Below are 288,358 nucleotides of genomic sequence, written 5' to 3'. Positions count from 1 at the left end.
CAGTGGCTCAGGAGGCTGAGGCAAGAGGATCATGAGTTCAGGGCCAGCCTCAACAATTCAGCAAGGCCCTAAGCAACTCACTGGGAACCTATCCCTAAATAAATATAAAAAAAGGGCTGGGGATGTGGCTTAGTGGTTCAGTGCCCATGAGTTCAATCCCTGGTACCAAAAATAAAATAAAGAACAAATTCATTAAAAAAAAAAAAAAGAAGAAGGTCTTGTGGACGGTTCACAACCTTTACACTACCATATGGGATAGGCCAGTTATGTCAGACAGCTGTAAGTCAAAGACATTGATGAGTAAACTGTATTTTCTATCAGATCTAGTGAAACATTTCTGTTCCAGTTGGATCTCACCAGGCTTATGGAGAAGTAAGGGACCAGTTATAATCATGATTGGACCACAGCCTTAGAGATAGATTAAGAAGGTCCCTGTCCTCAAGACAATCTGAGATAGAGCTGGGCATCTCTTAGGAAAAGGCAAGTTATGAAGTAGGTAAGTAAAATAGGGTCTCTGAAGTTTTGGTAATTTTTCTGCCTGTGGAAATTGTCCCTTATTAATTGAACTTGCTTTCCAAGCTCAATTAATCATAAGCTAACAGTTTTCCTTATGAAACTCATTTAGGTCAATGGCCCTGTCTTTTGCTTCTGCATCCATTATAGTACCCACTACAACATAAAATATAGAGCAAATGGATAGTAATTCCTGACTTTCAAATTGATTCTTTTGTATATAATTGTTTACCCCATTGAGTAAAAACGAAGACTTTTCAAGAACTTTAGCTAAAAAGATATTTTGACAGGTTCTTATAAATGCACTTTCTTTAGTTTCTAATTTTAGCTTTTATTTTTCCTGATTTGAAAAGAAAAGAACATTCTGAAAAAAAAAAACCTCACAATTTTATCCCCTTTCATACACATTTTTCACTATTATTGTATAGCTTTCATATTATCTAAAATCCCTGCTCTGTATTTTGCAGAATATAGTTAGTGAGCAAGAGCCATGATCCAAGTCTGATCTCGGGGGATAAATGGCACTATGCAAAAGACGGCTTAGAGAGTTGAGCTGTTGACCAGGACCCTCTGGTGGAGCCAGGAGATATAGAAGAACCCAAGTCACCATGGCAGAGAGCACCACCATCATGCAATACCCACCAGGATCATCCAGGCCTCAGAAGCTTATTATTATTATTTTTTTAATTTGAGCTGTTACATCTTGGTTCTGTTTATTATAGGAGTTGAAATTAAATAATGCAAGGATTGATATCATGAAGAAGTGTACTCTTGTAAGGAAGACCTTACAATATGTGGCATGGCTAAGAGCTGAGCAGAGGAGGGAAGCTAGACTCTAAAATTTGTACTCATCAACCACACTAATTGCCAAGAGAGGGCTTCTCAGCTCACCTGCTGTGAGTGGCTTCCAGTGTTCTGGCAACTTCCTGCCCTCTGCTGTCCCAAGGGGTTAGGAGCCACAGTGGCCAGGTTCCCCAGCCTGATTGATCTCAGCCTGTGTTTCCCACCAGTGGGCCATTTAAATACCACCTCAATGGAAAGAAAGCATTCTCTCTTTTTTTAATATCTATTTTTTAGTTGTAGTTGGACATCATTTATTTATTTGTATGTGGTGCTGAGGATCAAACACGGGGCCTCGCATGTGCTAGGCGAGCACTCTACCACTGAGCCACAACACCAGCTCCCAGAAAGCATTAAGACTGAAATAGAAAGTAACCTCTTTACATTTTTTTTTATAAAACCACTCAGACTTTTTCTGTCTTAAATTATACAGATGATTAAAAATGGGCCAATTTCAAACTAGTCCCTCCCTCCTTCCCCCAACTTCCTAGAGCAAAGGCTGTAGAAGCCAGTGTGTAGCACAAGTCACCTATAGTAAATGAATCACTTTGGTTTTTTTACTCCTGCATGCCTATAGTCACAGCATGGGAATTACAAGGAATTTTGCTACTGATTTTCCTTTTCTAAAATGTGTTTAAATCGAGACTTTTTGGTTTCTGGCAATGACAGTAGGCAGAGGGGTAACCGTGTTCTGTAACCAAGTGAAGCATATCATTAAAATGCTTGGTTCATTTATGCCCCAACTTATTTCAGAAAACTTAAGTCAACTTAAAAGCTTGGTAAACATATTAAAGGCAATGTAAAACCAAAGGAGGAAGAAATTTTTTAAAACCCAAAACAATGTTAATTTTCAAAATAATTTTTTTCTGCCATTTCAAAAATGACCACTTTGAAAGGTAATTTTCAAAATAGGATAGAATCATGACATATATACAGATGTGAAAATGAAAATGTATTAATAGTGTTATTAAGAAGGAAACTGCTAAGGGTCCTACAATCCATTTAAGGGAGAAGTTGAAAAGCCAACATAATTGTAGATCAGGAATATTGCAATAAAAGTGTAAATAGAAGCAAAGCAGCCCCCTCTTTGTGGAAGAAGGAAGTCAATTAGCCTGGACAAGATGGGACAGAATCTGTAGACAAATGTATTTGCTCTTAGTTACCTATAGTTTTCGAGTTACAAAATGGCTTTCTAGTAGTGGAATCAGATACCCAGAGGAGGATTCTATACAGTCTAGACCGTGCAGTTTCCAATGAAACACACATTTCCTCCTATACATTAAACCAAGCAACAAAGAAGCTAATGTGAAAATGTATACCAGATTGGATTAGAAGGGGAAGAATTCTACTTTCACAAAGAAGTTGAAAATCCAATCTCTGGCAGTTTGCTTCTTGTTTTTATTTGTCTCAAAATCCAGCTGAGAAGTTGATTTGCAAGTCCAGTCCATGAATTTTATTTATCTCCTAATCCTGGCAATATTCCCATATGCATGATGACCTTTTATGATATTTTGTTTAATACTTCAGGGCAGACACGTTTTTTTTCAGCTGTGTGAACTTTCCCCTTTATGATTTTGGTTATTTTCATCTGTTTGCATAGTTTATTCTTTTTTTTATTTTTAAAATAAAGACTGAGAATATTGTGTCCTGACACTAATGGGATCCTATGAGTTATTGTAACTGTGGAAATTGTAGATTCTTAAGGACCTGTAGCATCAAGTTATTGGCACAAAAGATGAAATTTAAAGGTATCTTTCATAGTGATGTGGGTACACTCCTTTGTGGATCTTGGGAGAAGTTGAAAATGAAGAGGCAACCAAAATTAATTGGAACTGAATATCTGCCGCTGCCCTTTTCCTACTGTTCAAAGCTATAAGGTGAGACTCTATTGGCCAGAGTTTATTCTGACCCTTGTCTGAGTTTACATAGCAAGGGCTGCATGTAACAGCACAAGTTTCTCCTCATAAAATTCAGATTAGGGGAGAACCTAACCCTACAAATTATCAGAAGAACAATTAATCTCTGAAAGTTAATAATTTATCCTTATGATTCAAATTAAATTGTGACTCTGCCCCCTGCACCCTACCCCCACCCCCTCCTTCCATTCTTTCCACCAGGGAAATGGCTTTTGGGGGTTTTTCTTTCTGGGGATCTCCATACTCAGATGACTCCGAGAGACTTTAGGGAAGTTCATTCATTGTAAGGGGCTCAGTACTGAACAATATCACTGCAGGAGAGGGAAAAAATATATATATATGGAAAATTGGGTCAGTCAGAAACATAATTTTTTCAGCTAGTGCTATTCTCTGTCACTAGATGTCGCTATTGAAAGCTGAATTATCCTCCCTGCCCTGGTCCCATTCAGCCCGTTTCTGCTTTAGATTTTCTTAAAAGGACAGATCAAAGAACATACATAAATCTAAAATCCTCTTCCTAAATGTCATGATATTATAAGGTAATAATTTATAAGAGACATCCGGACATTCAGGTACATATTTTACCTAGTGTTGCTGCAATTTAGAGCGGCTTCTTCTAACTCTTGTACCTTTACCAACAGTTAATTCAGGTGTTAGTGGAGCACATGGGGAAGAACAGGGAGCATTCATTCTGGATTCCAAGAGCTTTGGCTCACTGGAATGTTTGTTCTGGGATTTTCTCTGACTCCCATCGCACCGCCACCTCTTTCTGTTCTACTTCATCATTCCCAACAGCAAACATGGCTGCAATCTCCCATTGACCAATTTCTGCCTGGTTTCTTTGTTTTCATTCACAGAAAAGTTTGAGTTGACTAAACTCTCTGTCTCCACTTCCTCTTCTCCCCAGTTAGACTTCTATGCCCATCTATCCCCAGGAAAACACACGTTGCCAGATCCAATATCTAGTTGATCACAGTTCTCATCCATCTTGAGTGGAGTTGCTATGGCTGATTGCACCTTCTTACCTGCTGAAACCCTCTCATTTCCTGATTCACACAATCTCCCTGGCCTCTCCTTTTTGTCTTAGCAGAATGTTACTCTTCATCATGGCATCTCACTGTGAGGTACTCCAGGGCTGAGCCTTGGATATCATCCCAAGTCATGCCCACTCCCAGATGACCTCATGTGCTTGTGTAATTTTCATACCATCTACACACTCTGACTTCCAAATTAGTAGATCAACCCTAACCTCTTCCTCCACTCCAGCCTCCATATCCAGTTAGCTGTTTGGCATTTCCATTTGCTCTTCTAATAGGTCTCAAATTTTACATATCAGCAGTCTCATTTTAAGTCCCCCCCCAACCCTGTTTCTAATCAAATCTCATCCATTTCAAACTGGTGCTTCTATTCACCCAGTTGCTAAGGCCAGATAGTGTCATTTCCAGACTCCTCTCAGACTCCATCACCAAATTCAATGGCAACTTCTATGGGTCCCAGCTTCAAAGTGCATCTTGAACAGAACATTTTTTACCATCTCCACAATGACACCTTGAATTAGTCTGGTTTCATTGCTACAGTGACATATCTGAGGCCAGCTACTTATGAAGAGATTGATTTAGCTCAGCATTTCGGAGGCTGCAAGGCCAAACAGCATGGTGCAAGCCCTGAAGGGGACCCCCTTGGCTGCATCACCTCCTGGCAGATTACAATAGCCGTTCACATGTAGAAGTGAGAGATCCCCCTGACAAAATAGGAAGCCAGAGAAAGCTGGCTGGTGTGAGGCTTGGGTTGGGCTTTTATAACAACCCTCTCTGGAGAACTAACAAGGTCAAGGACACACTGTTAATTGACCTACCTCTAGCCCCACCCTTTAAAGGTCCCGTATCCTCTTCCAATACTTCCATCCTGGAGACTAAACTGCCGGGTTTCTGTTCTCGCGACTAAAAGGCTCAGGGGTCACTCTAGTTAAACTGGGATAACTGGGCTGCAAGAAATAACCACACAAGAGACACAAATACCTTTTTCTTTGGGGTCGCTGTGACGGCTCCTCTGACCTTAAGGTCAGGAAGGAAGAAAGCGAGAGCACTCGCTGACCCCTTTTATTGAGAAGAAGCTATTCAAATCAGGCAAGGGGTCAGGTTTCAGGGGGCTGAGTCTATCTTCAAGATGGCCACTGTCAGCAGGTTGACTGACACCTGGATAGGCCACACCCAAGGGGACAGTAAGAGAAGGGGACACACACAAGGCACTTCCATGGAAGATTCTATCCTAAACAGGACAAGGGGTTATATTACAAAGGAACAGGTGAGCATAGCTTCACCCATGGGGCTGTAGCAAGACACACCCATTTCTGTGACTGAGTGCCTCAGCACCCAGCTGGGGAGTGTAACTCAGTCACCCATAAGGTTGGCCTCCCACACCAAACTTCCAACGCATGAACCCTGTGGGATGCACATCCAAGCCACAGCAAGCCAGCACAGTCTCATCACTGGGGCTGGGCACTCTGCTCTGACCCTTGTGTGCCCCTTACCCTCTGCTCTTCACATGGCAAATAGAGTGGACTTTTAACAAAGTAAAGCAGATTAATCATTCCCTGCTCAAAACACCCCAATGATTTCCATTTCCCTGTCATGAAAATGTCATACAAACGGCCTGCCCAGACCTATCTGAGCTACCTGAGAGAGCCCCAGGTGATCTCTCCTATTTTACCTTCTATGACCCCCTAACCCATTCACCCCACTCCAGCCACAGTGGCATCCTAACTGGCCACTGTGGGGCCTTTCACTAGTGATTCCTTCTGTTCAGAATCCTCTCTTCTTCAGGACCTGGCTCATGGGCAGCCTCACCAGGGAGGTTTTCCTTAGTCATGGTATCTAAGCTGCATCCCTCTCCCCTCCCCTGCCTTATTTACCTTTATGGCATCCATTGCCACCTGACATTACCTTATTGTTTTTCTTTTGTTACAAATATGTTTCCTGAGGACAGGACTTTCGTGAGTATTATATCCCCAGCACCTAGGCCAACAGTGGGGATATAGATAACTACGGGTAGATATTTACTGAGTGACTGTGTGGAAGGGTAGTGTTTAAAGAGTTTAAAGATCATTGGCTATTGTGGGAGACAGCAAGGGGACTGGAATGTTAGGTGTCACAGCATTCTCATCTGCTCTCAGTATTCTGGGGTACTAAACTGAGCATTACCTGGTCATGGTATAGTGTTCCCAGGCCTCTACAGCCAGCCAATCACCTTTACATTTTTCCCATTAGCATCACCAACTGCTTCTGTTATGGTTTGGAACTTCAGTGTCCCTCAAAGGCCCATATGCTAAAGACTTAGTTGCCAGCCTGTGGTGTTACTGGGAAGTGATAGAAGCTATAGGAAGTGGGGCCTGATGGAGAGAAGTTAGGTCATTTGGGGAATGCCCTTGAAAGGGATATTGGGAGCCCAGTTCCTTTCTCTCTTTCACTTCCTGGTAACTATGAAGCTAATAGTTTCTCTGTCACATGCTCCCACAATGATATACTACCTTATCACAGGCTCAAAAACAAAAGGGCCAAACAACCATGGACTGAAACCTCTGGAACCATGAGCTCAAATAAATCTTTTAAGTTGATTTTTCTCAGGCATTTTGTCATAGCAATGGAATACTGACTAACACAGTTTTCAACACCTCAGTCTTCTCACAGACTTGACATTCCAACAACAAACTAACACCAATTGTTAGGACACCATCTTAAAAAGTATTCGCAAAAAATCAATTAAATTTATCATACTTAAGTATTTAGTTCTTGTTGATAATCCATCAAAAACAATTCAAAGTTGCTTTCTTAGAAATTCACAACAGGACACAGCCCTGGGTTCAATCCCCAGTACCACAAAAAAAAAAAAAAAAGAAAAGAAATTCACAACAATGTTCTAATGATTTCCAAGTTCATTAGTAATTGCTCTGAACCATCACTCCAGTCATTTTCAAAGCTTCCTTCCAGGGGAAAATTGATCCTTGCAAGAGACTATTCATCATCCCTGTAGGACCATCATGGAGCCATAGTGAAAAATGGTCTGTCAGATATCCTCTTTCCATCCACTGTCACATCACCTGTGGTAACCTGAGAAGGTATCAGTCCATCAAAGGAGGTGCCATTCTTTGGAGGAGAGAGGACTTGCCCCTTTTTATATAATCATCAGTTGTTTTTAGGAAATATTAAATAAGCTAAAAAAAACCAGAGAGACTAAAAGTGCACACTGCCTTTATTTAATTAAAAAGCAAAAGTCAATCACAAACTTACAAATATATAACTGCAAGGTAAGGTAAGATTGACTCATAGCCAGAAGGCAAACAACAAAAATCAACTACTGAACCTGGCTTATTCTTTTGGAAAATGAACAAATCAAAATGTAAGTGGTTTTCAACCTTTTAGATTATGTACTAATTAATACAGACATTAATAGGATAAGAGGAAAAATCTCTTGGGTACAGTTTCCTACCAGGAGGGGAGACGATATGAGCTTTATGGTGGTGGCTGGTGGTGCTGGGGTCTTCCCAGGAGAAGCCTGAAGCTGCTAAAAGGTCAAGGAAAAAAAATAGCACAAAATGACTTTGTGAAGGAGTTGGTGCAATTAAATGTTAATATTGCACTTTGTCCTTGCCTTTGGAACCTGTTATAAGCCCTTTCTATCCACTTGCTTTAAAATCTTTACTCTGCTCCTTTCAGTTTAGCACGGTAACTTTTTAAGAGACAGAACAACCCCATCTCGCAGAATTGCGAGACCCGTCCCCTTCACCTTGCCGTTTCAAGAGTCTTTGGTTCTAGTAAGGTCTTGGAGCAACTTACTCCAATTCATCCCAGCTGCAGACTTCACGTTTCTAACTGCTGCTCCCCAGAAGGGGACCCACCTGTGCTCTCCATCCTGCGGCACCTTCCACCTCTGCCAACACACTGGCAGACTCTGAGAAGCCTGGGTCATCAGGGCAAAGCCCTGAGCCACACTCTCACTCCTATACACACCTTTCTCCAATCACCAACTCTGGTACCTACACTGGATCCAGTTGGCACTTTGACCACCACTACTCACATGCCAGCTCTGCAAGATTATGTGGCCCCTCCAGTCACAATCTTTACTGAAGTCACCAAAGTCATGCCTCATGGTTGGTCCCTTCTCCAACCACACTGCACAGTCCTTGAGGGCACCATTCACATCTAGTGCCATACAAGTGCATATATATTACAGTGAGGACTAGCAGCAGCTTGCCAGTCAAGGAGAGGACCTTGGAAGCTTATCATCCCTCTCTGCACACAATAGGCAGATTCCACCCTGCAGATCCTGTGCTCCATTCTCTTGACATCATCCCAAGCTCAAACGATTCAGAAGGTCCTCACTAATAAGCACATAGAGGCCCAATCTGTACTCTCAACCAGGATACAAGACAGAAGTGCACCTAATGTGCCTCCCTCAAGTCACTATCCCTCCTCTTCTTCCCTTGTACCTTTCCTGGAAAAGATCTCTCTTTTGCTGGGATGCATGAGGCATGAAGCCCTCTAGTCTCCCTTTCTGCATGGTTCTTGGTCACTGGAAGCCCTACAGATGTATCTGGGTCAGGGGTCAGTTTCATTTCCAGGGTAGCAGAAGTTTCTCCTTTTCTGGCTCCATAAAGCACTGCAAACAAGCGGGTGCCTGCAAGAGTGTCAGGCAAAATTCTTACAGAATGGGTCACAAGGAACAGATATATTGTGCAGGGCAGCCCAGAGCCTTCTGGCAGTTTAACTGCCAGCCACTGCCTGAGGAGGCAGGGGCTGCATTGTGTGTGCAGCAGGAAGCCACAGACCTCAAGGCTCAGCTTACCAGGTGTATGGCAAGAGTGTCACCTAGGGAAAAACCACGTTGACAGTCATCCATCACATCAATCAGTGGCTGTGTGATCAGTGGAACAGGTGACAGCAGAGGGATAATTTCTGAAAGAACTGTCTGTGGGGAATGAGCTGGCTAGTGACTGTCAAGAAAATTAACGATGAAGCCACTGATATTCTGATACTCTGCTTCTCAAGCAGAGTAACAAGAATGGTCCTTCAAAGTGTCCACATCCGAATCCTCAGAATCTATGAATACATTACCTTACATGGCAGAAGGGACTTGATATTAAGTTAAGAAACATGAGGTGAGGAGGTTTCCTGGATTATCCCAGGGCCCATTGTAATTACAAGGACCCTTATAAATCAGAGTAGGAGGTGGGACAGTCAGAGAAGGAACTGCGACAGTAGACACAGAGTCAATATGATATGATGTGAGAAGAAAATGGCCTGCTATTGCTGCCTTAAAGAGGGAAGGAGGCCACTAGCCAAGGAATGTGTGCAACCTCCACAAATTGGGGAAGACAAAGAAACCCAGAAAGCACATGCCCTCCCACCCTCTTGAATATAGCCCAGTATGACCCAGAACTCTAAAATAATAAATTTGTTTGTTTTAAGGCACCATGTTTGGGTAATTTGTTAGAGCATCAATAAGGAATTAAGACAGTGGGTATCCCTGTCTCCACTTGACAGATAAGAAACTGAAACTTTAAAGTTTTTCATAAGCCAGGATTCAGATCTAATTCTCTGTGACTTCAAAGCCCATACTTTCCCCTGTACTCCATTTCTCTCTCTTTTAAATGTTTTATAACTAATGTCCTTATTGAAATCATCAAGTATCTAATTGCCACAACAAGTTTAGAAAGAATCACTAAAGGCATACTTCTGGGTATCTCTCCTTATCACAAGTAATTTGTCAAAAGAAAAGAAAGTATCAGTTGAACATTGCCTGGAGAGTCATGAAAAGAGAACCAGAAAATCTACATTTCCCTGCAGTATTACTTTCATCTATGGGGCTAACAAAATTATTATATTGGGGCTTGTTTATTCATTTGGTTGAATTTATGAATTCTCTTGCATGAACATAATAAAACATAGGTCATGAAAAGATACACAATTTTGTTAATCACCAGGGGTATATAAATTAAAACCACAATAAAATAGCATTCTATATCCACTAGAAAGGTTAAATTAAAAAGACAGCATGCAGGTGTTGGTGAGGATGTGGAGAAACTGGAACTTTCATAGATAGTTGGTGGGATATAAAATTACTACTGCTTTGAAAAACTGTGGAGCAGTTTCTTGTAAAATTAAATGCACACTTACCACCTGCCCAGATATTCCACTAAATATTTAATCAAAAGAAATAAAACATATTTCTACAAAAATATCTATACAAAAACATTCCTACCAGCTTTATTTATAACAACCAAGACTAGAAATAATCCAAACGTCTATCAAAGAGTAAATGTGATATATTCCCTTCAACAGCAACAAAAAGAAAAGAATTTACAAAAGAGAAAAACTACTGAAAGATGCAATAACATGGACGAATCTCACAATTATTATGTTGAGTGAAAGAAAGCCAAACTCAGCAGCTTCCATATTGCATGATTCCATTTCAATGAAGTTCTGCAATGGAAAACAAATCCTTAGTGATAGAAAGCAGGTCAGTCGTTGCCTCTGGTTAGGTGGAAGAAGGAAATAACTAGAAAGGAGTCATAGGGGTACTTTCTGGGGTAACAGAAATGTTCTGTATCTTGATTAAGGTGGTGGTTATATAGGTATAGTATACATTTGTGAAAACTCATCAATTTTTTCACTTAAATCTCTGTACTTCTCAAGTTTTGAAAAACTAGGAGTTGAAACTAAAGGAAGAAATGTCTTTTTAGGTCATTCAAATAATCAGTGTGCACTGAATTATAAATGTATATATATTATATATTAGACCTGTCTAATAGACTAGTCCTCTCCCATATAGCTGCTCCTCCCCTTTCCTCAATCTCAATAAGAGCAAAGTACTTTATATTTGTGCAACATTTTATGAATTAAAATGTGCTTTTGCCTATTGGACAAGATCTCATTTCATCTTTAAACAATGCTAGAAAAGTAGACAGGAAGGAAACAGATATGTTAGCTGATCATATGAGTGGAAAAATATATATATAGGGATCAAAGCCAGGGTCTCATGCATGCAAAGCAAATGCTCTATCACTGAACTACATTCCCAGCCCTAAAGTAGGATTTTTATAAGTAGGCAAAGTGGAATGGTAGAGAACCAGCAGAGAACCAGAGGCTTTCTTCTGGTCTCAGTTCCTTTGCTGACTTAGAGATAAATATGACCTTGCAGGATTCACTTAATCTCTATGGGTCTCAGGGACCTGAAATGCAAAGGAAATGAGCTGTACTACATGACCTCAAGGTTTCCTTCTTGCTCTAAAATTCCATTATCTATCATCGTAAGCAGTAAATCAAATAACTTTATGAGTTTCTAGTTGATACACATTGCTTTTCCAACACACATTGATTCTAATCTATGATTCAATTGACACTGGTCGTGGTGAGCAACATAATTCTCAGAAATTACATTTTCCTATAGCAAACTTGGATCCTCTTAATCAGATAGTTTCCAGGAATACATTTTAACAAATCCAAGTGAGAGCTGCCTATATTCAGATTATAGGCATTTTCTGTATCAGAGCAGATATGCATATATTCACAGAGATACAGGGGGTTGCTGAGAACAAGTGCTATAAAAAGCTTTGGGCAGAAGGATAATGTGACACAGTACAAACACTGGACATATAGACTGTGACCTCAGACAAGTCACCCACATGATCAGATAGTATATCAGTCTCTACATTGTTTGCTTTCCCAGGGTTGTTTAAAGTTGAAATGAGCTCTTGTCAAATAGAAAAAAGCACATTTTAACTCATAAAATGTTGTACAGATATAAAGTATTTTGTTCTTACTGAGATTGAGGAAAGGGGAGGAGCAGCTGTCTGGGAGGGGACCAGTGTACAAACAAGAGCTAAAGTCTGGTTAGTACCAATATTGGAGAGAAAATAATCCTGTCTGTGGGTGACACTGGTGGATGAGATAACTGAGATAATGAATGAGATGGAGCTTGACTTTTTGGATGCAGAAGTAATAATGTTTTACAAGGATTTCCTGGGTTGCACTGAACTCATCTGGATTTCCACTGCTTTTTCTAATCTCTCAGCATGTCCTCTACATGCAAGGTGACTGGCTTTTGTTTTCTCCAACTATCCTGGAAACAACTCAGAAGAGCTACGGTTTGAGGAGGAACTACAGCAAAGTTCAGAGTTTCAGGACTTGTTTAATTGCTTTGGGCCTGAAGCAAGGAGAAACATTGTGGTGGCAGAGCATGGTGGAGGGAAGCTACTCAGCTCATGGCAGCCAAAAAGCAGAGATAGAGGCCAGGGCAAGATATAGTCACCAAGGTCATGTAGTACAGCTCATTTCCTTTGCATTTCAGGTCCCTGAGACCCATAGAGATTAAGTGAATCCTGCAAGGTCATATTTATCTCTAAGTCAGCAAAGGAACTGAACCCACTCCCTTCAGTGAGGTCCCATCTTCTATAGTTTCCATCACCTCCTATTAATCAGCTATGCATCCATTGGTGGATTAATTCATTGATGAAGTCAGAGTTCTCATAATCCAATCACTTCTTAAAATCTCCGCCTGTGAACATTGCTGCATTGGAGACCAGGCCTTCAAAACACGTGAACCTTTGGGGGACATTCCAGATACAAATTGCAACACTACACTTGGCATCTGGAGCAAAGAGAAATTCCACAAGTCATCATCCAGACACCTAAACCATTCAAATCATGTGGCATTCAAATCATCATCCAGATACCTAAACCATTCAAATCATGGTTCAGATTACCCAAATCCAGGAAGCAAACCTGATCCTTACTTTTCTCTATATCTGAATAGAGAGGCCCATCCAGTCCCATCAGCCGTACCCTCAAAATATTTCTTTAACTATTCTGTCTTCACTGTGACTCTTACGCCAAGCCCCATCATCTTCCGTCTGGACCACAGTGATGGCCTACTAACTAGTTCCCTGCTTCCACACCGTCTTCCCAATCCCTTTTGCTGCCTCTCTGTCTCTGTGACAGAGAGAGGGTGTGTGTGTGTGTGTGTGTAAATGATATAAATTATATATATAATCAATCATATAAAATAATGTATATATATATATATATATATATATATATATATGCATTTGTAAATAGTCATCCTCTATCTGAAATCAAAAGTGCTTTTAATTACATATAGAACCGTCTTTTTTTTTTTTGTAAAGAGAGAGAGAGAGAGAGAGAATTTTAATATTTATTTTTTAGTTTTTGGCGGACACAACATCTTTGTTTGTATGTGGTCTGAGGATCAAACCCTGGCCACACGCATGCCAGGTGAGTGTGCTACCACTTGAGCCACATCCCCAGCTCTGTTTTTTGCTTTTAATTACATATAGAACCATGTCCTACCTTCCTAACAGCTCTATTTCTTATGTTATGAAACACAGATGCTTGTGTTTGTATACTTCAGTGTCTGAGCTTGATTCATGTAAGTCTGTCCCTAAAAGATGAATTCTCTCTTGGGAAATAACAAATTAGGTGTCTGAGCCTGTAAGTTGTGTTTCACAGTTGTGTTTCACATAAGTTAAATCTTATCTGGGTGAGCTCATGACCTTCATGACCGTCATAAGTGTCTTCTGACTTCTTTTTGGAACTTTTCTAGGAAAAAGCAGAGAAGAGCTCGTGATAAAACAACCTCCAAAAGGGAAGGCCCTATAAATATTCAACAGCTCTTTCTTTTGAGTTTTTATGTTTTATGGAATCTTTTAATTCTATTTCAAATGTTATCGCCACGTGGTGGCCTCTTTTATCCTGTCCTCTCTTCCACATACCAGACAAGTGTACACTTCTGTAGAGTAAGAAGAAGGATAAGCTAATAACTACTGAGTGCTTTGCTATATATCAGACTTTAAGGACTTCATAAATGTTACCTATCTTAAAGCAATATTTTCAAGAACTAAGAGAAATAAAGAAAATATAAATGATCTAGAAGAGTTCAATATTCAAGATAAACTAACACCTATGAGCCAAATCAGACTCACAGGAATCAGAGACCTTACTCAGTGTCTCACTCCATTTTGTGTTGCTGTAACAGCAACACAGGTTTCTATAATGAATAGAAATTTATTGACTCACAGTTCTGAAAACTGGAACTGAGACACCTGGAGAAGACCATCTTGCTGTGGAAGGGCAGAGAGAGGACAAGAGAGAACAAAGAGAGCCAAACTTTCTCCTATAGCAAATCCAGTCTCATGGTAATTAACTCACTGGCACGATAACAACATTAATCCCTTCACGAGGGCTCATCACCTCCTTCTTATTAGGTGCCACCTCCCCACACTGTTGCACTGGGGATTGGGTTTTTAACACATGAACTCTGGGAACGCATTCAAACCACAGTACCCAATAACAAACATTGCTGGCAATTTTAAGGATACACATAATTGGGCAGTACAGGTGAATCTCAGGTCACCCTGGTCCATCAAAGCTTCTTCTGTTTTTATTTTGGGGGGGGGGGTACTGGGGATTGAATTTAGGGACACTCCACCACTGATCTAGATCCCCACCCCTATTTTGTATTTTATTTAGAGACAGGGTCTCACTAAGTTGTTCAGTGCCTCACCATTACTGAGGCTGGGATTACAGGTGTGCACCACCACACCTGGCTTCTTCCTAGGTTCTTACTGGCTGCATTAGGTTGCACTCCAGCAAGGACATTGCCGCAGTCTGGCTGGGCACAATTCAGGAGCCACTTGTCAAAAGAAATGAACTTTATTTTTAGAACCACACACACCAAACAAAACAGCTCCTCAGGAAAAACCTTCAGAGCCCAACTGCCACCACCGGCTTCCCACAAGCCTCTTCACCTCCCCCACTCCTCCTGCTCTTGAGGCCTATTGGCTGGGTCGCGTGGGTGGAGCCAAAAAAGTCCCCCAATGAGCAGCTTCGTAGTCTGAAAGGGCGGGGAAACAGCCCAATGAGCATCACCGCAGAGGAGCCAATCAGCTAGAAGTTGCTGGGGCCACTGTGAGCCAATCATCAGCTGGCAGTCTGAAAGTTTGCTGGGGCCCCTTTGGCTGTGGCTCTCAACAGGACATGACATAGAAGGCCACTAATAAATGCATATCATCACCACTAAGGCAAAGAGAACAACTTGGGTCTTAAAATGTCTTAGCTTTACCCCATATAGTTACATAGTTTGTTTGACATTTTCCAGGGACCAATGCTCCATTAATCATAGATTCCAGGTGTATTTATCATAAACATCCTAGACTGACCAGCAGGTATATCCTGTCCTGCTTTATAAAAAGAAGAACTCTGTTAATAAATATCATTAGTACCTTTCTAGAAGGTTTGTATTAATATGTGGACAAGGAGATTTGAGCCCAATTATCTTCCTCTGTCTTTTCCTCTCTCTTTTCAGAGGCTTCTCAGGGAAGGAAGAGAATGGCCGGCTGCTAATCTTTTCCTTTCCCCAAGGTATAGGTCTTTGATCCTAAGACTTCCATTGAAAGCAGCTTCGGGGTTTATTTTCCAAAACCTCATAATCATTTCACCTCAAATTAACTCTGCTTCTGCCCAGGGAAGGCAAGCAACACTGACAAAAGTGCTTCCAAACCAGGCTGTTGGCTTTCAGACCTGCTTTCTTTCTTGAATTTTTATTAGTGGACTATAATTATATAAAAGTGGGACTCACTATAATATATTTATACGTGCACATAACATAATTTGCTCAATGTTATCCCCACTACCTCCTTTTCCCCTCCTTTCTTCCCTCCCCTTGTTTCCCTTTTTCTATGCTATTTTTTCATGAGATCTTTTTGTTGTTGTTGTTTGTTTTTTGCTTTTTTTCTCTCTAGCTTCCACATATGACAGAAAACATATGGGCCTTGACTTTGTTAGTCTGGCTTATTTCATTTAACTCCATGTTTTCCAGTTCCATCAATTTTCCTGCAAATGACATAATGCCACTCTTCTTTATGGCTGAGTAAAACTCCATTGTGTATATATACCACAGTTTTTATCCGTTCATCCATTGTTAGACACCTATGCTGGTTCCATAACTTGGCTATTGTGAATTGTGCTGCTATAGACATGGGTATGCATGTGTCACTATAGTATGCTGATTTCAGTTCCTTGGTATAAATACTGAGGAATTCTGTAGTTTTTTTGGGAGGGTTCATTCCTAGTCAGACTCGTTTTTCTACTGCAGAGTTAATATATCCCACACTCAAATTAGGTTTTCACTATTAGGTTAACATTGGGTTATCTTGCCATGTAGGGATTCATTTTTTAAATGAACCTTTCTTTTAAACTGTTCTTAATAATAATGCTTTTGTTTTGTTTTGTTTTTTGCCACTGACTTACTTCTACTACCACCAACCAGTGGGATTAGGGTTACATAACAGTGTTAGCACGATGAGTACAAATTCTATTCACATGATATTGAAAGCCCACCACATGCCCATCAGGTACTGAAAAAGGAAAAGACAGTCCCTGCTCTCAGGGAACTCACATTCCTCTGGGAAATAAAAATGTGCCTATCCCTAAATCCTCCAATATTATGAAGTCACCCTGCCATTAGTATCTGAATAAAAATGGCTCCTAAAAGGGGACATAAAAACAGCTCTCTCCCTAACGGTGTTCTGGAAGTAATTTAAAAAGAAACATTTTGTTCTTTTTAGTGCACCAATAAATAAGTAATAGAATGGATTATGTTTGGTGTTGCAGTATAAGAACGAATATAAAGAGAAAAGAGGATCTCAACAGGATGTTCTAGCTGGAGATGGGAGAAGGCTCATGGCAGAATGCTGGCTACGCTGGGTGTGGTGGATGACTAGGCATTTATCAGAGGGGGAAGGAATTCCAAACAGTGAACTTGCACATGCGCAAGATAGAGGTGTAAAAGATCAAAGAATACTGCAGGGCCTCCAACGTAAGCATGTGATGGTAAAGGTTATGTGTGAATCATAATGAGCAGGTAACTTTGGCAGAGGGAAAGTGTGTGTGAAGGACACAGAGTGTCACCCTAGAATAAAGGCACAGATAAGAAAGGACAGATTTCTCAGCAGATGGTACTGATGGTATCTGGAGAATAAAGAGAGGAGTCAAGAATTTCATCTTAGAAAACAGTGTAGCAGTTCCTCAAAGAACCAAAGATAGAACAACCATCTCATTCAGCAATCCCACTTCTGGGTAAGTATCCAAAATAATTGAAACTATAATTATAATGCACCAATAAAAAAAAGAAGAAGAAAAAAACCAAAATAATTGAAACTAGAGTCTCAAGAGGCTCACATATGTTCCCAGATTCACTGTAGCACTCTTCACCATAGCCAAGAAGAAGCAACCTAAATGTTTACTGATAAGTGCATGGATAAAGAAATATGGTATATCCATTCAGTCTTCAAAATGGAAAGAAAGTCTGGCATATACTACAACATGGATGAACCTGGAGCACATTAGGTTAAGTGTGTCTATTCACAGAAAAAAAAATACAAATATTTGAGGTGTTTAAAGTAATCTAATCATAGAGACAGAAGTAGAACTGTGGTTACCAGGGGTTTCAGGGATGAAGAAATGGAGAGCTGTTGTTTAAAGGGTATGGAGCTTCAGATTTGGAAGATGAAAACCATCTAGAGGTCTGATTCACAATGTTGTGAATGCCCTTAACACTACTGAACTAGACACTTAACTTTTGTTAAGGTGGTGAATTTTATGTTAAGTGTTTTTTACCACTTTTTTTTAAAATTCATTTTGAGTGTCTGAGTGACTAGATAGTATACACTGGAGGGAATTGTGGGTTTAATTTTGAAAAGACTGAGTTTGAGGGGTTTGGGGGTATCCAGGTAGAGATAGGAGATGCACAGATGCCGCAAATAACTCAACTCGCAGGTCAGCATGAGCAAGAAAGAAGAAGCAGAAGAAGCCGAAGCAGCAGAAGAAAAAAAGCCCCTTTATTGTATACAGCAGTCTTTTTACAGTACTGTGAACATAGAAGGCAGCCTTCCAACAGCAATAAATCAGGTCTTTAGGCTAGTTAAACATAGTATACAGAAGTCTTACTTTCTAATCAGAAGTGACCCACTTCTTATGGCTTAATCTACTCTTGGCCCGGAGCATACTGAGCTCTGCTCTTTGTTAAGAACAGATAAAAATTTTCTCAGCGCCCTCCTAGCCCACTTGGCAGAACATCCAGTTTGCGAACAAATCCTACCAAGGACAGCAAACACCTCGTTTTCAAGCATGTCTGCTGTTACCTATCTAAACCTGACAGAACCTGGAACCTCCCGTTTGCAGGCAGGCCCCATCAAAGAAAACAAACATCTTGTGTGCAAGTATGCTAACTATCACCTTATTATCTATCACCTTACTATCACCTTATTATCACCTTATCTAGACCTTGACAGGACATCCTGTTTGCAGACAGGACATCCCGTTTGCAGGCAGGCCCCATCAAGGACAGTAAGCATTGCGTTTTCAAGGTCACAGTCACATCTGATTCTCTACACACTGATATACTAAGAGCACAGGCTCTGAAGCCAGCCCACCATGGTCCAGCTGGCTCAGTCACTCACCACGAAAATTGTGCCTCAGTTTCCTCCTCTGTAAATCTGGGGAAATAAAAGCACCTACTTCAGAGGATTGTTATGAGAATTCACAAGATGATCCATATAAATCACACTGTGTCGTGCCTGGCTACCAGTAAGTACCTAAAAACTTTGGCTCTTTTTATAGTTAATGTCTACATGTCTGATTATTATGCATCTGCAAACATGTCTACATTGTCTAGTATGGAGTCTGGGGCTCAGGGACTAAGCAGAAGTTAGAAAATTAATAAAAGATCTGGTGGATATGAAATCCATCTGGATATGCCAGTCAAAATCAATTTTGAAATCTGATAATTTCATTAGCTCAGCCATCCTTCTCATAGACATAGTTTGCATTTGAATTTTTAGAAATACCAAGAAACAACTGGAGTAGATACCCAAAAAAGTCCAGAACAATTGATTTTCTTAGCCATTATTTCCATTTGAAGAGAAATAGTAGCTTCTCTAGAATTGCTTCCTCTCATATCTTCCTTCTGAATCCTGGTTTCCAGAGAGAGGGACACTGGGCTTATACTAGAGTTTGGGTCATGGATGTGATTCTCTTTGTTCCACTGAGGAATCAGGACCACCCTGGTTAAGGTTATCAATTTCTGTATTTCTGAAGTGGTCTATGACCTTTCACCTAGAACTTAGACTTCAAAACACATGGATACAATCTTGAAATAGTCTCTTAATTATGAATTAATAATATACCAATACATCATCCATAAAATAACCTAATATCCCAAAGAATTAAAGAGAGAGTAAAATTAAGAATACAGTTTAATTAAAGACTACTATCCTCTCCTCAGACTATACTCAAAAGTCTTAAAAACAGCATACTACAGGGACACAGCCACATCAATGCTTATAGCAGCACAATTCACAATAGCTAAACTGTGGAGCCAACCTAGAAGTCCTTCAGTGGATGAAAGGATTTTAAAAATGTGGCATATATACACAATGGAATTTTACTCAGCATTAAAAAAGAACAAAATCATAGCATTTGCAGGTAAATGGATGGCGTTGGAGAAGATAATGCTAAGTGAACTTAGCCAAACCCAAAAAAACAAATGTTGAATGTTTTCTCTGATATAAGGAGGCTGACTCATAGTGGGGTAGGGAGGGGGAGCATGGGAGGAATAGATAAATTCTAGATAGGGAAGAGGGGTGGGAGGAAAAGGGAGGGGGCAGGGGATTAGCAAGGATGGTGGAATGCGATGGACATCATTATCCAAGTGCATGTATGAAGACATGAATTGGGTGTCAACATACTTTATATACAAACAGAGATATGAAAAATTGTGGTATATATGTGTATTAAGAATTGTAATGCAAAAAAACCAAAGTACATGTATAAAGGCATGAATTGGCATGAACGTACTTTATATACAGAGATATGAAAAATTGTGCTCTATATGAGTAATAAGAATTGTAATGCATTCCACTACTGTGGTGTATTTAAAAAAATAAAATCAATAAAAGATAAAAAAAAAAAAGACTACCTTATGACCCAGCTAAACTACTCCTAGGTATTTATCCTAAAGGATTAAAGTCATCTTACTACAGTGATATATGCATGCCCATGTTTATAGCAGCACAATTCAAAAAAGCCAAGCTATGGAATTAGTCTAGGAGTTCATCCATAGATGAATGGATAAAAAAAATGTGGTATAAATACACGATGTCATTTTATTCAGCCATAAACAAAAGTGAAATTATGGCATTTGCAGGAAAATGGATGGAATTAGAGATTGTGATATTAAGTGAAATAAGTCAAATTCAGAAGGTCAAGGGTCCTATGTTTTCTCTTATATGTGGAAGCTAGAGGAAGAGAAAGGAGAGGGTAGATCACCTAAAAATCAAAGGGAAATCAATAGTGGGAAAGGACCAAGGAATAGAAAGAGGGGAGGGAGGGGAAAATGCTAGGGAGTGATATTGGTCAAATTATATTTTATACTGTGTGCATGTATATGTAATCACAAATCCCATCATTAAGTGCAACTATAATGCATCAATAAAAATGTGGAAAAAAGAGAAAAAGTAACCTAATATATTCATTATAAAAATCATAATTAAATCAGGAGGTACTCTTTTTAAAAATTCTTAATGATATAATTAGAGCTAACTTTTCACTATCAAGAAGGAAGCTGCAAATAAAGGAGGAAGATCCAAATGATCCCTATGATGTTGCACTGAAACCAGAGATATCAGTTTAAAATGCAGACACACATGGACATGGATGTTGAGTTGAATACACGTCTGTATGGGTTAGAGTACACACACATAATTCCTACCTGCTGAGAAAGTTTGTGACATTGATACCTCAGAAGCAAAAATCATGAAAAGTGGTTACTATGGAAGCTAATAGCCTTAGAGATCACAGTAATTCCTTTGTTGTTGTTGTTATTTATTTATTTATTTATTTATCTATTTAATGTGGTGCTGAGAATCAAACCCAGTGTCTCACACCTGCTAGGCAAGCCCTCTACCACTGAGCCACAACCCCAGCCCAGAGATCACAGTAATTCTTGAGGTCATCAAGGTATCACTTCCATACTTGATATAAGAAATAGTGACCCTGAATCATCAGGAAATGGTTAAAATTTAATCAATGGTGATAGTTTTATGGTTAAGAAGGCATGCAGAAGACTTCCTTTGATACTTAGCATCCAGCTCTTGATTTCTTAAGAACTGTTTTCCAATATAAGGCACAAGGGCTTCTTACAGAATTGATTGATTCAGGACTTGACAGGAAAGCATCAAACTGAGGTTGGAACATTTTATGATGCCACAACATAAGGATGTGCTTTTAAAAGAAGAGGGGCTTGTCAAAATATATAAAAGTTAAACAGGAGTGGTTCCCTGAGGGTAGAGAAGGAACCATTGGAAGAATAAAGTAAATAAAAATAGAATTGATTGATTATACTCCAAAAAATAAAATGAGTAGCCATGAATTGTTGCTGATATTAATTAATAATTAACTATTTCTTAAATTAAATTTTAAAAGGAAAATAAGGAACAATTCTTTCTTACAGAAAAATTCTAATTTTAAAAAGTGGAAGAAATAAGGGGAAATCATCATTTGGTAAGCACTACAGTTTTAACTATTGTAGGCAGGATACACTAATGGGGACTAAAATGAGTGGGTATATACTTGAGAAATGACATTATATAAGCATAGCCTCAAAGTATCCCACCCAAGATATTGGACTAACAATGGAGAAATACATCAGATACCACCTTAACCAAATATTCAAAAAACACAGACATTGGTGCAACCACTCTGGAAAGCAGTGTGGAGATTCCTCAAAAAACTTGGAATGGAACACAATTTGACCTGGTTATACCACTCACAGGTATATATCCAAAGGAATTAATTAACATACTACAGTGATGCAGCCACATCAATACTTACAGCATTTTAACTCACAATAGCTACAGTATGGAAACAACCTAAGTGTCCTTAAACAAATGAATGGATAAAGGAAATGTGGTATGTATACACAATAGAATATTACTCAGCCGTAAAAAAGAATGACTATATGAATTTTTCCAGTAAATGGATGGATCTGGAGATTGTCATGCTAAGTGAAATAATACTAAAAAACAAAGGTTGAATGTTCTTTCTGATATGTGGATGCTAACACACAACAAGGAGGGATTGGGGAAGAATAGAAGATCAGCGGATTACACAAAGGGGAATGAAGGGAAGGAAGAGGGGATGGGAAAAGGAAAAACGGTAAAATGAATTGGACATAACTTTCCTATATTCATATATGAATACAGCACAGTGAAACTCCATATCATGTACAACCACAAGAATGAGATCCTAATTAGAATAAGATATAATCCATGTGTACATATAATATGTCAAAATCCACTCTACTGTCATGTATATCTAAAAAGAACAAATTAAAAAATAAAGAAAACAACAGAACAGACATCTTACAGCCCCTGATTACTGTGCATTGAGAACGGTACAACATCTCTTACATGATATTTACCCTGAAAATGTATAATCTCAACATAATCACATTAAACATTAGACAAACCCAAAACAGGGACATTCTACAAAATCACTGACCAACACTCTTCAAACATGTCAAGGTCATGAAAGACAAGGAGCTCTCACAGATTCAAAAAGACTTAGGGGATATGACAACTAAATACAATGTGGGATCATGGACTATATCCTGAGTCAGACAAAGGACATGAGGGTGTAAACAAGGGGAATTCAAAACTGTGCATAACTTAGTTAATTATGCCTTGGTATTATGCCTATGAAAATTTCCTGTGGGGTGGTTATGCAACATGTTACCATTTGGGGAACACAGGTTGGATGCTATATGTGAACTCTACTGTTTTTGCAACTTTTCTATATGCCTAAAATTGTTTCAGGATAAAGAGTTGAAATAGGGCATGGTGGCACATACCTGTAATTCCAGCACCTCGGGGAGACTGAGGAGTATCTCAAGTTCAAGGCCAGCCTCAGCAATACAGCCAGACCCTCAGCAACTTAGCAACAGCCTGTCTCAAAACAAAAAATTTTAAAAAGGACTGGGGATGTATGCAGCGATAAAGCACCCCTGGGTTCAATTATTTATTTTGTTTTGTACCGAAAAACAAAACAAACAAACAAAAAAGATATAAAGTAAAAAAAAATCTTTTTTAAAAAAAAATATTTTTGGTTATAAATGGACACAATACTTCTATTTTATTTTTTTATTGGAGCTGAGAATTGAACCCAGTGCCTCACAAGTGCTAGGCAAGTACTTCAGCACTGGGGCACAACCCAGCCCCTGAAAAAAATTCTTAATGAATTTTGTTGGTTAAATTTTTTTTTTCATTTTTTTGGATTAATTCCAAATGATTTTCTGACGTTTTGCTAAAATACCCATGTTGCTCAACATATAATTATGAGCAATGTGTATAGACTAGCATTCTCCTCTTTCCCTTCTTAAATGTAACTTCATTTATTCACTGAATAATTTGACTAAACAGTGGTAGCACCCACTGTGTATGAAAAGCCTCGTGCTAGGCACAGAGGACAAGAAGTTGAAGAGTACTTGGTCACTGCTCTTGAAACAATGTTCAGAACTGTAGGGATCATTACCATAAACAAGGAAATCAGTATGAATGTGTTGCTTTCTAACATGCAGGTGAACAAAGGGCTTTGGGATATAGAGAAGCTACTTGTCTTCCCCTATTTAAAAATAATTCAGTGTCTAACATATTGACAGAGCCTGCACAATTATGTGTAAAAAGCATACATTTTTCCATAATGTACTATATCACAGTTGGCAGAGCAGTTAGCAGGGTTGGGATTTTGAGCTCTTCCCACTCTTGAGGGAAGAGAACATTTCCACAAGTTGTCCTTGGGGTCTCTGAGCAAGAGTGAGACAAAGAGTAAGACTTTCCTTTGCAAAAGAAGCTGTCTTCCCACTTCCTGCCTCTGAAAATACAGACTGCATTTTCCTATTGAAAGCCATCAATTGCAATTGAAATCAATTCTCCTAGAAGAAGGAGACTTAAGGGATCACCAGAGCTCAACTTAATGACAGGAGAGGTCAATCAAATTCTCAGCAAAGAGCTCAAGTAATTTACTTCATTTCTGAGATATGGCTCTAGAGTACCAACTACCCATGCCACTTTTCATAACTACAGGTAAATTGAATAATTGGCACAATTCATTTCCCCAGCAAGATGGCCCTGTCGATTCTATTCTGAGGTGTCTGTGGGGACTGTTATGGTTTAGATCTGGAATGTCCCCCAAAGGCTGATGTGTTAAAGGCTTGGTCCCCAATGCAGCAGTGATCACAGGTATGGCCCTTGGGAAGTGATTGGATCAAGAGGGCTCTAACCTCATCAGTGGATTAATCCATTGAGGTATTCATAGTTTGAATGGAAAATTGAAAGATGGTAGGAATTATGGGAGATAGGACCTAGTAGAAGGGAGAGGTCTTTGGGTATGTGCCCTTGGGAACAGTATCTTGTCCCTGGCTCTTTCCTCTTTCTTCTTCTCTCTCCTTCCTGCTGCCACAAACTGAGTCATTCTCCTCCACCTTTCACCATGATGTTCTGCCTTGTCTTAGGCCCAAAGCAATGGAGCCAACCAAACAAGGAGTGAAATCTCTTAAGCATCAAAATAAACCTTTCCTCCACCAAATTGTTTTTTTTTTCCAGATATTTGTCACAGTGACAAAAAACTAACACAAGTACCAACAAACCTGCTCCAAATATCTCACCTCACACATCCCTGATCGATGTTCTTCTTCCTGTATTTCAACCTCTTCCTTTCTCTGCTCCTTCCCTTCATGCTATAAACCTGCCCAGGTCTCTCTTTCCTGCTTCCTGAACCCTCCTGAGGTGGACTCTGCCCTCCTTGAACAGAAGGCAGATGGCTGGGAGTAGTACAAAAAATACTTTTTTCTGCCCAAATAAAGACAATAAATAAATGAATAAATAAAAACAATTCCTCCTTTTGAACTTTACCCATCTCCTTCCCTCCTCATAGTCTTTGGTGCCTCAAAGTCTTTGAGTCCAACACTGAACTCATTGTTTACCTCCACATTCATGAACAAACAGCATGCTTCCTGCCTCTATATCATGATCTTGCCTCTATATCATGTTACCTCTATATCATGATCTTGGTTGGTGACTCCTCTAGTATCAAAGCACAGAGCCAGAGTCTGGACATGGTCCCATACTCTTGCCTATCTCTTCTCACCTAAGTGGTCAAGAATTTCCATCAGTCTTACCCCCTTCATGTCTTTCAAATCCATTCCTGCCCCCTGACCCTCTATCCCCATCACCACTGCCTGAACTCAGGGTCCCTCTGTCTTCCCTGGACTATTAAAATAGCCAATCCCCTCTTCCCCCGCCTCCTCTCTCACCCCATCTTTCACCTGTTCAGGTGCAGATCTGCCTCCCCACCTCCTGGATGGAAACATTTGGGAGGTTTCCTTGCTGTGGCTTGCATGGTTTCTCTTTACTAGTTCTTACTAATCTCAAATCCTCCTTTCTGCCTCCATAATAAGAATTGTTATGGAAAGCTTCCCTCATCCTAGAAAGTATAATACCAAATATTTGATTGGAGTTATATCATTTAATATTTGAAAAGTCTTTTGGTGGGGATATTATTTTTTTACCCTTCCCGACAGGTAATGAAACTAAAGTCAAGAATTTTGTTCAAAATTACAGGGATTGTAAGTGCTGAAGCTGGAATTTAGAACCCAAGTGTCCTGGCACCAGTCCTCTAAGTCCATAACCTAGACATGCACACACTGGAAATCTGAATGATCACTATTTGCGCACAAAAAAATACTGTTTAATGACATTATTATTTTCCTCTCAGAATATACTTCTTCTACTTATTTGACTGATGCTTTCAAAAGGCCACTCTAATATCACTTGTATGAAGATTTCTTGTCCTCCTTCTCCACGGGCCTCGATCCAGTCTTTTATGATCTGGTTCCTTACATACATCCACCCTCGCCCACACACAAACCATGCAATTCTGGAATTGTTTACTTTTGTGACTCATTATTTGGTTTGGACTTGTTAACTTCTTTGCCTTATTCCCCAGCAACTGGCAAAGGATCTGGTACATATTTTTTAAAGTTTCTTTTTAACCAAATGGATCATTTTAAAATTTTATTTATTTATTTTTGCAGTATTGTGGATTGAATCCAGAGTCTCTCACATGTTAAGCAAGTATTCCACCTCTGTGTTACATCTCCAACCCCAAAGAACCAGTTTTTATGCAGGTTTTACTGTCTTTGGCATTTTTCGAGAAAGTAATGTGACAATAGTACTTTTTTGACAGTTTAAAAATAAACACAATAGCAGGAAGATATAAGCAGTTCAAATGTCCATCAAAACATGAATAAATAAACAAAATTCGGTGTATACAAACAACAGAATATTGTTCAAATTTAACAAGGAGTGAAATTTTGATACATGCTATAATATGGATGTACCTTGAGGACTTACTGTTAAGTGAAATAAGACACAATAGGAAAAATAATGTATGTTTCTATATATGTGAAATCTCCAGAGGAGTTGACTCTATAGAGACAGGAAGTAGAATGGTAGTTCCCAGGGGTGGGTGGGAGGAGGTAATGGGGAGTTTTGTTTGATGGGTATAGCACCTGGTGACGGATGGTGGTAATCATTACCCAATTATGTGAATGTACCTAAAGCCACTGAACCATGCAATTAAATGGTTAAAATGTTATGTTATGCATATTTTAACACATTAAAAAAGAACAGCAAGAACAAAATAGGCAAAAACTATCAAAGCCATTAAAAACAAGAAAAATTGCCACAGCCGGGAGAAACCTGAATAAGGAGCACCAAACATGTGATATCCTAATGGGATCTTGGAACAGAAAAAGGATGTTAGGTTAAAACTAATGAAATATGATTAAATCATGAATTTTAGTTAGCACCATTTCATGTGTGTGTGTGTGTGAGTGTGTGTGTATGTGTGTGTGTGTGTGTGTGTGGTGTTGGGGATTGAAGTCAGGGCCTTGTGCATGCGAGGCAAGCACTCTACCAACTGAACTATATCCCCAGCCCACTAGTTAGCACCATTGTATCAATAATGATTTATTAATTAGAACAAATGTAGTAAACTAACTTAAGTGTAATGTTATCAATTTAAGCAAATAGTAGGGAAAACTGTATGTCAGGTATATGAAGAACTCTACACTAGCTTCATAATTTTTTGTAAATTTAAAACTATCCTAAAATTAAAAATATATTAACATATTTAAAAGTCCATTAGATTTCCCCTTTATTAAGAACACCCAGATCCAATTAATCATGGTAATGTATTTTAGAATCAAATCTCAAATTAGCTTTATTCATTATGATCAAGAAGAAATTAAAAAACATATCTATTCTTCAACCTTTAGCCAATGACAGCAAATATTTCATGCAAAGGATATGATTTAAGTGGAAAATGTAGAACTTATTTCAAACAGTGCAGGTGCTGAAGTCTTAACCTGGTTTTGATTAAGACAAACCCACCAAGGTCAGCAGGCCTGAAATATTGAATATTCCTTCATACCATAAATAAGTCAGATTTTGGGGCTTTCTTGTTGCAAAGGACACTAATAAATTAGAAAAAAGAAGGGACTGGCTACTCAAACATGGTTTACAATGATCTCAAGAACCCATGAGGTTGCATGTTCCAACATCCATTTCCTCCTATCTCACTACCTTCTTACTCAGCCTGGTGACTCTGTTCTAAGAGCATAAGGGTGGGTAATAGGATTTGGATAAAAAGCAAGCATAAGTGGGAAGAAAAGACAACAGAAAGGCAGTGTCATTTCCTTCTGAAATCATGGTTCAGTGATCACGAATGAGCTCCCTCTGGACTAGGATCCACTCCCTGGTAACCTGGGACACTGTGCCAGATCACATGTCTGCTCTTGCAGGCAGGGAGCAGGAGCCAGAGGTGACCCAAGCAGAGCTGGGTGAGGCCTGCCAGCCAGTCTTCCAAGAAGCGGGTTGTCTGGTCTTTCTGAGGTTTAATCCAGAACACGGGGCTGGGTCAGAAATGAGTGGGTTTCTAGCTGACTGGGAGCACACCAAGCCAGCTTCCCAGAATTGTGTCCCTGGGTCTTCTCTGTATGCTATCATTACAGCCAGCTGCAGGCCAAAATATTATGCTGCTCTCATCAGCAGAACAGTCCTATCACAGAGAAGTAGGGCTAAGAATGTTAACTTGAACCACCATGCTTGTTTACAATCTGGTTGGCCATGAGAATAAATTTCTCTCTCTTTCTCTCTCTCTCTCTCTCTCTCTCTCTCTCTCTCTCTCTCTCTCTCTGTGTGTGTGTGTGTGTGTGTGTGTGTGTGTGTGATATTGAGAACTGAACCCATGACTTTGAAGATACAAGGCAAGCACTCTACCATTGAGCTATAGCTCCAGTCCTCTACCCATTTTCTTATGATTACCACCAAGGTTTATTTTCAAGACTTCACAGCAACCTCTGGCATAAGAGAGAGATCAATTGAGATAAAGATGGGGATGGAGATAGAGATAGAGACAAAGACACAGAGATGGAGTGGGAGACAGAGAGAGGCAGATAGAGATCATTAAATAGAGTACTGATCCATTTAACAGCTATTTATTGAGTACCTATTAATGCAGGGAATATGATAAAGACAGGGCCCCTACCTTAAGGAACTTCCAGTCTATGGGGAATTGAGATACACAAATAATATTACAGATTTTACTGAGATTGCAGAGATGGTAAAAAAGGGAAATGATTGAATCTACCAGGTAAAGCTGGGACACATTCCCCAGAAGAGGTGACTTTTATGCTGGGTTGTCAGGAAGAACTAGATTTATCCTGATAGAGATTCAGAGATTTTCAAAGGAAGGTAGCAGCTCACAGTAGAGCTATACGTATGGAGGACTTTGATTGGGACTGGGACTGGGGAGCAGTTCTGAGCAGGGAGCATCATACATGTGGACTTCAGGTAGGGAGGATGGCTTTGGGCTCATCAGGACAGGGCCTTGGAGCTGGGCTGAGTAGCTAGATTCTGTCCTATGTCCCCAGTGTGTTATGTCTTTCCATCTCTGCTGACCTCATCACCCTGAAGCTTGAGTCTGGGTGACTGCAGGCTCCTGCTAATGGACCTCTCCCAGGCATTCTCCCTTCCAACCTCTTCTCCACACTGAAGCCTGAGGGAGCACTGGTACCCTTCGCTGGAATTCAGAACAGGCAAATCTAGTTTGTAGTGAAAGAGAAAGCAGAGCTGCAGTTGCCAGGGGCCTGGGACTGACTACAAAGGAGCCAGAGGGAACTTTTTTTTTTTTTTTTTTAAATACACTCTACTCTCATGTATATGTTTTTATTATTATTTTTAAATTTTATTTATTTATTAGGTGTAGATGGACACAACGCCTTTATTTATTTTAGAGAGAGAGAGAGAGAATTTTAATATTTATTTTTTAGTTTTTTGGCGGACACAACATCTTCGTTTGTATGTGGTGCTGAGGTTCAAACCCAGGCCGCACGCATGCCAGGCGAGCGCGCTACCGCTTGAGCCACATCCCCAGCCCAAGGAGGGAACTTTTTGAATGATGGCAGTGCATTCTATTTTGACTATGCTGGTGGTTGCTCACTGAGCTGCTCACTCAACAAAGGGGCATTTTACTGCTTTAAAATTACACCTGGGTGCAACTGAGTTTTAAATTTAAAGCAACCACGTTTGTTTGCCCTGGGATGAAGACCAGTACCCTGGACATGGCCCCTGGATTCTGCATAGACTATGGCTTTCTTCTGCCTCTTCCTGGACCTCCCCCTCTCCACCGCTCTCCTCCAGCCTCACCAGATTTCTTGTGTCTACAGGACTCAATGTGGCCTCCTTCTCATGGGGAACCGTGCCTATGATGCTCTTTCTGATCAGAATGCTCGTCCTCTCCCTGCTGCTGGCCTTGCCCAGCCAACTGTGGCTCATCTGCTAGAAGGCAGTTCAAGTCTTACTCTTCAGGAGGCATTTCCTGTTGCTCTTGCCTGAACTGCTCCTGTGCAACCCGTGAAGGGTTGTTCAGCCTCTCTGTTGTGCTGTACTCACCACTATTTCCACTGCTTAGCCCAGTGTCTGATGTGGTCAGGGATCAATGTGTCTCAATGAATAAACCTATCTAAGGATTTCAAAGAGGTTTAAGTGTTATAACATACATGTGTACATGTTTCTAATAGAGATTTTCAACTAAGATGTTTGAAAATGTCTCTCGGGCATTTCTGTTTCTCATAATGCCTGCAGGGTGCTATTACCATGTAGCAGCCCCAAGCCAGGCATGCTAGATGTACCTCAGTGCTCAGGACAGCTTTCTTAAGGACACTGTTCTTGGAAGATCACCCTACTTGTGCTGGGGGTAAGTTGTGGAATGTGGAAGAAGAGAAAGAAAAAAGGAATGTGGGGAAGTTGAAATTTGAGTGACTAACTGGAAAACAGAATCATCCCAAACCAGGAGTGGCTTAGCTGGGGAGGAAGCACTTACTAAATACAATAGAATTTGAATGAAAAGAGTGAAGGTGGAAAATTGAGAGGTATTTGGAAAATGGAATCAACAAACTGGGTGATCAATGGAATGAGAGAGTCCCCCTTTGAGGAACAGTATAAAGACAAAGGTAAATGTAAGGCGTGACCTTGGGCAAGTTACTTAACCTCTCTGAGACAAATTTTCTCATCTGTAAAATGGGGATAAAAATAACACCCACATCCAGGGTGGTTGTGAGGATCAATGAACTGAATTGATATATGTAAAACATCTGGAGCACTGCCTGACATACACTAAGCAATAAACATTTGATATTGTAGCTACAGATACAGGAATAAATAGATACAGAGAAATATCAACAGCGAAGAGTGGATGGAAAGGATGAATGAATGGATGGATGAATGGAGGATAAATAGATAAATTACAAAGAGATTAATGAATGGATACTGAATGTGGGAGATAAAGGAGAGAGCTGAGTCCTGATTTTTTTTTTAAAGCAGTCACAGACTTGGGCAAATCTATCCACACCTTCCCTTCTTCTTTCTTTATGTTCAGAGATCAGAGTACTCGCTTTATAGGACAGGGCCATAGTGATTAACCTACCCTGGATCGGGGCTATCATTGGAAGGATGAAGCAGGCAAAGTATCACCATCTACCTGAGCTGGTGCCCTAATGCTGGGTTCACAAAATCTGACTATTCCAATAACTTAAGAAAATGGTGCAGAAAGCATGCAAACACACAGAAGTACCTTTTCAAAATCAGAGGATGGCTCTGTGGCCTTAGGGGTCTGTGGAAAGAGAATGAGCCACTGGAATTCTTTATTCTTATATAGGGGACACACAAGGGGAGATTCCATGGAACATTCTATCCCAAAAAGGGTAAAGGGGTAGGATTACAAAGGAACAGGTGGGTATAATTCAACCCCATCCGGTGACTCCCACTCTTGGAGCCACACCTCTCTTATCAGAGCAGAGGTTAAGCCCAATGTATTGTCAGGTGCAATAACTGTTCAGTACCCCTTTACTCAGGACTTAAAGGAGTGCACATAGCTTCTGTCCAGAGCAGCTCCTGACAGCAAAGGGCTGATGTGACAAGAATGTGACAGGCTTACCGTATTAGTCTGTTTTCTGTTGCTATAACCAAATACCAGATGCAAAGTACTTACAAAGAAAAGACATTTATTTAGCTCATGGTTTTGGAAGCTGAAAGTTCAAAGTCAGGTGGTCCATCTGTATGGCTTCTGGTGAGGGCCCCCTGAGATAGGGCAGAGGAGCAGAAATGTAAATGACAGAGAAGCAGGAAGGAAAATGCATCCCAAGAATGTGACTTTAGAACAGCCCACTTTTATGAGAACTAACTGGGGTACCACAAAGCCATATTAATCTCTTCCAAAGGCACTGCCCAGTGACCTAATCACCTTCCACTAGGCCACATCTCTTGAAGATTCCACCACCTCTCACCACACTTGGGACCAAATGTCCGACACATGAAATTGTTGGGGGACACACTCAAACCATCTCCAGAAGATAGCACCACACCCAGAAGGACTCTGTGAAGCATGAGGCTCAGGACAGTCAGAGCTCTTGCAACCTCAGTTCAGGCACTCAAAGGGGCTTCCAAACTGCTCCACCTTCCCCTACTCGGTTTTCTTGCTCTCTAAACATGTGGTTGCCTGCCACTTTCTGCATTACCTTGCCAACCCCACTGCTCATGTTCTATGCCCTTGCCACATCTTTGGCCTTGGACAACTTCACTCTTTGTGTTCTGCTAATCTCCCATATAGTTTTCAAGGTCAGCGTGAACCCTTCTTGGCTCCTTCCGGTTTAGGGGCTCACTCTTGTACCTGCCCAATGCAGTCGTCTGTATACCAGAATGACAACACTGTCCTCATGGATTTGTTTACTTGCCTGGCTCCCCCAGGGGCCAGGAGGCCTTTTTTGTTTTGTTTTGTGGTGGGGAGTGGGGGGGTGGAGTGGGGGGGTGGGGAGGATGCCTTTAATGCAGGAGTTACATTTGCATCAGTCAAAGGTTGGTTTATAGAGCCATTGAGAGGGGAAAGAAAGGCTCAAGATGAAGTTTTCAGGAATCACTCCACACAGCCACATGGCAGAGCGTGGCCTCTGGGGGAGCCACTGAGTCTCCAGACTGATGATGGTACCACATTAGCATAATGAGAAGCTACCTTCTCTCTACATATCTCTCATAGTCAAATCTCAAAAAGATTCATTCTCTGGTTTGCTGTCATCATCCAGGTTTGGATGATGTTTCCTGCACCAGGACACTCCCAACTCTATAAATTTCGGATTAGTTAGGAGAGATTGATTGCTTTAGGAGTCAAGTGCTCAGTGTGGTCCAAAGAGATTTAGCCAATAGAAGTCAAGTTCATTTGCTTCCAAAGGGAAGGCTGCTGGGGGTGAGGATGAGACCAATACACTTCCTCCTCCTTTTTTGCTGAGAGAGTGGATTTCCTCCTACCAGTAAAGTTCATTGGTGGTGAATGATGGAAAATCAATTGCCTCTCTGGGTATCAATTAAATTTAACTATGCTCTTCACTTAACATTCTTTTTAGTTCACGCCTGACATAGAATAAATCTGCTCTAACAAAACAGGCCAGGGTCATAGAATTTTGATAATAGGAAGAAATTCAGGGGTTGTAAAATGCAGTAGTCACCAAGTATTACTTTGTAGCAAAAGGAGAAAGATGGGAAGATATAGCAAGTTAATTTTATCTAAATGAATTCAATTTAAAGAGCTGGCCTTATTCTGAGACTTTTTTGTCCTTCTCCTTCTTTGATATATGCTATTTGTAATTCACAGCTTCTGTGTGTTTAGGCTTTTCTTGGCAACATGAAAATTAGATTGTTCTTTGACGATCTAATGATCTCTTCTAGTTGCCTGCTGATTTTTAATCTTATTCTCATCACTGTGAAGGCCTAGGCCATAGCTTCATGATGATGAGTTCTTGTGTTACTGTCTTCTCGTCAATTTTATCCTTTGTTTCCAATCATCTATTGGGATATTGAGCTGGTGCTTAAACATGTGGTCAGACCTCATGGTGAAGGTCATATTTTTTTATTTTTTTGGTACCAGGGATTGAGTTCAGGGGCACTCAACCACTAAGCCACATCCCCAGCCCTATTTTGTATTTTATTTAGAGACAGGGTCTCCCTGAGTTGCTTAGTCCCTCACTGATACTGAGGCTGGTTTTGAACTCACAATCCTCCTATCTCAGCCTCCTAAGCAGCTGGGATTACAGGCATGCACCATTGTGCCTGGCAAAGGGCATATTTTCTATGATTCTTTGTCACCAGTTCCATCTCATGTCATATCACAGGGAACATTTAGACATTCTTCTCTTATAAATGGGGCCAGATCATTTGTGAGAACATGAGCTGCAATTTGTGTTTTGTCTCAGCATATTTTATCCAACTTCAACTAGAATTATTTCTCCCCTTCTCTTAGCATTTACAAGTACACAATCTATTTTTACTTATCCTAACTCTGACTTTTATCCCATCTATCCTTCTTCCATTATTATATTTTCCAGGATTTCTTTTTCTAGAATGGATTCTGATGATTTCAGCACTTCTTAAATCCAAACTTAATTCATATAATTAGGTACAAGAATCTATGATTTACCCATTTGCAAGCATTTAATTTTTGAAATGCATGTTATTGTATTTCAGGTTGCTCCCCCAGGCCAGTGAGCACGCAGGTCCACTTCTTACCCTTCTCTTGTTCTGCTCTGTCTCCTAGGGCTGGATGAGCCCCCGCAGGCTGAGCCCTGGTTTCCAGCTGGGTTTGTTCAGTGGGAGGTATAAATGGGAGACAGAAAATAGAGGGGGCAGAAGATCAGGTACCAGCAACTGTGTCTCTCCTCTATGGTCTGACTGCTGCCAGGCAGGCCTAGTAGAATCCCCACTTCTGTCAAGTGACCTTGTTCCTCATCTGATATATGCCTCTCTCCTATACCCCTTCAGCCCAGTGGGTGGAGAGCTTTCTGATGGTGCTCAGCTCTGGAATGTGCCCCTTAATGTGGAAGACAACTTCCTGTATTAATCTCTGCTACAAATACCCAGGGTTGTTTTTTTTTTTTTCTTTTTTCTAGGTTGGACCCTAACTGGCATAAAGATAAATTCTCAGAAGTGGACTTGCTGTGCCACACACTTCAGGACTTTCAAACTGAAGGTGGAAGAGATGGCTTCCTGCTGGCTTCTCTCCCTCAAGGCCTTCCTTCCACCTGTAGCTCTGTGTACGGTCAGGACCCCTTCCTTCTGCCACTCCATCTGTTGACACATCTCAGTCTCTGGGCATCGGATCATCCCTCCTGTCGCATTACATTTTTTAAATGATAAACAAAGCAAAGAGGTGAGACAGAAGGCTGCCACTTCCTATGGTAATGGAGGTGTAGGCCTTCAGAATATGCCCAGGCAAGGGAAAGAGTAAGCAGCCATCTGGGTAGCTCCTGATGGGAGGGAGGGAGGATTGGAATAAATTGTTAATGTCTTCAAATTGTGGGAGCTAGGTGGGGAGTTACTGAATGAGATCTCCTCTTCATTTTCTGTCAGGGAGCGGGAGACATCTGGTCAGCCATGGCAGCCATTTCACCAGGTTTTGAATTTTGGCAGGACTAAATCAAGGAACAAAGTGCCTTTAACCTATCATGGAACTGATAGTCTTAGTGACTCCGACTCCATGTGCTTGGGCGGGAAGGCTCCAGGCACTGTCTCCCCAGGCCTGGAGATGGCTATAAATACTTCTGCTTCTTTCCCTTGTATCAGACAGGACTCTGGCTAGAAACCAGGCTATCATCCACCTTGGGTAAATGTCTGGCTTCATGTTGTGATTCATCAAATAAAAAATTATCAACTGTCTTTTTCAAGCTACTCTGAATTTGTGACCTTAAAGATTCTGTTTACATGGAGTATAATTCCCCATTCTTGTGGTTGTATGTGATGTGGAGTTACACTGGTCATGTATTCATATATGAACATAGGAAAGTTATGTCCGATTCATTCTACTGCCCTTCCCATTCCCCCTTCTGGAGTTTCGTATCTATCTTTGCATTTTTCCAGTACTGGTTGTGGATATACCCTTGAATCTTCTCCTTAGTCCATGGTTCAAAGCAATAAAATCAATGGGAGTCACCATCCTCATGGTATCATGGGGGCAGATGTGAAAGCCATAGCTAAACCTTTGGATTAATAGGCTTGTTTCAAAATGATACACTGAAAGAGCCTAGATTGGCCCGGATAGACTGGCCCCCATTTTCTCTGGACCCTTCTTTAATGTGTCCCTCCTGACCTCCCATAAGTGCCACTTTTGGATCCTGTCAAGTCCTCAACAGCTTTTCTATTGTGGAGACAGAGTAGCCTTAGCAAGCCAGAATCTTTCTCAGGCTGATTGGGGACAGTGGGCATGATAAAAGTCAATAGTCTTTTGCCACATAGATGTCAGTACACATAGATGTCATTTGTGAGTTACCACACAGTACCATAGGGTGAAAAGCACTCTGTCACTGAGGAAACTAACCGTGGGAAAGCAGCTAGAAATGAGATTATGCACTTTTGATTCTGTTGTTATAAACACTGGATGAGAGCATTCTGCAACCACCTCCACCTCTTTGGTCCAGAAGAATAGCCAGCAGTTACCCATTGTACCTGCACACCAAGGAGTCGAGTTCCACAGCATGCCCTTCAGACAAGGTTTCCATCCTTAATCTGAGAGGGTGTTATTTGTGAATGTTCCTAGGATTGTATCATGTACTGTGAGGCCAAGAAAATAACATGAAAGTTGGAAACAGATATCTACTTAATTAATTGATTAAACATTTATTAGGTGCCTCCTACATGCCAAATAGAGTTCTACTCAGGGCACCAAAAATACATCAATAAATGAGAGAGGTGATCCCCAGCCCTCAAGAAGCTTATATTCTCATTAAAAGAATTACATAAGTAAAATAAATATGTACTATGAAATTAGGAATTGATACATACTAGTAAAAATTAAATAGATAAATAAAGCCTAGAAAGTAATTATTTTAGATGAAGTCGTCAGGGCAGGTAACTCTGAGTGGCATTTGAATTGAGACCTGAATGAGGTGAGGGAGTGACCTTAAAGATTGTTTGAGGCAATATAAACAGAACCCAATAGGACAGGCATGAGTTTGGCATTTGAAAAACAGGGAGGTGACAAGAGTGACTGGGCAGAATGTGAGGGGGAGAATGCTAGGAGACAGGTTTGAATCCCAGCAAGTACCACTCAGTAGCCAGAGGACTTTGATCAATTCTTAAATCTGTAGGAGCCATAGATTCAATGCATTATAGCTGTCCCTCTGTACCCAGAGGAAATTGGTTCCAGGATCCCCAAGGATACCAGAATCCTCCAATGCTCAAGTCCCTTACTTAAAATAGTGTGGTATTTACATACAAGCTGAGCACCTCCCCCTCTATATTTAAATCATCTTTAGGTTACTTATAATTACTTATAATACATGATAAATTGTAAATGCCGTGTAAATAGTTGTTACAGGGTATTGTTTTGGGAATCATAACAAGAAAAACATATATATGTTCAGTTCAGGCACATTTTTCTTCCCAAGCAATTTCAATCTGAAGTTGCTTGAATCCACAAATGTGAAACCTGTGGATACGGACAGCCAATGGTATTAAGGTTTTTTATAGCTAGTACTGAAACCCATACTGAGCTACGCTGAAGTAAAAAAGAGAATTTATAATAAGTATGTGAGAATGCCTCCCAGGAAGCAAGGGCCCTGATTCAATCAACTTTTTCACTGTTATGACTAAAAGATCCAACAAGAAAAATTTTAGAAGAGGAAAAGTTTACTCGGGGACTCAAGCTTTCAGAAGTCTCCATCCATAGGAGGCTGGCTCCATTCCTTAGGGCTCGAGGTGAGGCAGAATATCATTGCAGAAGAATTTCCTGGAGCAAAGCAGTTCATATGATGATCAGAAAGCAGAGAGAGACTCCACTCACCAGATACAAAATATGTACCCCAAAGCCAAACCCCCAATTCTCACCTCCACCAACCACACCCTACCCACCTTCACTTACCATTCAGTTAATCCCGTTCAGGGGATTAATTCACTGGTTGTGTTCTTCTCTGAATTTTCTTGCACTGTGATGCACTTTTTGGGGACACTTCACATCTAGACTATAACAGGCCCAAAAGGAGCAAGACCTCAGAAAAGAGCAAGAACAAGGAATTGTGTCTAACCAAACATCACCACCACCCGCAAACAATAAGACTGTTACTCTATCCCTCACATTTATTTCTCTCTGAAGACAAGATTTCTTATCTGTCTACAGATCAGAAGCCAGGCTTTGGAGGAAATCCTTTGTCTGCTCCTCTGTCCATAGAGATCTCTCATAGCCCCACAGTTTACCTGTTTAGTGCATATGCCAGCTAGCCTCACTTCCAGTCCCTGCTCCTGCCCCACCCTAGCTTTGACACAGGACAATGCATTGCTTCAGGAACAGCCTGCACTCCTCAAAACAGAAGGGCCTCAACTGATCTTGCTACGACTCTCACAGGATGGACAGTGCAGAAGTGTCTCCACACGCCCAGCAAATCCTTCAAATCTCTCTTCTCTTCTTAAATCTTCCCCAAGGGCTCTTCTCTTTTCCCTCATCTGGTTTGCTCTTAGATCTCCCCTTCCACAGCAGTTTTCTTAGTATCTCTATTCTTCCATCAGCAGGTTAGCAGAGGTACTGACCTTCTCCAGCTTCTACCCACCTCACCATGCAAGTCAGCTAGCTGAGATTATCCAGAGACCCACTCTCTGAAAGGGTTAATTGACTTACAAGTTCCAGTTCCAGCCACTGCCAAAATGGAACCTTAATTTCAAATTCCTGAGACAGAACACCTGATTGACTCACCTCATGTCACATGTATACCTCAGCTCCCACCAATGAGGAAGATTAACTTTGTGGATGGGGGAATCTGGCAGGACAATTTCTTAGAGAATGCAATGAGCTGTACAGATACACCGAAGGAACCCATTATATTCCTCAAGTGTAAGACCAAAGCAATAATATGTTCCTCTTAGCAATGTTGAACTAGCTGAACAAAATACTATGAAAGGGGCATTCCACAGTATCCTGCATTCAGTAAATATCACTTTCTTTCTCTAGAAAAAAACTAGCAAACAAACTGCAAAAAACCTCTCCCTTGATTTCCAAAACAATCTCAGCTTTAATACGCTGAGTTCTAGACCTTGTCTATAATAGATCTAGTCTTTGTATATATATTTAATAGGTACAAAAATGACTAAGCAAAAGTAGTTAGATTTTGTTCCATCTCTCATGCCCATTTCCTTCATTTGAGGTGGAAAATTCTGGTGTTGTCTAATAGGACTGTCCCCTTCTATCCCCAACTCCATCTCCACCTCTGCCTGAGTCTTAAACTATGGATTGGAGGTAATCCATTGGGGATGAACAGAGAAGCAAGGATGGGCAATGGCTTTGAAAAAGGAGAGACTAAAGTGAGCTCTAAGGGAAGACACTTTGGGACAGATTGTTCAGGGAAGGAGCATTTGGAGAATTGTTGCCTTGGGCTATGCATTAGATCCTCTTCTAATGATATCAGAGAAACACCAGTTAGGACTGGAATTACTTCTAATTACCCTTGACTGCTGGAATAAGTCTGCAGTACTCCACTGAGACAAAGCCAGGTGGGTGCTGGGTTTTTATTTCATCTGCATAGAGGTTATACATATATATAAATCATTTCTCCAAGAAAATTACTGCATTTGGGAGATATAAGGTTTAAATACTTAAACTAACAAGGCATGAAATATATAAACTAACAGATTGGAACATAAGGCAAGACAGTATACAGTAATGTACAGGACTGAGTATAATCAAAAATTTAAGGGGATCCAAGATGGCCAGAGGGAGGCAGCAATCTGTGTCGCTCCGTGAGCTGGGACTCAAGTAGTGGGAAGACTGCTTCTCTGCGAGTGATAGAGGACCCCCCCACCCCCAACAGTTGATCATGTGCAGGAATCACAGCTGCCCTGCCCGTGCAGAGCTCCAGGCCTCAGCATCAGAGAAGGACTCCTGACTACTCACCCAAAAAGAATTCACGGATGACCAAGCGGGACCACTGGCATCAGCACCCACACAGGGTTCCTGGCCACCCACCCATGCAGAAATCCCAGATTCTGCTCCCATACAGGACACCTGGCTGCTGCCCATGTGCTACCACTCCCATGTGGACTCCCACCTATAAACATGGGGCTCCTCCTGTTGCCTCCATCTTGGGACTCTGCAGCCACTGCCATAGTCTCTCTCCTATGTGTGATAGCCTACCTGCACCTGGCGATGTCGCACAGGCTCTGAACACAGCCAACAGCCACAACACTGCGGCCACAGAGCTCATCTCTGAACACAACACCCAACACCATCGCCCAGCTCCCCCCACCCGACCCGACACCCCATTGCTGAAAGTAGCTGCCTCCATCTTGGGTCACCTGTGTCGCCATCTTTAGTTGGGATAACTCCCAGTTTGGAACATCGGCTGAGCAGGTAGTTTCCAACTCCCCTCTCCCCTCAGCAGCCACTAACCCAGCACAGTGACTGGCCAGTACAAAACAGCTCTCTAAGACATGTGTGCAATTCCCAAAGCTCAACCCAAAAGACCTCCAGAGAGAAAAGTCCCGATTAAGAAGTAGAAAGGGAGAGGGTGAGTGAGATACAGTTTAGAGACTAATTTAGAGACCAGAAACTGTGAGGTCTACAGGGGAGATAAGGAGATAAGACCAGGTTACCCACATCACACAAGCTGGCCCCAAAAGAGATCCTTGGGATGAAGTCTCCCACTGGGGACCATCAGGTGCCATAGCCCACTTCTAGGTGCCCTGCACCAAAGACCAACCCTCCCACCCTGGTAACCTTCACCATTCTGAGGGTGGAGATACCAGCTAACAACAGATAACCTCACCTATTGGATGAGAAGGGAAGCAGGAAAGATACTGATCTCCAACCAAAACAATCCTTATTTCTTCCTTCGAGATTTTCTTTTTTTTTTTCTTCTCCCACTCTATTTTCCCACCCTCACATCCCCAACATATGTGAAACCAAGTACTTTGCATGAATTAGAATACTGAGGACTAGGATGTCTGAGTAGAATATTACAGTTGTGTTGTATAGTCTTTTTTTTCTCCTATTTTTACACTTTTTATTTTTCTTAATATTTATGTGTGTTTGTTTTATGTACTTTACTATCATCCCACTTACTTGTCTACCCAAAATTACTTCCTCTCTCTTCTCCTGTTACTAAACTTCTTTTTTAGATTCTTCTTTAACACATCCTAAGATATAATAACTCTATATCCTCACCTCCTACCCTCTCAACATCCCATCCTACACCTCACCCCCAGTTCTCTGTCCACCATCAGAAACTGTAAAACCCTTTTGTAAACCTACTGTTGATATTGTCGATATTAATTGAAATCATCATTTCTGTATATTATGACCAAACTCTAAATGTCTTGATAGTCTACTTGGTTTAAGGTAGTATATTGTTTATACTGGGATCTGTTAACACCATCCTTCCCCTCCAAGGAGAGTATCAGAACCCTTCAGGAGCACTATAAGCTTATAGGGTAAAACGATAATGTCTCAGATGTGCATTGCTGGAAGGGAAGACACACAAACATGAAAAGGCAAGGGAAGAAAGTGCCCCCAAATAAATCAAGATACTACATTATCAGAATCCATGGCCAGAGATAAGGAGTTCAGTATATACACATTAAAATGTTCTGTGAATTAAATGATGATATAAGAGAGAAAATACAGGCAGCAAAAGATCATTTTGATAAAGAACTACATAAGCAAATACAGGAAGCAAAAGATTACTTCAATAGGGAGATAGAGATTCTAAAAAAAAAAAAAAAAAACAGAAATCCTTGAAATGAAAGAAACAATAAACCAAATTAAAAGTTAAATTGAAAGCATACCAACAGATTAGACCACTTGGAAGACAGGACTTCAGACAATGAAGACAAAATATGTAACCTTGAAACGAATGTAGACCACACAGTGAAGATAATAGGAAACCATGAGCAGAACGTTCAAGAAATATGGGACAGCATAAATAGACCAAATTAAGAGTTATTGGGATAGAGGAAGGTATAGAATTCCAAACCAAAGGAATGAACAATCTATTCAATGAAATAATAGCACAAAATTTTACAAACATGAAGAATGAATTGGAAAACCAAATACAAGAGGCTTACAGGATGCCAAATGTATAAAATCACAACAGATCCACACCAAGGCACATTATAATGAAAATGCCTAGCATACAGAATAAGGAGAGAATCTTAAAATCCACTACAGAAAGGAATCCGATTCCACATAGGGGGAAACCAATTAGGATATCTGCAGATTTTTCAACCCAGAACATAAAAGCCAGAAAATCCGGGAATAACATATATCCATCTCTGAAAGAAAATAGATGCCAACCAAGAATCTTGTATTCAGCAAAATTAAGTTTTAGATTTGATGATGAAATAAAAAACCTTCCATGATAAATAAAAGTTAAAAGAATTTACAACTAGAAAGCCTACATTATAGAACATCCTCAGCAAAATATTCCATGAAGAGGAAATGAAAAACAACAATGAAAATCAGTAGAGGGAGGTATTACACTAAAGTAAATACCAATCAAAGAAAAAACCAAGTCAAGTTGAATACCAAAAATAAACAAAAATGATTGTAAATACAAATCATGTCTCAATAATAACCCATAATGTTAATGGCCTAAACTCACTAATCAAAAGACACAGTCTAGTAGATTGGATTTTTTTTTAAAAAAAAGGCCCAACAATATGCTGCCTCAAAGAGACTCATCTCAGGAAAAGACATCCACTGACTGAAGGTGAAAGGTTGAGAAAAATTATACCACTCACATGGACTATGGAAGCAAGTAGGGGTTTCCATCCTCATATCAAATAAAGTAGACTTCAAGCTAAAGTTAATCAAAGGGATAAAGAAGGACATTTCATACTTCTCAAGGGAACCATACACCAACAAGACATAATGATTATAAATATATATATGCCCCAAACAATGGAGTATCTACATTCATCAAACAAACTCTTCTCAAGTTCAAATAGACCACAGCACAATAATTCTGGGTAACCTTAACAGACCTCTTTCACCACTGGATAGATCTTCCCAACGAAAGCTGAACAAAGAAACTATAGAACTCAATAATACAATCAATAACTTAGACTTAACTGACATATATCCATCAACAAGTGAATACATGTTCCTCTCAGCAGCACATGGATCCTTCTCTAAAATAGGCCATATATTATGCAACAAAGCAACTCTTGGCAAATACAGAGAAGTAGAGATACTATCCCACATTCTATCAGATCATAATGGAATGAAATTAGAAATTAATGATAAAATAAAAATAAAAGCTACTCCAATACCTGGAGACTAAATAATATGCTACTAAATGAACAATAGGTTGCAAAATACATCAAGGAGGAGATTGAAAAATTTTTAGAGATAAATGAGAACATTGATAAAGCATATCAAAATCTCTGGGACACTATGAAGGCAGTATTTAGAGGAAAGCTCATTGCATGGAGTTCATTCCTTAAAAGAAGAAAAAGTCAACAATAAATGACCTAGCATTACATCTCAAAGCCCTAGAAAAAGAAGAACAAATTAACACCCAAAGCAGCAGAATATAGGAAATAATTAAAATCAGAGCTGAAAACAACAAAATTGAAACAAAAGAAACAATTGAAAAAACTGACAAAACAAAAAGTTTGTTCTTTGAAAAAATAAATAAAATTGATAAACCTTTAGCCATGCTAACAAAGAGAAGGAGAGAGAAAACTCAAAGTACTAACATATATGATGAAAAAGGAACTATCATAACAGACACTACAGAAATACAGAAGATAATTAGAAATTATGTTGAAAATTTGTACTCTAATAAAATAGAAAATATTGAAGGCATCAATAAATTTCTGAGTCACATGATTTGCCCAAATTGAATCAGGATGATATACACAATTTAAACAGATTAATTTCAAGCAATGAAATAGAAGACACCATCAGAAGCCTACCAACCAAGAAAAGCCCAGGATTGGATGGATACACAGCTGAGTTCTACAAGACCTTTAAAGAAGAACTAATGTCAATACTCTTCAGATTATTTCATGAAATAGAAAAAGAGGGAGCACTTCCAACTCATTCTATAAGGCCAATATCACCTTGATTCCAAAACCAGGCAAAGACACATCAAAGAAATAAAACTTCAGACTAATATCTCTAATGAACATAGATGCAAAAATTCTCAATAAAATTCTGGCAAATCAAATACAAAAACATATTAAAAAGATCATGCACAATGATCAAGTGGGGTTCATCCCAGGATGCCAGGTTGGTTCAACATATGAAAATCAATAAATGTAATTCATCATATCAATAGACTTAAAGATAAGAATCATATGATCACCTCAATAGATTCAGAAAAAGCACTTGACAAAATTTATCACCCTTTCATGTTCAAAATACTAGAGAAAGTAGGGATAATAGGAACATATCTCAACATTATAAAAGCTATTATGCTAAGCCTTAGGACAACATCATTCTAAATGGAGAAGAATTAAAAGCATTCCCTCTAAAAACTGGAAAAAAAAACACAGTTGCCCTCTTTTACCACTTCTATTAACATAGTTCTTGAAACACAAGCCAGAGCAATTAGACAGATGAAACAAATTAAAAGGATATGGATAGAAAAAGAACTGAAATTAGCACTATTTGTTGATGATATGACTCTATACCTAGAAGACCCCAAAAAATCCACTGGAAAACTTCTAGAATTAATAAATGAATTCAGCAAAATAGCAGGATATAAAATCAACATCGTTAAATCAAAGGCATTTCTGTATATCAGTGACAAACCATCTGAAAGGGAAACAAGGAAAACTACCCCATTTTACAATAGCCTCAAAATAAATAAAATACTTGGGAATCAACTTAACAAAAGAGGTGAAAGACCTCTAAAATGAAAACTACAAAATGCTAAAGAAAGAAATTAAAGTAGACCTTAGAAGATGGAAACATCTCCCTTGTTCTTGGATAGGCAGAATTAATATTGTCAAAATGACCATACTACCAAAAGCACTATACAGATTTAATGCAATTCCAATTAAAATCCCAATAACATTCCTCATAGAATTCAAAAAAGCATTCATGAAATTCATCTGGAAAAATAAGAGACCCAGAATAGCTACAGCAATCCTTAGCAAGAAGAGTGAAGCAGGTGGCATCACTGTACCAGACCTGAAACTATATTACAGAGCCAAGTAACAAAACCAGCATGGTATTGGCACTAAAATAGACTTGTAGACCAATGGACACAGAGACAAACCCAAATAATTACAGTTAACTTATATTAGACAAAGGCACCAAAAACGTACATTGGAGAAATGATAGCTTCTTCAACAAATGGTGCTGGGACAACTGGAAATCCATATGCAACAAAATGAAATTAAACCCCTATTTCTCACCATGCACAAAACTCAACTCAAAGTGGATCAAGAACCTAGGAATTAAATCAGACACTCTGCACCTAATTGAAGAAAAAGTAGGCCCAAATCGCCATCATGTAGGATTAGGCCTCTACTTCTTTAATAAGACTCCTATAGCACAAGAATTAAAATCAAGAATCAATAAATGCGATGGATTCAAAGTTAAAAGCTTCTTCTCAACAAAAGAAACAATCACTTTTCGATCGGGCTCCAGAATCCTACGAGGATGGTTGTGAGGATTATCCCACTCTATCAGAATATGTTCAGGATTTTTTGAATCATCTTACAGAACAGCCTGGCAGTTTTGAAACAGAAATTGAACAGTTTGCAGAGACCCTGAATGGCTGGGTTACAACAGATGATGCTTTGCAAGAACTTGTGGAACTCATCTACCAACAGATGTCGGACTGAATATGAAGTTAAAGATCAAGCTGCAAAAGGAGATGAAGTGACTCGAAAACGATTTCATGCATTTGTACTCTTTCTGGGAGAACTTTATCTTAACTTGGAGATCAAGGGAACAAATGGACAGGTTACAAGAGCAGATATCCTTCAGGTTGGTCTACGAGAATTGCTGAATGCCCTCTTCTCTAATCCAATGGATGACAACTTAATTTGTGCAGTAAAATTACTGAAGTTGACAGGATCAGTTTTGGAAGATGCCTGGAAGGAAAAAGGAAAAACTGATATGGAAGAAATTATTCAGAGAATTGAAAATGTTGTCCTAGATGCAAACTGTAGCAGAGATGTAAAACAGATGCTCTTGAAGCTTGTTGAACTCCGGTCAAGTAACTGGGGTAGAGTCCATGCAACTTCAACATACAGAGAAGCAACACCTGAAAATGATCCTAACTACTTTATGAATGAACCGACATTTTATACATCTGATGGTGTTCCTTTCACTGCAGCTGATCCAGATTACCAAGAGAAATATCAAGAATTACTTGAAAGAGAGGACTTTTTTCCAGATTATGAAGAAAATGGAACAGATTTATCAGGGGGTGGTGATCCATATTTGGATGATATTGATGGTGAGATGGACCCAGAGATTGAAGAAGCTTATGAAAAGTTTTGTTTGGAATCAGAGCGTAAGCGAAAACAGTAAAGTTAAATTTCAGCATATCAGTTTTATAAAACAGTTTAGGTATGGTGATTTAGCAGAACACAGGAAAGCAAGAAAATGTGTCACACTTATACCAAATTAAGGATGTTGAGTTATGTTACTAATGTATGCAACTTTAATTTTGTTTAACACTATCTGCCAAAATAAACTTTATTCCCTATAACTTAAAATGTGTATATATATAAAATAGTTTATTATGTACAGTTAATTCCACTGTTTTGGCTGCAATAAAATTGATTTTGAAATAAAAAAAAAAAAAAGAAACAATCAGTGAAGTGAATAGAGAGCCTACAGAATGGGAGCAAATTTTTACCACACACACATCAGATAGAGCACTAATCTCTAGGATATATAAAGAACTCAAAAATCTCAACACCAAGAAAACAAATAACCCAATTAATAAATGGGCCAAGGAGCTGAACAGATACTTCTCAGAAGATGAGATACAATCAATCAACAAATATATGAAAAAAATGTTCAACATCTCTAGTAATTAGAGAAATGCAAATCAAAACCACTGTAATATTTCATCTTACTCTAGTCAGAATGACAACTATTAAGAATATAAACAATAAGTGTTGGTGAGGATGTAGGGGAAAAGGTACACTCATACACTGCTGGTGAGACTGTAAACTGGTACAGCCAATATGGAAAGCAGGATAGAGATTCCTTGGGAAACTGGAAGTGGAACCACTATTTGACCCAGCTATCCCATTCCTCGGTTTATACCCAAAGGACTTAAAAACAGCATACTATACAATTCACAATAGCTAAACTCTGGAACCAACCTAGATGCCATTCAGTAGATGAATGGATAAAGAAAATGTGGTATATATACACAATGGAATATTATTAAGCATTAAAAAAGAATAAAATCATGGCATTTGCAGGTAAATGGATAAAGTTGGAGAATATAATGCAAAGTAAACCAATTCCAAAAAACCAAACGCCAAATATTTTCTCAGATATAAGAGTGCTAATTTATAATGGGTTTGGGGATGGGAGCATGGACGAACTCTAGATAGGGCAAAGGGGTTGAAGAAGGTATGAGGGTAAAAAAAAACAGTGGAATGAGATGGACATCATTACCGTAAATAAATGTGTGAAGACATGAATGGTGTGACTCTATTTTGTGTACAACCAGAGATATGAAAAATTGTGCTCTATATGTGTGATATAAATTGTAATGCATTCTGCTGTCATATATAAAAAATTAGAATTAAAAGAAAGATTTCAGATGTCTGAGGTGACAGAGGTACACATGGTTTATAAGATCTTCAACTACCGGCTGTTTCCTGAGCATGAAGAAAATGTACAAAAATTATGAAGTTTCCTTTGACATTTGGACATAACCAATTCCATGTGAAAAGAAAGTTTCCTCAAGGTAGTTTCTAAATAATAACTTTGTTTTTCTACTATGCAAACAGGAGTCTTTGTGTAGCATTCAGTATAAGAATGCCTTCCAAATCACCAACACATCCTTTCACAAACCATCTTTGATGAAAAATCAAACAGATACTAAAAGAACTCATAGTTAATGGACAGATAGAAATGCATTCAGGAACCTGAATCAAGTTGAAAATTTGCATTGAAACCCTTTAAAATAAAAAAGTGCACCTTTCAAAATTCTGATTATGAAGTAATATGAATTATTGAATACTACATAGAAATGAATGAGGTAGATCTAGACATGAACATGGAAACATAATTATTATTCAGAATGTTTGTGTATGTATGTGTGTGTGTGTGTGTGTGTGTGTGCGCACGCGCGTGCACACGTGCATGTATGGGTTTAAAGCATCTTATGATATGTTAAAGGGATTCAGAAAGACAAACACAAAGATCTATAGAAACCCAGCCTGTATTGAAAATGTGGAGGGCCAGGTGTGGAGAACAGGTGATAAGCAGTTTATGTTGTGGTTACCAGTGTAGCTATGAAACCTTTTAAATCATTGAGTGGGTCAAACAATAAAACCAATAGACTGGCAATATCCAGCACCCCAGTGGTTTTATTTTTGGTGGATAAGTATCTTTTTAAACCAAACTCTTTATCTATTTCTTTACATATATATGCTTGTTCGTATATGAGAAGATATAAATTGTTTATAAATGCGGAATGTTACTGGTGCTTACCTTTGAGAAACAAAATCCACCAAGGAGGAGTGGTGACAGAGTGTTAAAGGGAAACTTGCACGTGTTTCTCTATTGTTCTATTTTCCACTTCTCTATTGTTTGACCTTTGCGGTGGGGACGAAGTCACGTATTAAAGAGAATTGTGCTTTATAAAAATCAAAATATGGTGCTGCGTGTCATGGCGGCCTGCAGTCGCTGCTGCTCTTGCCTCCGGCTCCGGCCGCTGGGCGATAGTCCCCTCCGCATGCCCAGGCGGAATCCGGCGCTCACGTATTTGCAGATACGAGCACTATCGGGTAGCGTGGGGTCCCGAGCTGTGGCTGTGGACCTAGGCAACAGAAAAATAGAAATATCCTCTGGGAAACTGGCCAGATTTGCAGATGGCTCTGCTGTAGTACAGTCAGGTGACACTGCAGTGATGGTCACAGCTGTCAGTAAAACAAAACCTTCACCTTCCCAGTTCATGCCTTTGGTGGTTGACTACAGACAGAAGGCTGCTGCAGCAGGTAGAATTCCCACAAACTATCTTAGAAGAGAGATTGTTTCTTCTGATAAAGAAATTCTTACAAGTCAAATAATAGATCGTTCAATTAGACCTCTCTTTCCTGCTGGCTACTTTTATGATACACAAGTCCTTTGTAATCTGTTAGCAGTAGATGGTATTAATGAACCTGATGTCCTAGCAATTAATGGTGTTTCTGTAGCCCTCTCATTATCAGATATTCCTTGGAATGGACCTGTTGGGGCAGTACGAATAGGAATGATTGATGGGGAATGTATTGTTAATCCAACAAGAAAAGAAATGTCTTCAAGTACTTTAAATTTAATGGTTGCTGGAGCACCTAAAAGTCAGATTGTCATGTTGGAAGCCTCTGCAGAGAACATTTTACAGCAAGACTTTTGCCATGCTATCAAAGTGGGAGTGAAACACACCCAACAAATAATTCAGGGCATCCAGCAGTTGGTGAAAGAAATTGGTGTTACCAAGAGGACACCTCAGAAGATATTTACCCCTTCACAAGAGATTGTGAAATATGTTCATAAACTTGCCATGGAGAAACTCTATGCAGTTTTTACAAATTATGAACATGATAAAATTTCCAGAGATGAAGCTGTTAACAAGATAAGATTAGATACAGAGGAACAACTAAAGGAAACATTTCCAGATGTCGATCCATATGAAATAATAGAATCCTTCAATGTTGTTGCAAAGGAGGTTTTCAGAAGTATTATTTTGAATGAATACAAAAGGTGTGATGGACGCGATTTGACTTCACTTAGGAATATAAGTTGTGAGGTAGATATGTTTAAAACTCTTCATGGATCAGCATTATTTCAAAGGGGACAAACACAGGTGCTTTGTACTGTTACGTTTGATTCATTAGAATCTAGTATTAAATCAGACCGAACAGCAATAAATGGGATAAAAGACAAAAATTTCATGCTACACTATGAGTTTCCTCCTTATGCAACTAATGAAATTGGAAAAGTCACTGGCATAAATAGAAGAGAGCTTGGGCATGGTGCTCTTGCTGAGAAAGCTTTGTATCCTGTTATTCCCAAAGATTTTCCTTTTACCATAAGAGTGACATCTGAAGTCTTAGAGTCAAACGGGTCATCTTCTATGGCATCTGCATGTGGTGGAAGTTTGGCATTAATGGATGCAGGGGTTCCAATTTCATCTGCTGTTGCAGGTGTAGCAATAGGATTGGTCACCAAAAGCAATCCTGAGAAGGGTGAAATAGAAGATTATCGTTTGCTGACAGATATTCTGGGAATTGAAGATTACAATGGAGACATGGATTTCAAAATAGCTGGTACTAATAAGGGAATAACTGCATTACAGGCTGATATTAAATTACCTGGAATACCAATGAAAATTGTAATGGAAGCCATTCAGCAAGCATCAGTGGCAAAGAAAGAGATACTACAGATTATGAACAAAACTATTTCAAAACCTCGAGCATCTAGAAAAGAAAATGGACCTGTTGTAGAAACTGTTCAGGTTCCATTATCAAAATGAGCAAGATTTGTTGGACCAGGTGGATATCATTTAAAAAACTTCAAGCTGAAACAGGTGTAACTATTAATAAGTTGGATGAAGAAACATTTTCTGTATTTGCACCAACACCCAGTGCAATGCATGAAGCAAAAGAATTCATTAGTGAAATCTGCAAAGATGATCAAGAGCAACAATTAGAGTTTGGAGCAGTTTATACTGCCACAATAACTGAAATCAGAGACACTGGAGTAATGGTAAAACTATATCCAAATATGACTGCTGTGCTTCTTCATAACACACAACTTGATCAACGAAAGATTAAACATCCCACTGCCCTAGGATTAGAAGTTGGCCAAGAAATTCAGGTGAAATACTTCGGTCGTGATCCAGCTGATGGAAGAATGAGGCTTTCTCGTAAAGTGCTTCAGTCTCCAGCTACAAATGTTGTCAAAACTCTAAATGACAGAAGCAGTATTGTAATGGGAGAACCTATTTCACAAACATCATCTAATTCTTCCCAGTGATTTTTTTTAAAGAATTCTAGGGTGATATTATATATAGCAAAATTTTAGTATTCTAATGTGTAGACTTATATATAGTATAAATATATTCTAATCATTTGTATTAAAATGCTCACATGTGCCATTTTTTATTACAAGAATAACATGTTTTTATTTATAATATAAACCAATAAATATTTATTACTAAAAAAAATCAAAATATAATTCATAAAGTTTGAGGAAAATAATGATAAGAATAGATAAAAATCACCCTCAATCACAGGTATAACAGTTGATCGCTGTCTTAGTGTGTTTGGGCTGCCATAAGAGAATATCATAGACTTCGACTTAAACAACACACATTTATTTTTCACAGTTCCAGAAGCCAGAAAGCTCAAGGTCAGAGTGCCAGTAGGACGGGATTCTGGCAAGGGCCCTCTTCTAGGGGGGTGGATGGCCACCTTATTGCTGTGGCCTCACATGGTGGAGAGAGAGGGAGCTTTCATGTCTCTTCTTCTTCATATGTAGATACTAACACATCATGAGGCCCCCACACTAGTGACCTCCTCCAAACCTAACTACCATTCAAAGGCTTCACCCCTTAGTGACATTCACATTGTTGGGGGGGAAGCAAATTTTCTGTGTGTTTGTTGAGAGGGAGGCCAAGGACTGAGCCCAGGACTTTGCATGCACTAGGCAAGTACTTTACCACTGAGCTACCCGCCCCCACCCCCAGCCCTCAACATAAAAATTGGGGGGCTGGGCACAAAAACATTCAACCTCTAATAATAATTTTTGGTATATTTTCTTCTTAATTTTTCTAAAGTATATTTAAAACAGTTTAGATAGTACCATATGTACATAGTTTTAAATTTATTATGCATTATTTTGTCTTCATTTTAGTGGATTATTAGTATAGATTCATGTCAAAGAACATATCATTTGAAATAGTTTTTATCCATATTGCTAAAAAGCTTTCCAACAGGGTTGATTAGATTTCCAGATCTACCAATAAGTATGTAAGGGAACTTGTTGTACTGTACCTTTGCCAACAATGAGAATTATCAATTTAGAAACTCTAAAAGATGCCATCTGATTATTTTAAAACTTTAAAATTGAAATATGTAAAGATACAAACAGAGAAGTGTCTGGTTGTCCCAAAGAAAGTCCACCTGAACAACCAACGTCCAGAACACCATACTCAGAAATTCCCTCAAGCCCCATTGTCACTACTCCCCCAGTAAAATCACTACTCTCATTGTTTTCTTTCCTGTTTTAGTATATTATTCTACTTTAGAAATCCAGTATATCATGTGTTTATCTAGTCTATTGTGAATGGACATTTGGATGGCTTTCAATTTTGGACCATGAACATTTCTGTGACTATATGAAGACATAGAGGTGGAATTCCTGGACCACAGGGTATGCCTATGTTCAGCCTCAATAGATACTGCCCAACAGTAATTTCCAATATAGTTCTTTAATTTAGATTTTTTCCCAGGAGCGAATAAAAATTTTAGCTTCAAAAAATTCTGGTAAATACTCTTTTGCATCTTAGCTAGTTTGCTATGCTGGTTCATCATTGTGGCTTTAATTTGCATTTCTTGGTGTTTAATTCTCATTGAACTCTTTTTTTGTAAAGTTACTAGCCATTTGTAGATAATCTTCTTTTGTAAATTACTTGAATATTTTGTCCACATTTCTATTAAGTTGTCCATCTGTTTTTGAATTATGTAAGCAATTTTTATATTCTAGATTTGACTCCTTCTATCAAATATCTTCTTCTACTTTTTGATTGTCTTCTTACTCTTTAGGGATGTTTTTTGATAAACAAATGGTATACATTTTAATAGACTCTAGTTTATCATCTTTTTCCATTCTGATTTATGCTTATTGTGTCCTTTTGAAAAGAATCTCTCTCTACTCCAAGATCCTAAACATATTCTGCTTTTATTAAATATGCATTTTTTGATATTCACTGAAATTAAGTTTTCCTTTTTTAAAATTTTATTTTGGTCTTTCATAATTTCATTGTCAACTCTTGTTTTTTTTTTTTTTTTTTTTTAACCAGAGAGTGAACCTAGGGGCGCTTAACCACTGAGTCACATCCCCATCCCTTTTTGTATTTTATTTAGACAGGGTCTCACTGAATTGCTTAGGACCTCACTAAGTTGCTGAGGCTGTCTTTGAACTTGCAATCCTCCTGCCTCAGTCTCCCAAGCCACTGGGATTACAGATGTGTGCCACTGTGCCCAGGCAACCCTTGTTTTTTATAGGCATTGTTACAAAAATACATTTGTATTTTTTATAAAATATGTATATAAGAAAAATTTTGCACATTTGGTCCTAGTTTTTTGTAACTTGTTTGCTTTGTAATTATTTATAATAAATAGTAAAGTCATCAAATCAAATTATCTTTTGTGACTTTTTCCATTTACTTTAGGTTTAAATAGTTTTTATTATCTAGTTTTTAGAAAAAATATTTTTGCTTTGTTTCATTTTTATTTTGTTTTTCTTTTTAAAATTTAGTTCTTTGATTCATGTAGGACTTTTTCTGGCTGATATATAAGGTGAAAATTCTAAATTGATTTATTTCCTCCTAGACTTAGACTAATTTTCCTTTTATTAATAGGGTAATTCTTCTTTTTTGAACTGATTTATAATGCCTCCTTTATAATAAGTTGAGTTAGTTTATACACCATAATTAGCTTCTTATATATCTGCTCGGATCCAGGATTTATATATCAATTCTAATGCTATCATATAGGTTTTCAAAATTTTGTGTGGCTTTATTTGTTTTTCAGAGTTTGTTTTGGCAAGGCATGCTTTCCTATTATTTTTCAAACATTTTTACTGTAGTAATCTGTTTACTCTTCTGGATCAGCTTTAGAATTATTTTATTTTTTAGCTCCCCAAAAAGTTCCTTGGGATTTAAGATTAGAATACTTTAAATTTATGAGTTAACTCGTGGAGTCTATTTCCTTTTCCTCTCAATATTTAGTCTTCTGTACCAGGATGGTTTTTATACCTCTACATTTTACTGAAAGCCTCTCTATGTGTATAGACAGTTGTATGTATATAGGTATATATTCCACGATAATTCAATTTGGATATTTTTTTGATTCATTTTTGACTCTTGATCCACTCCCCTGTTAAATGCTAGCAAACTGAAGTTCCAGAAGGCAACTCCTTCCCAGGCAGGTGGAGACAGCAAAACCTTCCTAATGGGATACTTGCTCACCAGTGTGGTAGTTCCTGGAAATGATCCTCTGTCCTTGAGTTCCCAGCCAGACATAGGACCAAGAATGGTCACCATCAATATTTAAGGTAGAGTGAACAACTGCAACCAGTTGGCATTGACCCCAAACCAAGCAGTGGGATCAAATTTGAATGGAGTAGCAAGAAAATCCAAGCCAATTTGTATGGACTCACTCCAGTCACTTTACTAACTTTACTGTAATTCAACCCATATTTCATACAGTTGAAATCTTTGAACCCCATTTATTGTGTTATGGTGACATATCACATATATCTAGCAAGTAGAACTGACTTCAATGGGCTACATTGCAAGTATAAATATTAAATACACAGATAAAAAGTAATTTCTATATCTGGGTGAAGGAGAGAAAACAACATTCACACCTGATTGTTTGCACCACAATTAATCCTCAAATTCTAAATTATGTAGAAGTGTGTGGTTTATGAGAGGACATGCCGCAGTCTGGCTGGGCACAAAGTAACTGAGCCACCACAAAGCCTTGTAGATTCAAACAGCAACTCTTTATTCCCGAACTCTCACAAGCAGTCTCTGCACACTTCCCGTGAACACCCTGCCTCCACTCAGCTCCGCGCACCAATTCTCTCAGAACCCCCGCGAGAACTCAAAGGGAACTCCAAAGGAGCGGGCGCCTGAGGCAGCAGGATACGCCCTAATCCCAGCAGGATCCACCCTAAACCCGGAGCCACCCTAATCCCTGAGCAGGGTCACCTTTCAACCCAAAATGCCATGTGTCATTCCTACTTGGCTATGGCTCTCAGCATCTCCCCCCTTCTGTTTAATTAAACAACAAGCAATGTGGCTTAGGGAACGTGCCTGTTAGGTTGTCCAATTCAACATATGGTTCTTACCCATCATCGGATGAGCTGACCTCTAGGCGTCAGCCTCCTGTCTTAGGTTGGTACCACTGCAATTGGATCATACCCGTCACTGACTACCGGTCCAGCATATAGCCATACTTGTGGATAGGCCTATGCACCAGTGTGTGTGGGGGGGGTTCTTTGCCTCAACTCTGTTGGCCCCCAAATTTTAGACCATCACTAGCAAAAGGGAGGATGATACAGAAATGCCACGAAATGAAGCCAATTGACGGCTCCTTTGGAAAAATTGTATCACTGGTGACACCATCAGCAAAGATATGCCAGCACTAACACAATTCGCTGCACCAACAGATAGTTCACAATGCATACAAGTGATACATAGTCCAGGCAAGTTCTGTAAGCAGTTCAAAGCGGGGGAATCTATCAATATGTCCATTTCCTCCCAAAGAAAATCGACTCCTTGATTGAGCATTACTTGTTGAGTTATTATTCATTGATGCATCAGTTTATACAGTTTACTGTGATAGCTATCATAGAAGCTATAGTTTGGTTTTATCTTTGTCTTCACCGGCACTGGGATGAAGATAGGAATTCTGGCAATGATGCTAAAAAGAAATTATGTAACATTCCAACAGGTACTAAGAAAACAATTTTCTGAACAATTGACATTATCCTGAACAGAATTATTAAACATAGTGAAAAGGAAAGGTGAAAGTAAACAAACAGATCTGTTAGCCTCCTTATTTGTTCACATATTAAAACAATCCTCAACAGCTGTTTACCCAATTTAAATTAAACCATTAAAATCACGTGAATAAAAAAAAATTAGGATCCATTTTTTCATGAGCGCTCCTCATATATGATATATGGACATACGCACATACAGACATACAACACAAAACACAAGAGTGCACACAAACGTACAAAACATAAGACAGTAGTAAAGGCCTTGTAGCTTTACACAGGTGAAATCTCCATTGCAATGTTTAAAAACTCCACAGTCAAAAAATAAAACTGATCAGAAAAACATTAACCTAGGTTTGTATGAGCTCAAAAAATAAAATAGAACTTTATGATGTGGGAAAAGGCAATAATAAAATAGATATTGAAAAAAGCATCCTGGTTAATCACTGTCACAGATGTAAGAATAGCCAAGCTGGAGCTCTGGATATCAGCTGTTATGGATTTGAGTCAAATCATCTTCTTTTTGGTCTGTAGAAATCGCTTTGGTTAGTCTCTCTGGAATCCAAATCAGCTGCTGTTCTCCCTGTGGAAACACACAAACAGAACCCTGACTCCAGACAATCACTGGGTCAGGACCTTTCCATTGTCCTGTTAAAATATCCTTCCAAAGTACCTTAGGTTTATGTACATTTTTTGGATACATATGTCTTTCCGCAGCACTAAGTCCTGATGAATCCAAATTTAAAAAGTTTAGAGTTTAAAAAGAGTTATTTTAAAGAATTTAAAAAGAGTTATTTTAAGTTTATCTTTGGGGGATATATACCCCTTTCCAATTCCCTCTTTTTGCTTTAATAAGTACATTTTAATAGTTTTATGAGCTCTTTCAACTATGCCTTGTCCCTGTGGATTGTATGGGATTCCTGTTATATGAGTAATACCAAATGATGAGCAAAATTGTTTAAAAGAGGTAGAAGTATAACCAGGACCATTATCTGTTTTTAACTGTTTTGAAACGCCCACAGTGGCAAAATTTTGTAAGCAATGAGCTATAACATCTTTATTTTTTTCTCTGGCATGAAGGGAGCCCATCAAAAATCCGGAAGAAGTATCAACTGTAACATGCAAATATTTTAATTTTCCAAATTCTGGCAAGTGTGTGACATCCATCTGCCAAATATGGTTAGGTATCAATCCTCTAGGATTGACTCCAAGATTAACTTGTGGTAAAAAGGTCACACAATTTTGACATTGTTTTATTATATGTCTGGCTTGTTCCTTAGTTATTTTAAAATGCTTTTGTAAAGTATTAGCATTGACATGGACCCTTTTATGAAAATTTGTAGCTTCTTCTAGTGTAGAGAAAATATGTATGTCATGTGTAGTTTTATCTGCTAAATCATTGCCCAAACTAAGGGCTCCAGGCAATCCTGTATGTGCCCTGATATGTCCTATAAAGAATGGATCTTTTCTGTCCCAGATTGCCACAGTCTGTCTGGCTGCAGCAAAATAACCGGGGGGTGACGAATAACTTGTGTATGTTGATACAGCAGGAGTAGGAGCCGTTTATTGCAGGACAGGAGCAGTATTTATACATTCCACACAGCTTATCTAATTAGCATAAACTAGATACATCAGTCAACCAATAAGGAATCTCTACACTTAATGGCTCGCTTTTGTTACTTCTCAAACCACTCCCTCTGGCATTTTGCTAGGCACCATCCAGACTTGTTTACGAACTCTAACATTCCCCTGGCAAAATGCCAGGTGTTATTTTGACTTGTTTACAGACTCTAACATTTCCCCCTTTTGTTTAATTTAAATAACGACCATAGTGGTTTTTACAAAAACACCATAAATAACCTGTTACAAACAGAAAGGAAGGATACAAAATGTCACAATACCAAGCCATTCCATGGCTCCATGTAAGAAGCCCTTGGAAAAATTTTACCAGCAATGACACCATTTGCAAAGATAGATTAACTTACAGTCCAGGTAAGTTCTGCAGGCAGCTAGCTTAAATCACAGTCCAGGTAAGTTCTGCAGGCAGCTAGCTTAAATCACAGTCCAGGTAAGTTCTGCAGGCAGCTAGCTTGATCCGAAGTCTCGTCCGGTTCTCAGCTGAAATCTCAGTCCGGTTCTCAGCAACACTGGGAATTCTTCCACCTTGGTCTTTACCGGCACTGGGACGAAGGCAGGAACTCCGGATGGCTAAAGAAAATCCTGTAGCATTCTACTAAGAAAACAACCTTCTGAACAATTTAGTACATTATATCAAGGTTTTTTTGCATTTGAAATAAGCATTAATAGTGCTCATTACTCATTAGCTTCCAGGTGTGGGAGAACCATTGTAGTTACTGGTCTTGGAAATGACCAAACATCAGGGACACCAGTAGTGTCTTCTGCGGCTGTAGCGTCCCGGGTAGCCCCAGATGGCCCTGGGGAGAGTCCCGGACTCAAACTGCTACTGGGCACAGGGAGCAAGAGCCTGCGAGACTGTGCCTCCAAGTCAGGTCTAGATTTGGGCTCTCAGCAGTGGAAGAGCCGGCTGCCGCCGTTTGGAAAGCCCTTGCTGCTCCATGACCAGCTCGCGCATGTGGCAGCCGCAGCGCCGATTCATGCAGCGCCGATTCATGCACCCTCCGGTAACGAAAAGTATTCAGTAATAGCCTTTTGCTGCAACTTTTTTCCTGATAATCCTTTTTCCTCTGATAATCTTTCTTCTTCTGAACTTTCTGTTTCTTTCTGACTAGAGTTCCTGGGCTTCTATCAACACATGCCCTAACTATTCTTGGTTCCACTGGGGTGCCTTCTTCCCTTAGTAATTTACTTCTCGCCCCTTCCATATTTTCATCACAAAGACAATACAATACACTGAGACAAAACAAGACACAAACATACTGTATCAATCTTCTCCATTTTCTCGAAATGGCCATTTTTCCTCTCGCCCTATCTGCCTAGGGACGAGCAGATTGCTCCCGTCCTATCTATGGACGGGCAGCTTTTTTCGTCACTTACCCCCGAGTGTCCCGGGGCTCCCCGTAACAGGCCACCATCTGCCGGAGTCCGGCTGGCTGCAGCAAAATAACCGGGGGGTGACGAATAACTTGTGTATGTTGATACAGCAGGAGTAGGAGCCGTTTATTGCAGGACAGGAGCAGTATTTATACATTCCACACAGCTTATCTAATTAGCATAAACTAGATACATCAGTCAACCAATAAGGAATCTCTACACTTAATGGCTCGCTTTTGTTACTTCTCAAACCACTCCCTCTGGCATTTTGCTAGGCACCATCCAGACTTGTTTACGAACTCTAACATTCCCCTGGCAAAATGCCAGGTGTTATTTTGACTTGTTTACAGACTCTAACACCAGATTAGACTTTGTATAGTGGAAAACAAAGAGAAAACAGTAGAGGAAGGAGAAATCCTACCAGCATCTTCAAGGGATACTATAGCATTAACTATATACTGACTATCAGAAAACAAATTAAATACAGAATCTTTAAACATCACAAAAGCTTGTAATACTGCATTATTCTCTACCTTTGGAGCTGATTGTTTGGGTACTAAAAATGTAAAAGTTTGATCAGGGGTAACTACTGCTGCTGTACCATTATTTGACCCTTCAGTGAATATATTTGGAGCATTCATGATAGGTGATTTTCTTGTCATTTTTGGAAAAACTACAGGATGCGAGGACCAAAAAGACAACAAAGGATTAGATGGTAAGTGATTATCAAATGAAACATTAGATTTACACATGATTATTGCCCAAGTATTTAACTCATTAGCTAACTCATCAATTTGATCCATAGTATATGGAGTAATAATTTTATTGGGAGAAATTCCAAACACTCCCTTTGCTGCTTTTATTCCTTTGAGTATTAATTGTCCTACAGCCTCAGGATACCTAGTAAGAATAGTGTTAGGAGAATAAGATAAATGTATCCACAATAATGGACCTTCTTGCCAAAATACTCCTGTAGGAATATTTTTTGTTGGTAGTACAATAAATAATAAAGGCAAACTTATATCAATTCTATCCAAATGCATATTTTCCAAATATGTTTCAATAATTTTTAATGCCTTTCTTGCTTCAGGCGTTAACATGCGGGGTGAATTTGGATCTGATGGACCTTTTAGGATATCAAATAAAGGTCCCAAATCTCCTGTTGGTATGCTTAGATAAGGCCTTATCCAATTTATGTCTCCCAATAACTTTTGAAAGTCGTTAAGTGATTTGAGTTGATCTACTCGTATTTGAATTTTTGGACGGACCGTGGTTGAAGATAATAGAACTCCTAAATAATTAATTGGAAAATTTAATTGTACTTTATCTATTGCTATCTCTAGATTATACTTTTTTAATAAATTTGTAAGTGTGGCATAACATTCTGACAATGTGTTTTTATCTTTATGTGCTAGTAATACATCACCCATATAGTGAAATATTTGTAGTTCAGGATTTTGATTTCTAAGTGGCTGGATTGCTTTGTTAACATCAATTTGACACATAGTTGGGCTGTTAGCCATCCCTTGAGGGAGTACTTTCCATTCATATCTCTGATCAGGACCTTCATGATTCAGTGCAGGGATAGTAAATGCAAAACGTGGACTATCCTCAGGATGAATTGGAATTGAAAAAAAACAATTTTTAATATCTATAGCTAAAACATACCAGGTTTTTGGCAAAGCAGACAATTGAGGAATCCCTGATTGAGCAGGTCCCATAATAACCATCTCATTATTAATGGCTCTTTAATCTTGCAATAATCTCCATTTACCTGATTTCTTTTTGATGACAAAAATGGGAGTATTATGGGGAGATACGGAAGGTTGTATATGTCCCTCCACTAATTGTTGTTTAACCAGGTTATGGGCTACTTGTATCTTTTCTTTAGTCAGGGGCCACTGAGGAACCCATACTGGTCTTTCTGATTTCCAAGTAATTTTGATTGTCTCAGTGGCCCCTTCTGAAAACCCAATCCATGTATATTTATTCCTTGATCTATTTGAACTGGTGCTGCTATACCTTGTTCTTGTTCTCCTAATCTTTTTTCTTTCCTAAAACCTTGTCTAGCCCTAGTAGTGGGCACATTAGGATTGATGTTATTTGTTAATGTCAAACCTAATTGATCTAGGACATCTCGTCCCCATAAATTTATAGGAAGATGATCCAATACATAGGTCTGTATAGTTCCTTCACATCCTTCAGGATCCTTCCAATCTAATACCACTGCACTTCTATGGGGATTAGTCGCCACTCCTAGGCCTCGAAGCGTTTGATTGGCTTGTTGTAATGGCCAATGTTTTGGCCATTCTTGACGAGATATGATGCTAAGTTCAGCACCTGTGTCCAGTAGCCCATTAAATTCATGTCCTGGGCGAGAATCTAAATTTAAAGACAGCATAGCCCAATCTACACCTGTGGAGCCTAATCCCCTGGAACCTCTTTCTACAGTACGACTGGAAAATTTATCATGCAGGCTGGGTATTATTAATAACTGTGCTATTCTATCTCCTGGTGAAATTACTGATATACCTCTTGGATAACTAGCTATAATTTTTATTTCACCTACATAATCGGGATCAATTACCCCAGGACTTATCATAAGTCCTTTTAGTGTAGAAGAACTGTGTCCCAATAATAAGCCTACTGTTCCTTGGGGAAGAGGTCCTTTTACTCCTGTGGGAATGATTTGAACTCCCATCTCTGGAGTTAGTACTGCTCTGGCAGAGGCGCAGTTGTCCAACCCTGTGCTCCCTCTGGTTTGTCTGATGAGGGATTTAATGGATAATGTGTCCTGGGCACTACCCTGATGGTGTTGCTGGGTTCCTCCATTGCTCCATATATTTGTGGTTGTGGGCCCCGGAGCATTGGGCCCCCCAGTCCGTTTTTTGGCAATGGAGCCTGATGCCTTTCTCCACGATATCATGGGTAAACACCTGGTCCTTGTCCATTCTTTGATAACGGAATACCCTCTATGGTGGTTTGAGAAAGGCATTCATTAGCCCAATGTCTCCTTCCATGGCATCGTGGGCAAATACCCGGTATTCTATTCCTTTGATACCTAGTTTTGTTAAACCCTTTTCCTATGGGGCAATTCCTTTTAAAATGTCCTGTTTGTTCACAATTGTAGCATGTTTTTGGCCTGGCATCTAAAGCCTGTTGTACTGCAGCTGCCAAGACTTGCCCTTGTTCATTAATGTCTCTACATAATTTAATATATGTGTTTAAATCTTCATGTTTCCAAGGTCTAATAACCTCTCTGCAGCAACGATTTGCTTGGTCATAAGCCAGTTGTTTTATTAATGGCATTGCTTGTTCTGTATCCCCAAAAACTCTGGCAGCTGTTTGAATAAGCCTATGTACAAATTCAGCGTAAGGTTCATTAGCTCTCTGTATTACCTTAGATAACTGACCTTGTAAATCTCCATGTCCTTGTAAAGTCTTCCATGCCCTAACTGCGTCTGCAGCAATTTGTGCATATATAGCAGGATCATATTCAATTTGTTGCCCTTGACCCTCATAAGGTCCTTTTCCTAACAACATATCTAGATTTATTTGAGTGTAACCGGCTGCTTCACTTCACCTAGTTGTCTCTGTGCAAAATTCCTCATTGGCAACCTTCCATAACAAATATTGTCCTCCATTTAGCACAGATTTACACATGTTAGCCCAATCTGCTGGCGTCATGTCCAAGTTGGTATTGGATTCAACCATGCTTACAGTGAAGGGTGCTTGTGGACCATAGGTTGTTACAGCCTCCTTTAATTGCTTCACTGTTTTGAAATCTAAAGCATGGTGAATTCGTTGCCCTCCTGCCTGCTCAAGTACAGGGCATGCTAATCTTTGAGGTCCTGCCTCAGGATTCAATCTATCAACTACGGGGGTTGAGGGCCACTCAGCTGTCTCCATAGGTGGAGCTGTTCGTTGAATTATGCCCTCTGGTGATAGAACGGAGTTAGTAGCAGCCTCCTGTTGTAGTTTCCCCCCTGATAGCTGTTTCTCCTCTAAGCTTTTTTCCTTTAAATTTTCTTCCTCTATCTGACTAGCTGGAGAGACCTTCTCTTTTGCTTGATCTAACATGTTTTCTACCATAGTCTGGACCTCTAACAATTTACTTAACACTCTTTCAGTTTGTTTTTCACTAATTTCTAATCTACTATAAAGATAACACAACCCAACAAGATAACACAAAACAAAACCGAAACAGAATGAAACAAAAACGGAATAAAAAATCGTTGTATCAATTTTCTCTTCCTTAGGGCCCAACAACTTGAAACCTTGAGCCAACCATTTTTCCCAGTTTGCCTGAGAAAGTTTTAGGGATAGGCAGCTTGAAACAAAAACAAAATAAATGAAAACAAGAACACATTGTTTTTTGAAATGGTCACCCATTCTCTCGCCTTCCCTCAGGGGCGAGCAATTTCACTTACCTCCAAGCTTCAGGCGTTCCCCGTACAGGCCACCAAATGCCGCAGTCTGGCTGGGCACAAAATAACTGAGCCACCACAAAGCCTTGTAGATTCAAACAGCAACTCTTTATTCCCGAACTCTCACAAGCAGTCTCTGCACACTTCCCGTGAACACCCTGCCTCCACTCGGCTCCGCGCACCAATTCTCTCAGAACCCCCGCAAGAACTCAATGGGAACTCCAAAGGAGCAGGCGCCTGAGGCAGCAGAATACGCCCTAATCCAAGCAGGATCCACCCTTAATCTGGAGCCGCCCTTTTCCCAGCAGGATCCACCCTAAACCCGGAGCCACCCTAATCCCTGAGCAGGGTCACCTTTCAACCCAAAATGCCATGCGTCATTCCTACTTGGCTATGGCTCTCAGCAAGGACATACATGATGCTCTGTCCCATGAGCTGATGTCGGATGACAGCCACTACCCATTCTTCAGTATCTTACATCACCACTTTCCATGCACATTATCTGCTTTACTGTGCTAGGTACAAAGTTAGGATTGCTATACCTGTGCCACCTCGAGAGTACTTTGTAAAGATGTGTCAAATACAGGGGGGGTGAACTCCTTTGCCCAATCTGAGAGCCCTCAGAAAGACCCTTACCTCACATGCCTCATTGTACTCAGGTACTACAGATTTCACACTGACTGTTAGAAATCAATTACGTCCATGGGCTGAACACTCCTCTTTCTTTTCAAATGCCATTTAACATATAACTTGTTTTAGGAGGTATAAAGTCATTAACACCTTACTTGGAAATAGTTTCAAAAAATTAAAGAAACTGAGAAAATGTGAATGCTTAAGTCCTGAGGGATGGGGAAGTCCCCTGAAAAGGGCTGAGGAGGAGCAAGGAGAAGTATGTCAAGGTCAACTATTTTGTGATTTGCCAGGCATAGGCCTTAGGTTTAAAACCATGACTTTATATAAGTAATATATATGTTTATTGGTGCTATTTCAACATAGTTTATATATTTACTTAACATGATGAATAAAACTTTAAACATTTTTATGTCCCTTAATTTTTAATTCCTTCCCCACCAAGAATTTATTGACTGTTATTGTAAATCCTTTATATTTGAGAAGACTAATGTATTAGTTAGGTTTATCCAGAGAAACAGCTGTGTGTGTATATATGTTTGGCAAGAAAGATTTATGTTAGGGATTGCCTCACAGTTATAGAGGCTGGCAAATCCAAAACATACAGGGCAAGCCATCAGGCTGAGATCCAGGAGGAGCTGATATTGCAGTTCATGTCTAAAGGCCATCTGCTGCAGAATTCCTTCCTGTTTAGGGGTGTGTGTGTGTGTGTGTGTGTGTGAGAGAGAGAGAGAGAGAGAGAGAGAGAGAGAGAGAATCTTTATACTACTAAGGTTTGCAACTGAATGGATGAGACTCACCTACATTATTGAGGGTAATAAGCTTTATTCAAACTGAGTGCAGTGGTACACACCTATAATCCTAACCACTAGGGAAGCTGAGGCAAGGGGATTGTGAGTTCAAAGCTAGCCCCAGAAAAAGCAAGGTGCTAAACAACACAGGAGACCCTGTCTGTAAGTAAAATACAAAATGGGGCAGGGGATGTGGCTCAGTGGTCAAGTGCTCCTGAGTTGAATCCTTGGTACAGAAAAAAAAAAAGCTTTATTCAAAGTTTGCTGATTAATATGTTAATGTCATCTACAAAAAGCACTCTCAGATGTATCCAGAATGTTTGATCTAACATCAGGGCACCCTAGCCCCACCAAGTTTATACATGAAATTAACCATTACAACAAATTTCCTAAGTTCTCCCTAAATTCTCAAATTTAACATAATGCAAACATAGAAAAGCTGAAGGCTTGCCTGAGTTCACAATGCTGGTAATGGCCAAGCTTATTTATTACCTAAGTGAAACGATGCTACTCACTATAAATTCAGAACGACTTGTATCTCGCTTTGTTAAATTAGTGATTTTCAATTTCTTTGGTCACAAGTCTTCCTTACACTAAAATCATTGAGGACTGTGAAGAACTTTTGGTTATATAGGTTAAATTGTATTATTTATCACACTTGACAATAATACTGATAAACTTTTAAATATTACCCATACATATAAAAATAATAAACTCAGAAAATATCAGCATAAACATTTTTATTTCCCCAAATCAAAAGAAAAAATTCTGAGAAGAGTGGCACTATTTTACATTTTTAGAAATCTGACTCAATGGAAGGCAACTGAATTCTCATTTCTGTTTCTGAATCGAATTTGTTACTATTCATTGTTTTGTTTGAAAACAATCGGGCTTTGCACAGGTATGTTGTTAAACAAGGAAAAATATTTTATTAGCCTCTTGGGATACCAGAATATTCTCTTGCTAGACTGTGCACTGCCAAATAACCATTGTTCTTCTGCCAATATTTCTTTTAAGTCAAAATAATGTTCCAAGAAAAGGTGGCTAGTTTCGCTCACAAGGCAACAAACAATCGCATCGAGTCTGCAGAGCATGCTTGAAGAACCTCTGTGCAGTCCTGGCACAAAGGAAGAAACAGTGGAGAATGCGGCCAGAGCATGGTACCCAGCACACCCTCATATAGCATTAAATGGAGTGGAAGTTTAAAAGGCTAGTCATGCTGTGGGTGATCAGTACATGCCCCCTCCTCCTTGACTTCATATCCCTCAGTGCTCTTTGACTCCTCCTGACCTGTTAAGTTTCCACAAACTGCTTTGCCAAGATTCCAAGACCTTCTCACCAGGAACCGGATTTTGAACTTGGCCACCTGGTGTTAAGGGCTTCTTCAAAAAGAAGGTAGATTGGAGCTTATCCAGCTTCTGACCCCTGAGGTGTCCTTCCTTATGACAGTGTCACTTGGATTCTCATGGGCTCTGTGATATTTGAGCCTAGTGTGCAACAATTTTTTGGTTTTAGAGATTTTGTTTTAATTTTTTGGTTGTGGATGGACACAATACCTTTATTTTATTTATTTATTTTTATGTGGTGCTGAGGATCAAACCCAGTGCCTCAAACATGCTAGGCAAGCGCTCTACAACTGAGCCACAACTGCAGCCTGTAGAGGTATTTTTAAAAAGAATTTGTGACCCAGAAATGGAAAGACATAATAGTTCTAAATGTGGCCAGTTCTCATCTTTAAATCTTCAAATAGCTAAACAAAGCAAAACAAAACAAGCAAACATATAAAACAACAACAACAAAGAATCCTGCACAGTAAATAGCATCTTTGGTGATATGGGAAAAAAAATTTTGCCTTTCAGTAGAAAACACATATTTTCTGTGATGTATCCTTCCAAGGTATTGGATTATAGTCCTGTTCATTGTCTTTGTAAGTTATAGGTAAATGATAGATACACAAATTTTATCCTGTCAGCTAGTATTTTAATTGGCTTCCTCCTCCTCTGGAAAATCAATTTTATTTCTATTTGTAATAATTCTGTGATATAATAAATGTTCCTTATTGTTTAGACTGCTTCTTCTGTTACTTGCAGCCAAAAGCTGCCTAACATATCCCCTGTGAATGGGGTCATTAATACTTTTCTGACTATTTCATGGGACTGTTCAAAAGCTCTTTGAAAGGTATTTGATGTATAATAAGTGTCAGGTATGATACATTAGTTTACTGAATGCTTAAATATCCACCTCTTTGTGTCCAAAAATTAGAAAAGAAATTAGTCCATACTTATTCGTTCAAGGCTTTAACATGGCTGCAGTTTCTGTTTATGATGCTAATCTACAAAACCTGGGCTCACTCACCTACTTGTATTTAACTGACTATTGGAATTCAAAGAAAAAGTGTCAAGTAGAAAGGCCTTTATTGAATGGAATATTAAAAACACAGTGATCAATACTGCAAGATTTATTTATTTATTTTTTTAAAAGAGAGAGTTAAAGAGTGAGAGAGAGAGAGAGAGAGAATTTTTCGATATTTATTTTCTAGTTTTTGGCAGACACAACATCTTTATTTGTTTGTGGTGCTGAGGATCGAACCTGGGCCGCACGCATGCCAGGCGAGTGCGCCACCGCTTGAGCCACATCCCAGCCCCATTACTGCAAGATTTAATTTACCATGGTATTACATTACTGGCATGTCTCATGTTTGATTATTTGTCTCAGTACTGCAAGTGGTTGAGTTTGTAGCTCACTGGAGAATTGAGTACTTTTTTTGTAGCCAAGTATCAGAGACACTTCTGTCATCTCTGAGTCCACAGACAAGTGACCATTTATTAAATCCCTTTTGAAGATGACAGTTACTGTAGAACCCTTCTCAAGTCCCCATCCCCAAATTTGGAGGCATTTGGAAATTAGAGCTTAAACCTTCTTATTTGTCTAAGTATATTACAAAACTTGGGTTTCCCTTTAGGGTGACAAAAATGTGTCCTTATTGTTTAGACTGCATTTTCTGTTACTTGCAGCCAAAAGCTGTCTAACACATCCCCTCTGAATGGGGTCATTAATACTTTAATTGTTGTTGTTGTACAAAATTTCAAATGTGGTAAACATCACTGAATTATACTTTTAAAATGGTTAAAATTATAAGTTTTATGTAATGTGCATTTTATCATAATAAAAATAACAACTAAAACAAACAAAACAAAATATTTTAACTTGCAGCTAGTTTGAGAACTTCTACATGAGAAATACAGAGTACATCTAGGAAATAATGAATTTCAAGACAAGAGTTGAGATATCCAAGCTTGATCTAAGGATGATCTTCCAGTTCATAGAGAAGGGTAGGTGGGTGACACACTATGTTCTCTGTCAGCAGATTGTCCTCTAGTCAAGCACTATGGGTAAGAACTCTAAATCTTCAATAAAACAGCATCTTCAGCCAGTTAAACTAACAGACTCCTTTGCTACTGGGATCCTAGTGTGCAAAGCTGCAAATCGTAACCTCCTCAGAAGAGTAGGCAGCCTGTAGCTTGTGTAGGTCACCCTGAAGGACCATGAAGATAGCCCTTTCCAAAACCCATTCCTGTCTCTGTCTGATCCTGTGCTGTGTCCTATCTCAGGTCTAGACAGGTATGCAGGGTGCATTTGGGGGAAGTTCCAGAGCATGATGGCCAGAGTTCACATTGGCCAAGTCATCAGTTCTGCATGCACCAAGCTGCAGAACAAGGGACATGTGTTTGAGGCCCTTCTCAAGGCCAAGTCTAAGTTCCTTGGCCACCAGAACATCTACATCCCAAATTGGTGGGCTTTACCAAGTTTAATACAGGTTAATTAGCAGACATGGTGGCTAAGATGGTTATTTTATCAAATATTCCCAGTCATGGTCCCCTGGGCCAGTGGTAGAGCCTGCACTCAAGAAGACTTTCTCTGTGTTGCCCCTTTCTCACTCAGTCCAACAATAAATCCTACTTCATGTCCAAAAAACTAAGAAATAATAATAAATAAAAGAATAAACACAAACTGGAAGAATACAATTCACAGTGACCCTGAAAGGCTTTGACGGATTCTTCCTCTTCAATTCCTATTGAAGTACAAAATGAAGAGGAAAGGCAGATACAACAACAACAACAAACAGAAAAACAACCAACAAAACTATCAGTATCAGAACAGAAGAATGGACTCCAATGAAGATCTAATCAAAGGAAGACTGGGCAGAGGGGTTCTGCTGGAATGATGGCAGATGGGAGAGAAAGAAATGAGTCTGGAGGACAGCTCTAAAGTCCTAACAACCTTATGATAGGTCATCCAGAGATTTAGAAAAGATGAAAATAAACAGTGGGATGCTTTTTAGACCTCTCAAGCAGCTTTTTAGAGACATCACTGAAGAAATGAGAGTCTTCTGTTCTAGAAGGGTCCTCCCAGAACCAAGCAGAAGAAGTGAAAAAATAAAAGCAGCGCTTGACACATTCTACTGAAAAGTCTGAGCTGTATGAATAAAGAGAAAGCCCTGAGACCTTACAATCAGAAAAAAGGGAGCAGATTACCTATATTGATCAGAACTACCAACAATATATTGTAAGGGAAAACAGAGCAGTTCTCTATCCAGCCAAGCAAAATCAAGAATGAGAGAAAAATATTTTCAGATAGATAAGGACTTTAAAAGTTGATCTCCACAGACTCTATATGAAAGAATAACTTAAGGTTGAAGTTACCAAAATAAACAATAAATCCAAGAAAGAGACAGTCATGAGACACAAGGAAAAATGAAAAGAAAACACCAATAAAACTTAAATTTAAGTCCAAACAGTTTTTGAAAATATGGATTAAAAGCTTAAGGCAATTTCTAAGAAATTATTCCTGAGAATATAAAGCCATTACATTAAAAATAAAAACTACTACTACAACCCATAGCAGCACTGTTCAGTAGAAATATAATGTAAGCTGTAAATATGAGTTATGTAAATAATTGTAAAAAGTTTTGAGGAGCTATATTAAAGAGAGCAAAATAAACAATTTGAATTAATTTTAATACTGTATTTTATTTAAACTAGTATGCCCCAAATCTTATCATTTCGAAATTCAATCAGTGTAAGAATTATTAACAATATATTTTATTTTGTGTTTGAAATCCAGCATATATTTCATATTTACAGCACATCTCAATGCAGACCAACCACATCTTCAGTGCTTCTGAAGAGCTTTATGTGTGTCTAGTACCATAATATTATATATCCTGGATCTAGTGTTAAGAATTCAGGTGATTTTAAGAAAACGAAGATGTAGGTAAGGAGTTAAAGTATGCCGAGAGTCTTATCTTATTCTCAGGACAGGTAGCAAAATAAAAATCCTGACAATGTTAAAAATTAATATTAACCAATATAAATATAATATGTAAGTTCTAAAGCATTAGAAAAAAAGCACAACCAATTTAATAAAAGAAAGTGAAAATAAAAAAAAATAAATCATGTCTGATAGTTGAAAAAGTCTAGTTCATATAAACTTTGAAATACTGTGCCATAGTTAAAAAGAGTGAGGTGTACCACATGCTAGGCATCTCTGTTGGTGCTCAGTGAGCTTTGCTCACTAGCATTCACGTCCTTGTGTAACACTTCCTCCTCAAGAGTAGGTTGGACCTGCCAATTGTCTTCTGATAAACAGAATATGAGAGAAGTGATAAGGTGTCACTTCCAAGATTAGGTAACAAAAAGACTCTGGTTTCCATCTTGGGTGCAATCTCTCTGGGATCATCACTTTTGGCAAAGCCAGCTGCCATATCCTGAGTCAAACCACCAACCTGTGTGTGGACCCATGTGGCAAAGTACAGAAGCCCTCCAACAAGCATATCCATGAGTTTGGAAGAAGACTCCCATCTCACTGTCATGGAGCCTTCAGAAGAGATCACAGCCTCAGACAAAAGTTTGGCTGCTACAGCATTAAGAGACATGGAGTCAGGGTGGCCCAAAGAAGTTGCATCTGAAACTCATCCACCCAATCATGCAGTAGTAATGCTTGTTGCTTTAAGCCCCTAAGGTTTGGAGTAATTTTTGACAGGAATAGATACTAATACAGTATATATGAACATTAAATAAAAAGCCAATCGCTGTTTAGTACATGTAGTAGGATCCTATATATACTGAAAATGTAGAAATAAAATTGGATGCAAGGTAGACAAGAAGGATTTATTACAATGTGATTATTTCTACCTTTCCTCAAACTTATTCTCCTTCCACACACTAAGGGTTTAGCTGCTCAGGCAGAGGATGGAAGCTGCAAGCATTAGCGAAAGGATGTGCTTGTCTACACAGTGAAGAGAGAAAAGAAGAAAGGAGAGAGGGCAGAGAAATACACACAAACTGGGGCAGAAAAAGAGTCTTGTGATCTCTCACATGAGACCTCTCGAGCAGTTTGAGAAGTGTAGCGTGTGGTGTGCATTGGGGGCCATTAAGGGTTTTCAAGAGATGGGTACAAGGACCAGAAATGCTTTCTAATTAATATTTCTTTGACTTTAACTTTATTCACAGACTGGCTCTGTGGAGAATTGAATTTTATTAGGATGATGTATGTGCACAGGTAAATATTTGCACAAGAAAACCTTGTAAGGAAGCAGTGAAGGACTGTCTAGTCTATGTTCTCCTGTATTTGCAAGTTCACTAGCAACCCTGTATTGATAAAAACCTGAAGGAACCATCACTCTAAAATCTCTGTGATGGGTCAATGGCACAGAACAGCATCAACAAATACTATATAATTCTTACTGATTGCTGTGACACAGGCAGGGGTGCATGCTTGTGGTGCCAGGGTTGACATGGACAATGTGAGAGAGAAGAAAATGGGGGGACCATGGGTAACAGAAAGGCCTTTGCTAGGGACTCATGAAACACATCCAATTCATGGAGGATATTGAGGGGTGCTGGAATGTCAGCTATTGTGTATTGTGGAAGAATCAAAGAGACTTGTTTCTTCAATGACTTGTGACCAGTTTAATCCAGGATTGCAAAGCCTGCAGAAATAAGAATGGCACTTTCATAGGGTTACTGACAACCCTAATGATCTCCTGACAATGATCCAAAGGCTAATAATAGACTATGTCAGTTCTAGGGGCAGAGAAACGGGAACTCTCAGGCACTGCTGATGAGAGTATAAATTGGCAAAAACAGAAGTACTTTGTAGTATTGGGCAGGTTGGCTTTTTAGTTCTCTGGAGGAAAGTAATTCTTCTTCCACACTTCCACTCCTACATTCCCTAAACATCTTAGCCACCCTTTGCCCATGAAGGTCTGAAAAACCCCAGACGCATTTAGTTTTCTCTGGTATAATAACAATTTGCTGAGTATCTCCCTTCTGCCTGGCACATGCTAGAAGCCATGGCATTCAATCATCCTACAGTAAATGTCCCTGCCCATCAGTTATTATGCTCTGGCAAAGGAAAGAAAACCCATCTAGTGATCAATCAGTGACAGTGTTGGGCATATTGCTGATGCTAGCTACTACTATCAAAATACAAAACTGCATAGTCCAGGAAAATTTTTTTTCATATGTGTGTGTGTGTGTGTGTGTGTGTGTATATATATATATATATATATATATATATATATATATATATATATAGAGAGAGAGAGAGAGAGAGAGAGAGAGAGAGAGTGTGTCAGGGTCTGACTATGTTGCCCAGATGGCTCTTAAACTCCTGAGCTCCAGTGATCCTTGCCGCAGTCTGGCTGGGCACAATCAGGAGCCACTTGTCAAAAGAAACTAACTTTATTTTTAGAACCACACACGCCAAACAAAACAGCCTCTCAGGAAAAACCCTCAGAGCCTCAACTGCCACCACCGGCTTTCCACAAGCCTCTCTCCCCCACAAGCTTCTCTCCACCTCCCACAATCCTCCTGCTCTTGAGGCCGATTGGCTGGGTCACGTGGGCGGAGCCAAAAAAGTCCCCCAATGAGCAGCTCCGTGGTCTGAAAGGGCAGGGAAACAGCCCAATGAGCATCACCGCAGAGGAGCCAATCAGCTAGATGTTGCTGGGCCGCTGTGAGCCAATCATCAGCCGGCAGCTGGAAGTTTGCTGGGGCCCCTTCGGCTGTGGCTCTCAACAATCCTTCTGCCTCAGGCTCCTCAATAGCTGGACTACAGGTTACACCACTGCACCCATCTTATCCATTTGTCCTTTAAAAAATATGTTCATCGTGCACTTACTATATGCCTAGCTCTGCCTAGGTTCTAGGGATAAAAAGGTCAGCGAAAATCCCGTCACTCAAATATCTTCAAATAGGTACATGATATAGATTAAGCAGCCATACAAATTAATATAAAAATTAAAATACTGATATAGTGAGAAAGGAAAACAGTGCTTATGAGGCTTTAGAACTTACTAGTACATGGGATTCAAATCTAATTTGATTCCACTTGCAGCTCCTCTTACCAACCACACTTTGCCTCCTGCAAAGTAGCCAGAATCATAACCTAAAGATGCTATTGACAATCTTCCCTCTAAAATTCCCTTTTCTTCTTTGAAGTTGTAGCAGAGGTCTCTCTTCGCGCATCACTTTTCTCATTGCTGTGCTATAGCAGCATGACGTGAGCCTCAGATTCAGAGATCCCTGTTCAAATCTGCTTTATTACTTTCTATCTCTGACAAAGCCATTAGACCTCTTTTGGTTCTCGGCATCCTCACCTGTAAGACAGGAATTACATATAGCACACGTCAAGAATGTGGAACATAATATACATGCAATAAACAGCTATACTAGTTGCAGCTGAGACTGTTGTTGCCTGTAAATATGGAATCCTTATCCCAGGAAAATAAGGTAGTCTGTCCAGAATTAGATCCATATTTGATGTTTAAGTTAGAATTTCATATCTGATGTCCATGAATTTTTTTCTTGAGATAAGAAAAAAGCAATGAAAAACATATATGTATGAAAGGGAAGGACAAGACCTTTGGTGCTTGTTTATAGAGCCATTGTTTTCTGCTAAAGAAATCCATTTGAGACGCTTCCAGCTCAAGCACTTTAGCTGTATGTTTTGGCAGCAGTCGAGGGAGTGGTGTCGGGGCTCTTAAACGTCCTGTGTTTCTGGAAAGCTGGAGTCAGGGTTTTTGTTCCTGGAAGAGTGACGTTAGATTGTCCATTTCCATCCAGTAAGTCTATTATCCACTGATTGCAATGCATCTCAACCCTCTGGAGATATTTGAGCATCACTTCTACTACATTCTTGGCTCCTGGCTACTGCTTTTTCGACACCTCAGCTTTATCCAGATAGCAAGTTGCTGCAAATAAATCTACATAATTCTGATCAGTTCTTTGTAAGGAGGTTATGGTATTGCAAGTGGCTCATCTAACAAAATGGTCAGGGGAATCCTAGACCCCTCAAGCTAGATAAAAATGATAGTGTTTATACAAGGTCCAAATTCTGCTAGTTGCTCCCTGGCTGTGCAAGTTACACTGCTGACCAACCTCTCTAAATTTCAGCCTTTTTAATCTTGGTTTGCTGTGCCTGACATTGTTTTAGGTGTTAATACTGTAGCATAGGTATTATTTCCCCCATTTTCATATGGAAAGAGTGAATGCAATTCAGAGTTTAAGCTCAAGGCCAATATATTTGTTTAAACTAGTGTTTAAACTAGGGTTTCTCAACTTCAGGATTGTTGACATTTTGCACCAGATAATTGTCTGCAGAGAGGGGTTACCCTGTTTATTGTTTAGCAATAGTCCAAGTAGATGCCAGTAGCATCTCTTTTTTTTTTTTTTTTTTTTTTTTTTTTTTTTAGAAGGGAATGAGTAATTTTATTTTATTTTATTTTTTTAATTTTTTTTTATTGGTTGTTCAAAACATTATAAAGCTCTTCACATATCATATTTCATACATTAGATTCAAGTTGGTTATGAACTCCCAATTTTACCCCAAATACAGATTGCAGAATCACATCGGTTACACATCCACATTTTTACATAATGCCCTATTAGTAACTGTTGTATTCTGCTACCTTTCCTATCCTCTACTATCCCCCCTCCCCTCCCCTCCCATCTTCTCTCTCTACTCCATCCACTGTAATTCATATCTCTCCTTGTTTATTTTCCCATTCCCCTCACAACCTCTTATATGTAATTTTGTATAACAATGAGGGTCTCCCTCCATTACCATGCAATTTCCCTTTTCTCTCCCTTTCCATCCCACCTCATGTATCTGTTTAATGTTAATCTTTTCTTCCTGCTCTTCCTCCCTGCTCTGTTCTTAGTTGCTCTCATTATATCAAAGAAGACATTTGGTATTTGTTTTTTAGGGATTGGCTAGCTTCACTAAGCATAATCTGCTCTAGTGCCATCCATTTCCCTGCAAATTCTATGATTTTGTCATTTTTTAGTGCTGCGTAATACTCCATGGTGTATAAATGCCACATTTTTTTTATCCATTCATCTATTGAAGGGCATCTGGGTTGGTTCCACAGTCTAGCAATTGTGAATTGTGCTGCTATGAACATCGATGTAGCAGTATCCCTGTAGTATGCTCTTTTAAGGTCTTCAGGGAAAAGTCCAAGAAGGGCAATAGCTGGGTCAAATGGTGGTTCCATTCCCAGCTTTCCCAGGAGTCTCCATACTGTTTTCCAGATTGGCCGCACCAGTTTGCAGTCCCACCAGCAATGTACAAGAGTACCCTTTTCCCCACATCCTCTCCAGCACTTGTTGTTGTTTGTCTTCATAATGGCTGCCAATCTTACTGGAGTGAGATGGTATCTTAGGGTGGTTTTGATTTGCATTTCTCTGACTGCTAGAGATGGTGAGCATTTTTTCATGTACTTGTTGATTGATTGTATGTCCTCCTCTGAGAAGTGTCTGTTCAGGTCTTTGGCCCATTTGTTGATTGGGTTATTTGTTTTCTTATTGTTTAATTTTTTGAGTTCTTTGTATACTCTGGATATTAGGGCTCTATCTGAAGTGTGAGGAGTAAAAATTTGTTCCCATGATGTAGGCTCCCTATTTACCTCTTTTATTGTTTCTCTTGCTGAGAGAAAACTTTTCAGTTTAAGTAAGTCCCATTTGTTGATTTTTGTTATCAACTTTTGTGCTATGGGTGTCCTATTAAGGAATTTGGAGCCCGACCCTACAATATGTAGATCGGAGCCAACTTTTTCTTCTATCAGACGCAGAGTCTCTGATTTGATATCTAGCTCCTTGATCCACTTTGAGTTAACTTTTGTGCATGGCGAGAGGAGGGGATTCAGTTTCATTTTGTTGCATATGGATTTCCAGTTTTCCCAGCACCATTTGTTGAAGATGCTATCCTCCCTCCATTGCATGCTTTTAGCTCCTTTATCAAATATAAGATAGTTGTAGCTTTGTGGATTAGTCTCTGTGTCCTCTATTCTGTACCATTGGTCCACCCTCCTGTTTTGGTACCAGTACCATGCTGTTTTTGTTACTATTGCTCTGTAATATAGTTTTAAGTCTGGTATCGCTATACCGCCTGATTCACACTTCCTGCTTAGAATTGCTTTTGCTATTCTGGGTCTTTTATTTTTCCATATGAATTTCATGATTGCTTTATCCATTTCTACAAGAAATGCCGTTGGGATTTTGATTGGCATTGCATTAAACCTATAGAGAACTTTTGGTAATATCGCCATTTTGATGATGTTAGTTCTGCCTATCCATGAACAGGGTATATTTTTCCATCTTCTAAGATCTTCTTCTACTTCTCTTTTTAGGGTTTTGTAGTTTTCATTATATAAATCTTTCACCTCTCTTGTTAGGTTGATTCCCAAGTATTTTATTTTTTTTGAGGATATTGTGAATGGAGTGTTTTTCCTCATTTCCGTTTCAGAAGTTGTGTCGCTGATATACAGAAATGCCTTTGATTTATGCGTGTTGATTTTATATCCTGCCACTTTGCTGAATTCATTTATTAGTTCTAGTAGTTTTTTTGTAGACCCTTTTGGGTCTTCTAGGTATAGAATCATGTCATCTGCAAATAGTGATAATTTAAGTTCTTCCTTTCCTATTTTTATGCCTTTAATTTCTTTCGTCTGTCTAATTGCTCTGGCCAGTGTTTCGAGAACTATATTGAATAGAAGTGGTGATAGAGGGCATCCCTGTCTTGTTCCAGATTTTAGGGGGAATGCCTTCAATTTTTCTCCATTGAGAATGATGCTAGCCTGAGGCTTAGCATAGATAGCTTTTACAATGTCGAGGTAAGTTCCTGTTATCCCTAGTTTTTCTAATGTTTTGAACATAAAGGGATGCTGTACTTTGTCGAATGCTTTTTCTGCGTCTATTGAGATGATCATATGGTTCTTATTTTTAAGTCTATTGATGTGGTGAATAACATTTATTGATTTCCGTATATTGAACCATCCTTGCATCCCAGGGATGAATCCTACTTGATCATGGTGCACAATTTTTTTGATGTGCCTTTGTATCCGGTTCGCCAGAATTTTATTGAGGATTTTTGCATCTATGTTCATCAGAGATATTGGTCTGTAGTTTTCTTTCTTTGAGGTGTCTTTGTCTGGTTTCGGAATCAGGGTGATGTTGGCCTCATAGAATGAATTTGGCAGAGCTCCTTCTTTTTCTATTTCCTGAAATAACTTGAAAAGTATTGGTATTAATTCTTCCTTAAAGGTTTTGTAAAACTCCGCTGTATACCCATCTGGTCCTGGGCTTTTCTTGGTTGGAAGTCTTTTGATTGCTTCTTCTATTTCATCTATTGTTATTGGTCTGTTTAAGTTGTGAGTATCCTCCTGACTCAGTCTGGGCAAATCATATGACTTAAGGAATTTATCAATGTCTTCACTATCTTCTATTTTATTGGAATATAGGTTTTCAAAATAATTTCTAATTGTCTTCTGTATTTCTGTAGTGTCTGTTGTGATATTGCCTTTTTCATCCCGTATGTTAGTGATTTGAGTTCTCTCTCTTCTTCTCTTCGTTAGCATGGCTAAGGGTCTGTCGATCTTATTTATTTTTTCAAAGAACCAACTTTTAGTTTTGTTAATTTTTTCAATAGTTTCTTTTGTTTCAATTTCATTGATTTCCGCTCTGATTTTAATTATTTCTTGCCTTCTGCTACATTTGCTGTTGTTTTGCTCTTCCTTTTCTAGGGCTTTGAGATGAAGTGTGAGCTCATTTATTTGTTGGTTTTTCCTTTTTTTGAGGAATGACCTCCAAGCGATGAATTTCCCTCTTAAAACTGCTTTCATTGTGTCCCATAGATTCCGATATGTTGTGTCTGTATTTTCATTTATCTCTAAGAATTTTTTGATTTCTTCCTTTATGTCTTCTGTAACCCATTGATCATTCAGTAACATATTGTTCATTTTCCATGTGATGTAGGATTTTTCCTTCCTTCTTTTATCATTGATTTCCAGTTTCATTCCATTATGATCAGATAAAATGCATGGTATTATCTCCACCCCTGTATATTTACTGAGGGTTGCCCTATGGCATAATATATGGTCTATTTTTGAGGAGGATCCATGTGCTGCTGAGAAAAAAGTATATCCACTTGATGATGGTTGATATATTCTATATATGTCAGTTAAGTCTAGGTTGTTGATTGTGATATTGAGTTCTATAGTTTCTTTATTCAGCTTTTGTTTGGAGGATCTGTCCAATTGTGAGAGAGGTGTGTTGAAGTCACCCATAATTATTGTGTTGTGGTCTATTTGATTCTTGAACTTGAGGAGAATTTGTTTTATGAACGTCGCAGCACCATTATTTGGTGCATAAATATTGATAATTGTTATGTCTTGTTGGTAAATGGTTCCTTTTAACAGTATATAATGTCCTTCCTTATCCCTTTTGATTAATTTAGTCTTGAAGTCAATTTTATTCGATATGAGGATGGCCACCCCTGCTTGCTTACGAGGACCGTGTGCATGGTATATTTTTTCCCAACCTTTCACCTTCAGCCTGTGTATGTCTTTTCCAATCAGATGTGTCTCCTGGAGGCAGCATATTGTTGGATTTGTTTTTTTAATCCATGTTACCAGCCTATGTCGCTTTATTGGAGAGTTTAAGCCATTAATGTTTAGAGTTACTATTGATATATGGTTTGTACTTCCAGCCATGTTTGATTATTTATCTTCTTTTTTTTTTTTTTTAATTTAGTTTGTTTCTCCATGGTTAGCTTTCCCCCCACCCTCTGTCTTTATAGAGGCACTTCCCACTGATGGTTTTGGTTTTTGTTTTTCATTTCTTCCTCGTGTAGTGTTTTGCTCAAGATGCTTTGCAATGCTGGTTTTCTGGCTGCAAATTCTTTTAGCTTTTGTTTATCATGAAAGATTTTTATTTCGTTATCGTACCTGAAGCTTAATTTTGCTGGATACAGAATTCTTGGTTGGCATCCATTGTCTTTCAGTGTTTGAAATACGTTGTTCCAGGATCTTCTCGCTTTCAGCGTCTGTGATGAAAAATCCGTTGTTAACCTTATTGGTTTACCCCTGAATGTAATCTGCCTCCTTTCTCTTGTAGCTTTTAGTATTTTCTCTTTGTTCTGTATATTGGATATCTTCATAACAATGTGTCTTGGCGTTGGTCTACTGTGATTTTGTGTGCTCGGTGTCCTGTATGCATCTACAATTTGTATATCCGTTTCCTTTTTTATTTCTGGAAAGTTTTCTGTAATTATTTCTTTCAGCAGGTTACTCATTCCCTTGGTTTGAATCTCTGTACCTTCTTCTATCCCAATGACTCGTAGGTTTGGTTTCTTTATGTTATCCCATATCTCTTGGATGTTTTTCTCGTGGTTTTTAACCAGCCTTTCTGAGTTGGCTAGGCTCTTTTCAAGATGATATATTTTGTCTTCATTATCTGATGTTCTGGCTTCTACTTGCTCCACTATGTTAGTGATACTCTCAATTGAGTTTTTAATTTGGTTTATCGTTTCCTTCATTTCTAGAATTATTGTTTGGTTTTTTTTAATAATCTCAATCTCCTGATAAAGATGCTTAACTTCTTCTTTTATCTGTCTATGTAATTCATTTTCAAAGTGTTCTTTCACTGTTTGGATTTGCTGTCTCGTATCTTCTTTAAGGTTCCATTCCATCTGTCTAAGGTATTCCTTGAGTTCTTTATATGACCATTTTTCTGCTGACTCTAGGTCCTCCTGAATATTTAGGCTGTCCTTCATTGTTTGTACTCCTTTTCTTCCTTGCTTTTTTATGCTGCTCATGTTACTTCTTGTTCTGTTTGACTGCTGAGTTACTGTTTACTCTTATAGATTTATTTGATGCTTGAGAGGAAAGATATTAGAAGGGAAGGGAAGAAGTCACTAAAGAGAATGAGAGTAGGCAGGTAGAATTCAAGGAAGGGGGAATAAGAAGATTGAAAAGAAATGAAAAGACAAAAGAAACAAGAATAATAAAGATTAGATAATAAAGAAAGAAAGAAAAGACGGAAAAAAAAATTTTAACAAAAATAATAGTGATAATAAAAAATGAAAATTAAAATTAAAAAAAAATAATAATAAAATAAAAAAAATTAAAAAAAAATAGAAACATTGAAAAAAAATTAAAGAACAACAAATAAAAATTGAAAATGAAAGAAAAAGAAGAAAGAAAAAAAAAAGAAAAAGAAAAGAAAAAAAAATGATAATAATAATAATAATAAATGCAGTCCTAGAGTTCTATTAACTTCTCTTCCAGTAGGTGGAGCTGTGCCCACTGGGCCAAGCTTCTCCTCTCAATAGGTGGGAACCATTCACTGTGCAGCAGCTCTTTCTCCTAGACTGGGCGGGTCTCCAATCCTGAGTGTCTAGGGCCTTGTCTTGTGTTTCCTCAAGCCAGGCCGTGCTCACCTGTGGCGCTCACCACAATACTGCCTACATGCCAGGTCTGCTGCTCCTGGGAGCCCTATTTTCATGAACACCTGGGCTCACTCTCCCTGTTTGCCTCCCTCAGACCCTAAGTTTGTAGAGCTTGGGGCTGAGATCCCCCAGCGAATTTGCTTGCCCTCCTGTAGCCACGCCCCCAGTAGCTGGTGCAAGAGACCTCAGTTGTCAGCACTGGTGGGAGCGGTAGCCGGGAGTTCCGCGCCGCGAGTCCTGCACCACTCCTGGTTCCCTCGGTCTGGTTATTGCGTTCACAGGAGAGCTGGGAGTGGCCCTTAAGGTTTCCCCGCTGTGTGGAGAGAGATGGCTAGGGGATTACACACCTGTCGCGCTGGTTTCACTGCAGTTATCTCCTCCGCCCATGACGCCATTTCTCTGCCATGGTGATATCCCATGCAAATGGTGACCGTTTGTTCCCTTTGCCGTATGACCAATGCAACGGGTGGGTCCTGACTGTCTCTCCCAATCCCCGTTTCAGTCCTGTGGCCACTGCCTATGAAGGCTCGGTTGGCTTTTACCTCTGTAAGTTCCTAGGGGCCGGCCAATTATTTCAGCGGGATCGTTAGTGCTGAGTCACACGAAGCAGGCGAACCGGAGCTTAATTGCCTCCGATTCGGGCTCTGTGTGTGTGTTCTGAGGGGCCCAGCCTGTACACCCCAGATCCACGTCAGCTCAGCATTGCCTAGTGATCCTGAGCAAACAGCATTTAGACAGTTTACGGCTCCCTATGCCCTCACAGTTGAAGATGTCAGAGACTTGATCTCTCTGCGCCTGCCACCATGTTACATCTCCTCAGTAATATTCATGTTGCCCTTACAGCTTCCTGGTATAAGCAAGTTCTTGGGATTATACAAACTGCTGCTTCTGTTTCCAGTCCAGATTTCTAGAAATGAAACTCTGGGCCGCTCTGACGAGCGTCCGCGCTTGTCTGCGACCGTAGCAGAGCCGCCCTGGCAAGCGTCCGCGCTTGTCTGCGCCCGTAGCAGAGCCGCCCTGGCCTCCACAGCTCTTCAGCCTGGTGCCAGGCCCCAGGGGCCCAAGCGGCTGCCGCCGCGGCTCTCCGTCCCCCTCCTCCGGAGCACGGGTCCCCTGGCAGGGGGGTGCAGAACGACCCCAGAGCAGGCTCTGCCCGAAGGTGCAGCGGCGAACAGGCCACAGAGACGCTCGAGGCTGCAGTCCAGCCTTCGGAGGACAGGGCTCGGCACGCAGCCCAGCTGCAACCTCTAGGTGCGGCTGCCGGACAGTGTATACGGAGCCATCAAGACAGCAAGCAGAAAGCAAAAAAAAAAAAAAAAAAAAAAAAAAAAAAATCCCAGTAGCATCTCCACTGACAATCCCCCACTCCAGTTTTTTTATGCTTTTAAAAAATCTGTTCTAATTAATTATAAGTGACAGTAGAATGCATCTTAACACATCATACATAAATGGAGTATAACTTCTCATTCTTCTGGTTGTCCATGATGTAGAGTTACACAGGTCATGTAATCATATATGCGCATAGGGCAATAATGTCTGATTCATTCCACTATCATTCCTACCCTCATACTCCCTCCCCTTTCTTTACTCCCTTCTGTCTAATCAAAGTGCTTCTATTCTTCCCTAGCCCCCCTTATGTGAATTAGCATCTGCGTATCAGAGAAAACATTCAGACTTTAGTTCTTTGGGATTGGCTTATTTTGCTTAGCATGATGTTCTCCAGTTCCATCTATTTACCAGCAAATGCCATAATTTCATTCTTTATGGCTGAGTAGTATTCCATTGTGTATATATACCACAGTTTCTTTATCCATTCATCTGTTGAAGGCCACCTAGGTTTGGTTCTATAGTTTAGCTATTTGTGAATTGAGCTGCTATAAACATTGATGTGGCTGCATCATTGTAATATGCTGATTTTAAGTCTTTTGGGTATAAACCTAAGAGTGGGATAACTGAGTTAAATGATGGTTCTATTCCAAGTTTTCTGTGGAATCTCCATACTGCCTACCATAGTGGCTGAAACAATTTGCAGTCCCCCCGCCACCAGTTTTTAAACCAAAAATATCTTCAGACATTGGACCAGTGTTCCTGGGGATCAAAAATGGTCCTTTTCCTCAGGTGGAGAAACACTTTTTTTTTTCTTTTAATCTAGGTCTTTTGGGTTCCAAAGTTCATGGTCATTCCACTATATTGTGTTATCATTCATCTATACTATATGATCTCTCAATTTTCTAAAAGAAATTTAAGATCTGGGTTGTAGCTCAGTGGTAGAGTTCATGATTAGCATGCATAAGTCTCTGGGTTCAATTCCCAGTATCAAAAGATATTTTTTTTTCAAAAATAATGTATCATAGTTTATCTATGAGGTGTTCCCCCAAAAGCTCCTGTGTTATGCAGGAATGTTTGGAGGTGAAATGATTGGGTTGTGAGAACTGTAACCTAACCAGTCCACCTTAGTTGAGGGCATGATGTCCTGCCTCATCTTGGGCCCAGAGCAATGGAGTGGGCCAGCTATGGGCTGAACCTCTGAATCCTTGAGCCCCAACTAAACTTTTTTCCCTTAAGTTGTTCTTGCCAGGTATTTTGGTCACAGAGAGGCAAAGCTGACTAACACAAAATGTAAACAAGTTTTTTTTTCATGTTTTAAAATAGCAGTCATCTATTATTACCAGAAATCAATTAAACCTGTGAAGTCAATAAATATTGTCTTTGGTTATGTAGTTACCCTCTTTTGATCTTTCGGTCTTTCCGTGATCCTCACTTTGCTTTCTTTCTACTTACTCCCCTACAAGGTGTCCATTTTCCAAATCAGGGACAATACCTTCTGTGCCAATATGGCCAACATCCCTGCCATGTCACTGTGTTGTATGTTTGCCGACAATATGGAATCTCCATTTCTCCAATATGAACATTAAATACAAACGTGGTCTCTCCCCCAGCAGCAAAAGCAACAATGAACTTATTTTCTTGCTAATTATTAAAATATGAGAAAGTGCTTAAAAACATGACCCCTTTGATTTATATTTCATGATGATAGTGACAGTTACGGGGAGACAGGTAAATGAAAAGAGATGAGTATCAAAATAATATACACTGTTGAAGAGTAGGGCTCCTTTAAAAAACAGTGGATATTCTGTATTGACCTATATGGTAGCAAACAGACTAGTGAGCACTAGTGAGTTAGTCCTAGTGACATTGCACTGTAAATGAAAAATACACACTGCATTTCAAAGTTTTAGTATCAAAAATAAATAGTGGCTAATCAGGATATTTTATTTGACTACATGTTAGAGAGACAACTTTTTGATATATTATATAAAATGTTTAAATTTTTTTTAAACAAAAAACAGTGAATATATGGAGTCATTATTGTTTGGTTTGACCAAGCCAAGCTCTCACTGACATGTTGCATTTAATTTATTTTCCATTACTGCAGTGAAATACCTGAGGCTGGGTACTTCATAAAGTAAAGAAGTTTGGCTCACAGTTTTGAAGCCTGAGAGTCCAAATAGGTCTGTGGCAAAGACCTCCCTGGCTGCATCACATCATGACAAATGTGGAAGGACACGTGAGAGGGAGTGATAACATGTCAAGACTGGAAGCCAGAGAGTGAGACACAGGATTAACTGGGGTCCCATGAGAAGTGCAATAATCTCTTCCTTGGACAAATTCCCAGTGGCCTAAGGACCTCTTACAAGACTCCCAGTCTTAAAGCTCCCACTCCTCTTTACATTGCAACACTAGCAACTTAACTTCCAATACATGAACTCTTGCAGAACCACATCCAAATCATTTCTCGTGTCTTGGGCATACTTTGAGCAGCCCTAGGAAGTTTTCTACACCTGCTCCCTCAGGCTAAGTAAATATTTCCTATCAAAACATTTTCCTGAAAGAAGCCCTGTGAGTTCTGCCATGAATACACAGCCAAGACCATAAAGACATCCTTGAAAATACATGTGCTCAGCTGCTGTTGGCAAGGGAAGAATGAGTTTATTGATCAAGAGGGTTAATGTGTAGACAAGCGTTTTTCAAGTATAGAGAAGATATGCAGAAAAGAGTGGCCCACCTAAGACTCCCATCGTTAGAAAGTCTGGCTTGACTGGCATCTGGGAATGGAGATGTAGGGAGGGATTCCACAATTCCTTCAGTGCTCAGAGTGGTGTGAAGCATTTGTACAAAGGAGGTTTAGGCTGAGCGTTCGCTAGTCCCCCCACTGTCTACATTTGCAAACCAAATTTTAGGTTTTTCATTTTTGTTTTGTTTTCCAGACATGAACCCTCCAATCTGAATCAGTCATGGCAGCAATTTCATCTTGGCCCAAGATGGCCGTTAAGTATGAATGTTCATGTGACCAATTCTGACCAATAAAACACGATGATGACCAGGGTGGGGGCTTCTGGGAGAGCTGCCAAACTTATAGAAAGGATTCAAGAAAGGGGGTTGCTTTGTGCCTCTCGTATGATAGTTTTCTGGACATGTATCTTTGTAACTGTTTCATCTGTATCCAATTCAGACTGAGGAGGAGCTCTCACAGTGAACTGAGCAGAGCAGGAAGTCAGAATCTCAGTCTCTTGCTGACATGTTTGAGCCACCGAATAAACCAATGCTGAAGTCACTGGATCTCCAGACTTGGTGTGTGACATAGCATTGTCTCTTGTTTAAGTGGTTTTTTATTAAATTTCTCTTACTTACTGTCAAAGTATCCTAGCAGACAAGGAAAATGTGATTCTACTACCTGTCAAGTGAATTTAGATAGTAGTTTTGAGGAAAGTATACTTGTGCATATGTTCAACAAATAATTTATGGAATGTCTTTTATGTCAAGGAAAGACATCCAAGAAAAATAATAAAATAGAAAAAGAACTTATAATCCAGATGGGATATAAAATGAGTTTGCAAATAAATGAGTCATCTTAAATCATATGAGATACCACAATATAATGTTGCTGTAATATAAAAACATTTTTTATTACAAACATTACTCTGAGTTTAGGTTATTAAAGATATAAGTTATTCAAAAGCCCCCAGCAGAGAAATCATCATGTTTCACTGTCCAGAATTGGGGCACATGCCCATTCTCATTTATTTATTTATTTATTTAATTTGGGGGGGGGTACTGTACATTGAACCCAGGTGCACTGAACCACTGAGCCACATCCTCAGTGCTTTTTATTTTTTATTTTGAGACAGGGTCTGGCTAAGTTGCTTAGGGTCTCATTAAATTGCTGTGGTTAGCTTTTTGTTGTCATTCTTTTTAGTTATACATGACAGTAGAATGTATTTAGACATATCATACATACATGGAGTGTAACTTCCCATTTTTGTGGTGGTACATGGTATGGAGTTACAAAGGTTGCATATTCATATATGAACATAGGAATGTTATATCCAATTCATTCTACTGTCTTTCCCATCCCCCCCCCCAATTGCCCCTGTCCAATCTGGAGAACCTCTACTCCTCCCTCTCCCCCACCTATTGTGAGTCAGCATCCCTATATCAGAGAAAACATTCTGCCTTTGGTTTTTTTTGGGGGGGATTGGCTTATTTCACTTAGCATGATAGTCTCCAGTTCAATCCATTTATCAGCAAATGCCATAATTTCATTTTTCTTTAAGGCTGAGTAATATTCCATTGCATATATGTACATATTTTCTTTATCCGTTCATCTGTTTAAGAACACCTAGGTTGGTTCCATAGCTTAGCTATTATAAATTGAGCTGCTATAAACACTGATGTGGCTATGTCACTATAGTATGCTGATTTTAAGTCCTTTGGGAATATGCCAAGGAGTGAGATAACTGGGTCAAACGGTGGTTCCATTCCAAGTTTCCTGAGGAATCTCCATACTGCTTTCCAGAGTGGTTGCATCAATGTGCAGTCCCACCAGTAATGAATGAGTGTGCCTTTTTCCCCACATCCTAGTGAGGTTGGATTTGAACTTCCAATCCTCCTGCTTCAGCCTCCTGAATTGCTGGGATTACAGGTGTGTGCCACCACAGCCCACCCATTCATATATAGAACAGTTGATACAAAATGCCAATACCCGCCAAGACAGACTGAGCTTCCGGAAGCAACCAGGATGGAGCTTGTAAGATCCAGGTGTTTTGGGTCTGCTTCTCATCCTGAAAGGAGTATAGCTATCAGAGGTAGCTGGCCTCAATTCTTAAAGTAACACCTACTTATGGTTCAGGAGCACTCTAGGCATAAACTGGTAGACACAAATGGTCCAGTGCAGAGTGTTCCCAGAGCTAAGGCTCCTTCAGCATGTGGTCATGTTATGATTTCCTGTTTACTCTTAGTTGGAAAGTGGTTGCTCAGATACCATCCTAATTGAGGAAGAAGTGATTTAAGCTTATGAGATAAAGAAGCAAGTTTTCAGACTCTTATTAGCTCAGTGTATAATTATTATACACGTCCCTTAGAAATGTGGCTCTGTAATGTGGGAGAGGATGGGGGAGAGTGATAGGCTCCAACATCACTATAGCTACTTCCACTAGTGCAAAGCTTGAGGAAGCCAATTTTCAGACTTGTAGACATGCTGAATATTCTAACAGAATAAATCTGTCTTTGGGAAAATAGATGCTTCATTGTAACATGATTAAAATAGAGATCAGTTAGTTTTTTTTGGAGAAAGGAAGGCTTATTGAAAGGGGAATTATTTAAAAAAATAAATTTATATAAATATTTTCCTTTCCTTGGGAACCTGACTCAGCTGATCACATTATGACTTTCAATTCCTTTAATAATTATGAGGCAGCTACTATGAGCTATGAAGCAAAAATCTAGCAAGTTCAAGTTACTTGCCTAAGAAGAAAGAACTACTAAATGGAAAAGGTAGATTTAAATCCAGCTCTTTGTATTCAAAGTTCAGTTATTTCCATGATGATACAAGTTTAATTGATATCATACATGTTTTCAGGGTTTTTCACAGTCTTTACGATGATCATATTAATGAATTCATGATATTCTGTTCATAGTTATAGAACATCAATTAGGAAAGCATATACAATATCATATCAAAAATAGCATTCGTGTATGGTCCCTAATTACAACTGCATGAAAAAATGTTAGAAGGAAACTTGAATAATAAAAACAAAAAGATTTTTTCATAGTTAAGGTGATAAGCAGCTTCATTTCCTTGAATTTCTATTATTTTTGTTTTGCTGTTATTATTTTGTCATAAAGTTGTTTTTGCAAGAAATACTGATGTAAAGCAAACACTGGAATCAGACTTTCTTCCCCCATTTCATTGTACCTGCAACTTGTATTCATTTGAGAGGTAAAGAAAGGACTGTTGGTATTGGTATGCCTCATATTGAGTATATTGTCTTCACAGACAAGTTTATTTTCAGTTCCAAAAATTCTCTTCATTACTTTAACAGTCCGTAAAAGCCAAGCAAGACAGGTGCAGTTTCTTCCCCAAAGTGCTAATTTCCTCTGGGTGTGATATTCCCATTGCTGTGGATCAGTAGGGAATTGTAGGTCAGTAAGAAGTGTCAAGGAATACACACTTTTTTTTTTTAATGAAACCATAAGATATAAGTCCTATCAACTCTATGGAGAAATGAAGAGCTTAACACAAAGGTGAAACCCACTGAAAAAAAAAAAGCAAAATATGTATAACCAGGGAGGATTTCTAGTTTTCATTTTACATAGGAAAAGGTTGATAGGAACTGGGCTATAGCAGGGTAGAAGCAGCCAAACAAAGCTTACTTCTCAAGTGTCTTTTGATGTTTGGCAGAGTTGAAGTTTGCCTTCTAGGGAATAGGGAAAAATGTTGAAGTGCAAAAAAGACAAAAGTTAGTTAACTGTGGCCATGGTGACCATAAAGGAGATAGCACCTATCTGATGTAAAGTTATTATAAGATCATCTCTAGGACCTGGCCACTGAGTAGTCACGCCCACTGGGCCTGGCATGAGCACCCACCTCTAACTCCCCACCCCAGCTACCATCAAAGTTCATTCTTTGGGATTCTTTTATCTTTTCTTTCTTTTTTTCTTCAACCAATATATGAAGGCTCACTAGCTGCTAGATATTGAGATGGATATTGGAAGACTAAAAGCATATATAATCTTCCAACTTGTAATGCCTATAAATCCAGTTAGGAGACAGAAATTAATCAGAAAAATCACAAAAACAGAATATAACTCTGGTAGGTCTATTAAATTTTGCTCCCCCCCCCGCCCAAAAAAAAAAAAAAAAAAACCAAAACATTTCAACCAGGGCAATAATTTCGATAGGCCTGATCATGAAAGTCAAGGATGACTTCCCTAAGGAAGGGATGGCTGAATGAGACTTAGAAGATGAGCCAGCATCAACTGAATGAAGAGAAAGGAACAGCACATTCAGGGAAGGGAAAGGGAACAGCATGTGCTAGGGCCCTGGGTCAGGACAGAACAAAGTTCTAGAGGCAGGTGATGTGGAGAGGAAGGGTTACAAGGCACAAGCTGAAGCTGGTAGATGCCAGGGCTTGTAGAATCTTGAGAACCATGTCAATAGTCTTGTCTATATCTTATGAGCAATGAGAAACTGTGAAAGGTTTCATTATCAGATTCAGGTTTTTAAAAAAATCACTTGACTTCAGAGTACAGAATGGCTTATAGAAGGGCAAAAGTAATTCCTGGTCTTTTACAGTTTTCCAGGCAAGAAATGGTGGTTGGATCAGCATGGTAGCTCTTGTGGGTATGAGAGATGGGAACTTGGAGGGATTCATGAAGAACTAGGTCTTCTGAGTTAATCTCTACAAATTGAAACACACTAAAGTGGATGTTATGGTTTGTTGAGGTATCCCCCAAAAGCTCATGTGTGAGACAATGCAAGAAAGTTTGGAAGAGAAATGATTGGGTTATGAGAGCCTTAACCAAATCAGTGAATTAATCACTTGATGGGATTGAGTGGTAACTGAAGGCAGGTTGGGGGTGGCTGGAGGAGGTGAGGCAGGGAGCATGGTGTGGCTTTGAGGTATATATTTGTATCTGGTAAGTGGAGATCTCTCTTTCTTCTCTCTCTCTCCCCGCCCCCTCCTTCCTGATCATTATGTGAGCTGCTTCCCTCTGCCACACTCTTCCACCATGATGTCCTGCTTCACCTTGAGCCCTGAGGAATGGAGCCAGCTGTCTACGGACTGAGATCTCTGAAGTCTTGAGCCCCCAAATAAACTTTTCCTCCTCTACAGTTGTTCTGGTCATGTCCTTTAGTCACAGCAGGGAAAAAGCTGAGTAAAACAGCAGATGTAAAATATATAACCTTTTTCTGCCAGCGTATTTGTTGAAGACTTGGAGGAAAAGACACAGTGGGTGCTGTGGCTTGGCTCACTCAACTTCTAATCCAACTTCCCTCTAATGTGTCTTCACATAGCACAAGGGCTGGGAAGATAAGAAGAGCATTTCCTAGCCTTCCTTGCAGATAGATTTGCAGATGTGGTTTGGAGCACACCAATCAGAGGCATTCGTGCAAAACATGAATTTGGAAATGAGGTAATAAGGGAGAGCAAGAGGCTTCGGGGTGTATATTTTGCTGGTGTGGCTTGTAACAGAGGGGTATGCAGTTCTACCAAATCTTTCTGATTTTACAGGCAGACTCCTGATAGCAGTAGCAATCTCAGCAGCCTAACTTGACAGTGGCCTAGCTTTCTACATGTGGGCTCTTATTATACTTAGTATTTATAGCAGGTAATAGTATAGAATGTGCATGTGCTTTAGAGTTAGTACTTAAAGATAATTAAGTGTTAGCCTGACTCTTAAGGTAGTTTGGTCCTGAAGAAAATGCTATCTCATGGTTTAATGTATGTGACATGATATTCCTCTGCCTGTGCTGTTTGTTTTTACAAGTATGCTACTGGAGTACAACATGCTTAAAAAACTGGTTCTGTCTAATGGTTTGGTGAAAGCTATCCTATTGTTTCTAAAGCAATCTAGAACATCCCAGCAATTTTAAACATTGACAAAAATGACTCATTTAGAATTAGAATGAACTGTGACCTGTAGGTTCACCGATAGTGGTTGTGAACCAGGAAACCTAACAATGTGGCAACTTCCTCAACAAGGACAACTTTACTGTAATAAATATGAATTTTTGATCAAAAGTTAAAAATGTCAACAAAGACATGGAGGAAGTGACTCTTGGTTCCTAGTTCTCAAAATAATTTCTCCCTTCTCTGAACACATTTTTGGTACCTTTCTTAGGACATTTTCCATTTTTAAAAAACTTGTATTATAGTTATTTATATCCATGTTTGATCTGCCCCAAAGATGAAACTATAAAAGCAACGAGGGCAGGAACACCCACTGATTCACCTTTTGATCTCTTGACGTGCCTGCTAAGAATGGTTGCTTATACAAAGGTGGTAGTCAATCTATATTTAATCAAGGAATTGATGAGTTCTTGTGCAGTTCTTGTCGTGAGCTTACTAACACTTTTGGAAGACTGCTTCCAAGGTATTCCTGTGCAATGAAATGCTTTGATTCATTTTTCTAGATACAGTGAAGGAGGGAGATGAGTAGGAGTGTACAGCATGGGGAGAGGTGACATCACTGCTCCAGACATGGCAAAAAGAGGACCGCTTAAGACTGTAGGAGAGCCAGCCTCAGGGTTGTATGATTATGGTCAATATGTTGGAACTCCCTGGGCCTTGGTCCCCTACTCCTCTGTAAAAGGGGTTGATGAGGTGATGACTATAGTTCCTTCTTACATGTAAAATCGCTATTCCAGAAAATTGAAAGTATTAGAGATCTGAAAATCCTCTAGCTCTGGGATAGCAATGCAGCATCCTCTTACATGCTGACTCTTATCTATCAGTAGTGGCTTCCTGGAGCACTGTGTTGAGAAGGATTCAAAGGCCCTATCTGAACTTAGTGAGAAGGTCGGCCTTGACTTAATAATGTTGTCTTCCATGAGGCAGGGAAAGGAGCAGCAGCAAATAAGTCAAAATATGCCATTCCTCATCTAGCTCAATGCCTTCTCTTCTCGGGAAGAAAACGAGACAAGAAGCTCATGTTCTGAGCTTACCATGTGCCAGGCACCAAGCAAATGGTTTTTACACAAGTGTTTTTACTCCTAGACAATTAGCATTATCAGAAGCTAGCATTATTATGATTCCCATTTTACTGCTGAGGTTTAGGGAAGCACAATTTGCCAGAAGTTCATACTCCAGAAACCCACAGCCTTAAGCAATTGCTTATACTGCCTCCCAATCTGTGGGTTTTGCTAGGTGCCACATTCTCAGCCAGAGAACATCTGGTAAAATCTGGAGACTTTTGGTTGTTACAATTGGAGAGAAGAGGGTTTTCCTTCCAAGTAATGGGTGGAGGCAGGGAGGTGGTTAAATGCACAGGACAGCCAATCACACATCAAAGAAACATCTGGCCTAAAATGTCAGTAGTGCTAAGTTGAGAACTCTGTGCTAGGCTATGTGGCAATTGTTTTAGACAGATGATCAAACTCTGTAGACCAGTAGGTACAATTGCGGTCTCTACTGTACGAGTAGAAAAGGTAATTTCAGAATCAGGAAATAGTGATGATGTAAAGATAGGATCCCAGGTAGGCCGATTCTAGAGGCCTACACTCCATTATGATCAGTTTCCTTTACTATCAAAACACAGAAACTCAAGCAACACCTGCTCACCTATTTTGAGATTTCAGATGCTAAAAATGCTCAGCCAACTGTGAAAAATTCCCACCATGGTGGGAATGTCTCCAAAGATAAACAGTATTTGTCCAATAGTTCAAAGAAGAAGGGACTCTAAGAACTCTTACTATGCAACCATTGATCTTTAGTAGATATTCAGATCATTGCTTTAAAATGAAACTGAGGAGAAAGCTAATTTTAGGACATTAACAAGCTTTTTCAAGAATAATTAGCTCTACGTGGGTTTCAACTTTAATTTTTTCCCCCTTTTGATTGTAGGAGCTGAAGAGCCTAGAAGCTTATTTAGGAGTAGAAGAAGAAATGAAATTATGAAAAGACACAGTAAGGTTCCTTTTTTTTCTTGGAGGCAAGACACAACCTGAATAACTCTTGCATCCTGTCCAATTAACTGTCATAAGTACCAATGGGGGAAACACACACACACACACACACACACACACACACCATTTGAAAGAAACTGAAGAAAAAGCCAAGAACAGGCTGCTAGTTTAAACAAGGTCCTACAAATAAATTCCTTTTGGGCATAAGGTTTGTCTCCTGCAAAAAAAGAAAAAGAAAAAAAAAAGAAATGCTGATGGGGGAGGTGGATGTGAAGAGAGGAAAAGAAAAAGCAAAAGGAAATAGCTTGACTGAGGAAGAGGGCGGGAACTGGGACTGAGCGAGTTTCTAAAAGAGTGTTATTGGAAAAGAAAAGGAAGGTTGGCAAAACACAATGTGAGCAGCTGGGGTGGGCAACGTGCCTCCTTGAATTCAGCATGAATGGTTCACATGCCAGCCAGATACGTTCTTCGACCTGTGTTCCTCAGGTGTTGGGGAGTGCTTTAGATACTTCCGAGTCATTCAATTTGAAAATTTCTCCAACATAATTAATTCTTCGTGTGCCAACGCGGGCAGCATGACCGTTCTGCAACATCTCAACATCTCGGGATTCCCCTGTGCTAGACCGCTTGCCAGAGGGCCAGACAGTTCCAGACATTACGCGACGGCGAAGGTTCCAGAAAGCGGAGAACCAAGCATGATGAATAAAGTGCAGATAGCATAGCTGCAGGAAGAGCCTCAGAACCTTACTTTGGCGACAGTCTGGGGACTGGAAATGTGCTGGTGGAGATTGGTAACTGAGTATTCTGGAACCTGTCAAGAGCCCAGCCTAGCGAGCCACAGGCATTGCTCAGCTCTGTGAAGGAGGCCGGATAGGTCCATGGTAAGGTTAAACACCTTGCACTTGAGGTACCCTGTACCTGGGATGCTCTTCCAAAGACTGGACGCCGTAGATTCTTTTCCTACCTCAAGAATCTGCATGAAAGCTACCATCATACAGATCACCACTTTTGAAAGCTCTACATGGCCTTCATCCCAGTGCTAATAGTTCATCAGCATTTTCTTGTTTTTTAATATATGCATAGTCTCTTGTTCATTGTCTGCCTTCGCACTAAAATGTAAGATCCCTGAGGGAGGAAGCCTGGTGTGCCTTTTATCACAGGTGCAGGGCCACCACTGCTCCTAGCACATAGCAGGCGCTCAGTAAGTGCATTTTCCTTGACAACCCCGCCACCTGCGGCACCTGACGCGTTTGCACTCTGCAAACTGACCCCAAATTATCAGTTGCTTGCATTCGAGCTGGGATCAAAGGAGGCTGTGGAGCAGTTAAATCGGGTGGACTTCCCGGTCAATCAAGAAGCTCCTGCATTTCAAATTGCAATCGTAACGCACCCCGCCGCCTCCCAACCAAACGACCACTCTCTCCTCAAGCCTCTCCAGGCACCTAGGTTCGAATCTGCATGACTGCCTCTGTAGGCAGGGTTATAGTCTCTGAGCCCAGTGTCCCACACCAATTCTGTCCTTTGACACCCGGTACCTACCGTCCTCCTCTCATCACGTATTTTTTTTTCCATTCTTGGCTCCCTGCCTCAGTCTGACTTTAAGTGATCAGGTGTTTGACCTCCAACGTCCCCTGGAATCTTCTTTACCAGTGCCTCCACATCGGCCTCATTCCTCTCTCTTTTCATTGCCCGGAAACGACATTCGACCAACATTTGTACAACGCCTACGACGCGCAGGCACCAAGCTGGGCGGGCGAGAGCCCCCGCCCCGTCCCTCTAAAGCTTTCAACGCCCTCCGCCCTTCCTACTTGTCCAGGTCCCCAACTCCCTCTACGCTTCACGAAATTCGCCCGCTTCTTCCCAGGGCATTGCCCCACCTCGTTTCCCGGGGTGACTCCTGATTGGTTGTAGTGGGGGTTATTCCGTCGTCCCCTACCCTCCCCACTTGGCCCCGCCCCCAGGGCTGCCCGCAGGCCCCTCCTCTTTGCTCCCGCCTCTCGCTGGCTGCTCAGACTAATCGCCAGGCTGCGCGCTAGAAGTTCTGGGCAAAGTACTGGGAACTGGTAGCGTATTCTCATTGCCAGCGAACCTCCCCGGAAAAGGGACCTCAGCGCCAGACGGCCAGTGCGCAGCTAGGCTCTTGGTCCTGCTATCAGTCCTCAGTGGCGGTCGGCGCCCGTGTCTCCTAGGCTGATGCGGCAACTGTCAGCTGCTTTTTGCAGGGCGACTTGAGGAGCTGGGTTTGCCTCCTTCCTGGTCTGTGAGCAAACCCTGGAGCGGGGCACCGGGGGACTAGGCGGTGTTCCCTGCTGCAGAGCGCGCAGGTAAGCGGTGGGGAATCTGCTTGAATGGAGCTGGAGGGTGGTGGGGGTCCGGCGGCGGCGGCGGGTACAAGAACCGTTGCAGTTTCGGGGTCGCTGCCAGTCCCAGAGGACCGCAGTGTGTTTCCTGTTGTCTGGGTAAGAGCCATCCAGTGGGACACACCTGAGACAGGGAGATCGTTCTTGGTGTCGGCTGTAGCCCCCCCCCCCCTTTGGGGGGACGGACCCAGGTGCTGCCTCTTAGTGTTCTGTCCCTCAAGGGACAGCTTCTGTGTGATTGACGGTGAGAAGGAGCTGAGCGCAGGGGACTGCGTGTACTTGCTGGAGGATGCGGCGCAGAGAAGCTGTCCCGGGGAAGGGCCAGGCGCCGCTCCGGAGCTAGAGGCACAGGAAACCTGTTTAATTGGGCCAGTCGCGAGGCTTTACCACATCCGCGAGTTGGCTCGCGGCCTGCAGACCCCGGCGACGCCCCACCGCCTTTCCACCTCGGCTTGCTTCGCTCCCCAGTGCCTAGGTTGGGGACCAACGGCCCTGGTCCCTTCGGACTTAAAGGTGCCTCGGGGAGCTTTTGTAGCCTCTGGAGTCGCTGATGACACTGCCATACATCGCCCAAATAGTTCTTAAGCCAGGCGCCCTTCCTAGACTCACTTAACTGAAAGGGTTGTGAAGTTGTCACTTCCCATGTGCCTGGGAACTATGCTGAGGCGTTGGAGTCTCCATAGATGTTGCATTAACCCCGCAGGTTTTGATTACTGGGATGGGGCCGTTTAAAAATACTATATTTTAAATTATAGCTGCTAAAGATATACTTTTAGCAGCAGAAAAAAAGCACAGGTCCAATATCTATCTGATCATCCACAGTCCACCCTCAAGCATCATACAAGTTGAGGTCCCCCTTCTGACCAAAGTAGACTAGCCAGGTAGGCCTGGGCTGCAGTGCATCCAGGCTAAATGACCTTCTCCTCCACCAACTCCAAGCCACCCTGTTTGCTATTCCCTCCCTCTCTCTCTCTCTCTCTCTCTCTCTCTCTCTCTCTCTCTCACCGAAATGATCTTGGTTTGTTTACTGCCTTCCCTTTTGAGAATGTAAGTTCCAGGAAAGCAGAGACCTTGTCAGTCTTGTTCATTACTTAATCCTCAATGTCAAGAACACTGCCTGACACACGGGTTTCCAGTACATTTTTATGGAATGAATAAGTGAAAATTTCTCTGTAAATATGAGAAAAGGTGATTTCTTAGCTGATGGTGATTCTCTTTTTTTTCTGTTGGGAAAATTAACAAATAGCAGTAACTACTGTTGAAGAGCAATAGTAGCTAACTTCCAAGATTCATATGCTAGGAACTTTGTGTAGATTATCTCATTAAACATTACAGTAGTCTTATTAGCTAGGTATTTTTTATTGATGCATTACAATCACACATAATAGTGAGTCTCATGCCATATTCATATATGCATTTAACATGTTTTGATCCTCATTTCCCAATACCTTCCCTTTTCTTCTCCTCCTCCCTCCCCTGATCTACTTGCTCTACATTACTGAACTCTCCTCTATTATTATTACTATTATTAATGTAATTAGTACTATATGATTTTATTTACAATCAGCAGGATTCATAGTAGTATATTTTGAACCAGATGGAAAATTAAGGCTTCATCAAGTTAACCAATTTTCCCAAAATCATCCAGGCAGAACCAGGATTCTAGCCTATTTATTTTCTCTTTGTTGTGCTGGGCCACTTCCAAGAAAACTAAAATATGGTTTCCACCATTACAGTCAATAGGCATTTAGCTATTTATTTATTTATTTATGGCATTTAGCTTTATTTGTAACAAAAGCTATTGTCAGCCAAAATATTTGTTCTTTTATCTTTGAGCTATATTTTCAATAATAACTAATAGTTATGTTGTAGGCCAGATACTACCCGGCTGCCATAGGCTATATTATCACATTTAATCATCATCTTCATAGACAGTGTTGTGATATTATCTCTGTTTTTTAGGTGAAGAAATTGAAGCTAGGTTCAGGAATTTGCCCAAGGTCAATACTAAATTGCTGAGCTAGATTTTATTAGTTTTTTGGACTCTAATCCCTTAGCTCTTTCCACTAAATTATTATGTCTCTTGTCCTACTGTTTAATTGGATGTTAACTCATACTCATAGAGCCCAGTGATAAATTGTATTAAAGCTGTCTGAAGTTGGGCTGTAAACTTTCTGGTGGCAATATCAAATGTCTAGGTGTACTGTTTTCTGAGTTGTTGAGATTCTTACTGCCATTGATTTTTGTGGTTAAGTGTATGGTTTGTGGGCCTGGTAGATTGGAGGCTTTTAATAGGGAGGAAAGGAAATCTTCCTTTCACCTAATCTAAAGAGAAATCAGATTGCTTTTACCCACTGTGGTAAATGAATTCTGAACAGTGGTGCTTTTTACCCTTTAGGGGAAGTATTGGAAAGCCAGCTAGTCTCTCATTTCCCATATGGAGAACAGTTAGAGACCATTAATTCTGTAGCAGCCTTTTAGTAAAATAGAAGCATTTTAGTGTTTTCTGCTCTTATGTTGAAACTGAGGGTGTAGAGAAGTTGGGAAAGAGTGTCATGGTTACCACCCAAAGGGCTAATGGCAAAAGAGGGTATGGGGAAGGAAGTAGAGATCCCTTTTCCTTCTACTTCATTCCAACTTTGGGGGTTAGTACAATGTTTTTCCTTGTACCAAGGTCTGGATAATCCATTTTTATTTATAATGTGCTTCTCAGCAGTACTGTGGTTTCTGATTTGTCATTTCCATTTCCGGAGTGCTCCAGGGAGGGCTGGCATAGAATGCCCATGGAAGGTGAAGGGGGGGTGTGAGACACTAAGGAAGATGGAAGTTCTTAAGAGCCTTAATTGTCAGTTGTTTTTGTTCCCTGCAAATTTCTTTTCTATCTGCATCTACTTATTTGTCAGCTTTCTGGCCCTGTCTGGAAACTTCTTTCTAGACTTTCCAGTTACTACTATTGAGATCACATTCAGGTCAGTGTCTTGCACATGGCTTCTTTTCTACCCTATCTGTATCTTAGTTCTGCCTCTTAGGGACTTTGCTCTGCTCTGACATTGCCTATAGTAGGATTTTTCATACCTTTCTCTCCTTCATGGCATGCATGATCAGATAAATTCCTTAAGTACTAAAATATTATTTAAAAATTATTGGGTGGCTTATATAGTTCATAATAACAGCAGCAACGGCCGCTGAACTTTCATGTGCTAGATGCTAGCCTAAATGTGAATTTGTATTACTACATTCAATCTTGAGAGTGACATCAAAGAAGGTGCTACTAGACCCTTAGTCTCCAGATGAGGCTAGGGAAAGTTAAGCTTATGTTCACTTGTCAACCAATAAACGTTGGAGCTGAGACTCAAACCCTTAGTGCTTTTCTGTACCCGTTAAGTGGACTCCTTGGCCTAAAGTCAGGATCTGGCATCCTAGGCTCAGCATCAGCCTTTACTTCATCATTCTCTCAGTCTTGTGTCAGTACAATCTGAACTTCATTCCCAAAACATTTTGCCTTTGTCCATGCATTTCTGTTGCCTAGAAAGCTCACACTCTCTCTCTCTTTCTGAAAACCTAACTCTTTCAAGGCTGAACTCATAAACTACTTCTGCCATTATAATTTCTCTGAACATTAAAAAAACATGAGTCAGAGACCCTTATCTTTCATTCTGAACAGAAATCAACTCAAAATGGATCAAAGGCCTTGGAATCAGACCAGAAACTATGCAACTCCTAGAAGAAAGCATAGGGTCAACACTCCAGCATATAGGCACAGGCAATGACTTCCTCAGTAGGACCCCTAAAGCTCAGGAAATGATGCCAAGAGTTAATACATGGAATGACATCAGATTAAAAAGATTCTACCAGCTTAGTAAATAAGAATATGAAAAGAGAACTTACAGAATGGGAGAAAATCTTTGCTAGCTACTCTTCTGACAGAAGATTAATATCCAGAATATATAAAGGACTGAAAACTTAACACCAAAAAAAAAGACTCAAATTAATAAATGGGCAAATGAATCAAACAGACATTTCTCAAAAGAAGAAATACAAATGGCCAACAGATATATGAAAAACTGTTCAACATCGTTAGCAATTAGGGAAATGTAAATCAAAACTACACTGTGACTTCATTTCATAGCAGTCAGAATGGCAGACATCAAGAACACAAACAACAATAAATTCTAGAGAGGATGTGGAGTAAAAGGAACACTACACTGTTGGTGGGATTGTAAATTAGTACAGCCACTATGGAAATCAGTGTGGAGTTTCCTCAAAAAACTAGGCATGGAACCAGTCTGACCATAGGACTACCTTATGCCACTCTCAGTGTTTATCCGAAAGAATTAGTCATCATACTATAGTGATACATCCATATCCCTGTGTATAGCAGCACAATTCACAATAGCCAAACTGTCGAACCAGCTTAGATGTCCATCAGCACATGAATGGATAATGAAAATGTGGTATACATACACAATGGAGTTTTATTCAGCCAGAAAGCAGAATGAAATTATGTCATTTGCAGGAAAATGGATGGAATTTGTTAGTGAAATAAGCCAGACGTAGGTCAAGGGTCACATTTTTTCTCTCTTATGTAGAAACTAGAGAGGAAAAAGGAAGAGAAAGGTGGGGAGGAGTGTCATGAAATTCAAAGAAAGAACAATAGAGAAAGGTGACCTAGAGGTAGGAGGAGGGGAGAGACACAGGGAACAAGTGCTGGGGAGTGATATTGGCCAAATTATATTGTGTGCATGTACAAATACCTAACAATTGATCCCACCATTATGTACAATTTATAATGCACCAATAAAAAATGCAGAAAAAGAAAAAATATGAGTCAGTCCTTAGTTCCGTTTTTTGATTACTGAAGGTGTCCTTCAGCATTTTGTACCTCCCCTCCTCTTTCCTTTTGCTTAGTTTTTTATTCAAATGAACCCACCCCTATAGATTTTGCCCTGAAGGCAGAGGAAATGTGTATCATTCATGTTTCTATCCCTCCTATCACTAGACTTAGTGTTCTACCCATAGTAGGTACTCAATTTGAAAAGAATATTAAATAATTATATTTGGTTTCATTCTGTTAGGAAAAAAGTGGTTAGAATATTCCATTTTTGTTTTCTGTTTGTTAATCCACAGTACTTTAAAGTCTTCATCAGTTTATGATGAAGTAATAGAATTCCTGATTAAATCCATGGAAAGCACTTATTCTGGTTGTCCTCATCTTTGGACTATGGATATATTGTGAGGGAATCACAAATTCTTATATGTAACAAACATTGTAGAATAAATATCTTGCAAATAATATGTAGTACATAGTCAAATCTGTGGTAATGCTGTTATTTAAAATATATTAAAACTCGTGTGAAATTCAAATGAAATTTTTGTAAGTGTTTGATCAATTGATTAATGAGTATTTTACATTTTTCACTAGACATATAAGATCTTGAGATCTCTCTGAATCAGCTTTAGCTTTTGGCTTCATAATCACCACTTATCATTGATTCTGTTTTTTTCCAGTCTTGTTGAACTAAATGCAGCAACCCATCCCTACCCCCAGGGCCATGCTGGATGGGCTTTGGCCCCATAGTTTTTGCATGATCTTTTGTCCTTTTCATAATCTTTTCCTCTTCACCCATATCCTCCTGGTTCATTTCCTCTCCCATATCACATTTTAGCATGGAAAGCAAAATGCAACCTGTAGGAACCTTCCTCTGCCTCCTGCTGACTTGGAGTTGGAGAATGGCCACTGTGTTCTGTGCCTACCCATTTAATGCATAGCAGTCATTGTACTGTTTTGTAATCAACTGTTGGTCATTTGTCTGAATCTTGCCCTAAACCACCGTTCTTCTTTGGTTATTTTTACATTCTAGTGATCTTCTTTGGTTATTTTTAATTTTTTTTTTATCTGCATAGGCCCTACTTCCAAAGTTTCTGGACTTGGGGTGAGGAGGGTTGGTAACTGGAATTTTTTTAAAGGAGTTTTATCATTTTGATCAGTTTTATAGCTGGATACTATTCTCTTTTTTTAAAAATTTTTTTTCTGTAGGTGTAGATGGACAGCATGCCTTTATTTTACTTGCTTATTTTGGTATGTGGTGTTAAGGATGGAACCCAGTGCCTCACCCATGCTAGGCAAGCACTCTACCACTGAGCCCCAGCCAGAGCCCCAGCTGGACCGTATTCTATTGTGTGAACATAACATACTTTATTCTTTTACTTTTGATAAGTAATCCACATATCATATAATTCACTCATTTAAAGTATATGATGCAATGATTTTTAGTACAAAATCAGAAAGTGGTGCAGCCATCACCATAATTGACTTTTGAACATTTTATCACCCTACTTTGTATCTGTGTGGTTTGCCTATTCTATAAAGGAAGTTATATAATATGTGGCTTTTTGTTTCTGGCTTCTTTCACTTAACAGATTGTTTTCAGGGCTCATCCTTATTGTAGCAGAAGTTAGTGCTTCATTTATTGTGTGTGTGTGTGTATGTGTGTGTATATATAAAATAAATATACTAATATATAATACAATAATATATAAATATATAAATTATAAAAATATCATGTTGTATTTACCCATCTGCCAGTTGGTGGAAATGGTATTTTTTTTTAAAGTTTCCCTGAGTACATGAGCTAACTCATACACAATCAAAACTAAATTGGAAATTCCTTTGAGTCCTGTATCTTGGAGCTAGAACCATGCCTGGCACAACATAAATGTGTAATAAATACCTGAATCAATAAAACATTTTACTAAAAATAGGACTCTTATGTTGGGATTTTTAAAAACAAAATCTTTTTTCTTCTTTTTCCTTGTGATGCTGAGGATCAAACCCAGGCCTCAGAGATGCTTTAAGCAGGCACTGTACAACTGAGTTACATCCTCATCTCTAAATCTTATCATTAAAAATAAGTCCCGAGAGTTGATTGCTTAAATCCCAATTTGAACAAACCAACTGTTTCAAAACAAACCAAAAAGAAATAATCAAGGAAATTTATGAATATGGATGGAATGCTACAACTTTTAGAATTTGCTTCAAAGTGGTCCAGGGGTAGGGAAAAATGATGGAGGAAACAAGGCTGTCCATGAGTTGATGATTGCTGAAGCTGGACAACATATTCTGTAAATTTAATGCCCTTCTTTATACTGTCCATAGGTAGCCCATGGCTACGTGTGGCCTTTGAGCACTTGAAATTTGGCTAGTAGTTATTGAGAAGTGCTATAAGTGTAAAATACACACTGAATTTTAAAGATGGGATGTAAAAAAGAATGTAAAAACATCTCAATGTATTTTGTTGATAAAATGTTGAAATGATATTTTGGATCCAATAATATATAAACAAACTAATTTCACCTGTTTCCTTTTACTCTTTTTTATTCGGTTACTTTAAAGTTATATTTATATAGCTTGTAATACATTTCTATCAAATAGTGCTGTTCTGTATTTTGTGTGTGTTTGAAAACTTTCATAATGAAACGTTTCACAAATCAAAGACATAGGAATTTGTTTAAAGAGTCTCCTTTGCAGAAGCTAAGAGTAGGTGGGCTATGACCGTCCATGCTCATTGATGGACTTATTTTATCTATGTGAAAATGTTTTACAATAAATGGAATAGTAGCTTAAAAATAGAAGAATTATTCCATTGGTTATTTATCTAATTCTTTTGTATTGAAATTGATGAAATATTTCCTTCATCTTGGAAAAGTATAGAAAGTTGAGTGGTAATTTCATTGTATGTAGTCACATAGTTGAAACTGAATTTCTCCTGAAACTGAATTTCCCCTGGACTAGCTTTATTATTGCCTCTACCTAAGTAATCTGTTGTTTGTTTGGGGGCCTGAATATGATTATTTCTAAACTGCCTCAGACCCACTTGAGTATGAGTGGAATGTGGTTCTTTAATAATAGTGAGTAGATTTAAAGCTGAAAAGCAAATTGTGTTCGAATAAAATTTATTTAGATGAAAATTATGTTGCTATGTGGATATCTACATTTACTCACAAAATAACAGCAGGAACAGGAAACCTAGTTCTCTGAGGGGCTGAGGGCTAGATGAACAATCTTGGAGGGTATTCTCATCTGTGATTCTGACACTGCGAGAGTGGAACTGAATTGAATATCAGCTCGAATGCCAAGCAGTTGCAATGCACAGCTCCATGAGAGATCAGCAGAGGGTCACAGTCTGTCAATATAAATAGTTTGCTATTTTTTTTTTTACTCTTTACAGTTAAAGTTCTAAAATCTTTTTTTAAAAATGTTACATGGTCAAACACTTTTTTCAATATTACATTTCTCCATTTATGTATTAAAATGTACTAGCATTGATTCCCATCCTTGTTTCTTGTCTTGATAGCAAATACTGTAATATTCTCAAGAAATTTAAAATTGTTTAAGCTTATCAAAACAATATTCCTCTCCAAATCATTGGTAGCGGGCAGTGATCTGAAATGCTCAGAGGGAAAAATTAATATATATAATTTGAATTTCACAAATACCATTAAACTTGAAGTAAATGCCTCCCTAGAATCAAAATATGTACTAAGATTTTTGTTCATGCATTTTATAGCTATTTGTTGAACACATGCAAAATGCCTGGTACCAGGCTGGGAGCAGGGGATACCATGATAAATTAGAGGCAGAGTCTCCCTTCAAGGACTTTATAGTCCAGAAGGAGATAAGAGATGTTAAACAGAGAATTCATTAATTACAATTGTGATATGTGACTCAAAGGGAATGAGTCTGGATTTTAATTGAGACCCCAGGGAGAAAAGTTCCATTTTTTTTCCTTTGGCTTACGATTCAGGCTGCAAGAATCTGCATAAAGAAGAGAAAACAGGACGTGACTAGGGAATCCTCTGGGGGGGGATGAGATGAGCAGAGTCCTGACCTTTTGTGTCTCTCTGGGGATTGCAGGAGGCCATGTGGAGCTGGGGAGGAGGATGGTTTTAACTCCTCTTCTAAGAGTTTGAATTGCTTCCTGTGATGCTATACACAGGTTTGGTTTTTTGCTGATGGGAATTGAATCCAAAGCTGTGTTTGTATCACCTTTGTAGCTGACTCTGAATGAGATATAACAACCTGTTCTCTGGTATAGCCCTGAAAGTAGGTGGAAATAACTCACTGGCTCTGATTCTAGCAAAGCTCAGTTGTCTACCATCTGAGGTGAATTAGGGTATTTGAAAACCTGAAAGAATATAGGGGAAGCTCACTTGAGTATTTCTCACAGGTTCACAGCTGCTTCGAGCTAATTTCTAATGAATATAGAAGTAACAGGTTTGTTTCCTTGGAGCTTGTTGGAATCATTAGGGAATGGGGAATCTTCCTGTCTTTGAAGGTGATGATGATAATTATAAAGAACAACAAAAATAACAGTGAAAGCCAGTAACCGTTGAGAAACTACCATGTGTCAGGCTGAGTGCTTCATTAGATCTTCTTATATAGTGGTGGTTATCATTCCAGTTAAACAATAGACCAGAAGTTGGGGAGTAGTTGCTCTTTGGCTTTCTGACACCCATTTACCCTCCTAATTTCCATTTGAGAAATCACTTCTTGCCTCTGGACACAGTCTGCTAGGACCAGAACAAGGAGTCTCATTCCCTGCAGCCATGGGTAGCCCTGTGTCCAAGATGTTTCTTTTTGGACACTGGGACCAAAGCCAAGGATCTTGGAGATTCTGTAGTGAGTAAGCATCCTGACTAGACTGTTTCCAACTGTATACGAATGGTCTGGCTTTGAGTCTGTGGAGCTGTGTCAGAGCTTGCCTCGAGCTTCTTGTAGTTACTTGAGTTGATATTTTTCTAATACATTTTCCTTGGTTTTGTTTGCCAGATTGGTTTTCTGTTCCTTCCATCCAAAGAAGCCTATCAAATGACTATAAAGGGCTAAGTAGATTCCCTGTGTTCACAAAGAGAGCAAAATGTGTGCATGCATGCTCGCGCGCGCGCACCCCCCCCCACACACGCACACCCACACAAAACCAAAGGAGCTCAGGAGCAGTGGGAGATACTTTTGCAGAGAATTGGACATTTGAGCCAAGTCTTGAAGGACACACAGGATTGAGATGAAGGAACATTTAGAGGACTTAGTAGAAAGGACATTTCTAGGCAGAAAGTGTAGGATGAGCCAAGGTATAACACTTTAAGGATTAATGAACTCTCTAGATTGATGAGTGGAAGGATTGTTTAGATGGGAAAAGTGACAGAACGTGCACAGGAATGAAGAGGTAAGTTGGGGCCCAACTGAATCTCACAGTATAAGTCTAAGGACCATTCTGAACAAGGAAGTGACATGATGGGAGCTTTCTCAGAGGAAAGTATTCTGGTGATGCTAGAGAACATCAGAGGTTGGGAGTACAGGCACAAGGTGATGACACCTGAATGAGGACTGTCACAGTGGAAGAAGAAAGACATGCAATACTGAAAGAGTAGAACAATAGCCTCTAGGAATAGGGACTGGGAGAGTGGGTTGAGGGAGAAGGGAAAGAAAGATGATACCATTTTGGAGATTATTGTGTTGGTATCATCAGGCAAAACATAAAATTGAAACTTTATGTCCCACCTTCTACCAAAATGAATTCCATGAGATAAAATATTTCATATTAAAACAACTAGGAAAAGAAAATAGAATCCCAGTTTAATAATAATGGAGATAGAAAATTCTTTCTAGATATGACACAAAATCCAGAAGGTATAAAATAAAAGTTTGATTCATTTGAACCTTTGTAATTTTTATAAGGCAAGATTTTTTTAGCTATGTCAAAAATGTAGGAAAATAATTGCAATTTGTATCATAAAGATCTACTTTCATCAGAATATTAAAAAAACTAACAAATCAATAAGAGAAAGCTTATTACTCTGGAGGCAAAGAATATGAACATACAGTTCACAGAATGGTATAAAAATATCTCTTTAACATATTAAAACTTTAACCTCATAAAAAAGAAATGCAGGTCTGAGGTCATGGCTCAGTGAGCACTTGCCTAGCATGTGTGAGGCACTGGGTTTGATTCTCAGCACCATGTATCAGTAAATAAAATAAAGGTCCATTGACAACAATATTTAAAAAAAATATTTTAAAAAGAAATGCAAATGAAAACTTTAGTAAGATGCTATTTTCCACCATCAGATTGGCAAATATCACAAAATGTGATTACAGTGTTGGCAAATGTTTGAGGAAATAGATATTCATGCAAAGTGTATGAATTGACCCAAGGTCTGTGGAGAGACATTGGTGGTGTCTTTCAAAAATCAGCAATAACAATTCTAAGAATTTTATCTGATAGATATGCAAATGCACAAAATGATATATGTGCAAAATTATGTATTTCAGTGTTTGAACAAACAAGAATAATTAATTTACATCAATAGTTACTAGCTAATGATGATGCAGTTAAAAATAAGGTAGCTCTACATAGGTACATAGATAAGTATGATATACATATAATATATACAAAGGTATATATGATATGTACCCATTTGTTAGAAATATATCCACATACAATATATTTTACATGTATACCTATGCATGCACATGTACATGTATTTAAAAATATGCCAACATACACATAAAGCTGGTGGGCTTAAGCCAGTTTACACTGCTTAAGAGGATCAGTTGTGGTTTCTATTTCCAAGCTGGTGTCTTGAGTTGGTCTTATGAAGTCAGTTGTGTGGGCATACTTACACCATAGATCAACCAACAGGACCAATCAGGTTGTTTTGTTTTTATTTTTTCAGCAAGTAGGTTGGTAAACTTTTACTAGTATCTCTTGAAGGATGTACAGGAGATGGGTAACTTCAGATTCCCCCAGGAAGAGTAGTAGGAACTGGAGGACAGGCAAGAGATTGAAATGGTACGTTTTGAATTTTGTTTGAGGTCAGTATGTTACTGAGGTTAAAATACATGTATTAAATAACTTCAGAATTTCAGGTCTCTGTCTGCATTATTTATGGCACCAATGATTACTGTCAGGGAAAATAGAAAGATGAGAAGATCTTAGGGGAAAAGAATGTTCTGGTTTTGAATGTGCTGAGCTTGAAGTGCTGTCGAGGGGAGATGTCCAGCAGCAGCTCAGGAGAGAGGTGCCACTGTGATCAGTGCTGGGTCAGCAGTTTGGCTGAAACTGTGACAGTTGATGTTTCCAAGGGAAGCCCAACCTGTACAACCTCTGGGGCAGCTTCCAGGAGAAAACGGGGTGTATGCGGCATCTTGGGGAAGGTAAACTAGGAGATAGGCAGGGGAAGGGTAACTAGCCACACAGGCATTGAAATCATAAGATCATTACCATGGTTTTTTCATATCATATCTACTAAAAGTGAGACACTACTTTCTATTATTTTTGAAAAAATATCACTGATTTAACTCTCACAACCACTCTTTGGACTGTTTTTGTGATAACCACTGAATTGGGGTGGGTTGTCATTCCACACAATGAAGCAGAAATATCCTGGGAGGGATATTAGCAGAGTAGGATTTCGGAATGTTGTACAATATCAAAAGGTAGAGAAGTTGGGAAAGAAAGATACTTCTGGCGGAGGGGAATGATGAGCAGAGACAGAAAGTGGGTTATACTTTGTGGTTGGAAGTTAGGAATTGCTGAGGACCTGAAAGGAGTGTGTGGCCAGTTAGCCACCAAGTGTTTTGAGCAAGGGGTTATGTGTTCATTGGTTTAATGAGTAGACAGATACAAAAAGTAAATATTGTTATTACTGAAGCACTTACTGTATGGTCACTGGGGAGAAAAAAGATGGTTGGAGACAAGAAAAATTACCATAAAATTTGACATAGGTAATGCAGATGGCCTAGGAATACAGGCATTTGTAGCCTCTGAAAACAGGTGCCATGGGCTACTGCAAAATCTTGGCTGGTGTTTTGACTTAAGCTGAACTTGCCTTTGTGGCATTGTAGTATCTTTGTAAGTTATGCAGTAACTTTTGGAATGGAGCTTACTCTCTAGAACACTATGACAGGGAAAATAAGCAAAGCAGAAGTGAATAAAGAAACGATTATTTGTTGATGTAGTTTTTATATGTATGATTTATTTATGAGTTGTGCCTGAGAAATAATGATGCTCCTCACAAGGCACATGGGTGCCCTGTGTTTGTGCTTAGAGGGACACTGTTTGTACCAGTAGCTCTTCTATCTTATAAGCATACATATCCACAAACAGAGTATAACATTTCCCCCAGATAGTTTTTCAGCTCAGATTTTCTTTAGCCAAGCAAAGTCTTAAGTTTATTGTGTGTGTTTAAGGAATGGTATCAATCATAAGGTGTGAGAAAGAAAGAGGATAAAGGTCGTGCATGGCCTAAAAACATGGTTCAGAAACAGGACTGCATGAACCTCTGTGCAAACCCCCGAGTATAGGGTACTCCTGACTTGTAATTCCTGTTTTTCTAGACTGCAATCCCACAGGCCAAAATAGCATTCCAGTTTGCTTGTTACTTTGAGTTCTGCATTATTTGTCCCTTGATTAAGGGACTAGAAGTTTCTCTCTCTCTCTCTTTTTTTTTTCCTTCTGGCACCCAAAGGTCTTGTTTTTTTAGGTGTATGTGGACAGATGCAGCTGGATATTTATATAAGACAACTAACTGCCTTTTCTAACTCATAGATTGCCACTTTGGTCTGAAAAATGTGAGAGACCAGAGGACAGAATGTGGGAATTTGGGTTTTCTCAGTGTGAAATGTGTGGTCCCAACAGGTGCCATAGTTTCTTCATTGCTAAGAACCTTCCATGTTCTAAGATGTAAGGGACTTGGATCTTGCCACAGATGGTTAACTCACCCTGAGGTTTAGCAGGTCATGGATGTGCCTACATCCCTGTGGATAGTGCTGCATCTTTTTAGTCAGATGTTAATAGATGTGACAGGGACTGTACAGGAAATAAGAACTTGCTGGAGGAATGGGACCATGTGAATAGGACATGAGGTGATAGGTGTTTTGTGGGCAGATTTCTAAGCTTCAGCAACACCAAAATGCCCTTGAGGACTTGTTAAAATACTAATTGTGGGTCCTACCCTGAGTTTTGGATTTAGTGAGTCTGGAATGGGACCCAAGATTTTGTATTTCTAATAAATTCTCAGGTGATCCAGAGAATCTTTTATTTTGAATAGTATTTCCAAGTCCGTAAGTCACTTTAGTAGGCTTTGCTTCAGCTCTTGTTTGGAAGTGTGCTCCAAAGGCTCATGTGCTGAAGGCTTGGTCGCCATCCTGGGACACTGGTAGGAAGTGGTGGAACCTCTAGGAGGTTGGGCATAGTGGGAGGAAGTTAGGTCATTGGGGGCATGGCTTTGAAGGGGATATTTGGAGGCTGGCCCCTTTCTCTATCTCTTTTTGCATCCTGGCTAACACAAGGTGAATAGTCTTCCTCTGCCACATGCTCCTACTGCTCTGCCATAGGCCTAAAGCAACCAGGCGAAGTAAACATGGACCAAAACTCTTGAAACCCTGAGTCAAAATAAACAATTCCTCCTCTTAGGTTGATTTTTCTCAGTTGTTTTGTCACAGTGATGGAAAGCTGACTAACACAGCCTCTCAAGACCACAACTGTGAGATAGGCAAGACAGGTATTAACTTTGATAGGCAATCGGGGAAAATCAGACCAAGAATAAGTTAGTGACTTACTCCAGGGATCGGTGACTGAGCCAAGACTTGTATCTAGACTTTCTTACTGTAGATGTAATGTTCCCCCCACATTTCCTTTAAAGCTGGTAAAAGGCTTAGAGCTAATCTGCTCTGAAAACACTCAAAGCTTGTCCAGGTTTGTTTGTTTTAGTCACACCTTTCCAACACAAAAAGAGCTTTTAATTTTAGAATGGTTTTACTGTTACAGAAAAGTTATGAAGACAGTACAGAGAGTTCTAATATGCTCTAACCTGGTTTTCCTTATTAGTAATATCTTACATTAATATGGTACATTTGTCATGATTAATGAACCAATAACAATGAAGTAAAACCCATACTTCATTTAGATTGCCTTGGTTTTTGCCTGGTGTCCTTTGACTATTCCAAGAGCGCATTTAGGATTCCACAGTATGTTAGTCGTCATGTCTCTTAGACTCCCCTTAGCCGTGACAGTTTCCTGGATGTCTTAGCTTATTTTGTGTTATAACCTTGTACCTGGGACTGGGTTGTTTGTGAAGAACAGGAATTTTTTCTGCCACAGTCTGGAGGCTAGGAAATCCAAGATGAAGTCACTGCCATCTGGTATGGGCCTTCTTACTGTATCCCTACATGGCGGAAGGCAGAAGAGCAAGCCAGAGAACCCACTCTTTCAAGTCCCCCCTCTTTTCATGGTGGTGTTAATGTAATAATGAGGGCTCCATTTTCATGGCCTAAACACCTCTCAAAAGATCCACCTCCCAACACTGTAGCATTGGGAGTTAAGTTTCCAACACATGAATTTTAGAGGATACATTCAGACCATAGCATCAGACTCTCCCTCTTTTTGGTGATCTTGACAATTTTGAGGAGTATCTTGTAACTGTCCCTCCACTTGGATTTGTCTGATGTTTTTCTCATCATTAGAGTGGATTACAGGTTTGAGGGAAGAAGATCACATGAGTAAGGTGCCATTCTTGCCATGTCACATTGAGGATTTATCCTCTCATGATATGTTTTCATGTGCATGCTGACTTTTATAATCTTGTTGTGGTAGTACTTGTTAGGTTTCTCCAGTGTAGAGTTACCCTTTCCCTCCTGTTTCCATTCTTTACTCTTTGGAAGTAGGTCACTGTGCACAGCCTATCCTTAAGGAGTGAAGTGTTAGGCTCCCCATGCTTGAGGGTGGAAGATCTATGTAAAAAGTTATTTAGATTCTTCTTCTGTGGCAGATTTGTCTATTCTTTTCTTTTGCATTTATTAATTTTTCCATTACGCCGTATTTATAACAGTATGAACTCATGGGTATTTATTTTATATTTTGTTTATAATGCAATAACATTTATTCCTCAAATCGTTCCAGCTTTGGCAATAGGAGCTCTTGCAGTTGACTCCTATGTCATTTTGACAGAGCTCATTATTGTGGATTTATTTTTTTTTAAGCGTGTCCTTACTTTCTGGCACTATAAGGTAGTCTGGGCTCATTTTGTATAGTTCCTGTACTAGCTCTAGAATCATTTTGTTTTTAATGTTGACTTTGATCCACTTAATCAGTCTTACTATCCACTACATACATAGTTTTACCCACTGTGAAAAAACACAGTGAAATGCCACTCCTAGTTGACCAGGATCAAGTCCTCTGGACTTCTAGACCTGTGCCCTTTCTAACACTTCATACTGGCAAATTCTGGGCTCAGGACCAGCTTCTGCACACTTCTACTTCACCCAGGTCATTTTCATAGACAACCAAATGTGAAATCTACTAGATGTAATACTGCTTAGCTGGGGCAGATGTCAGCAAAAGGAGGCAAAGGGTACTGACCAGATTCCTCAGGGAGACTGCAGTAGCAAGTCTGTGAATGGAGTTTTGTAATGATGAACCTGTTATAGACTCACAGAATCCAACACAATCTTCTTTTTTGCTCTTCTCGTTAGAGGAAGATAAATTCAAGAAAGAAGTGAATTCAAGCAGCAAAACCCTCAAATTTCACTTCATCCTGGGAACCACAAAGGCAGAACTGAACAGACAGGTTTTTAATGTCCTTAAAGCTTAAAACCACTTGGTATTAGGATCAAGTGTAAAGAATCAGTTATGCCAAGAAGTGCATTTTCTTCTGTGAGAGAAGAAATAATGCAGTCCTCCAAAGGCTCCTAAAATTCAGGGAATAATAAGGGACAAAGTGATTTCATATTCATTTCTCAGAATGTTCCATTTCAAAATATTTTAATTTTTTTAAATAACCGAGACTGGGAAATCTAGCTAAAAATTCCTGTAAAGGTTTTTAAAGGAACTTGCAGCAATAATATCTTAAGACATTTATTTCCAAATGACAGAAATGCATCGAGCATCAGGACAATTAAAAAAAAATGATTGGCTTTGTTTTGTAAAGTTTAAGAGTCTGACTAACTTCAGGCAGAGCTCATATTATGTTCAGAGGCTCATATTATGTCTTTTGTTTCTCTCTTTTTAAAATTTATTTATTTTAATTAGGTACATATGACAGAAGATTGCTTTTGGATTCATTGTACACAATTGAAGCACAACTTTTAATTTCTCTGATTGTACACAATGCCACCTCCCAACTCATTTCTTCTGGGTCATTCCTAGGCAGCCTTGTGCATGTGGGTATGTCTCAGCCACTACTGTTCATTTCTTCCATGCTGAGCAGCTCCATCCCTTTTACAGATGCTTATTAGCTCTGATGGCTTCTGCCTGGGTCATGCTCTTAAATCTGAACTGGTGGTTGGGGCCAGGATATCAGGGTTGCCACTGGCCAGGCATGGGTCACATGCCACTTGTGGAACCACAGAAAAATTGAGGTGCTGATACCAAATGGGGCAGTTGGCTTAGCAGACAAAACTGCTCTGCAGAGTTGTGAACACCTGAGAACATACTCAGCTCTGATGTGATCCATGCTTGCTTATTGAGTCCCTTTACCAAGTGACTCATTTTGTGGACTTCTGAGTTCTTCTAGAGAGACTTCCTAGTTATTCCTTGATTAATGTGCCATCTTGCTTTATTCTATTCAGGTTGCTATAACAGAAGACATAAATTGAATAGTTTATAAATAACAGAAATATTTTGCTAATAGTACTGGCAGATAGGAAGTCCAAGGTACTGGCAGATTTGGTGTCCAGGGCCTACATTCTGTGGATGGTGACTTCTAGCTGTGTCCTCATATGGTGGATGGAGAAAGGCAGCTACCTGGGTCCTCTTTTGTGATGGCACTAATCCCATTCATGAGGGCTCCACCTTGATAATCTACTTACAGGTGTGTCAAAGTCCAAAGAGGCACCTCCTAATACTATCCCCTTGGCGATTAGGTTTTCAGCATAAGGATTGGGAGGGTCAAGGATACAGACACTTGGACCATAGCTCATCCTTATTGAATGTTGCTTCTTGCTATTCCTTTTTTTTTTTTTTAATACTTTTTTAGTTGTACATGGACACAATACCTTTATTTTATTTATTTATTTATTTTTGTGGTGCTGAGGATCGAACCCAGTGCCTCACACATGCTAGGCAAGCACTCCACCACTGAGCCACAAACCCTGCCCTTCTTACTATTCCTATTGCTAATTTCCACTAGTCTTGGCTAGATCATGGTGATCCTCTTTTCTGTACCTGTTAAACCAGGTCAGTCTGAGACAGTGTATGTCTGTTTTGGGTTAGATTGTTAGTATAGATGCTTGTGTCATTGGGGAGAAGCATATAATTTTGATCTTCCTTTTTCCATCATGCCTTTATTAGTTCAGTTCATGAATGGTTAATTCTAACCCTTCTCTCTATAAGGAGAGAAGAATTTTTAAAAAAATCATTATTTGGACCAAGAATTACTCATTCCATATTTTTAAAAATTTTACTTGAAATTTTGGTTATCCAAAACCCTTGCTTGTTTTCTTGTTGCTACCTGCTGTTCTGCAAATTTCACGGCTTGTTAGGGCCTATGGCTGAAGGTGGACAAGGTTAGAGGGAGGGGTGTAACTAACACCTTGGTAGCATTCCATCTTTTTCTTATTTCTCTTTGTGGAGATAATCTACTTAATGATGTTTCTGTGTAAAACCAGTTTCTGTACATTGACCAACTTATGAATGGTGATGGATTAGCTATGCATTTCAGTTAACCATCTTCTTGGTGTCTCCTTTTACAACAGGAAGTTGAGAGTCATCTGTGAGCTCACCTTACCCTGGTGGTTGCCTAGACTTCAGTCTTTTTTATTTTCTTCCCTCTTGCATCCTGTTGGAATCAAGTTAAAAATGAATTAATGCAGGTTCAGAAGGGGGTAAGTGTTTGGGTCTATTCATCAGTCTCAAAGTGCCTATTATTTTGATATTTCACAGCCTAATGGAAAAAAATTTTTAAAAATCTGTCTCCATTAGCACAGATAATTGAATTTGCTATACATTGCTTTTGTGTTGCACAGTTTCTCTGTTTATTTTAAGCCCTGCTTGGCCAGTTCAGCACCATTGTTTTTTTTTGGTCTTCATTTTAAATCTATAAAGTATTTGTATCTGGGCTGTGGTCAAGAATCACAAAAACCATTTTGATTAGGCTTCTCATTCATTTATATACCACACAAGCAGGGCATGGCATTGTGTTATGTGAGGATATTTTTAGAAGAGTAATGAGGTGGAAAGATTTGTGTTTTATTTCCCTTAGTTTTCCTCTATTCAGACACCTGCATTTGCCATTAATTACTACTCCCGTGGTGTGTGCACTCTTTCTTTCTTTGTCTGTTGTGTAGTATTTTAAAATAATATTGGGAAGAAAGCTGGGTGCGGAGGCACGTATCTGTGTTGGGATAAATAGTTGTATTTTTTCTCAGTAGTTCAACAAAAACTTCTTTTAAAAATAAAAGCTATTTTGGTACCATTTAAAGGAAATTCTGTTCTTTTCTCCTTTTTCTGCAATCTTTGCCTATTCTCAATAGCTGATTTCCTTTGGTCACCTCATTTTGTTTCTTAACCAGAAAATTTGAATTCCTGCTTTGTTCCCTAAATAGAAAACTGCTTGATTTGAGATCTCTTGGGTGAAACAAGTGCAAGTCAATTGGGTTTTGCAAGTGGCCAATAATCAGCACAGGATTTAAAAAACATTTATTCACTAAAGGAATTTTAAGGGAAACATACCCTGTTTTGGGAGGTTTATCCTATTGCTTTCCTATTATTTTAGATAAGCTTTTTAATTGAAGTATAACAGACACGAAGAAATGTATACAGAGCAGAAATGTATAGTTTAATGTGTTTTATAAGATGCAGATATCTGGGCTGGGGTTGTAGCTCAGTGGTAGAGCATTTGCCTACCACATGTGAAGCACAGGGTTCTATCCTCAGCACCACATAAAAATAAATAAAACAAATGTATTGTGTCCATCTACTACTCAAAAATTTTGAAATAAAAAAAAATGTGAACATATCTATGTAACCAGCATATACAGATTAAGAAACATCCAAGCCTCCAGTTCCCATCTCTACTCCTGGTGGGTAATTTCTCTCTTGATTTGTAACACAATCAGATTAGATGTGTTTAACTTTATAATTTATATAAATTGAGTCATATAGACTCTTGAATGTGTAAGATTTATTCATATTTTGGTGTGCAGTTGTAGTTTGTTCATCCCCATTACTGTTTGAATTCCACTCTTGGAATATGCCAGATTTTATACATTTTACTGTTGAATTTTGGTTCTTCCCACTTTGGGCTGTTACTGATTGGTGCTACTGTGAATATTCTTGTACCTAGCTTTTGGCGATATACATATTCATTTTTATCAAATATAAATCCAGAAGTAGACTTGCCAGGTCACAGGGTTGGCATATGTATAGCTTGATTGATTCTCCAAACAGTTATCCAAATTTACTGTGCAAGTTTACATTTCCTCCAATAGTATATGAGAGTTCCAGGTGCTCTACATCCATTCTTGGTATTTCCTGATTTTTTTTTTTTTATTTGAGCCATTCTGAAGAATGTTTAGTGGTATCTTGCTATTTTTAAGTTGCATAATCTTGATTAGTAAAGAAGTCAGCCATTTTTTCATAGACTTATTAGGCATTAGTACATTGCTTTATAAATAGTTTGATCTCACTTATGTTTTTAGTCATGTAAGTCATAATCAGTATTAAAACAACAAACATTAACCATTAACACAGAGGGAAGATTTATCAGTCTTTATTAAGTTGTAAGATGAGCCTATAGGCTCAAAAGCAAGTCTCCAAGTCTTCACTTTATTTTATTATTCTGATCAGTAGATTTGCATTGCTGTTTTAGATGTTTAAGAACACATATGCAAAAAAGAAAAGAAAAAATTCAGTCTTTCCTTCTAATTGAGTCTTCCATCTCACAATAGAGTGAGTGTGCTGAACATCATTGGGGATGCTAAGATGAAGGAGACAGTCTCAACCACCAAGAAGCACATTCATGTATGTGTCACAATGAAATGATACTTTTTTGAAACTTTGAAACTGAACTCTGGGCACTCCAGAGAAGGGGAGGAGGTTTAAGTTCATGGGCGGAATTTAGGAAACTTCATAAGCATTGAAATGCCTTTGAAACTTGACTGTCAAAAAAATTTTATTAAGCAAAAGATGGAAGGATCCCCAAGTATGGCCCACTTGGAGAATAGCAAGTAGCTCAGGGTGGCTGGATCATAGGATGTACAGAGAGTTTTAGAGGAAGAAAGAGAGTGGAATAAATTCTCTTAATATTCAAAGAGTGACTACCAAAAACCTTATTACAGAAAAGTAAATTAAAATACCATTTTTAAATTAAGATACAATTTTCTATTATCCCGCTGGCTGAGATTTAACAACAATCTTTGGTAAGAGATTATGTTGACAAGTGTGTCGAAAACAGTCTCCATTTATGACTGGCAGGAGGATAACTTGCTCCAGACCTCTATGGAGGGTAATCTGGCAGTCTTTTTCAAAATTCTCCGTTTAGAAATGTACCTTACAAATATGCTTGATGTGAACAAAATGTTAGTATAGTAAAAGATTGTAAATAATTTAAACATGGGAGAATATTAAATAAGTTATAGTCCATTCATTCAATGAAAGGAGAAATAGGTGGCTGAAGGACAGGAAAGGGAAGGAGACTTTTCAACAAATACCCTTTTGCATCTTTAGACTTTTGAACCCTGTGAATGCATTATCTATTTAAAATAAGTAAAGTTGTTCTTCCTTCCCCAAAGAGGAATGAGATCATGGAGGACTGTTAATCATAGTGTAATAATTATGGATATACACAATGCATACATTCATATACATATATACATATATGTCTGCTTTTTTAGGATTTACAAAATCTGCTCAAGTGCATATCCTCCTTTAATTCTCACAATAACCAAGTGAGGAAGCAGTTTTTATTTGTTTTGACAAAGGAGAAAGCTGAGACTCAGGTATTTTAGCAATTTACATAAAGTCTTTCAGCAACTGTTAAAATTGAGAACATCAAGTGGATTGTTTAGGAAATAACTTCACTTCCTATAATTTGGTTATTAAAGGAACAAAAGTCAGGTCTGAGGCTGTAGCTCAATGTAGAGTGCTTGTCCTGCACATGTGAGGCACTGGGTTTGATCCTCAGCACCACATAAAAATAAATAAAGATATTGTGTCCATTAAAAAATATTTTAAAAAGAACAAAAGTCAAAATATGAGAGAATTTTAGGCAGAATGAATATATACCAAATAACAGTAGTTGCAGCCTAATGATTTGAGAAGTATGCATCAGCAATTCAATCTAGATCTGTGCACCCTATTACCACTGTAATCCAGTCTCAGCTGTTCAGTCTAGATTAAAGCTTGGTTTCAAACTCACTTTCACTGGGTGGTAAAGCTAGAATTCATTAATAAAAAGCAGCCTAATGGCTTCATAATTTTTTGCTTAATGCAACCCCCTGTAGACTGGTGAGGCATATTTACTACTACAATCCTCTATCTATCTTTCTTTCTTTTTTTTTCAATTGATGAGAAGGCAGGCATTGGATTTGTTTCCTAAACCTTAAATTGATGATGGTGAATTTTTTCTTTTTTTGTCTGTTCTGCCATGTTTCAGCAAAGATCACGTGAGTGGATTAATGTGACTTCAATAGAATTGGGCCCCTTCTTTCAGAGTATTAAATTCCTCTTTTATCAGAAGCAGTGGGCCTATTCAAGTATAGAAACTGGAACTTTCTAGAACGTTTAAAATAGCAGTTCTACCTAGTTGGTCTTATTTGACCTTCACAGTACTGGGCAAGGCAGATAGAACATAACTTATTTCATTTATACTGATGAGCTGCCAGACCTATAGATGTGAACGGATGAGTCCAGAGTCTTGCCACTTTGATTGGTCCAACAGACAATGAACCCAGGCACTAGCAATTCAGAAGGACAAAGATAATTTATTTAAAAACATAATTTAAACAGACCAAAGGAACTCCATAAAAAGAAAATTAAGAGAAAACAAGCTGGATTTTCCCATAAAGAAACAAAACAGCATATCTTCAGTGAACAATAGTATTTACTCCTAAAAGGAAATTAGGTAAGGAACCAAAGGCAGATGGGAAAAAAAAAATCACAAAATTTTAGAAAAGGCCACATTCACAAGGAAAAATGCAAAGAATCCTAAAGTTTTAAGTCTAATAACGAGACCAGCTTTACAAGTACAATGTCATCTTTGAGAAGTGTGTGTACTGTGTGTGCCAAAGACAAAGCAAGGAGTCCATTTGGCAGTTAAGAGATGTGGAAAAGGTAATAGAGGTTCCAGTGTTTTGCTCTTCAATTCTTTGTAACAACAAATACACGGTATGAACAGGTGGGAAATAAAGCCTGAGTAGAGAAAATGGATGAAGGATTATTTTTTGAAGATAGGTCCATTCTAGTCTGAGTGGTCTGTCTTTTGGCATCTTGTGCAGATATGGATATATCTGAGAAGAATGGAACAGGGTTAGTTATCTGGTAAGCAGCTGGAACCCTGGAGGCAGGGTCAGGGATCACCCTGGACAGGCTTTGCAGTATTTCTGTTGCAGGATAGTTTTATGGAAGTCTTCATGATGCCACAGGGGGTCATGGATGATGGAAGTCAACACTGAGTTCATACCCAGCTGTTGGCTGTGGGCCACCACCATCGTATAAAGAATCCCCAAGTATTTTCCATGGAGATGGATCCAGGGCCTGGTGGAAATAGATATTTTGCCGCAGTCTGGCTGGGCACAAAATAACCTAGCCGCCACGAGGCACTTGTAGGTTCAAAACAGGAACTCCTTTATTGCCCGAACTCCCTCGAAGCGCCTGAACTCCTGTGAACGCCACCCACGCGGCCCTTCCAGCCACCACCAACCCGAAATCCACCACCAACCGGAAATCCCTCCTCCGGCACTTCCCCAACCAATGCAAACTCTCCAGGAATCCCCACGAGAACTCCAAAGTAGCACGAGAACTCTAAAGTAGCAAGTAGTGGCCAGAGGTGGACAGAAGAGGTCTAATATACAATTGAATAGACAGCTTAACATAACCATCATCATCTCAATGGCTTGCTGGCATCACCTCTCAACCACTCCCTTCTGGCACAAATGCCATGGGTCATTCCGACTGTGGCTCTCAGCAATATTTTTATTAATGATCTGGAATATGAAGTGAAAGTGGAAATTATACTTTTAGTTTGCAGATAGTACAATAAGTTGGTAAATCAGAAGTAGGTGGGAAACAGCCTGAGCTCATAACTGTAAGGACAGGGATACCTCCAAGAACTAGTTGGAGTGCAAAAGATCTATAAGGTCACAGTGACCAAGCTGCACAACGATAGATATGCTGAAGGAGCTTAAATGATTATATACTTTTAAAAACATTGCTTCTGTAGACCTTTATTGAATGTCAACTCATGTGTCAAACCCCTTTATAGGTCTGGGAATATAATATAATATATTAATATAATATAATATAATATATTAATATAATATAATATAATATATTAATATAATATAATATATTAATATAATATAATATATTAATATAATTATAATATTATAAATATAATATTATATAATATATTATATTAATATATTATATTATATTAATATAATATAATATATTAATATAATATAATATATTATATTAATATAATATAATATAATTCTCAGCACATTGTAGGTGTTCAATCTATTTTTGTTGGCCAAATAAATAAATCCCAGAATAACAAAGTGACACACAGTCTCATTATGGAAAAGGTTTGTTTTTTGCCTTATTGATGGAGAATTAACTGGTGAATTTGGTACTGGCTTTAAGCAAATTAATGAATGAGCTATAACTGTTTATTCATTAAAAATGACTTATGGGGAGCCTCTTATATGCCAGATACTGTTCACGTGCTAGCAGTATGCTAGCCATGAACAAAATAGCCATGAACAAAATAAAATCTTTGCCTTCGTGAAGTTTCCACTGTTTAAAGCACATTATGGACTTTTGAGATCATGGTTATGGAGAGCATAAGCTCATTTCCCTCACCTTCCCTGCGTCCTCCCCCTCCACTTAGATCCATCCCTTTAATACTATCAGCAAGAATCCTTGGCTAGAAGGACTACTTATAAGACCCAATATGATTCTTAGTATGCTATTTTCAGAATGTCTTCTACCCTTATAATTTTCAGGTAATGTTGATTAGCCACCATTTTCTTGTTTAAAACTTATAGATTTGAACTTAGAGAATGTCAATGCAGAATAACTTTTTGTTATTTGTTTAAGATCTGTCTTAGTCCATGTTCTGTTGCTATAACAAAATACCTGAGATGGGGAGTTTATAAAGAGCAGAAACTTTTGGCTCACAGTTCTGGAGACCAGAAAGTCCAAGAACATGGCATCAGTATCTGCTCAGCATCTGCTTGGCATCTTGCAAAAGCCTTCTTGGTGCTTTGTAATATGGTAGAGGGTATCACATGGTGAGAGAGCAAGCATGCCAGCTTGGGTCTCAGGTCTCTCCTCCTCTTCTTAGAACATCATTAATATCATCATAGGGATCCCACCATTCTGACCTCATCGAATCCTAATTACCTCCCAAAGGCTCTACCTCCAAATACTATTAATATATATATATATATATTTCTGGATAAATTTTCCAAAACATTCAAATCATAGCAGGATCCAAGTCTTTAATTCTCTTTATTGTGATATTAAATGGAACCTAAGCTTATTTATAGAAGATGGGGGTAAGGAGAATTGCAGGACTTGTCTTTTTGTACTCCTCTTTCTGCCACTTTTCACCCTAAGCTGTATGAGAGAATTGTTTAGACAGCACTGAATAATTTGGAGGGAATGAAGGAAGTACTACTTCTAAATACTTTCTTTGCAGAAGAAATGCCCAGGTTAAGTGGGTCTGATGTGTTTATATAAATTCAAGTCATGGAAATGATTCTTGGCATAAGAGTAGCTGTAACAGCCTTCATAATTATACAGAACTTTAGAAGCTATTTTTGTTTGATGATTTACCTTAGAACTGGAAGGTTTTTACATCCTTATGGAGAAAGGATTAAAAAGTAACATTTTTTCTTGGTGCAGAGAATAAATAATAACTTCATGTCTAAAGATAATTTCATTTGCAATAATGATACTCCAGAGTGTTTGACTGAATGCATTTTTCAGTGCTTACCAGAGCAGCTGGATGGCTTCTGGGGCTTGGGTGGTGGTTTGGCTTGAGTGACTGTGTGTCCCACATGAAATCTATAGCTCTTAGAAAGAGTGGAATACCATGAAAGAGGCAAGAAGGTCTGGGAAGGAAAAATGTTTCATGTGGCCGCTCCCTTGTGTTACCCAGACCCTTTCTCCAAGTATGTTTAATATCTGAGGAGTTATCTCAGACTGTTTATCACTCCTGTTAGATTGATTAGCATGAAGGTTATTTTCTTCAGGAGCTGTTCCATCTGACAATGTGTAGCAAAAGTTGTCCTGGATTACATGCTACATTCTTCTAGGTGATGTCGTTGAACATTTATTGGAGTGTCAGGTGGCACTGACCAGTTTTGAAATGGAGTCTCAATTGCACCTTGGTCTAAAGTGACTTCTTTTCTTCTTTTCTTCTCTCTTTTCTTTCTTCTATTCATTCATACAGCATCTATTGAGCACCCACTGTGCCAGGACCTGAAGTAGGTAATATACAGATCTGCAGCATCTGTATAAAGTGATCCTCCAGAAGTGAGGTGTAGCTCATACATACGCTCAGCACGTATGAGGCCCTGGATTCAGTCCCCAGCACCCCAAAATAAACAAAGTGAACTTCCTTCCTATGAGCGACTTAATCAGTGATAGAATCCTGCTACTTCCTAATGTGCCTAATTATTTTTCTGATTATGTATTTGGTTTTCATACTGAGAGTAATAACAAATGCTCAATTAATAAACTTACATTTAAAGGGAATATTGAAAGTCTGATCATCATGCAGTAGACTTGCAGTTCTTTAATTAGAAACATTTAAACCCAACTTCTGAGCGACCTTTCCTGCAGGGATAGGAAATTAGATCCTGCTGATACAATTTTCCTTGATAGAAACCTAAAGGATGAGTTGCTTGGTTTGGAAGGATTTGAGCTAACTCCCTAGCAGAACTGACAAATGGTTATATATCAAGGATTGAGCTGTGGATGTTTGCCAGAGCACTTAGGATGATGAAGCCAACTACTCCAGTGAAGGTTTCAATCTTTTAATATTTTAAGGGAGTATGATTTTGAAAAGCCCAGAGTTAGTTTAAAATGAGATGTGGGAGGGGAAGAGATAGTGGGAATTGGGTGGGAACCCTGATGGTGGTCTTATTTATAGATTCAGCTAATGGTTTGCATACTGTTCGGGCCAGGGAACCCTGAAATGACCTCACCTTAATCTTCATAGTGTTGATGTAATGCAGAGAGCTAAGAATGTTGTAGGATTTTGCATAGGGAATATGCATATGCCTGGCATAATTTGTATTGAACTAGATGAACAATTTAAATATCTAGTCTCTGGAGTTGGCTCAAACAAGCGTGTTTCCTTATCAGTAGAGCAACATCTCAAATTTCAAACAATTTCAGGTTATTCTTCAAAGATATTAGAAGTATTTCTGAAGTCTACTGCTGGCAATGTATTGAGTATCAAGCGACCTAGATAACCAGGTCTCTGGTGAGCAGTTACATGACGTTGGGCAAATCTTGAGTCTTGTGGGCCTTGGTTTCTCCATCCCTGAAATCAAAGGTTGGACTACTTACAATTTGCTTAGCTTCTTACTCACACCCAATATTAACCTTGCTGTTCAGAATATTGTGTGCCATTCTAACGTTTGTGTAGTTCAAGTGCCCCTGTCCATTGCTTCCCAAGGGTTTACTCATGTCCGAGTTCCCTTTTCAAAGCTTCAAGGAACAGCCTAGAGGAGGCCCCTCCACATTCCCTCCTGTTCTTTCTTTTAGTTATTCAGGAATATAATCCAGTTAATAGCATCCTGAGAAGTGTTGCTATCAACAACACCAAAGCTCTCTACAGTCTCATTCATGTCTGAATAAAATAATTCCTTTTTATATTTTTTAAAAAAGTGAAAACACTTGAGGTCTCACTGAAAGTGTTTATTTATTCATACTGAAAGGTGCCCCGTGGGTGTTCCGTCTCATTCTGGAGAGCATGTGAAGCAGGTTTATGCCTAAAGTATTTGTCCCTGTTTATTTGTATTTGTTTAGACTGAAATTAATGGAGAGTTTTTCTTGCAAACAACAAGGATCATTAAAACAGGTTTCTCCCTGTGGTGCTTTTTGTCAGCCCTTACATGGAAGAAAAAAGTGAAAGAATACATTTTTTTCTCTCTAAGCTCAAGGTTTTCATCTTTACCAATAAACTGGGGAACTTGAGGGAATAGAAAGATAACCTCTGTGTGTGCTCATGGTAATAAAGTTTAAATCATAAACACTAATGATCTTTTGGCTTTTTGCAAAAAGTGAATTTCTTTCCCAGAACCCAGCATGTTTTTGGTTTTTGCATCTGCGTGGGCTTGTATGTACATATGAATAGTATTTAGTGACCTTTTTCTTTTCTTTTCCTTCTCATCCCCATCCCCCACACCCCGCCCTTTACTGGAAGAAACATGAAGTTAAATATAAATTCTTTATAATTGAAAAAGTGATTTTGCTTTTCTTTTTACTTGAGCAAGGACTTGCTTTTATTTAAAGGCGTTTTTGTTCTTAAGAAACTTGATAAAAAGACCCCATAAGGTTTCCTCTCATGTTAGGCCGTTAAAAAAAGATTTTTACATAAGATTTTAATTGATTTCTTTCATAGTCTATTTATATATATCTTTCCTCACCACATTTGATTATTTGATCTCTTAATGCCACAAGTATCAATAATTGGTGTCAGGAAAAGGGTTTATTTTATTTTTTTCCTTATTGGAATTTTGTGGGGAGACTGTTGATTTGTATGTCGAACAACCAAATAGTAATTGTGGGGATTTGATATAATTTCATATAAGTGCAACTTTAATCTACTAATTAAGATTTAATGGGACTGGGAGTGTAGCTCAGTGGTAGAGCACTTCCCTAGCATGCATGAGGCCCTGGGTTCCATCCCCAGCATCTATAAATAAATAAATAAATAAATAAGGTTTACCATTATGTAAATATAAAACTGAAAAAAAAAATCAAAACTCAACATTCAGTCTGCTTTGATTGTTACTTGACTTTTAGCTGTTGGACATTAAAGTTTAAATTGTGTTTTGTGCTGATTCCGGTTCCAAATTCCGTAACACTTTTTAATTCTGAACAGACTTGTTATTAATGGCCCATTTTCTTTCCTTTATGCTCATCATCTTAGACCAAAGTTTCACATGTTTTGTGTGTTAAACTAAATTGTTTCTGCTGTGCCCCTTTGGGGAGCTTCAGTGAATTTAATTTTTTCTCTCTGTGTTGAATTTCAAGCCACAAGTAATTAGAAGGACTTAAATGAATATTGACACAGGCACTTTGATTCTTTAGAACTATCCTTTCACCAGTATGTATGTGTGTGTCTCCACTTTTGTGTGTATGTGCCTAGGTGGGTGGATATTTGTTTCTGGAGCCTTGATTGCATGACTGATGTTCTTCTGATTAAGAAATGCAGTGTGACCATGTTACGTGTTTCCTTAGGAACTTTTGTGCTGGCACTCCATGCTGTTACTGAGTAAATAGTTTTTATGGTCTAATCATTTATAATAGAATTTCTGTGGGAAAAATGGATTGTGAATTCCAAGCAGTTGATTTATAAACATGTGTTTGAAGCATAAAACATTGCTACACTGGAGACTGTTTGAATAGTCCATTTGGAATGGGGCTTTGTTTCAGTTCCCCTGAGTCTTCCCTGGTTTTGGTTCCCATGGAAAGCAGAGCCTAAAGCAAGGATTTGGGTGGAGGTAGTTTATTTGGGAGATGTTCCTAAGAAGCCTGTAGGGGAGCAGGGAGAGACCAGGGAGGTGGAAAAGTCCATTTATCAGAGTGTTGTGAAGGTTGATGCTGGAAGTAATCTGATTCCACCTCCAAATTCCTTCTTTCAAAAGATAAGAACTAGAGCATTTACAATTACCCTTTATCCCCCTGTCCTGGGGGCGGGTTCAGACCCTGGGAAACAGAGATGGGATCTAGGCAGGTAAAGAAGTGAGGCATGGTTGGGATAGTAGACATTCTTCATTCAAGGGCAGCAATAGTCCCTGGCCAGTGCTCAGCTCTAGCTTCAGTTCCATTTAGCCCCCTGAGCCATTTCCATAGGTCTTTTTTATGTGCAGGCCAAATAAAGAAGGCACCTTGCCAACAGGTTACGTAAGTGAGCATATGCTCACAAGCAAATGTTTATGACCTTGAGTAGATACACTAAGTCAGGGTGTTTGTGACCTTGGCTACAAACAAAAAACATATCCCTCAGGAAGCATCCTCAAGGCTAGCCATCTTGGGCCTGCCCAATGTCCCCAGTCAACGTGTGCCCTGGGCAATTTGTGCTCCACACTTCTGGGCTGCATTTGCCTTCGGGCTGGTTGGTACCCGGCTTCAGAGAAGGCCCCAGAGAACAAAAGAGACACCTGTACTTCCCACTGTGGCCATGGCTAAAATCAGAGCTGGACTGAGGAAACATGACCAGGGACCCCCAAGAGTCTTGTGGCCAATACCCCAAATGGGTTGATTATGTACAGTAAAGCCAATCTACTTAACGGAATCAAAGACTGTATTTATTGTAAGATCCACCATTAATTTATGTACCAATAAAAAAGAAAATGGACTACTAAGGAAAGAAAATATGTTGCCAAGTCAGTCTTAATTATGGGACACTCAATAACAGAGATATTAAATGTGGGGAGAAGCATGTTCTAGAATTGATGAGACACAGTATACAGTAAGTAATATGAAGCTATGCTGTGTGTCTGTACGTCCTTTCATGAAAAGCTATCTGGAATACATTAAGTGAATACTGCAGGTTATAAAACAGTATGTAAAATGCTTTTCCATTCATATGAAGAAAAGGATTGATAAATTCCAGGTGGATTTATACTGAATTGCTAACATTTATTTTCCCCAGCATGGTAAGATGATTAACAGTATTTCCGTGGTTAGAATCTACATAGTACCATAAAATTAACAAATAAAAAAATACATAGAGGTCCAGAGAAATCATGGTTTGTTTCATCTGTTAGTAAACCATTGACAAATCATGAAGGTCAGGTCTAAACCCCCTGGATATTGTTCAATTACTCACTGTTTCTGTTGACCAAGGAGCAGCATTGGCATTAGAAACAGCTGGTTTCCTCTGATGAATCATATCCAACCATACACTTTGTATACACAGAAAAGCTTTTTCCTGGGGAATCCCTCTAACTATCTTTCCAATTAAGATGCTTCTAACATCTTTCCCCAATCCTTGATAACAGAGGGCTTAGTAAGACTAGCTGACTTCAATAGACAGATGAATAAGATGTAGAATTTGGATCCTGAGACCTTTAATGGGTGACTTGGAAATTATTTACTCAAAGAAAAAAGCTGGAGACTTCCTCTTCCATAGAATGGATAATAATATGTTAGGGTTTAGAGGAAAGAATCTTACATATCATCCAATGCAGTATACCACCTGGGTCTGTAATCTATACAACTTTACTGGCAAAAATCATTTAGCCTCTAAAAGGTTTTTCAGAGACTCAGTACCATTGCATCCAGCTCAGTCCAGCTATGAGTTTTCAAATTGTTAGAAGGGTCTTGTTTGAATGATGAAGTTCTGCTTGCTTTTACTTCTACCCATTAGCCTTAGGCCTCCCTTCTGAAGTAGAGTAAGTCTGATGTCTTCTATGTAGCAATACATCAAATATTTCCTCTGAAGCAGAATAGGTCTGATGTCTTCTGTTCAGCAATACTTCAAATATTTGAAAATAGAAATCTTGTCTTCTCTAAACCTTTCTTTTTTATGTTAGCATTCTCAGACTTGAAACCACTGGAGAATTTTCTGTCTCGTCTTCAGTAGCTCAGGGAAGTTGTGATTCTATATAATGTGTCCTTGTTGTTAGATCTAACTAAAGGAATTTCCTGTGGGCCTGTGAATTTGCTATATGGTATTTGATGAGTTTTTAAAAATTTCCATCTTTTATTGCCAGTAAAGTATTTAGAAATGAACACTAGATTTAAAAAGATATTTATTGTTCTTAATGTTTAATCTGTGATATATTCTCTTGCATCTTTGACATAAAGTGAATGGAAGGGCTTTGGGGTTGTTTACTGTCTGCCAGTCAACTGTCAAATCACCAACACCAAGTACAGAGTCTGGTGCATGGGTAGTATGAAATGAATATATATATATATATATATATATATATATATATATACACACACACACATATTTCAATTGAATGTACATATGTATTTATGCATATACACACATTACTTGTGTTCAGATCATAGATTTAGCATGTAGTTTACATCTTTTTTGGTGGGGGCGGATACCAGGGATTGAACTCAGGGACACTTGACCATTGAGCCATATCCCCAGCCCTATTTCATATTTTATTTAGAGACAGGGTCTCACTGAGTTGCTTAGCTCCTCGCCTTTGCTGAGGCTGGCTTTGAACTCTTGATCCTCCTGCCTTAGCCTCCCAAGCCGGTGGGATTCAGTCATGTGCCACCACGCCCAGCTAGCATGTAGTTTATTTCTAATGTTCAAATTTCGGGAATTATTCTGCTCTCTACTTAGAAATAGTGACTCCTAGATATTTTTGGCAGTATTTGGCCACTTCCTTTCCCACATAGGTAGGGAAGTTGTTAGGGATAAAACATTATGTTAGAAATGCTCCTAAGAGAGTCATTTCTTGTGAGTCATCATGGCAAGATATTTTCTGTGAAATTAGAGTATGTGACTTTCAAGGGCAGCCTGTGGGGAATGACGCGGAGGTTCCTGGTGCTTCACCAGAGCCAGGTTGCACAGGTCTATGGGCTGTTACCTTCTGTAGATTGTTGCATTATGCCTAGAAGGGCTTGGTTCAGAGAAATTCCTGTCTATCTTCTTCTCTGCTTTAGTACATTTTTGGAAGGAGGATAGTAAAGAAAGAGAGAAGGATAGTGCATAGTGCTATTCTGCACATTTGTAGGAATTCAGTTTGGTTTAATTTTTAGAATCCTAATAAATTAATCCTGTAATTTACAGAATTATGGAAGTCTTTCTTGGAAGAGTCCTTGAAATCTTGGGGTTCCCCAGCCTGGGATGTGTCAGTCTTCTCTACTACACATTGACTTGATCATTGTCAGGGGTGGGGAATCTTGACTTTGTTTTTGGATAGCTCTAAGTCTTGCTGGAACTCAGCAGTCCAGCCTCCTGTTGAAAACTATTTTAGTGATTTAGAGATATGAAAGGGGCAGGAATAATAACAGCAACACTCATCCTTTTTACTTTGAACACAGCCAGAGGGCAAGCCTTTGTTGGATGCCTTGCTGGGTGCTATGCGGAAGAGAAAGAATGAAGACAGTTCTGATCCTCACAGTGCTAACTATATAGATGGAGTCAGTTCCTCTCTCTTTCCTCCCCTGTCCCTCTCTCACACCCTCACATCCCCCCACAACCTGCTGCCATAGCTCATGAATCCAAAATATGTGAACAGTGGCGTGAGCAAAGCAGAGGAGGGAGGAATCCTACTGCTTGGACTCGAAGGTGGACGGTGAGCTTGCCCTTCAGAAGTGGGCAGACTCTTATGGTTGTTGGATTTTGGTTGCTTGAGAGTCCAAAGTCCAAAAACTGTTCTATAACCTTGCTAAGCTAATCAATTAGTTAAGCTTAGCCTATTTAATTAAAGAAGATATTTGTACTGAACAAATTAACTGATAAAATTAACTGATTTCCTTCAAAATGACTCATGTCTAGAACAAGGTGTTCTACCGAACTGTATTTTTTAATACACTGAATTAAGCTTACTCTTTTAAGTACCATGGCAGTTTTTTTTTTTTTTAAATCACCATACTGAGGGTTTAGCACAATATAGAGCATACCTAGCATGCAGGAGGTCCTGGGTTTTATCTCTAGCACACACACACACACACACACACACACACAGTGACCCAAAATTTACCTCCCATTGATAGGTGGGATCTGTGTACCCACTTCTTGAATATAAGTTTGCTTGTGACTGCTTCAACCCTAAGGGTAAGGCAGAAATAACTTTGCGTGACTCCTAACACTGAATTGTTGAAGGTTGTGCAATTTTTGCCTGCTTCCCTTGGGCCACTAGTTCAGGGGAAGCTAACTGCCATGCAGAATAGGAGTACCGTGATGGTCAACGGTCAACGGGTGTAGGTCAGTGGGAGAGCACTGAAGGCCCTGGGTTCAATTCCCAGTACAGCAAAAAAAAAAAAAAAAGAAAGAAAGAAAGAAAGAAAGGAAGAAAGAAAGAAAAAATGACTGAGATTTCCATTCCAGAGAAGCTATGAATAGCTGCTCTAACCGACAACCCCAGCTGAGCTCCCAGCAGAGAACCAGCGTCATTTAGCAGCCTGTGGGGAGCCACCTTGGACACCCACCCTGCTGAATCTTCCCATGATTTCAGTACCACCTGGATTCTGATGGCAGCCAGTTGGGAGACACTAAGTGAGAACGGCCCAGTCTTTCCTGAATTCTTGACTCCCCAAATTAGGAAGCAAATAAAATGTTTGTTTAAAGCCGTTAAGCTTTAAAATAAAAATATTTAAAATTGAATGTAATTTGCATCTCTCTCAAATGTATTTTGTACCCTACTTATTCTTAAACAGAGCCTAGACATAGTTTGAATCTCTTATGAACAGTGAGAGTCTTACAGTGTAATTAATGCACTTATGTCCTCAAGCTTTAAAATGAGTGGCAAAGGGACTCTAGACTGCTCAGCTTGTCAGAGTCTTAGGTGTACTTCCAGTTTTGTTTTGTTTTTTTACTTGCTGCCAGCAATCATTCCACGGTGTCTGAACATGCCCCTTTCAACATGTATAACCACATTTGAAATAATTGTATTCTAATTCAGGTATTACATTTTGTGCAGAATGTTTTCAATGAATATTTAGTGAGTTCTTACTTTGTGTCTAACATTATTTGATATACTAGATTAGATGCTGAACTTCAAGAAAGTAGTGATTTTTGTCACCCATGTGTCCCAGTTCTGAGAGTAATAGTTGATGTTCTGTAAGTCTTTGTTGAATGAATAAATGTGGCACACTGTGTTAGGTGGTCAAAACACAGACTTGAAATAGATTCTGTTCTTAGCAGAGCAACAAGGATGGAGGAAGAGCTGGACTCTTTTTTTTAATATTTATTTATTAGTTTTAGGTGGACACAATATCTTTATTTTTTTTATTTTTATGTGGTGTTGAGGATCGAACCCAGCGCCCCGTGCATGCCAGGCGAGCGCGCTACTGCTTGAGCCACATCCCCAGCTCCAAGCTGGACACTTTGTTGTGGTAGAATGAATAAATTAGGGGGAAGTATTTCTCCTGGGGGGGGGTAAGGGAAGAGTTGCTTAAAGAAGCAAAGGATTACCCTGTGGAAGAGAACTGGTGCTACTTAGAAATAAAGTATTTTTCTTCTTTGTCTCTTTATTATTAAGTTATAGGAAGTATCAAGTCTTAGGAGGATATTATCATCAAATAACCTGACAGGAGTAGGTTTGGACATACTCAAATACAAGAAAATATCCAATCCTAGAATTCATCAGAAAAAAAAAATCAAATGTTGACCACTTTGGGACAGAATTATTGCTTCATACTTCATGGTTTCTAAAATATTTTTTGACAATAACGTGGTAGGTGTAGGTTACTCATTCATTTAAAAATGTCACTAATAGAGAGGACAAGAAGGACTTTATGGAGGAGTTACATACCTTGACAGATGATAAAAATACAGATCCGACTTGTAGTACAAACCTTTGGGTAAAAGGGCACATAGAAGAGCCTTTAGTGTTCCATGTCTTTCAAGGAAGAAGAGGGTCAAAGTATTGAGATTTCAAATTCTTATTTTTAGAACATGAAGTTTCAGTCATTGATCAGGTTAAGTTTAATGGGAATGAAAAAGACTTTGAAGCTCTGATTCAAAGTCTCATGTGAAGTTTAGAAAATGCTACAGCCATTTTTGTAACCAGAATGTTGCATCTTAGAATATAAAGATTCCTGTTGCCTCTGAAATTTTTTGTGTTTTAAAAATTTTGTTCTTTTGGATACACATGACAGTAGAGTGTATTTTGACATATTACACATACATAGAGTATATCTTATTCTAATCAGGATCCCGTTTTTGTGATTGTACATGATGTAGAGTTTCACTGGTGGTGTATTCATATATGAACACAGGAAAGTTATGTCGGATTCATTCTACTGTCTTTCCTATTTCCATCCTGCCTCCTTCCCTTTATTGCCCTTTGTCTAATCCAAGATTACTTTATAATCTTTCCCCTCAATTTTTTTAATAAATTATCCTTCAGTTTAGATTGACAAATTTTAAATTTTGTCCTTAGTTTTCGTTGCCTATTAAGGGAATTCATTGCCTATTTTCCTCCTATTTGTATTGGGAAGACTGATTAATTAATGGATTCTCAATTCATGTGTTGTCTCTTCTAGTATATGTTTAATCTGAAACATAAGGTAAACTTCACAGGCTGAATTCTCAGGTGGAGTACAATGATAAGTGGTAAGAAGACTCAGTGGACTTACCCAAACCACACCTGCTTAGAATATGAGTGACATTTTTAACAGTCCATCCTGATTTATTTTATTGACTTGTAGTGAGGATATTATCAATACCGGGAAATGTGAGAGCTTTTCTTACAGTCACATTTTCATTTTATTGAATTTTACTTGCCTGGTTTATTTCAAAATTGAATCTATTTCTTAGCATGACTCTAATATTAGATGGGTTTCCTTGGAGATATATATAGATGCAGAGTTATAGTGCTAACCCTGACCTTATCTAGTTTAATGGAATTCTTCTTAGAAAAGTGTGTTCCTACTTGGGTCATTAAATTATCCCACAAAAGCAAATATAGAAACGATGCAGATAAGAAAGGAGATGGTACATTCCTGGTAATGAGTGTGGTGCTTTCTTGCAGGGAAGGTGGGGGTGGAGACAGTGGAAATGACAGTGTTTTCAGATGTCATTCCAGATGGGTTTTCCAAAAGGAGAGACTATAAAGATCAATGAACCTGGAAAATCCCAGTCCTGACGCCAGCAATTGCAGGAATTTGTACGCCTGTGGGAAGAGAATGAACTTGCAACTGGTATTTTCTATTTATTATTAAGAGAAAAAGATTCTGCATTCTCATTCGTAAAACTTGAAAGATTTTAAAGATGTGTAGCTGGAGTTTGGAGGGAATTTGTGACATCACAAAGATGTGAGAATTATTTGAACCAATTGATTCATCAGAGGACAGACACATTTAATATTGGATTGCCCAATACAGGTGTGTTTTGTAATGCTGAGACCCAGTCTGAGGAAATGCAAACTGATATTTTTCATACATAAATGGTGAGACAGATCTGGCACAAACATTTGATAACCATTCTTGTAGTCCTCGGGCTGTTTTCTTTAGTCATTTTCAACAAATGTGTCTTCAGACAGATGTGTTCACATCTGTGGGGATGCATAGGTCCCATTTTTTTTTTTCTGCCCACTTCCTTTTTGTTTTTTAAATGACAAGGCAGTGAACCTGCTGGTTACTAAACACCAGTGTAACTCTCCCAGAGGGCCAGGAAGCTAGGCCTGGGAATGTCATGAAAGGGTATATTCTCCTGCTCTAGAATCTTCAGAGGGGACCCAACTTGAAGCTAGAAACCTTGCTTGCTATTTTTGATTTTTTTAATGAAATGGTTAAGTAAACAGACTGAAATGTTTCTGCCTTTCCTTTCAGCCTCTAAGATTGAAGCAGACAAGTACAGGTTTACGGGTCACCTCTGCAGAATGAGCATCCTGGTCTTGCTCACTGTGGTGCCTTGCTGTGGTCTGACAGAGGGAATTGGGGTGGGAGGGGCCGTATTCTCAGCATGAATGTGACCAGGGAACCATAGAAGGATATATAAATCAAAGTCCCTGGGCTGCCATAGCCAGGCTAGGTTACAGAGGAATTAATGGCTTATAGCATAATTTAATAGAGGAAAACTTTCTCAGATCACGTTTTACATGGATGTTTCTTAACATCTTATCCCCCCAGAAGGAGCAGCAATACTGCCTAGCTCCTTAAGCTCTAGGGTTGTGCAGTTTATAAGACAGTCTCGTACCATAGCTGCAAAATCTGAATAGTAGCAGGTCTGTTATTGTGGTTATTTTTCATTAGCTCATTTGATGGCAAGATCTGCCCCACCCTGATTTGAGACTATACATCCTACTTAATAGAGATGTTCATACATATCTATGTGTTTGGCTATGAGGTGCTGGTCTAGGTTCTGCTGGGTATTATAAAATATATGACATGTATAACCTGATACCTTTTTAAAATTTAAGGAAATTTAACAATTCTAAATATTTCAGGGTCTTAAATTTTCAGAAAAGGGATTGAAGACTTGCACCTAATAGGAAGGAAAATGGCCACAACCAGAGAAACACAGAAACCTCTGTACTTTGTATTTGTCCCAATTTCAAGTTTTTGGGGATTCTAAATGCTCTCTGATTAAGTAGCTGAGGTCTGATTTTCTGTTCTATTGGTGGGCAGTGTGGATGACAGTGGGACAGAGAAGTCTCTGTGAATGTCTAAATGCAGGAAGTGACAGAAGCAAAGTGTCTGTGTGAAAGGGAACAGACCTGGCTCCAGTCCCCTACCAGTGATTTAAGTTTGGGCTATGGTCAGGAGCAGTGGATTTTAGTTGCATTTAGAACTATGTGTTGGTTATATTGGTTGCTTAAAAAAATCTATATTTAGATTGACTATTTAGTACTTTTGGTCTCATTCATTCCATGTTGTATGAGTTCCATTCAAGTAATTCCATTAATTTCTTTATAAAGCTCTGAGATATAAACTTCTCTTGAGATAGTATGAAGGGGAGGCTACTTGAAACAGTTGGATCCAGCAGACATTTCCATCGATGCCCCAAGTGTGTGGGGCAGATGCATGGCAAGCCTTGTGGAACAAATCATTCCTTCTTGTTCTATTATATGTCACATAGAAAATTGTGAACAAGATACAGCCCTGTGTCCTTGGAGCCAGCCTAGCTGCATTTAGGATAAGTGAAGAAAAATGTGACAAAGTTGGAGAAGAAAAACTGGGTTATAACTTGTGAGAGAGGACCTTGAATGCTACCACTTTAGACTTTTTTTTTTTTTTTTTTTTTTTTTTTTGGTGCTGGGGATAAAACCCAGAACCTTGTATATGCTAGGGTACCCCTCCACTACCCCTGAGCCACACCCCAGCCCATGACATTATTTTGTACATCACTGGTTTATAAGTTTGGCATGTAGAATTCCATACAATGACATATTACCTTCAAATAACCAAGTGTACTAGTGCTAGGTGAGCTCTCTTCCACTAGATGCTGTTATAGACAAGGGGAAATAGGTGCCAAAGTTAGAAAAATTTAAAGGAGCGAATGGTTAAAGTGGAGAAAAATATTCATTGTTATCTCTTTTTGTGTTTGAGAATAGATTGCCCTTACTTGGTTTTGGTGAGGAGACCACCATGCCCCATCTCATGGACTGAGGAGCTGTAAGAACTCAGCCAGTGCTCTGGGAAAGAAGGAGTTACTTCAGGTCTCTGCCGGAGGAGTGGCATGATCAGGGCTTTAGGAGGGCTAATTTGGTTACTGTGTGTGGGATGCTTTTGAGTGGGGACGGCCCAAGCTTGGCAAGCTAGGCAGGAGCCATTGCAGTCTTCCAAGCTAGAAACAATCCTTGCCTCCTGAATCTGTCAGGTAACAGTGCGGATAGAAAGAAAGGAAATGCAGGCATCAGAGACTTTAAGAAGCATCTGAGATGCATTAGATTGCTTCTGCTACTCTCATCTTATTCCTCAAGGGTACTTCTCAATTGATAAGAAGGAAGACCCAATGAGGAGGAGTTGTCTAACAATAGTCTGGGTTTCCTGATTTTTTGTCTACATATTGTATGTTGTTGTCTACCTGAAACTATTACCAAGACTAATAGAATTCTTCTTAGAACTAGAAGTATTGAAGAATGGTGTGTGGGGTGTGAATATCCAGCTCGCTACCGTCTCCTGCTTACCTTTGATCCCTGAGTCTACTCTTTTCCTCTGCTGTGCCCACTGGGGACTCTGCTGACCGACATCCCCATTCACTTGTTCTCCCTCTGCTTGGTTTCAGTGACTTCCCACACCACCTCAGCAAACCCTGTGTGGTGGCCACACCTTAATACTTTCACTTCTGTGATGGTGATCTCTGAAATTCCCTTCCTATCTTAGCCCTGTATTTCCTAGATGCCTATCTGCTCTCACTCATTGAACCTGTTCTTCAGACTAATTACAAACGTATTCCCTTTTTTCTCAGTCTGTGTGATTTATACTTTCTCCTCTGAAGTGTCTCGATAATTGACCATTTTGACGAACTGTCACTGGTACCAGTAATTTTTCTCACCCCAGATATTCTGTACTCAGATCTCTCTCCAACTCAGGTTCAACCCCAGAGTCTACTTTTGTCTTTGTATTTATTCGTTAACTCTGATTATTATCTCCCTTACAAACTTATGATTTAATATTAACAGAAGCCCTTGATATTACTTAGAAATCTTTTTGCAGATGCCATTTCTGAACCAGCTATTTTATACCGTTATTACTACTTTCATATTATTACTTCTCCCAGAGCCAGTAGGATTGCAAGTTTGAGACCAGTCTAGGCAACATAGCAAAATCCTATCTCAAAATAAAACATAAAAAGGGCTAGAGATATAGCTCAGTGGTAGAGGGCCCCTGGGTTCAATCCCTAGTACATCAGCAAGACAAACTTTCCTCTACAGTTTCATTTTCAGCCTTTGCACTTGTCTTCATTTCATCTAGATACAAAGGATACTTGGAAGAAATAGATCAAATTTTATTTACAGTCCATAGAGTTATTGATTTCTCTCCCCTTCTCAGTAATTAGATTGAGACATTCCATTCTGTCCTAGCTACCTTCTGTGGCCCCCTGATTATATCCTGGCCTGTTTATAACTTTTGATATTGTTGACTGCTAGGATGATTTTAGGTGCAAGTAGCAGAAAACCCAAATCAAAAGAAGCTGCATAAAAGAAGCATAGAAGTAAGGCAGTTCCAGAGTGGCTTAATTTGGTGGCTTGATACTGCTATTAAGCACCCAGCTTACTTAGTCCTTCCTCCCTGCCATTCTCAGCATTTAACTACCCCCTGTTCCAAACATTCCCCAGGGTCCCACTGACCAGGACTGCATCATATGCATTTGTCCAAGCTAATCAATAGCAAGGGAATGGGCTTCTATATAGAGTTAGGGTTGTTAAGATTTGCATCCTAAACAAACAAACGAAACTCCTGAAGTATGCAGCTTCCCAATAGCTAAACAAAACTGGAGTTTTAGAAACCAAGAAGCACAGAGAATGGCTATTGGACAATTACCAGAAACTTCCACAACCACTTCCTCCCTTCTGAAAACTGCTTCCTTGAATTTGGACAATCATTTACTTCCTTCTCTGAATATTCTCCATGTCCTCTTTCCTTCATTGACTTTTTCCTCTTTCTTTCTCTTAAATCTTGGCTTTCTTGGTATACTGACCTCATGGTCTCTTTTTTGTTCAGTGGTGGCCTTCGGGTATCTTGATAATTTCTGTGATTTCATCTGGTATGCCGAGGTTTCTTAAATCTGCATTTCTCATTGACCTCTACCTCTTGAGTTCCATTTGTTTTCTTATTTGTTTTTGTGTTCTGTGTCTTGTTTAATTATGTCATTCACTATGGTGGATGGATACTGTTGTTTCCCATCATGTACTTTTTCCTTAGTAACAGAATGCTTTCTTCCTTTCTGTCTTTCCTGGGTACATTATGTCGAAAAAACAAGCACCACAGCAGCAGCACCCTATTGTCCAGTTTCCCTTGCAGCTGAGTGTGGCCATGTAACCATGGTCTGGCCTGTGTGTGTGACTTAGGAGTGTTCTATGGGACGTGCATGTAGGCTAATAACATCTAAGCTGTTCAGATGAGATGTATGCCCCCTTGCCAATTAATTCTTTTTCTTCTTTTGGCTTTAAAATTTGATGACCAGAGTTTCAAAAACTGTCTTGTGCCCTGTGGTGATTGTCTGTCTGTCTGTCTATCTGTCTGTCTATCTTATCTATCTATCTATCTATCTATCTATCTATCTAGTCCTGGGGATCAAACCAAAACCTCATGCATGCTAGGCAAGGGCTCTATCACTGAGCTATATCCCAAAACCTCTGTGATGATCTTGAAGATAGAAGTTGGGGCAGAAGGATGCTGGGTCATTTGTGACCATTGAGCTATCTTATCAATTTTGGAAAGTTTACCTCTGGATTTTTATATGCAAATATCTAAGTTCAGGCTGCAATGGCAAAACACCCTGAACTGGGTAATTTATGATTAATAGGAGTTTATCACTCTTGGTCCTAGGGGCTGGGAAATCCACAATTAAGATGTGATAGATTTGGTGTCTGGTAAGGGCTCTCTGCTTCATAGATGGAGCCCTCTATGTGTCTCCACATGGCAGAAGGAAAAGGCAGCACACTGGGGCCTCTTTTATAATCCCAGTCATGAGATTATGACCCAATTACCTCTCCAAAGCCCAACCTTCTGATGCTGTCACATTGGTAATTAGATTTCAGTGTATGAACTGAGGGAGTGGGGGACACAAACATTCAGACCATAGCAGCAAGTGAGCCTTGTCTATTTTGCCTACAATTTGCAGTGGAGGGTGGGGGGGATGTCTCTGTTAATTGCAGTTAAATGTATTTCCTAACATCTAAACATTTCTATTCTTGTTACATAGTTTAATTATTCTAAATATGGGTAACAACATGGAAAGTGGAAACTCATGTTTTACTTATGGTACTATCATCTGGAACAACTAGTTTAGAGAATAATTTGACAGTTAACTAAGTAGCTTGGTTTAAGATGTTTCATAACTTATTGTACCATAAACCTACAATTCTATTTTCAGATGTGCAAAACTGTCATATATCTGTATTGAGAGGTAGGTGTGCTTTATTCACTGTTGTATTGTTTTCAGAACAAAAGTGGAACCTAAATGTATAAACGAGATGGATAAATAATTGTGGCTTATTCAATCAACTAGATTCTATAAAGCAGCAAAAATTAAAGAACTAGAACTACCTGTATCATTATGGGAAAAATCTCAAGAATAATGTTGAGCGCAAAGGCCAAGTTTTGGATTATATACTACTTATACAGTTAAAAAATTTAAATAAAAATTGATTTCATTGAAATTCTCCTCTATCACAACTGCTCATGCTGCCCCTTCTGGGGACTCTTCATCTTTCACTTGTCATACTGTTAAGAACTCAATCATTGATCTTCCTGTTCTATTCTTTCCATTTTAACACTGCTAGCAAGCTACTTATCTTCTTTAAAACCCTGTGTTTCCTACTTCACATACTGTAATGAAGGCAACCTTTTATGGTATTCCAGATGGTTTCCAGAATCCTGTCCTTCACATCTTACTGAACCTGTTCATACCTGCTCTCCAGCAAGCCCTGTGCCTGTAGGCAGTGTCTGTAACTAAAATGACACTCCCTCATGTTTGCTTTCTCCTTTGCACCTGGCAGAAGCCCAAATATAAACTTTTGAAATCCAGAGCCAGAATCCTTTCTCTAGAATCCTTCCACTTTCCCATTCTAGGCAGAATTGGTTACTTTTCCATATATTCCCAGAACTTAAATTTTCACTGGCAGTATGGGCCTCGGCTCATTGTATTACACATTTGACCTTGTTAAGAGCAGGATTTTTGTTTCATGCAACTTGAGGTCCTGGAGCACCTTTGACTGATTTTAGCACATAATTTGGAGTCATAAAAAATTGCATTGTTTTTTGTTTTTTTGGTAGATTGAGGAAGGAAAAGATAGCTTTAAATTATAGTCTGTATGTACTTCCTTCGAAAATTTCTTACATACTTGAACACACTGGACTTCACGGGGAAGGCCTTTTCAAGTTCATTTTTAATCAGAACTGGTGGCTTAAGGACCCTTCATTATAAAGTTGATAGAGGTTGTATTTCGAGAAAGAGAGAGGAAGGATTGTGCTGGAGATATTCAAGTTAGCTTTCAACCAGGAAAAATTTGAGAATGAATTAAGTGGTGACAAAAAGATTCCTTCTTGAAGACTATATAGGCCTTCTGTTTTTGGTCTTCCCTCTGCTCTATTAAAGTAATTCTTACACCTGAAAAGTAAATATCAGAAAACTTAAAATAGAATATATGGAGGAAAATTAAATGTTGGTGTTTGGGGGGAAATTTTTCCCCCTTCTGTAATTGCTGTTTTGTAACTTGTTTTTAAGCGAATGTATTGCATCAACCAATTAGACTTCATCATCATTCTTTTAAAATTGAGTCAGAATTTATAGTCTGAATTATTTAAATCTTAAGTATATAACATAATTACCTCCCAGATCAAGATGTAGAACATTTCTAGAACTAAAGGCTTTCTGTAGTTCTTTCATGGTGATGGAACAGTTCTGAATCTGGGTTGTGCTGGAAATTATATCAATTTATACATACTATACAATTTTATGAACTATACACTGCCGCAGTCTGGCTGGGCACAAATCACGAGCCACTCAAGCAGGAACAAACTTTATTTCTGAACTCCCGGAACGCCACCCACGCGGCCCTTCCAGGAAGACCACACACCAACCGGAACTCCCTCCACTGGAACTTCACCAACCAACAGGAACTCTCCAGGAATCCCTGCGAGAACTCAAAAGTAGCGGGCACCCAAGGCAGCAGGAGCCGCCCTATTGCCGGACAGCAGGGGTCTAATATACAACTGAATACACAGCCTGTTTTAATCCAGCATCATCCAGTCACAGCAATTATACACAGCTTAACTTAATTATCATCATCTTAATGGCTGGCTGGTGTCACCTCTCAACCATTACTTCTGGCAAAATGCCAGGGGCCATTCTGACTTGGCTGGCTCTCAACAATACACAATACCCATACATGTAACATACATACAAAATGAGTTCATAAAAGCTAATGAGTTTCTGGGTAAGCTCTGTAGCTTACTGTAATCTTAGCAAACTAAGTAGTTCAGTCTAATTGTATTGTCCCCAGTGTTAATTCCCTGTTTCTGTCTATGGCAACATGGAAGGTGCTACCTTTGCAGGTGGTGGGTAAAGCGTACACTGGATTGCTCTGCACTATTTTCACAACTTCTTTTAAGTCCATAATTACTTTTAAAATTAAGAAAAACCTCATGTTTGTTTTATTATTTTAATGGATGTCTCATAGTTCATTATATAAGTGCATTATGAATTAGTTAACCAATTTTCTATTCATTTAGATATTTTCTGTTTTTTTTTTTTTTTTAACTAATACGGACTACTTAGTGATAAACTACCTTGTACATTTTTTTCAAAAGGGGTCTTAAGATGAAAAAAGGCACTGCAGTACTCCTGTGATTCATTTTTGATGGCTGCATACCACTTTTAATATCATGCATTACATAAAATGAGGCAAAACTGTGCAGGAGGGATCATTAAGTTTCCCCTAGAGAAAAGGGATTTCAGCAAAATTGTCATGTCTGGCTTTTCCATCTGTCTCTTGCCAAAAGTCCAAGCATGTGGAACCCTGAGCCAAGGAATATAAGATATCAGTGAAAGTTTGCCTAATTCCAACCCAGGCTGTTACATTGTTTCTCAAGGGTGAAATATGCCTAGAAAACATTCATTCACGCCTCAGGTAGGCGGCAACCTTGGCTTCACAGTCTTTATTTAGATGATAAAGCCATTTAGCAATATGCTGTTTCCCTGCTGTTGTCCATCCTGACTTCTGATGATTTTCAGAAGACTGGCCTGGCCACAGGCTGAGACCTGAGATATTACTATTTTTGGTAAATCATGCATCATATGAGGATCGTTTTCCATTTGGGCACAGCGGGTACCTTATTCTCCAGCAGTTGATGAAGGTGTTTTGTCTTGTTTTGTTGACAAGTACTCAGCTCACTTGTTTTCTTTTACTTAAGATTGTGTCTTTGATCCAAGGAACTTGAATATTTGTCATCAAAGCTTATAATTCAGACACATGATAGGATTATAATGAAAGGCTCCTTGCTTCTCAGTATCTTGCAAAGACGACTTACACTTGTCAATAAGATCAGTGTGGCACATGCTGTGTTTATCTGTGTGATTTTTGAATAAAAAGTTGTTGAGTTGATTGATCCTGGTGTTTTTCAAATGAGGCCTGTATTGAAGTGGTAAGATTTAACTTTTCAGATGAAAATATGCTATCATATGATGTTATTTTCCATAGCTTCCAAGCTTTAACTCTTGGCTCCAGCTGAGAAAATTAATTTGTTCTTAGATTCTTTAGGCCTGTTATGCATTGGGTCTATCTACTTTCTCCCATAGAATGTTTCTCTGTCACATTCTATCCCTTCCTTCTTTCAAATATTGCTTTTCTCATTTTATCCATGTGACTATAGACCAAATTGATGTGATGCCAACAAATAATAGTATTTATTGTTTTATCCTTTCTATTTATGCCACATATAATACGTATGTATAAGTATGAATATCTTATATAGGTATGTTTTACTAGATATTTGGCTAAAATCCAAAATTTCACAGCAAAAGCAGACAGATATGAACTTTGTGAATTGCCCTTAAGTTTGCTTTTCTCAACTGGGTATGTCCACATCCACTTCTGATCAGAACTGGGAGCACAGGCAAATACTTGCCTTGATTGGAATGTAAGACCAATAAACTATGGGGAAGTCAATCTTCTTTCTCTTTTATATAATCGGCTTCAAATTTTGCTCAATGAATAGTTTTCTTTGGGAACAGAAGCTTAAGCAGAAATATTATTAATGATCTAAGTATGTGTCTTGTGGGGTGAATCAGGCTGGGTATTAGACTAGTCTGTGCCTGTCAGTATCCTTAATGTTGTCCGCATGGTTTTGTTCTTCTCATATTCTGCTGCTTCTTAACTATTCATACATTTAAGATACTGTTTTGCACCTGAGCTTATTTGGTCAACGTGAAGCCTGAATCAGAACCCATCAAGAGAACATGTTCTAAAGCGGGTTTGCATGGTTGTTTTTAACCTTCATAGGTCTCTTTCTAGTGTCCTATTATACTAGGACAGTGTAATAAATTGTCAAGCTGAAATGCCTCATACTTGACTCCCTTTTGGGGAGCTTACAAGTGATACTAATGATCCTTCCCTGCTTGAACATGTGTAATTGAATGCCCCTGTTCTCTTTAGTCTCCGTTGTAACCTTGAGCAGTGAAACCCCCTCTCAGCTGGGCCCCAGTTTGCAGGCATCTGCTGGCTTGGCCTGTTATTACTCTGTGAATCATTGCTGGCCTTATTAAACTATTTTGGGCAGCAGCCTTTCCATTCTCCTCCCGTGAACCGTGAACCGTGAAGCCTGGAGTTGCAGCAGCAGCAGCCTCAGGTCCATGTGGAATTTGAATCTGTAAGGGAAGATGGTTCACTGGTTCCTAACCCGCATTCTACCGCACAGAACAGTGAGGTGGGGAGCTGGTCTGCTGGGGCCACTTCCTGTCTTGAATTTTGTTTGTTTTAAAAAGTGATCTCAGAAAAGCCATTCTTGACTGGCATCTCAAATGTTTGCATGCCAGGCCGTGTGCTGTCAGTTTGGGCCTGCTATAACAAAATGCCACAAACTGAATGGCTTATAAACATCAGGCGCTTATCTCTCACCGTTCTAAAGGCTGGAGTCCAAGACCAAACACCAGCAGGTTTGGAGCCTGGACTTGTTTCCTGGTTCATAAATGATGCTTTTTGCTGTGACCTCACAAGGCAGAGGGACAAGGTCCCTGTTAGAGGGCCTCTTTTCTCAGGGCACTGATCCCATTCATGAGGTCTTTGTCTTCGTGACTGGGTTACCTCCTGAAGCCCACCTCCCATTGCCATCAAATTGGTAATTAGGTTCCAGCATATGGATTTGGGGAGCCATCAACATACAGACCTCTTTGTTCTTTTTTTTTTTTTTTTTCTCTAGCATATTCATGATCCTGGTTGTGTTGGAGGTGTCCTCTCTCTTGCATTCAGACTGCCTCAGTTCCACAGGCCCACAGTGTGGACCTGGGCCAGCAAAGGCAGCACAGGACCATGACAAAAAAGGGTCCTGCATTCAAGTCCCAGTGATGTGGGGCAAGAGACAGAAACTTCAATTGCCAATGCTTTCAACAGAGAAAAATATACCCAACCTCACATGGTAGCATAAGGACTTGAGGACAAGACATGCAAGAATCAGTTTGTGGGAAAAACCTACCAGGGGTTAGAACCAGTCTATAGAGAAAGTCTTCTGGCCTTTATTAAGGAGAAATTGTAATTCATCTGGTCTAAATGTTTCATTTCACTGATTAATCACTGAAATCCAATGACACATTATTATATGTGGAAGAGCAAGGTCAAGAACCAGATTTCCTGACTCCTGGAGTTTTTCCTTTAAGGCATATAGATTCACCACAGGTTGTTCATGCAGAGCTGTTCTCTGCCTCTTTGATGGATGTAGTTATTGTTCATCAGAAAATATTTTTTTCCAAATGCTGTATCATCCTTCATTTTCTTACCCATTAAAAAAAAAAAAAAAGGAAAGAGGGTATTAGTTTTCCATGGCTACTGTAACAAATTAGTGGCTTAAAGTTCTGGAGGTGGAAGCCTAGAATCAGGTGTCAGCAAGCTCCCTCCACTCCTCCTGGGAGGTTCCTATGGAGAATCCATGTCCTACTATCTCTGTCTCCTAGAGGCTGCTGGCTTTCCTTGGCTGATGGCCCATTCAGACCTTCCCTTTTTCTCCTCTGCTTCTGTAATTAGATGTCCACTGCTGCTCTGCTGTCTCCAGCTTGTAGGACCCTTGTGATTAGATTGGGTCCACCTGGATAATCCAGGATAATCTTCCCACCTCCAGACTCTAACCTAATCATATCTGCAAAGTCCCTTTTGCAATATAAGGTGACATTCAGTGGTTCTGGGGATTAAGACATGGACATAGACCGAAGCTTTTATTCTGCCTACCACAGACAGATACCTGCCTTTCAACTCAGGATTCCCAAATGATCTCTTTTCACCCACAGCTCTGAATTTTCCCAAATTAAGTCACATTTTCCAGTCTGTTCTCATATGTTTTTCTAGCCAGGCACTCTCCTCCCTCTGTGCCCTACAAAGAACACCTCCTTTTAGAATAGACCTATTCTAGAAATGGAAGGCGCTTTCACCACGCACTCAATGACTGTTCAAACTTGTCAGCTTACCCTGATGAGAAGGAGGTGATAGTTGGGGACGGGATGTCTGGGGGCATCCTGCCCTCCCACAGCTCATTTTCTACCTCTGAACATGTACTTCCTATGAGAATGTTAAAGAATTTTTGGAATTAAAAATAGTCATCTTCACATTCTGTCGTGTTTGAATTTGGCATTTGGCCTGGAGAGGGGTTTGCTTTCTTGGTTTTGGCTATTGGTCATATTTGAATTCCTGTCAGTAGAAATCTCATCAATGAATTCATTTAATCAGGAGTCCTTCATCTAAACCCAGGTCTCTTAGCCCTTTAAGTGTCCACACCAGGCTTTCAGGTACCTGGACCCCTTGGGACTGTGAAAGCTAGAAGAGCATTGTTCTATAAAGTCTGGGAACATAACTTCCATTAGATTTCCAAGAGGTTAGTGACCCAGGAAAGGTTAATGACTAGTGAGTTGGTGGCAGGTAGATTATTTTCTATTTTCCCTTCAGGTAAAAGGCTCTTGGAAATGTACTGCATACAATTTTTAAAATGTGTGATCTTTTTTTAGCAGCAATTCAGCTTCCCCCATTCATATTGAAATAGACCTCCCACTGAAGCCCTTGTCTTTTTTACTGTCAGCAAGAAGAGCCTGATTCTGTTTCTGCTGGCATGTTGTGAGATATCTTTAGAACAAGATAGGGGAAACCTTTGTTAAGTGTAATCAGAATCTTGGATAGGCAATATATAATTTGTTTGTTTAGACAGGAATTGAAGATAAAATGTGTGGGATTTTTACCCCCACCTCTCTACAAGCACCAGATGTTTTATTTGCCATTTTTTTTCTTGGGTACATATGTCTTTGGAACTGAAAAAGTTAATTTCCTTCAAAGTCTTGCCCTGCCTTTCCCCTCACCTTAGATTACTATCCTTTCTTCTAACTCCTTAGCTTCCCTCATAAGGAAATAGGACATTTTCCTTGAGCATTGACTTGGCCTTCACTTTTCCCTGTCCCTTGCCTAATGGAGACCCAAAGAGACAAGGATGAACTTTGGGGATTTCTGTTGAACCATGATGCAAAGAAAAGACCACTGACTCCAATTTTAAATCAAATGAAAGCAAGTTTGAATTGTGTACACGAAGGCTGGCCAGTGGCTATTTCTCCCAAAGCTGCGCTAGAGATCAGCCCAGCTCTCAGGGAAGAAAAGGTTTATACAGCACAGAAAGTTACCAAGGGGGTGTCTTGGGAACTTAAAACTAACAGGGTTCTGGCAAATGTGATACAAGGTATTAATGATCTACATGGCTTGATATTTCAAGGTATGGAATAAATTCAGATCCCAACATCAGGATTTATGAGGCGCCACTGAGGTTTCAGAGAGGGTTGTTATCTGGTCAAGGAGAGCCAGGCATGGGTGAGTTCAGAGCACTGGCAGGAATTCCAAACAAGTTTAGGAATCTCAGTAATTTATAGTAAAACAGAAATGAACTTTTCATGACTTTGTGACTAGATGGCTCCCAATCTAAAAATGGAATTAGGCTGGGTTCATCCTTTCCTTAGTTTCCTCAGATTACTAGACATGAGGCTTAACATTAGTAAAGAAATATTACGTAAGCATAAGGCAAAAATATATGAAATATAACGATTTGTTAATTGAGTCATTCCATAAAATTTAAAGCTTAGTAAGCAAAACGTAAATGACCAAAGGTGATTATTTTTGCTTTTGGAGTCATTTTTTTAAAAAGGTACAATTTGGGGGCTGGGGTTGTGGCTCAGTGGTAGCACGCTTACCTAGCATGTGTGACGCACTGGGTTCGAGTCTCAGCACCACATACAAATAAATAAAATGAAGGTCCATCAACAACTAAAAAATATTTTTTTAAAAAGGTACAATTTGAAATTAAGCTTAGATGACAGCTAAAGGGATGAAGTAAGGTTCAGTGATTGACAAATCAACTTTGAAGCAACAGGCAGAGGGAGCCTTATCTTGAATGTACATTGAATAAAATCTTCCTTGATCAATTTTACCTCTCTCTCTCTCTCTCTCTCTCTCTCTCTCTCTCTCTCTCTCTCATTTGGAGATAATTATTCCTTTGGCATTAAATAGGATATATACAAATTCTCTTTGAAAACTGTGGGACATTATGCAAAAATAATGTTTATTTACGAAAGAACTGTGATGTTTTTGGCAAAACTGGTTTTGTGCTTATTATTATTTAGAATAAGAATTTAAGTCTTACCTCTAGGGAAAAATGAGATGGGATAGTCTTTGTGGCATTATGTAACTATTAGTGACAGAGTTGTTGATAAAATTCAAGATTACAGATGCTGACCAGTGATCTTTCTTAACCTGATAGGCTGTGTTCTATAGAGAGAGAAAAGGTTGAATAAAACAGGTTTGATACCTACAGTAAGGAATACCTATATACCCACCAGCATGACTAAAATTTAAAAAACTGAAATACCAAGCATTGACTTGAAGATGGAGCAGTTGGAACTGTCAGGCCTGGCTGATGGAACTATAAGAAGGAACAGACATTTTGAAGAACCATTTGGCAATTTACAAAGTTAAGCATACCCAACAACCCAAGTTCTGCTCCTACAGTTTTTCCATACAGAAAGACCTATGTACAAACGTCCATAATAGCTTTATTATAACAAGTTAAAATTGGAAACAACTCATCTGTTCATCCACTGGAGAGAAGAAGAGTAAATTACACACACACACACACACACACAGAGAGAGAGAGAGAGAGAGAGAGAGAGAGAGAGAGAGGAATACTAGTTAGCAATAAAAAGAAAAGGACCACTGAAACAAGGAAGAAAGTAGAGAAACTTATAAAATTGAGAGAATGCAGTCAGATCCCAGAAGAATATAGATTGCATTATATGAAATCCTAGAACAGGTAAAACTAATCAATAGTGATAGAAATTACAGGGGAAAGGGTCAGAGCTGATTGCAAAAGAGCATGAAAGAGCTTTTAAAGGAGGCAAAATTTTCTATTTGTTAAGTGAGGTGGTGATAACATGGGCATACACATTTGTTCCAAACCCATCCAACTGTTCACTTAAAGGGAGTGCATTTTATCACATAAATATGTAAATATTTTATTGTATAAATTATACCTGAATAAAGATGATTTTTAAAAAAGAGGACAATGATAAACTTAGGTGTTGGATTCAAATCATAGCTGGCATAAAACATACAATATTTTTAAGATGTCATTGAATTTTCTCTGGTTCCGCTTTCCCTCTGAAATCTGTGGCCCTTCTGTTACTGTCCCCTTGGCACAGATATAACTATAAGCAAGTGTACCACTGTGAAAAAAACTGAACAGTCCGCTCATACACATTTCCATGAGCAAGTAACTTCTGTGCCTAAAGATATTTTGCCAACTTAAACAGCAATCATGGGAATCATTTAGAGCTTCAGTTATTAATTCTTCTGTAGTTACCAAAATTTTACTAGCATAACTATATATGCAAATAAAATACCCAAGAAATGCCAAATGCTTTTCTGTTCTCAGGAGGAAGTTTAGAGGATTTGTAGACTGAGTAGGTTGAATTTATTGCCATATTTTCTGCTTAAAAATTCTAAAAATAAAAACGTTGGCATCACAGTCAGTATTCTGAGTCATATTTTAAATCCTGTAAGCCTGTAGCTTAGAAAACGCTATTCAGAAAACTCTAAACTGCACATAAAATATATCTACATTTTGCCAATTCCCCTGCTGGCTTCTGTCTTCAGAATTTTCTCGGGAGATGACTAGAACTAGAAATGAAGGCCTGTGAGTTCCAGACAGGAGGTGGAAGCAGCTCTGCCCTTCACTGGGGTGACACTTCCCCCCCAAGAGCTTTCTCTTGTCCTGTGCCCCAGGGTGATTGAGTCACTCTTGGAAGCCAAGGCTCAGCTCAGGAAATCTAATTGAATAAAAAATTAGTGACTATTTCCATTCAAGTTTTTTTTCCCCTCAACTAAAACAAAATAATGCTGTCAGTCTTCATTGTTGCCATGTTAGCTACGTTGTTTTCACATGTTGCATTTATTCATGTATCAATAATTTATTGAGTACCTATCAAATCACACGACAAATAGTTTGCTAGGCAGCAGAATATAGAAATGAAAAAGAACAGTGTCTGTCCTCCAGGGGCTTACAATTCAGTGAAAAGACAGACATGCAAGCAAGTATCTTTATTATAATAAATCGAATTGCTAGGATTAAGTCTGTGTAAGGGCAGCCTGGTGGGCTCTTGCCTGGGAATGCTAGGAAGGGGTGGGTAGGTGGCCTCCCTCTTGTGTGGTGGCTTCTCTGCTGTGTCTATAATGAAAGTGGCAATGGCTGTTTCAAAGACCCTTACATAGGCTGTGGGGAACTGCAGGTGTAGTTGGAAGGTAAAAGGTAAGATTTGTAGGCATGGTATTTGAGGCTTGTATTTACCCCAGAGGACCTGAGACTTCTTGTAAGTTGGTAGTCATGCTATTTAATCTCTAATCATTCCCCAACTCTCCTCCTCTCCCCTGTGTGTGTGGTAGTGGGGACTGAACCCTGGGGCACTCTACCACTGAACTATACACCAAGCCCAGTTTATTTTAAATTTTGAGACAGGATCTTGCTGTATCACCCAGGCTATCCTCAAAACAGTCATCCTACCTTAGCCTCCTGAGTAACTGGGAGCCATGTGCCACTATGTCTGGTAACCATACCTTCTAATCATCTGGAAAACTTTTTGAAATGTTTATACCTAGATCCCAGGACTGTTAAACTAAAATCCTCAGGAAGAGGACCTGAGCATGTATTTTTTTTTTTTTAATGTCCATACATGGTGCTATTCTGCAGTCAGATCACCTGCAATTTGTATGTGATGAACATCTATTAAAAAATTCAAGCACTGCCATAACATGACCTGATAGGTTTAAACTGAAAACTGGGAAACATTTTATGAAATAGCATCCAGCTTGTCAGCACTACTTCCATAGATGCAAATACTCACTGTGATCTTCCTTAATTCTGGACACCTTGGAGGAGTTGTTCTAGACATGAAGAAACACTCAACTCCCAGCACCTTCATGTACCCAGCCTGCCCTGGTGCCCACCTCATACCACCCGAGCCTGCATCTGCATCACACTGCAGAATGAGACTGGCAATCTTTCATGCTATCAGTGCTGGCAATCCATGTTGAAGGATTGTTTCAATGAAACAGAATAAGCTCTATCTTTCTAACTTCAGGTATGCATCCTGCCTTCAAAGTCATCCATGAAAACCATGACAGCTATTCTAGGCATCCTTTTTGCAGGTCACAAATATGCATTAAACAATGGCTATGAGTTGTATGTGTTACATCAGCCAGCTCATGAAAGTGTGAAGGGGAAAAGCCTGCCTAAACCTGCCACTAGCAGAACTCACCTCCACACCCTGTGATTCTGTGTGCTACAAACAGCAGTGAAATGCTCTCATCTGAATAGGATCTGCATTTTCTGCCCTGAGAAGCTGGAAGATCGTTCTTGCAGGAGGGCTGTCCTCCTTAGTTTACCTTGGGAGAAAAACCATCTTTGTAGAACTCAGTGAAATATTTGTGCCATTTGCCCCCAGCAGACTTGCCCACTGGCCACTTAGAAGGAAGGTGGATTTTGTTATTAAATGTGAGGGTCAGGAAGGAAAGATGGGGATACCACATCAGGTCTGAAAGTCTTTGCGATGTTTCTTCTATTCTTGAAAAGCTATCCAGCCACATATTACTCCACATAGGCACCATCCACAGTGTTCTAAGTCTTGGAGGACAAAGTCAGATAAGCCTGCCTGGGTCAGCCCAGATGCTCAATGCATGTTGGAAGGGCTGACAGAGGGGAGCTGTTACATGGCTGTAGGTAGTGAAGAGTGTACCAGGGATATTTCTGTCTCAGCTTTTGGCTCCTTTTGGTTCAACCCTGTGCTCACATAACACCTACATCTTTGGTCATGCCATTCAGTAAACTTCAATAATGTTTTTTGAATGTTAATTATGTGTAGAGTTATACTGTGCCCTTAAATTGGAAAGATCAGAAGACTTAGATGAAGTAAGGAACCACTGTGCTTCAAGGGACCACCTTGATGTGTGCTAGGCCGGAGAGCATGGCTCTCCTTAGTACATGTACACACAAACACAAATTGTCATGATTTAGATGTGGTGTATCCCAAAAGCTCATGTGTAAGACAATGCAAGAAATTTCAGAGGATAAATGATTGGGTTGTTAAAATCTTAACCCAATTAGTGAATTAATTCCCTGATAGAGATTAACTGAGTGGTAACTGAAGTGGTAGGACATGGCTGCAGGAGGTGGGAATTGGAGTGTAGCCTGGGGGTATATATTTGTATCTGGCCAGTGGAGTTTCTCTGTGTCATCTGATCCCCATGTGAGCTGCTTCCCTCCACCACACTCTTCCACCATGATGTTCTGCCTCACCTCGAGCCCTGAGGAATGGAGTCTGCCTTCTGTGGACTAAGACTTCTGAAATCATGAGTCCTCAAATAAACTTTTCTGCTGCTACTGTTGTGCTGGTTGGGTTCTTAGGCCACACAGCAGCGAAAAAGCTACTAAGACACAAATGGAGGGCTGGGGCTATAACCTCAGTGGCAGAGCGATTGCCTAGCATGTGTGAGGCCCTGGGTTCAATCCTTAGCGCAACATAAAAATAAACAATAAAGGCATTCTGTCCATCTACAACTACAAAGGAATTAAAAAAAAAAAAACTCACAAATGAAAAACAGGGCACTTCTATCAGGAGGAAGAACAAACAGGCACCCTAGCCAGGCTAAAGCCATTCCTGGGCAAAACCATGAACAGCTGTAGGTCTAAATGTCTTGGAAGAAAAGGGACCTGCCAGGTATCACATGGCCTTCCTACTGCAGTCAGATTGCTTAGCTGCTCATTTGGGCCTCAGGATGGCTGATTAAGTTGGAGGTAATTGATGTTACTAAAACATTTAAAAATAGAATTGGCTGCCTTAAAAAGTAAAATGTTGCCCATCAGAGTAAAATTGTCCTACAAACTGGGCAGGCAGTGAGGAAGTATTTACTAAATAAATGTCACCATGGCAATATTGGGAAAAAGCTTAACTGGATGGTTGTGGTTCATGGAGTTAGTTAGTAATTCTATGTAGGACTCTGTGCTAGATACCATAGTACTATGAAAGTCATAACTAAAGGAAAACAAGTACAAAAATATATAGTGGGCTGGGGGTAGGGGTAGCTCAGTGGTGGAGCACCAACTTAGCATATGCAAGGCCTAGGTTTCATCCCCAGCACCAAATATATATATATATATATATATAGATAGATAGATAGATAGGTAGATAGATATAGATATAGATATAGATATATAGATATATATAGATAGATAGATTCTCACTGCCTTTTTTCACCTTCATTTTATTTTTAAGTAATTATATATATCATCTTGAGTTATATTCTCATTATACAAGTCGACAATACAGAAAAATTTAAAAGCCACATGTAGTCTCCTGCCATCTCTTTGAATATTTCCTGGTGATCTTTATTTTCAACGTGTGTTTTTATGTCATTGTGTACTTTTATATTTAGCATTCTTTTCTTTTTCTTTTTGAGAAAAAGGGAAAAGAAGGTTTAGTGCTTTGCTTGCAAAGGAGAAACACAGGGGACTCATATCCCAGAGTCTGTGATTCTGCCCATCAGCAGGAACAGGGAGCTTTGAAAGAGGTGACTCAAAGGCTACATTCCATGTGTTCTCTGTTGGAGTTGTCATTCACTTGTTAATTTGGGAGACAGTCATTTTTGAGATCTTTTGGCACCATCCCCAAAGTCTGGATTACTTTATTCCTATGATGGGTGTGTACCGGGACAGGTGAATCTGCCTAAAATGGGGAAGAAAGGTAATCCTGTTTCCCCTGAGATTATGTAGGAGGAGAGATTAGGGTGGAGCAGGGAGAGGGGAAGAGAAAGAAATGTGTCCATTTTAAAAATGTGTGGCAGTGGCAGAGCAGCAAGGGCTATATTCAAAGCATACAATTGATCACTGTTACATTTCTCCACTTCATTTCTACATTCCATTTCTGTGGTGGGGTGTGGACAGTATTCATTATCAGAGCAGTCCAGGGGTCCACAGTGGCAGATAGCAGGTGACTGGACAAGGCAAACATAGGGCAGGGATCATGCTAAGCCAACAATAAACAAGACAAAGCATTACTTTTTTTGTGAACAGTTAGCACAAAAGCAATTAGTATTCCAGCAGTCTCTGAACTCCATGAAGACAGTAACTCATAATCATATCAGTGGAAAAACAGATTGAATTTATCAAGGAAGATTTGTAGGTTTAGGAGATCAGGCTCAAATTAACTCAGGACAAACTTGTAACTCTAGAGTCCTTTGTGATGATTATTATTAGGCACTCCCACACAAGAACCCTTCCTTTATGTCTCTAGCTTTACTTGCTTTTGGTAGAGCTGACACAAGTGTACATTTTAAGTTACACTAAAAAATTGTTTTTCCTTTTAAATGCCCATGTAGGACTGTAGCATTCTTAACCATAAATATTTGTAGGAAATATTATTCACTGTATAAAATAATGTATTCTGATCTTAGTGCTTAACTTTTCTTCTGTTGTGGGACAATGAGGTTGCATATACACTTCTTTTCCCTATTAGAAATATTGAGTAAAAAAAGTAAGAACATTTTATAAAATTTATACACAAGTGGCTAAATAGATTTACCAAATATTTTTACCCATGTATACTGTACTCCACAATGTGTGTCAACATTGGTGATCCTTTTCCTCACTGGGTGTTGATATTTAAAATTATTTTTCTTCATTTTGCAAGTGAAAAATAGTGTCAGAAATAGGATCAGGGAAGAGAGGGTTTTATTGGAGTATGCAGGGTGCAGCTCTGGAGCTCCAGGCAGGCAGCAGAAAGCAAGCACCTGTGTCTTGGTGGAGAGGGGGACTCAAATCTGTTAGAGAGAAAGCCCAGCAGGCTGTCTCTTCTCTCACCAGCCCCACCCTCTTCGTTGCTTTGTCTGCCTCTGCCTCTGTCTCACTGCCTGTGTGTGTAGTCTGTGTCTCACTCCGCATTTCTCTGGATCTCTTGTCTGCCTGCTCCCTCCCTCTCTCCCTCTCCCTTTCTCTGTCTCTCTCCGCTCTCTCTCTCTTTCCTCCTCCTTCTGTTTCCCCTCCCACCATCGCATTCTTATATCTGCTTTCCCTGCACGTGGGAAGAAATAGCTGTCCCTGTAGTTCTGCTTGTCTTCAGAGTCTGCCCAGGTTCCCATGTCCAGCTTCTAGACTCTGAGAAAGAGGATCTGGTTGGCTCAGCTAGGTCAGCACAGGAGCTGCCCTTTGGTGGGGGTGGGGGGAAGTTGTCATCCTGAGGGTGGTAGATACAGTGTGGGCTCAGGTGCTGGGGGAGAAGAGGCTTTTCTGGGCCCCAGTTGGCTGTCTTGCCACGCAGGGAGCCCTCAGCTGGCATGTCCTGTGCTCCCGTGAGCACCTGGTGATCATCGCCCACAGTTGATGGAAAGGCTCCCAGATAATTAGGTTTGCTCTTGCTAAAGAGGAGGGTGTGCTTAATGGTGCCTAGATCTGTTACTGTGGGTGTGTGGGGTAATACTGCAGAGTATCTCTAATATTTGCTTTTCCTTATTTATAGGTAAAACTATAAATAAGTCAGTCTACTCCCCCCCTGTAGCCCCTGCCTTGATGCTAAGGTAATAAGCTGGTTTTGGATTTCACATTAGCCCTGTAGTTCTTTTAGAGGAGGAAGAGCCATCATTTTCACCCAAAGGATGTGGTGGAGGAGACAGGATTGGACTGAGATCCTCCACCTGAAAACCTGCAGCCGAACACCGGGAGTTACACAAATATTAGGCTTGGCAGCGAGGCTGTGAGTCAGGAGCACGGGACAGGCTGGAATGATGTAAGCCTGGAGAGGGCAGAGCTGGCATTCAGTGAAGTCAGAGGAGACCAGGAGGGGACGGGGAGCTGGGGGGAGGAGGGCTCAGGTGGAGCTACTTCCCAGCTGTCACTTGGGGCCTGCTGGGATGATGAATCTTGGGGTGCATTTTTATATCTCAATTATTTGATAAAAGATACATGCTTGTGGAACCAAACTTTCCTTTTTAGATTTCCAAATTAGGAATAATTTGGAAATAATAATTTTATTTATAATAATAATTATTTATAATAATTTTATTATGCAGCCATGGAGTACCCTGGTGAGGGGACGATCCCTGGTTAAGGACATCAGGGCACAAAGAGGCAAGTAAGCATGAGGTCACACTGCTGGCAAGGGCAAGCCTGCCTTTAGCACCAAAGTTTGGGTTCTCCCCAGTCCACCTCACTGCCCCCGTTGGGACTTTCCACAACCCAGTGCAGACAGTGGAGTGTTTGTGTATAGTCATTATTATCTCTTTTACCTCTTTTCTATTTCTTGCCTACATGGTTATCTTTTCTGAGGCAAGGCTGATCCTGTAAATCTCCACCACAGTGTATGCAAATTACCCCATAATAATCGAAAAAGATAAATATCATCCACAATACTAAAGATGTAAAGCGTATAGAGGTTGCACAAGTAGTTTTCAGGCGGCCGCTGCGTGTCAGCCTCTTTGCTGGGTGGCAAAACACAGCGCCTGGATTGGCCGAGGAGATACTGGGGAGTTGCTGGAAGTTACTTATCCTTCCTAATCTACTTTTCATGTGTCTTCTCTATGCAATGTATTTTTGAAAAAAAAAAAAAATCCAGCACTTCGATGCTTTCTGTGAAAGTTGCACTTCAACAAAAAGTTTTGGAAAAATCCCATAATAAGAGCTCTCTTATTTGCTTTCATTTCCAAATAGGCAGAAATTAGAGTTCAGGGAGAGTGGTAAAAAACTACCAGCCCTCCCAGGCTTCAAGGACCCTTATGAAGGAGTTGTAGGTCTGAGTGGGAAGGGATCCGATTTCCAACAGGCACCATGCCCTGTGTTTGTCCACGAGCTTAGGTTACATTGGGAAAGGTGGGACAGAGAGGGTGCACTCTTTTCACTTCCTGATGCGACAGCCAGGGTGCTACTACTACTGAGCTACATTCTGGAGTTGAACTCAAACGACATTTTCCCCTAAAAGAAGTACATTAGCACTGTGCTTTGAGTACATTGCACAGGCTTTTCTGGGCTGGCCTGGGTGCATGACCACAAGCTAACCAATTTCTACGGGGGTGGGGGGGGTGGAGGGGGCAGGGTGGTTGCATAGTTTTAGACTGGTGATTTACAATTACCTTTTGGAGCACAACTTCTCAAAGGTTGGCATTGTCTCTGCTTGCTCTTTTTATCTTGTGCTTTTGACTGCAGACAGTGCAATTCAGGCTTTTCATTAGTTTGTATTGTGTGCTTTTGACTATTGGTGGGTTGATTTGTGTGAATATGTCTGCATTCCGTGTATCTATTTTAAACTACATGTGGTATTTCTGAGAAGTAGAGTTGTAACTTTCTTTTTTGTAATGCAGGCCTAATGCATCTGCAGGCTAAATGTAAAGCAAATATACAGATTGAAGATCAATTGTTTTAGAGTGTGAAGGTCATTTTCACATCACATTCAGATTTTACTGTTAGTCATTCTGTAAGGGTTTCAGCTGGGTCCCTGGTTGCATGTAAATAGACCTTCAGAGACCTAAGCTTCTTCAGAGATAGCTGCTTCTATTTCTTCAAAATAAAAGAAAACCTTTGAGACCAGGTTTTGTTTCTGGATATGACTTCAATGACCTTTCAGATGAAGATGTATTTGAATCCCATGATAACTAATGTAGCAGCCAGGGTTGATAAGTCTCCTAATTTGCATGGGTGTTTCCATGTGTACAAGTTGACTTTGACCTTTGACTTTTGCTATTTCATTCTTTTCTTTCCATGAGTTCACTACATGATATAAATGTAGAAGCTGTTTTGTGTGGACTGATCTGAAATTGTAGGCTCTCATGTTGATATCATGTTCCTCACTGGTTTTCAATTGTGCATACTATTTTAAAGGAGTCTTCCTGGGGTTTCCAAAACTTTCCTGTTGGAGTTTTCAAGGGATTTTAAAAATTGAGATCTATTTCACATATTATAAACCTTACTCTTTCAGTATGTCAGTTTTTTTTTTTCAGTATACTCACAAAATTATGCAACCATTTCTCCTGCCTCCAGCCCTTGGCAAATGCTAATCTACTTTCTATCACCACATATTTTCTTACTTTAAACATTTTATATAAATTGGATAATAAAATATATGGTCTTTCTCTCTGGATACCTCCATTTAGGATAAACTTTCTAGGTTTATATTATAGCATGACTTAGTATTGAATTCTTTTTATGGATGAGTAATATTCCATTGTACTGATATTCTACCTCTTATTTATTCATTCACTCATTGACAGACATTTAGATTTTCTACTTTTTGGTCATTATGAATTATGCAGTTGTCCAAGATGTTTTGAGGACCTATGTTTTCATATGTTTGTGATTATATCTGGGAGCAGAATTGCTGGGTCATATGGTAACTCCCAACTTAACGTTTTGAGGAATTGCCAGGCCATTTTCCAAAATATACATTCCTACCAAATGTATGAAGTTTCCAATTTCTTCATAACCTTCACAGTATTTGTCACTTCTATTCACTATTAATATTTTTTAATTATAGTCACTCCAGAGGATATAAAGCAGTATCTCGTTGTGGTTTTGTTTTGCATTTCGTTAATGTTGATACTGCTAAGCACTTTTCCATGTGTTTATCAGTCATTTTTGTATCTTCTTGGAAGAAATATCTATGTAGTTATTTTCCAGTTTTTAAAATTGGGTTGTTCTGAGGTTGGGAATGTAGCTCAGTGGTAAAACAATTGCCTAGTATGCACAAAACCCTGAGTTCAATATGTAGCACCTCAAAAAAAAATTATTTTTTAAATGTTGAGTTTAAGAGTTCTTTACAAAATCTGCATAGTAGACCCTTGTTAAACATATGATCTGCAGATATTTTCTCCCACACTCTGGGTTCATTTTCTTAATGTTATCCTTTGAATCATAAAAGTTTTTAATTTGGATGAAATCCAGTTTATCTCCCCCCACCCCTTATTGCTTGTGGTTTTAGGTGTCATACCTAAGAAAGTGTGACCTAACCTAAGGCCAGAGGGAGTTACTCCTATGTTTTCTTCTAAGAGTTTTGTAGTTTGTAGTTTGTAGTTCTTACATTTAAGTCTGTGGTGCATTTTGAATTAATTTTTATGTGGGGTAATATAAAACTTCAATTTCATCTAACTTCATCGTTCTGCATATAGATATCAAATTACCCCAGTACCATTTGTTGGAAAGGCTGTTCCCTCCCCAACTGGATTGTCGTGGTGCTTTTTTGAAAAATGAACCAACCATAGATACACACACAGTCCCTGTCTCTTGCCAGTGGCCCGGGGTCATCAAGAAGCCACTGCCAGATGTGGCCCCTCACTCTTGCACTTCCTGAGACATGTGCCTGATAAACCTTTTTTATTTATAAACAAAAGTGATTGTCTAAGAAAATAAGAGTTTCCCTGTTTTATGCTGCTGACCTGTCTGTCTTCATGGCAGTCTGTACTGCCATGAAGACATATAAGATTGATTCCTATAGCTTTGTAGCAACTTTTGAAATAAGTTCGAGTCTTCCTATTTTTTAATTTTTTTGTATGACATTGATTTCCACCCATCACCCTCACATGCTTTGAGGAATCTTTTCTTGGTTCTCATCAATCATATGTGAAATGTTATTTCAAAATGGCCAGAATTCAGTTTCAGGTCTGGCCTTACTATTCTTGTGTAAATGGTTTGGATTTAGATGGAATCAAATATGTTTTAAAAGTTTGACTAGTAGCTCTGTCTTGGTTTCTTAACTATAAAATGAAGCTTAAGACCCTCATCAAAAGATAATCCTGGGAACTAAATCATGTAACTTAAGAGCAGCTGGAAAAGGCTTTCCTTGTCCCTTTAATATGGTTCTGAATTCTTCCTTAAAGTCAGACTTTTTTTTTTTTTTCATGTAGAAACCATTTTCTCCAGAGCCATCAGATGGTATTATTGAATTTTCTAGTCTCTTCTGTGATATTATTTGTAGTGTAGTGTTTCAAATTTAGTGCACTAAATGTCTCCAGTGTCTAGAACTTTACCTAACCAATATAGTAAGTGCTCAATGAACATAGGTTTAGTGGATACTAATGATCCTGTTTTCTTGTTTGCTTGGAGAAATATAATGCTAATTGCTTGTATATATGTTTCTAAGTAAGTTGAATGAATATTTAACTACAGATCTCATTAATATTTGCCACAAGATTTTTCTATGAAGTTTATTCAGTAAGCTTGGAGTTTTAACTTTCTTGAGGGGTGCATCTTTCTTATAAATGATGGAGAGAAAGATCTGATCCAGATGGGTAGTGTCAGACAGATACTGAAGGAATTGAGTCTAGATAGTAACCCTTAGAAGACAAGTGGAGTAGAGAAGTTGGGTAGAGATGAGGATATGTGATAATGAGGGACTGAGGAGGGTCTTTTAGGAGGGATGGAGTCAAATAGAGAAGTGTGGTCTAGTCTCAATGAATGTTGTTTATGGTCATGGTTTCTCATGACTCTCGAGATCTCCCACATCTAGTATTTAGAACTAGTATTTAGCAGGGTACATTTTAAATAATTGTGACCCAGAGTAACACCTTCATTTTCTAGACTTGAAGTCTGATTTCTTTATCTTTTTGAACTGACATTTCTAGGAAGGATCATATCTGCTGATCTATAACATGGAAGCTGACTGTTGTCTTACTAGGAACTATCCCAGAAGTGAGAACTTAAATCATGAAACAGCAAACAGAATATCCATGTGTTATTACTGGCTGATGTGAGCCTAATTTACAACCAAGGAATGGTGCCTGTGCTTGTTGAGTTATTCTGTGTATCGTGGATAAACCACCCTCTAAATTAAGAGTTCAAATCCTTTCGTGGACTCATGGGATAACTGAGTTTGAAAGCGGATCATCAGGCTGAAGGAATGTTGGTAAATGGGTAGGAGTTGCTTCAAATAATGGATTCCATTGTCAGATAGCTTTGGAATGAGTTTGAAAAAGATAACATGTTTGTGTTTTGTGGTGGTTGTTATTACTGTTTAACTGCAGGATTTCTGAGAGCTTTTAGTGTGCCAAGAGAGAATGTAGGAGCAGCAACCCCCAAAGATGACTGGTCTATGGGGGTCTCACTTCCCCTGCAGAGAGATCCTTGAGAAACTGGTCTTTAGCGGGCTACATTTTAAATAATTGTGACCCAGGGTAACACGTTCATTTTTCAGACTTGAAGTCTGATTTTCTTTGTCTTTTTGAATTGCCATTTCCCCCAGAAAGGATCATATTTGCTGATCCATAACATGGAAGCTGACTGTTGTCTTACTAGGAACTGTCACAGAAGTGAGAACTTAAACCAGGAGCTACAATTAAAGTGATAAAATTCTGTATATGTATATTACTTATAAAATACTCTAAGATGTAAATATTTGTTATTGTTTTTAACCTGTTACTTGTATAGATCAGTCTCTGTGGTATGTGATGATCTTGATCTAAAGCACTCATAATTTCAATTTCTGCAACTTTTGTTCTGATACGCCTTGAGAGAGAGGACAGGAAGAGGATAGAATAGGACCTATGAGAAGTAAGACCACTGACTTCTGCTGTGGAATGAACAAAATGTGGACAACTAACATCTTTTTCTGCGTGGCAGATAAGCTTGCTATGACTGGAATGCATTGTTGGAGTTCTACTATGTTCAGTGGCAGATGCAGGCCCTAGCTACTCCTTGTTACTAAAGATTCTTCCCTCTTCCCTCCCTCTACCCAACACTTTCCCTTTCTTCTTCCAGGTCATCTAATAGGAGTTATTTAATTTTCTTTAAAAGAAAGATATATATGTGTGTGTGTGTGAGTGTGTGTGTGTATGTGTGTGTGGGGGGAAGTGTGAATGTGTGGGTGTGGGTGTGGGTGTGGGGGTTGCTTGAAGGCATCTGACTTCCAGTCCATCCAGTCTGTGTGGTGGTGAATGTCACCACTGTGGTGTAACAGCTGCAGGGATGGGATTCCCAGTGTGGGTAGTTTCCATTTACACCTCTAGTTTAAAAAGCCAAATACCTTTGTTTTTTTTGTCTATGTTCCTGGGAGGTTTCTGTATTAAGCAGGTGGTAACTGTGCGCAGGAGTGGTATTAAACAGATTTTCTTATTTTGGAAAGGGGCCTGTAATGTTTTTCCAACAACTGTGACACAACCAGAGAAAAGAGACTCAGAACAAGGAGGACTGATGGGGTATTTGAGTCAGAATCTGAGGTTGGTGAGTACTGGAAGATCAGGTGAATATTTTAAGAAGAAAAAAAACAAACCAGAAAAGTAATTAATATTTTGTTTTAATTTCAGCGGTATGTCTTCCTCATTTTGAAAAATCAAGCAAAAGAAAAAAGTTCAAAGGAGAAAGTAAAATATTATCCCAAAATCCCCACCAGAAAATAACCAGCATCAACCTTTATTTCAGCCATGCCTCTGTGTGCATAGTGAGAAAGATTATGAGAGAGGGTGGGTAAGCAGTGGGCAGAAATAATGGCATATAACTGAGTTCAAACAAAGCCTAGTTCTAAAAGTCAAGCATTCAATTTTATTTTACTGGACCTTAAAGAAAGGAAAAGAAATTGCCAATCTTCTGAAAATCATTCTTTATCATAAAATTATGTGTTCTTAAGTTTGGAAAAGAGATTACCAAGAGGTCGGTAGGCATGGTGGGCTGAACATAACTGGATGACGTGATGAATGATCTGATGCTTCCAGGTGTTTGATGCTTGCTTTATTTTTGTTTTGTTAGGACTCATGCTTCTAACACTCAGTGGTTCTGATTTCTATTGGTTATCCCCCTACTTATTTAATCCCAATCAATATACTGTTAAGCATTGCTTGTTTTTATGATGGCTTCTCATTTTGCGTATTTAGATTTGGAGGATTTCTGTGGTCAGTAAGGTTTGGTCGAGGCATGGTGTAGCTGTAATGCCACCTACTCTGGATGCTGAGGCAGGAAGTTCAAGGCCAGCCTCAGCAACTTGGGGAGTTCCTGCCTCAAAATAAAATAAAATAAAAAGGGAGGGAGGCCGCGGTGGTGGTGAGCAAGGAGCTCCCTGGCTGGGCAAGGAGGTCTGGCTGTTGCGGCCTGCAGCTAGGGGCCTGAGGTTGGCTCTCACATGTAGGTGCTGAGCTGGGCCATTGAGCAGCGGGTGGCCTGGGCAGCAAGGCCTCCTTGGGCTGCCTTGCCCTCAAAGAGGACGGGATCTGGGTCCAGGTGGCCAACAGGGTAGGAGGCGCACAGGCCCGCTCACTGGCGCAGATGGAGGTAGCGCAGTGTCCTCTGTAGAATCTGGTGGTATTTAGAGGACATTATCATTGGTGACAAGTTCTAGTTATTACAGAGAATTCCATGGACATGTATTACCAGGAGCTTAAAGACGCAGAAGAGAATAAACTCATCTACATGCCCATTTTTTTAAAATATTTTTTTTAGTTGTAGGTGAACACAATATCTTTTTCTTTTAGTATTTTTTTTTTTTTTCCTAATGTGGTGCTGGGAATTGATCCCAGTGCCTCATGCATGCTAGGCAACTGCTTTACCACTGAGCCACACCCCAGCCCTTACATTCCCAATTTTAATGAATGTATTTCTGTGGTGTAAAAATATGTTGAAGAACAGCCACCAGAGCCAATTCCTGGATTCAGCATGGCGGCTTTCACTACATTCCAACACTATGAAGACTAAGCAGTTAGTAATGTGTTCCACAGGCTACTCACATTTACAGATTTTTTTCCAGCTTTTACATAAATGTTTCTGGACTACAGAAAAGGAAGTCCTAGGACTGGATTTAAGCAGTGGCTTAGTGGTGACTGTATTGTGCAAATCATCTTCTATGCCAGTTTCCCAGGATAATCTGCAGCACCAGGTCCCACCTCCAGGCAATGAATAGGATCATTCTGGCTGTCACTGGGTCTAATAGTCTCAGAGAGACTTCAGGTAATCACAATAGCAAGAGTTCATCTCAGACTCTGTTCTACAGCCCTTAGTTTGTGTTAAATATTCATGGATCAGAAACATCATGACCTGACCTTCTGGACCCATTTCTCCTGACATGCTATCTTACATTAGTGCTTCTCTCCCTATCTAGTCACCTCTCTGGTGCTTGAGTCACATCTCTCTGATCAAGCCCATTCCAGCCATTCCACCTGGGGGAACCTTTCCCAGGACACGTTGAAGTGTCTAACCAACACGATGAACCCCTTTTTTTCCCAGAAGGCTTTATGTGAGTCCTTTGTGCACTCAGCTCTTTTACATGGGTCAGAGTTTCAGCCCTTTTCCCTCAATGGGGTTTTTATTTGGGAGTATTTATTTACAGAATTACTTGAGCAGGCTGCCTATTCTAAGATTCCTCTATCTCCTTTGATGACAGCTTGTGTTGGTTGGAGGGATCAACTCAGAGAGATGTACTTTACCTAAAAGCTACATGTGAAAATCAACTTCAGCCTTTTTTCTTTTTTTAAGTTTTTAGTTGCAGATGGACACAATACCTTTATTTTATTTATTTATTTTCATGTGTTGCTAAGGATGGAACCCAGTGCCTCACATGTGCTAGGCAAGCACTCTACTGCTAAGCCACAACCACAGCCCACAACTTCCAGTCTTAACATATGTAGTCCTTGTAATACTGTGTCTTCTGCTGGTCCTAATGCAGTCCTACCGTTTCTATAAGTCTCTTTCAAGCATTATTTTTTTAAAATTATTTTTATAGACACATACTCAGACAAACTTAGTGGAGATGATCTTGGAACTTCTATCCACCTAAAGATCAAAGTATTATATGCTGCATGCTTTTTGGTTGTTAGTTCTGTGAAGGTAAAAATGCTTTTCATGGTGTTACACCTGTTTTACTGGCACCCATGAATGAATGCTGTTCCTGGAAAGAGGCTGAAGCATGTCAGGTGTGTTTGTGTATGTTTGCTTAAAACCATTCTGTGTAAATTGGTTGGGTTTTTCTGTCGAAGTAGGTAGGGACTCTGTAATTTCTCCTTCCTGTGACAATCTCTCCTGCTAAGATAAGTGGTCAATGGTCTAGCTCAGCGTGAGTAGGAGGCAGTGGACAGCTTTACTGATCATCTGTCAGTTTGGGTTTAATACATTATTTGGTAAATTATTACTGATCAGAAAACAAGTATGTCACACCCCTGAAAAGAAGAAAAAAACAGTTCAATTCCCAATGTGTACTTATGATTTCATTTTTTATAGTCAAGATAAGAACTTGTGCTGACTTTTCACTTACCTGTTCTGGTTTTGAAGGATGAACTACATAAGTTATGTGTTTTTCTGTATTAATGTGTTATTTATTGCTTTTGTACCATGAGTAAAATTTGAGGTGTTTTTGCAAGAACCATCATTAAAAAACACACACACACACACAAATAAATAAAAAAATAAAAAGGTATGGACATGGATAGTCATTGGCAGAGTACTACGGGGTTCAATTCCAAGTACCACCAAAAAAAACAAATATTACCTTTATTTTTGAAAGAACTTTTCTATTGCCAGATTATCTTCTAAAGATGTTGCAATTTATACTCTACTAGCAGTTTATGAAAATGTTGTTCTGAATGGGAAACTTTTAAGGATATCCACTTGTCTCAAATGATGGAATTATTAAGTTGGGCAGTGGCTGAAATAAGTTTTGAGTTGGTAAATTGGGCATCAGATTGTGAGAAAACTTCAGTGTTGGGAATTAGCTGTTTCCTTGGTGAATTTCTCATTTCTTTGCCAACTTAACAACTTTGCTGCAGGCCAAACTGTAGCATTGAGTAGCTTTGTTGAACTTTCTATGACTTCGTTAATTCCCTGGGGACTCTTAAAAGACTGCTCACCTTTCCTTCTTCACTATAAAAAGATACCTGGCTGAAGATTCTTTTGCCACTTTAAGAAGATAGAAAGTGGTAAATGTTTTCATCTATCCAGAAAATTGGCAACTGATAACATTTTATTGTTGTTGTTCTAAAATATAATCTTTGCCTTATCTCACAGGCTATTGTCTTAATATTGAGCAGCCACCATAAGCCATTTGTAAATGACCTATGAACTCTACGCACTTTTTTGGTAACATTCCTAAATGGTTTTCCATTGAAGTTATATGAGCTGAGGATATGAGCCTTTCAGGGCAGCTCATCCCTGTGTAGACACAGTTCATAGTACCTATGAGTTTAAATTTGGCTTATTACTAAAAAAAATCCCTGCTGAGCTCATGTTGAAACCCATTGCTTATTTTACCCTATATATCATTTTATCCAGACAGTAAAATGAATGGGAAAGAAAATTGCCTGGATGTGACTCAGTACATTGAAGTCTTGGCCAACACACTTGGCAGTGGCTCAGCTGTACCCCAGCCATAGAAGGCAGAGGGAAGAGCACACCTGGAAGGTATTCTCATCTCATGCTAACAGAAAAGGGGGAGGAAATAAGCAATTTAGAATGCTGTTGCCTAAAAACTGTGTTGTCCTATATGATAGCTATGTGCATTTAAATAATTTAGAATTAAATAAAACTTAAGCTGGAGTTATGGCTCAGTGGTAAAGCACTTGCCTTACCTGGCATGTGTGAGGCATGGGTTTGATTCTCAGCACCACATATAAATAAATAAAATTAATTAATTAATTAAAATAAAAGTCCATCGACAACTAAAATATATGTATACATATAAAATTTTTTAAAAAATTAAATAAAACTTAAAATTCAGTTTCTTAGTTGTACTGGCCCGGCCACCTTTCAGGTGCTCAGGGGCCACATGTGCCTAGAGGCTATGGTATACACAGCACCTAAATTCTATTGGGTAGCTCTGGTCTACACACAGATCTTTTATTTCTATGATCATTCAGTGTTTGCTCCTGACCTAATGAATTGGTTGCTGTTCTCCTCTGACTCCCTCTGCTTTCAATCACAGAGAAATCTACACAATTATTTTTTGAAAGAAAGTTCATTGGTCCTTTTGGTGCTTGAGGAAGCTGGAAAGCTGTGATTGGTGAACAGCCGAAATGACTATGTAAAGCTCGTCTAAAGGAAAGCTAGTCTTAAGGTGATAGTTGATAGTTCTGTCATTAGTTGCTAAGAAAAAATAGGCTTACAGACAAGGCAGACTGTTTTGTTAGACTGGCCTAGCAGGGCAGTTCCTGCAATAATTGTTTGTGTTCTGAGTGGTTCTCCCCATGACCTCTTTTCACTATTTTATATAAGAATGTTTACATTTTTATACTCAGTTTTCACAACTTAATAGGTTAAAACAATGACAAAATTTATTTAGCCTTCAGATCTGCAGTTTGGGCTGACCCTGTGAAAAGAGCAGGTTTCTGGGATGGTGAGAAGGCTGGGAGCTAGAACATTTGAAGGTTCACTGAGTTACACCTCCAGGAGGTGATATTCAGTTCTCTTCCACGTGGGCCTTTTCATGATCCCCTCCACATTGGCTAGCTTAGCGTTGCTCACATCACGGTGGCTAAGTTGAAGGGAAAACATCCTTAGACAAGAAGGCATCCAATGAAAGTTGTATTGCCATTTTTCACCATGGCCTTGGAAGTCACATAGCATTATTTCTGCTATAATCATGAGGCCACCCAGATTCAAAGAAGAAAATACAGACTCCGCCTACCTATGAAAAAGGGTCAATGTCGTTTTGCTAGAAGAACATATGGGATGGGATATAATTGCTGTGGTCATCTTGGAAAAGCATATCTTCCACGCCTGGTAATGATGAATCAGAATTGGCATCATGGCGTCAACTTGCTCTTAGTCAGAATTAAGCCTTGAAATCTGGAGACCGGGTGCATCTCATTTTATGACTGTCAACTCCTCTGCACTGGGACTGCTTTGCTGTTGGGTGTGAGAGCAGAAGGGAGTTGCCTTTGAATGGCATTTGGAGCCTTTTGATGAAAGATGCTATTAAATATTAAATGGGCATTAAAACACTCTCAAGGCACTAAGTTCCCTAACTCAACTGATATTTGCAGTGAATGTATGATGGAGAGAAATTGACAGTGAACTTTAGGGTCCTGGTTGCCAAATTCGATTTTTAAAGTTAACATGCTAGAATCCAGCTGGAATTTTAATACATTATTCACCCATGACATTTTGAGTTAGATTTTATTATTTGCAATAGATATTCTTATTTGTAATTTCTGTTATCCATGAGTCTTGTAAACTTCTAAAAATTATGATTCATGTTCACAAATTTTTAAAGTTCAACAAATGAATACTTTAGAATTTTTTTTCCTACTTCTGAGATAAAAGGAGTTGTAAAGGGGCTGGGGTTGTGGCTCAGTGGTAGAGTGCTTAGCATGTATGAGGCACTGGGTTCGATTCTCAGCACCGGCTATAAATAAATAAATAAATAAAATAAAGGTCCAGTAACAGCTAAAATATATATATATATTTATGTGTGTGTGTGTGTTTGTATGTATAGATATGTGTATATATATGTATATATGTGTGAAAATATATATATGTGTGAAATATATATATATGTATATATTAAGTATATATATTAAATATATATATATTAAAAATCTTTTTCCAGTAGCTAATATGTGAAGGAGAGGGATTCTGGTTATCAATTTGATAAATAAAAAACCTACCAGCTACCAGGTCATGTGCTAGTTTGTAGGAAATAAAACCAAAAAGGAATAAGATGAAGTCTTCACATTGCTACTTATTCATATGCTTTACTAGGGAGAATAAAATAGTCATTGCAGTTAACATCAGTAACAATCTAACAGAGGCACTTCTGAATTTTTCTTGCCTTTTATGCGTAGTCTACCAAAATCCACCCCAGCTTTTTCTTTTTTTTAAAAAAACTTGTTCTCTTTGCCTTTTCCTTCTATTTCTTCTTAGAATTTTCTTTTTCCAGATTGTACCTTTCAAAGTATCTCATGTTCATTTTCTTGTAGTCATCCTTCCCCCAAGAGTGAGTAAAACTTCCTGTGTCCCTCATTCTCCCCACTACCTTCACTGCATGAGTGATTTTCTTACAAGGTATTGTTATTGCCCCTACAATTTTGGAAGACTATACCCCAAATAGAGATATCTTGATAACTTAGTTTTATAGTTTGGTTTAAGCTTAGACTCTCAGGCTCAGGGTGATTTTTACTTGGGTGGACAACGAAACTGGAAGTGTGTCCATCTCATACATTAACCACCAGGGTGTCCAGTTTCTTGTTATTCGAGTGTTTGGCTGACAGGCTTATCGAGGGTTATTCATTGTTAGCTGCAACAATTTTTTTTATGTCTGAAAAGATGATAAGTAGATTTTTCTAGGAGATGGAGAAGCTTTCAAAAATTCACTTTCACATTTTATAGTGATTCAGTTGATAGTCTCTTTCAGATAAGTAATGAAAGGCCTGGTGTGGTTCCAATTGTTAAAACTGTCCTCTGCTTCCGCAAGCAGTTGTCAGTTAAGGAAGGGTAACACCACCCACTGATAAAATTTAAACCACCATATGTTATTTTAAGTTCTTGGGTGGTGCTATCTTTTCTTACCCTTTAAACTGCTAAGTCACATCCTGCTTTGCATTTTAATTTGGTGTAAATTAGATGCAGCAGACACAGGTCTGGCATTAGATACTCAAGTGAAATCAAATACCAAAATAAAAGAAGGTGGTTCTGTGGAGTAAATATATCCTTTCTGGATGCAAGATTATGTTATGGCCCTGGCCCAACCCTCACTGTGCACCAGAATCACCTGAGGAAATTCTCAAAAGCTCCCCTGATCCTTGATCTGCAGAGTGGCAGAGACATTGGAATGAAGCAGGGCTGGGCCTTGGAATTGGGTAGAGGCTCCCCAGGGTGATGTTGTGGTGCAGTCAGGGTTGAAAAATGTCTCAGGAGGTTGCACTTCTAGCCTTGCCCCCAACTTTGCCCTGCACATTCTTCTAAACCCTGCCAGATCCCACCTCATGTTCAAGTTCACCTCTCTGCCCTTGTGCTCACAACTCTGCTCACTGAGCTCTTCCCATGTGACCACCTTTAGACCACCCACCTCTGAGGTATTCTGGTTTGTTTCCCTTACACACATCTTCTTCAGAGCTGTGCAGTCCTTTAGGTAAGCTTCTGTCACTTAGTTTCCTTTGCTGAGGAAGCTGTGAACTTGCAGTAGGTACTGTCCAGATACATAGTGGGGGATTGAATTTTCCTCAGTGTGACTACTCTCCTTTGGCAGTCAAGAGCACACAGGATTCCATAAGTGTTTCTTTTGAGACAGGGAAGAACAGGTTAGAGTGGCCACACAGCAGAGTAGGAGGAAAACTCAGGCCATTTCTGATTCTTCCAGGAGTGGAGGGATTGTCATCTGACCAGTGAACTTACGCCCTCCAGTCAGAACATTCAGTCATCCAGACCCATGGTGACTCTTGGGACCACCGGGGTGACACAGGTAATGTGAAGGGGGCTGTCCTGCTGGGGAAAGTAAAGATGACGTGAATGAATTCCTACTCTTTGAAGAATGTGGGGTGATTTCAGGAGAGGATAATATATATACACTCAGGACTTGGAAAGAGGTTTTGCTTTGTTTTGTTTTGGTTTTGGTTGGGGGAACAAATAGAAGTATTAGCAGGATTCTCTTTGCTAGGGACTCTGATTCTGATGCAGGAAGACAATCAGGGAAGGAGTCATTAGCCACTTCCTATTGTAGGGCAAAGATGTGACCCAAGTTTCCTAATTTTAAAGCATGCTAACTTCCTAGGGCCTATATTTGCATTAAACATTTGAGAACTCAACATTAAATGGTTTAAACAAGATTGAATTTTATTTTTCTCTCACGTTACTGATGTAGCTATTTTTGGGCTGGTGTGGTAACACTAACATCCTCAACTAGTAGCTTTCATTGTCACCATCTCCTGGTCCCCAGGAATCAGGAGAGGGCAGAGAGAATACATATACTTCTCCTTTTAGGATCATGACCTGAAAGAAGTATAACTTCTACTCACATCTTATTGGAGGTACTTAGTCATAAGGCACAAGATGGAAGAAAGGTAGAAATGTGGCTTCTTATTAGGTAACTATCAACCCAACTGACACCTAAGAGCTTATTATTAAAGAGAGAATGGATATTGGTGGACAAGAAGCCAAGGCATGAATGGTAATGTACCTAAATATCAGATCTTCAAGCATCAGCTCACTTACTGGCTTGAATAAAAATAACTAAATGTCAAAATAAACCTTAAATGTACCATGAATACCATCAAGGTGCAGTAGGACACTGAAGGACTTGAGGAGTTGTGTGGTATTTTTACCTTTCAGAGGACAATAGAACATGATCTGGAAGAGGATCTGGAAAGTGTACCTGTAACTGTTGATAATGTTTTATCAACAGAGTTGGCAAGTGTTGATCACCAAAGATAGTGTTGACAGAGTTTAGTCTGCAGGGCAAGCTCTTGCCATGTTTTGAGGAAAAGTGTATTTGGCAAGAGACTCTTGTTAAACTTATTAATAGAACTGACCTGAAATATATAGCTCAGGATACAGCTCAGAGATAGAGAGCTGCTGTGCTGGGTTCATCCCCAGTATCAACAAAAAAAAAAAAAAAAAAAAAAAGGAGAGAGAGAGAGAAAGAGAAAATCCCTCAATGATGCTTATAGCTATGTATCCTAGAAACATCTCAGGGAGGTCATAGGAAAACAAAAAAAGAAAATAAATGAGGGGCTGGGGTTGTGGCTCAGTAGTAGATTGCTTGCCTAGCAGGTGTGAGGCACTGGGTTCGATTCTTAGCACCTCATATAAATAAATAAAATAAAGGTCCATCAACAACTAATAAAAAGTATTTTTTAAAAAAGAAAAGAAATGCTATCTCTCAGAGTCAAAGACAAAATGATAAGGCAATCTCAAAAGGAAGATATGGTTAAAATATTCTGAAATACATACAAATACAAAGAGTGACTCAAAATACAGGAAACATGACTAATACTTGGAGGTACTGCAAAAGTTGAGCAGGAGTCCAAAAAGAGAAACAAAACCATTTAGGGGGAGGGGAAGGGTTGAAAAGAGGTTTCATGGAGAAGGTAATGGTTAAAATGATCTTTGGAAGATGGTGGAAATTTCCATAAATGGGAGAGATAAATGGGTTAGGAGGGTGCTCCATGAAGGACTAGCTAGGATACAGGGTGCACATATAGGTGTGATGCAGCTGTGGACTGGAGGGAAGGTGTAAAGAGTAGAGTGGCAAAGAACTGTCTAATCAAAGCCATGGGTGTGGGTAAGATTGCCAAGAGCTAAAGCTTGCATGAATATCAGCTAAAATGTAAGTGAGTGACGGCTGTCAAGGATCATGATTAGTGCTTCACATGCATTATTTCAGTTCATCACTACGGAACCCTAAGGGCTTAATCCTGTTAACTGTGCCTGTTTTCAGGTGAGGAAACTATTCAGAAGTTTAGCAATGTACAGTAAATAACAGAAGAACAAGTCCAAAGTCAGCTCAGTATAACTGTATCCTGGAGGGTTTTGCAAGCCAGGCCTTGTAACTTTTATTTATCCTGTAAGCACTGGGACTTTGGAGCAGGAGAAAGAGCTTGGGGGATAAATTGGACAAAATATAAGGTGGATTGAAGTGATGAGAGAGAAGAAGTAGAGTTGATTGCAGGCCCAATGGGGGTCTAAAATGGATTGGTGATTTGAAGAATAGAAGAATATAAAACAAATTGGACGTGATGAGGTCAGTGTCAGAGAGAGTTGCAGTCTACAGTATTGGGGAACCTGGGAGAAGAAGTTTGGTTGGATGGAGTGGCGATAGGTGTCTTAATCGAGTCCAGGAAGTCCACAGCAGGTATCAGCATGAGGGAATGAGAAGCCTGCTCTTGAATTACCAGTAGGTTAGTAGGCTTGGTGTTCCAGTGATCCATCCAGGGCCACCCAGCTGCTGTGGACTAGAAGGAGGGTAAAGAGCAGAGTGAGGGACAGTTGCCTTAACAAAACCATGGGCATGGATAATACTGCCAAGAGCCAAAGCTTGCACCAAGAAGTGGAGGAAGGACAAAACTTTACTAAATGCCTACGTAACTGGGACAGATAAATAAGAGCCAGTATACAGCACTTGAAGGTGAAGAGGATGTTAGTTTGCATGTCTATGTTCATAGCAGCACTATCCATAATCACAAAGATGAAATAACCTCAATGCATATGGACAGTTGAATGCATTAAGAATATAGTATGTAGTCTATGCATACAAGGAATGGTATTCAGTCTTTAAACAAAAGGAAATTAATTCTGCAATAGGCAATAACATGGATATCCCTAGAGGACATTGTGTTAAGTGAAATAAGTCAGTCACAAGAGTACAAACACTGCATGATTCCACTTATATATTTGAAATAGTCACATTCTGAAAAGCAGAGAGTAAAATGGTGTTTGCCAGAGACTGGTGGGGGCAAGGGGGAAGGAAGCAATGTGAAGTTTTTTGTTGTTGTTGTTGTTCACTTTTACAGCACTGGGGATCAAACCCAGGACACTCTACCACTAAGTTATACTCCCAGACCTTTTTACTTTGAGACATGGCCTTGCCAAATTGCTGAGGCTGGCCTTGCACTTGAGATCCTCCTGCTTCAGCCTGAAGAGTAGCTGGGATTATAGGAGTGTGCCACCACCCCAGCTGGAAGTTATTGTTTAATGGGTACAGAGTTTCAGTTTTCCAAGATGAGTAAATTCTAGAGATTTGCTGCACAACATTGTGGGTATAGTTAATGATACTGTATTATACACTTGAAAGCTGTGAATTTCATATTGTGTTCTGACCATAATAAAATAACAAATTATCTATCACATATTTATTATATTTAAGTATATAAAATATATTGAATGATTATATATTTGATATTAAAAATACATTTAAATATATATTTACTGTTTTATCTATATAATACAGTATGTAATATAATATAAATATACATTTATGTATTTATTTCACACATAAATATATAAGCAGGAGCTAGCACAGTGCACTGCCAGGCTCATAGTCCAAGAGGCCCTGAGGAGTGCTGCATGGGCATGCTGAATCACGTCTGCAGAGTTGACATCAGGAGTGAACCAATGGTTACCAGAAGTGGTCAAAAGTCAGAAAACAGTTTTGCAAACATGTACAGATCCAGATGCACAAGTAAAAGATAAGTTTGTGGACTTGCCTTATGACAAAACATCAAGAGTTAAAAGGATTGTTCCTCTCTCCCTTATTTTCTGTCTCTCTTCTAAGGAGAGGTGCTAATTGCGGAAAGCAGGCTAACCTCAGGAGACAAGGGGTGAACTCCATAACAGGGAAGGGGTAGATGTGCATCCAGCAGAGCCCAGACACACAGCAGGGATGGAGTTAACCTGTTTTCCAGAACTTCTGATGGTAAACTGTGAGGGGTTTGAGATAGATATCGGAATCCTCAAGTGGGTGGATGCTGTGATGATGATTAGAAAGAGAAAGAAATTTCTGAAATCCCTACACCAATTATTCTCAACCCTAATTGTACACTGGAATTTACTGAGGATTTTTTATAAGATACTGCTGCCCAGGTCCTGGCCCCAAGTTTTTGATTGACATGATAAAGCCTGAAGACATTTTTTGGGGGGGATTTTTTTTCCATATAGGCCCTACCTGAGACAAGTTCCTGGGCTAGAATTTATTTATTTATTTATTTATTTATTTATTTATTTATTTATTTATATGCAGTGCTGAGAATCAGACCCAGTGCCTCACACATGCTAGGCAAGAGCTCTACCACTAAGCTACACCCCCAGCCCAAGCCTGAAGACATTCTGACAGGCATCCAGAGGTCAGAATCATAACTCCATACTGATGGATTCTGTCCATCTGCTGCAAAATTCTTGAGTGCATTATTACTAAATAAGTGAGCTCACATGTAGGAAGGGACCCAGTTTAGGTTAAGACAAGATGTGCAGAATTACCCTAGTTTCCTTTTGTGGTTAGGTTACTAGATCATAAAAATACCACAGATGGAGCATGTCTTATTTCTTCAAGTTTATAGGGGGGAGGGTCATTCTCCGGCCCAGGAACTTGTCTCAGGTAGGACCTGTATGGAAAAAAAAATCCCAATATCACAGGGTTGATTGATTATTTATTTATTTTTAATAATTTCTCTCATTGTAGGTCAAGGACATAAACCCAGAGGTCAGTATAGGAAAATCAATTCTTAAAGATTGGAAGATTCAACCCTTGGATGATCTCGCAGGAGCTAGGTGCACACATTACTTTTTAGACCATGTAATGGTGGCTCTTATCCCTGGTTCTGCACCATAATCACCTGTGAGGGGTTGGAAACACCAAAACCTGCCCCACCATAGATTTCAAGGTAATAAAGATATTAGGTATGTGGCCTACTCATCAGCATTTTTAAAGTTTTCTATATAATTCCAATATGTAGTCAGTGTTGTGATGCATGCTCAACAAAGTGTGGACAATACAGAGAGAAAGCATTTGAATCTTTAGGCTCTTAACCGCTGTCTTCGCAAGGGAAAGCAATTACTGTAAAAATGTTCTGTCAGGGAGTTGTTTGTCCTCAATGGTATAGGTGTCGAAACTTCTTTGGATTCTGAGCTTCAGTCTTCATCCCCCACAACAGTCAGATATTGCTTCTCCCTACCAGACCATTGATCCTGATCTGCCAGTGCTTCACACAGAGGTCCTGGGTCACTTGTATGTATCTGAGGTTATTATAATTAGAACATTCTAGAAATTTCTGATCCTGAATCTCTGGTCTGAGGCACTGGAAGCCAAATAACCAAAGCCCTACTTCTGATCATGTAATGTTTTTGAGATCAAGGTGTTTTAGAGGCTGCCATTTCTAAAAAGGCATATATCTAGGATTAGAATAATTCCTTTTACCATAAACCAGACATGGATATCCCATTATCAGTTTTTTTAGTGGTAATTCACGACATAATTTATTTCTCCATTTTACTGAGAAATTGAAAATTAATTAGAACTATGTGCCTCGTGATCTTCATGAGAGTTATTTTCAAACCAAACCAAGTATAGACCCCAAATCTAGTGGATTAATAAATAGCTATTTTCTATGCCACTGTTCCCAATCTACTAGTTAATATTAAGTTGCTTTTAAAAACATCCAAAGGTGATGAATTATGTGGCTTTTAAATTTCTGCATTTGCCTTCATCCAAAGTAAGCATGCTGTTTTAATGATTTAAAAAGTCTGTTCACACTTGTGGTATGGATTTGGGAAAATGTTAATATGTTGGCAGATACAGATATTTTAAAATTCTATAGAATCCTTAATTGTTTTTGTTTGAAAGAGGGGCATAAGTTCTTATCTTGGGCTGCATATGCCAGGAGAGGAGAAAATGGAATTCACATCTGTTGGGTGGTTATTCTACTCATTGTCTTCATTTTCTCATTTAATCCTCACAATTTCCTGAGAAGTAGATATTATTATTTCCCATTTTATACAGGAAAAAAAAGTTACCAGTGCATTTGTCAAGGTGCAGAGTTTGTAATAAGGAAGCACCAATTCAGACCAGGTCTGGCCCCTTCCCAATGTACATGTGTGGTCTATCTATCTATCTATCTATCTATCTATATCTCTATCTATCATCTATCTATCTATCTATCTATCTATCTATCTATCTATCTATCTATCTCTATCTATATCTCTATCTATTATCTATCTATCTATCTATCTATCTATCTATCTATCTATCCTTTCCATCTTTTTCCAAATGGTGTCTTCTAAGTGAAACTTTCTATTTAAAAAAGAAAATCTTAACACAGAAATGGCAGGAGAAACCAAACAGGTCAGAACTCTAATATATACTAACAAAATTTATACTGTCTGATAATTAGAGGGAGGTTATATTTGTTTGCATCTGTGCTGAAAAATGTAATCATTTTAACCATGATAATTGGATTTTTGTAACTGCAGGTATTATTATTATTATTATTATTATTATTATTATTTTAGAAATCATCTCAATCATCTCAACTACGATTGAATTGCAGATATACAGGTGAAGCTCCTACCTAAAGTGCCCATAACTAAGAACTCTCAGATGTCTACTTTGAACAGAATAAAATGTTTTTCATCACAAAAAAAAAAATCTTAAAGTCAACCTGTGCCATACATTGATTGCCATTTATTCTTCCCCATTTTTTATATCTTTTTTATTATTTTTTTTAAATTTATACATGACAGCGGAATGTATTACAATTCATATTACACATATAGAGTACAATTTTTTATATCTCTGGTTGTATACAAAGTATATTCATACCAATTCATGTCTTCATACATGTACTTTGGATAATCATGACCATCACATTCTACCATCCTTTCTAACCCCATGTCCCCTCCCTTCCCCTCCCACCCCTCTGCCTTATCTAGAATTCGCCTATTCCTCCCATGCTCCTGCTCCCTACCCCACTATGAATCAGCCTCCTTATATCAGAGAAAACATTCGGCATTTGGTTTTGGGGGATTGGCTAACTTCACTTAGCATTATATTCTCCAACTCCATCCATTTACCTGAAAATGCCATGATTTTATTCTCTTTTATTGCTGATTAATATTCCATTGTATATAAATACCACATTTTTTTTTTTATCCATTCATCTACCGAAGGGCATCTAGGTTGGTTTCACAATTTAGCTCTTGTGAATTGTGCTCCTATAAACCTTGATGTGGCTATGTGCCTGTAGTATGCTGTTTTTAAATCCTTGGGGATAAATAAATAAATAAATAAATCCTTTGGGGAAGAGAGAGAGCTGGGTAAATGGTGGTTTCATTCTCAGTTTTCCAAAGAATATCCATACTGCTTTCCATATTTATGGGCTGCACCAATTTGCAGTCCCACCAGCAATGTATGAGTGTGCCTTTTCCCCACATCCACACCAACACTTATTGTTCTTTGTATTCATAATAGCTGCCATTCTGACTGGAGTGAGATGAAATCTTAGAGTGGTTTTGATTTGCATTTCCCTAATTGCTAGAGATATTGAACATTTTTTCATATATTTGGTGATTGATTATATATCATCTTCTGTGAAGTGTGTTTAGGTCCTTGGCCCATTTATTGATTGGGTTATTTGTTTTCTTGGTGTTAATATTTTTGAGTTCTTTATATATCCTAGAGATTAGTGCTTTATCTGATGTGTGAGAGGTAAAAATTTGCTCCCAAGATGTAGGCTCTCTGTTCACCTCACTGATTGTTTCTTTTGCTGAGAAGAGGCTTTTTAGTTTGAATCCATCCCATTTTTGATTCTTGATTTTAATTCTTGCACTATAGAAGTCTCATTGAGGAAGTTGGGGCCTAATCCGACATGACGGAGATTAGAGCCTACTTTTTCCTTCAGTTAGAAGCCGAGTCTCTGGTTTTATTCCTAGGTCCTTGATCCATTTTGAGTTGAGTTTTGTGCATGGTGAGAGTTTTGTGCATGGTCATTTTGATGCATATGGACTTCCAGTTTTCCCAGCACCATTTGTTAAAGATGCTATATTTTCTCCAATGCATGTTTTTGGTGCCTTTGTCTAATTTAAGATAATCGTAATTTTGTGAATTAGTCTCTGTGTCCTCTATTCTGTACCATTGGTCTACCAGTCTGTTTTGGTGCCAATAACATGCTGTTTTGGTTACTATTGCTCTGTAGTATAATTTAAGGTTTGGTATAGTGATGCCACGTGCTTCACTCTTCCTATTGTGGGTCTCTTATTTTTCCAGATGAATTTCATGACTGCTTTTTCCATTTCTATGAGGAATGCCATTGGGATTTTGATTGGAATTGCATTAAATCTATACAGTGCTTTTGGTAGTATGGTCATTTTGACAATATTAATTCTGCCTATCCAAGAGCAAGGTAAATCTTTCCATCTTCTAAGGTCTTCTTTGATTTCTTTCTTTAGCATTCTGTAGTTTTCATTGTATAGATCTTTCACCTCTTTCATTAAGTTGATTCCCAAGTATTTTATGTTTTTTTTTTAAAGGCTATTGTAAATGGGGTAGTTTTCCTCATTTCCCTTTCTGAGGATTTGTCACTGATACACAGAAATGCCTTTGATTTATGGGGATTGATTTTATATCCTGCTGCTTTGCTGAATTCATTTACTAGTTCTAGAAGTTTTCCAGTGGAATTTTTTTGGGGTCTTCTAGGTATAGAATCATGTCATCAGCAAATAGTGCTAATTTGAGTTTTTCTTTTCCTATGTGTATCCTTTTAATTTCTTTCATCTGTCTAATTGCTCTGGCCAATGTTTCAATAAGAATGTTAAGTAGAAGTGGTGAAAGAGGGCATCCCTGTCTTGTTCCAATTTTTAGAGGGAATGCCTTCAACTTTTCTCCATTTAGAATGATGTTGGCCTGGAGCTTAGCGTAGATAGCCTTTAAGATGCTGAGATATGTTCCTGTTATCCCTAATTTTTCTAGTGTTTTGAACATGAAGGAGTGCTATATTTTGTCAAATGCTTTTTCTGCATATATTGAGATGATCATATGATTCTCATCTTTAAGTCTATTGATGTGATGAATTACATTTATTGATTTCCATATGTTGAACCAACCTTGCATCCCTGGGATGAACCCTACTTGATCATGGTGCACTATCTTTTTGATATGTTTTTGTACTCGATTTGCCAGAATTTTATTGAGAATTATTACATCGATGTTGATTAGAGATATTGGTCTGAAGTTTTCTTTTTTAAATGTGTTTTTGCCTGGTCTTGGAATCAGGGTGATATTGTCCTCATAGAATGAGTTTGGAAGTGCTGCCTCTTTTTCTATTTCTTGAAATAAATTGAAGAGTATTGGTATTAGGAAAGTTCATTGCATGGAGTTCATTCCTTAAAGGAAGAAAAAGTCAACAAATAAATGACCTAACATTACATCTCAAAGCCCTAGAAAAAGAATAACAAATCTACACCAAAAGCAGAAGACAGGAAATAATTAAAATCAGAGCTAAAATCTTGAAACAAACAAACAAACAAAAAACAATTAAAAAATTAACAGAACAAAAAGTTGGTTCTTTGAAAAAATACCAAGAAAAGCCCAGGACCAGATGGATACACAGTCGAGTTCTACAAGACCTTTAAAGAACTAATACCAATATCCATTTTTTTTTTTTTAAATAGAAATCCATTCTCTTTCCCTAATGGGAGCCCCAGGATGGTAGATCTTTGAAAGTCTATGCCTATTGTCTTTTAACTGAAACACCAAGTTTCACCAGGGCCTGGCCCATCACTTATCATAAGTGTAGGTGTCAATGGTAGAAAGGACCCAGTTCATCTCTGGGTTTTGCCTTGGCCTAAGTGCTTCTGGTTTTTCACATTGGGCATGGTAGCCTCCTAGATTTAGAGGAAAGGGATAGTTATAAGTCTTCTACACTTGAACCTGGTGTTGTGTTGGCATAAAAGCAAGTCTCCAAACTCAATTCCACCACACATCAAATACTTGTAATAGACAGATTGCACAAAAGCAGCCATAAAACCTTTTAAGTCCCTCCAGGTACATTAACAAGGACTTGCAGGAGAGATTTACTGGGCAAAGCCCAGCAGGTCCAGGAACAGTCTGGAGAAGCTGTAAATGATTTTTTTTAAATATATATATTTGATTTGGAAGGAAGGTAGTCATGCACTTGAAAATGTACATAAATATGTGCACTTAAGAGCTGTGCACTTTACCATATCAAAGTTATACCTCAGAAGACTGGTGGAAATAAATTATCATCCTGAAGTTATTCACAGTCTGTGAGCAGGGAAGCTATTCTATTTTGTTCAAACCAGCAAACTCCTTGAATTAGAGGTTTGCCATTGAAGGGTCACTGGGCAGGGATGAGAACCACACACTCTTTCATAAGCACTCACCTCATCATCTTAGATCCCTGAATCAGTGGCCTGGGATCCTGTCCCCACACTCCTCTGAAGAAATGTTGTCATCATCATTTTTCTAGGTTAGCACAGTGAAGATGGCTACTTGGAATAGAAGACTCCCCTTCTTTTGAGGACTCCTGCCAAGTCCTTTGTCCTTCAAAGTCTTCTATGGTGGATTCAATGGCTGCTTTGTCCTAGTGGCCACCTTGGTGCCTGGGATACCTCATACTTGGGCTACTGCTGCCCTCATTCTTTATTCTGCCCCTTTAATTGTAACCTTTTCCTGGCACTCAACTTCTTTTGCCCTTTAAAATGGCCTCATGTGGCCATTTTAACTAAATTTCTGATGATGAGACTAGCAGAAAGATTTGGGGGTTGAAATAGATGCATTTTCCTGGGCAATAATACAGGGCTCTGCCCTGGAGATGGATATAGGAAGAGCTTCCCTGGAGGAGGAGAGGGAGGCTGCAGTGCTGGCAGAGGCCTTAACCCTAAATGCCAACTTGGATGAGTACCAGTTTGGTCTGCACACAACCTTGTAGTTATTCTCTCTGAAGTTGGCAAGGCCAAGAGATAAAGAAGACCCTTTTTATCAGTTGCCTCTAAGGGAGGGTTTGGGGGTGGCAGTTGTGCTGTTTCTGCTTGGCACAGTTTCAGAATTCCTGTGACTTTCGCTTCACTGCCCAGTTCTCTCACCCTGTTTCATAATTCACACACTCCTCTTGCCCCATACTCTTCCTTATCAGAGCTTCAGCCGCAAAGAAAACAAAACAAAAAACCTGCCCACACAAACAGAAATCCTCATCCACCTTGTATATGTTGTAGCAATGGTGGCAGACACACACACACACACACACATACACACACATACTCTCTCAGACACACACACACACACACACTCACATTCTCAGTCATTCATGGTTTCTCTCAAGTTGGTTTTTCTCTTCCTTGCAACAGCAGCAGCCAACACTGTTATTAAATTAATATATCTTTGCAGCTTCTTTTATTAGTTTTAAACTAGATTAATTTGCTCCTAATTCAGGTACCCTTAGTGATGTTCTCATAAGTAAAGCTAACTTTATGGAGAGACTGACGTTACTTTGCTGCTTTTATTCTTATTTATGATTGGATCCAACATGTAATAGATACAGATTGTGGGGTGGGGGTTTGAGGGGGTGTTTGGTGGAGAGAGTTAGATGGCAGTGGACTTCTGTGGCTATAGGTACCTTAATTTTCTTTCTGAGATTTAGATATTTCTCCTCATTGTTTTGGTTTGAGCTTATGGCTTTAACATACTCATTTTTTTTTTCTAAAATTTTTTTTTAATTTATTTTTTTTATTGGTTGTTCAAAACATTATAAAGCTATTGACATATCATATTTCATACATTAGATTCAAGTTGGTTATGAACTCCCAATTTTACCCCAAATACAGATTGCAGAATCACATCGGTTACACATCCACATTTTTACATAATGCCCTATTAGTAACTGTTGTATTCTGCTACCTTTCCTATCCTCTACTATGCCCCCTCCCTCCCCTCCCATCTTCTCTCTCTACCCCATCCACTGTAATTCATTTCTCTCCTTGTTTATTTTCCCATTCCCCTCACAACCTCTTATATGTAATTTTGTATAACAATGAGGGTCTCCCTCCATTACCATGCAATTTCCCTTTTCTCTCCCTTTCCATCCCACCTCATGTATCTGTTTAATGTTAATCTTTTCTTCCTGCTCTTCCTCCCTGCTCTGTTCTTAGTTGCTCTCATTATACTCATTTTTAAAGATCTAAATATCAGAGAAGGCATAGGGATTTTAGTATTTAATAATTAACCAAAAGTTTGATATCTAACTAGCTGGTTCCTGGACAGTTATTTGATATTATTTATTTAGGTACTGGCGATTTAACCCAGGATGATCAACCACTAAGCTACATCCCCAGCCCTTTTTATTTTTTTTGAGACAGGGTCTCACTATGTTGCATAGGGCCTCAATAAGTTGCTGAGGCTGGCTTTGAACTTGCGATCCTCCTTCCTCAGCTTCCCGAACTGTTGGGATTACAGGCTGTGCCACTGCCCCTGGCTCTTCTTTTAAAATTACACTCAGTGAGCACAGTAACTGGATGGATTAAATAAATTTCTTTTAGCATTATTAATATGCATGGGAAAGTTGTAGAACTTACTGGAACTTAGTGTGTTAAATAAATATTCCTGGCCTTCTGAAGCCAAAACTAAATATATTAGTTACCCTTAACCCTTACATTGTGGATGGAGGTGGTAATTCTGGGATTTCCCCTCTCTGAAAACCGAGAAGGCCTCCATCAGGTAAGACTCTGAGATCTGCAGAGGTGGCAGGTAATGGCCCAGGTGACCACTTGTAAGGGGTATTCCCTGTCCTTCCTGGTCACTGCCTTTGCCACCCCAGGTTGCCATCTGGGAGGTTGGTATTGTGCTATAGAAAGGAATTGGACAGGGGTGGTGGGGGTTGCCTCTGGCTCATGATATTCTCCCTCCTATATCTTTCTCCCCAGCTTCCAGGTCTCCAAGATGGGGTAACAGCCGTTATCATCATACCTGGCTAATTTGGGGCTTGCCAATTTCCAGTACCATGGACTAGGATAGTGCCCTGATTCAGCCTCTAGCCAGCTGTGTGATTGGGCAGGTGACAATTTCACAGAGACTCAATTGTCTTCTCCATATAGAGATAATATTCTCCCATTAGCCTGTTGGTTAAATGAAACAGCATTTGTGGGAGTCCTTAATGTAGTGCTTGGCAGTAGGTTGTATGGAGTCAATAGTCATTCTTTTAATTATTGATATGTTAATAGATGTGGAAATTTCTGCTTGTCCCCACAGTTTTGTTATATCATGTTACAGATTTTTTTTTTTTTTTATAAGAAGAAAAGCCTTTGGGAGAACAAATCTCCAAAGCACAGGGATTTTGTTTTGTTTCAAAAAAAATTTTTTTTAAATGTTCTTGCTTGTTGTTTTAAATTTTTTATATTATTTATTCTAATTTGTTATATATGACATCAGATTGCAATTCGATTCATATTACACAAATAGAGCACAATTTTTCATGTCTCTGGTTGAACACAAAGAGTCACACCATTCATGTGTTCATACGTGTACTTAGGGTAATGATGTCCGTCTCATTCCACCATCTTTCCTACCTCCATGCCCCCTCCCTTCCCCTCCATTCCCTTTGCCCTATCTGAAGTTTGTGTATTCCTCCATGCTCTGCCCCCCATCTCCATTATTAATCGGCATCTTTATATCAGAGAAAACATTCGGTATTTGGTTTTTTGGGATTGGTTTACTTCACTTTGCAGTATATTCTCCAACTCCATATATTTACCTGTAAATTCCATGATTTTATTCTCTTTTAATGCTAAGTAATATTTCATTGTGCATATATACACATTTTCTTTATCCATTCATCTACTGAAGAGTATCTAGGTTTGGTTCCACAATTTATTTATTGTGAATTGTGCTGCTATAAACATTGATGTGGTTGTGTCCCTGTGGTATGCTGTTTTTAAGTCCTTTGAGTATAAACCGAGGAGTGGGATAGCTGGGTCAAATGGTGGGTCCATTCCCAGTTTTCCAAGGAATCTCCATATTGCTTTCCATATTAGCTGCACCAATTTGCAGTCCCACCAGCAATGTATGAGTGTATCTTTTTCCCCACATCCTCGCCAACACTTCTTGTTTGTATTCTTAAATAGCTGCCATTCTGACTGGAGTGAGATAAAATTTTAGAGTAGTTTTGATTTGCATTTCTCTAAAGATATGAACATTTGCTAAAGATATTGAACATTTTTTCATATATTTGTTGATTGATTATATATCATCTTCTGAGAAGTGTCTGTTTAGGTCCTTGGCCCATTTATTGATTGGGTTATTTGTTTTCTTGGTGTTAAGATTTTTGAGTTCTTTATATATCCTAGAGATTAGTGCTCTATCTGATGTGCATGTGATAAAAACTTGCTCCCATTCTGTAGGCTCTCTATTCACCTCACTGATTGATTCTTTTGCTGAGAAAAAGCTTTTTAGTTTGGATCCATCCCATTTATTGATTCTTGATTTTAATTCTTGCGCTATAGGAGTCTTAAGTGGGGGCGTAATCTGACATGATGGAGATTTGGGTAGTGTCTCTGGTTTGATTTGTAGGTCTTTGATCTACTTTGAGTTTTGTGCATGGTGAGAGATAGGGGCTTAATTTCATTTTGTTGCATATGGATTTCCAGTTGTCCCAGCACCATTTGTTGAAGAGGCTATCTTTTCTCCAATATATGTTTTTGATGCCTTTGTCTAATATAAGATAACTGTATTTATGTGGGTTTTTCTCTGAAAACACAGGGATTTTTTAAAATTGTAGTTCCATATGCCCAACGTTAAATTCATCTTTTCAACAACTTTCAAGAGTATAATTTAGTGACACTTAGTACTATTACAATGTTGTTCACCTGCCACAACTATCTATTTCAAGAACATTTTCATCATCCCCAAAGGAAACTCCAGTAAGCCGTCATCACACACCCCCCCCCACACACACACCCATGTGACCACTAATCACCCTCCTGTCTCTGCAGATTGCTGACTCTGGATATGTCATATAAATAGAAACATGTAATATGTGGTCTTTTGTGTCAGGCTTGTTTCATTGAGCATGGTGTTTCAAGGTTCACCTGTGTTAGAATGTGTATCCTTTCAATATCTGAATAATTTTACATTGTATGACTTTCCCAGATTTAGTTCCTCATTCATTATTTGATGTACGTTTGGATCATTTCCACATTTGGCTATTGTGAATAACGTGGCCATGAGAAGTAGTCTACAAGTTTTTGTTTGAATTCCTGTTTTCAGTTTTTTTTGGATACATACCTAGACATGGACTTGCTGGATCATCTGATAATTCTATGTTTACATTTTTGAGTAACCACCAAACTGTTTTTTTTTTTGCCATAGATGTACCAATTTCTGTTCCCACCAGCAATACCTAAGAGTTCCAATTTCGCCACACCCTTCACAACACTAGTTTTTAGCTTTCTTTTTAAAATTATAGCTATCATAGTAGATGTGAAGTGATGTCTCATTGTGGCTTGGGATTTTTTATGATACTGATTTGGTATGTGTCTCAAATTTCCATATTAACCTTCTTAAGACTGTCGTCTTACAGAACTACATGAAGAACCACCTATACAAAATTACCAATAAGAGGAAAGTGTGAAACATTTTTCCTTGATAGCCTGTACCTAAGCATCAAGGCTTTGTAATGTGTAATATGAAGACACTTACATGATTTATTAGAGAAGACATTTAGGTCTCTGACTTCTCTCTAATTGCTTTTCTTTTGGTTTTAGGGATTTCCTCTGGGCCATCTAAAAATGCTTTTTGAGCATACTGGATAAGAGCTGACCTATCTACCTGTGTGGGACCTCCATACTCTCAACTCCTCTGTCTTCTGATGGCATTTTGATTGCATTGAGGCCAAGTGACTGACCAGCTGCTCACAATGAGTGATGAAAAGAACCTTGGTGTGTCCCAGAAATTGGTCTCACCTTCAAGGAGCACAAGTAGCTGCTCCTCCAAGCAGGGAAGTCGACAGGTAAAGTTTGACTCTTGCACATTTAAATCACCAGGAAGTTTAATGTGTTAAAATGTGTACATTTGCTTGGGAAATCCTTTTCTCAGTATAAGAATATTTGTTTTCTTCTTCACTGTGTGAGGAGAGTAAATTCTATACAATTTGAATCATTAAGCTTGTGTGCCTAGCTGGTGGAAAGAACTCTCCTCGGCTCTTTGTATTATTTTATTCAATCTTTACAACTGCCCACCAATGTAAGTATTAATATTCCCATTTGCCCCATGAGGAAGCTGACTCAGACCAGGTTACTTGCCCAAGGACACACAGCTAGTAAAGAGCACATGAGAAACCAAGGTTGTGTTTGGCCCCAGAGCCCCACTGTATACCCTGCTAACCAAGATAAACAACAATCACTTTTCCAGTAATTATAATATCCACCCCCCACTTCCTTCCCCTCACCAAACCTTTTACGACAGCTTGTAACCACAGACTGCCCACAATAACTCTAAGACTCATTTGATTTACTTTACTAGTGAGTCGAGGGAACCTAATCAACAGAAAAAAAAATGGTCAAAAGGAGTTAAGTAGGAGAAAGCACACACGAAAACAAAGGACTGAATAATTAACTCCTAAATAACTGTCAGGTAATTCTTATGTTGTTTCTTGGTTTTCTTTCTAATAAATGTCTGCTGGCAAGATCTGCTGGTTTTCGATCAAAGGCAGCAAATGCACATTAATCATTATGAGTCTTCCTCCTTCACATACATAGAGAGAGAAGAGGATGCCAAAATGCTGGATTTACAACCTGAGGAGTCTCCGAGCCTTTTTAGTACTCTGGCTCTGTTGGCATTGCTTTTGCCCCATGGGAAATTCTGGCCTAACTATCGCCAAGTGTACTCACTTCCAGACTTGAAAGCTACAATTGAGCAGCCTCCCACCTCAGGCACGTCCATACTTTTATGTCACATCAGCATGGGTCTTTCCATTTGAACATTGCCTGAGACAGGGGACTTGCTACCCACGAATCCCTAATTCTAGGCAAATTAGAGTTTGCTATGGGCTTGACACTGGGGAGCCCTCCAGGATCTCCTTTGAGGGATTTAGAAGGGCATTTTGTTAAATTTGTCTGTGTTTGAAAAAAAGACTAAATTTAGTCACTGGCTAATGCCCCAGGACTCTCTGGAGTTCAATTTTCATGAAGCTAACTATGCTTATCTGCTTTGCCAACTTCCACAGGGTTTTTCTCTCCCTGAACCAAAATTCTGGTTGGGATTAGAGCAGAATGTGTGATTTCCCTTACCCACCCCATTCCTTTTACTCCTAGTAGCATCTATTGTGTCCTTTGATAAAGAGAGAGAACATGATTCATTGAAGTAGCAGGTGCTGATAACGCCAGAGGAGTTGGAGCCGTTCCATGACATTCTCAGGCTCGATACTACCGGAACTTTTTTCAGTGTGTTTGAAAGCAATTTGGTTTTCATATTTCTTTCTTTTTTTTTTGAGGTTATATCATAAAGGGTAAAAAATATATCATAAAGGGTAAAAAGAGGTATGCTTTATGACTCAACTTTTTTCTGATTTTGAAGGTTTGGTCAATGATTCATCCAATGGTCATCTTCTATATTTAAGATCTCCCACTTTAATATGAATGTGATATTGCAATATAAATGTAAACACTTATATTTCATGTGTGGCAGAGAAGGTAGAGAATTTAATGTTTAATTCCTCTTTAGTCTGAATTTAGTTATAATGCTCATGTTTAATTTTTAGGAGCCATTTACTTGGGCCATCTGCTGTCCTAGCCTCTGTTAATGAAGAGTGTTCTGGCCCAGGATAGACTTGAGTTTTCCCCTACATGGGCACCTTGGCAGTCCATGTCAATTCCACCTAGGGCTGGGTCAAGATTCTGATTGTCCTTCAGCCTGTCGCAGGGTACAGGGACCTCACAAGTTCTCGCTACCACTGTGAGTGAACGCAGCCGGAGCTGGTGGTCTTTTGGTTGCCAAATATGGTGATGACACTGTGTTTCCAGCCACGTCACTGGAAAGTACAAGTTATATGTGTAAAAGTTCAAAATTTCCATAGTAAGAAATTTAATTTGAGGAATGTTAAAACATAGCTGAATATTATCTGTACAACTTCCTCCTAGCTTTTAAAACACCAGTGTAAAGTCATTTCCAGGGTGCTCTTTTCCTTTCGGCTGAAGGGGATTCATCTGATGTTGATTTTTATTGGCCATGGTTTGTGGTGTTAGTTTTTCTTATGTGCTTTGGAATTACCGTGAGAGCCTTATCTTACGTTTGTTTCCTATGGATTCTTTCTCTGCACTCACCCTGACCCATTTAGGGATTTGATGTTGCCTGTATCCTACCTGCAAGAACCTTGGTCCAGAACCCAGTCTTATGCTTGCAGCCAGGCCTTGCTCTTCCACGATGGTGATGGACTATTCAAGGTCAACCATCAGACCAGTAGTCAGTGTGGCCCAGTCTGGTTGAGAGACAGTCTGCCTCCTCCCACCTCCCTGGGCAAGCAGAATTTTAAAGTCCCCTTTCACTGTGGTGGGGGGCTTCCCTCTTCATTGAATTCTGGTGGTGAGTCTGAACCTTTTCCTGGGGACATTTTTAGCCCTGTTGGTCCACAGAAATAAGCTATCGAATACCCCTGCCTACTACATTTCTATTTGTTTTCTACTTCATGGAGATGTTTAAACTATTTTGTCATGATCTTTTCCTTCCAGCTTTATTAAAGTATAATTGACAAATAAAAATTGTGTATATTTACAGTGTATGCATGTTGTTTTGATATGTGTATAACTTGTGAAATGACAACATAGTCAAGCTCTAATTAATGTATCCATCACCTCACATAGTTTTATTTGTGTGTGTCTGAGGTAAGGACGTTGAAGATCTACTCTCATAGCAAATTTCAAATACAGTTAGTATCCACAGGAGTATTGATTCCAAAACCCCACAGATACCAAAATCTGAGGCTGCTCAAGCCCCTGGTATAAAATGGCATAATATTTGCTTATAGCTTGAGCACATCTTCTTGGGTACTTTAAATCATCTCTAATTACTTATAATATCTAGTGTGATATAAGTTCTGTATAAACAGTTGCTAGGCTGTATTGTTTAGGGAATGAAGACAAGAAAAACGTCTGTGTGTTTTCAGACAATTTTTCTTTTCAAATATTTTCAGTCTGTCGTTTGTTGAAGCCAGAGATGCAGAATCTGCAGGGATAAGTGCATAGAACACAGTGTTATTATCTACAGGAACTGTGATGTAGAGTAAATCTCCAGAATTTATTCTTGCTGTTTAACTGGAACTTTGAACCTTTTGGCCGTCTCCCCATTTTTCCAGCCACTGGTCCCTGGGAACATCACCCTACTGTCTGACTCTCTGAGTTCAACTTGTTTAAATTCCACATTATAAGTGAGATCTTGCAGTATTTGTTTTTCTGTATCTGGCTTATTTCTCTTCAGATAATGTTCCCCAAGTTCATCCATGTTGTCACAAATGACAAGATTTCCTTCTTTTTTAAGGCTCAGTAATATACTCTCTATGTGATTGTGTGTGTGGGTACAAATCACATTTTCTTTGAAGATATGTAGTCTAGTTTTTTATCATACAAACATGGAAGATACCTAGGTGCTTGTAACTTTATATATATTTTCACTGTGTTTGGAATGGAGGTGGAAGTTAGGAAGGTACACTACATGCCCAAACTTAAAACATCATGTGCATGAAAGGTTTTTCTTTTTAAATAATTTTTACTTAAATTCTCACCCAGCACAGCCAGGTAATGATCAGGGTTAGCCAAACTTTCCCTTGTCCTTTCTTTTCTGGAATTGAACTTGAACTTGTCCTTTGTACCTACCCCAGATCTTTTCACATATAATGTAAAGGTGCTATGTATTTATGTATGGCTACTGTGCTATCCATATATCTATGTTAAAGGATCTTGCTTCTTGAAGGAGAAAAAGAACTAAATGAAAGTACCTAGGCTAGCACAAAGGAGACATTCAGTAGTTGTGGGTTAAGTTAATGAATGAATCAGCATGCAGTTGCTAGGTAGAAAGATTACTATTCATGAAGCTCTGTAGACATAGGAAGTGGGTAAAGGGATACCTAAGTGGGAAGAATTGCTATTTAAGGACCTATACAATATGAGTAATTGCAGTTTCCTTTTGTCTGTTTCCCCCTGCCTCCTTACATTTCCTTCCTAGAACTTTCAAAGTAACACATTTCAGAAGCCAGATTAGGCTCCATAAAGATGAACAAATATGGTTGGTCTATATTGAAAGAGTTCTAGAGCCCTGGGCTTTATTTCTTCAACTATTATCTGTACAGAACCTATTAAAATGCCCTGAGCAGGAAGATGTGAAGTTATAAAGGGAAGGGCAGCTGCACAAATCTTTACAAATAAGAAATCAGCTCTGATTTCAAAGACTGTGGGTTGTAAAGAGAGCACCATTCTTTTTATGTTTTGTTAGCATTTGGCATGAAAATCAGAAACCAGCAAGTAAATCCTGCCAACATAGTTGACAGCTGCTTCACTTACCATTTCAGGGGATTTGCTAGGTAAGTCTCTGTACAGTTCTGTAGTTCGCTCTTGTCACCCTGCTTTCCCTAGGCTAATTGAAGGTTGCATTTGAGCTCTCCCTGGGTCACCTGATGGAAATTTATTTATGCAGGCAATTAAATTATGCTGCACTCTGCAGAGCATACCCAGTCCAGGCTCAGTGCCAGAATCCATAAGGCAGGTGAGTCGAAAGGGGGAGAATTTGCCAAGTTTTGAAAAGTGCATTAAAGCTATAATGTTCAGGTGTTTACATTTTCAGCTGTCAATTGAAAAATGCTTAGTCCCATTGATTTACTTTTAGTTCATCATGTCTTTAGGAATACTGAAATTTACCATCTTTCTTTTGTTAAGTATGAACTGAATCACTGTCACTTTGTCCTAAGATGGTGTCTAAGTTCATTGTCTGTTGCTACAACAAAATTCCTGAGACTGGGTAATGTATTAAATTATTAATTTATTTTGGCTTTTGGTTCTGGAGACTGGGAAGTCTAGGAGCATGGTGCTGGCACGTGCTCATCTTCTCATGAGGATCTTGTCCTGCTTTAACTCATGGCAGAAAGTGAAAAGGGAACATAAGGGGCAGCCTTGCTTTGTAACAACCCACTTTAGGTGACTAATCCAGGGCTTGGAAGAGAGAACTCACTCCTGAAGCAAAAGACATTAATCCCTCTTAAGGACCTAGTCACCTTTTAAAGGCCCATCTCCCTACACTGCCATAATGACAATCAAATGTGAACCAGAGCTGCAGAGGGGACAAACCATGTTCACACCACAATTGAAGGTCATAGAAGATGAAGGCAGCAAGCGTGACTTCTGGAACCAGCCAATGTGAATTCAATCCTTGACTGTTTATAAGATGGTTTTCCTTGAGCATGCTTTGTTTCCATGTAAGTTTGTGCAAATTGCTTAGTAGAACAGGGTCTGCATGTAGAAAGTCTATGGAAGTGTTTGACAAACTATTCACCCTCCATAAGGGGAGTCCTCAAACAGCCCTGCAGGTGACTGCTTCCTTGTTGCCTCCTCTGGCTGTGAGGTGGGTGGCACCTGCAGAGGCAATTTGGCCTGTGTCCAGGCTGCACTGAGAGGAAGAGTCTGCAAGGGACACCCATAAAAGTTAAAACCATCTGATTGCATCTTTACAGCTCCTCAGATCCTTTCACGCCATCCTTCAGAGTGTTAAATCAACCCAACAAGGCTGCATTGTTTTCTATACCATGAAAGAAAATATGGCTCAGAGATATGGACTGATGTGTTCAGAGTCACATGACTGATAAGTGGTGGGGAACCAAGCCACTGTCCTATTGGTGGTCACTGGATAGTTTTTTTTTGTTTGTTTGTTTGTTTTTTTAAGAGCTTAGAAAGCTTCTTCAGAAGCTAATTTCAGTTCCTTGTTCCTTATATAAATGAGCATTTAGACAAGACTCCATCAGCCAGCACCTCTTTGAATCCAGGGTCAAGACTAACATGAACGAGTGGAGCAGTCTGTGGCTTCCTATTGCCTGGAGATTTTTCTGGTGGACCCATCAGAGAAGAATTAACTACATACTTCTGTCTTAGTTTTCCCATTTCTCCTTTTATGAGCCTTTTACTCCTAACTGCCAACCTTTTCTCTATTCCTCTGGTTGTAACATTGTACCCTGGAGGGAGGAAGGGCAAAGAAATAAGGCTCACTTCTCAATGTATTTCTACATTAAGTTTTATAAAGAAGCAACATTTGACGTTGGAAGAGGTTAAAGCATCAGCTGAAATGACATATTTGAGTTGTCAGGGTGTCTTGGTTCTTTCCCAAGTCCACAAATAACCGACTGTCAGCTCCATTCCCGCTTGGAAGAGCAGGAGAAATGAATTTCTAAATCACCTCTGGAAGCTGCCGCACTGTCTGTACTATTCTGCAGTTCCAAAATAACAAGCTGCAAATATATATTTGGGTGCATTTTAAAAATATTATTTTGATAAAAACTACGTTAGGTGCTTCAAGACAATGAACATACCTGTTCATGGTTGGCAGTGGCCATGGTGCAGGATGCAGGAAGGAAGGATCCTGATCCAGATGTTTTGGTTGGCAGTGTGACTTACCAGCTGTGCGGTTACTGGAATGTTCTTGAGCAGCTGTGAGCAAATGTGAGCTGAACTGACTCAACAGTTCTTTCCTGGGGAAGAGAAAGTTCATTGTAGTGATTTGATAATACTAAAACACTAGCAACCCAGAAGTGACAGTGTAAATAGGACAGAGGCCAAGCACAAGATCCCTAGAATTATCCGACATTCCGCTAAGGCCTACACCCTCGCCTGACCACTGAGTCCAGCTATTTCCCTTTGCACTTGTACACAAGCCCAGGAGAGTCACATTCCTGTCATATCTCTGCCTCATGTTCTCTCTTGCCCTAAGTGAGCTGAAAGGTGTCCACCAGAAGGTCCACCCACATATTAATTCCCAGAATCCAAGGGCCTTTGCAGGTGTAACTGACTTATGGATCTCAAGCATTCTGGATTATCCAGGTGGCCTTATTGATAAGTCTTGTAAGAAATATGCACAGGAGGAAATGAACACAGAGGAGAAGGTGGTATGAAGATGTCGGAGGCAGAGGTCATCTGGAGTACCAGCTAAAGGCCAAGGTACACCACAGAATGCCAAGAGCCACCAGAAATTGCAAGAGTCAAGGGAACAAATCTCCCCAGATCCTGAAAAGGACCATAGTTCTCCAATACCTTGTTGTTGGATTTTGGGCCTCCAGAACTATTAATAAACTGCTGTTGTTTTAAACCATCAGGTTTGTGGTCTTTTGTCAGGGTAGCCTCAGGAATTGGACACACTCTACTTCTCACTCTGTGTCAGTTTTTCTGAGTCCCAGCTTGAGCCCTTAGTCCTAGCTAAGGGGGACATGGCCTTGAGAATTGTGCCCTCCTGAGTTCTAGCACCAGCTTTGTTTGAATCTCCCATTTGGCACTCACAAATTTCAACTTGGGATGTCTTTTTGTTTTTAACATTTATTAGCTTCTTTGGCAATTGGGTTTACATCTTTGTGTCTCTATGCTGAGCTTTAGACCTTCAAGTAGGGACTTCCCCCTTAAGGAGAAGCCAGTTACAATCTGGACTGTACCAGACCTAATGCTAAAATAATTCCTTCTTTGATTTATAAGGTTTTGCTAGATCTTACCCTGTCACTAAGTTCTCATTATGAGAACCAGTTATTGCAGAGTTCTGTAAAAACAAATCACTGGTGATTTGGAACAAAGATAAGGAAGAGTTCATTGTACTAAACTTATGCCACCTACACCTAATCATATGTGCATTATCATGCAGCATGTGTGCCTACTTTGATTGTAAATTTCAGCTCTGGAAAAGTAATTTTGAGCAAACTGCAACAGAGAACACTGTTATCAGCTGGTACCATCCACCGAGGGAGTGAGTTTTCTTGGTTCTAAGAGCCCTGCAATTAGAGTGTGAAAGTGTTTTATCACAGTACAAAGTCTGTATTTTGCTCCAGTGCTCAAACACCAAAGGGCAGGGCCCTCCAATGTGCCACTAAAAGATTCTACTTTTTAAAATAAAAGGCATTAAAGGTAAAATATTAAAACTGTGCTGGAAGATATAAAAAGCAAAAATATCCCCACCTTCTCCCCTCTGGCCCCAGACACATTCACACAGGTATTGGGATTGGTGAGTCCCTGTCCTCATGTGACACACACCCAGGTGTGGTGCATTGGCCCAGACTTTCCTGCACAGATAGGTGCCCCTGTGGAAAGAAGTCAGTCTTAGGGATCCAGGAGGAGTATTGAGTTGGAATCGGAAGCCTTGGAATTCTAGCTCTCAGAAGCCCCTCGCCTAATTTTGTGGTCCAAAGCAAATCATTTTGCTTAGATTTACTCTTTTCTAAAATGAAAAATCTGGATAGATGAGTTACATATCTCTTTCAAACTCTGAGGTTCAAAACAAGTATTCTATAACTCTATGGTGGGGGGCAGGGGCAATCATTATAGTATGCCTTGAAGCAAAAAACAATCCAGAAGAGACCCTTGAGTCCCGTGGTAGACAGCATTTTCCTGTCATCATCATCTTATTGAGAGTCAGATTTCTTCCACTGGGGAGAGAGTTGTGCTAGGTGGGACTGAGGTGGGCAGATGCCCCTGGAGGGACTCTACCATGTCCATGTACTTCTAGGTGATCTATCTATCCAGAGTGGACGTTTGTCTGAGATGTTCTCTGTGTGGTCTAGACCCTGTCCACAGATGGTTTCTACCACTTAATAATTAGTAACCTTGTGCAAGCTACTTTGGAACTTCAGTGTTGTCATTTGTAAAATGGGAATAATAATACTCTCAGGTTATATAATTACCACAGAGGCACATAGAAAATGTTCAATAAATAGTAGTCATTATTTTTAATACTATCATCACTCTCATAATCACAACTATAGAGACCCCATCACCACGCTAGTGGACTATATGGCTACCAGGTATGGAGTGGAATTCATGGGTTGGATGTCTCCATCTTTAGTAGAAGCTACTGCTCTTCAGAGGACCCGGTGATGGACAAAGTGCATAGAAGAGGCTATTCATAGCCTTAAAGGGCTGGATACCATTAGGGGGATATTTAACAATTGAATAACCTCCAGATATATCTGAGAAACCTAAAAATGTACCAGTGTGATTACAGTCATAAATGCTGAGTGAGAGTCATCAACAGGGTAGAAATAGTCATCATATGTGTGATAATTTTTTAAATTAATACTATTTTAATTATAAAACCATCTATGATCAATACAGTTGCAGTAAGCCCTTTTTCTTTTATTTGGAAACCCAAGATGGGAAGGAGTTCAGGTGGCACTCCATGAGACCTGGCAGCTCACGTGTTTTTCCCCCCATTGTCATTATCCATGTCAATGATATCTGGCAATGACTCCCTTTCTTCTCCTCGTTCCTGTGCTTTCTCAAGATTTTCCCCAAAGACCAAGTGCATATTCTCCTATTACATAAGTAATTAAGGCAGTAGTGTTTGTGAGGTGTGACTGATTAAGAAAGAACACTGGAAACACTTTGGGGCCTGTGTCGTCTGGATATCTGTTTCCCCAGCCCTGGTGTGTGTGTATAGGGAACCACATCTCTGTGCACAAGGGAGAGGAAGGACAGTAACTCCTGGCACATGGTGGCTGCTCTTTCCTGCATGGCCTTCAGAATCTGAGCAGGCTCTTCATTGTTCAGTCTCTTCTTTTCTTGAATCTTCTCACTTAGATCCTAAAGTAAGAGATTGTACCTGAGCTTACTACACTGATGCTAATGCTACTGTTTGATATATTAGCTAATGTAATCACATAGTCTGTCCCTTATGCAGAGCTGGAATCCAGGACCTTATATCTCCCACCCATTAGTCCTAGTTTCATCCTTGGAGTCTAAGTAAGATCCCAATTCTTCAAGACAGTCTGATCTTCTGGAATGTGTTTACTCTCAGTGGGCTTTGGGTCCAAGGGCAGATGCAGAATCTCAGCACCCTTCCCCACACCTCTGATTGGAAATGTGCATGTGATGTCCAGGTATTTGGGTGCACATAGCAATTTGAGAAGCACTGAAGTTCATCTCATACACCACCCCTCCCCTTCATGAAGTTGTTGTTGTTTCTTCTTCTTCTTCTTAAATTGCTAATACTATCAGGCCTGCTGGTGGTCAAAACATCTTGAGAAAAAAGCATTTAATAGGCAACACCACCATCTTTCAGGGTTTGAAATCTAAATACAGACTTGTTCTGACATCAGAGTTCTATTAATTGATAATCTATCAACAAGTATTTCCATGTGTCCATAGTATAATCACAAAAGGGACTATTTATGATTTTTATTCTTTCTTGATAGGCTTTACAAGATCACAAATGCCTTTGAAGTTGATCAAAACAGATTAAATTAGGCTCTATGTGATTTAATACTGAGTATGGCCTTGTGATTTTTAGAAACTTAACAGATCAAGCGATTGGAACAACCCACTCTCTAGTCAGGCCAGATAGAGGCAGCCACAAACTTCTCTCCCAACATTTTCAGCTGCAGAAGAATGAAATTTTAAATCATTTTCTATTTCTGACATCACTGCAAAGGCAGCAACTGAGAATTCAGCACTTGAAAGGTGCCTAGGAGCTGCACACTGTGCAAACAGCTGTGCTGGAGGGAAGTTCTTTCAATTCGTGCACTCAGCAATATGGAAATGAACTTGGCCAGCTCGTGAGTATGAATAAATGCTTAGCTGCCTTTCCAACTGCAAATCAGCTTTCTATCTTTGGCACTTTTTAGACATTCAGTAAAACAGACTGAATTTAATGCCAGATGACAGGGCCAAACTGTCTTCCTTAAACTCAAGCAAAAACCCTAAAGCCCCTTCCCCCAGTCCCCCGTCATATTTCTCTCTCCATCTGATATTTATGATGACCTTTCAGTGTGATTCCCACATCATGGGACATGGGCCCATCTGCCTTGGGCTGTCAGCAAGGCCTTGATGTCTAAGGTGGCCCACGTCCACCCTTCACAGTGTTTCAGGATTTTCAACTCAAGGTGCATCTCCTACTCCTAGCCACTGGGTTTGTAGAGGACAGCAGGAGCCACTCACCTGTTAGCAAGAGATACCTGCATCTCTTTTTAAATTTTGTTTCTGTCCTGAGATTCAGCTCATTTAATGCCTTATTGAAATACAACACCCTGTGGGACACTTTTTATTTCCCCCTGTCCTCAGATTCATTCAGTAAATATTTATTGAGGGCCTGTATTTTCCAGGTAATAAGATTATAATGAATAAAGGCAGATTATAATGAATGATGCATGGGACCCACATTCTCAGGGAAGCAGACAGTGCAAGCAGGTTTGTGTTAATGCTGACCATCATCAAGAATGAGAGAATTTCTACTGGGAGGAGGAGGCTTGAGGCAAAATAAGAATTCACCGGGCTGAGATAGGGATGGGGCAGGCTTTGTAGATATTAAAGAGTGCATGTAGATATTAAAGGTTTGGCAGTCTTTGCATGGGTTAGCTTCCTGCCCCTGTGTGGTAGGACCACAGAACAGAGAGAGATCCAAGATCTCTCCCCACAGGGCACTGCTTCTTAACTCCTATCAGTGGTTTGGGGGTCTTGGCCACTTCCTGGATTAACTCACTACTATCTCCCTGCGGCATAGGATTCACTCCTTGTTCATCATCAGAATGCACGTTTTCAAACTACAGTAAAGATGCAGCATTCAGGATTATATAGCAGAACAATTAAAAATGTAGTCTCCACAGTCAGGTGGCTGGCTATACCACTAGGTAGATTTCTTGTATTGGAGAGATCATCTAATTCTTTTCCTTAGTTTCCACATTCAAAAAATAAGAATAATAATAAACCTAACCTTCAAGGACTATGCAAGGATTAAGTGTGATAATCTAAGTATGCCATTAACATGCTTCTGACATATAATATATACTTAGATTAACCATTGTAATTGCTTCACTAATTCTTTTAATATATTTATTAATAGTTACTATACAGTGTTTTAGGAAGTAAAGAAGACAGAAAAGTTCTTGCTTTCATAGAGCTAGAAAGTTTTCTCTAATAATTTTATCTTATTATTATTTATGTATTTTTTCAAGCAACCCCCCTGATAGTATTTCCTGAGACACTATTTTGTGTTTTAAATCACATGCTATACAGAATTGAAGATACTGCTTAATACTTACTTGTAAGTTAACTACCTAGTGCCATTTACTTGGTTTGAGAATTGAATCTATTTTCTTGGTTGAAGACAAGAAAAAGTAATAAGCCAGGAGAATTCTCCAAGTTCCTATTACATATATAAGACTTTTCTGAGATTCTAAGCAAATTGAAAAGATGGTCCCTATGATAATTTAGAAAGAAAAGACAAAGCACTGGGGATACAAATGGAAAAAAAAATCACGAGTTAATTAAATGCTAAATTATCTGGTTATGGGCAGCAGTAACTATTATTTACAGGAATACCTGACTAATGTGGTTTAGATAATTCAGAAATTTAATGGAAGGAGGTAGAAACAGAACTAAAATCTTGAAGAATTTACTTGGATGGAAAAGATCAAGAAGATTCTAAGAGGCTGAGACAATGTAAACAAGTTACAGATGTGAAAATAAAGATGAACACTATATCATACTCATTTTCATATTGTACAAAGGCTAGGCGGCAACGGAGCCTGCAAATAAAGGGTTGTTGTTTTTAGAAGAAGTGGGAAATCAATCCATGAAATCAGTTGAGAGCCTGGGTCAGGGTTGGGGCTGGGAATACAGAAGAAGGGACAGAAATAGACAATTTGCTCTGTGTTTCCTGGCTATAATGAACTGCTCAGCTTTCCTCGGCCATGCCATTCTGCCATGATGTTCTGCCTCACTTTGCACCAGAGCTATGCAGTCGGCCTACCATGCACTGAACTTCTGAAACCCCCAATGCTCCTTATTGAACAAAATCAACTGGAACTCTGATACAAGAAAGGCCACTAATGTAGTCAGCAGAACAGAGAAGTGAAGGGTGCTCTAGAGGAGAAAATGGAAGATACCTAGCTTAGTGTGTGTGCACATGCACTCATTCATCACCAAAGGATCAGTGGTGAAAGTGATCATCAAAGACCATGTCCTGGGTATTTACAGTATTTCCCTCTATTGGTATTTCTCTTCCTCTAATAATGTGTAACTTATTTGTTTGGGTTTTTTTTTTAAGAAAAATTTGAAGATGGAACCAATAGGACTGAGTTATAAGAAGATATTAAAATCCTTTCAATTTTCAAAGTGATTTCATTTATACTGTGTCCTGGCCTGGTATTCTTTCCCACAATAGTACACAGAATCTGTGCCAGGTTCATGAGCATTTCTTAATCCCACCATCCCCTTAATCAATGTCCTCTTATTGTGAGAATTTTAATGGCCCCTTTACTCTCCTCAAATGGAATTTGCACACATTTTTAAAACTCTCAACATCATGATTTTCTGTAATATAAAGGAAAATTCAAAGAATGTGGTTAATATTAAAATATACTTTTCCATATGTAAAAGCCTGGACATACCAGAAAACATAATGAAATGGTCAGATACTCTCACATGTAGAATATAGTTACCATGAATGCAGACAACACAGGCATGTTAATAATATATATGTCATAGCCTTCAGTGATGTGGTTTAGACAAATGGTGGGTGAAGCTTGGTAAGGTTAAACAAAAACAAAAACAAAGTATGTACTGTCTTCCCTTAGTTATTCAGTACTTGCATTCCTGAGAATTCAGAGTGCATAAAAACCCTGCAAAAATACATTGGTATATGTGTGAAACAGTCCACTTCTACGCCCAAGTGATTTGAATCAGACTTTCACTTACAGAAATGTCTGAGAACACTTGGAAAGGCGGATGGGGGACAACGTTTTCATTGTGCGAGACTGAGGCATGTTGGGATGTCTTACATTGTCTCCTGGCTCACAGCCATTAGGTGCCAGACATCTCCCCATCACTGTGACAGACACAAGTGACTCCAGGATTCCACAGGCTCAGGGGAGCAGCCCCTGCCCACTGAGAACCACTGGGGGTTGGGGACTGGCTGTCAGGTGTCAGCCACCAATTCAAGAATGGTGACACACAAGCAAGCTGGGGTGGGAAGATTTGGATGTGGAGCCCAGGAAAGGAGTTGGCTGCAGCACTTTCTCTCTCTCCCAGCCAAGGGAAGCCTTCACTTTCTTAAATACTTCAAATTTAGCTTTTCCAACCTGGCAACAGTTTCAAGTTCTGAGCCCAGGTGGGAGATAAAATGAGGAGGAAAAAAAGGACATTTTGTAGGGAAAAAAATGAAGCAAACCTTTTTTGACTTATTTATGTTAAAGGCCAACATATTTGCCCTAATTCCCTGCTCTCTTCATTGGCTCACTGGGAGGAATGTACTATGTCTCAAGAATTCAGGGGCAATCTAGTTCTCATGTGAATCGTTGAAATTATTTTGAAATTTAATTCTTGTTTTCCTTTAAACTACAGGTGTGATTTTATCCATTCCCCCACTTTTTGTGAAGTATGCAATGACAGCCAATCCCCTTGGCATTTGCTCGGTGCCCAATGGGAGGTACTGAGCAGATGTGCTTGATTGCTTAGTATTAGCACTCAGCAGGTTGCCTTCTGCTCAGCAGTCTTCAGACAAATCCAAAGGGCTTGATCCACTTAGAGTACTTTACAGAGGATTTGGAGCCTTCAATTTACATTTAATAACAACACTACACACACCCCTCTTTCACAAATATGGGTACGTTGTACCTGATTTGTAAATAGTCATTTGGCCCATAGATAATGTGCATTCAAGTTCATGCCAAATTATAACATTCCAAGAGTGTGAATCTATTGACAACCTTATTTCAGGACCATGATTATTCACTTGCCATCAGATACCTGCTATTCACAGGATAGCAGGTTAGAAATCGTGAGGAAATCATTAGTAAACGTCTACTCTCCAGGAGCCTTTTGTCCTGTAGGGATGATAAACCTATATATTATCATAAATGAATGGCGAGCCTTTGGAAAGGAAGATAGCATATTGATGGAGTCTCTATCCACCTCTGGAGGAGGTAACATTTTTAACTTAGGAATCTTAACGATTCATTAACAGTTAGACAAGAAAAACACTTTAATTTTGAGGAATGGCTTTCTGGCTAAAATACATGTGAGCATAAATTTTTGTGGTTTTATGTAATAAGAAGTGTGGCTTCCCATCACTTAATGATATGCTGTCTCCAATTATTGTCTGGATGTAATTAAGTGACTTTGAATAATTGGCAATAATTGCTATGAAGAAATCTCATTCAATGTTGCTATCTTTCTGGAAAAAAATTCTCTACATTGAAAGCTGAATTGTTTTTTCTTTTTTCTTTTTTTATCAAAGAAATCCCTTTCATAGCTCCAGATTCTGGGAGACCTCTATGGATTTCACACTTCTGGAATGTACCTTTAACTCCATTCACAGTGAAAGGCAATCAGATAGGAGGTGCATAGATCTGTCAGGATCCTTAGAGAAATAGCTCAGTTGCTAATGTAGGAAAGAATTCTTGTTACAGAAAAAGTATTGGGCTTGACAGCAATGTGGAATCAAGCCACTGAGGACTTCTCTCCGTGTCCATTCCCGCCCTGTGAGACCATTTTTTTTTTTAATTTTTTATTGTTGGTTGTTCAAAACATTACATAGTTCTTGATATATCATATTTCACACTTTGATTCAAGTGGGTTATGAACTCCCATTTTTACCCCATATACAGATTGCAGAATCACATCAGTTACACATCCATTGATTTACATATTGCCATACTAGTGTCTGTTGTGTTCTGCTGCCTTTCCTATCCTCTACTATCCCCCCTCCCCTCCCCTCTTCTCTCTCTACCCCCTCTACTGTCATTCATTTCTCCCCCTTGTATTATTTTTCCCTTTCCCCTCACTTCCTCTTGTATGTACTTTTGTATAACCCTAAGGGTCTCCTTCCATTTCCATGCAATTTCCCTTCTCTCTCCCTTTCTCTCCCACCTCTCATCCCTGTTTAATGTTAATCTTCTTCTCATGCTCTTCATCCCTACTCTGTTCTTAGTTACTCTCCTTATATCAAAGAAGACATTTGGCATTTGTTTTTTAGGGATTGGCTAGCTTCACTTAGCATAATCTGCTCTAATGCCATCCATTTCCCTGCAAATTCTATGATTTTGTCATTTTTTAATGCAGAGTAATACTCCATTGTGTATAAATGCCACATTTTTTTTTATCCATTCGTCTATTGAAGGGCATCTAGGTTGGTTCCACAGTCTTGCTATTGTGAATTGTGCTGCTATGAACATCGATGTAGCAGTGTCCCTGTAGCATGCTCTTTTTAGGTCTTTAGGGAATAGACCAAGAAGGGGAATAGCTGGGTCAAATGGTGGCTCCATTCCCAGCTTTCCAAGAAATCTCCATACTGCTTTCCAAATTGGCTGCACCAATTTGCAGTCGCACCAGCAATGTACAAGTGTACCCTTTTCCCCACATCCTCGCCAGCACTTGTTGTTGTTTGACTTCCTAATGGCTGCCAATCTTACTGGAGTGAGATGGTATCTTAGGGTGGTTTTGATTTGCATTTCTCTGACTGCTAGAGATGGTGAGCATTTTTTCATGTACTTGTTGATTGATTGTATGTCCTCCTCTGAGAAGTGTCTGTTCAGGTCCTTGGCCCATTTGTTGATTGGGTTGTTTGTTATCTTATTGTCTAATTTTTTGAGTTCTTTGTATACTCTGGATATTAGGGATCTATCTGAAGTGTGAGGAGTAAAGATTTGTTCCCAGGATGTAGGCTCTCTATTTACCTCTCTTATTGTTTCTTTTGCTGAGAAAAAACTTTTTAGTTTGAGTAAGTCCCATTTGTTGATTCTAGTTATTAACTTTTGTGCTATGGGTGTCCTATTGAGGAATTTGGAGCCCGACCCCACAATATGTAGACCGTAGCCAACTTTTTCTTCTATCAGATGGCGTGTCTCTGACTTGATATCAAGCTCCTTGATCCATTTTGAATTCACTTTTGTGCATGGCGAGAGAAAGGGATTCAGTTTCATTTTGTTGCATATGGATTTCCAGTTTTCCCAGCACCATTTGTTGAAGATGCTATCCTTCCTCCATTGCATGCTTTTAGCCCCTTTATCAAATATAAGGTAGTTGTAGTTTTGTGGATTGGTTTCTGTGTCCTCTATTCTGTACCATTGGTCCACCCAACTGTTTTGGTACCAGTACCATGCTGTTTTTGTTACTATTGCTCTGTAGTATAGTTTGAAGTCTGGTATCGCTATACCGCCTGATTCACACTTCCTGCTTAGCATTGTTTTTGCTATTCTGGGTCTTTTATTTTTCCATATGAATTTCATGATTGCTTTCTCTATTTCTACAAGAAATGCCGTTGGGATTTTGATTGGCATTGCATTAAACCTATAGAGAACTTTTGGTAATATCGCCATTTTGATGATGTTAGTTCTGCCTATCCATGAACAGGGTATATTTTTCCATCTTCTAAAATCTTCTTCTATTTCTCTCTTTAGGGTTCTGTAGTTTTCATTGTATAAGTCTTTCACCTCTTTTGTTAGGTTGATTCCCAAGTATTTTATTTTTTTGGAAGATATTGTGAATGGAGTGGTTGTCCTCATTTCCATTTCAGAGGATTTGTCGCTGATATACAGGAATGCCTTTGATTTATGCGTGTTGATTTTATATCCTGCCACTTTGCTGAATTCATTTATTAGCTCTAATAGTTTCTTTGTAGAGCCTTTTGGGTCTGCTAGGTATAGAATCATGTCTTCTGCAAATAGTGATAATTTAAATTCTTCTTTTCCTATTTTAATGCCTTTAATTTCTTTCGTCTAATTGCTCTGGCCAGTGTTTCGAGAACAATGTTGAACAGAAGTGGTGAGAGAGGGCATCCCTGTCTTGTTCCAGATTTTAGAGGGAATGCCTTCAATTTTTCTCCATTCAGAATGATGCTAGCCTGAGGCTTAGCATAGATTGCTTTTACAATATTGAGGTATGTTCCTGTTATCCCTAGTTTTTCTAGAGTTTTGAACATAAAGGGATGCTATACTTTGTCGAATGCTTTTTCTGCATCTATCGAGATGATCATATGGTTCTCATTTTTAAGTCTATTGATGTGGTGAATAACATTTATTGATTTCCGTATATTGAACCAGCCTTGCATCCCAGGGATGAATCCTACTTGATCATGGTGCACAATTTTTTTGATATGTTTTTGTATCCGATTCGCCAGAATTTTATTGAGGATTTTTGCATCTAGGTTCATTAGAGATATTGGTCTGTAGTTTTCTTTCTTTGAAGTGTCTTTGTCTAGTTTAGGTATCAGGGTGATGTTGGCCTCGTAGAATGAATTTGGAAGTTCTCCCTCTTTTTCTATTTCCTGAAGTAGCTTGAAAAGTATTGGTATTAGTTCCTCTTTAAAGGTTTTGTAAAACTCTGCTGTATACCCATCCGGTCCTGGGCTTTTCTTAGTTGGTAGTCTTTTGATGGTTTCTTCTATTTCCTCAATTGATATTGGTCTGTTTAGGTTGTCTATATCCTCCTGACTCAATCTGGGCAGATCATATGACTTAAGAAATTTATCTATGCCTTCAATATCTTCTAATTTATTGGAGTATAAGGATTCAAAATAGTTTTTGATTATCTTCTGTATTTCTGAAGTGTCTGTTGTGATATTGCCTTTTTCATCCCGTATGCTAGGAATTTGAGTTCTCTCTCTTCTTCTCTTCGCTAGCATGGCTAAGGGTCTGTCAATTTTGTTTATTTTTTCAAAGAACCAACTTTTAGTTTTGTCAATTTTTTCAATTGTTTCTTTTGTTTCGATTTCATTAATTTCAGCTCTGATTTTAATTATTTCTTGCCTTCTACTTCTTTTGCTGTTGTTTTGCTCTTCTTTTTCTAGGATTTTGAGATGAAGTATGAGATCATTTATTTGTTGGTTTTTTCTTTTTTTAAGGAATGAACTCAAAGCAATGAATTTTCCTCTTAGAACTGCTTTCAATGTGTCCCATAGATTCCGATATGTTGTGTCTGTGTTTTCATTTATGTCTAAGAATTTTTTAATTTCCTCCTTGATGTCTTCTATAACCCATTGATCATTCAGTAACCTATTGTTCATTCTCCAAGTGATGTATGCTTTTTCCTTCCTTCTTTTATCGTTGATTTTCAGTTTCATTCCATTATGATCAGATAAGATGCATGGTATTATCTCTACTCCTTTATATTGTCTAAGAGTTGCCCTGTGACATAATATATGATCTATTTTTGAGAAGGATCCATGTGCTGCTGAGAAAAAAGTGTAACTGCTTGATGTTGGGTGGTATATTCTATATATGTCAATTAAGTCTAGGTTATTAATTGTGTTATTGAGTTCTATAGTTTCCTTATTCAACTTTTGTTTGGAAGATCTGTCCAGTGGCGAGAGAGGTGTGTTGAAGTCTCCCATGATTATTGTATGGTGGTCTATTAGACTCTTGAACTTGAGAAGAGTTTGTTTGACGAACATAGCTGCACCATTGTTTGGGGCATATATATTAATGATTGTTATGTCTTGTTGGTGTATGGTTCCCTTAAGCAGTATGTAGTGTCCCTCTTTATCCCTTTTGATTAACTTTGGCTTGAAATCTATTTTATTTGATATGAGTATGGACACTCCTGCTTGTTTCCGAAGTCCATATGAGTGATATGATTTTTCCCAACCTTTTACCTTCAGCCTATGTATGTCTTTTCCTATCAAATGTGTCTCCTGTAGGCAGCATATTGTTGGGTCTTGTTTTGTGATCCATTCTACTATCCTGTGTCTCTTAATTGGTGAGTTTAAGCCATTAACATTTAGGGTTATTATTGAGATATGGGTTGTTCTTCCAGCCATATTTGTTTATTTCTGTTACTAAACATGGTTTGTTTTCCTCTTTGATTATTTCCCCCCCTCCCCTTTACTGTCCTACCTCCCACTGTTGGTTTTCATTGTTGTTTTCCATTTCCTCTTCCTGTAATGTTTTGCCGAGGATGTTTTGAAGAGATGGTTTTCTAGCTGCAAATTCTTTTAACTTTTGTTTATCGTGGAAGGTTTTAATTTCATCTTCCATCCTGAAGCTTAATTTCGCTGGATACACAATTCTTGGTTGAAACCCATTTTCTTTCAGTGTTTGAAATATGTTATTCCAGGATCTTCTAGCTTTCAGAGTCTGTGTTGAAAGATCAGCTGATATCCTGATTGGCTTACCCCTAAATGTAATCTGCTTCCTTTCTCTTGTAGCTTTTAAAATTCTCTCCTTATTCTGTATGTTGGGCATCTTCATTATAATGTGTCTAGGTGTGGATCTCTTATGATTTTGCACATTCGGCGTCCTGTAGGCTTCTAGGATTTGGGATTCTGTCTCATTCTTCAAGTCTGAGAAGTTTTCTTGTATTATTTCATAGAATAGATTGCTCATTCCTTTGGTTTGGAGTTCTATACCTTCCTGTATCCCAATGACTCTTAAGTTTGGTCTCTTAATGTTATCCCATATTTCTTGGATGTTCTGCTCATGGTTTCTTAACAGTCTTGCTGAGCTGTCTATGTTCTTTTCCAGTTGAAATACTTTGTCTTCATTGTCTGATATTCTATCTTCTAAGTGTTCTACTCTGATGGTAGTATTCTCAATTGAGTTTTTAAGTTGGTTTATTGCTTCCTGCATTTCTAGGATTTCTGATTGCTTGTTTTTTATAACCTCTATCTCCCTGTATAGTTGATCCTTTCCTTCCTGGATTTGTTTGTGTAATTCATTGTCGAAGTGATCTTTCATTGTCTGATTTTGCTGTCTAATGTCTTCCTTGATACTCCAGATCATCTGAAGCATGTATATCCTGAATTCTTTATCTGACATTCCATCTGCTGCAGCTGTTACCTCTTCTAAAGTTGAGTTGACCTGCATTGCTTGTGGTCCTTTCTTTCCTTGTCTTTTCATACTGCTTGCGTTTCTTTCTGCTTGGTGAAACTGTTGTGTTTTTGTAAATTTTTCCCCCTGTATATTTATATTGCTCTTGTATAGTTGAAAAGTCTCCCTTGCAGGGTCGGGCAGCGGTCTGCCTACCTTGCAGGCGCAGGCTGCGGCTCTGCTCTGCCCCTCCTCCAATTGGTGTGAGGTGTCTACCATGCCCGCGGACCCCTGGGCCTGTTCTGGCGGTCGGTCGCAGGTCTGCCTACCTTGCAGGCGCGGGTGGTGGCTCTGCTCTGCCCTTACTCCAATTGGAGTGTCGTGACTACCACGCCGGCAGGTCACTGGGCCTGTTCCGGGCGCGGGCGGCGGCTCTGCTCTGCCCCCCCTCCAATTGGTGTGACTTGTCTACCACACCCGCAGACCGCTGCGCCTGTTCCGGGCGCAGGCGAAGGCTCTGCTCTGCTCCTACTCCAAATGGGGTGACGTGTCTGTCGTACCGGCAGGCCACTGGGCCTGTCCCGCTGGTCGGTCGCAGGTCTGCCCACCTTTTGGGCACGGGTGGCTGCTCTGCTCTGCCCCTACTCCAATTGGGGTGTCGTGACTACCACGCCGGTAGGTCGCTGGGCCTGTTCCTGGCTTGGGCGGCGGCTCTGCTTTGCCCCTACTCCAATTGGGGTGATGTGTGTACCACACTGGCAGGCCGCTGGGCCTGATCCGCCGGTCTGTCGCAGGTCTGCCTACCTTGCAGGCGCGGGCGGCGGCTCTGCCCTGCCCCTCCTACCACGCCCGCGGACCGCTGGGCCTGATCTGCAGGTTGGTCGCAGGTCTGCCCACCCTGTGGGCACGGGTGGCGGTTCCGCTCCGCCCCCACTCCAATTGGGGTCACGTGACCACCACACAGGCGAGCCGCTGGGCCTGATCTGGGCGCAGGCGGCGGCCCCGCTCCTCCCCTCTGGCTCGATGACAAAGCGAGAGAGACTCAGGTGTCTGTGACTCACCCTCCTTACCAGGAGACCAACTGTTTCTGTCGCCGCTGGTATTGATGAAGTTCTCTCCTCCGCCGCTTTCTGATGATATCAGATCTCTGCCATGTTGGTATCCTATGCGAATGGCAGCCTTTCGTTCCCTTTGCCGGGTGACCAAAGCAACGGGTGAGTCCTGACCGGCAGGCCCCGTCTCAGTCCTGTTGCCACTGCCCACGAAGGCTCGGTTGGTATTTACCTCCACAGTACTCAGCAGGACCTGGACCGAGAAGCAGTTTCCACGGGCTCCTTAGCCCTGGGCCAGAGCAGTACCGGGAGCCGGAACTCGGCCGTTCCGTGCTCGGTGTATGCTCTGATAACAGCAGGCTCCCAGAAGCAGTTTCTGCGGGTTATTTAGCACTGAGCCTGAGTAATTTGTCTGCAAGCCGCAGGCGAATGGCAGCCTGAAATTACCTGTTCTATGGCTGAATGACCTGCGATCAGACGAAAACAGGGATGGTGACGTCAGCTCTCCAAGATGGTGGCCGCTGGCCTTCTCTGTGGTCTGACCGGTGTGGAGAACTGAATTGGACCGCTTCCTTCCCCTGTCTCAAACCCAGAATTCAGCACTTAGTACGGTAATTGCACAGCTGGCAGAAGCCCGTGGAAACTGCAGCACTGTATCCCTGCGTCGCTATCTCCTCGTTTCCTAGCGCGAGCCGCAGACTCTAGCCGCGGGGCGATTTGCTGAATAAGCAGTGTGACCCTCCGTGTGGAGCCCCCGTAGCCGATCCTCGTGTGATGGAAATCCTTCCTCCAGGTTCCGGAGCACCCCACTATTGCTGGAAATTCCTAACAAGATAGTCTTTAGCCGTCCTGACTCGTCATTCTCCCACACTGTGACGCGGCACACGGGGGCAATGCACTCCCCTCGCCGCCATCTTCCTCTCCTCTGCTGTGAGACCATTTGTGTCCTGGGACCTTTGCTCCCTGGTGCAGGTCCAGGCTTACTGTCTCTCTCCAGGCACCTCTGGCCTCTGCTTGGAGCCTGGAGCTTGGACTCAGAGCAAGGAAATCATTGTGAAATCTTGGCCAGGTAGGAAAAGATTTGTAACTGATCTGGATGGTAGTTACTGAAGTGTGTGTAAATTCAAGTTGAACTCTTCAGATACGTACATTTCATATACACTATATCCCAATAAAAAGCATACATAATAGTTGTAAAAGTAACTCTCAGTAACTGTGTTATTGCTGATTTTGGTTTATCTTATAACTTAGCAATGATTTATGAATTCTAAAATAAATTTTCAGAATTTTTAGTGTTTTTGAAATTATAATTTGTTTTCAATTAGTTGAAATTATGTAAATAACCATAATGGAAGATTAATTGCAACAACTGTTTGTATCTCTTCAAAACTACAAATGACTCAAAAAGAAAAAAAGTTAAGTTTTTGAAAATGAGAAAAAATTTATTTCTGGAAAAATAGGGTGAAAACACCTGTTGCCAAATCATCTGTTTGATGCTTCAAGATTTTCATTATTTAAATACTCAATTTTGAAGACAATTAATTGTCAACTAAATTATTATTTCAGTCAAATTGTCATGCTTACTAACTTGCATCCAGTCTTATACTTTTTGGCCATGTCTTAAGTCAACCCTAACACACACACACACACACACACACACACATCCTTCCCATCCTGATGCCTGTAGCTTTTGGTTAACATTTAGACTGGAGTCTAGTGAGTGAACAGTAATTGTGTGCTGATGTCAAGGTGAACAAAAATAGAACTTGCAGTAAAATCTTTCCCTTTAGCTGTGGTTGTCAAGGTTCAAACACAAAAAGAGAAAGGAACATTCCCTTCTAAAAGAGAACTTTAAAAAAAATCAAATTCAATGCCACTGAATGATAGCATTAAATCTTTAAAGTCCAAGGACTGTATGGAAATTAAATTTGAATTTCTTTTTCCCAACAAACACAGCCATGCTCATCTTTGATGGATTTTCTGATTGTATGAAATGCTTTTTTATGTTATTATTATTTTTTTAAAGATAGATATTTAACATGGACTCTTTTGTTGGAACAGGACAGCTGGGAAGTGGTGGAAGGACTGAGGGGGGAGATGAATTACACCCAGGAGCCGCCTGTTCAGAAAGGATTTTTGCTGAAAAAGAGGAAATGGCCCTTAAAAGGCTGGCACAAGGTAAGACATCGGCTTTGGCCTCTCCTTTACATGTGCCCACCATACCCCACTCAGCACCCTGTTCTGGGGCACTTAAACATTTGATTTGAAGTTGAAATTTGAGAGCAGGACGGGGATGCTTCAGTGGAACATCTCAATGAATTGTACTCTCTTCCCCCAGAGATTTTTCTACCTCGACAAAGGAATCTTGAAATATGCCAAGAGCCAAACAGATGTAAGTCTTCTCGTTGGTTCAGCATGCCACTGAAGAATTCTGCAGGGGTATTCGTCGTCATCTCAGAAGTGAGAATGTGTACAGTTGAGGGTCACAGTGCCTTGAACTGGAAACCACAGAGGGCAGTAGTTTCTCCAGGAGGAACAGAAGTGCCAGACCCCTGCTGTCTTGTCCCTGAGTTCTAGGTGGGCTCAGTCCCCCTGTCAAGTGGAGGTCAGGGATGCATCTAAGACCCCACCATGTCGCCACGGGTTTGTTCTGGACTTAGGGGTTTTCAAGTGGGAAAGGACATCCTTGCAACTAATACGATTGGCATTCCCACTCTTTATAGTGACTGAGGGTCTTGGCAGAAAAGGCCCTGGCCAACAAGACGTTCCTCTTGGAGGTAACACTAGGCAGTCACCCTGTAAGGGCTCTAAATGGCCAGTAGGCCTGCCCCTGGAGGGTTCTTCTCTCTGCCATTCCTCCCTTCCTAACCTCTCTTAGCCTCCTGTCCATCCTCTTCCTTTTAAGTCCCTTCTAAATGAACGTGGACACCAGACATTAATTCAGCAGGAGCCAGTGCAGCAAACAGGTTCATTCCTTGTCCTGGGAGTGAAGCCATGGGGTTTGGTTCCTTGTTTCCTCCCATACCGGCTGTGTGAACTACTTGTCACTGAACCTCTCTGCACCTCAGTCTTCTCCTCTGTGAAGCATGGAGAGTGCCTCCTACCTCACAGACTGCAGAAGACAGTGTGTGCGCCGAACTCAGTGTTGGCTCACACAAGTGCTCCATCAGTGGTAGCGTCTGTGTTAGTGGAAGCGGAAGGTGAGGGGAGGGGTGGGGAGAGTGGGGAAAGTGACTATAACTTATAACACCGTGATTCTCAAGTGACCCTTTTCATGGTCTGTAGATAGAAAGAGAAAAGCTGCATGGCTGTATTGACGTGGGGCTCTCGGTGATGTCTGTAAAGAAGTCATCCAAGTGCATCGATCTTGACACAGAGGAGCACATCTACCATCTGAAGGTGAGGCTGCTTTCCAGGTGCTTTCTCCCATGTGCAGAGCCCTTTTGGGGTTTTTTTTTTTGTTGTTGTTGTTGTTGTAGTTTTGATACAGGGTCTTGCCATGTTGCCTAGGCTACCTTGAACTTCTGGACTTAAGTAATCCTCCTGCCTCAGCCTCCCAAGTAGCTAGAACCATAGGTGTGCGCCGCTGCCCCCAGCAAGGTTGTACAGAGCCCCTTTATACTGAGGAGAGATTGTCAGTCACTATATAGTCAGTGATGCCTTTTGGATATTCAGCCAATATGTAGATATTCATCACCAAAGTGTTCCTAATGGACCCTGTTGATATTATGATGGGACCGTTCTCCATTGTGTAGAACATTGCTTGAAGGTTAGCATTCTTCTTATCTCATCCTTCAAATACCACTCCTCCTCTCTAGTGATTGTGCAGTGATCGATAACAAAAAAAATCATGTTTCCATATCACCTCTCCACCTGCAGCACCATCTTTAATAAAGAACCATTTACCATAGGTTAAAATATGTTCCCTGAAATACAATATTTAATCTGTGGAGCCCTATCTTACAACTTCAGCTAATTTTATAGGGATCCCATTTAAATTCTCATACTATAGAGAAATATCAGAAATGTTTTCTCTTCAAGTGTGAGTCTCAATCTGTTTACCTTCTTTTCTCTCCCCTACAAGTGGTATAGGAAGTTAAAGCATGAAGCTTGAGATCCAGAACTGGTTAGATCCTGACATGGCAGCTTACAAGCTGTTGAACTTTGGTCAATTATTTAATCTCTGAAAGCCTGTTTTCTTACCTAAAAAAAAAAAAAGTATTATAGTCTAAAGTGCTCCTCTTATAGGGCTACATATTAAAAACTGGCATAATGTCTGGCCCACAGTAAACTCAACAAGTTTAGTTACTGTTTTTTATTATTAGGTGGAAACAGTATTAGAAATTGAGAAGATACTAAGACTTTTCTTACTTGGCCAACTTACTTTGGATTTGGGGCTGAACTTTAGGAAAATAAAAGTGCAAGATCATGAGCTCCAGGTCCTAATGTGTCCCTGTCACCTCCAGCATGTGCATGATGAGCAACATGGGCCTAACACATGCATGTGTTTGGCTGGGCAAGACCGTCAACTGCACCCTGTCCCTTAGCCTCACCTGAATCTCTGCATTAGCTCACTGTAAAGCAGGGTTTCTCAACCTCAGCACTGTTGGCGCTGTGGGCGAGATGATTCTTTATTGTGGGACTGTCCTGGGCATCGTAGGATGTGTAGCAGCATGCTTGCCTCTTGTTTAACCCACTGAATGCTGACGGTACCCTTCTAAGTGTGACAATCAAAAATGTCTCCAAATATTGCCAAGCGTCTCCGGGGGATGAAATCACTCCTGCTTGCAGATAACTAGTGTGAAGTGATGGGGGAACAACCTAGAATCTTGGGGGAAAAAAGTATAGGACAAATTTTAACCCCAACCCTACCCCAAGCCCCATTTCGTAGTCAGTTTCTAAAAGAACAGCTTGGGTTATTTTTCTTTTTTTTTTTTTAATTTTTATTGTTCGTTGTTCAAAACATTACATAGTTCTTGACAAATCATATTTCACACTTTGATTCAAGTGGGTTATGAACTCCCATTTTTATCCCGTATACAGATTGCAGCATCATTGGGTTATTTTTCCATGTACTTCTAGTTACTCCTTGTACTGTGTTTTGACATTGTCAGGAAATATTAGGTTCTTGTTTATATACTTTTCTAGTTAATAGAATAAAAATAATTATTAACTCCTAATTTTTAAAGAGTTCAAATGTCTTAGGATACATTGAATACTAATATCATGATAAATTAAATTTCTGTGTGATTCACTTTTGGATCTGTTTGGCTTATTCTTTCTTCTGAATATTAGCTGAGGCTGTGAGTGTTAGGGTGTAGTTACCTGAGGGTTCCAGTTCATGGCTTCAATGTCAGGTCCTCCAGTCCCACCCTCTCATTTTATAGACGAGGGGTCTGGGCAACAGAGAGGTCACAGGACTGTCCTTCCATAGTCCTGGAATTACTGGAGGGGCTGGAACAGAACCATGGTCATCTTTTTAATATAGTGCTTGCAGTGCTGTTATTCTTCTACCTTGTTTAACCAATAAAAGATGAGTCACAATGAGCACTTTGGCATTAAGGGCCTCTGAGAGTACATCACTGCAAGTATGACAAAAGACTCTCACAAAATTTCTCTTAACCACATCTGGGAAATGAAGTGCATTTCAGGAACATAAGATAGAGGAGACACCTAGCTGATGTCCGTGTTGCTTCTTCCTGTAAACGGCACATGGGAGCCTTGGGTCCTGTAGGTGCCGCTCCTCATCCACACAGAAGCCAACCAGACAGTTTCTCGATGGATGATGCCTCCGATGTTTATTTGCACACCCTGTTCTCAGCTGTAGCATTGGGAAAGATTTTCACAGGATTGACTGAATTTTTCATCTTGGAAGTTAACCAACCAGACATCCTTGTGGGTTATTTGAATTTGCAGCTTCATGAGTATTTATGCTCTAATATGCAGGTATTTATCATTTTTCACCTTGAAAATATTAATATACTCTCTCACACACAAATAATGACTTTTAAGAAATATCTATGGTACATGGGTGCTTTCTCTTTTCTTTCTATCATTTTTATGAACATTTGAAATATTTTCTAATACAAATTATGAAATACATTCTTCCCAGGAATTAGAAATTGATAGTCACTCATCTGTGGAGAGAATGACTAAATGTGTACACAATAATGATGATTATGCTTCATAACACTTTATCAGATACTTTTCTTTATCTGAGAGTGGGAAAAACATTCTTTTAAGTAATTTTCACATTCATTAACATAACTTCTCAGCAACATCCTCTTTGTCGGAGTAGAACAAGTTTAAATATTTTAGAAAGAATTTACTAATTTATTCCAGTTCAGAAGGATTAATCTGAAATTTTTGAGTTATAAAAGAATTTAGAAAGAAATATGGTGCCAGTAATATTCAGAGGGGATAGGAAACACTGGGACTAAAGAATCAGAAATGCTATAAGAGACAAATATAAATTTCAGTTTATTCGTTGTTTAATATAACTAGTACTGTTTTGGTTTCTTTAAAATAGCATAACAAATCTGGTGCAGTGGCATACTTCTGTAATCCCAGTGACTTGAGAGGCTGAGGCAGGAGGATTGAAAGTTTGAGGCCAGCCTGGGCAACTTAGTGAGACCCTGTCCCAAAATAAAAAATGAAAAGGGACAGGGCTGTAGCTCAGTAGTAGAGAACCCCTGGGTTCAATCTCTAGTACATATATATGTATATATAAATATATATATGAAATATATGTTTATACACATATGACATTGAAATATATATTTATATAAAAATATATATACATATACTTGAATGTATGTAACATCAATTGGACCCTCTCAAATAAAACCTAAATATATACTTTATGAGGACAAGTTTTACTATTTCCTCCTCAAACTTCTTCCCGTGGACCACAACAAATGTAGTCAGTAGAGGCTATTTCTACATGTGCCTCATTATAAAGAGCATGTGAATACTGACCTCAATTTGATGAATATTTTTTCCTTTTAGCAAGGGACTATCTGTTTTCTTCCTTTCAATTGAACTCATTTTAGGTGAAGTCAGAAGAAGTCTTTGATGAGTGGGTATCCAAACTTCGTCACCACAGAATGTATCGCCAGAATGAAATCGCCATGTTTCCACATGAAGTTAATCACTTTTTCCCAGGGTCGACTGTCACAGATTCTGCACCTGGGACATTTGACTCCATTTCTAGTAGGAAGGTAATAAGTGTTTTACCAATAATGAACATGAAAGGGGGTCAGCTTTGAAGAGGGAGGCCCATCTCAAGAGCTAGGTCTCAGGAAGGGTTTGAGGGCAGGAACAGGGAAGTTGGGCTGGTACTTAATTATTCTCTTTGTCCAGTGAGTCAGAATCCAGATGAGATGAGCATCTGTTAATGGTGAGAGAGTATATAAGGAACAGTTCAATATCCCAGATCTCTGTAGCAGTCTTTTGACCAGTTTGACCTTGATTTTCTTACCTGGTTGTAAAATGCAGTACGTACATGTACAGTCATTTAGGATTGCAGAATATTTTCAAACATTTATATAATTACTTTGGTATTACCATTTGACAGGAAAAAAAAATAAGGACCATCAGCTGATGTCTTATAGCATAGTATGGCCAAGGTGGGGTGACAGCCAAAGATATAAGGGCCTCCTGTGTGATATTTTGCTAGAAGCTTCTTCCCCTTATAGGCAGATGGTGTCTATTAGCAACTAACCCACTCTATTATCCTTTACCCTAAAGTGTCCCTACTGGGCTCTGTTTTCATTTATAATGTGCTCTTGTCATCTGTGGAACAGCGTAGCAGTATATCAAAGCAGAATTCATTTCAAACTGGAAGCAATTTATCATTTTCTTGTGGTGGAGAGACACGAGTTCCCTTATGGCTACAGTCTTCAGAGGACATGGAAAAATGCTCAAAAGGTAAGTGACCAGAAACCTTGGCTTCTTTCTGTCATGGCTCTGAACTGATGCTGGTTTGTTTACCCTCAGATGGATTTGTGACCTTCCCTTCTCTAGTCTCATTTGCTCCTGTATTCTGCTAATTAAGGTTGCACTCATTGCCAACAAAAGACACTTTCCTTGCAGACCTTTTCATCCTTGCCTGTGTGTCCATGAGACAGGTTTGCTTTTCTAGTCTTTTGAGTACAGATGCCTAACTTCCACCTGGGCCCATGAATCCGGGTCTCCAGGGCTTTGAACTGCACAGTGCTCTCTCTTTTTTTAAGTGCCAAAAATGGTTCTGATGCACCTTCATGATTAAGAATTAGTGTTCCAGAAGTGAGTAGGTGACCAAATGGAGAGCCCCACAATGTAGGTGTTGACTCCCTTGGCTGCACATTAGAATCACCAAAATAGTTTTAAAATGCAAGAACACCCATGCCTGGGTCTCTCTTCCAAAAATATTCTTTAAATTAGTCTGGGGTGGGGACCTGGTGGCACTGATTTTCCAAAGATCCTCAGGTGATTTTGATAGGGAGCCAACGTTGACCCTTCCTACCACAATGAATCTCAGTGTTCTTAAGTTTAGTTAGCTGAGACTCATCCAAAAAAAAGAATGATCACCAGTGGGATGGGGAAGGTTCTGATTTAATTGTCTAAGGGTAGGTCTTGTACATATGCAATTAAAAAAAAAAGTTTCCAGTTGGGCATGGTGGTGCACGCCTACAATTCCAGCAACCGCTCAGGCTGACAGAGGAGGATCCCAGGGCTGGGGATATAGCTCAGTGGTAAAGTGCCCCTGGGTTCAATCCCAAACAAGAAAAAAAAAAAAAAGTCTCCAGGTGATTTTAAAGCAATAATTGAGAAAGATGTCAGGTTTTATCCTTGAAAATTGGTTTCCATCTTGTTGAATATAGATATTATTTCTACGGGAGCCATGGATGCTGGAGGCTTTACCCTTCCAATAAACACCATTCGTGAGCTTCCCTGAGTGATAGCTTGGTGAAGTGGTCCCTAAAATGTTGCTTCTGCACCAGCAGCATTGGCCTGGCAGGGAAACTTATTAGAAGTGCAGATTCTCAGGCCCACCCAGATGATCTAAATCAGAATCTGGTGGAACTCAACAATAAGTGTTTTAACAAGTTTCCAGGTGTTTCTGATGACACCAAAATTTAAAAGTCACTACCTAATTCCTTTGGGCCTTAATTCCCTCAGCAAAAATATCCATAAGCATCTAGTGAACAGCCAGTTGTGGGCTCTTTTAAGTTACTGATCAGGTTTGAGAGTACTCTTCTCTCAGGTCAGGTACATCTGCAGAAGCTCTTCATTATCCTCATTCAGGTCCATGATCAACACATCCATTTAATGTGTATTGGGTCTTTACAAGTGGGTAGCAGTAGCCTATTATTGCAGGATTATTATGCTGGGCTGGGTTATAGCTTATTGGTAGAGTGCTTGCCTAGCACATGTGAGGCCCTGGGTTCGATTCTCAGCCCCACATAAAAATAAATAAAGATATTAGGGCTGGGGTTGTGGCTCAGTGGTAAAACGCTTGCCTAACACACATGAGGCACTGGGTTTGATCCCCGGAACCACATAAAAATAAAAAAAGCGTAAAGACTTTGTGTTCATCTACAACTGAAAAAAAAATTTAAATAAACAAATAAAATAAAGTTATAAAAGGACAAATAAAGGCATTGTGTCCAACTACAACTGAAAAATAAATATTAAAAAAATAATGCTTGGCTGGGGTTGTAGCTCAGTGGTAGAACACTTGCCTCACATGTGTGAGGCACTGAGTTTGATTCTCAGCACTGCATATAAGTAAAGTAAAGGTCTATTGACAACTAAAAAATAAATTAAAAAAATCATAATAATGCTGCTGGCTGATTTATTTTGTTCATACTGTAGGCCATCTGAGTACTCTGCATGTATCAACTCAGTTAAACAACTCTGTCAGCTAAGTGTGTACTGATTCCCAGTCTCTAGATGAGGAAACTGAGTCCTAGAGCATTAAGTCATTTGCCCAAGAATCACAGTTCATTAAGTGGATTCAAACTAAGGCAGCCTGGTTTTCCACTAAAGTCTACAACCTTTCCTGTAACAAAGGAACTAAAGTTTCCTACCTGTACAGATAGAAACTCTAATATACAAAAAGAACAATCTCTGGTGCCAGCACAGTGATCCCTTTTGCTGGTAGAAAATTGTGAGCATTCCTCTTTTCTTCCCTCACAGACCTGGCACACTGCCATGCTTACCTGGTGGAAATGAGCCAGCTCCTACAAAGTATGGACGTCTTGCATCGGACATACTCGGCTCCTGCCATCAATGCCATCCAGGTTAGCTCAAGCCCTCCTCTGTTCGCCTTCTGGCTTCTGCCTTCCTTTCTCCTCCCCAGCCTTTGACTAACAATGGGTCATGTCTGGCCAGTTGCTTGAGCCAAACTTAAGGGGATGGAAGTGGTCACTTTGCTGGGCATTTATCCCTATTGGTTTGGTGGACCTTACTGTCTGTCCTTTCTTTCCTGTTTTGAAACAAAGGGTGGAGTTTTTGAAAGTCCCAAAAAGGAAAAAAGATCACACAGGAGGTGGCGGTCCAGAGCTATTGGCAAAGATGCTAAAGGAACGCTGCAGGTAACCGTTACTTCCGCCAGCAAGCTGCTTTCCTGCTGGATCTGCATGCCATGTGCTGGGGCTCCTTGGACTTAAATAGAACAGACAAGTGAATGCTCTGGAGTTGTTCTCTCCAATACCACATGTAGAGACATGAGCTCATTGCTTAGACCCTCTGAATAGTAGTTTAAGCTTGTAATGGGTATTGGGCAGGGGAAAGAGTGTTCTAAGGGAAAATGGCATGGAGTTGGAGGGACTGCCACCATTTCTAGGACTTTTGGGTTTTCCCCTGTAATTTTTAGCCTGCCTGCCCTCTTCTTGCTTGGGTGTGTCCTGTTTTTGTGGCTGCTGTGACTCCGTGCTTTGACTCACCTCTCCTGCTGAAGCTCAGTGGATTTATAATCCCTCTGAACCCACAGGCCTCAGTCTCTGGGCCCAAGACATTGTGGGAGCTCTCTCTTGCTATTTTTCTCCAGACTTTCAGTTCCCCACCAAAAATTCACTGTGTCATTCTAGGAGCTGTCTTTTCCAATGCACAGCTAAATCACAGGCCAAGATTTGCATATTACATATTAAATAGCATTACATATTACATATTAAAAGGCAACATTGTTAGAATAAAAACAAATCCTAAGCTTTTGGATCTGATGTACTCTTGTATATACTCTTTGGATCAAAGCACTTTATATGTTGAACTTAAATATTTTCAAAGTAAAGAATGTTCCATGCACACACGTGAGAAGCTAGTATGTTTTGTAGAAGCCCCAGTGCAAATAAAGAAGAGCATTTTAAAACCTATTCATTATTAGCATCTAGTTGCTTGGTGATGATGGCAGGAGGGAGGAAGGAACTGAGTATAAATGAAAGCCTGGCAGGCTTAGCTGTCATTTTCAACCCATAGCTTTAATACTTCTATCATCTCCAAACGAGTATATAATTTTTTTCACCCATTTTTATTTCATAAGAATCAAGTTGCTGTGGAAAGTTTTCTCCTGAGTTTTTATTTGTTTTTCTTCCAAGTTAACACTCAGTAAGTAGGAAGACTTCCCTATAAAATGTTCTTTCCTTAATAGGTTCCAATCTTAGAATCAAGTACATGTTCTGAACAGTCTGCATCTGAACAGAAATCTCTCCCTTTGGTGTCACTTTAGGTCCCTAAACCTTTTTCTGGCCCTGTAAGACTACACTCCTCCAATCCTAATCTGTCAACACTAGATTTTGGAGAAGACAAAAATTATTCTGATGGTTCTGAAACCTCATCAGAGTTTTCTAAAATGCAGGAAGATCTGTGTCATGTTGCCCATAAAGGTAAGTGAGCTTTCCTTCTTTTTAGTGTGTTTGATGAATGTGTTCGACACATGCCTGAAACTGGAATGTCCTTGGAGAGCATGTCATAGTTGGTTCATTTTCTGCTCTATTAAGAACGTGAGCAACCTAATTTTTATTCATTTCCTTGATAGTGGAGGTGTATTCGCAAGTTTCCTTTTAACCTCTTAGAAGAGACAGGGAGATTGTTTGCTATAGAGTTGACAGATTGACAACAAACTGCAGATTAAAAATATTTCTCTAAAAAAAAATCACAGCTACAGACTTTTTTGTCATTATTCCCTAAACAATGCAATATAAAAACTATTTTCCCAGCATTTACATTTATTAGGTATCATAAGTCATCAAGAGATACTGTAAAGTATACAGGAGAATGTGATACTAAGGGATGACATATTCTAAAAGCTGGGCAGTTCACTTTTCTGGAGAAAAATATGATATTATGTTTCAAGCATTTTTTTAAAATATTCCTGTCAAGCAATTTCACTTTGAAGAGTCCATTTGTAGCAATTAACTTAAAATTTATCCAAATAAGACTATCCACTATAGCATTGTTTCTTTGAATCAAAAGTTAGAAATGGGTATTCAGCATCTTTAGCTATTAGGGAAATGCAAATTAAAGTAATTGATGAGATAACACTACACACCTATTAGAACAGCTAATTTTTTTTAATGCAGTATCAAATACTGGTGAGATACACAGGAACAGAATCTCTTATATATTGCTGGTGGCTGTATTAAATGTTAAATGGTGCAGTGCTCTGGAAAGTAGTTTGGTAGTGTTATGTAAAACTAAACATACTCACCATACAACCCAACATTCACATTCCTGGGTGTTTATCCTAGAGAAATTAAAATTTATGTCCATGTAAAAACCTATACTCAAATGTTCAGAGCAGGTTTATTTGTGTAAGCTAAAGACTGGAAACAACTCAGTGTCCTTCAACAAACAAACCGTTAAACAAACCGTGTTACATCCCATATAATGGAAAACTGCTGAGCAATAAAATATTTAAATCTCTGTTGCAGAGATGAGAGACCAGAGGCTTAGAGAAGTTAAAGGAGGATCTTGTGATTATAAAGTAGCCAGCCTGAGACTTGAATCTCAACTTGCCTGACCCCAATTTACATGCTCCTTACTTATAAGGGTGTTTCTCTGACCTTACAGGAGGTAGCCATGGTTAATTTTTATAGACATGGAAAAGATGCCCACAGTGTGTCATTGCATAAAAATGAAAGGTTACAAAACATTGTATAGGTATGGCCCCATTTTTCAAGGAAAAAAATTGATATATGCCTGGCATACGTAGGTACACTAAAAATTCTAGAAGTGTTTTCATGATGGAGGCTGAAATTACAAGTACTTATCATCTTTTTTCTTTAAATTTTCATACATTTTAAACTTTTCTTAAAGAGAAAATATATTACATTTTTAAAGTAACCCATTTCATGTTTTTTACAGATTCCTCCCTCAGACTCTATCTTATTCACCACTAGAATGTCTCAGTGTTTTAGAGGATAAAAATCATTTTTTCCATCTGTGATTATTTTGCTATTATACAGTCTGTAAATGTGAAGGGTTGCCTGGCCCACCCCTTAAGAGCTTTTTAAATGCCCCTTGGGCATTTTTTAATATTTAAAGAAACAGTTACATTTAGAGCATTTTAGGTTTATGGGGAGGAAATTCTTTTAAAACATCATTACTTTTTAATAATATGCACTGTCTGTTTTAAGTGAAAAGTCGATGCCTCCCTACTGCAGGGAAAGACCTTGGATTTTATCCAGGTGGTAGAAGCTGCTGCCTCGTCAGGGCAGAGGTTCTGTGTAGAGTGGCTCCATTCATCTGGTCACCTGATCACCCATATAATCTCCAAGTCTCTGAAGGTCTGTAATGGACCCCCAGCCAGCTGTTCTGTCTTTGGGGGCTCTGTGAAATCAGCTGGCTGCAGAGTCACCACGTACCTCAAGGAGGTCAAAGTTAGTGCTTCAAGAAAGGTCCAAGTGGCTTATTCAGCAACATCCTCATCCCCTAGGCTGTTGGACTGTGAATACCACAGGCAGCCTAGGGAGCTGTGTGCATTCACACTTGCAGGAAGTCTCCTCCATGGACCCTACTTGTGGGGCTTCAGGGCATAGACAGCTCTCAGGTTTGCTGGTAGTCCTCTGACTGACATGCTTTTCTGCTTTCACGTCTTCAAACTCAAGCATCTTAACCTGTCTTCCTGTGAAAGCCTTGTTTTGTTACTGACGGGGCCTATTGCTTTTTTTTTTTTTTTTTTTGCCAGCATCACTGTTCTAGGGGGCTAATTTTGAAGCAGCTGAATTCCATTGATGTAACAGTCTATGTGACCTACTTGTCAAATGCATCTGATTTCTCCTGGTTTTGTAGACCAAGTGGAACCCAACGTATACCTATCCTAGTATTTAAAGTCCTGTTAGACATGACAGGCTGTGAACTTGATTTTTTGGCATATTGTTGAACTGGTACTCGAAGTTCAAGCTTCGGGCTTTGTCTGTTGACACCTGTGTAAGAAAACAGATGAAAATATACCAAACCTAACAGCCATTATTTTTCTTTCGTATATTAGCTTTTACATTTCCCAAAGTGTATTTTATGAAACACTTTACCCATAAAATGATTAAAACTTCAAACAAGAATTTAATGATTTAAAGTGTTTGGAAAATATGGTTCCCTCTGGATTCATACAAACTAAGTAGTCAAGATCCTGAGAAATCCTACAGCAATGAAACCTGGTTTTTTTTTTTTTGGTACTGGGGATTGAACTCAGCAGCACTCTACCACTGAGCCACATCCCCAACCCTTTTTGTATTTTATTTAGACAGGGTCTCTCTGAGTTGCTTATGGCCTTGCTAAGTTGCTAAGACTCGGTTTGAACTCGTGATCCTCCTGACTCAGCTCCCTGAGCCACTGGGATTTCAGCCACCACGCCCAGCATGACTCAGTGATTTTGAATATTATTTGGGAAGCTCTGTACTTCCCACCAGCTATTAACAATCTGGAAATAAAGTCCTTGGGAAAATACTTTAGGAAGCACGGTGACTAATAAGCCTATACTGACTGAGCAGGCCACCTCTGTTACCAACCAACTGTGCATTCCTGGTTTACCTTTCTGCCCTCGGTTGCCTCATCTATTAAGTGTTCTAAAATAGCAGTCCTGACTCTTCTATCATTGTCTTCTATGATTATTTTATGCTGAACAGAGAGAATTCACACTGTTGCTTACTGTTGCAAGGTTTTATGAGAGACTATTCTGTTAGCAGCGGAGACAGAAATGGCCAAACTTGGTAAAAAGATTTAGGGTGAGAAAGCAAGGAACAGAATGGGACTAGAGTCAGGGTGTTCCAGATGGAAGTGGATATTCATGCTCTGCCATGGAAAGGAAACAAGACTTGAATTCTTTTCCAAGAGGTGAGGGAAATCCTCATTTATAAATGTAAAAACTTTGGGCTGAGGCTGGGGCTCAGCGGTAGAGCGCTTGCCTAACATGTGTGAGGCCCTGGGTTCAATCCTCAACACCACATAAAATAAATAAATAAAATAAATGTTAAAAAAATAACTTATGAGTCAGCAAATAAGCTATAATAAAAACTAAGAAAAAAATGTAAAAGCTAAAGCACAAAAAGAAATTACATTAACTTATTGTTTTATTCCTGGAGTCTTTTCTTGCATTGAGTTGTAATTATTGTCATTTTCTGAACTGTTTTAAGTATATGGACGCCAACTATGCCTCCATGATACCTCTTTCATGGATTAAAATGTATTATTCATAGATTAGAATTCAGTGTAAACTTGCTGAGCAATTATATTCATGTACTTTATCAGTAAATCTGTAGGACCAGTTAGTAAAATTACCTAACGTATCTAAATCAGTTTGGATGGAATATAAATTAGAAAATATTTTAGATCCATGGATATCCTGTGAGGTTTGAAACTTAAGCAGATTGCAGAAAATAAAATCATCCCAAATATTTTAAGAATATTAATATTTCAGGGGCTAGGGCTGTAGCTCAGTGCTAGAATGCTTGCCTCACACCATGAGGCACTGGGTTTGATCCTCAGCACCACGTAAAAATAAATAAAGATATTGTGTCCATATATAACTGAAAAAATATTTTTTAAAAAAGAATATTAATATTTTAAAGATACCTCAAATAAAAAGTGGTTTCCATTAAAAAGAAAAAGAGTACTACTGTGCGTTGAGTGCTGATAGTGTGTTTTCTCATTGTTTCTCTGAAGCACTCCTGAGATATAGGGATTATCCAAATATATAGGTGTGGAAACAAGCATTTGTCCAAAATCTAAACAGCAATTAAGCATTAAAGGCAGGATTTAAGTTCATGTTTGCCTCATTATAGACTCTCTTTCCCCTGTCTCACACTGCCTCTCCAAGGGTGGTGTCCATTGCATTCATAACCGTGTTCCTCAAGATCTTATTCCTTCCTGATGCTGAAAAACTGCTAAAGAAGGAACATGTTAAGAAGTAGAGCTCTCAGATCAGCTGTTGCCACCCAAATATGCCATGTAGTGTAGTCTCACCAATAAAAGCCCAACTCACTCAAAGTACGATACAGAAGCCTGTTGCAAGGAGAACAGTGCTGTCCACCAAGGTTCTGTTGTGTGGTGCTTGTGCTATTCTGCTCTGTGGGTGCAGCTCACATCACCCACTTATGCTTAAGTCTTACAGCCAAAAGTCCCACTCTCTTAGTCCAGCAAGGGGGGCTGAGAAATGGCTAATGATAACCTGGGGGAAAAATGAGTAAACCGAGGTCCCATAATTGTCTTCTGAAACTTGAATACCCTACAAAAAAAGGGAGTGGTCCTTTTTGCAATGAGAAGAAACCAAAGCAAATGTCTTAGGAACAGGAAGGACTAAGTCCCAGAGCAGAATATACTTGCTTCAGAAGATAGCAAGGACTCTGAGAAGCATGGGCCTGTAGACCACCTGGCAAGGTCTTTGGGGATGGGGAGGGACTGTCATGCTCTGGGGTGAGTGGCTCTGGTGCTCTTTGAGATTCTTTGTAATTCTGTCTCAGACTTTCCATGTGGCTTTGTTTATTATCAGTGTCCATAGATACAGTATTCATTTGGATTTTTATTTGTCTCTAATATACTTAGAATTAAGTTGGAAATAAGACATTCCTGTCACAGGAAATATCCCAGGCCTTTGGGATCCTGTTCCTTTGACAGTTGACTTAAATATGTCCTCCATGAGCAGCCTCAAGTCATTGCTCTGTGTGTGCTACATCATTCAGTGGCTCTGAATGGCTACTTTATCATCCTCTGAGTGGACCTTAATGGTCATTTAAGAAATGTAATGCAGAGGGATCTAGTCTCCTGAACCCCTTTGTCAAATGATTGAGGAAGAGATTTTCACCTTACAATAAAATATAAAGAGTATATGAGTTTCCTTCTGTTTATTTTATGCTGCTCACCACAGTCTTAGCTATACATTTTGAACCAAATAATGCATATTCTGCAAGGAATCTTCTAGTTTGGTTGGAATCTTCTAGTTTGGTTGAAAGTTTTGCTTTGTAACAGGGCATATAAAAGCCAGAAGAATCGATTTGGGAAAGTGGCAGCCAGCTGAGTGATATGATTATTTTATTTGGAGGAATAAATGTAACAGTGAAGAAACAGCCACTCCCCTAACTCCTAGGGACCTATTGAGAAGGTCATGGGGCTCCTACATGCTGGGGATGGGGATGCTTAGCCAATGGGACATCAAAATCATCAAATGCAGCGAGATCACAGCATGGCTTATTGCTCTCCTCCCGAGGCTCCTCTCTGGCTCAGTAGACTCTGCCCAGTCCCTCATTCATTGAATCTCTACTCAGTGTGCAGTTATTTGCAAGCATTATCCTGGCAAGAGATATTCTGCTACAGCTGCTGCCCACATCAGGAGGCTGCATCACTACCACTTTTACCCTCATGGATGTCTCTTCATTGTCATCACTATTATTATTGCAGTAGCATTTATTATTTATCACATGCCCTGCTCTGGGTTAAGTGCCTTAACTGCATTATCTTGTTTGTCCTTATAGCAATCTATAAAGCAAATGCTGTTATCATCCCATTGCATGTGGGGAAACTAGGGTCCAGGCCTCATATACTTGTCTAAAGTCATGGAGTGAACAAGTGACTTCTCTCTTCTGTTGATAGAAGCAGCACCATTTGTGTGTGTGTGTAAATTGCTTTTTTGTATTGTGACTTTCTAAAGATGCTCTAAGTTCATCACTAAATGCACCACCTCAAATAAGTTCAGAGAGAACAACACATAGATAGGTTCTCTTTGCTGTTCTCCTTGCTATTAAATGCAGGAAGTAAGTCAATAAAGTGTATTTAGTTTCTGTGTTACTAAATAGGCCACTCTTGGATAACAATACCTCTGAAAGTGCAAGCCCATGGAATCCAATAAATGACAGGTCATTTGAGAAGTGTGTCTCCATCTCTTCCTTATTCCTGCCTCTCTAAAACAAAACATAATAAAGGACATTGGAAAGATAATATTCAAATATGATATCCATGAACAGTAATTTAGATGACAATTTCCTGGTCCTTAGGAGGTAATTTGTGCATTATGTGATCAAAAGCTGATGGATTTTTTTTTTTTTTTTGCCATATGTGTTCATGTCTGTCAAAACTTTAGTTCAAGCATTTGAGTACCTAATAGTGCTAAAGTCCTATTGTACCTGAATGCTCTTGAAAGTGAACAGAGTGGCTGAGTGCCATAAGTTGAAGTGGGGACTCTGGTCCTGCAACTGTATTCTGAAATGATTTTCAAATTTCCAGGAAAGTTTCAAGAATAGTACAGAGAGCTCTCACAAACCGTTTACGAGGATTTACCATTTTTATTTTGCCACATTTATTTTTATCACTGTCTCTTTCTATATACACACTTTTATTTTTTGGAAGCATTTGAGAGAAGGATTTATACATATGTCATTCTTTATGGCTTTATACTTTAGTTTAGGTTTCCTGAACATAGGGCTACCCTGTTACATAGCCACAGTGTAGTTATCTAATTCAGGGATTGTAGCATTAAAACAGCACTTCTAATCTATTCTGCCTTCTACATCAAAATCAAATGTTGTCAAGTTACATGTCGTTTTCCCCTTGGTACAGGATCTGATCCATGATCATATATTGCATTTCATCTTCTTGCCTCTTTAGCCTCTTTAATTGGGAGCAGTTCCTCAGTCATTTTTTTTTTCTCTTCTATAAAATTGATACTTTTGAAGAATGCAGGCCAGTTATCTTACGTTTCCTCATGATCAAATCCAGATTGCTTACCCCTGGCTCACATTCACCAAAGAAGATGCTGTGTCTTTTCCACGGTGTTCTATCCAGAGGCACACAGAGCCCACTTAACCTTTATTTTTAATTCATTGTGATCACCTGGTTAAGGGGATGTCTAGTTTCTCTGCTGCATTCTTACCATACCCAGTAAGCCTTGTTCTTAACCATTTCCAGTCTTTAGAGATTACAAACAAAACAAAACGAAAAACTGCTGGTCATTGAGAATCTGTAAATCAAAAAATCATGGCAAATGCGCATATGTGTGTGAAGTTTAAGATTTTTCTTTTTTCACGCAGTTTTAGATCCTTAGCAAAAGATATGAAGAATTCCCATATCTTCTGCCCACCTCCCATAAAGGCACAGCCTCCCCCACAGTCAGCACCCCACATCAGAGTGGGGCAAGTTACATTTGAAGAATCTGCATTGACAGGTCATTATCACCCAGAGCCTGTAGTTTACATCAGAGTTCACTCTTGCTGCGATACATTGCAAATGTGTTTTTTAAAAGTCCTGTATAATATTTGGGGCTGTTATCCATGTAGAGGATATTTTTTTCTGCACTCAAAATATTTGAGGCTGTTACTTGGCTAAATTTTTTTTAAAAAAGAAAAACATTTTACTGTATATTGTTTTCAATTATGCCACTTCCTTTATTCCTTCTCATTATGATTATATCTTCATAGTTTACTTCGCCTTAAGGTCAGCTTTTAATACCATATCAACGGAGAGAGAGAAACTGAAGCAGCTGATGGATCAGGATGCCACCTCCTCCCCTTCTGCTCAGGTCATCGGTCTGAAGCACGCTCTGTCATCCGTAAGTTACATGTCTGAGTCACAGAAATGCCTGCAAATGTGTTCTGGCTTGTAAATTATTATATTTTCCATTTCCATGATTATGTTGAAAATTCTTGATTTTCATGGTTAGGTTGAAAATTCAGGAGAAAACCAAGCAAATTATCCAAATTACATTCTGACCTTTCCTGAGACAACACTTATTCAAAATAACAAAATTTACCCTACCCTCAATCTTAATAGCTAGTATTTTATTGTGTGTTAGATTCCTTTAGTTCTCTCCTATTTATCTTAATTTTTCTGTTTCTGTAAAACTCTTGTTGTGTATTTGTGTGTGTCTCACACATTTGTTAATGCTTACAAAGTCTAACAGTTTGGAGGAGATTTTGTGCACCCTGAGACACCACAAGCTTAGAGTAGCTTAACATATGACAGGCGACAAATTTCCAGTTTACAGTCTTATCTTCTCTGCGGCAAAGCACTGATCCTATTTATTGCTCTTTCAGAGACACAAAAGTTATTTTATTTGATTACATAGTACAAAACATTTAGCTTTCCCCCGCCATGGGCACAAAGAGAAGAGTCACACAGGAGTGTCTGTCAGGTAATCATGGTGAAAGGAAAGTGTAACAGAAAAATCACTGTCAAGGCTTCAGATGTGTTTCAATAAGCCATTCTGTCACTCACTCTCCTTTTTCTCATCCACTTTAATTCAAACCTCAGCATAGCTGGGCTTGATTGATGTGCTCTGTTTGAATAGCTGAAGTTGTCTGGCCCTCCACCTGTATCCATGAGAGCTAGAGAATTTCTGAGACCGCACACTTGTATGCTCTGATTCTTTGCTCATACTTTGAAATTCCTGCTTTAAAAGGAGAAAGTGTGTGTGCACATATGAAATTACCATCTGAAGCAGTATTGAGTTTTCTATTTCAGGTTGGGTAGGGAAGATGAATTTTAGGATCTTGTTATGAGATGCTGAGAGAAAATGTCCACTCATATTTTCTATTCATTTTGTGGCTAAGAAAAGTAATGTTCTTGATGTAGTGTTAATGATGAATCCTTTACCATTAGCTCTTATAATTAACAATTCAAAGAATGCTATCTTTGGAAGAAAAATTAAAAAGAAAAAAATAATATTGGCTTCAAGTCTTAGTATTATTTTAAGGTCCGAGAAACACATCCATTTGGATCACAGTGAATAGCCAGCCACATAGGGTTCCTATTTTGGTTTGAGAGCAGCTGAGTGGTTTTGTTTTATTTTATTTCTTTTCTTTCCTTTCCTTCTCTTCTTTCTTAGTGGTACAAAATACTTCTTATTGTTCCCATTAGATTGGCTCTTGGTGCACTAAGTGCCTCTTGTGGGTTCCTCAACATTCTTCCCCCCTGGTCTCCCTCTTCCTGCCCCCCTCTCAGAGAGGTCTGGCCTCATCTTGTTAATCTGCTTATGTGGACATCAAGACATACTTGGCCATAGTTTCCTGGACCAAAGTCATTTTCATCTTTGCTAAAGAATTCTCTTTCACCCATGTTCACAATTTTGGAAACTTAAGATCAAACAGGACAATCCTTTTTTTCCTTTTTGTCTTGGATTCCTGATTTGATCCAAGATTTTTTAAAGTAATTTTTTTTTTAAATCATCTCAAAGCTATCAGAAAGGATAGGCTGGTGCTGTACAAGTAATCTTGGTTTGTTTCTTAGCTCTGCCTGTGGTTTACAAAAGAAAGAGAAGCCACTAATATAACACAATTTCTAGGCTAAACTAAGTGCCTAGCCACCACACCGGTGATGTATTGACCAGAATGAAGTGAGTGCCCCAAAGAGATTGTTATATGTCATTGTAATGACCCTAGTTCTTATTCAATGTGTCTTAAATGAGCCCTGAGGATCTTCTTTTCAGTTCCAGGGATCAAACCCTGACCCAGTGCTTTCTAGGCGAGGGCATACCACCGAGCTATCATGCCAGCTCAGTTCTTGAGGATTTTTAAACAACCTGTACCTTCCATGGATACTAAAACATCAAGCCAAAAACCTCACTGAGATCCAGGCAGTGGACTAAGCTCCCAGCGGGTAGGCCCTGCAGGCCCTGACAGCTGGGAAAGTCTCTGAGCTTCTTAGAACAGTCAGACAAATGGGATGGATCTGTGTGAAAGCAACTCTGGAGCTGATTATGGGAGTGTTGGGGGACGTTCAGGAGCACTCATCGTTATCCAAAGACAGATCCATTTGGAGACTAGCTGGTCAGGAAGTGTGTAGGAGGATCAGTGAGCAGGAGGCATGTTCCTTTCTTTACCTTTGACCAGGTCTCTCCTAGTTGAGAGGCTGATGGAAGGAATGGGATTTGCACAGAGAGTAAAAGAGGTCCCAAATAAGTTTCTGTTCCCATGGTCCATAAATCCTTATGCAGGTAAGTGAGGTTTGTTTATTTAAAAAAAAATACCTTAGTCATGAAAAACAAATAAAATAATCAGTACCTGTGTTGGAAAAAAAGTAATATTAATCTTCTGTGTCCTCCTTCCTGGCACACTTCCTAAGATTCAGTTCAACTGGTGTGAAAATTAAACCAACCCTAAGGTGGGAGTGGTTTCTTTTCAAGGATGAGAAAAGCTTGGAATCTTTGCACAGGAATGGGGAGGCGGGTATTGGTCAAAGAGACTAAAGCCAGTGGGGCAGGAGGAGGAGATTCTGTGAGACCACTAGTCTTAATAAAAGCTGGTGGTGCCTGTGACTTCCTTCTCTGCCACCCTCACTAACTCTCCTTCCACTCCTGGAGATGAGAGTAATGTAGAGCAGCATTTCCAGGGTTGCGGGTTTGTTATCTCCTGGCTCTGAGACTGGCCTCCCCGAGGATCAGGGTGCTCCCACATAGTGCTTCTGTGGGTACCTGCTGGGCTGCTCAGAAACATCCATTTATTAACAGAGCCCCACTATTTTTAACATGTTCCAGGCCCTAGCACAAAACACAGATCTTAAAGAACGCTTACGCAGAATCCATGCGGAGTCTCTGCTCCTCGACTCGCCCGCTGTTGCCAAGCTGGGTGACAATCTGGCAGAGGTGGGTAGGTTTCTTGCCAGGTAATGTCTCTGCAACCCTCCCTTCGTGAGATGTCCTCTGTCCAGTCGCATGGCCTTCCTACTGCACCTCCTGAGTGGGCTGCCTCTCCACAACCACCAGCTGCTGTCACAGCCGCCACATGGACTGGATTTTCGGGATTCAAAGCTTCCTTGAATGTATGCTGCTAAGCACATTTTTAAACTGTGTGTCCCCCAAATTCGTTTTTCCTTCTGTATTTCTTCTTCTCATTTCCCTCCTAAGCATCACCCCTTTTGCTAGCTAGGTGTTAGGGGAGTGGGAGATTTGGAGAGGTAAACATTTTTCCTGTTGTTTCTGCAGAAAACTAAATTTCTTTGGCCCATAGCCTCCCAGCTCCTTGCCAACTTCCTTCTTTTGCTTGAAAAAGTTGCTGCTGTCCCCTCCTCCTCTTCCTGCAAAATTTATTTCCTTTATGGAACACAGCAGCTATGTACTCTGAGGGAAAGAATATTGCATTACAATTGAAGTCTCTTGGTCAGAAAAAAGTACATTAAAAGATCTTTTCATTAGACTGGAGACTAATGAAAAGACTTAAAATAAAAAATAAGGAAGATAATAGACAAAGGGTGTCTGTGCATATGAATAAATTTTTCTTTCTTGTTTTTTTTTTTTTGTACAGGGTATTGAACACAGTGGCATTTTACCACATCTCCAGTACTTTTTGTTTTTAAAGTCGAGGTCTCATAAGTTGGTACAACTGGCTTCCAACTTGTGATCCTCTGCCTCAGCCTCCTAAATCACCGGGATTATGTGCAGGCACCACCACACCTGGCATAATTTTTTTTAAATGTGTATCATAATCTTTCTTTTATCTTTTCCTGTCTTCAAAGAAAACAAAACCCTCACACAATTCCATTGCCCCATGGGCAGCTCTTGGATTGAGTGATGAGAAGAACAGAGGCTGAAACCAGTCAGGATAGAGACCACAAGGCCACAGTGTCTCCCTGACTGAAGCACAGGCTGTGTCACTTGCTTGCAGGACCATTCATCTGACAAGAGGGCAACCCTCTGTGCAGAGGCTCATGGCAGAGGTGGAGAAATGGGATTCCTCTACAGACACACCACCCCCTCCAAAAGATCACTTTTCAGTTATTCCAGCCCAACTCTATAAAGTGTTACCTGCAGGACTTAGCCCCTTAGCAATACTTACACTGGTCTCCTTTTGTGGCCTGTTCCAAGACATGTGCTCACCAGGTGGGGCCTCTTCAAACCTGCCCATTCACTAAAGGCAACCTAGGCAAGGCTGTGAAGGGCGTCACTGAGGGTCATTCAGGCCAACACCGGGGCAGTGGTGACTGTTCCTAAAGACAGCTTGTCTTTTCCATAGCATTATCATGTAAATTACATTTATACATTTAGTAAATAGTTAAATAGATAACCTTCATTTATGTCTTCAAGATTTTATGCTCAGCATGTGTATTCAGGCTATTTGTGTTTTGAGATGGAAATCCAAATCCCAAGTCTTTAAAAATCTATATTTTTATACTAACGTAAAAATCCGTATGTTTATACTAATCTCAAAAATAAGATACCTGAAAACTTACATGTGGTTAAACTGTCCTTGAGGGTGGCAAGCACATTTTTCAAACTCACACCTTCTGGAACAGCCTTCCGGAGTCTTGGCTCAGTGATGGAGTTGTCTCCTTTATTTCCTGTTTTAGAGATTTTCTTTTCCCATGAGTTGTCCTTTTATGCACACAGTGACTCAGGCTTACTTTGCCAGCAAGGGGAAAGCCATTGTTGCCTTCAGGAAATAAGCACTGGAGGAAGTAGAAATGAAAGTTCGACTCAGTTGATTTTTGTAGATAACACCCAGACACCTCAAATACTCTGGAATTACAGCCCCCAACAGCCCAAGGGGCTCAGATTTTAGGGTCTTTAATGTCTGTGCTTGCTTTCTGTTAGCAGCACAACTTACCCATCTTTGATGTTGGATCTGGCTACCTGAATTCTAAAATCCCTCTTTTCCTGTCAGAAATTATTTTCACAACCTATCAAGTCCCTCCTGTTTTAAATTCCTGAATGTGAAAATTTGATATTATTGGGTTATCAGTGCTAAGATGATTTTATATTATTTTATATCCCAAATGAAAGGCTGAATGACTTTTGGAGGTAACAGCCTTCTACGCGCCCCCACCCCTCTTCAGTTCTGGGGATTGAACTCAGGGCCACTCTACCACTGGCTACACTCTCAGCCGTTTTTTATTTGATTTAGAGACAGGATTTCACTAAGTTCCTGAGGCTGGCCTTGAATTTGTGATCCCCGTGCTGCAGCCTCCCAAGTTGCTGAGATTATCTGTGTACACTGTGCCTTTCATATATCCTTTTGCATTTAAAGTGCAGTTATGAGACTAAAAAGGCAAATACTTTTTTAAAAAGTCTGAAAGTGAAGAAGGAAACTGAATTATTTTAATTGCCTACCTGCTTGGCGCTGCATTGCAGGCAAATTTAAATGCATCATATCACAAAATCTTACCCTTGACTCTGATAGAAGTAGCTGCATTTTAGAGATAAGGAAAATAAAGCCCAGAGAGGTTAAATAACTTTTCTGAGACACACAGATTTTAGAAACAAAGCTGGGATTTAAATCCCTATCTGATGGGGCTGGGGTTGTGACTCAGCGGTAGAGCACTCCCCTAGCATGGACGAGGTCCTAGGTTCGATCCTCAGCACTGCATTGAAATTAATTAATTAATTAAGCCAAAGCACGTTTTCTCTATAGCATCACACTGTCATATAATGAGGAACGGTATGCCACACCAGAAAATAAAATAATCACTGAAGCTACAGTATTTAAAATGAGATGGTGATGCTATATAAGAATGGGACAGCATAACTCTCCCAGGCACAAACACTATTTTATATATAAAATAAATAAATGAGAAAGGGATTAAAAGCTAATGGAGAAGAGATAGATTACTTAATAAATTAGGTTAGTGCAGTTCAAAGCAATTTGTGAAGAAGTTGAAGTCTTTGCATTGCATGTTAAAATGAATCACCAGCCAATTCAAGTTAAATATAAAAATTTAAACTGAAAAATATTGATTTCAATATTTATCAAACTACTAGATCAAGGATAATTTCCTAAATTGGGAAGTACTTTAAAAATTGCAAAAGTAATGTTGACTAGATTTGACTATTTCTTTTAGGAAAAAAATGGACTTTGTCAAAAAATAGGAAGGCAAATAACAGACTATGAAAAATATTTTCAGTGAGAATGACAAGCTTAGATGATACTAAATCAATGATAGTGTGCTTAATATGCAAACAACGAACAAATCATGTCAAGTACCTTAAAACCTTAGCAAGTAAATAGAAAAGGATATAATGCAGATAGTTGTGGATTTTTTTTTTATACCTGATTGAACTCAGGGGCACTCGACCACTGAGCCACATTCCCATTCCTATTCTGTGTTTTATTTAGAGATGGTCTCACTGAGTTGCTTAGCGCCTCACCATTGCTGAGGCTGGCTTTGAACTTGTGATCCTCCTGCCACAGCCTCCTGAGCCACTGGGATTTCAGGCATGCACCACCATTTTTTTTTTTAATTTTTTGCTTTTAACTTTTGTTTTTCAATTCAGCCTTACATCCCTTCACTACTAGGATATGTTATAAGAAAAACATCATGGGAGATTTCTTGTGTGAACACTACTGAGTGTACGTATACAAACCTAGATGGGACAGCCTTCTACACACCAAGGTTATATGCTATTAGCTATTTTAGAAATGTTTTATGGTATTGCATTTGCCTTTTATGTTTTCTTGCTAAAAGCTAAGACATAAGCACACATTAGCCTAGGCCTACGCAGAATTAGAATCACCAATCTTACCGTCTTCCACTTCTACATCTTGCCATAGAAGGTCTTCAGGGACAGCAGCACATGTGGTGCCATCATCTCCTGTGATAGCAGTGCTTCTGAACCTTCCTGAGGACCTGCTATTTCACAGTTGACTTTTTTATTTTTTATTTTTTTTTCATACATACACACACACACACATACATATATGAAGGAGGAATACAATCCAAAATTAAATAAAAAGTGTCATAAATAACCCAGTAAAATAGTCAATTATGCTGTACCTAATTGTATGTTCTGCACTTTTATACAACTAGCAGCACAGTAAGTTTATTCCCATCAGCAGCATGACAAACACAAGTCATGCCTAGCACTGTCATTACGACAAATGTGACATCACTAGGGAACAGGAAGTTTCCAGCTCTATTATAATCTTATGGGACCTTTGACAGAAATGTTATCCTATAATACATGGTTGTCTTCATAAACTCATGGAAAGGTACAGAGTAATGCAGAGGAAGGGCCCATGCACCACTTATCCTGTCTTTTCCTTACACCTAAACTCTACAGCTCATTTAAAAAAAAAAAAAGATATAATCTACTGAAAAGTAAAATAGCTAACTTAGCACAGCAGTTCTAAATTGTGATATTCACGGCCCTTAATATGAGAATGTAAATAGAAGTTCTCTTACTTGTTAATATAATATGTATCCTTAAACATTTTTAATAATTCTATTTCTGAAAATTGAATCTAAGAAATAATGAGATCTGAGCAAAGACATATTTACAAAATGCTCACTATCTTTGTAAATCTGGAAACATCCTTAATTTCTAAGGTAGGGAATGGTTACTCTATAACACATAAATATGATAAAATATGAATTAAAGTTCATCATCTCAGAGAAGTTTTAAATGACCTGAGAAAAGTTTATAGTATAATTTAAGCATATGTAGCAGACAGTATATGATAATGTACAATTTGATCCCAATTTTTCAAAATAAAAAAGGTGTATACAAATATTTTAATTAAAAATATGTATACTAGTAAGCTAGTAAGCGCTGCATCTGGGTGATGGAAATTGAAGTGATATTTATTTTCTTTACATTTTTCTGTATTTTCTAATGTGAATTTTTTTTTTATCCTTACAACACATTACTATTGAAAATTTGATTTTGGTACAATGTTTGGGAAGAGTTTTAAATTAGATGTATGTGTGTATTATGTGTGTGTAATGATTAGTTATTTTAAAACAGAGCAAAGCTACACAAATTAAAAAGATTAGAGATAGCTGGGTGTGGCGACCTATACCTATAATCCCAGCAATTTGGGAGTGGAAGGTGGAAAGAACACTTGATCCCACCAATTCAAGATCAGTAACATGCTGAGACCCATTCTGTCTCCAAAAAAAAAAAAAAAATTGGGGAGAAATGTGTCCAAAAGTTTGTAGTACTTATTTTAGTATGATAGGATTATGAGTGTTTACTTTTTATATTTATTTAATTTTTTGTAATGTAAATAATAGATAAACAACCACTCTTGTGTAGAAACAGGAAACTATTGAATTGAACTGACTTTTTTTATTTTAATAAATAAGGCCCTGAGTTGTTCAGGAAATTATGTTAGAGGTGGTGGCTACTGCTGTCCAGATGAGCTTTTTAAATGCATTCCTAAGAACTTGCCCTGGAAATGGGGCCACCGGAAAGGGTTAGGGGTTAAGAATATGGGTTGAGCACTCCTAGTCCAAAAATCTAAAACCTAGAATGCTTCAAAATCCAAAAACTTTTGAGCACCAACATGATGTCACAAGTGGAAAATTCCTGACCTCATGTGACAGGTCTCATTTTAAATGCAAGTACACTAAAATATTAAATGAGATGACCTTCAGGCTATGTATGTAAGATTGTATGTGAAACATAAATGAATTTCATGTTTAGATTTGGGTTTTGTCCACAGGATACCTCATCAGTGTATGTGCAGATTGAAAAATTGAAAAATCAGAAATCCAAAATACATCTGTTCCCAAGCATTTCAGATAAGCGATGCTCAACCTGTATTATTTTCAGTGTTGATCATCCAGGACATCCCTATGACCCATAAGTCAAGGAGGAGGAAGAGAGAGAGCAGGAGAGTGTAGTAATGAATTAATAAATAGCACAAGTAAATAAATCATTAGCATCTCATATGGCGGGGCATGCTGGAGACACAGGAAAATTTCACTGTTTAAGGGAGCATTAAGGAGCTTAACTATTATTCACTACAGTGTCTTCACACTCAGTAGCTCTGTGCTTGGCTCTTCTGAGGAGAAAGACTGTTACCTTAAGATGATAGCTTTGATAATCATTTATAGATTCTACAATGAACTCTGTCAGGGTAGCTTTTCTGAAGGCTACATGGATATTTAAATAGGTGAGATCTTTAAACCAGTACCTGGGGCAAAGGTCTTATTTAGGAAGAATCCAAGAGAAAAAGGTAGATATTTCCATGTGTTCTACAGTGAACACTTCCTAAAGGGACCCTGTGCCCTTTATTAATTATGAACTCTGGTAGGCCCTCGTGTACTAGCATCCCCTCCTTGGGCATAATTTATGCTTATGAGACACAGCAAGGTATCCAGAACTCATTAAATCCCTGAGCAAGACATCTACATTTTGTTAGCCAGACTGTTCTGGAACTTGTTTAATAAATACACCATAATATAAGAGCAGCTTTTTTACCAGCACAGTGAAAAATACCAGCCATCCAGAAGCCGAGGGGAATGATCTTCTCTGAATCCGAGGAATTAAATCATCTTGCTCTAAATCCTAAATCTGTTTGTTTTTTTTTTCCTCAAGGTCTAAGTCAGATGTCACCTCCATGAAACCATCCCCTAACCCAGGAGTAGAGTCAATCTCATCTTCCTCTCTGCTTCTGTAGCCCGTGGTCTCTTCATGGTCTTGGTCTAGCGTGTTGGGGTGTGTTCTCTACACCAGCCTTTCAAGCTAGAGATCTTTTATTATTCTTTGTAGTCCTCCATGGCCAGCTAAGACTGCATATGAATCAGTCACTTAATATGTTGGATTGAATTAAATTTTTACTTCCAACAAGAGTAGAAATCACACTCCCAGGGTATTTACGCCTTCCCCAAGGACAAGTCTAGACCCAGAGGAGTGCAGGGTGGAAGGCTCTGTGCTCTATTGAGTGTTTGTATCCAGGCTTATACCAAGGATCTGGGGTTTCCTTCCCTTGAAGAGTCATTGTGGGTGGAGAGACAAAGAGAATTCATCTCACTTATCCATGAATAATGAATGATCTGCCACCAGGGGCACTTCTGGACCAAAACACACTATTTATTTGTCAAGGGACGCCTCAAAAGCAGAATATTGGCCTCTGAGAGTTCAGGGGCAGGAGAAAGCTGTGTGGCTACGACCCAGCCATGCAACGACATGCATTCAGCATCATTCAGCGGACTGCACCCTGCACCCTGCAGTGGTAGCGAATAAGAGGATATGATTCAGAAAGCACTGGAATTTTCCCCTCTGTAACGGAACAAAGAATGGCCTAGACAGCCATTTTTTTTTGCTGTGAGATTTGTGGCATGTGTTTGAGCGTTGATGATGCCTTGGTGAAGTTCCCTTTTGAGGAAGAACTTCATTTTCATTTTGTTTGTGAGGCTTAACACTCCTTGACTTTGAAGCAGACCTCTGCTTTGAGTTGCTTGTTTGCATGGGCCTGTGACCTTTATGCAATTCAATCATTTGTTTATTGAGATTCTCTTGAGACTCTTTCTAAACATATTCATTTTTTTTATTGTTGTTGTTTGTTCTTTAAATAGGAAAACTCCAGAGATGAAAACAGAGCTCTGGTTCACCAACTTTCCAACGAAAGCAGGCTCTCCATCACTGACTCCCTTTCGGAGTTTTTTGATGCACAGGAAGTTCTTTTGTCACCAAGCTCTTCAGAAAATGAGGTTTGGGCATTGTTTTCAGCTAGGTGTCTTGAAAATCTCTTTTGTGGGTTTGTTGATTAACCTGTTCAGTAAAGATCTGTATATTGTAACACTAAGCTTGGGGGCCCCTTCGGCCCCTTTTGAAGGTCCTTTCATAAGTCATACCCCCAAACGCCTAAAATGAAATAATATACTAAAAGAAAAACAGTTGTAAAAGTGGAGAGTTTTGGAAACCTCCTTGTTTCTGTTACTTAATTACACTTTTTTAAAATTGCAAGTTGATAATTCTGACTTCTACTTATTTAATAATATTTCCATTAAAGGGAAAGAAATTAGCATTCTGTATATTTTTAATCATATAAATATATGCTACGTAATTTTATATTGTTACCATTATGTGGTTATTATAGAATTAATTTATAAATATAAAACTGCTTTAAATTAATGTTTTAAAATCATACTTTCTTGAATATTGCATACCATATTTAACATTAACATTACTATGAGTATGTGCTAGTAATATTGCCTCTTAAGTATAGAAGTAGTAATCTTGTTTATCTTGTTTGTATATTAACTCCCATAGAAGACCTTTTTTTCCACAAACATTTCAAAGACAAATTTTAACTTCTTCTACCCAAATACTACAAATTGTTTTTTTCTTTCTTTTCTTTTCTTTTACCAGGGATTGAACCCCAGGTGCTTAACCACTAAGCCACATCCCTGGCCCTTTTTTCAGTTTTTTATGTGAGACAGGTTCTTGCTAAGTTGCTTAGGGCCTTGCTAAGTTGCTTAGGCTGGCTTTGAACTTTTGATCCTCCTGATTCAGCCTCCTGAGCCACTGGGATTACAGGCATGTACCTCCACACCAGACTCTCAGACACTGACAAATTCTGAAATTGCAGTCTGAATTAATAAGAGAATTAATAAGAGTTTTCATAATAACAGAAATTTTGAGTTTACTTGCTGTTTTTCCTTGTAAGAACTAACCAAGAATATATAAGAATTTTAATAACAGGTATTTTCCTGTGAACACTGTCTAGGCAGGTGGGTGTATTAGCCTCTATGAAAGTAGCATCCAAAATTATTTCTATAGATTTGTAATATAGGATGCAGTATGTTTGATCCTTTAAAATAAGGGGATTATAAAAGTCTAGCTTTTGTTTAGTTTCATTCTGATGTATATTATTTCTTCTTTCCCATAGATCTCTGATGACGATTCATATGTCAGTGATATAAGTGATAATCTTTCCTTGGATAATCTCAGTAATGATTTAGATAATGAAAGACAGACCTTGGGTAAGATTTGCATTATTTGATCTCTGAAAGTTAGCATCTTCATGGAATCCTAATAAGTATACATAGAATGCCTACCACAAATAGAACTTTAGCAACATGACATAAGAAAATTAGCACATGGCCCCCACCCTCCATGGTTTTACAATCTAGGTGAAGAGACAGCACACACACTTGAAAGAGAAATTCATTTAAATAACTTTGTCTGTTTTTGTGAATTTTTATTTTATAAAGTGAAAGTATACCAGTTTTTATGTGAGTATCTAAACATGATATAACAGCTGTCCTTTAGGCAGTAAAATATTCTTTCCGCAAACAGATTAGAATATAGCCTCTTTCCTTTGGGAATCTAAGAGTTTTAAATAATAAAAGATCTAGAGTGTAAGAGGTAATTTAGTCAGATTCTTTAAGATAATTCACTTGAAAATAACACACTTCCCTCAAGGTATCCTAAGATGTCCCCTTATTACTGCTTGATTGCAAGAGGGAAAGGTATTTCTTAATGCTAGTTTGAACTGTGGGGTACAAGGAGAGTCTGGATTTTTCCAAACAGCTCTGATGGAGGACTTTTCATGAGCACACAAAAGCCTGTTTAGGAAGGTGCCCTTGAAAGAATCTACCAAGTAATCATTTCTCTGAACTGGTCCTTGTAGCATGCAGAGTTCAGAGGCCAAAGTCTGAAATAAAGAATATGGTCTAGAACCTGAGACCATGCTTTGCTGGCTTGACAAGAGCCAGGAGACTCTTAGAACCACCAGAGCTGGTTCTCTCTGACTTATTTGTGTTCTGCTAGTGTTGCCCTCACTTAAACAAACACTGGGCAGAACTGAGCTTTCTTCTTCGTATTTGAATACTAAAAATGTTTGTTCCTCCATTCTTTTCAGACATCCGCTAGGGAGGATTAGATCTCTAAACATCTTCAAAGATGGATGTAGAAATGAAATAACTTTTCTGTCCTATAACCTTGTTTAGCCTATAGGAGAAAACAGGATTGAATCAAGGTCTTTGTACATATTACATTTGAATTCCCTGGAGCCCATGTAAACACTAGGTATTTAGAATGTTTCCTGTTAATTTCTTTCTCAAAAAGATTATCTGGCACATGTGAGGATCAGTCACTGTCTGAGTGCTAAGAGGAGGTTAAGTGGCTAAGAATATGGTTAGCCAACTCCAGGTCGGCTGCTCATCACCTATGTGTGGCAGGGCAGGTTGCTTAACTTCTCTATGCCTCATTTTCTTCCTCTATAAAATGGGAATAATATTGCTGTTTACCTCAAGAGGTAGTCATAAAGAATAAATGAGAATAATATGTGTAAAATACTTAGAAGACTGACATTCACAGTTTAAAAAGCAAAATATGCATTAGCCAATAGTAGTGGTGATTATGGTGGTGGAGGAGGATTTCAAAATTTAGATTAGCATAATCAAAGAAAATATTTTGAGACTGCCTGTAAAGGTGTTTTTAAAAACTACTGTCAATTGTAGCTACTTCCCTGTGTCCTATTTTTCCCAATAAGCTAGTAAAACAAATTTAACAATTAATTGCTTGCATAGATTTACAAGAGACTGCAAAGTAGGGACTCAATTTTGTATTCACCTGTTCATCAAAGCAACTTGTTTATTCAGAGTTATTTGCTTTATAATGAGTAAGTGTTAAATAAGTAAATATGTACATAGATATATTGATAAGATATATTGATGTAATGTAAAAGATATCATTTGAAAATAGGCAAAGTTAGGATGGGAAAGGAGTTTCAGAATATGAGGCTAAGGAAAAGATCAATAAATTTATATATCTGAAATGTAAATATTTCATTTGCCCAAAACTTCACAGATCAAATTTAAAGGTAAAGGCCAAAAGGGGATCTAGTTGTAAAGCAAATAAAAAGATGAAAGGTTATGGTTTAAATTTGTACATAGGAAGGCAGACAATTCAGAAAAAAAAAAAAAAAAGCAGTGTTCATGACAGCATTTCAGACCACATTAGAAAGTTCTTAAATGTAAATTAAAACAAGAAAATAGCATCGTCCATCTAACAATGTGACAAAAATTAAAAATGAACAGTGACAAGTAAAAAGGCCTTGGGAGATGAATATTCACATTTGCTGTCAAAAGATGAGGACATTGGTAGACTTTTTGAAGCGCATTCTGATTGTATTAATCAACAGTCTAAAAATTTCCAGTCTCTAACATAGTCGTCAGGCTTCTCTATATGCCAAGGAAATAATCAAATAGATTACTAAATACGTGAATGTTCACTCTGACTTTTTGTTTGCTGGTTTTATTTTGTTTGCATCATAAGAAAATATTGAAATGAATCTAATAGTCCAACAGAATATGAATAACAATAAATCATGGCAAATTTATAATGTGAAATACTTTTGTGGTTATTTGAAATGATGTTTTAAGAGAATTTTAAGTAACATGGGAAAAATACTTCTGTTAGCTGAGTAAGAACATAAAACTATGCATATGGTTGGAAAAAACACTAAATGAAGATATTCCAAAACATAAATGGCTGCTGTTGAGGGTGGAGGGTAGAATAATGGATGACTGTTATTTCCTTTATTGCTCTTCTGTACTAAACACAATTGTTTTTATCAGAATTTGAAGTGATTTTTTTTAAAGTCTCTAAGTTTTTTATAAATGTAACCTGCTATAGTCACAGAAATCCAATTTCCAGTTTTATTCCGAGTGTATAAAAGCAATGAAGAACTAGCTTTTGAGTAGGAACTTAAGGGCTTCCCTATAAATAAAGTCCATGAGTTTTCATTGTGGTAATTTTTGGTAGTTAGGGAAGTAGGTAGATAGAGGGACTGGGGACTGAACCCAGGACCTTGCACATAGTAAGCATGTGTGCTACTTCTGAGCTACACTGCTAGCCCTAATTTTTGATATATAATTGTTCAAAATTCTTTTGCTTATTTTTGGCTTTTAGTCATGCTCCGGTTAACTGAGTTGAATAGTAAAAATGGATTCTTGATAGGTTAGCTTTTATTGGTGGATTTAAAAATAAATAAATAAAAGGCTTGAGAGACAACCAGGCTGCTTTCCCTTTCAGGGCCTGTTCTTGAAAGTGGTGGGGAAGCAAGGTCCAAAAGAAGAACTTGCCTGCCGGCGCCAGGTCCCAACACCAGTAACATCAGCTTGTGGAACATTCTGCGAAACAATATCGGGAAGGACCTGTCCAAAGTGGCCATGCCAGTGGAGCTGAATGAGCCCCTGAACACACTGCAGAGGCTCTGTGAGGAGCTGGAGTACAGTGAGCTGCTGGACAAGGCTGCACAAATCCCCAGTCCCCTGGAAAGGATGGTGAGGATCAGCCTTCCCAGGTCACTGCGCAGCCTCTGTCCTGAGGCACGTGGCCACTAACCAGGCCTATCAGAGCCAAGATGGTGGAGCTTAGAGACGCTGGTCCCCTCTGGCTCTCATGTGGCTCCTGAGAGAGTTTCATTTCTCCGAGATACCTGCTGCTTTCCCCTCACTGTATAGGAATCTGGCCAGGATCTGGGCTGGGAAGGGGCCTCTCTGAAACAGCTGGCACCTAGGGTGGTTCTGCTTTGTGGTTTGTGCTTCTGCTTTCTCCAGAAGCTTCCATCTGATGGTTCTGATCAGCTTGGCTTGCAAAACATGGCCTTCAGGCTGTCAGCATGTTTAATTTTTTACTGCCTTGGGTGAGCAGAATTTAATTTCTTGAGCAGTTTTTCTCATCCAGAGTAAATTTCCCTAGAGACCATTTTTATTTCTGGAATTGTCCAATCAATTCCTAAGTTTTTGGAAAATATCATTCATGGAAGAGGTTTTTACATCAGAAAGATTCCCTTTTTTCCTTCGTCTTATACAGGGAGTTTACACAACAACAGTAACTTTATTCTTGAAACTACTGAAAAGCTTTTTCTGACTTTGTTGTTTTGGCCGCTGCACGTGTGACCTGGTCAGTGGTAAGGACCTTGCCTGCCTGGGGCACTGAGACTGCAGAGTCCTCCAAGTGCAGACTTTCTCTCCCAGGCATACTTCACAGACCTCACCCAGCCAGCCCCTTCCCTGAGTGGAGGATGAAATCTTTTCTAAATGCTAAGCATACTGCAGTTTTAACCCTCATGAAAACTTCATTACTTCAGGGATTTGAAGATTAAAGGGAATCTCATGCTGACCAAAAAAGACATCCCATTCTCCTTCCATTCAGGCTGCGGACCTCCTCCCCCATCAAAGACTTTTTTGATACTAATGATGATAAGGATGGAAGGAAAAACAAGCTATGTGGGTTTGTTTTTTTTTTAAACTTCTTTGTTTCTTTTGCCCAGAAAATTTCTGCTGTAAAAAGGGAAGCAAATAGTTTTTAAGGCACATGTTAAAAGTTGACATTGTGGACAGCTTTTTTCTTTAAAGAAAACAATTGACTTTGATGGTGAAAGTATTCTTAAAGGTATTTCATTCTTATGGCAATTTACAGACCCTTAGAATGTTCAGCTGATTGATCCATGAACTTAACCTTGAGCCTGAGAAAAGGCTTCACAGCTTCCCCAGCACAACCACTGAACAGGAGCTTTATTGTGGGCTTTGTCTTCTGTTCTGGGGTCACCATATTCTCCTGTGTAGATGCTTTGTTGTGTCGCCAACCGGAATGGAGGTGCTTCATTTTGTCTTCCCCTATGCTCCCTCCCCACCCCTCACATCACGAAGGTCTCGTTTATGAATTTTTTCACATTTTAAATTGTTAAGGTGATTCAGAATCATTCAGCATTCCACAAAGACAATGTGATGTTACTGTTTCACAGGTTAGAAACACAAAGCAGAGAAAGGAACAGATACCAGGTTTCAAGAACACAGGCAGAGTAATATTCCATTGTGTATATATGCCACATTTTTTAATCCATTCATCTACTGAAGGGCATCTAGGTTGGTTCCACAGTTTAGCTATTGTGGATTGTGCTGCTATAAACACTGATGTAGCTGTGTCCCTATAGTATGCTGTTTTTAAGTCCTTTGGGTATAGACCGAGAAGAGGAAAAGCTTGGTCAAATGGTGGTTCCATTCCCAGTTTTCCAAGGAAATCTCCATACTGCTTTCCATATTGGCTGCACCAATTTGCAGTCCCACTAGCAATGTATGAGTGTGCCTTTTCCCCCACATCCTCACCAACACTTATTGTTGTTTGTCTTCATAATAGCTGCCATTTTGACTGGAGTGAGATGATATTTTAGAGTAGTTTTGATTTGTATTTCTCTAATTACTCAGCAATAAAAGAGAATACAGTCATGGCATTTGAAGGTAAATGGATGGAGTTGGAGAAGATAATGCTAAGTGAAATTAGCCAATCCCAAAAAACAAATGCCAAATGTTTTCTCTGATATAAGGAGTCTGACTCATAGTGGGGTAGGGAGGGGGAGCATGGGAGGAATAGGCAAACACTAGATAGGGCAGAGGGGTGGAAGGGGAAGGGAGGGGGCAGGGGGTTAGCAATGATGGTGGAATGTGATGGACATCATTATCCAAAGTACATACATGAAGACATGAATTGGTGTGAACATACTTTATATAGAAACAGAGATATGAAAAATTGTGCTCTATATGTGTAATAAGAATTGTAATGCATTCTGCTGTCATGTAGTTAAAAAATAAAATCATTAAAAAAAAAAGAACACAGGCAGTCACAGGTAGGACTGATATGAGTGTACAGAATTGCTTTTTTTCTTTCCAGTGCTGAGAATTGAACCCGGGGCCTCATGCATGCTAAGCAAGTACTCTACCACATCCCCCGCCCATGAGTTGATTTGTATAAACTATCCAGTAGCTCTAGAGCAATCTGTGGCATGAGGTGGCAAGGTGGATCCTGTTACAGGAAACACCCAAACAGTTTACAAAAGGAAGTTAAATGACTCATGAAGATTTATAAAAAGCACTCAGTTTTTCTTCAAAATAAGAAATTTCATTAGCTGGGCACAGTGGTGCACACCTTTAATCCCAGTGACTCAGCCAGCCCCTGACTCGGAAAAATAAAAAAGGTCTGGGGATATAGTTTAGTGGTAAAGCACCCCGGGTTCCATCCTTTTAGTACTGTAAAAAAGAAAAAAGAAACTTCATGAATTATGCTGAGAATAAGAAATATTGAGATGATTACAACTTAATATTAGGAGTTGTAATGTTAAACTGATACTTTAGTTTAATTTTTTTGGCAAAAAGGAGAGAGAGAGAGAAGAAGAAGAAGAAGGAGGAGGAGGAGGAGGAGGAGGAAGATAATATCTCTTTGATGCTCTAAAAGGGGGCTGATAATATTGAGGTCCTCACAGTGAAGGCCATGAAAAGATTTTCTCATTTCATGTTCACATATAGTTACCCTCCCAATTTTTGTTTAAATGTTTTACTTTTCCTCCCAGAAAATCAAAACTTCAAAGCCACTATATTTTATGCTGGTTCCTCAGAGGCAGGAAATGACTCTTAAAGATTTCCCTTGGTCTAAATGAATTTTTAGTTTTCTATAATATGAAGTTGTGATTGGTCAAATTTTTGATGCTTACTCTTGAATTTTTGGAGGAAGTTTGGCTTTTTTTTTTTAATACTCTGCCCATTACCTGAAACCATGACATTAGGATTCCCAGATACTGTTGGGCCTGAAAGTACCAGACTCCATTGAATAGCATAGTTTGTTTTGTAAATGTCATCCTCTTCATCACATCTCCTAGATTTTAGGCATCAAAATGAGTGGACAGTTTTAAATGTTTGGTTAATTTGTTTCTGAGCCAAAATGAATATTATTTAAACCAACAACTTTAAACCTATGTTGGTTTAATTGTCTTTAAATTAAGGACAAATTTTTGGCTTCCTGAAATAAAATCTCCAAGACAGAAATTGAGGTTTTTATTTTATTACTTTGTGAAAAAAAAAAATTTCTTAGTGAGGCAGAAATAACCAAGTCCTCTCCTTTCTCTCCTAGGTGTATGTGGCCGCCTTTGCCATATCGGCGTATGCGTCTAGCTACTTCCGAGCTGGGAGCAAGCCATTTAACCCGGTCCTTGGAGAAACGTATGAGTGCATTCGAGAGGACAAGGGCTTCAGTTTTTTTTCAGAACAGGTGGATATGCATGCTTTTTGTTTGTTGGGAGAAGTTGCTTATGCCTGCCATTAGATGTGCTTCTAAAATATTTATTTCCCACCTTTCACTGGCTTCAAAGCAACTAAGATAATTACAGTGCTTTGAAACATAAAGCCGGGGATCCGTTTCCCTTCCACTGAAATCCAGCTACCATCTGTGGGCACAAAGGTCTTAGCAATTCTGAGTGCTGGCTTGGTTGCATGCATTAACAATGTCCTTTCTCTTGAGAATCATTAGTGAAAGGAGTTTTCAAAGCATGAAGTACTTGCCCCAGTTGTAACTTAAAGGTTAAAAGGGTGCCCTCTAACTATCAATTTGGTCACTCAGGGTGATGGTAGCACCAAGACAATTGCATTATTGTCAGTTTTGATTCAAGAGGAATCGTTCGAATGAATGATTCAAACCAGAAAGTTATTTATTGAACATATGTCGTGTGCCTGGCACTGTTCCAGGTGCCAAGGTATTACGGTGGGTTTGGAGCTTGGAACCAAACAAGAATCCCTGATCTCATCAAATGGGTGGACAAACATTATACTTACATGACTTGGGGTTCCATTAGGCTCTTTCCACATAAGTATTAGTACAGAGTAATACACAAAAGGCACACAGCTATGTTCAGATTACAGCTCTGCCTAAGACTAGCTATACAACTCAGGGGTACTTAGCTTCACTATGCCTTACTTTCTCTTTAAAGTGGAGGTGAAGATTGTTGTATGTGATGCATGGCTCCATAGTGATTAAATGACTTACTGTCTCCAAAGCACCTAGAGCAGGGTCTGATAAGTGACATGTAAATACTCTATGCACGTTTGATGTCATTGTTCATGCATAATGGCATAGTATGCAGTAGTTGCATACTGGGAACATTCCAAAGTATCTGTTGATAACGAAAGCTGTTTAATTAAAACAGAGTGCATACATTCAGAAAATAAACAATCACCCTTGCTTACATCATTCATCAGCAATTGAGCATGTTTACCAGTAATATACACCTAAAGGGTCATCTGAGGGACACCAAAAATCATTGCTTTGATACATTTGTCTCTTCCCAATTCTTAGAAAACTGAAGGAAGGTGGGGAGAGTGGATTGCTAAAATATTCCTTTCTTCACTTATCTTGCTGCCCTCTTTGTCAATAGATTTGCATTATTGGGGAAGGGGGGTCAGAGGGAAGGGTAGTGTAACCATGAGATTCATGAAGATGGGATTGTCTTAACTGAAAATGACAAGCAGCGTTCTCTGGGAACTCAAAGGAAAGTGAATTATAATAATCCTAAAGCATATGATCAGTATCTTCCCAGTTAGGAACTAAAATAAGAAACTGAACACTGTTCCTGGGGAGGTATAGGGTTAAACCAGTAGTTAAAGGGATAAGATGGTCTGTCTGATTCAAATTCAACTGGGTTATTTAAATACTGAACCTAAAATGGAATGAGAATAAATGAAAATATAATTTGGTTACTATGGCATTATATGCAGTCTTGTGGGAAAAACAAAAAAAGAGAAGAAAGCCCAAAATAGTCCCAACCACAGCAGACAATCAGGGCAGGATGAATAGCTATAAGAATGAGTAGTAACATGAGCTCGGGTAAAGTTTAGCATCATTCCTCTGAGCGCTGATGGGGTGGGGCCAAGCTCAGGATCTGCTGGTGTATCTGCTGTGGTGGGGCTAGGATCAGAGTCCCCGGGGCATATGCACACATCCGTGGAAAGACTATCACACAATGAGTTCCATGAACTGCATCCCAAAGAAATAAGCAAGAAAGATACATCTGGTTATTGTTAGTGGCATGGAGTACTCTAGAGGTGTAAGATTTGTAGACCTTGCTTCAAATCCCAGCCACTTCATGTACTTGGGTGTGGCCTCATGTCAGCTACTTAAACATTCGGAGCCTCAGTCGTTTCTGTTATGTACGCAATAGGGGTGATAATACTTGGTTCAAAAGTTGTGGTAAGCCTTAAATGAAATGATACACTGATAATGTTCAGTGAATGGTTATTGCTCTTATATTTAGAGGAAACACTCAAAAGTGCCTTTAAATATAAAATGTTGAGAATAGTAAGGGAAGTGTTGAAAAAGCAGAAGATAAAATAAGATCTGCTAAATCTATTCTTCTAGTTAGCACAGTTGAATGTCACTGGTAAGACAGAAAGCCACCCATTAGGCAGCCAGGGATCCTCATGGCTGGCCAGCTTCACCATGGTAATCAATACCAGTCCCGATCATGATGGAGCCGTCGTGTGGAGTTTACCCTATAAGTCTCAGATGGTTCAAGGATGGATGAGTCCCTTGGGATAGATTCACACTAGCTAAACTTACAAGAGACTAATGTATATGGTAGAATGCTCCTGCTGTAGGTGCATTTACTGTGAAAAACAGACCTGTCATGGGAACCAGAGAGCTTTGGCCAGTGTAAGCACTCATGATTTCCCCCTAAGCAGGTTACGTGGGAAGCTAAATGAATCATTGGTAAGTATCCAATATAAATAATATTTAGCTGCCTCCTGCCCCCAAAGTGGGAAGGGCTTGTGGCCATGTCCTCCTTCTTCTAACCAACCAAAGACACTAATTCAAAACACACATACACACACGCACACGCACACACTTTCTCCCAACCTTGTCTGTCTGTGCTAACCAGATGCCTCATCCCACATGAATGCCTTCTCATTGAACCCATCTGAGGAGGGTGAAGGAGAATGCCAGGGTGTTTGTAGGTTTCAGGCTGCTACCTGACAGTGTGGCTGTTCCTGCTCCTGGCTCAGGAGACAGCCTGCTTTGTGGAGACAGCCTCCTTCCTCTTGGGCAGGTGCTACCCTTCTGGAGTTGGAGGCTTTCTTTGTTTCCCTGTGCCTCCCTACAATGAGTACAGGCTCCTGAATTACTAATGTAATAAACTGAGCAGTCCCCAAATCAGTATTTTTCATGAAATTTTATCCTAAGAAAGAACAAATGGATAACTTATCCCCAGGCTAAAGGGCCTGGAGTAAACAACTGGGCTTTTCGACTGAGTTTTCTAGCTGACAGAGTCTGTGATTTGAAAAGTGACATCCACCTCTTTGCTCCCAGCCCTGGTATATGTTGCTTTGTGGTTTGGGTGGGAGTGTGAATGTCCAAGGTAGTAAATGTCCCCAGAGGTTGAAGTGACTGCTACTTCAGAGTTCGGCTACATGGAAGCTTGCTTCTCCATGTTGTTTCTCCTCTAAAAGAGTTAAAATCACGATATCAGTGACTCGCAGTCAGAAACCAGAGAAAGGCACTTCAGATTTTCTTATCACAGTGCAGTATTAGGTTTGTAGAGAGAGTATTTATAATTTCAAACAAATACTTGATCTTATTTGTTGCCCAGAATCACCCAGTGTGGCAGGGTGCAGATGGGCCACCTAAGAGGACCCCAAGGCCTGAGGATCGAGTTTCCAGTGTCTGAGCTGATGCTGGGTTCCAGACCCCTCTTTCCTGTCCAATGTCCTTTATCCCTAACTCTTTTTGGGGTCCCTTGTGTAAGTTTGGTTTTTGAGCTCTAAGCTACTGCAATTGTTGGTTGTGGATGTGAAAATAGTCTTTTTTGTATACTGTTCAGTCATGAGATTTGCCCTTCATTGTGATACTGGTCTTGAAAATCAGGATTAGGCCCTTTTCCCCGCCACCCCCTGTTGAAGATTAAACATGGGAGAAATGCTGAGGCCAAAGCCTAAGTAAATTTTATTTAAGAAACAGAGCAGAGAGAGAGAGAGAGAGAGGGAAACTCACTCCTCTAAAGAGAAGGGGATGCACAAAGCTAGTGCCCGAGGGAGTGAGGCTGTTCTATTCTTTTATAGATTTCAGGTTTCCTTTCTTCTCATGCCTACATAACCAAATATAACCGAAAGGTTGGAAGAGAGTTACAGGAGGTGATTGCTTGTGTTTGAAAGTGGAATCCTTCCCCTCCCCCAGAGGCTCTAGCAAACAGGTGCTGGGAAGTGTTAATTGCCCATTTCCTTTTCTTTGATCATCGGCTATCTGTCCTTTGCCCTGGTTTCATTCTCCCCTCTGTTTAAGGGAAATGGGTAATGACTGCTTTGGGGCTTCAGGATTAGAGGGGGCAACAAGGGCAAGCAGTTTGGTTTTCCCTTTTAGGAATGTTTTACGTCAGTCAGGGTGTCCCTAGGGAAAGATAACTTGGGGCTCCAGTACAAAGATTTCACTGGGCAAGGCAGAAGCTTCATTGCCTATTTTCACCTAGCCTTGGTGATTGCCTTAATATTTTATTGTTTGAGGTGGTTACCGATCTATCCAGGTTTCCAGGCAGTAGACATAAACCTCACACCTTGATGGGAGGCATGTAAAAGAGTTTTACAGCCACCTCTCCCTCTGCACGTGGGATTATGGAGATGAAGCCATAGAACACTCTGGAGTCTCCAATGCCCTGCAAGAGGTGTCTACCACAGCTGTAGCCCCACCCCACACACTTCATGGAGGGTCCTGAAGTCCAGGAAAAGGATTCTTTCTGGCCAAAGACACCAGCTCAAAGTGAATCAAGGGGGGAACCTCCATCTGCATTAGGACAAAGGGAGCAAGTCTCTGTCTACACTGGCTCAAGGCCAATGAGTCTCCATCTACTGTGTCTCAAGGTGAGAGAGTATCTACACTGAGCAAGAGCAGGAGGCACAGTGGTCCAGGCCTTGGAGAGGATGACTGCTGGGGTCCAGCTTTTGCCCTGAGGCCACCCTCCTTTAAAAATCACCACCACCACAACCATAAAAAACTGCCTTTGCAATCCGTGAAGAAAAGAAATTAAGAACAAATTTCTCCCAAAGTATGGGAGAAAGGACAAAGAGCAGGGCAGAGGGAAGTGTCCCAGGGAAGAGTCTCTATGAGGTGTCTTCGCAGGTGGGGGCAGAGGAGACTCCTGGTGGATCCAGAGGCTCCTGCCTGGAATCCACGGGGAGAAGCCTGAGCCAGTCGGCGCTCCTCAGGGTCTGCTGGCTGTCCCCTGGTTCTGTGGGCCTTGGCTCGGCATTTCCACTGGAGTCACTCTGTCCTTCACTGCTGACCGACTGAAGCAGGGTACACAACAGAGCTGACAAGGCAGGTGGCCATCCGCCTCCTCACCCTCTTCCCACCCCTGATGCCGTCCTGGGATTGTCCTGTGGAGGTACCTCAGGAGGATGAGCTGCCGTCTTCTGCAACCATCAAGCTGTCGGGCCTGCTGGGTGCAGCATCCTGCTGGGAGGCTGGGCTAGGAGGGAGTGGGCCCACGTGGAAAAAGCAGAGACAAATGGCAGGCATGCTGGCACTGCCACCACCCTTCTGCTGGGTCTGCTTGGCCTCTTCAGGCTGCTGCTGCTCGCAGGGCAAGTGAAGGGCAGGCTCACTGGAACACTTCTTGGGGCAGACCCTGGGAGGATCTGCAGGGCCTGGGGAGGCCCAACCACCCTATGATGCATGGGCTTCAACTGGCACTCACAGCCCACCTCCGGGGTTCTCTGTAGGAGAGCAGGAGGTATGTAGCCATGTCGTCATCAGATGTCTTATTTGACAGTGACACCCAGGTATTGTAGGGGTCATAACCCTTGCTGAACATAGTTGTTATAATGGCGGGACCTGGGAGGTTGAGGAGTGCCTGATCAGAAGGACTGGGTGAAGCTTCCTTGCCCTGGCTCAGCTATGGGTGCCCCATTATCTGCTCTAGGGTGGGCCTCTGCGTGGGGTCCACCATCAGGCTGTCACAGATGAGGCTCTGAGCTCCCTGAGAAACATGCAGGGGAATGCCACACATTCCCTCCATGATCAGCTTCTTCACCTCCCGAGCAGTGTTGGCCATAAATGGGTGACTCCCTGTCAGCATGAAATAGAGAAGGATGCCCAGGCTCCAGACGTTGGGGCGGGGGGGCATATTCCTCCTGCCCAACGACTTCAGGATCAAAGTATAGGAGAGTGTCCCAGAACCTGGTCAGCTTCTGCCCAGCTGTGAATCTGGTGCTCAGGCCAAAGTCGATACTTTGCCACTGGTATCCAGCATGACGCTCTCAGACTTGAGGTCCTGGCACATGGTACCCTTCTTGTAGCAGTACTGCATGACACACATGATCTGTCTGAAGAATCTGCGGGCTCCTCCTCTGGCATGCCACTAGGTTCCAAGATGAGGCTCTGTAGATATCCCCCACCTGCATGCTCCATGACAATGTAGACATATTTGATGGTCTCAATGACCTGAAAAAGCCGGATCACATTTGAGTGGTTGAAGCCCAACATCAACTTAGGTTCAGGTAGGAAGGGGAGGTTTCAGGCTGTTTTTGCCATGACCTTCATGACCCAGTGACTTGATGGCAAGCAAGCTTCACCTTGGTGAAGTCCCCTTCCCCATTGCCCTGCACAACTTCATAATGGTCCATGAAGGTGGGCTCATAGGAGCCTGGCCCCTGCAACTCTACACTGTTCTGACACTCTCACTGCTTATCCTAAAACAGAACACCATCTTAGGATGCTAGCTTTAAAAAAATAGTAATAATAAACCAAAACAAAAACTACAAAAAAACAAAAGCAAAGGAAAAAAAACCCCAATATCCAAAGATGACAACCATGTACTTAAGGACAAAAACCTAGCTGCAGCCACTCTCTTATATACCTTCTCTTTGAAATTTCCTCACAATAGCTCCTTGTCAGGTCAGGGCGAGAAATGACCCAGTCACACCTGGGCATAACCCCCAGTGGTCATCTCACTTTTGGGCCTCCAGGACCTTTTCCACTTTTATAATAAGAATAAGAAAGGACACTGGAAGGTTTTTTGCTTAACTGTGTTATGGAGGCTGATAGTTACTTGTTTAGAATTAAGATTTGTGGGATACTTCAGCAGTCTTTTCATTTTGAGTCTGAAAATCTTTAATGCCTTTGTGGCCTTGGAAGACCTCATCATATCTACACTCGAGGCTTCTGCTTCTTTGCTGCCCTGCAGTGAGCAGCTTTCCTCCACTGGGCCCTTCTCCCATGATGGATGATGACCTCACCTTGGGCAGAGCAATGGAGTCAGCTGTCTGTGGATCGAGACCTCTGCAACTGTTAGCCCCAGAGAAGCTTTTCCTCCTCCAAGTTGTTCTTGTTGGGTGTTTTGATTACAGCAATCAAAAAGCTAATTAAACCACAGCCATACATCATTGCACCCAGCTGGAAAAATGTACTTGTGGGGTGGGGGGTGGCATGCACGTGTGTACAGTGCTGGGAACCGAACCAGGTCCTGGCACGTGCTGGAGAAGCTCTCTTAATGTGCACATCCCATCCCTGGCCTGGGAACTTCCTGGCCTAACCATCTCTCAAACTGTTACATTGAGGCTGAACTGTCAACAGGTATTTAGGAGATACACACATTCAAATGACAGCACCTGATAAACAAGAGCCCGGGGAGTTGGTCCCCACTAGATGTGCCCTGTGTGAGGGTTTGCACTGAAGGGCCTTAGATGGGAACTTAGATCTTGATGAAGCCAGAAAGATCCCTGGTAAAGCAGATTCATGACAATTATAAAAGCTAGTGCTACTTTAGTTTTCTATAAAATTGTAAGAGAATAATGTATCAAAACACCCTGATTTTATTCTATGGTACTGAATATAAACACTGTAACATCAGTAACTGAGGGGGCAGGGTTGGAGAGGTACAGCAAGCAGCTGCATCTGTACCCTACTGAAGTCATGTTGCTATAGATTCACATCTGAGTGGCATCTCTTTCTGACATTAAATGGAACCCTCCCCCATGGGAAGCACAAAGAAATACTTGTAGAGTATACCCAAAATGAGAGGTAAGGCAATTTTCATGTTTTTCTACAATATCAACTAAATAGGAGGGAAGATAATTGTATAATGAAGGAAGTCACATTGAATTAAAACTTGTGCTGCTCTTCTTATAAGGACACTAACCATGCTGAACCAAGGGCCCACCCTGATCTCCTTATAAGGACACCAACCACACCAAACTAAGGGCCCTTCACCCATCTTCCTATAAGGACACAAGCCAAGTTGAACCAGGGCCCCACCCTTATCTCCTAATAAGGACACAACCACACTGAACCAGGGGCCATTATAAAGATCAAAGTCCTGCACATGTCAAAACTTGTGTGCTATAAGCACTTCTCCTAGCCTATGAACTATCTTAAGTGAGAACATGCCCTAGATCTTATTTAATTTTGGATGCCCAGCGCCTAGTACAGAACTTAACCCCTAAGAGTTTTTCACTTAATGTAATGTTGGTTATTTGTTTTTTTGCCAATTGGGTGGGTGGATGGACAAATGACAAACGGACAATAGGTGATGGACTGACAGCCCCTTTATAAATTTTAGGTTTTCTTTCTTCTCATGCCTATATGACTAAAAGACAGATGATGATTGCTCCTGTTGGAAAATGCAATCCTTCCCAACAGGAGCCGTTAGCAACCAGTTGATGGGGAAGTGCTATCTAGTTATTTCCTTTTTTTGATGATCAGCTATCTCTCCTTCTCCCCCTGTCAATTGCCACTTAAACCTTTCCTATCCAAACTAACATAGGACTTTTTTCTTTCCTGCTGTGGGCTGAGGTGTGGCTTTTGTGAATGAGAGACTGACAGGAATGTCATAAACATTCTGTCCTGTGTTCCACCCCTGGGCTGTTCCACCTTTGTGTCCAGAAACGTGAATCAGTCTCAGCTTTCTAAATAAGCCCAGAAAAGGAGGACTGGGAAAGCACCCTTCTTCCCTTGCAGGTCAGGGTTGTTCCTTATGGGGCTAGCATGATGGCTTTGACCTTTGCTGAAGGAATAGGCAGAAAATTCCTTGCAGTTAGCCATACTGCTTTTCTCCTACCTTTGAGAAGGGTTTGGTGTTGAAGGGACACACAATTAAGCCGTGATCTTGTAATCAATGGTGCCCCTGGAGCTGCTTAAGCTGTGACCTAAAAGTAGCTTTTCCTCTGTGTACATGAGACTTCAGTCATTCAGATCTTTATTCAAGTAGTTGTAACGTTTACATACCCAGCTAACTACTGTTGAGAGTTTGTGCAGAAATGCTGAATGTGGTTATTAAGTTACTAAAATGCAAGGGGAAAAAGTCATTGAAATGTGAGACCCAGGTGAGGTCTTTTCCGCTTTGCTCTCTTGGCTCAATTCTTCTTCCTTTTCTGTTGCTCATTTGTAGAACTCTGAACATACTTTCTTGGCCAAATTTACAAGTGCTTCTCTTTATCTCTTTTCTCCTTGCACACACGTGTGACCTAGGTGGATGGTTCTTTTACCTCTGGTGACAGTTATTTACTACTGATCAAAGTTAGTTGCATTGACTTTAGAAATACCATCAGAGGGGAAACTCAAGCTGTTCAAATAAAACTAGTAACAACCAAATAGAAAGCAACAAAGCCATTGCTTTGTGGTTTGCTACACTTCTAAGTCAAATAATCACTTTGTGTTTTGGGTTGTTTTTCAAGAAGCTGTGTGTTTATGAGTAATTAACTTGGAACACAGAGGAAGAGAATAGAGTTGGCAGGTGCATTCTCACCCACATCAGCCAGTCTTCTTGGCATCATCTTTAGTAGCCCTGTGACTTATAATCCACATCCATCCAGCAGCAAACCCAGGGGCCTGCCTTACAAAGCCAGCCATTCCCACTGCAGTGCACCACAGTGCTGCCCGCCAGGCCCATGCCTGGGTCATCAGTGACTGAGGCTTTTGCCATGAACCTACAGCTGGTCCCATTTCCACACTAATTCCTCACACAGCAGCCAAAGTGAGTGTTCTAAACAGAAGCAAAATCTGTTCTACACCCTCCACCCACTTCTCAAATAACTTGGAATCAAATCCAGAATCCTGGCCATGCCCACCACGCACGCCAAGGCCAGCAGGTCGGTCGCCTTACTTCTTTGCATTCTCCCCTCCCTCACCGGTAGCCATGCTGGTCTTTTTTGCTGCTTCCCATTTATTCACACTGTTTTCCAGCCTTTGGCATCTGCAATGTCCTCTGCCTAGGATGCACCTCTCCCAGATATCCTCTTGGTTTGTTTCCTTCAGCCTCAGAGGTTTCTGTTTGTTAGACAGTGCTATCTTGCTCCCCACCCACACCTCTATCCTCACCCCCTGCTTTGTCCTCCCTAACACCTGTCACTACTGACAGATGAGGTGCTTATTTGTCTTCTCTGCTGTCCTTTTCTGCCCTAAAATATAAACTGTATTATGAAGGTGAGGGGTTTTGTTTTTGTTTATCATTTTATTCCCAGAAACTAGGACAGTGCCTGACACCTCAAGTCAGACAGGAAATGATGAATGACATGGGAAGAATGGCCCCTTGGTCCCCTCCCTGGGTGATTGTTTTCACCTGGTGTATGTTCTCTTTTCCATAAGCTGTCCTACACTGTTGTAGGGTGCAGGAACAAGGAGAGCTATGTAGCTCTGTCTCTGGGCAGTTACAGGAGAAAAGTGATATGTTTGATGTTTTTCTAAATCCAAAAAAGAAAAACGTACAAAATAAATATATCTTGTCCTCATCTGTTTCTCCTTTGACCACCTCTTATATTAAATACCTCCAAAGCATAAATCAAAATGATTATAGCAGGGTAAAGAAAAGCCTCATATATGTAAATAAATAATGAATTATAAGTGTTCTTAAGAATTAGAAGAATTACAGTGAAGCTCATAGGAAGAAAGATACACGTCTTGCCAGGTGAAGCAGCACACGCTTGTAATCCCAGCTGCTCAGCAGGCTGAGATAGGAGGATCACAAGTTCAAAGCCAGCTTCAGCAAAAGTGAGGCACTAAGCAACTCAGTGAGACCCTGTCTCTAAACAAAATATAAAAAGGGCTGGGGATGTGGCTCAGTGGTTAAGTGCCCCCGGGTTCAATCCCTGGAAAGAAAGAGAGAGAGAGGGAGGGAGGGTGGGAGGGGGAAAGAGAGAGAGAAAGAAAGAGAGAGAGAGAGAGAGAGAGAAAGAAAGAAAGGTCATATAAATACTTGCACAGTAAAACAATATACTAATTGAGTCCTTAGGAATCCTTACAAATTAGGAATTGCTTTTCTTTGGAGAGAAGCAATGGAGCAGGAAGCTAGGTCTGCCTCTATTCGTCTTATAGGCTGAGTATCTCCTCTGGGGCTGAATCAGTTCAAACTCAAAAGCATCTATTGCCTTTTTGGGGGGGTCCTGAATTAAGATATAATAATAATAGAGACCAAACCAAATCCCATATAAACAAAGACAGGTTAGGTTATGTTCATTATTCAGTAGAAAGACTGCCATCACCAAAGATTAAGGGATTAACTCTAAATTATCCCTTCCCATGGGCATTCAAGCTATTCAGAGCCTTAGAATCATATTTCCAAATTGGCTGGCATCCCCTGGCCCCTGTGGTGCTGGGAGTCAGAGAGGATGATGAGAGCAGATATTAGAATCACAGCATTTTGAAGCCGAGAGAGATCCTCAGACCTTATTTACAGAGAGATAAATGAGATTCAGAGAGGTGGGAAAGGTCAGATTCAAAAGATGCTTTCTTTAAATGTTCACAGAAAGGGACTATAATGATGTGCAGTGTCTTTGAGAGGGACAGGAGCTCCACTTTGAGGGGAGACATAGAAAGGCTACTGGGACATAGAGAAAAGAGCCCTGGATTTGGGACTGCATGCTGCCTATGTCACTCATTAATGGTGTAGCATTGAGCAAGTCTTGTCTTTCTATTTATAAAATAAAGTGAATGAAGATAAAAGGTCACCATGAGAACCAGGTGGAAATACTCTTGTACACTCAAGAAAAATTAAAATCTAGCCTCTGCCTGATCCTGGACAGTATATAATTCTGTACACATTTTAAATGTGTGGTCTCTTTGTATAGGCCATCAGTGGCGTTAGTCCTGTTTTACAAACAAGGTAACTGAGGCTGAAAAGGATTAAGAAATTTTCCCAAAGGTACACAGACAGCAGATGACATTGCAGAATTAGAACCAGGATTGGTGGGACAACAGAAGCTCTCCTGACTTCCTGACCCTAGTGCAGCTCGTGGTTCATGATCCAGAAACATTTCACAAATAAGTGCTCTTGGAAGAAATGTATTTAAAAAAAGAAGGCATCTTTGTAAATTTCCCCAGAAAGCTTTGTTAACTTCTTAAAAGCAAAATGGTGCACATAAACCATTCTCAAAGACCCATTTAACCTAAAGGGGAATCAGCAAAATCACTGATACACGAATGCTGATATTTAGTCATTTGGAAAGCATCTTTTGGGCCCATCTAGGGCCATTCTGCTAAACATTGGTTTATTAATCTGGCATGATAGTTTTTTTTAAATCAAAGTTGTATTTTATCAGATGTATATATAATAGCATAATAGTCCCTTCTTTTAAATTGGAGGATTATAGTTATACCTAGTAATCGGGTTCAGTCCAACACGATCCCACAGCATGGAATTCAATTTCAGTTCACGTTTCCTGCCTTTTCTGTCCCCTCTTCTCTTCCCTCATTCTCCTTCCTCTACTCTTCTGGTCTTTCTTTCACTCATCTATTTATTTATTTTTGATTGGTTCTTTCTACTTATACATAAAGGTGAAATTCCCTGTGGAATATTTTATATGCCTATAGCATGATTTTTAAAAATTCGTTCTGCGCTTCCCCCCCTCTCCTACCCCTCCTCTCTCCCTATCTCCTCCTTCTGCTCTATGACCTTCCCTCTGGCTTTATGATACCTGATCTTGCCCTCCTCCTTCCTTTATTTTGCTTGTCCCTTGATTTTCTGAGTCTGATAGGTCATCTTTTATAATTCATGTGGACAATATATTTATCCTGTTTTATGGGATTTACTATATTGCAGAATATGTGCCTAGTTTTTATATATTCTATTTTGCTTTGATGTTTATATTTGCCTAAATCTATAACAGATGCCAAGTTCTTGAGTAAGGCTATAATGCTCACCTCCCCCATTATTATATTGTTTCTGTGGGATGAATATAATCTACATTATAATAATCCACTTTAAAATATGTCTACATTTTCGGAAGAGAGGAACACTCCCTAAGTTTCCTCCCACTCCAAGCGGGGCTGGGAAGTGGAGGGGCAGGTAAGGACTGTCCGACATGGATTTATTTTTATATGATCCCATGGTTTAAAGTTAACTCTGCTGTTTTTATCGAGAGCTCTCTGGGTAAGAGAAAGGAGGAAGGAGATACAGCATTTTGTAATATGAAAGTACTTCCAAGTGGTTGGATTTAAAAAACATAAACAAAAATCAAAGGCAAACACAGATTTGCTTTTATAGGACTTAGGTTTCTAAGTTTAAAGTGAAAATTGCCCTGGAAAACCCCAAAGGACAGTGAGGGACTGTCATTCTTAGGCATGTGAGAGCTAAGAGAAACCAAGTGACCACACACTTGCATCCCCTACGTCATAGAGCAGCTGGAGGTTAAGTTCCCTGAGTCACGTGAAAGATTACACTCTGTCAGTCCTTATCTGTACTCCTCTCTGGCCCAAGTGGGTTCTGCTGCAATCCCACTGGCCACACATGTCTGTGATGTGCACAACTCAGCATCACTCCACCCCTGAGTTCTCCACCTGCAGGAGTGGGGAGCGCAGAGCACGTTTCAAATCCTGTTCCTCTGCACAATTGGGATCCAAATCAAGGCAAGTGGCTATGGCTTTGTTATCTGAAGTCCTTTTCCTCTCCTCAAACATACCCACACCTGTCCATCCCAGGCTGGACTCAGTATTCTGAGTGCTTTATGCGTTTGAAAACAGTTTACAGCTACTTAAAACTTTTTTTGGGGGGGTGGGGTGGGGAGTGAAAACAATTGAGATAAACCAGAAACACTGGGTTTCCCCTCTATTTCTCCCCTAACTACCAGTGTTTAAGGAAATGTTACTTAATCTTTCTGGTTTCAGTCTCTGTGTTTACAATATGAAGGCTTTGGGCTAAATATTCTAAACTTAAGGTATTACTGCTAAGAACCAGCTAACTCAGAGAAATTTCTAGAAACACTACTACCAGCATGGTTTCACCAAGCGCTGAATGATGGTGACAGAACATGTTCCTTGAGTATTACTAAGATAAAGAGAAAACGGAAGGAGAGCCATTTTTTCTTTATCTTCTTAATTAGTGAGTAAAACAAGTAGTGACCCTACATCAAAAGGTAGTCTCTGTTGTAGGGATTGTCTTTTCTGGGACATAATTACTTTTTTTATTCAAGATACTTTTATTTTGACAAAAAAGAAATACATAATTCTTAACAGCTAATGAACCTTTCTATAATTGTTTAGCTTTTTATTACAGAAATTATTCTTTTTGAAAGTTATCTTGGGGGGCTGGGATTGTGGCTTAGCGGTGGTAGAGTGTTCGCCTAGCACAGGCAGGACCCGGCCTGGATCCTCAGCACCACATAAAAATAAAGGCATTGTGTTGTGTTCATTTACACCTAAAAAATAAATAAAAGTTTAAAAAAAAGAAAGTTATCTTGGATCAGTCTTCTTGTAGATGATTTGAAAAGAGGCTAAATTTAATGAGGCTAAATCAGCTTTTAAAGCACTTTTCAAGAGTTAAATCTGCTGAGCCCAAGGGAGAGTGTTTTTGTGTTGCTTGGAAGTTTCATGTTAAACGCTTTTTCTTGGACATCTTAGTTAAAATATTTGCCAGCACTTTTAGAAACCTAAAATACCTGGTAGCCAATGTCAGATCATTTGGTTTATGAATGGGCAGTCCTCAAATGACTGTTTTTATTTTTACACCTTTTAAAATACCTCTCTATCCTCATCATTTGCCACTGGGACACATTCCCAGGAAGCTTCTAGAGGTTTCCAGAGATTTCCATTAACAACTTTCTACACCCTGATCAAGCTGAGCAATTCACAGCTGACTGTATCAGGAGCGCCCTCTTGAGGACAGACTTATTAAAGGAAACTACAGAAGTTTTCTTTCAGTGAAGTCCCTGTACTTTGTGTCATATCACAGATCAAGGAGAAAAGAAGATATTTCATGATATGCAACATTTTGTTCATTTTTTTGGTTTTTGCCTTCTGTCTCTATTAGGTCAGCCACCATCCACCTATCTCTGCATGCCACGCTGAATCTGGAAATTTTGTTTTCTGGCAAGGTAATGTGCTAAAATATTTGACTTCTATTTTATGTAATGATTATAGATTTATTTGATTCAGGAATTACTATAAATGCTTACTAAGATCAAATAATCCCAAGACTTAGGTCTCTTTAGAGGACCTGTTTCACTTGACATTCTCACCTCTTACCTCTAAAGAGTAGTTGATATTTGTCAATTGTTTATTGATATTGAGTGATTTATTTTAATTGATATTAGTTTGATATTTTCAAAAAGATCATTTAGTTTTTCCCTTTAAAAAAATCCTTCATCTCTGTCAGGTTGACACTATATATTCCTGTAACTTTTTGTCTATTTTATTCCATGGCTACTTGTCATGCCTCTCTTATTTCAAGAGATACTAAATATTTCCTGCTATTTATCAGAGTATAGATAGCAAGGGAAGTTTTGCTTTCAAAACATTGAAATCTTACTTCTGAAATCACATTTTATATTGATGACTTCTTTTTCATTTTAAGATTGTCATTCTTAAAATTTTGTTCAATTTATATTTTGGATGGGAAAGGGTAGCAAATTGTTGTCAAGAATAAACAAGGCTGTAAATATTTCTGACATGGGTGAATTCATTTTACTAACATCTTCATTTATTAAAAAATAAATTGGAGTCTAACTTAGAAATAAAAGATGAGCATCCTGGGTTTTCAAACAATGAGCACATGTCAGTTTTTAAAGCATTTTTCTCTGCTAACAATGATGTCACCTGATTTCCCACAGTGCCTACAGATCTTTGTAAAACTCAAAAAGTACAAAACAGTAGGCTGTGACTCCATTGCCACCCATTCCCCAGCCACCCAGTCCCTCTCTCTGGAGATAATTGATATGACTAGTTTAAAGTACCATGACTTCCTTTCTCAGTCTTTGCTGTTAAAGTTTAAAATTGAAGCTTGATTTGAAATCTCTCCACCTTTCATCAAAACTCTCTGGAAACAATTCTCCTAAGGTTTCTAATGTCCTAATTGCTAAATCTCATGAATAACTCTTCTTTGCTATTTTGAAGTTGTTTTTTGTTCATTTTTTGCTTGTCCATTTAGTGGACAGGGTCTTCTCAAGGTAGTCCCTGTGTGCTCCAGGTGGGCCACAGTTTCCTCCTCGACTCTATTCCTCATCATCCTTTTCCTGGGCAGTCCTTCCTCCAACCATTTTTCTGGATGATTCCATATATTTTCATAGTTCAATGACTCTTAAATCTTTTTTTAATCCAATCTGACATTTCTCTGCCTTTTAATTGTGTTGTGTAGATCTTTACACTTATTGCAATTATAGATAGAGTTGTGTTAAACTGTCCTCTTTTTATTTGTTTTCTGTTTGTCACATCTCTTCTTTGTTTCCCTTCCTTTTTTTCTCCCTTCTTTTGTATTAATTGAGTACTTCCTGTAACTGTATTATTCCCTCTGTTGGCTTATTAGCTATACCTCTTTGGTGACCTAAACGATATGTATATATATATAATTCACATACTATAAAGTTCATTCATATAAAGTGCACAATTCAGTGGGTTTTATTCTACTCAGATTTGTGTGGTCATTAGCACAGTTAAGCTTAGAACATTTTCATCACTCCCAAAAGAAACATTCTTAGCAAATACTGCCCCTTCCAATTTCCCTCAACATCCCCCAGCCTTAGGCAACTGCTCATTTACTTTCTGTTTATATAAATTTGCTTATTTGGGACATTGCATATAAATAGATTCATATACTATGCAGCTAGCCACTCCTGGTCTCAGCCTTACCTCTCAGCTAGACCCCAGCCCAGGCTCACACTGGCTTCCCTGCTTCCTCTAATCGTGTGTCCTGGATTGGTACCACCATTCATGCAAGTTAGAAGAATCTGATATCATTCATAAATTCTCCCTTTCTTTCTTGATTTCTATATAATTTTCCACTAAGCCTGTCTATTTCTCTTCCTTTAATATTTATGGGATCACTGCATCCCCACGGCTATTGATGATTCACTTCATTCCTGTTTATGCCCTGGGCGATTACAGTAGCCTCTTGTTGACTTGTTTTTAATCTCTTCTACCCTTTTTCCATTCTCCACATTGCTTCTATTTGTCTTTGCAAGGTCTGGATCCAATCACATGGGTTTCGGGTTTATTTTCCCTCAGTGCACACAAACCAGACTTCTCAGCCAGGCTTATAGAGTTCATTGGGTTTTTATTTTGTTTTGTTTTGTTTTCCTCCCTCCATCTAAATCTCTACTCTTCTCTCTAGACAACCTTGGACCTATAGGACAAAACCACATTCTACTCTTTTACACCTCTGTCTGCTTGAGTAAGCTATTTCTTCTGCCTTAAGCTGCTTTTTCTCTGCCTGGTGAACTCCTAAACATTCTACCAAGCTTCATTTATATGGCCCCTTCGGATGAACCTCTTCTGATGCTCTCTCCAGACATTTTGGTCATTCCTTCCTCTCTAGTTCCATTCAGTTATAACACACTCAGTGAGTACCTGGGCCTCTCTGTGTGCTCATAAGTTGTTTCCACTTCTGTCTACCTTTCATGCTATTAACACTTCCAAAGGAAGGATTTTTGTCTTATAGTTTTAGTTTCCCTGATTGTCTTATGATTTTCTAGGTACCCAGTTGGTACTTACCGACATGATATATTTTCCTATATAATAACTGATGATTGTACTATATGGTTGTTGATCATTTATCTAGCCTGAGAACTCTTTGATCTACCTTACTGTCTTACTAAGTATGTATTATTTGGTATTTCATTTCAGATGTGAGATGGAAAAACAAATTCTGGGGTAAATCCATGGAAATTGTTCCTATTGGCACAACCCATGTGACTCTGCCAGCGTAAGTTGTTCTTTTGTGATTAGGAACTTTACAGAATTTAGGGCCAAGAACCCACTTTAGAGATAGGATGCCTGCCAACCCTATAGCAATGAGAGTATGATTTTTCTTTTAATCTGTTTGATAGTGAGTTCAGATATTTCTCATTTGGGCAGTCTCATGTTTTTTCTTTCCCTCAAGAAGAAACGCCTCTTGCAGAACAGGTTTCTCTGAATAGATGCTTTTTAAAAATTCATTTCTACCCTCTAACAAGGTTAAGAATGGTAGTTTTCTTTAACACTGTTGTCTTGCCTCACTGTCAAAAATTCCTTTTTAGAAAGACATGGTCTTAAAAAAAATAAAAAGACATAGTCTCAATCTTGCAGAGATTATTGATACTTATTTATAAAGCAAAACGAGTATGACCAGGGGTTATGGAACCAGGCTGCGTCAATTCCCATGCCCTCTCTGCCACTTGCTCATGGTGGTCCTCCGGCAGTCTGCTGCCTTCCTTTATCATCAGCAGCTCCCTCACTGGCAACATGGGGACAACAAACTACCTTCTTCAAAGGGCAGTTGTGAAGATTCCACAGATAATATATGTAAAGCACTTGAAATAGTACTTGGCACATAGCAAGTGCCACCCAAGGGTTTTTTTCTTATTATTGTCTCTTCAGAGTTATTGTTTAATTCCATGAGTAAAATCAGAGTGTTCTCTCATTGTATAAGATATAAATAATAGATGAGTAGCAAATTGTGTAAGACCCCTGTACCTTCCTCCTGCCTTCTTCCCTCTCCTGGATCAACAACTTTACACAGGCTGCTCCTGGCTCTTAGCTGCTCCTTCATCAGAGGAGGGAGCAGGAGACTCCAGGAAACCACAGCTTCTAGCAAAGTCCCTGGTGGCTTCCAGAGTGCTGTATGGCAGAAGGTCCTCCTTGAAGAGCAGACACTCGAGTGCCCACTTGGCACAGTCCTTGTGAGGTCCCCGAGTGAAGGGATGAGTGACACTCTGCCAGACTTAGTCTATAATGCAGCTAGTGTTTGTATCGGCTGCTGGTTCCTCTGGGAACCATTACTACTTCTCTTCCCTCCTTTCTAGTTTTGGAGATCATTTTGAGTGGAACAAAGTGACCTCTTGCATCCACAACATCTTAAGTGGACAGAGGTGGATTGAGCACTACGGAGAGATTGTCATCAAGAACCTGAATGATGATTCCTGCCACTGCAAAGTGAATTTCATAAAGGTAATTCAGGGGTGGGGGGCTCTCTGAACATTGACCCTGGAAGGGCTGTGGCAGAGCTGGTGCCTCAGGACAAAGGGCATCTGGGGCATTTGTCACCTTCACCTCTGTGCCAACACATAATCAGAGCCAGGGGCTGCCCGAACATAGCCCCACCTTTGTTTATCACCTGGACAAGGGCCAAGGCCCGTCCTATCTTCTTTCCTTCCACCCTTACCCTCCTGTGATCTGTCCTCAGCACAAAGCCAGAGAATGCCTTTTAAAATACGTCATCACGCCCCAACATGGGTGCACCTTGAAGGCTTTATCCTACATGAAATAAGCCAGACACAAAAGGACACATACTGCAGGTTCCAGTCACTTGAGGTCCCTCAAGGAGTCAAATCAGGGAGACAAAAAGCAGAGTGGTGGCTGCCAGGGGCTGGTGCAGGGAGGAATAGGGAGTTATTTAATGGAGATGAAACATTCTGGAAATAGTGGTGACAGCTGTACCACACTGCAAGTGCGTCATACCACTGATCCATACACTTGGAAATGGCTACATGGGAAGTTTTATGTTTGTATGTTTTACCATAAGAAAAGTCATGCCATATCAGTCCTTTGAGCAAAATCCTCCAGCAATTTCCTTCTGTATCCTTACCATGGCCCACGGGGTGCTGCACAGTCTGCACTCCCTACCCTCAGCCCTGTACACACTCACTTGCACACTTGCAGGCATGACACACACATTCATATATACACACCACCCTCACCCCTTTCCAACCTCAGCTCCTACCACCATCTCGTCCTTTCTCGCCATCCTTGGGCCACTCTGCCTTCTCTCCTTCCTCACTTCCTTCTTCCTGGGCTGCTCCACCCAGACCCTGATATCACCACCCAACCTGCCTGTCACTCTCTTTCTCAACCCATTTTCTTCACAATTTTTGTTACCATCTGAAATGGCTCGTTTTGTTTTCCTACCCTTCATACCCTTCTTGCCATCCCTGACTCTACAAGAGAAAAAACTGGGTCCATCTTATCATCTCTGCTGCCTGGAACTGGTGGGTGCCTGGCACACAGCAGAGGCCCATCATACTCAGAGAATAAGTGGAAAGATTGGTCAGATTTTTTTAAAGATGTATAGAATAGTCTTTTTATTTTTCAATTGCTTTGATTTGAGGTTTCCCTCCACATTTTCTCCCTCCTTGAATCCTTCTTGCCCTTGAAAATCTTTTGCACTTAAAATGGCTTTAAAGCATTATCCTCCTCAATGAATACTCACATTTAACTAAGATCAAAATCATGAGCTGAGTGATGAGGTTCCAGTTGTGGAATTTCATACAATACCTCTCTGCTCTACCTGTAACCCGTAGGGGACACTTATGATAAGATTGATTGGAGTCTTTATGATATCCCGTAAGTCAAATTGGGTTATAGAAAGACATAAAACTGGTAATGACCTTATATTTGGGGAGAAATAAAAAGGACCCTATCTTGAAAGCTTCACCTAAGCTCTCTGCAAAAAAGAATCAAAAGGCAACCTGGAGCAGGAGTATATTACCTTTTGTCCATGCAAGATCTGGATCACCCAATTCTGAATATTTCCCCCAAGGAAATATGCTCAACTCCAACATCTACCACCTACTTTGTTCTCATCCACTTTGGAAGTTATGAGAAATGAACACTGGTACTGAAAAAGAACCTGACAGCAGATGCTGGTTACCTATGGAGTATGGCTGGGCTACTCTGTGGCCTCCCATTGAATTGGCAGCATTGGATTTGTTGGCAAATATCTCTAGGAGAAAATCTGACCTCTGCTTCATAATTAACTTAAGAATTTAAGGACAGTTGTCCCCAGCCCCCCGCACCACCTCCATTTTTGTGTGACTGGAGCACTCAGTTTTAAAGTTTGGATTTGCCTCTGAGATACTGTTACACCCTGCCCTTCCTTCCCATTTTTACCACAGCCTGGGAATGGAGAAATTGAACCACCAGAATATGGCCTGAAAATGCCACTCATCTTTACTGGTTTCCAAATGTGGATTCTGTTTTCAGCTGAAAATAGTGCTGGGATTTTTGATTTATGGAGAAATGCCTTCTGTTCTTTCATGGAGGTTTTAAAGGGCAGCCAGGTAGTTGGGAAGAATTGAAAAAAAATCAACTCTAGGGAGTTGGAGCTCCCTCTTCTGGCTGGAGTGTGGTACTGTACAAAACCCACAAGAAGGAGCTGAACTGTGCTGGGGCTGAGCTGGAATGAATGGAGCGCCAGGCTGCATCAGTCACTGAAGGCAACCAATACACAGAGAAAACGTGGGTTGTGCACGTTCCTGTGATCTGAAAGAGCAGTGCTAATTTTGGGGAAAAATAATAAACTGCAAATGTAAGCACCATCATCCTTGATTGGTTTGCAAATAACTACTTCCTTTAAGGAAAAAAATATGAGTTACAAATTTATTTCTTCTAAATTGTAGTATTCAGATGCATAGTGCCCTAGAAGTGAGTCACAGAGACAGCCATGGAACAGCTGCTCCATTGGAGGGGGCTTGTGAACCAAGAATAGAATTGAGCCTTTCATTCCTACATTGCATGTAGGGAAGGTAGGGGGAAATGTATCTTGTACAAATGTTAGTAATCCAATTACAAACCAAATAGAAATTTAACCACTGATTTTTACTAAATAACTAAAGTTATTATTTAAAAAAATATTTTTTAGTTATAGATGGATGCAATATCTTTATTTTGTTTATTCATTTTTATGTGGTGCTGAGGATCGAACCTAGTGCCTCACATGTGTGAGGCAAGCGCTCTGCCACTGATCCACAACCTGAGCCCCTAAAGTTATTATTTTTTATTTTTTATTTTATTTTTTTAAAGTTATTATTTAAAAAAAAAAAAAAGCCTGAACCCAGGCATAAATGCAGACATGTAGACCAATGGAAACAGAATAGGAGAACCCCAAAGTAAATCCACACATTTATAATTAACTGAATTTTTGACAGATACCAAGAATACACAATGAGAAAGAACTCTTTCTTAAATAAACAGTGTTGGGAAAACTGGATATCCACATGCAAAAAGAGTGAAATCAGACCTTTCACTTACCTCATATACAAAACTCAAAATGGATTAAATACATAAATGTAAGATCCCAAACTATTAACTGCTCAGATAAAGCTTAGGGGAAAGCTCTATGACAAGGGTCTGAGCAATGATTTTTTTTTTAACTAGGACCCAAAAGCACAAGCAACAAGAGAAAAAATAATAAATAAACAGATGGGTTTTAACAAACCAAGAAAACTTCTGCACATCAAAAGAAACATCAGTAGAGTGAAGAGTCAACCCATTGAATAGGGGAAAATATTAGCAATCTGTATACCTGATAAGGTGTTGATATGCAAAATATAGAAGGAACTGAATAGTAAGAAAACAAATAATCTAATTTAAAAATGGGCAAAGAGGCTAGGGATATACTTGTCTAGAATGCACAAAGCCATGGGTTAAATCCTCAGCACAGGAAAAACAAACCAACCAACCAAAAAAAAAAGGACCTTTCTCCAGATAAGCTACACAAATTGCCAACAGATACATGAAAAATGTTCAATATCACTAATGATCAAGAAAATGCAAATTATATCTCACTATGAGATATCACCTCATTTCTCTTAGAATGGCTATTATCAAAAAGATGAAAGTGTTGGCAAGGATGTGGAAGAAGGGGAACACTTGCACACCCTTGGTCGGAATGTAAGCCAGTACAGTCAACAGGGAACACAGGATTAAGGTTCCTTAGAAAATTAAAAATGGAACTCCCATATGATCCAGCAGTCCCAATACTAGGTAAATATCCAAAAGAAATGAAATCTTTATATCCAAAAGACATCTGCACCCCCATGTTCATTGCTGCATTACTCATAAGAACCAAGATATGGAATTAGTCTGTGTCCATCAACAGATGAATGGATAAAGAAAATGTGCTATGTACAAGCAATGGAATATCATTCAGTCATGACAAAAAAAATCCTATCATATGCCACAGCATGGATGCACCCAGCAGACATAGAAGTGAAGGGAAGTAGGCACAGAAAAGCAAGTACCACATGATCTTACTTACATGCACACTTTTAAAAAGTTGAACTAAAGAATCAAAGTGGTTACCAGGGATTGTGGATGAAGGCTGAGGGAAATGTCAGAGGACACAAAATTTCAGTTAAACTGGAGGAATAAGTTCAAGAGATCCACTGTACAAGTGGTAAGAATAGTTAATGATGGTGTACCATGTACTTGAGAGTAGTTTCACATGTTCTCACTGAAATAAATATGGGAGGCAAAATATGTTAATTACCTTGATTTAGCCATTCCCACATTGTATACGTATTTCGAAATACTGTGCTGTACATTTTAATGACAGACAAAACAAACAACCCCAGACCTGGCAAGCCATATGCAATATTCGGTCTAGAATCCCTCTTAGCGTTCATTCTCTTGCTTTGCTTTTTCTTAATATCTGTAATAAGGTGACACCAAAGTATTACACAGACAACTCTCATTTGCATTCTAGGCAAAATACTGGAGTACTAATGCCCACGAGATCGAAGGCACGGTATTTGACAGGAGTGGGAAAGCAGTGCACAGGCTCTTTGGGAAATGGCATGAGAGCATCTACTGCGGGGGCTCCTCCTCATCCACGTGCCTCTGGCGAGCAAGTGAGTTTCAGGGCCCATTGACCCCAGGCACACAGTAGGCAGGTGGCCCGGGGCAAGAGGAACCACTGTCCCACAGGAATCAGTTCCATTCAGTGTATCCAGTATCACTTGATCTTAGCCCAAAGGCCGAGAAGCGATAGTATATCCAGTATCTACCTGCTTTGAATCGGGTTAGAGGTATTTGCTCTTCTTTCATTCACCTAACCATTCCCCCAGGTCCTTACCACAGCACCGCAGCTGCTGCCAGGTCCTGGGTTCTCAGCCCCAGAATAGGCCACTGCCAGTCAATGGGCAGTCTGTGGCCCACACATGTGACTGTGCTGGGCACTACCAAGGAAGGTCAGTGAAGTGCAAGAAGTCATCCTAGAGTAAGGACCAAGAGGAAAGTGTTACTGGAAAAAGTGACTTGGGGACTCTACAAGAGTGAGGATCCTGGTTTGACCTAACCCATGAGCTGTGCTGACCTCCCCTGTGATTCCAGAAGGTCGTGGGCCCTTGAAGCAGCTGCCTTCCTCAACATGTCCCACAATGTTTAATCACCTTCATATCTGAAAAATAGATTGTTTCCAAGTAGGGGCATGTTGTAAAAGCTCTTAGGATGCTTTGAGCTGATAAAAACCAAAAAGAAAACTACTCATTAGTGGCTTAAACCATGAGGCTATGTGCCATTGCTTACCAGTGAGAGAGGGTGGTGGCCCTGGCTGTTACATGGGCAATCTTACCTGGGACCAAAGACATAGATCAGTGGAAGCACATCCTGCCTCTCTCAGTGTGCCATGGTGTTTCTCCTTGTGGATTTTAAAAGGTTGTCACAACTCAATATCTCATCACCATGTGACTGTGCTCCAAGCGGGGAGGAAGGGGAGGACAAAGAGCTTGGTTCTCCAGTGCTTCCCTTTCCTCAGGAATGATCAAGTCAGCAGGAAATGGGCCCAGACTTGTTCTTGAAACGACGGTCGGCAGGAAGGTGGGCAGGAGAGATTCAGATGGATGTGGGTTCATCCCTTGGGGAGAGTACAATGCCACCTGAACAGAATCAGTGTTCCTCTGGCAAGCGAGAGAAATGAGCATAAAGTAGGCAGCCACAGTGAATGCCTCTTTCAATAGGTGGCGGCCACTCCTTTCACCATGGCAGAGGTCACAGTGTGGCTAAAATGGCTTGTCCCTGTGGTTAGCTTTAGAGGCATGCATGAGATTTTGCAAGTGAGATAGTCTCTCTCTTTTGCATGAAGTACCTAAGATGAGAACTATCAACCTCTCTGGATGTTAAAGTAGAGTCTTGACAAAGTAACACTATTGAAGCTGTCATTGTGATTCCTAACTTCCTGTCTCCTCATTGGCTATGAGCATCCCTGGGCCATCTTTAAGAAGAACCACAGGCTGGGGTTATGGCTCAGTGATAGAGCACTTGCTTTGCATGGGTGAGGAACTAGGTTAGATCCTCTGCACCACATAAAAATAAAGAAAGATATTGTGTCCATCTACAGCTAAAAAAACTACTTAAAAAAAAAAAAAGAAGAAGAAGAAGAACCACTATCTTCGCTCTCTGGTGCCTGGGGGCTGAGGTGAAAGACACAATAGGAAGCTTTGCTATTATTTTCATGCTTAGGATACACATAGAATTGGACTAGTTACAAAGAGGACTTTCTGAAGCTTCAAAAAGTGAATCTTCAGAAAAGTTCATGGAAAGCATTTTTATTTATACATATGAATAGCAAGAGTTAATATGATAAGGGTTTTATTAGTCTACATTTGGCTTACCTGATACAGAAACTTGGGTGTGTTTAGCTTGGTTTTTAGCTGGAATTCAAGTTGGCAATATTCTTAATGGTTTTTAAAGTTAAACATGTAAGATTTTAGGGGACAAGAGTTGGTGAAAAGAAATGCAGTAATAGAAGAAAAGAAGACTACGTACTATGGTTTACTGACTGCGTACTATGGTTCAACACTGTTCCAGGTACTGAGCAGTTTCAGGAGAGTCTGATATCACTCAAAGAAAAAATGGATTCTCCCCAGGCACTGTGGTGCACGCCTGTAATCCCAGGGGCTCAGGAGGCTGAGACAGGAGGATCATGAGTTCAAAGCCAGCCTTAGAATGTCGAGGTGCCAAGCAACTCAGTGAGACCCTGTCTCTAAATAAAATACAAAATAGGGCTGGGGATATGGCTCAGTGGCTGAGTGCCCCTGGGTTCAATCCCTGGTACCAAAAAAAAAAAAAAAAAAGAAAAAAGAAAAGAAAAGAAAGAAAGAAAAAGAAAAAACAATGAATTCTTGAGAGGGAAACTCTAACTGGTCAGGGAAAATAGACCAGAGTCCTTTTAACCATGTTTATTTTCATAGCAAATTATTTTAAAACAAACTTTATGGCAACTTCACAGCATTTTTTCAGTTCACTGTAGGACCGAACAGAGTTCTTACCCCTGTAGATAGAATATTAACAGAGAAGAAAATTTATAGAGAAATATGCAGCACCTATTTGTTAGTCAGAATATTGTAATCAAAATGGAATGGTTGAGAGCTAAGAGAGAACAATTGTAGCTGGGCTGAGATGGAAAAGGTAAAGGAATTAAATTGTAATCTAAATGAACTGCAAGTTAGGAGTGAATGAATGATTTATTTATTTTTTAGATCCCATGCCAAAAGGATATGAGCAATATTATGGCTTCACACAGTTTGCATTGGAGTTAAATGAAATGAACTCATTGTCAAAGTCTTTATTGCCCCCGACTGACACTCGGTTTAGACCAGATCAAAGGTAAGGATTTTTTTTCAGATCTTTTTCTCTGGAGATGTAAAATTTTTAAAAAATCCTACAAAAAGTCATATTAAACAACTTTCAGGCCACCAAAGGAGACTGAGCAAGGTAGATAATGTCGTAGAGTCAGGGATGGGAGGCTAAACAATTGTGTCATGGAAGAGATGGAGACCAGCTTCGATCTATGTGTGGCACAGCCTTTATTTATCAGTAGCTCTATTTCTATGGAAATATAAAAAGAAAATCTTTATTTGAAAAGTTTCACTGCATGCAATAATTAAGAACTTCTTGTGTATTTGAGGGGTCAGGAGACCCATTTTGAGAACTAAGTTATGATACTAGGTTTGCTATTAACAAGCCGTGTGATATATGATAAATCTCTTGATCCTTCTCAGCCTCAGATTCCTACTCTGTGAAATGGAATAATAATCTTGCCCTTCAGCCATTCTAATTAAGTCTCAAAATCCAGAAGCCAAAAGAAAGATTACCTCATTTGACTTTATTTTAAAAAAAAGGAAAGAAACTTTTTTGTGACCAAATTTAAAAAAACATATAATCAAGGCTGAAAGACGGGTGACTGATAGAAATATGTGTTTACATCTCATACTGTGAAGAATAGCAACACTGTAGAAAGTAACAGGCATAGGAAAATGGACAGTTTACAAAATACACAATGCAGATTTTTCTTAAACATATGAAAAGAAGATCAGCCTCGGTCATGATATGAAAATGCTAATTTTAAAACCACTTGGACATATCATTTCTTATCAGATTGGTAAAAATTCTAAAATCTGATATACTCTGAGTAGAGAAAAGGTTGCTCGTAGCATGCAGATGGGAATGTGAATTGCTGTAATCCCTATAAAGGTCAGGTTGATAACATATAAATTACAGACTCACCCTTTAACCCAGCAGTTCCACTTCTAAAAATTTTTCCTCCAGATATGTTTTCCCGGGTGTAAAATGACAGATGCACAAAGTCATTCATTGCAGCATTAATTGTAAATTTTAAAATGAGGAACTAAAATGTCTACCAACAGGGAATTGTTTGAATAAATTAACTTAGAGCCATGCAATTGAATATTGCACTGCTATTAAAAATGAAGAGGTCTAAGTACTACCATAAAACAATCACCAAGATATATTGTTAAGTAAAAAGGAAAGCAAAAGAAAAATTCAAGGTTATAGATCATACTGCAGTATGCTACCATTTGTGTTTTTAAGAGGGAGGGAGGGATAAGAACATACATTTATGTTTGCATAAGTATGCATAAAGAATCTCTGGAAAGATCCCCAAGACACTAATAATAGAGGATTGCCTGTGGGAAGGTTGGGGAGACATAGTGGAATTGGAGACCATAGAGACTAAGCCCCAAATTCCATTTTATAGGTACAAGATTTTGATCCATGTAAAGATCACCAATTCACAAAATAACCCTCTCTACCTCAAGATAAGCGCTGGGAGAGGAGTCTTAGAAGTAGGAGAGGATTCTGAGTATCTAGTCTTGAACACGTGGAAGTTTAGTAGTAATGATTGTTATGTTTTCTTGGAAATACAATCCTTCACTTTTTTCCCTCGATGCCTCAGATTTCTAGAAGAAGGGAACATAGAAGAAGCTGAAATACAAAAGCAGAGGATTGAACAGCTACAGAGAGAAAGGCGGAAGGTCTTAGAAGAAAATAACGTGGAACACCAGCCTCGGTTTTTCAGGTTTGTGCCTAGATCCGACGTGGGTTGGGAGGTCCGGCTACGTTTCGTGCTGCTGGGCTGGAGAAAGAGAGCAAGAGTTTCCCCTCCCCAGACAACAGCTTCTGGAGGATTTTTCCAGAATGGCAGAACCCTTCTCTGTGCCAGGGCCTGACTTCTGTGACATTCCTCATCACTGTCCTTGGGTGGGACTGGCACCTTCCTTTGTGCAACCTTGGCTCTTTCCCAGCATCCTTGCAGGGCCTCGCCCAGTGGGTGGAGTGTTTCAGTAGATGCTGTGGAAGAAGCCAGGGCACTAGTCAGAGCTGGTTCCAATACCAGGCCAGCTTACGAAATTCATAGCTAAGCTTGGTCACCCACATAGATGTATTTTATACAGTGATAGAGATAATGCATGATTGCCCCACTGGCTACCAAAGTGGAATTCCAAGTGATTTCACTCTTGAATGGAAGAAATTCCAATACACTTGGGCGCTTGGGTTTGGAATATTTTTAAAATAACTTGCTAAGAAAGTCTTATTTAAAACAGATATTTTATTTATTGATTTTGGTACTGGAGATGGAACACAGGGGCGTTTGAGCACTGAGCCACATCCCCAGCCCTTTTTATTTTTTTATTTTGAGACAGGGTCTTCCTAAGTTGCTTAGGACCTCACTAAGTTGATGAGGCTGGGCTTGAACTTGCAATCCTTCTGGCTCAGCCTCCCAAATCACTGGAATTACAGGCGTGGGCCACCCCAATCAGCCTAGCCTTAATTTTTTAAAAGAGGTATGAAAGATTGTAGGTCTTCACTGTCCCCATCCCCTTTTAAATTTTAACTGAGAAGAAACAAAGGCCCAGGGAATGTAGGTGATTTGATACAGGACCCAGTGGAACATCCCATTTGGGGACCTGGCTCTCCTGACAACGTGGCTGGAGCTCTATATGGTTTAAGGTGGGGTTTTTGTTGTTTGTTTTTGTTCTTGTTTTGTTTTATTCTAAGTTAATAGGCAAAAGTATACCCAGCTCCTGCTCTCCTCCCACTACATCCTGCTCTCAGGACCCAAACTAGTGTTGCATTGTTGTTTGGAGGTATTTTATTTGTTTGCTTGCTTTTAATGGACAAATAAAATAACTTTTAGAAGGATTTAGCTACTAATCTCTCAGCAGCATTAAAATATATATCCCAAAACATCAAAACAGCAACAGATAATGTTTCCATCTCCACAATATAATGCACTTTTTCCTTAAGCTAATGTTCCTTCCTCCCACTCAGGATATTAGCAATTTAAGATCACACCACTAGAGTTTTATCCTGAAATACTCACAACTTCATTTAAGCATTTTCGAGAGATGTCTTAAATTCCTTATTGAAAAAAAAAGCAGCATATAGAAAAATGGATAAGTTAACAGTTTAATCAATTGATTTACTGACAAGTTAATGAGATATACACGTACCCTTAGCTATAGCGGTTCTTTTATTTTTTTCCTTCTTAAATCATCTAGTCTCATCTTTTTTTTTAAGAGAGAGAGAATTTTTCAATATTTATTTTTTAGTTTTCATTGGACACAACATCTTTATTTTATTTTATGTGGTGCTGAGGATCGAACCCAGCGCCCCGCGCATGCCAGGCGAGCGCGCTACCACTTGAGCCACTAGATCCAGCCCTAGTCTCATCTTTTTTAAAAAAAGGAAAATCTATATTTACAGAGACAGTCATTAGAGTATTTTTTGGATCATTTAAAATTGTGAGTAGCCAGACGGTCTCGGAGACTAGTTAAGGAGATTCATCAAGTGCACCTGATATAAAAGCATTAAGAATGGCCTCACCAAGTCTGTGGAGCTCTGTGGGAAACGACTGAACATTCAAAGGCAACGTGTGGATGTAAGGCCAGTGCTGTCTTTACCGTCCTCTAAAAAGAACGTCTGGGATGGAAAAGGATTGGAAACCACCACAGTCAGGCAGCCAACTCTCATTTTCCTTTTGGCTGTTTATATAATTACTTGTAACAACTGTTTATAAAAGGATTATTATTACAGTGTAGTACTAGATGGGGAAGATTTTTTCAGTAGGAGAGTTGTTCAGCTATCGCAGTCCTCCTTGAAACTGTTCAAACTAGAAACCTGGCAAAGGGCTTTGGAGAGGAACATGAGGGCTTGGGTGTTACTGTCGGCATCTGTCAAAGAACAGTGAAAATATCACTGGAAATTCCAAGTGGAAACTGCAGCTCAGGCCAAATCAGGTCTCTTGGTTCCACAGTGAACTATCTGACACACAGTCTGGCTCATTTGAAATGTGTCCCTCTATTGGGATAGGGAAGCAAGTGTGATAAAAATCTATGTTCCTGAGAATGTGGGGAAACTGTGCTCCACTTTTGCTCCTAAACACATGATAATATCAGTGAAAACTATAAATACACATGCTCTTTGACCCAGCAATGCTATTTACAGGAATTTTTTAATGAAACTATACTTGTACTTGTGTAAAATAACATATACTTTATTTATAATGGTGAGAGTTTGAAAACAACCCAACTGCTCACCATTAGGGCATCACTTAGAAAAGTGTGGAACATCTTACAACTTTTTAAAAGAAAAATTAGGAATCCCTTATGGCTGGAGTCACCAAATTTTCCTATAAAGAGCAAATAATAAATATTCCTGGCTTTGCATGGGCCATAAGGTCTCAGTAGCAATTACTCAACCCAGCTTTCACATAAAAGCAACCACAGATGATATTGAACAAATGCGCATGGCTGTGTCACAGTAAAACATTATTTCAAAGACAGTCAGGGCTAGGAATGTAGCTCAGTGGTAGGATCCTTGTCTGGCATGCATGAGGCCCTAAAAATATGTATCTAGGTGGAAGGCTGTATTTGATCCTTGGACTGCAGTTTGCTGAGAAATGATCTCCAATATATATTATGTCAAATACTCCAGGTGCTGATTACTGTCTAGTACTACCATTATGTAAAACCTGGAGAGGGTGGAGTGTGTATATGTGTGTGCATGGAATATTTCTGACAGAATGAAGCTGATAACATCACTGTGTCCAGTAGAAGAATTGGGAGGCTGGGAGATAGGATGAGAAAGAGAACTTTGAAAAGCTATGTTTTCTTTAGTGTCTTTTGAATTCCAATCTATGTAGTATATTAACTATTCAAAAAAATAGTAAACCAAAACCATTCTCTGCAGACTCTTGTGGCTTCCAATCCTTTCTAGCTTTATTTTGTTTTAATGTTAACTTATCATCCTACGATCCTCCTCGTGGATGTGTAGAGATTACACAGGTCATCCCCAGAGCGGTGGCTGTCATTCCAGCCATGTTTTATATACCACACATCCTCCCTCCACCTGTCCTTCTCTCAGAAGCACCACTTTTTTGCAGCCTCCAAGTTTCAGAAGTTAAGGTCAGAAATTACAAAATGGTTTCCAGGCTCCCCACAATACTGGACTGTCAGGGAGGTCAAATGCATGTGAGAATGATCTTTGGGAGGAGGGGATGGAGAAGAGGGAGAGAGAGAAAATATGAGAATGCTTTCTAGAGTCTGCAAGAAACTCTTTCCTCTTTCACAGGAAATCCAGTGACGACTCTTGGGTGAGCAACGGCACCTATTTGGAACTTAGAAAAGATCTTGGTTTTTCCAAACTGGACCATCCTGTCTTGTGGTAAAAAAAAAAAAAAAAAAAGTAAAGAAAATGAAAGATTTGTGAGGGTACTTCTCCTGTGTTTGCTCCTAGAAGCAGCACAAACTGTGTCTATCTATTTAAAAGATATTATCTAGAATGATCACTTGTGCTTAGCTTAGCATTGTAAGTATTTAAGTACATATTTTCTTCTGTGGGTTTCTTTACAATTTCGAATGTTACCATGATTGTTTATATGAATACAGAACACCTCAATATTTCCTTTTATATATAAACTATTTAATAAAAATGAAAGAATTGAATGTTAATGTGTGGGTTTTAAAAAAAAGAAGCTTTAACACTACTTTTCCAAAGGTTAGGGAAAATTCAAATTAAATTTATGCCTTATAAAATTATGTTGGAGAAAAATAAATCAAACTCTCCCAGGTGCATTAAGAAATAAGAACACCCAGGGTTACTCACCCATGTGTAAGCTACCCAAGTTTAATTTGGTAGCTAAGATATCTTTTTGCCTCAGACAGCTCTTGAATTGCTCAGACGAGCAATTCTGCTGGTGCTGGACTCTGAAGAATATTTTCATTTGCATTTTATTGGTTAAAGAGGATGGTATAAGACTAGTGGAATGTATGTTTTTACATAAGATGGATCTGGCACCTTCTTGAAGGGGAAGTATTTGAGTTTGTCCTTCCCTTTAGTTTTATTGCCTTATATACAGAATTATACCCTCTTGCTCAGAGAAATTGTCCTTAATTAGAGAATTCCCCATTAATTTAAAGTCCTAATGACATCCCAGAGAGGTAGCAGGAATTTATTCCTTAGTGGGAAAGCTCGGTCCTTAATGAACTAAAAAGTGATCTCCTGCTTCCCATCCGACTCCTTTGTGGCCTGAACCACAGGTCTATGGAGTATGGAATGTCCCTGTTTAGTAAAAAATATACAGTACAATGCACACCTGAGTTTGACTTTCTAAAAGTTTAGCGAGATAACGATTGTCTTAAATAACTCAACATATTTTTCTTAAATACTATCTGGTATTTTCTACCTCTTAATAAACATTGTATTTTAGATCTTGTATAGCAAGTTTGACCATCTGCCTTATAGATAAATGTAGAAAGTCAATGTTCTCCTTTTGTTTTGTCTTCCAAGAAAGCTTTAAGTGTCTTACCCCTTTCCCAACTTTCTTCTCATTTGTATCACTCTGTGAGTTCTACAGCAGTCTTGGATAATAGATTGTATCTACTGATTCCTTGAAGTGTGTTATTTCAAATTACAATAATATAATTTGTGCAGTGGTTGAATTGTGTTGTCAGAACAATTCTAACTTCTGTGCAGTTTACATTAAAACCAAAGTCTAATTGTGAAGCCTTTTACTCAGATGATCATAACAATCCTATGAAATATGTCAAATGTCATGATATGCTAAAGAGATTACTCCAGAAAACATCTTTAGATATATAAAGAATTTCAGAACATGTAGAATGATTGGAATGAAGAGTAAAATAAATAACCGGAAAAGTATGTATGATTTTCTAATGTCACATCAAATAACCAATTGGACAGCATCGCCTTTTCAAAATGGAGAGTTATATAAAATGGATCAGTAGCCTTTTGGAGTCTGCAAGTGACTGGCATTTTAAAACAACTCATTAAATATTGGATTCATTTATTCCATTTTATGGAGATGTTAAAATGAACACAGTGTGAATATCATTTCCATTTCTAAACAGCTGAATGACACCATCCAATTCTTTGGTATGTCCTTTGTTCTTTTTCTTTTCAAGTATTTATCCAAATTCTGCTCACAGACAGGAAGAAACAGGCTGTAGATTTAAGGGTCCTCAGGGGAAAAACAAATCTAGTTTTCACAATGTGAGGATAAATGTAGAATTTTAGTAACACTGGCTGTTAAATAGGCCTGCTCCACAGGCTGAATCAAAAACAAAACAAAACAAAAAAAACTCAACAAACACAGAATGTACAGCCTGAATGGAAGTAGCTTTGTCACACAGTATTTGGAAATTTTTTAATTGTTCCAATATTGTTATTTCAAATGATTGTATGCTTTATTTTGGAATCACAAGGACAAGTGAACCAAACATCACCTCTGTAGTCATCTTATTTGAATTGGGAGTAGGATGAACAAAATATGGTACTGATCAATATGCAAATTTTAAAATCTACTAGTCAGTAGCAGGATCTTTATAAAAGACTTTCCTGAGATTTAAACAGCTTGTGATGCATCCTCATATTCAAATCTTAAAACTTCCTTGGGAGGGGAGGGTGGCATCTTTTTTCTTCTGTTCTTTCTCTCAGAAGCACCTTTCCACCAAATTTGTATGTCTAGGACTCTTACATTTTTAAGATGAATAAACGGAAATATGGCATTGTTTGGGAAGAACTGAGGTAGAATTAATGTCCTGGACTTTTAATCTCTCAATTAAATAATGCCCCCATGTACCATTTGAGGTATGTTTTAACCTCAATTTTATTCATAAAATCTTACCACCTCGAATTTATGGTAAATTATACACATATTCTTGGAAATGGGACCTTGTGCAAGCAACCATCCTGCTCCTCATGGTTCCTATTGTCACTATTGATTCCTCCAAACTACAGGAAATCTGTTCAAGAACCAGCATTTCCAGTGTAGTGGGGAAGCAGATCCATTCCCATTTGGGTCCCAGAGCACCCTAAAGTTGCTATTTCCAAGAATCAAAGGTAATACAAAAGCCTCAGTTGCAGCTCCCAGCAGCTAAGAGGGTTCTGGAACTAACTGAACAGGTGGGAGTTTGCTTGAGGACATCTGTGCAGTTACCTACCCAACAACCTTTCCGGTCTTCATGGGTTTCCTTGGAGACTCCAGGAGAAAAAAATACAAACTGATTTTTTTTTTAATGTTGACTTCATTTGGGCTACTGCTTTTCTCATATAATGCTTTAATTGCTTCCAATAAATCATTTACCTGGGCCTCAAGCACATTTCTTCATCTGCAGTTTCCAGATTGATGAGTGACCTTGTTCTATGGGTTAAACCTAAAAGAAAAATAATAAAGTGTTCACCAGGCACTTGGACCCTCATTCAGGCCTACCATATATCCTACAAGTTACATTATGGCCTCTAGCTGTTGTAGAATTCCTTAGACCTTTTAGTCTTGAGTAGGAGCAATAAGAAGTTGTTCATATGATCTTAGGAATACATTAGTTGCATTAGTTACAATGTTTTGGCATAATTTATTTGAATGTCTTTAATTTTTATATTAACATCAGCATAAATCTATTTTTGCTAGCAGATGACAGCTATTTTCCTTCTGCATTGTATTAATCTGTCACTCAGTGTTAGTCTTTCTGTGTAGGAAATGTGCATCATCTAAGCATCTGCAAATTGTGACAGTCTAAAATGAAAACCAGTTGTGGAGACTTTGGTTTTGGGGAATGCAATGATCAGAAGTGGCTTATTTATTTTCTTAATGATGATTTTTATCTTCCACTGTTACCCTCAGAGGACAATTTTTTTAACATGGATATTTGTAAATCTTCCATTTAACCATTTGTAAAATTATGTTCTGTCTAAATACCACCCTCCTATTCCCCTGACTCCCCAAAAAGCTCAATAAATTCATTTACCCTCCTCATGTAGCTAGTTGACCAAATAAATAACATGAAAAAAATACCACTTTTGTCTCTGTTTTTCTGGGTTATAGGCATGTCCTAAATGAAACAGGAAAATTCTGACTACTTACACCAGTTTAATGGCCTTTACCAACGACTAAGTCATCTTATTCCAATCCCAAAATTGTGTTCTTTTCAATGTAGGAATACCCTTAGCACCCTTACTAAAGTTCCATTGGATTCTGTTAGTATATGATGTTATATGTGTGCCAGATTGCAGAGTAACACACATAAGTCACATCTCTGCATCCCTAAACATCTAAAGGGGCATCAAATGCAATCCATAAATCTCAAATGGAGAGAGAGAGAGAGAGAGAAAGCTATAAAAGATGTTTTGTGAACTGAAGTTAGTGAAATTTGCATTTAATTTGTTAGTTTGTATCTTGGATATCCCCAAAGGCCATGTGGTCACCAGCCTGTGGTACTGTTAGGAATTGTGAAACCTAAGAGGTGGGGCCTAGCAAAAAGAAAATTAGGACAATGGGGGCATGTCCTTGAAGGGGTAGTGGAACCTTAGCTCTTTCCTCCTCCTTTTTGCTTCCCAGATACCATGAGGTGAGCCATGTGCCCCATCATGAAATTCTGCCTTGCCACAAGCCCCAAAGCAATGGAGTGTGCTGATTATGGGCCAAATCCTCTGAAACCATAAGCCTCAATAAATCTTTCATTTTTATAAGCTGTTCATCTCAGCTATTTTGTCACAGCAATGAAAAACTGATTATCCTAGAAAATTGGTATTAAGAAGTGGGATTATTGCTGTGGCTATACCTGACCATGTGATTCAGAAGTCTGTTGAATTGGTTTGTTGGGGGAGTTTGAAAAATTTGAAGAAGCAGGATAGAGAATGCTGTCAGCAGAGCTTAATGGGTAATTCTGGTGAGGATTCAGAAGACCAGAATGCTGATAAGAATGCAGACTTTAAACGTTAATGGGGTTTCAGAAGGGAATGAGGACTTAGTTGGGAATTAGACTCTTTACAGTATGGCAAAGAACTTGAATGCATTTTGCCCATAACCCAAGATTTGTGTGAAGCTGAGTTAAAAGGATGGACTAGTTAATCTGGCAGAGAAAATTTAAAGGCAGCACACCATGCAGGTGATGGTATGGATATGACTAGCTACTTTTATAGTGAGAATCAGGAGCAAAAAGCAGAGTGGAAAGATTTTTTAAAACTCCAGATTAGTCAAAAAAGGAGCACATTTAAAGTTGCAACCAAGGAGGGTACAGTTGCTAAAGAGATTAACACCTTTAGAAAGGAGCCAAGTACTTTGCACCAGGACAACAGGAAAGATGCCTTGAGGGCATCTTGGGAATCAGCAAGACTACATCCATCAGAGGCTTAAAGACTTATGTTTAAGAAGAAAGCCCAAGATGCCTTGCTGACATAAAATTGAGTAGGAAATTATTTCCCCAGGATTTATTTTTTTCTCATATTTAACCACCCAGGCACTCCAAAGCCACTGCAGCTATGGTTCAGGTGGACCTGACTACCTCTCAAGCCTGGGGCAAACTATGGCATTGTCCAGCATTTGATGCTGGTTTTGCAGCCATGCAGACTGTAAGAGTTGTGGAGTCATGGAAGCTTCTACCAACATTTCAAAGAAAAGCCTGGGAGGCCAGGCCATGTGTGGAAGGGTCAGAGTTCCTGCAGGTAGCCCCTGAGAGGGCGATGCATGAAGCTATGACAGTAAAGCTGAAGCCACAGTGAAGACCCCAGGAAGTTAGAGATGCCAAGAATGTGGGATGCCTGCCAAGAGAAGCTAAAGATGGTGTTCAGAACTAGCCCAAGAGAAACACATGTGGGCTGCAGTTGGTAATGCCTTAGGGGTGGCTTATCCAAGCTCTTTGGGGCTCATATCATACCTTCATGAACTGCAGATGCTGGGCATGGGGCTACAGAATTTAATTTTTACCCTATGGGTTTTAGTCTGCTTTGATCCAGTTTCTCCTTCTATGTTCCTGTTCTTCCTTTTTGGAGTAGAAACGTTTAAACTCTGTCACTGTATCTTGGAAGTATGTAACTTATTTTTTGATTTTTTTTTTCAGGGACTCACAGCTAAGAGTTTGCCTGAGTCTCAGAGGAGACTTTGGACTTGGACTTTTTTTTAACATTTTTTTAATACTTATTTTTTAGTTTTAGGTGGACACAATATCTTTATTTTTATGTGGTGCTAAGGATCCAACCCAGTGCCTCATGCATGCTAGGTGAGCACTCTACCACTGAGCCACATCCCCAGCCCCTGGACTTGAACTTTTAAGCAGTGCTGAATGGCTAAGACTTTGCAGACTCTTGGAAATGAATTGAATGCATTTCATATTCAGAGATGGACATGAGCCTTTGGGGACCAAAGGTGGAATACCATAAGTTGGATCTTAAATGTCCTCCAAAAGCCATGAGTTGTAAGATTGGTTGCCAGCCTGAGGCACTATTGGAAGCTGGTAGAACCTTTAAGGTATGGGACCTAAAGGAAGGAAATTGGGTATTAGGGATATGCCCTTGAAAGACATATTGGGACCCCAACACTTTATTCTTTCCCTTTGCTTCCAAGTTAACTTGAGGGGAGCAGCTCTGTTTCGCTAAATACTCCCTGCCATGATGTTCTGCCTTGTCACGGGTCCAAAACCCACAGAGTGAGCTGGCCACAGACTGAAACCTCTGAAACTGTGAGTCTAAATAAATCCTTCCTCTTTATAAGTTCTTTATCTCTGGTATTTTGTCAAAGCAATGGAAAGATGATATAATCATGAAATTATTGAAAATTTTCTTAGAACAATTCCTGTTGAATTAAATCTGCTATTAAAGGAGAACAATTTTTGTGCATTATTCAAAATAATGTTGTGAGCACTAAATGAAAAAAAAAAAATTGGGGGCGTGCATACTAAGGGTTGAACTGCGTTCAGTCCCCTGAAGACACTTAACCACTGAACCACATCCCCAGCCCTTTTTTTTTTAATAATTTTATAAAGACAGGGTCTTGCTAAATTGCTTAGGGCCTCGCTAAGTTGCTGAGGCTGGCTTTCAATTCACCATCCTCCTGACTTAGCCTCCTGAGCCACTGGGATTACCGGCATGTACTACAGTGCCTGGGTAATGAAGTCTCAAAAAGGCAGCCTCAGAACATTTTAATATGTTAGTATTAAAGCATCCTAAGATGGTGACTTTGAAGAGGCAATAAAATTTACAAATACAAGTTTCAAGGCATTAATTTAGAAATTTAATTATATTTCTACTGATACCAATAAAATACCAGCATTCACATAGTTAATGTCATCAGTCATCAACAAGTCAGAACATCACTCTTTTCCTAGCTGATACCGGTTAAGAATTTCTTATTATAGACTTAAGTGTTGGAGACTCCCTGAAGAAAACAGAATCCATTTCAGATGGTTCAAGAGACTTAAGGCATTATGTGTAAGATCTCATGAACAGCTATCAGTTACTGAGAGATTAGCAACTGTGAGATGTTGTTACTGCCCCAGCAGTATCTGGAGCTCCTGAAGAAGAGACAGCCATCAGGAGTTGGCCTTTTGGAGGAACCATGCCACTTTGGCCAGAAAATGGAAAGCAGGGTAAAGAAGACCTACCCCCTGTCTCCTCTAGTCTCCACTTTCCTAGCAGTGCCCCCCAGTGAACCCAAGTTAGCACAGGAATTCCCAGGGTGCATCCCTTTCAGCTCAGTCCCTAGGGCTAGGAAGAGAGAAGCAAACAAGAAAAAGCACCCGGACCTTATAATCACCAAAACCCGAGCTTTCAGAAAAATTTCCCACAAGCATAAGAGCATTGAAGAGGATAGAATTTGTTAAATGACTTTGGCTCCCATTTATTTTATCAAAGGTGACTTATGACTAACCATGCCTTTTAAAAATTCTTTGGTTCTCCATAATATTATTGTCATTATAATGGTTTTTTTGTTTTGTTTTGTTTTGTTTTTGGTACTGGGTATTGAACCCAGGAGCACTTTACCACTGAGCCACATCCCCAGTCCTTTTTATTTTTAGTTTTGAGACAGGGTCTCACTAAGTGGCTGAGGGTCTCACTAACTGGCTGAGGGTCTCACTAAGTTGCGAGGCTGGCTTTGAACTTTCGATCCTCCTGCCTAAGCTTCCCAAGTCTCTGGGATTACAGGTGTGTCGCACTGTGCCCAGCTATTGTGAAATAAGAGCAGGTTCTCTTTTTAACTTCCATAATTTAAACTAACATCAAACTGGGAAAGGTACACAAATGTAAGCAATGATTCTCAACTTACATTAATTCACACTCAAAATTTCCCACAAAAATTCCCCAGGTAGTTCAGACTCAGCCATCTCCACACAGTCTGTTGATCAGCATTTGATCACCATGTAGTTGGAACCCCACCCTCTAATTTCATGATTATCCTAGGACAAGTGTCTCTCTAGAGACTCTTGTAGGCAGGGAGCACCCAGCAGCTTCTCTGATGGAGTCTTTTAAAACATTTATTGAACCAGGAATGGTCCTAGACCCAGACAGGAAGAGGTGACAAGGTCTTGAATAACCTGGTGACTAGAATGAGAGGAGTGATGGGCCTCACAGGGAACAGAGTGGAGAGGACTTGGCAGCCAGGCAAGGGGGCTGGGGAGTCACAGATGACTCAGGGTTCCTCTCCATGCTAATTAAGGCACGACACTGCTTCCCAACTCACGTCACAATGTAATTTTTGATATGTCACAATATCTGGTGTTTCCTCAGCCTGGAAGCATGAGACAAAGGGTGAGGAACAGAAGTGGGCAGCACTTAGGTGGTCAAGGGACCAGGGGAAGCCAAAGAAATTATGCCCAAGAACCTCATGTCTCCCCTCTCTGCCATCAGATTGCCATGACCTTCAGTATCCCCCCACCTCCCATACACATCCAAACACAATCTTAGGGAGGAAAAAATGGAGCAACCTAAGAGATAGATCCTCTGTCCAAAAGTAACAGAATGGACTGCTTAAATAACAGATTAGACTACTATTTTTTATTTTTATTTTTTGGTACCAGGTATTGAACCCAGGGTGCTTAACCACTGAGTCATATCCCCAGATTTTTTTTTTTGAGTGGGGATAGGTTCTAAGTTGCTTAGGCTGGCCTCAAACTTGTGATTCTCCTGCCTGAGCCTCCCAAGTTGCTTGGATTATGGGCATATACCACCGTGCCCAGCTTAGAGTATATTTTTTAAACAAAACTTTTATTGATGCAAAACATACACAAATTTTTACCATTTTAACTTTTCTTTTTAAGTACTGGGTCTTGAATCAGGGCCTTGTACATGTTAGGCAAGCTGTCTACCATTGAGCTACACATCCCTAGCCCCATTTTACCCATTTTTAAGTACACAGTTCAGTGGCATTGAATCCATCTGCCAAACTTTTTTTTTTAATCATTCTATACAGAAACTCCATACCCACTGTGTTAAACAAAATTAGGCCTTAAGTTAATTTTTTCTTGCTAACAAATAAGTAACAGGCTCATAAGGACTAGATTAATTATTGACAAGATGACAATTAAATTTTTTTCACTTCTGTTATAGTGTGAGCTACAGGTTTGCAATTACATTTGGAAAGCCTACAATAGCCCCATTTAGGCAATCCTCATTTATCAAAAGCTTTCACCAGACCGGAAGTTAAGCAACTTGACCAAACTCTCCACAACTCATTCACATCAGTGGGGATGAGCATATGTCTGTCTTGTTTCCAAATCTAGTTCATTAGGCTATGAAATGCAAGTGGTGTGATCCCAACATTTTTTTCTCTTCAAGTACAAGCACTTGTTCTTTAATCTTAGTTCCAAAGGTTTCCTTAGGTCTTTGAAGCAGACACAGACCTAAGGAAATCTCATTTGCCTCAACAGCCAATGGAAAGGATATCATTAAAGTTCTCTGTATGCTATCACTCTGTAATCTTAAGAACAGGTAGAAATGTCTTTGGTCAATCAGTAGACATTCATGAGCACCAAATTTGTGACAGACACAATCTCTGGAACTTACCTACATACTGCAGAATCTGCCTTAAAGTAGTCTTTTTTTTTTTAATCTTCAAAGTGGGAAATTATATGCTCATCTAGAAGAATTGCTCTGCATATGTACAGCAAAGGACTATGGAGTTGAAGAATTGTTGGAGACAGAACACTAGAAGGAATGAGCTAGAAAGATAGGAAGTGGTAGTCCAAAACTGGGATACTTACAATTTTTAAACAAAGTGGGCTATGGGATAAATAAATCTTGAAAAGCCGTGTGTGTGTGTGTGTGTGTTTTGCTGGGGATTGAACCCAGGACCTTGTGCATGCCAGGCAGGCACTCTGCCAACTGAGCTATATCCCTAGTCCAAAAAACCTTTGTTTAAGGAAAAGATGTGATCACTATTTAATCGGTATTTCTACAATATTTTCTGTGTCAGGTACTATGCTAAAAAAAAAAATCACTATTTTAGTCAGCTTTCTTGCTGTTGCAACTAAAAGACCAAATAAGAATAATTTTAAAGGAGAAAAAATTTGGCAGGGGGGCCACGGTTTCAGAGGACTCAGTCCATAGCTTCATTCTTTGGGGGCTCAAGGTAAGGCAGAACATCATGGCAGAAGAGTGTGGCAGAGGGAAGCAACTCACATGATGATCAGAGGCAGCAGAGAGACTCCACTCACCAGATAAAAAATATATACCCCACAGGTGTACCCTGCAATGCCCACCTCCTCCAGCCACACCCTACCTGCCTTCAGTTACCACTCAATTAATCCCTAAGGGGATTAATTCACTG

The 288,358-nt window shown here is 39.5% G+C and overlaps 3 protein-coding genes, 2 long non-coding RNA genes and 1 other non-coding gene across 16 annotated transcripts; 5 read left to right on the top strand and 1 right to left on the bottom strand.

Moving 5' to 3' along the window:
- The first annotated feature begins 18,740 nt into the window (after positions 1–18,740).
- On the top strand, positions 18,741–35,718 carry LOC124106088 (uncharacterized). Of its 2 annotated transcripts, XR_009228544.1 has the most exons (3): positions 18,741–18,928; positions 34,953–35,212; positions 35,413–35,718. It is a non-coding gene; the product is annotated as an uncharacterized LOC124106088 (long non-coding RNA). The 2 variants fall into 2 exon arrangements; XR_006855983.1 differs by having other exon boundaries at positions 34,953–35,718.
- A 9,861-nt stretch (positions 35,719–45,579) lies between these two features.
- On the top strand, positions 45,580–46,722 carry LOC124106043 (polyadenylate-binding protein-interacting protein 1-like). The gene is given in 2 exon segments (XM_046463568.1): positions 45,580–45,824; positions 45,826–46,722. Coding segments are annotated over 2 exon segments (954 nt in total). The 3' UTR covers positions 46,535–46,722.
- Positions 46,723–48,857: 2,135 nt separating this feature from the next.
- LOC124106040 (polyribonucleotide nucleotidyltransferase 1, mitochondrial-like) lies at positions 48,858–51,317 on the top strand. Its single transcript, XM_046463564.2, is given in 2 exon segments — positions 48,858–50,736; positions 50,739–51,317. Coding segments are annotated over 2 exon segments (2,346 nt in total). The 5' UTR covers positions 48,858–48,863; the 3' UTR covers positions 51,212–51,317.
- A 16,936-nt stretch (positions 51,318–68,253) lies between these two features.
- LOC124106112 (small nucleolar RNA SNORA70) lies at positions 68,254–68,386 on the top strand. The gene has a single exon (XR_006855998.1). It is a non-coding gene; the product is annotated as a small nucleolar RNA SNORA70 (small nucleolar RNA).
- Positions 68,387–87,453: 19,067 nt separating this feature from the next.
- LOC131424914 (uncharacterized) lies at positions 87,454–94,442 on the bottom strand. Its single transcript, XR_009228556.1, has 2 exons — positions 94,126–94,442; positions 87,454–88,076 (listed from the first exon to the last, which is right to left on the bottom strand). It is a non-coding gene; the product is annotated as an uncharacterized LOC131424914 (long non-coding RNA).
- A 134-nt stretch (positions 94,443–94,576) lies between these two features.
- Positions 94,577–281,613, top strand: Osbpl3 (oxysterol binding protein like 3). 10 transcript variants are annotated; one of them, XM_058585357.1, is made up of 26 exons: positions 94,577–94,910; positions 164,717–164,845; positions 168,741–168,842; positions 173,553–173,754; positions 184,637–184,881; positions 208,947–209,063; positions 209,224–209,277; positions 210,171–210,284; positions 213,938–214,105; positions 214,691–214,814; positions 217,068–217,171; positions 217,373–217,465; positions 218,596–218,752; positions 226,772–226,902; positions 229,825–229,932; positions 237,582–237,716; positions 238,898–238,991; positions 242,050–242,300; positions 245,923–246,060; positions 261,065–261,128; positions 263,872–263,950; positions 265,029–265,173; positions 269,708–269,852; positions 272,481–272,607; positions 274,196–274,318; positions 277,873–281,613. In XM_058585357.1, the coding sequence occupies exons 5-26, from the start codon at positions 184,789–184,791 to the stop codon at positions 277,967–277,969; spliced, it is 2,661 nt and encodes an 886-aa protein (XP_058441340.1). In that variant the 5' UTR covers positions 94,577–94,910; positions 164,717–164,845; positions 168,741–168,842; positions 173,553–173,754; positions 184,637–184,788; the 3' UTR covers positions 277,970–281,613. The 10 variants fall into 10 exon arrangements, with proteins under 10 accessions (XP_058441340.1, XP_058441339.1, XP_046319481.1 ...); XM_058585356.1 differs by lacking the exon at positions 164,717–164,845; XM_046463525.2 differs by lacking the exon at positions 173,553–173,754.
- The last annotated feature ends 6,745 nt before the right edge of the window (positions 281,614–288,358 follow it).

This window comes from Marmota monax, unplaced genomic scaffold, assembly GCF_021218885.2.
Source record: "Marmota monax isolate L192 unplaced genomic scaffold, Marmota_monax_Labrador192_F-V1.1 WCK01_AAM20220418_F8-fsc00057, whole genome shotgun sequence".
In the NCBI taxonomy this organism is placed as follows: Eukaryota; Metazoa; Chordata; class Mammalia; order Rodentia; family Sciuridae; genus Marmota; species Marmota monax.
Note: the sequence above shows the minus strand (reverse complement) of the source record. Positions and strands in the feature narration are given on the sequence as shown.

Excerpts from the sequence above, each read along its gene's own strand:
- Osbpl3 (XM_046463522.2), top strand. The coding sequence starts at position 184,789 with ATGAGTGATGAAAAGAACCTTGGTGTGTCCCAGAAATTGGTCTCACCT. Across the intron at positions 214,106-214,690 it reads ACTCCATTTCTAGTAGGAAG|CGTAGCAGTATATCAAAGCA; the intron begins GTAATAAGTGTT and ends TCTGTGGAACAG. Across the intron at positions 272,608-274,195 it reads CGGTTTAGACCAGATCAAAG|ATTTCTAGAAGAAGGGAACA; the intron begins GTAAGGATTTTT and ends TCGATGCCTCAG.